The sequence below is a fragment of the Papio anubis genome, chromosome 1 (genome assembly GCF_008728515.1).
Source record: "Papio anubis isolate 15944 chromosome 1, Panubis1.0, whole genome shotgun sequence".
In the NCBI taxonomy this organism is placed as follows: Eukaryota; Metazoa; Chordata; class Mammalia; order Primates; family Cercopithecidae; genus Papio; species Papio anubis.
Window position 1 is genome coordinate 170,268,371 of NC_044976.1, and position 279,424 is coordinate 170,547,794.

Sequence of the window (279,424 nt, forward strand, 5' to 3'; positions counted from 1 at the left end):
TTCATAAACATGGAATATATTTCTATTTTATACTGTCCTCCAATTTCTTTCATCAGTGTTTCATAGTTTTCATTATAGAGATCTTCCACTTCTTCAGTTAATTCCTAAGTACTTAATTTTATTTGTGACTATTCTAAATGGGGTTACTTTTTCATTTATTTTTGAGAGTGCTTATTGTTGGCATATAGAAATAATTACGATTTTTATATGTCGATTTTGTATCCTGAAACTTTACTGAATTCATCAGTTCTAATAGTTTTATGGTGGAGTCATTAGCATTTTCCAAATATAAGATCATGTCATCTGCAAACAAGAATAAATTTGACCTCTTCCATTCCAATTTTATGTCCTTTACTTTTTCCTCTTGTCTGATTGCTCTAGCTAAGACTTTCAGTACTATGTTGAATAGCAGTGGTAAAAGTGGGGATCCTTATTGAGTTTCAGATCTTAGAAGAAAGGCGTTCATTTTTCCCGATTCAGTATGATACTATCTGTGGGTCTTTTGTATATGGCTTTTATTATGTTGAGATATGTTCCTTATATCCCCAGTTTTTTTAATAGGTTTTTATTATTAAGGGATGTTGAACTTTATCAAATGCTTTTTCGACATCTATTGAAATGATCATATAGATTTTGTACATTATTCTATTGACATGATGCATCACATTGTTTGATTTAGATATATTGAATCATTCTTGCATCCCTGAAATAAATCTCACTTGGTCTTGGTGAATATTTTTAATGTGTTGTTGAATTTGGTTTTCTAGTATTTTGTTGAGGATTTCCACGTCAATATTCATCTGAGATATTGGCCTGTAGTTTTTTGTTTATTTATTTATTTATTTCTGTTGTTGTTTTGGTGTTTCTTTCTCTGGTTTTGTTATCAGGATAATACTGGTTTATCCATAATGCAGATTAAGTCCAATGTTTCTTTGTTGGTCTTTTGTTTAGGAGATCTATCTAATGCTGAAAGTAGAGTATTGAAGTCTCCCATTATTGTTGTATTGGTGTCTATCTTTCTCTTAAGTTCTACTACTGTTTGCTTTGTATATCTGGGTCCTCCAGTGTTTGATGTGTGTATCCTCTACCTCCTGTAACTCATTATTTTAAACTGATGACAACTTAACACTGATTGAATAAACAAAGACACAAAAGGAAAACTAAAAAAAACTCTACACTTTAGTGACATCTCCACAACTTTTAATGTTTTGTTGTTTTGCTTTGTCTTATTGTACTATGCCTTCAAAAGTTGTTGTATTATTCTTTTTGATGGGTTCATCATGTAGTCCTTCTACTTGTCAAAAGAAGTTTACACATCACAATTAGTGCTATACTTATCTGTGTTTTTCTGTGTGCTTACTATTACCAGTGAGTTTGTGCCCTTTCACATTTCTTCTTGCTCACTAAAATCCTTTTCTTTCAGGTTGATTAACTCCCTTTAGCATTTCTCATAGGACAAGTCTGATGTTGATGAAATCTCTCAGGTTTTGTTTTTCTGGAAAGGTCTTTATTTCTCCCTCATGCTTAAAAGGTATTTTTACCAGATATACTATTCTGTGGTAGAAGTTTCTTGTTTTTTTCTTGTTGTTGTTGTATGTTTGTTTTTCTTCAGCACTTTAGGTGTGTCATATTTCTCTTCTGGCCTGTAAGGTTTCCACCAAAAAGTCTGCTGCCAGATGTATTGGAGTTCCATTGTATGGTGTTTCTTTTCTCTTGCTTGTTTTTAGGATCCTTTTTGTATCCTTGATCTTTGGCTCTTTGATTTTTAAATGCCCTGAGGTAGTCTTCTTTGGATTACATTTGTTTTGTCTTCTATAAGCTTTTTATCCTTAGATATTGATATATTTCTCTAGGTTTGGCAAGTTCTCTGTTTTTATCCCTTTAAATAAACTTTCTACCCCCATCTCTTTCTCTACCTCCTCTGTAAGATGAATAACTCTTAGATTTGCCCTTTTGAGGCTATTTTCTAGATCCTGTAGATGTGCTTCATTGTTTTATATTATTTTGTCTCCTTGGATTGTGTATTTTCAAACAGCTTGTCTTCAAGCTCACTAATTCTTTCTTTTGTTTGAATCATTCTGCTATTAAAGGACTCTAATGCTTTCTTCATTATACCAAGTGTATTTTCAGCTCCAGAATTTCTGCTTGATTGCTTTTATTTCAATCTCTTTGTTAAATTTATCTGATACAATTCTGAATTTATTTGTGTTCTCTTAAATTTCTTTGAGTTTTTCAAAAAACAGCTATTTTGAATTCTCTATCTGAAAGATTGTACATCTCCATTTCTCTAGAACTGATCCCTGTTGCCTTCTTTAGTTCATTTGGTGAAGTTGTGTTTTTCTAGATGGTGTTGATGCTTGTACATTACATGTTCTTCAGTTTCTGGGCATTAAATAGTTAGATATTTATTGTAGTCTTCACAGTCTGAGCTTGTTTGTGCCCATCAAACAAGCCTTGGGCAGGCTTTGCAGGTATTTGAAGGGATGTGGGCACAAAGCCAAATAATGCTACAGGTTTATAGACTCATACAAGTATTGCCTTGGTGGTCTTGGGTAGGATCTGGAAGAATTCTCTGGATTAACAGGTGGAGACCTTTGTTCTTTTCCCTTATTCTCTCCCAAATACATGGAGTGTCTCTCTCTGTGCTGAGCCACCTGGAAGTGAGGGTGTGTTGATGCAAGCACCCCTGTGACCACCACTAGGAGGACTGCAGTGCATCAGATCTGAAGCCAGTACAGCACTTGCCTTGCCAAAGGTCCTTCCCTTCATGGTGGTGAGTTCCCCCAGGCTCTGGGAATGTTCAGAAATGCTTAAAACCTTAGCCATGTACCTGATGTTCTGTTCTACTGTGGCTAAGCTGGTACTCCCACCATGATATGAAGTTAAAATCAGGTACTGTGATTGCTCACCTTAATTTTTGTTCTTGTAATCCTGCTTTTCTGTATGTAGATAGTTGTTAAAACTTGTTCTAGTGAGAGGGACAAAAGGCATAGGCTTCTATTCTGCCATCTTATTCCTCCCCCTGGTTATTTCTTATAAACAGCACATATCTTAGACTTTTATAAAATCAAATGTAGCAATTTCTGTTTAAAATGGAATTTTTAGTTTGTTTACAACATTTTGTGTTTCAAGGCTATCATCCTACTACTTATCTTTTATTTGTGCAGTCTTCTGTGTCTTCCTTTTTTCCTCCTTTTCTGAATTCCTTGTTGAATCAAATATTTCTTAGTATTTTGTTTGAATTTGTTAATTTGATTTTTAGTGTACCTTAAACTTATTTTTTATTTTCTCAAGAATTTAAAAAATACATACTAAACTTATGATCCTTTAAGGATTATTATTTTAAAATTTCATTTGAAATAAATAAATTTTAAAACAATTGAAGAGTATTTGGTCTCATGTTTTGTGTTTGTGCTGTCATATTTTAAAATCTAGATGCATATAATCCCAGTATCAAAATATTTATATTTTGTATTTCATATAGCCAGTTGTCAAATAAAAGTCTGAAATGCTCAACAAAATTTTTCCAGGATTTCTGGCCATAATGCTAATGTCTTGACACATTGATACATGAGAAGATTACAATTTTAGTTCTAAATTTATCACTAGAATTGTGCACACCAGAGGCCATCTTATAAAATATATTTGAATTTCATAAAAACCACAAAAAGTCCAGTAGAACCAGATACAATAACATTTTGGATGAAAATATTTACTGTGGGCCAGGCCCAGTGGCTCACACCTATAATCTCAGCAATTTGGGAGGCTGAGTGGAGAGAATCCCTTGAGCTCAGGAGTTCTAGTCCAGCCTGAGAAACATAGCAAGGCTTTGTCTCTATTAAAAATCAACAAAATTAGCTGGGCATGGTGACATATGCTTGTAGTCCCAGCCACTCAGGAGACTGAGGTGGGAGAACAACTTGAGCACAGGAGGTAGAGGCTGCAGTGAGCTGTGTTTACACCGTTACACTCCAGCCTGGGCAACAGAGCAAGAACCTGTCTCAAAAAAATAAATAAGTAAATAAAAATATTTACTTTGCTATTGCTTTTTCATATTCAGTAATGGAGATAAAACAAATTAAAATTAATTACAGACCAGGCGCGGTGGCTCACCCCTGTAATCCCAGCACTTTGGGAGGCCGAGGCGGGCAGATCATGAGGTCAGGAGATCGAGACCATCCTGGCTAATATGGTGAAACCCCGTCTCTACTAAAAATACAAAAAAATTAGCCAGGCGTGGTGGTGGGCGCCTGTAGTCCCAGCTGCTCAGGAGTTTGAGGCAGGAGAATGGCGTGAGCCCAGGAGGCGGAGCTTGCAGTGAACCGAGATCGCACCACTGTACTCCAGCCTGGGTGACAGAGCGAGACTCCGTTACAAAAAAAAAAAAAAAAAAAAAATTAATTATAAACTGTTTCCTCAAATCATGACCTAATCCAAAATTTTAAAACACATGGCTTGAGTCAAATATATTAAATATTACATATTACTCTAGAGAGATATATAGTATATATTGCATACATATATTCATTATAATTATATAACATAATATACATATAATATAACATTATCCAATATAATTAATTATATTAAGTATTAGGTATTAAATATTATGTATTATTATAGCTATACTGTCTATATATACATTATGTGTATGTGTGTATATATACACTGTATATGTTTGTATATTAACTATAATACTAAAAATTACATATATTCTATTTGTGTAAATGAAAGAGATTTACATATAATATTAACTAATATTATATGTTTTTTATAGTATGAAGGGAAAACTAACTTCACAGTTGAGAAAACAGAGATCACTGCAACCTCCATCTTCCAGGGTTAAGTGGTGCTCCCACCTAAGGCGCTCAGGTAGCTGGGAATACAAGTATTTTTCACCATGCCCAGGAAATCTTTTGGATTATCAGTGGAGACAAAATCTCACTATGATGCCCAGAGTGGTCTATAACTTCTTAGTTCAAGGGATTTGAAGTTAGCATCTATTTAATGCTAATTGATTTCATGTTTCTCAATGTAATGTTAAATCAATGTCTGAAAAAAATGCTTACACATTTAATATGTACTCTTTTAAAAAATATGTTGTTTTGTCAGCCATTAAAATTCCTCTGAGAAACTTATAATGGACAGAATTAGTGAAATAGTTATATATAGACATATTGAATTCAAAAAAATATTATTTGCTTTCATACTCATTGTTTAATGTAATTTGTTTAGTAATTTTACTTTGTCAACACTCTTTTTTATTTTATGCTGTTTTTCCCTTTTTGCCCTTTCAGTATTACAAACAACAGCTCTTTAATGAATTGCATCTTCCTCTTGAATTATTTTCAGTGAATTATAGTTTTCATTAACATCCTGACATAAATTTAGAACTATATTGTTTTAGAAAATTTAAGAGAGAAAAAAATAGAAGAATATTGTCTCAATAATAATAGTTCATTTAATCAGATTCCTTTTTCCATAATTCACAAATTTAATTATATCTTTATTTTAAAGTAAGATTGCATTATTATTATGTTTGTAACAATTAATGTTTGTTATATTGTTGATAATTAATTAATATTATTGGTAATTAATGTGACAAACATTGAATGTTACATTACTAATAATAACTGTTAATAACAAACATTCCAGTGCAATAATTAATAATTTAAATAATCACATAATTAAATAATTTTAATTAAATTAAATAATTAAATAATTAATTAAATTAATAATTATTTAAATAATTGCACAATTGAATATTTAATTACATAATTAAATAATTATGTAATTGTTTAAATTATTAATTATTGCACTGGAATGTTTTGCCTAACTTGTGAATTTTGGAATACTTAAATACCTTATAAATTATAGCATAAATTTATTCTTTAGTTCCTATTATCAATGTTGTACTACAAGTGATCAAATAAAAAATTGAAGTAACAACAGAAAACATATTACAGAGATTTACACAATTCTTTTGTTCTGGTTTATAATTTTTATACAATATTTAGTGATTAAAAACAATCTCAGAATATATTAAGAAATAGTCATTTTTATCATTGCATCAGGGGATCCATAAAACCATCTTCAGGCTACATAATTAGTTAAAAGGACTCACAAAACTCAGAAAAGTTGTTATACAAATGATTACAGTTTATTACAGTGAAAGGATATAGATTAAAATGAGCAAACAAAACGGTACATAGGGTGAAGTCTTGAAGAACCCACGTGCAAGTTTCTAGTTATTCCTTCTCAGAGGAATCTCACAGGGATAAGTTTAATTCTCCCAGCAATACTTTGTGACATTTGCAAAGTATTGCCAGTTAGGAAAGCTCACCCTAATCCTACTATCAAGGATATTTATTAGGTGCCTGTATTGCAGACATGCAGAAGCTGCAAGACTGAGTTAACTACTTCTTTTCTAGTCTCTCATAGATCCAACTAATACAGCATAGCACAGGACCTCAGGCATACCATTAGTCACACTGTTAGAATAAACTATCTGGTCAAGCTAATAGATGTGACCCAATATCTCAGGCATACAAAAATACACTCATCAGGTGTTGTATTCCAATGGCTCTGAGGTTCTCTTTCAGAAGCTGGTCAAGATCCAGTCCTTTCTTTGAAATGTGCAGAATTCGAGTAACAAATCCTGCTCAGTTAACTCTTTACTGCATATTCACAAAGTTCCCAGTATTAGTCAATGTTCTCCAGGAAAACAGAGCTAATAAGACATACGTATATATGAAAGGGAGTTTATTAGGGAGAATTGACTCACATAATCACAAGGTGAAGTCCCACGATAGGCCATCTGCAAGCTGAGGAGGTAGGTAGGAAGCCAGTAATGGTTTAGTGTGAGTCAAAAAACCTCAAAAGTAGAGAAGCTGGAAGTGCAGCCTTCAGTCTGTGGCCAAAGGCCAAACCATTGGTGTAAGTCCTAGTCTAAAGGCTGAAGAACCTGGAGTCCGATATCCAAGGGGAGGAAGCATCCAGCATGGAAGAAAGATGAAAGCCAGAAGGTTCACCAAGCCATTTTATCCCACCTTCTTCTGCCTGCTTCCTTCTAGCTGTGCTGGCAGCTGATTGGCTGGTGCTCACCCACATTGAGTGTGAGTCTTCCTCTCCCTGTCCACTACCTCAAATGTTAATCTCCTCTGGCAACACACCCAGAAACAATACTTTATCAGCTAGTGAGGCATCCTTCAATCCAATCAAGTTGATACCTAATATTATCCATCATATTACCATATGATATTGTTAATTATTATTGACAATACTTCAAAATTAACTGCTATTCTGAGTTGTTGAAACTTAGGTTCTCTAATGTTCTTCAAATGTTGGCCTATTTTTGATGGTGACAATAATTTTCAACAATTGACTTGATACACTGAAGCACAATGCAAAGACATGGAATCAACTTAAATGTCCATCAACAGTACATGGGATTAAAAAGAAAATGTGGTATATATACAGTATGGAATACTACACATCCATAAAAAAGAGTAAGATTGTGTTCTTTGCAGACTTGTGGATAGAGCTGGAGGCCTTTATCCTAAGTGAAGTAACACAGGAACATAAAACCAAATACTGCAAGTTCTCACTTAGAAGTTGGAGCTAACTATTGAGTATACATGGATGAAAAGAAGGGAATGCCAGCCACAGGGGCCTACTTGAGAGTGGAAGATGGCAGGAGGGCGATGACTGAAAATCAACCTATGAGGTACTATGATTATTATTTTGGTGACAAAATAATCTATTCACCAAACCCCCGTGACACACAATTTACCAATATAACAAACTTGCACATGTACCTATGAATCTAAAATAGAAGTTAAAAAATAAATCTGAGTGGACAATAAACTTGTCAAGAAATATTAATTAAGAACTAAGTAAAATGGAGGATAGCAGAACTCTGAGAAAATGGGTCCAAAGGAAATTCAGGTGAATTCAATAAAAAGATTGGTTCATTCACTGTTTCTTGATTGCTTTACTCTCTGGGTAAATTTGGTTTATTGTAGACAGTGGGCGACTCTCTGAGTGATACAGTATGCATGAGAGCAAATCGATTCTATTCCAACTTATTATAAACCTTTTCAAGTTTTTTTTTTTTTTTTGCATTCAAGGTAAGTATGTTATGCTACAATGACAAAAACCTCTGAAATTCTAGTAGCATAAGATATCAGTGTTTAAAATTTGCTTCTGCTGCATACCTGTTGCAGATTATCAAAGGGCTTGTGTTCATCAGATTTACTCAAGTGCACTGGCTGATGGGGTCTCCACCTAGACATATGCTGTCATGATAACAAAGTTAGATGAGAAAGAAAATATAGTGAACTATACGCTGGTCCTTAAAGTTTCTATCTGGAATCAATGGTCATGTCCCTGTGATGTTATTGTTTTGATCAAATTGTATAACTCTATCCTAAGAATGAGAATGTAAAATTGTCCCACATTTGTGACTAGTAATGTCATCTGCTAAAATCTTCTCTGCTGATTACTAAATACGCAAGTTTATTCCTCTTCAACATGGAAATTACATTCAGTAGAACAGTTCTCAATTTAGCTTATCTTTCTCTACAAAATCATATCATATGCAGCCAGAGCATACAAGAGACACTTTCATCATGCTACCTGGACAGTTTCCTGTCTAAATATATGGTCTTTTAAATATATGTTTTCTAAATTTCAATTTTCCGTAGGCAATATTTATGCTGATATTTCTGTCATTACATAACGTGGATCACCTTTTGTCCCACCTCTGACAATTTTCTTCATCATTGTTCTAGTCTTTGCTCTTGATCAGTCTTAAAGCCAGATACAGATTTTTGTGTTACTTATCTATTTCTGTATAACAAATCCCCTTAATACTTAGTGGTTTAAAATAACAACTGGACATCTTTACACAGTAATCTCAGGATGGCATGGGGGCAAGAGCAAAAGCAACTGTTTTTATTGGAAAGTAAAATAACTCCATGTTCATGAAATTATATTTGTAAAAGCAAGTCAAAAAGCCAGACAATATTCTAGTGAAAGAAAAATGAATTCCACTTCTTGGTAGGGGATACTGCAAAGTATCTGTTGCAAACAAGGAATTAGTCTCGCAATTCACTTCCTGTCCTTAGAAGATTGGATACAAAAGGAATATTTTAAGTATCAAACATTCAAAGCTTTTTGCCTAAGTTGGTGAATCTTTTTGGATAACTCTCAAATCTTAATTGACTTCATATTTGTTTATTTGCAGACATATCCTTTTGTTAATAGACAAGCTAAAATTATTATCAAGAATTTGTTTCAAGACATGTTTTCCTCTCCAGTCTCTCTACAAAGATTCTCAACCACCCTTAGAAAAGACTCACCTTTTAGCTTTTCTTCCTAAGTGATTTTGGTTAACTGATGCAATTTACTGAGTGCAATTTGAATTCATTCAGTGGTTTTAAACAGTGAATATTACAATAATCCTTGACAAGAACTTGAATTTTAATCTTGCCATTTAATTATCTTCTTAGTCTTTTTTTTGTGTTTTATGTTGATGTTGAGAAACAATTGAAGCTTTCAATTCTGAAAGTCCCCAAATTTCTGAAATATCTTTATTCTCTTTAATTCCTGCTTGCAAACCAGTTAATATTTTTCTGGGCTTATAACATTTTTATAGTAGCTTTTGAAATGCTACCAATAATAACCAACTCATGCTACTAACATTCAGTTTCTCCACTTCTTTTCCCAATCAAGAAACTCATTAGGTAACAACAATCTAGTTTATTATTTGTAATAGTTTCATCATGTTTCACCATATATTACATGGATCGACATTGCTCAGCTTCCAAAAACAGCTTTCTTGCTTTCTTTCACTTAAACAAGAAGCCAGTGGCACATATTTGAGCATTTTTGTCATGGTATACCTTATTTCTAATTCAAGTGTCTATACTGTCAGCATAGGCTGGGTTATGCTGCAGCAAGAAGCACCTGGAAAATCTCAATGAGTATATGAGTGAAGTTTTTTTTACTCATGTTACATTTCAGTCAAGAGTCAATAAAGTGCTCTGCTCTTCTGGCATGGTCACCAGTTTGAGCTGCTGTGGTGAATCTATGTCCGTTCCACTCAGAAGAACTGTATCTTTTCTGCTCAGAAGAGAAAGATCCAGCCTCTCCAGAATTTATCAGATCTTGTCTATTCATATGGATGTAACTTATAATTAATCCTCTTTGAAAAGGAGCTTACCCTCTTGCAGCCTACAGAATTTAGGGTAAAAAGACAGATGAAATAAAGTCAGCCTGTGCTATCAGTTTATAATTGATTATCTACTATTCATAAAAAAGTTCTGAAAGCCATTTTTTTCTTAATGAAATCATTTGATAGTAAAACCTAACATAAACTGACATGAGACTACTTATAGTCTTTATTCATCCCACTTAGCATGAATATTCACGGATTCTCCAATACAGACATATTAATGTGTTCTATTATAAGATGATAAAGAGACCCCACTGGAGGAGTTACATAGTGTTTGGTATCTACAGCACTTTGCTTTTTTAAAATTTAAATATTCTGTAGTCTACAAAAGTTATTGTCTCATAGTTTTTGCATATTGTACAAGAGATCTGTATGTCTATACCTTATAAGTATGTGCCAAATAGAAATAATGAACATTCTCAAAATTCACCCTAAATTAAGATATTAGGTTTTAAATAGACAAAGCAAGAAACAACTCAGTGTTCATCAGCTCACATAATAGCAATTCATTACAGAATGATTATTAATATCTATGATAAATTTTTACTGAGGTGTTGCTTGAGTTTTCAGTTTTGTTTTGTTTTATAGAAATGTAGTCTCAGTTTGTTGCCCAAGTTGGAATGCAGTGGTGTGATCATAGCTCACTGTAAGCCTTAAACTCCTGAGCTCAAGCAATTCTCCTGCCTCAGCCTCTTGAGTAGCTGAGACTAGAGGTATTCATCACAATGCCCAGCTTTTTTTTTTCCCCCCTTATTTTCTTGTAGATACAGAGTCTTACTATGTTATGTTGTGCAGGCTGGTCTTGACCTCCTGGCATGAAGGGATCCTCCTTCCTCGACCTCCTTGAATGCTGGGATTATTACTGTGCCCAGACAACTTTTCAGTTTTGTCACATATTTTGGTCAATTTAATTTAGATATTTACTTATTGACTTATAAACATATTATAATTCTGTGATTCTGAGCTATGCTATGTAAACAAAGCTAGTTTCTTAAAGAGTCTCAGTTTAATAAGAAATAAACATAAAATAGATTGTTTTTCTACGGTATATTTCACAAAACCAGCTATGATGAAGCTCCATTTTCTAAAAAGGTTCCTTAACCTTGACTGGTTAACAAAATGGCTACACTGCATTCCTACCACAGGAAGAAGGGGTGGAGAAAGACATACTCCTACCTTAAAGGGAAACTTCTGAAAGTTTCCTCATGGGACTTCTCTTAATATCTTATTTGCATTTACTTAGTCACAGTTATGCCTGGTTACAGGGCAGATTGAAATATACAGTATTCTAGCTGGCAATGTGCTCAGCTAGAAATCGGGCTCAATGATTCAGAAGAATAGAGGAAATTAATGTTGAGAAGCAACTAGGAGTCTCTCATAAACCAACAGTGGGTGAAATTAATGGAGAATCACTACTGTCAAAGCAAAATTAAAATGAACACTAAACATTTAAAAATCCTAAATGAACAAAACTAATGAGGTCTTAATATAGCCTTGTAGCCTTAACCTTGCTTAAACTGCCAAGTGAAACTTAACTTAGGCCATTTCTGGTAAGTGTGTATGCTAAACAAACAGAACTTAAGCTCAACCAGCAGCCAACTATCATATGATTAGGTGACTAGGGACGTTCCAACAAGACACACCAAAAAAGGCAATTTTGTAACTGCAAACAATTAAATAATTTCTTTATTTTGCTTCCAGTGTATTTATAGGCATTCATCCTATAAATAATTGCCTTAGATATTTTGTCTTGGGGACACTAACCTCTTTTGGTTTGGTGTTTCCAAATTGTGTGAATTGTGTCTTTATGCATTTCGTAGACATGTTTTGGGGTTTAACTTCTAAAGCCCTTAGTAAATGAGAAAAATATTCTATTTATAAAAGACTACTGATAAATTGTTTTTATAATTCTAACAGAAATGCAGTATCCAATATAGGAAATTATGGTGCCAATCTTCTCTGCATTTATAAGTCTATGCATGACAAACTGTACTCAATTTTTGACAACGTATTCAAAACGGGAATTTGAAAGATAGACCTTATTTATTGAAGAAATGGGACCCCAAATCACATCTACAAAATGGATAACTGGAATGAGGCTGTTTTAGTGGAGAAATGAAATGTTCATGGGACTGCTACCATCAAACTGAAAAACTATCATCTTAGTACATTCAGGCCTCTATAACAAAATACTACACACCAGGCAGCTTATAAACAACAGAAATGTATTTTTTTATAGTTCTGGAGACTGGGAAGTCCAAGATCAAGGTGACAGCAGACTCAGTGTCTTGTGTGGGCCCACTTTCTGGTTCATAGTTGGGGTCTGCTGGCTGTGGCCTCACGTAGTAGAGGGAACAAATGAGCTCACTTGGGCCTCCTTTCTAAGGACACTGACCTCATTCATAGGGCTCCACCCTCAAGACCTATAACCTCTCAACAGATCCCATTTCCTAATAGTATTACTTTGGAAGTTAGGATTTTTAATGTGTAAATTTTGGGGGAGGATGCAAGCATTCTGACCATAGAAACTATCATATGGATTTATATTTGTGTGACTCTGGAATATCCATAAAAAGAATTTTGATAGAGGCGTATTCTAACCGTGGGTAAAGGTATTTATGGCATACTCTGTTACCAGAAGGCAAAGAAGAAGTGATAGGGGTGATAAATTGTTCCGTCAATTGAGTTTTTAAGCAGAGGATGCATAATAATCATGTATCTTGAATGTGAGCACACAGCAGTTGGTTAGAGAATTACACAATATCCAATGTTAAAATTATGTGATTCATATTTTTAAAAGACACTTAAGCACTGGGTCAGAGTTTCTGAAATTGCAATATCTAGTGATTACTACCTTGGATTGCATTTGAAGGAGGCTAACAGCTGTTACTCTAATAAAGGGTTATACAGTCAAATTACTTTAGAAGACCCTGGGAGTTAACATCTTAGACCTTGAAGATGCTAATGAGCATTGTGATCCCCAAAAGGGGTTAGAGTACGCAGGCTTTTCAAACTATATTTGACTATAGAAAAAAAAAATTACATGCATGTTTTAACATCTCCCATAAATAGCACTTTACAGAAGGCAGTTTTAAAAATAGTCCCCTCATAAATTCATTTTAATCTCCAATTGTCATGAATGTGTAGCTTAATTCCAATTGGCAGCAACTATCTCACTTCCAACTAAACCTTATGAATTCTCAATTGGGTCTTTTTGTAAGAGTGATAAAGATTGGAAACATGAAAATGAACACTTTTAATACTCTCCTTTATATAAATATCCTGAAAGGTGTCTTTTTGGATTTATTTCAAAAATATGACTTTTGGGAGGGACATTATAATATTCATACAAAAGAATTCATTTAAGTTCATTGAGATTATATGTATGTGTGCTATAAATATATATAATATAGTCTAAGTATGTACATATGTAATATACTAGAATAATAATATATACTGTAATAATAAAATATTATATATACTATAATTATATAGTAATATATTATTACATTGTATAATATTAAAGCTAATTTCCTGCCCCTTTCCCACATTCATTGATTCTGAATTTTACATTTGTTAGGTATCAACTGTTGACTTACCAAAGAATTACCAATATGACCTGATGAACAAGAAAAGTCAAAATTTTGCCCAACCACAGTAAGGAAGGCAAGTGTACTTCATGATGCCTAGGAAGGGAGTATTTATATGGTTTTTGTCATCTAATATAAGGTAGAGGAGGTTTTCTCATCTAATTTTAGGAGAGTAGTTGGGGGAATGCTGATTAGACTTGGACAAAGTTGGTGATATAGTAGTTAAGATTGGTGGACATAGGCAAGGTGTGTAAAGCAGGTGATAGAAAAGTACACACATATTTGATGAATCTAATTGAGTGATCTATTGCTCGGAGAAGGAACCCAGATGAAAACATGCTGAATAGTCTATTTTGGGACAAGTAGATTAAAAGTTTCTGAAAGAAACAATGAAGTTATCTAAAACCTCATTTCCTAGGCAAGAATTTCCTGGGCTAATTAAGTCATGTTAATTTAGAGAGTAAAGCTGTGGCTATAGATGATTTCAATTCTCACAGGTAAAACTTAGAATTCTACTAGTTCTTGGCCTTAGAAAATTATATGTTGAGAAGAGGAGATAAGCTAATTTAGCATCCCTCTCTTTTTTAAAAAATTATATAACAAACTTTCATCTAATATTGTAATTTACTTAACATTATAAAAACAACTACATTATTTTTCACACTTTAATGAGTTAAAGATGGATTCTATGAAATACATGATGTTCCATAAATAGTACTTGAGCAATTCAATTTTAACAAGTGCTGAAATTTAGTTTACTTATCTGAATTTTGCAAATAATGAGTTGGGTAAGAAGCTCCAAAAAGCATTTTTAAAAGCTGATTTTTAATAATGGTATTAAATGATAAAAATATTGTGCTTTTTATCCTTGTCATTTATCATGTTCTATAAGGCAGAATAGTTCTGGTTTGTTAAACATTAATTAAAATCACAAATTTGCTTCTTGCTAGTATTGATGATGCTTTAGTTGGTGAATTATTCATAATAACTAATAATAGTTTAGTTGCTTGGTTTCTCTCTATTTATTATGCATTTAGTACATCATTTAGAATTTTGATCTTTTGCACATTAAAATCTACAGTTACCTTTCAGCCCTTTATAATACTGTATAATCCTTCTTGTTTGAGAGACCTACTGGATGACTTTATATATAATCACAGAAGTTCGCTTATCACTTAGTGCCTTACATTTCTGAGTTTAAAATAATCTATGATAACACCAATGGCTAGCCTATTGACTAGTAAATATGTCCCCTTATAAGAGACTTTTTTTTTCTTCAAGGCTATAGTGGTAATTTTGGTACATTGAATTTGTTATGGTTATTCATAACGAAAGGCATCAAGTTTATAAAAAGTGTTGAATTTACCAAACTATTAACAGAGAGACAACCTATTCAACATGCAAAAATAAACTAATTAGAGCTTACTGTAGAACAGAGTGAGCAAGGCTTAGAAGTGATTGAGAAGGAAGCAGGGTTCAGAAGAGGCCTTTAGGGTCTGACCTGAAGTCTCATAAAGTAAATCTTTCAAGGAGGGAAAATGATTGGGTTTGAGCAAAGTTTATGATATAATATAGTTTGGGATTGGTGAATACAGTACAGGGATGGTGTTTAAATAAGTATACTGTTACTTAATAAGTGAAATTTGCTCACATGAGAAGAATTTTTATCTTTGTAAATTGATCTCTAGGAATTTTCTGAAGCAAACAGTGAAGTAATTTGTTGGTTTACAGTCTTATCTTTCCCAGGCAAAACTTTAAGACACATTGACACAGATGGTCTCAGTTCCCAAAGCCAACTAAAGCAAGAAATAGCAAGTATTTACTAACTATTATGGCCTTATGTTTTGCTGAGTCTGTAAAAAATTTACTGCTATCTTCATGCTTGGCTCAAGACCTAATGTAGGATCACCTCCAGCATCTGGCGGAATTTGGATTAATGTCAACTGTCCTGGCCTCAAACGACAAGACCATTATATATTCACTTTTTCATTTCTTCATTTAGACGTCCAAAAAATTGTCATAATGGTTTATGTTTCAGGAATTTCTATTTATTTCTGGAAACACAAACTGTATGAATATAGGTATTGTTCTCCTGTTTTGATGAAACAATATTATTCTGGTGCATCTATGTTGCATAGACACCCCAAGACACTCAGCTGTAACACTCTTTAATTTCAATCAGGCCTTGGATTTGTTCATCAAAGGAAAATTTAGCAAATATTTATTGCTTAACTTATAATAATCTCTAATTCCTTCTTGTATTTCTCTTATCTTGTTTTTTATCTCAGACTCCCAAATTTCAACCTTTTAGGCTGCAGTTCTGATACCTTAATGAACTCTTGCTAGTTCCTTTTCTCAAGGAACTACTCACTGTGTATCCAGTCACTGGGTGGGCTTCTGTCAAAAACTGGGCCTCTATCAGAACTACAATGCAGATGAAACTGTGGCCTTTGATCTTTTTTTTTTTTTTTTTTTCCTCGCTCTGTCCCCCAGGCTGGAGTGCAGTGGCGCGATCTCGGCTCACTGCAAGCTCTGTCTCCCGGGTTCACGCCATTCTCCTGCCTCAGCGTCCGGACTAGCTGGGACTACAGGTGCCCGCCACAGCACCTGGCTAATTTTTTGTATGTTTTAGTAGAGACGGGGTTTTACCGTGGTCTCGATCTCCTGACCTTGTGATCCGCCCGCCTCGGCCTCCCAAAGTGCTGGGATTACAGGCATGAGCCACCGCGCCCGTCTGATCTTATTTTTTATACCATGTCTTAGTTTTCCATTTTCTGTTCAAATTGGACCACTATTTATCAAGCCCAGCCTCTGCAGCTGAATAAATTGCTATAACATTCAGTTAGTGAATCTTGGCCTTTCTGAGTTTCTAATATTTTTTCCTCTTCCAGGCCCTTTGTGGTAACCTAGACCCAACATAGTTTCCACCAAAATGTATATTAGTTAAGGTTTCCAAGAGAAATAGAAGAGCCAGGCGGTAGCGGTGGCTCAAGCCTGTAATCCCAGCACTTTGGGAGGCCGAGGCAGGGATCACAGGTCAGGAGATCAAGACCATCACAGCTAGCTGCGGTGAAACCCGTCTCTGCTAAAAATACAAAAAACTAGCCGAGGCCCGAGGAGTGGCCAGTGATCTATAGTCAACTACTGGGAGGCTGAGGCAGAATAAAGCGAGAACCAGGGCCGGAGCTTACAGTGAGAGCTGAATCCGACCCTTTCCCCTCCGGCCTGAAGCGACAAAGAAATAGAGACAAATCTCAAAAAAAAAAAAAAGAAATAAAACCAATAGGAGAGTGTATATGGTATTATTGTGTGTGTGTGCATGTGTGTTCATGTTTATATACAGAGAGTGAGATAGTACAAAGAGCATAAAAGAGCTAAAGACAGAGATTTATTATAGAGAGTTGGTCCACTTGATTACACAGAAGCTGAGATCCATGACATTTGCAAGCTGGAGAAGCAGAAAAGCCAATGCTATAACTCAATCCAAATCTGAAAGCCTGAGAACCAAAGTTGCCAATGGTGTAACTCTCAGTATGAGACTGAAGGCCTGAGATACTGGGGCCACTGGTGTCCCCCGACCGAAGCCCAGAGAGAACCCTGAGTTCTGATGTTTAAGGCAGGGGAAAATGGGTGTCTCAGGTCCAGAACAGAGACCAAATGTGTTTTTCCTCTGCCTTTTTGTAATATCCGGCCCTCAACCAATTAGATGGTGCCTGATCACACTGGGTGAAGGCAGATCTTTCTTCCTCAGTCTAGTGACTCAAATGCCAATCTCTTCCAGAAACACCCTCACAGACATGCCCAGAAATAAAGCTTTACCATCGACCCAGTCCAGCTGACAACTAGAATTAACCGTGATCAAGCCTACTCTTAATCACATCAAGCCTACTCTTACTATGAGAGACTACATTCAGGAAAACACAGACTATACTCAGGAAAAGAGGCTTGAAAATGGGTAAAGAAGTGGCCACAGGAATTAGGAATTTACAAGAATAATAATAAATAATAGGAACAACTTTCTTCCTAATCAGATCAGTTGAAACAGTTTACATGTCTAATAAATTTTTAATTAGGTAATGCATATGTCTTGATTAGCAGTGCTTATAAAAATTCCATCATATTTTTCCCAAATAATTTATACTAAAACTTGATAACTATTTGTTTATATGGCAATTATAGAAAACTAAATGAACATTTGAGATTTACCGTTTGATAAATCAAATAATTGTTTTATAACATATTACTCATTAATATCAAAAGATATTTGCAGGTGAAATTGTATTTTCTGATTTTTTTTTTTTTTTTTTTTACCACTGAACTTTCATTCTAAGCAAGATTATTACCATATTTGCCCAAAACAGGTTGAACTCATTTACACTTTGTTCATTAGTGGTGCTTTTCTGCCTGCTTAGATCACCAGATCACTAGATCAATTCTCTTCTCCTTGGATAGCCACGTCATTCAAGGTCACGTAACTATTTTCCAGCAAATATCTATGGAACAATGTTAGACGAGGTTAGGAGGAGCAAAGATGAAGTACAGGATTCACCTTCCCTCTTCTAAATTGGATTTCCCATGTCCATGTAGAAGAACATCCAAAGTATACTCTTCCCTTAATATCTTTCTTTAATACCCTACATCACATTGATTTTTCTCTTTGCTTGAATCCTGTAGCTTTTAAAGATATACTAAATAATTGAGAATTAAAATATACTTTGTTTTTTTCTCTCTTTATTTAGCATGCCATAACCATGTCTCCATAATCAGGTTTCTGGAGAACAGGAAAAAAAAATTCTTATATATTCCCTATGGCATTTATCTCAATATAAATAGTATATACTTCATAAATAGTTCTTCAGTGAGTCACTGACTGATCAAGGGCTTGTTGATTAAAGCAACAATTTAAGCTGCTTACTTTATTATGCAGGAGCATCAGACATGGCTATAAGAAAACAAAGGGCCCAGATCACTCCTGTGATTGCCTCTGAGTGAATAAAGCAGTTAGCTCCAGTTCAGCAATCCTCAGTCCACTTTCGTATTCATTTTACATAGCTTATCCACAGGGCATTCAATATTATTTCCTGAGTAGGAAAGTCAATATTTTAGAAATAAAAATTCACCATGTAATTCAAAAATCTGTTCTCATAATCTTCAGGGACTTGTCCTGACGTTTTTACATGCATAAAACACATTAAAATCATTTGGAAGTAACATATAAAAGTGACAAATTACATCATTGGGCCAAGCAACTTCAGGCCTAAAGCCAAATATAATTATAAAACACTAGAAGCATTGGGATATCATAAAGGGTTCAGAAGAATATTCCATATTTTTTTCCTAGCAAGGATTTTCAGTATGTAATTCAGGAAAAGGTCAATTATTAATGTATTTAGTGAAAAATAGTACATTCTTATGAAATTAAAATCTAATTTACACATACTTTGCAATGCACTTCAGCCTACATAGCCTACATTGGATTATATAAAGTGCCGATGCAAAGTCAAAACAATGATTTTTGCTTATTCCCCTTTTCTGAAGGATTATGGGGCTAAGAAAGGAGAAAACTGTGAAGTGCAAAGAAACAAAGCCCTCAAGAATTGCTAAGATTCAATATCACTCTATTGAATAGAAAGGCATTAGTATTTGTTAAATAGTAAATATTAATTAGAGGGTCAATTCTCAGTCCTCATCCTCCTCGAAGGACTTGATCACACCGTCTTCTTGGAAACACTTTCTTTGCTTGGGTTCTATGACACACACTCTGAATTTCCTATTTCACTGGCTATTCCATCATAATCTATGTAGTGTCTCTTATGTGCTAATGTCTTACTGTTAGATTGCTGAAGCTCAGTTTTTTAATCTATAGCGATTCAGTAGTATAATAGTATATACTATTCTTTGTTATCTCATCCAGTTTCATGGTTTTAAATACCGTCTTCTACATTGATGACCCCCAATTTTGATCTGTAGCTCAGTGGTCTCCCTTGTACCCAACTTATATGTTTTGAGTAGTATTTTCAAATTCATATCTCCCAAATGTAGCTCCCAAACAACATCTCATTTAATTGCAAATACAGTCTTCCCGTTGGTCAGACCAAAGGTGTTAATGTAATCGTTGACTTTTCTTTCTCTTACATTTCTCATTCAATTGATTGAATGTAAGTATGTCATAATACCTATGAATATATCATAATATTCCCAATATTAACATTTCTCAACACCACCACTGCACCTTCCTTCATCTAAGCCACCATTCCAACTGGCTGGGTAGATCCTTACAGAGGCCTAAAAAGTGCAGCACAATAGGAATGCATCATCACTCTGACCTCGCTCTTTACTTTTGCACGATTGGTAACCCTGGTCCACATACATGGGACTCTTTGCTCTTCTTTGGAAACATCAGTTGTATTCCCCAATTAGAACTTTCACAGTCTTTTTTTTTTTTTTTTTTTTTTTTTTTTCCTGCTGGAAGCTATTTTACTGCTAAAAACCCATGTCATACAGTTAATTTCTTCTTCTTTTAATTCTGTGCTCAAATGTCATTTTCTTGACTGCAGATGTCTGAAATATCTATATAATACCATAGACCCAAGTCCTGGCACTCCACAACCCACTCCAGGATTATTTAAAATTCCCACCTGCAGGTGCTTGTGATATGTATTTGTGCCTACCTTTCATGAGATATAGTTAGAGAACTATATTAGTCTGTTCTCATGTGGCTAATAAAGACATACCTGAGACTGGGTAACTTATAAAGAAAAGAGGTTTTATTGACTCACAGTACTGAAATTTATTTTATGGTCAAGCATATGGCTTTTCTTGGTGAATGTTTTATAAAGACTTGAAAATTGTGCTTATCCTACAATTGAGCATTTTATAAATATCAATTTGTTTTATATTGTTGTTCAAACTGTGATAAATCTGTCTACATTTCTACTTTCTCTCCCACATGTTGAAAGAGGTGTTTTTAAAAGTCTTAACATGTTTCTATTTCTACCTTTCTACATGTTCAGGAATTTATAATCTGAATTTAGAAAATCTATTATTAGAGGAATACAGCTTTGTAATCTTCTTGTCTTCTGATGAGTAGGCACTTCTGTCATTGTGAAATGTATTTCTTCATCTTTGGTAATACAAGTTATCTTTGAAATCTACTTTAACATTGATAGAGCCACATCTGATTCCATTTGATTAATGTTTTCAGAATATATCATGTTTAATATTTTGAATCATAGACATAATTTATTTTGTCTTTTTTTTTGGTTTTGTTCTCTTTGTTTAATCTAATCTCACAATCTGTCTTCTATTTGTTGTATTTAGTCTATTTCTACTTAACAAATTACTAATATTATGGAATTTAAGTTGATTTTAATATTTATTTACTTTTATTTGTCCAATCCATTTTTGTATTTTATTTCTGTCCTTTCCTTTCTCTTCCTTCTTTTAAGTCAATGCTTATTTTTTAAATTTTTATTTCAACTGATTCAATTTTTTTACTATGTATTTTTGCATTACTTTATTAGATTTTACTCCAGGGGTTATAATATGGCTCCTTAACTAATTTTTCCACTTATAATTTATATTGAATTATTTCAGTTAAAATAATAAAAAATATATATATATTTTTAGAATAGTGCAATTCTATCTACCATGCCTCTGTTCTGAAAAAAATATAATTTTGGTAAATAAGCTGCAAAAGCATCAATATTAGTTATTATTTGAAAAGTTTTCTTTTAAAGAAATTAGAAAAAATATAATATATAATATTCTTTGATATTTATCTATATTTTTTGCCATTTCTGGGGTCCTTCATTTCTTCCTATAGAATCAAGTTCCCACATTGTATCACTTTACTTACACTTGAACTTTTAAAAATATCTTTTTGTATGTAGGTCTTCTGGCATCAAATTCATTATATGTTTGTTTATCTGAAAATGTTTCTATTTCACTCTTACATTTGAAAAATATTTTTGCTGGATATTTAAGTTTGGGTTGGTAATTTTTCTTTCTTTGAGCACTTAAGAGATGTCATTCTATTTTTTTTAAGTCTTAATTGTTTGTGGCAAAAAATTATCTGTCATTCTTATTTTTGTAACCTGTATGATATATCCTTATTATTTGACTTTTTTAAAGATACTTTATTCATTTTTTGTTTGTAGCAGATTTACTATGATATACCTCAATGTAGTTTTCTTTTTTTTCATCATGCTTGAGATTCACTATTTTTTCAGTATTCATAGATAAGTGTTTTTCACTGAATTAGGAGAAGTAAATACTTATACACACAAACACACATAAATACATACACATATTTGCATATATGCATAGAAACATAAATATAATGATACATACAAACACACGTTATAGAAATATGTGTTCCATTCCTGTTTGTTTGCTTTATTTAATTTTTACTTGCTCTTCTTTATCAAAATATTCTGGAAAAGAGCTTCGCACAAAATGGAGTAAATTGAAGTCAAACTGAGCTACTGTACTCTGGAGAAGAGTCTGATCTATGTAGCCTAACCTAACCACTCATCCATCTTTACATTAATCATTAAATAGTTAATTATTTAGCATAACTTTTACTTTTATTTTAAATTTATTCTACAAAATATTAGAATGATTCCAGTAAATTTTACATAAGCAAAGATATATAAAACTTCTACATGATTTTTTATATAATTTTTAATCTTTAAAATGCTATATTTTTCTCTAACAATTTGCAATAGTATTTTTCATTATATCTGACACTATACTATAAATTTGTATATAAATACAAGGAAGAAGTACAAAATGTATGAACTAGTAAATATTCAAAATAGAAGTCACTTGTTTGCAGTTTTAAAATAATAGAAAAAGCTTTATTTCTGTAAGGTGAAAATATTATTACCATATTTAAACATTAATTATAGAAGAGAATTACTATTATTACTGGATATTTATCTTAAAACATCTTTTGTACAGTAAAACATGCCTCTAGCCTATCTGCATACAAAGCATGTGGATAAATGCATACAAAGTATTTTAGAAAAGTTCTAATTGCTTTCGAAGGAGAAAAAGAATACTCAAGTTTAGTATGTTTGTTTCTGAAGACCTAATAATAACAGCTTGCACATTTTAATTCAAAAGTTAATGAGTCATTACAATTATTTGACATTGCTGTATTTTATATAGGTTCTGCCTAGAATAGCTCATATTCACCTAATTAAAGCAGAAAAAAAAAAGAAAGAATATTTTGAATCTAGTCAGAAAGACATTATTCATATCAGTAACAACAAACAGCATATAATCATTTTAGTTTTGATTTACTAAGGTGAAAAATTAGTCTCCATTAATTAAAAAATAAGAAAGAGGGATATCAGAAAATAAAAGCACAATAGCCAAAGCTATCTTTCATTTTTTTTTTTTTGCATATTAGAAAATAAATAAAAATTTTTCCTTCTAAAGTGTTCTTTCAATCCTGAGGACTATTTAAAGTGAGGTTTCTAGTTTTTAGAGAGGTATTTTCTTCTTGGTAATAATGTGTTTATTGAGTATTGAAAAACACAGTAGATTGAAAATCATGACAGTGGATTACAATAGTCAGGCTCAGTCCTGATTCACTATGAGATTTTAGGGAAAATCTTTTAAATCTGTAAAAACTTTCTTTCTTTACTGGAAAATATCAAAGTCGTAGTTTAACTCAGAGACTTTCAAAGAATTTTCATTGTCACCAAAGTAAAAACATTTTGCATGCTACCTTGAAATTTTTATATAAAGTATATATAAAAATTATATATACTATATATAATACATATATATATAAATTCAAGGTAGAAGATATAATTATATATAATATATAAAGTATATATATTTTTATATATAATTGTTACCCAAAATAACATTATAACATGTGATTCTCTCTAACCTACTTATTCTGTTCAATTTTTCTTTTTAGTGCTACTCAGAATCTAAAACGCATTAGCTATTAACTAATCAATACTTATACAGTTATGTACCACATAAGGGTTTTGGTCAACATTGGAGCACAGCATTTCCATAAGATTATAAGGGAGCTAAAAAAATTCCTATTACCTAGTGACGTTGTAGTAGCCCTGGTAACATAGTAGCACAAACAAGACCTTACCTTTTCTATATTTAGATATATTTAGATATACAAGTACTTACCATTGTGTTACAATTGCCTACAGTATTCACTAAATTGTCATGCTGCACAGATTTGTAGCCTAAGTGTGTAGTAGACTATACTATATAGATTTGTGTAAGTACATTCTATGATGTTCACACAATGAACAAAATTGCCTTATGTCACATTTCTCAGAAAGTATTTTCATCTTTAAGTAAAGCATGAGTGTAATTTGAAATATATTAAATCAGGTAATCTCTTTCTCTCTCTCTTTCTCTCTCTCCCCCCCCCCCCCCCCCCCCGCCCTCTTTTTTCTTTTTGAGACAGGGTCTTGCTCTATTGCCCACGCTGGATGGAGTGCATTGGTGAGATCACTGCTCACTGCAGCCTTGACCTCAAGCAATTCTCCCATCTCAGCCACCGTAGTAGCTGAAACTACAGCTATGCACTACCATGCCCAACTAGTTTTTGTATTTTCAGTAGAGACAGAGTTTTGCTATGTCACCCAGGCTGGTCTTGTTACAGGTAGCTAGGCATGAGTGAGGAAGGAGAGGGCTCTTCTCTCCACACAGTAGAAATGTCCGGTGATGGTTAGGCAATCACATTGCCTCTTTAATAGTGCTAAATTGGCTGTTGGGCCGGCGTGGGGGAGGCCATTTCCTGATGCTCCACACCTGTTAATATTAAAATATTAATTGATTTCAGGCTTCAGGAAGAAGCAACTTCCTTGGCATGCACATTAAGAGACAAAAATGGCAAAGTATGATCTTCTAAGTACACTGTCACTCCAAGTGTCAAGTTCTAGCCTAAGCTGAGGAATGAGTGGTGTGGGTGGACATGTGTCAGGCAGCTGAAAGAACACTTGAGGAATTGTAAGGAGTTTCAACATGGCTTTATTGACTCTCTCTGGGCACAAGTGGTGTGCAATCTCTCTCTCCCCTCATCTGCCTGCAAGGTGGCTCTCTCTCTCTCTCTCTGTGTGTGTGTTTCTCTCTCTCTCTCTCTATCAGCCTTCATCTTGACTCCCTGCTCCAGTTCCAGGCCCTCTCCACAGATGGTTCTGTGGCTACTGCCGCCCCCATGCCTGCAGCTCCACTTTCTGACACACTCACCGCTTCTTGGCTCCCCCTGTCTGCCTGCAAGGTGTCTGGCTCCGGCTCAGCTCCATTATGCATATGCTGTCATAGTATCAGTGATACATTTATGCATCTCACAGACAATAGTGGCTCAGAGCCAGGTGATAAGCTTACACAACCAGGTTATATAATGAGTGGAGCTGTGTGCCTGCACTCCAAAGTTGCTGAGTAATGCTGGACCAGATGTCTGCATCTGTGTATTCTTGACCACAGTGCATCCCTTTTCCTTACACCCCACCCCCTAGGCCGAGGGAGACATAGTTCTTAGACACACAGGTCACAGCAGTAATAGAGGGAGCAACAACTTCAGGGTATGGTGGGCAACCACCCCATGGTGATGTTATCCCAATGTTACTTTACACATTAAGACAGGTTTTCATTTCCCTGACTTTAGGAACATTAGGGCAGGCAACAACAGGTTACCGTACATCCCTATACCTGGTTGGAGGAGGTAATCCTTCCTCCTATAGGTCTTGCCACATGGCTTGACCCTACATGGGCCTGTTACCAACTAGCCAATTTGTAACTTACAGGTAGTTAACCACAAGTTTAAGCCTTGATTAACTGCTCAGCTCTTGGTGCAGATTAGCATAAATGTCACCTCCTTGGTGATTACCACTTACATGGCTCTGGGTTCAGCCCATTGGCTACTTTATCTATACCCGGTATCAAACCACATAGTGTCAGTAATAGGTTGGACCACAACAGTGGTCCAGGCAGCAGTAGCACCTTGGCTAGACCCATCTGTGTACCATGCCCCATCGGGAATTGGGGTGACCCCATTCCTTAAACAGTGATGGCTCAGAGAGGCCCCACGGCCTTCTCTTGAATTAGGAATACGGGTCCCAAGACCTCTTGAAGCTCTCCTGCTAAGGGACTCATACTCAGAGTACCCCACTGCTCTAAGTAGGTGTCCCACTTTGCTAAAGTGGATACCTGTGCTGTCCCAGTCCGGGTGGTCATTACCCATGAACACACCCATCCTGCTATAGGGTAAGTCATCCTCACAACTGCTTCAGCCTGTCCTGTCATACTCTCAAAAGCCTGAAGGGCGGCATATACAGCTGTTAGCTGTTTCTCTATCAAGAAATATCAGAGCTCGGCTTCTTTCCATAATTGGGACCAAAAGTCTACTGGCATTCTCAAGTGTTCAGTGTGCTGCCACAGGCCCCAGCCAAAACCATCTGTGTTCATATGCACATCCAGCTCAAACAGGTGCCCCTGGTCAACTACTTGTAGGACTTGTGCCTGCTGAATAGTCTGCTTGGCTGCCAGGAAGCCAGTCTCAGGAACATCAACCCAGTCCTAGGTAACTCTCTTCTTTGTCAACTAATACAATGGTTTTACCATTTGAGCTAAATGAGGCAAAAATCCTCGCCAATATCCCAAAAAGCCCACAAAAGTTTGTAATTGCTTTGCCATGGTGGGCCAGGGATATGCTTGAATTTTATCATTGATAGCCTCTGGAATGGCCTTTGTCTTAACCAACCAGACAACTCTCAATAATTTGGCAGATAATCCAGGTCCTTGGACCTTAGATTCATTGATGGCCCAACTACATGCTGCCAAATGTTGCTGCAAGAGGGGCACTGCCACTTCTAAATCTGCAAGACATTAAAGGTTAACATAATATCATCAATATAATGGAATAGGTGGAACCTTTCTCGACATTACCAGGTGGCTAAATCCATAGCAACAAAACCATGACTTACGGTTGTTACGCACATAGCCCTGTGGCAACACTGTAAAAGTTCATTGCCACCCTTCCCATGTGAAGGTGAACTGTTCCTGGCTCTCTGGAGAATATCTATGGAGAAAAATGCATTGGCCAAGTCCACTACATGGTGGCACTATCCCAGTTCTGTTGTCATAGGGTCCATCAAATCCATGACTGATGGTACAGCTGCATGCAAAGAGGGTGTTACTTTATTCAGTTCCTGATAGTCCATCATCATCCAAGTTCCATCAGGCTTTCTAACTGGCCACACTGGAGAATTGTATGGGATGTGGGTGCCGTACACTATCTGCACCTTCAGCTGTTTAATTGTCTCAGTTATCTTCATATGCCCACCCAGAAAACGGTACTGACAGGTGGAAGTAAACCATCAAGGTTGTGGCAGGACCGGAGGCTGGTGACGCGTATGTCCCTGTAGCACTGGCTTCACCACACACACTCGAAGTCTGAATTCCCTGGCTGTGGTTTGTAACACCAGGTCATGTAAAATGTCCACCCGCAGAATGTATTCCAGTATGGGAGAGACATACACGCATATAAATGGGGATTCGAGTGGCTGATGTCGAAGTACAGAGATACAGGTTTCACTTTCACTGATTGGACTCCGCAACTGTCAATGTATGCAACTTTGCCTGGAAACTTATCCAGGTTCCCATAAACAAGGCTACAGTCTTTGCCAGTATCTACCAGTGCCAGCACTCACTGTACATTGGTGAGGGATCAGTTGATTACTAATTCCAAATGCAGCCTCTGGTTGTCCGGTATTCCCCCAAGCCAGACACCTCGGCCAGTTCCCTAATCAAACAGGAATTTCCACCTGGCTGCAGCAAATAGTCTTTGAGCTGAAGCAGCCGGCTGGGACCAGGTCATGCAGCAATGTCATTCTCCCCATTGAGCATTTTCTAGAATTGCTGCTCTGGAGACACTTGCCTCCACAAAGTTAAGTGGACTTCACTGGGTTCCTTTTCGATTTTCTCTGTCAACTCCAGCCAAAATCAAATCTATCCACATCTATGAGCATGCCACTCATTGGGGCCCTCTTTTCTCCTGTGAGGGAGCCCCCGTGGGTGGGGCACCTTCCCCTTCTTTACGGCATGGATCTCTCGGTCCCACCAACAACCTACTGCTTTATGTATTCAGCAACCTACATACCAGATGAAGACAATAGCAAGGGAGTCAAAGGCACTCGGAGGTGCAGAACCCAACATGAGATTCCTCATGTGGGAGGTGAAAAGTTCATCATCCAGCCCTTGGATATTCAGGTCATATACCCATTTCTCAGATGACTTGCACCAAATTGGCATATAACTGCTGTTTACTCACAGTTTCGGGTACTTCACCAGTGTCATTCCACACAGTCTGTATGGCTGCCCATAGCCACTCAATCAGGGTGTGGTCACCTTCCCTTTGTGCCAGCTGCCTACTCATCTGCAGCCACTGATGGAGGGAGGGGTGAGTTGTGATAAAGGCTGGCTTTTCCATCTCAGAGGCAGAACAGGATATTCTATCTGCCCCCTCATCCCACAGATGAAGCATCCAGGCAGGCAGAGGTTCCCCTAGATGCCAGTTGCACTGCTTGCCTAATTCCTGCAACTCAGCAGGTGTATAGGCAGTATATGAAGTGTGTCTTGTTACGCTGGGGGGTCCCTGAGTCTGCCCTTGGAGCCCCAATGGCTGTTCATGATGTACTTGCTGATGGACCACTTGGCAAGCCTGCAACAGGGGTCCTTCCTCCTCAGCATCAGACTAAGTGGAGTTCTCAGGCTGAGATGGCAGACCGAGGTTTGCATTCACTGCAGCCTTTAATTCCTTTTCCAAGCTCTGTAGCCAGGCCTCCAGGTTCCCTACCTGTGCCTAGAGGTCCCCATGTATGGCAGCCTCTAATTCTTTTGCTGAGCTGCATAGCCAGGCCTCGTGGTGCCACGCCTGAACCTGGAGGTCTCTTACCTGGGCCTCATCCCTCAGGGACTAGGTATGTACTTCTCATAGCTGGGTCAAAATGCCCATCCAACTCTGCCAGAAAAGGCTCACAGCTTCCAGCTGCTTCAGCACCTTCTCCATGCTCACAGGGGATTAATCTACCACAGCCCAGGTTTCCACCAAAGCCCATCTGAGCAGCATAGCTGACAATGGGTACTATATAACCTACGTTGCAGCCACATGGCCAACCCAGAATCAGTGCGGACTGAAGGCTCACTCACCTCCGTATCCTACTGACTACACCAAATGTAATGCCAAGTTTCAGGTTCTGGCCCAAGCTGAGGACCGAGGGGAGTGGGTGGACAAGTGGGGACAGTCAAAAGAACACTCAAAGGATCACCGAGAGTTTTGACATGGCTTTATTCTCTCTCTGGACACAAGCTTTGTGCAGTCTCTCTCTCCCCTTGTACCCCTGCAAGGTGGCCAGCTCTCTCTCTCTCTTTTTCTGTCAGCCTTTATCTCAGCTACTTGCTCTGGCCGCATCCTCTCTCAGCAGCCAGCTTTGTGGCACCTGCCACCCCCATACCTGCAGCTTCACTCCCTGGCACACTCACCACTTCTTGCTCCCTGATGTCTTCCTGCAAGGTGGCTGGCTCCAGCTCAGCTCCATTATGCCTTGCTCTCACAGTATTGGTGATGCCTCTATGCACCTCACAGACGATAGTGGCTCAGAGCCAGGTGATGAGCTTACACAAACAGGTTACATAATGGGTAGCGTTGTGCGCCTGCGCTCCAAACTCTCTGAGTCATGCTGGACCAGATGCCTGACTCAGCCTATTCTTGACTGCAGCACATCCATTTTGCTTACATACACGCTACCAGAAAAGGGAAGAAGGCCTCAGAAGGGCATGCCTATGACCCCTTAAATTCATTGCATGTACTCAATTCCCAAGGGTAAGAAAGACACTGCATGTGGAAGCCCACCCTAAGGGAAGAATGATGGGAAAAAAGTGAGCCTATAAAGTTCCAGGATAAAGTTCCTGTAAAGTTCCAGGATAATGCCTATAAAGTTCCAGCTTATAAAGTCACTCCTGTTTTCTCTCTTTGACCTTCAGGCATCTACTTATATCTCTTCCAAGGATTCTTTTATTTTTTTCTTGTTCTGGAACTTTTTAATTAACTTCTACTCCTGCTCTGGAACTCATCTAGGTCTCTTTTTCTGCTTTCTGCCCCTCAGTCAAATTCTTTCTTCTGAGGAGGCAAGAATTGAAATTGCTGCAGATGTGTATGGGTTGGGGGATGGTGACTTGGATCTCTTCCACCACTAACAGTCTAGAACTTCTGTGCTCAAGCAATTAGCCCACCTCAGTCTCTCAACGTGCTGGGATTGCAAGCGTGAGCCACTACACCTAACAGTGATATCTACTATCTATCTCACAGCACTAATATTTGATAATTCTAAACACACACATTTTTATTATACCTTAGCTCCATGCACTGATTTGGGCTAAGTTCATAAACATAGATTCTGATAGAATTCCCTAGAGATCCTACTTTAATACTTTAACACTTTAACAAAAACAGTGTGCCATTAACAGGATTTCTTTATAAATGAAATATATATTGTCAAGTTATTCTTAGAGAAGTAAAAACTTGTCTCCTACACCCTTTAAACGTTTAATCTGGCAAACTTTTTTGTATATAAATTGTGCAAAGATGTACATTACATCCTGCACAAATTAAGTCACATTTTTAGGGAACAATGTAATTAAGTTTTATTTTTTTTTGTGGAGTTTGGTAGTAATGTTGATTCAGATTGGCTCTTTGACTAAGAATTCTCTAATAAAATTATTGTTTTTGTTTCTTTATCATGTGTTATTAAAGCTGCTCAAATTAATTTTTATTGTTTATCATGTTTATTTCATTTTAGTGGGCTATTACTATACATTTGTTTTAGGTAAAAATAGGGGAAAATGTAAAAAATTAAATTTTTCTATTTTAATATACAATGCCAAATTTTTCCAATTAATTTGTAACTTTTATTAGTAATATGTATAATATTCTCCCCTACCACCGTTTTTCTGTTTAAGAAGTGGCTGCTGTCCACAAACTTCCTGATCCTCCCTATGGGACCTGTGTTTGTGGGAGAATATTTCCTGTCTCACTGATTCTCATTTTTAACTGCTGAGTGATTACACTGAAAAGGCATTTGAGCAACAAAGGTAATTTATTATTCAGGCTTGGAGCAAAAGCTAAGCTCGGCTATGGCCTTCAAGGCCTTTTGTTAAAGGACCTCGGTCAGTTAAGGTGAAACCTTGAAGATTCAGTATTGACTCAGGAAAAGAAGACTGAAGGCAAGGTTCTCCAAGGGAAATCTAATAAACTTTAGGTGACCAAAAATAAGGAGGTAAAGATGCAATTCCCAATAAAAATTGTGAGTATCTAAGGGTAGCTTATTCTAATTCTCTAAGCATTTATTTAAGTATTTTTCGTATGTATAAGTTTTCTAAATTGAATTAATCTAAACAAAACATTTAAAAAAGACTGATGTTATTTCTAGCTCTGTAAAGGTGATCAAAAAATATGGTAATGATTAGGTTTAATCTTTATTTTTTATTGGAAATTGATAAATTCCTGTCCCACATTAGGGTCTAATGCATTAAAAAATATATACAAAAGGAGCTTCTTAACATGTCTTATTTTAAAATATGAAAATAAACCAGTGTTTGTTAAGTACAAAAGCAATAAGTCCTAACTTTTAAAACTCTGTTTTGAAAGTAATAATGTGCTGTTAAGTATAATTCTAAATTTTAAAATATAGCCTTTCTAAAACAAAACAGAATATAACATTTTAAATTTACCATTCAGAAGTCAAACTTCTTATGTAAATAATTATAGTAATTTAAATAACAAACACAATTTACTAATTAGGAAACTTCTGACATATATCCAAATGTTTTAAATATTATGCATAAAGTAATATTTATTAGTTTACTGATTTATAACCAAAATGTTTTGTACAAAACATTTTAAATCAAATGCCTAATCAACATTCGACAAGGTTTAATGTTATTTCCGCTCAGTGGATATTTCTAATGGTGTCACTTATTTTTTTCACTCACTGAACTCCAATCTCAGGCTAAGCCCTCAACTCTTGCTTAATCCATTGATAATATACTCTTATTATGATACGTGGGGGCACAATTAGTTTGTTCATTTATTTGTATTTTGAAAATTATCTTTCCCAGCAGAAGGTAAGTTCCCTGAACTTATGATCAAGTGTATCCCATTCTCTGGTATTATTTCATCACCTCTATAGTATGCTTTATTGAACTCTTTCTATGGTTTAGACACTCTTATAAGCTCTGTATGTTTTTATCTTTTTTTCATTTTTATAGCATCCATAGGAAATGAATAAAAGGATTATCATCATCTTAAAATAGCAGAAAACTGAGGAAGGCTAAGTCATTTATCCAGTATTTCATAACCAGTAAGTAACAAAGCCAGGATTTATTCTCAGTTTAGTGTTAAATACCAGTTGCAATAATGAATACAATATACACTAGATTTGTAGTATAATTACCATATGGAGATGTCAACAAATGTAAGATCATGTGCCAGCAAGGGTTAAATATGTTAATTTTACAAACTCTAGTATTTAACATAGATTGTTTTATTTCATAATTTAAAAATAATTAAATAGCATTTTATCATGTGTTCGATAATGAATTTTAAAAATTAAATCAGTAAATACTGGAAACACTTCTGCTTGAATTATTCTGGAGAAAATTCTCATCACAGGACTATGAAGAATATGTCACAGAGATTAAGCATGTTATTCTAGCTGACACAGTTTGATGTGCTTTCAGAGTAAAACAAATTTAAACCTAGGTTACATTCACTGTGGTTTGGCTCTAGATAGAGTGGGATCTGTTTTACTACCTGAACTTACATTGAATATTGATTGAAGCAAATATATGCTATTACATGTGAAAGCTTATTTGAAAAAAAAATAAGTGAGATATTTTTTCCTTTTCACTCTCCGCAGAAGAGAACAGGTTTTAGACGGAGATCTCTATTGTACATTCCAGAAAAGGTGTCAAGTAAACAACTGGCTTCATAAGATTGAACTTGACTGAAGAGATCCAAGTTGCAAAAAGGACTCACTTAAATATAGATAGGATTTAAATCCGGAAGACTGGTGAACAAATTATATACAAGATAATACAGACCTTTGTACCACACCTAGGAAGTTGCTTAGCAGCTAGGAAGAGGAAATGTAGGTGGAGGAGGATGTGAAATCATGAGAGTGCTTTTAAAAAATTGAATATAGATAGGAAATTCTCAAGTGTTTTGAGTGTCAAAATACAATGTAAAAATTGTGATTATAAAATTATGTAAGATAATATTTATTCTAGAGGAGCTTAGAGTCTACTAACGAAGAGAGGACACACAAAGAATGATAAAAAAAACAATTATCAGGTAGCAATACTAACTTTCAAAAAACAATCTGAAAAGCATAATTTTCTGGTAATTGTATTCAATAATACATTTTACATTTAGTCTTATTTATGTTTTTACATTTAGTCTTGAGGTCATGTTGTATTTGGCTCTGATGACTGGCATTTTTTAAACAACCAACTTCAATACTCAGGTTTTTTTTTAGAAACCATTGTAGCTCACTGTGCTAAAAAAGATTTTTTTACCATTCAAATAAAAATCTTCTAATACTGATAACAGGACAACTTTTTATAAAGCCTTTTACCTTATCGAGAGAGTAACTCACTGCCTTCAAGTAGTTAATAGCACACATAAAAGTATTATTCCTTCAGGCATAAAGTGTTAGGATTCTGTGTTCGTAGATACATGAGTATACCACACAGAAAATACACTTGTGGGTGACTTCGTTTGAGAATAAAAAAGAAGAAAGGAAATACACTGAGGGTTGGTGAAGTGGGTCTTTGAAGAAGCATAAAGCACTTTGGAGGCAGTCAAGAACAGCAAATAGCAACATTTTTTCTCACTCTGGAGAGTTCAAGCCACATTTAACAGTTTGATTTTTTTTTTTTTCTTTCTTTGAGACAAAGTCTTGCTCTGTCGCCCAGGCTGGAGTTCAGTGGTGCGATCATGGCTGGCTGCAGCCTCCGTGTCCTCTCAAGCAATCCCCTCATGTCAGTCTCCCAAGTAGCTGGAACCACAGGTGCACTACCATACCTGGATAATTTTTTGTTGTTCTTGTTAGAAAAGGGCCTAGGCAGGTTCTTGAATACCTGGGCTCAGGTGATTCTTCTGCCTCGTCCACCCAAAATGCTGAGATTACAGGTGTGAGCCAGCTTTGTGATGGTTCACATGAGAAAATGCAACTCTAATGTTTAATAGATGTGTTCTTAAAAATAGAAGATATAAATGCCCACATACATGTATGTATTTGTGTATGTATGTGCAAAAAATCCTCACTTAGCATCATCAATAGGTTCTTGGAAACTGCAACTATAAGCAAAATGACAGAGAAGGCCCTCAAATAACATTGTTTAGTTCAGTGTTGTTTTGCTATAATGCTTATGACAAAAACTGGTTTTAGCATACATTATTTTTCTTAACATTGTAGTTTCCAAGAACCTATCAACAAGGTTAAGTGAGGACTTCTATTATATGTATGTATTTTTGTATGTATATATGTGTGTGCTATCCTAATGTACAAATTACCAATATCCTATATACCAATTTATGGAATCCATATATCATATATTGAAGAAGGATTAATTTGGTTTATTTGCAATAAATTAACAGTATTAATTTTAACTCTGAAAAAAAGTGCCAATATAATTTTAGGGGTTGTGTCTATATTAGTAAGCATGATGGGTGTTAGTAAGTATTGCAGTATAAAAATATCTGAACTTAGTAAAATTATCCAAGCATTAAAAGCATTAAAATATTTTTGAGATGGCCATTTTTTGGTTGATAATAGGTATCAACTGGGAGTACTGAGGTAAAGGGGCCCAGACCACAGTATTTTTTATTCAGTAAGTAAGCTCAAGTTGTACAAAGGTTGTAGGGTTTTGAAGTTTTATTTCCTTTTAATAGAATATGTGCACATTGATTCAAATGACAATTCCTTGAATCTTTTTTCTCCTATCTGCTTACAGGGTGTAATTTTTCTCCACCAAAATGACTGAGGGGATATATACCTGACTCATTCTTGTACAAACTGCATATCCAAAGAGCTTTATAATCTCACTTCATGCTCATATGTTGTGGTATGATGTCATGGATGAGAGAGGAGTCGTAGTAAGTTTGACCTGTTTTCCTTTTGCATTTGTTTTTCATCATCCTATATTAGGCAACAATATCCTTTTTGTTTTTCACAAGACGAAAGCATTTTCTCTACTCCAAGTTGCAAATGTTTTTTCCTGGTCATGAATATTAAGTTTGAATCTTATATCTTGTGGCCTCTTCTCAGTAAGCACATATTGACAAGTATTTGCATTAGTGCAGAGCTAGAAGACAGACTTAGGAGCTGATGGTAGGTCTATCTATGATGTTACCTTTTTTTGTTTGTTTGTTTTGTTTTTTTGAGATGGAGCATCACAGAAGGCCCATTATTGTGAACCAACCAGTCTGTTGCAGTACAATTCTGACACTAACCATCTGCAGTTAGAGTAGACCTCACAAGCTACAGAGCACAGTCCCCAACATAACTGCCCTCACTTCAAATGCTAGGTGCATTGTGAGGTTCCCCAGGCCACCTGCACTTATTACCAATGGGCTATGAATTCTGTGTTTTCCACATTTCCTTTCAATTTCATAATTTGCTAGAAAGACTCACAAAACACAGAAAAGTTATGATTACAGTTTTATTATAAAGGTTACAAATCAGGACCAGCCAAATGAAGAGACACACGAGGTGAAGCCTGGGAGGGCTTTATATGCAGAGCTCCCGTGCCTTGTCTGTGTAGCAGCCTCACTGTCTGGGATATCACCTGAGGTTCTTTTTCTCATGGTCATGGAAATCAAAGATGCGAACACAAAGGGCAAGGTTACAGCAGAAGTTCAATAGGTGAATGTTAAAAGAGCAGCTCTCTGTCACAAAGACAGGTCCCAGATGGGTTGCCATGCTGCAGTAAAATGTAAGGTTTACGTAAATGAGCTAGTGAGGAGGGGGTATCTTATCTACACAGGGTGAAAAAAACCTGGTTAGGACCAGGTGTTGCCATCAGCATAGAGTAGTCTCTGTTTCTGGCACCCCGACCTCACTCTTTTATCGTGCAGGTGGACTCTTAGCTTGGGTGGCTCCACACTGCTTATCCTTCCACTATGCATGTGCCAAAAAGAGGAGTGGGAATTTCTATGCCTGGTCCCAGGTATCTCCTTGCAGCTGCAGGCATTCCCGCCACCACTCTGCAAGCTTCCAGGGTCCTTATCTTAGTGTGCCCAATAAAGGGAAAGGAATGTGCTCATTAAGACCCGGTGTTTTTATTGGAATCCATCACACGTATGTGAAGTTTGGTGATTATCCAGGAAACTCTCCCTCTGTGTTGGAGTTGCCTATCTATGTTTTACAGCCTGATCTTCCAGGCTGCTCTTTATTAGAAGTGATTTCTTTGAACTGCGTGTGGTCAGAAAGAAAGTAATTTCTGAGCTGCTGCTTGTTAGAAGGAAAGTTTTTGCCAGGGACTCTTTCACCCTAACTAGCTGCCTAAATAATTTCTTTCTGCCTCTGGTATCACTTGTGGAATTAGATGACATCACTGTCATGGCACATTGATTTTGTTCACCAGCCAGGAAGTTCCACTGAACTTGCATATCAAGAATGTTTAATGGACTTTTGCTATGTAGGTGTGTTTGATTTAATCATTGGCTACAAGGCTGAACTCAGTGTCCTGTCTCTCTACTTTCCCTGGAGGTGGGGCTGACTCAAAGCCCTAACTCTCTAATCACAGGGTTAGTCTTTCTGATGACCAGTGCCCACTATGAGGTATCTGTTTAGCCTACACTCAGGTGTGAGCCAAGAGACTAGCAAATAACAAAGACAGTCCTATTGTCAGTATGTCCGTACAAGAATTTAGTTTTCCTCTCAGGTATCAGGAACAAACGCCAGTCAAATTCTCTCTCAATCTCTCTCTCTCTCTCTCTCTCTCTCTCTCTCTCTCTCTCTCTCTGTGTGTGTGTGTGTGTGTGTGTGTGTGTGTGTGTGTGTGGTGAGAACACTGAAGGTCTGTTCTGTTAACAAATTTCACTTATACAATCAATTATTACTAATTGTAGTTACCATGCTGTACATTAGCAATCCAGAACTTATTCATCTTACAACTGAAAGTTTGTTCCCTTTGACCATTATTCTTTGAATACATTTATTCATTTATTTGTATCTTTTATTTTATGAATAAAAATATTTTCTATTTTATAATAGGAATTTAACCTAAAATAGTAAGATAAGCAAGATTGAAAAAGGCTTGAGGAAACATGGAATTGAATAGGAAAAACAAATAGTTTCTACATGCTCTAGGAAGATTCACAGTTTAAAATTAGTTGTTATAATTACTGTGTACACATTTCATGCCACCCTGCCTAACAAAGTTGCATCATTTTCAATTGCAACATAGTCTAGGCATTCCTCCTCATTGGTTGGAATAAGAAAGTTGGTAGATGAGGCGAAATGCCTTACCCAATAATGTAACAAGAATTTATAAAATGTTGCTTTTGATAATCAAAAAAATGGACTCATGTTTTAGCTTATGAAATAACTCATATTTTTACTTACATAACTGTAAATTATTTTTCTGTCATTAAAATAGCATTCATATGCTATTATCCACAATAAGAAACAACAATAAAAACTGTAATCTATACATGCTTGCATTTGCAAACATTACAATGCATTGCTCCCTCTAACAATTATACATGTTTGTGTGTATATGTGTGTGTGTGTGTGTGTATGTGTATGCCTTTATCATTCATGTAAGTGTAACATATATTAATTTAAAAAAAATTCTTAGGACACAATCACTATATCAGGTTTATGTTGTAGAACATGCATTTTTGATGTTGCCAATTATTTAACAAAACTGTCTATAATGTGCACTTTTAATGCTGGATGAAAGGTCAAGGGAAGTTTTCAGATATATTACTGAGAAATCAAACCAAAAAAAGTGCTCCTGTTTGTTGTTAACTTTGTGAATTTCTTCTTCACATTAACCTAAACTCATACTAAAATATTTTTGCATAACATATAAATAAATGATAGTTATTTTCTATATTAAAATGGCAAGTTTTCTTGAGGAAATTTTAATCCATTTTCAGCAGAAAGAGGTATTTTAGACCTTATTTTTAAAAGTCAGATGGCACAGTAATTTACAAGGGGGAAGCCAGAGGTTACTGGCATGTAACACATGACAAGTATAGCCACTTAACCTGAACCCAAGGCAAGACATAAACATTTTTTGGAAGGTATACATTTTGCAGAAGTCAAATATAATGAGATAAACATGATGTAGAATTTTAGTTTCATAGGATATGTTATTACATATGCAACACTAGAATGTGTTTTTTAAAACGTTATGGATCCAGAATTTTAAAATGTAAAAAAAAAAATACCTGGTCTGCTTTTGCAAGCCATAGTTTGTGTTGCCTCTACCCCAGAAACATGGATTAAACAGATAACTGGTAAACTCTAAAATCTGCATTTTTTAAACAACATCCAGAATGACTATGATACACTTAGACTAAGACGTGCTTTCATAACCTATAAAAGATTTTTAAACTTTCTATACAAGAAATATGCTACAGGTCTTTACTGATGTGAAAAGTAAAGACTCTCTATCAAAATATATTTGAGAAATGAATGAACATTTAAAAATATATTTAAAAAGTTGTTTATGTTCATAAAACATACTCCCTTTAACTGAACTTACTGTTGCCAAGAAACACATACCTAAGCTCAGTATATTTTTGAGAAAATACACGGTTTTGCTGAATGAAACACAAGTAAAACGTTAGTAAATAACCTGGCATGTATCCTTGCCTATTTAATTCTGTTAAGTATTAAATATACTTTAAAATGGAAATGTGCTTTGATGGGTCTATACAGTGTATGATTTCCAACATTTTCAACAATTTTGCATGACCGAGCTCTATATTTGTTGCTGTTTTCTTGTTTGTTTACAGCATCGACAACAACAGAGAAAGTGTCAGAGCATGTATATGTACTCTTGGTAGATCACACTTGATAGCTAGTCTCTTATAAAAAGAAGAAACAGAAGCTGTCCTCTTGAAAGATAATTAATGACAGCATTTCTTAAGATCACCTTGTAGTAGAAGGAAGTCAGAGTCTGTAAAGTGAATGTATTTAGATTTCAAACCTAAGGGAAACATACATTGTCAACTAGTACCTTTGGGAACTAGTGAGATAAAATAGCATATGAGTATATACCAATAGACAAAAACATATCAACAGTGGAATTATCTAGTGAGATTAAGAAATAGAACAGCTCTAGTTTATGAAGTGATATTATATTTTACAGACATGTCTAAGTGACAACAGATTTACTTACTAGTCTTTGAACCAAAAGTCAGCATAAGTGAAAGCAAAATGATTCAAAATAATTTTGTGATATTTTATAATACTTTGTTTATACCCTTTTTGTGTTCTGGGTTACATAATTCATCTACTATCAGTATTTCATGATGAAACTAGAGATAAATCATGATATCTACACAGATACAATGATAAATAAAATAAATCAATATCCTCAATAGAATAAGTAACTATTGCTATTTTTAAGGCAAAAAAAATTGTAGCTGGGAAGAAATATGTGTTGTTATTTCTCGCTTAGAATTATTTAAATCAACTAATTGGTAGTAAACTTAGCCTTTTCTACTTTGTATGTGTACATATCTTCATATTTAAGTTTGAGGAATATTATTGCCTCTTAGGAAAGATGGAAATGGATTTATTATTACTTTAGTATTAGTAATGTTTTTGTAAATTTAGGTCCTCGATTGATAATTCTTTTTCTCAGAGAAAAATAAATGAACATTCCTTCCAATATAGAGATAATATCCACAATATTTTTAATAGTAAAATAGTAAAAAAGTACTTCTCAGTTTTTTTATTTTTTGTCTGTTTGTTTGTTTTTTGTTTTCTGGTTTTTTTTTTTTTTTGGTTTGTTTTTTGTTTTTTTGTTTTTTTGTTTTTTTTGTGATGGAGTCTCTCTTCTGTCGCCCAGGCTGGAGTGCAGTAGCGCGATCTCAGCTCACTGCAAACTCTGCCTCCCAGGTTCATGCCATTCTCCTGCCTCAGCCTCCTGAGTAGCTGGGACTACAGGCGCCCACCACCACACCCAGCTAATTTTTTGTATTTTTGGTAGAGATGGGGTTTCACAGTGTTATCCAGGATGGTCTCGATCTCCTGACCTCAAGATCTGTCCGCCTCGGCCTCCCAAAGCGCTGGGATTACAGGCATTAGTCACCATGCCTGGCCCCAGTAATTCTTAGAATAAGGAGTTCATTTTTTTGTAAGGGAGCCTATTTTATTGTTGAATAGATCTAGCATGGGAAAACATATTTGATATCTTCAATGAATTTGTTTTTATTATTTTTATGTATTTATTTTTGTTGTGATTTCTGGAGTAAAAAATATGTGATGTTTTCCCCACCATTCATAACTAGCCCTTCAAGGATGTAAAAATGGCTTTTCTAGTAGTTTGCCTCTCATGGAACAATCTTCTAGTTAGAAGTATAGCCCCTGATGATAGACCCCACTATAGCATTTTAAAGTAGGATCCTTAATTTGATAACTAACTGAACTTTAATGGGTTACTTTATAGCTCTAAATGTGTTTTCTGTCTTTAAAATGAGAATAAACTAAAACATTTTACATCCTAGGAAACTTGTACATATAAAACCACACACACACACACACACACACACACACACACACAAACAAAAACTAAAACTAAAACTAGAACTAAAATTAAAACTAAATTAACCCTGGTAGGGAATATAAACTCAACTAATATTAGCTTCTTTGATCACAGTTTAAGTGAGTTCACATTTCTCTCAATAATAATTACAAGAACTATTTTACATATATTGCTAAAATAAAAATACAGTATCTCTAACATCTACTTCCATTTTCTAATTTCCGTCTTAATTCATCTATCAAATTCACTTGATTATTCTGCCACCATATTGATGGCAGTGACTGCCCATCTGAAGTGGCCTCTTTCATGGTGCTGACTGCAATGAGGGAAGTGCAGACAGGGCTGCATGTTCCATGGATCCAGTTGGAGCCAGGATCAGGTGGGAGCCCCAACCCCTTTCAAGTTGTAGGTTTGGGAGCCCTGCCCTCTCGGGTGCAGCTGCAGCCACCAAGTCTCGGCTGCAGACACCAAGTCTTGGCTGCAGACATGGGCATCTCTGCACTCTTGGAGGCCCAGGTAGCCCCCCAGCTCCCACAGACTCAAAATGCCTGCATCCACTGCCTGGCCTCTCCCTGCTTCCAGCACCCACTCTGATTTTTAAGCAAAATGTGACTTAGCCCATTCACTGTCATGACCTGGTTAGATGTGACAGCCACTGGGGCAGTGCCAACATGCCAGCTCCCTGCTGCCGCATCCCACTCTGGATTTTGGGCACCAATAAGCATGGGAGGGAGGCTGAGGGGGAATAAGGGTGGCTCTCCACAGGGCTGCAGGCATCCTTCAGCATGAACAGCCTGGGTGCTGTGGACACCATGGATAGCAAGTTAATGGTGGCAGGAGGCACACAGGGTCCTGAGTGGAAAGGAACAGGTACCTATTAAACTCCACCTTCAGACCAGGGATAGCTTGAGACCTGGGGCCTGGGGGTCCATTTCCATGAACTGGAGTGAGAATATATGGTGCTTTCTTCAGGCCTATCCATTGCCAGTCATGGACCAATCAGCATGCATGTCCTCCTCTCTGAAGCCCACAAAAATCCCGGACTCAGCCAGACTCTGGCAGATGATGGGACAACCTGCCTGCAGAGACCAGCTACCCACTGTGGGTCTCCTCTCTGCTGAAAGCTGAACACTCATCAGGATGCCCTGCCTTCAGTGAGGAGCTACCCACTGTGGGTCTCCTCTGAGCTGTTCTGCCACTCAATAAAGCACGCCTTTACCATTCACACCTCCCTCTTGGCCACATTCCTCATTCAATATGGACACGGGACAAAAATTCAGGACCTGCCAAATGGCAGGACTGAAAGAAGTGTAACAGAAACAAGACTGAAACACACTCCTTGCTTGCCATATTATGGGCACCAAAAAAGAGAGAAGAAAGAGTGAGAGAAGAGCTGTGGGCCTTCAAGGAGCCCAGACCTAGGAGCTCCCTGAACCAGGGCTGTGACACTCTCTTTGGGGCTCTGTGGTTCCTGGTGTCTCTAAGCTTCCAGGCACCACTGCATGTCCCAGTGCCACCCATGAAAGCTGCTTGCAGTACACCTGGTCCGGCTGCAGCCTCACAGGGAGCCATCACCCATGCCGGTGCCTGGAACTGCCCACCCAACTGAAGCCAGCATACGTGGTCATGTGCAGTGACCAGACCTAACGATTGCTCACAAATACACCCCTCACAGCTCTGCTCTTGGTTTGTCCTTGGCGGGCATGGGATCCAGGCCGGTACTGTGAACAGAGTGCAGCCTGCCAGGCCAAGTGGGCAGAATGAGTACAGCAGGCCCCAGCAAAACTCAGGCAAAGGCAGCACTGGCCTCAGATGTTTCCAGCCAGAAAAGCAATACCTCAAGTATCCTGTGACAATATCAAAAAGCAAAATGAATTGTCAATAATAATCTTTAGTTGTCAATGTTTGTCATAAGAATACTTTTTGTTCAGAACTGTGACTTATTTCACAAAGTATTTCCAAATAATGTCTATTAATGTGTTTTCAGACATTGCTGGGACTTAGATCAAACTTAACAGTGTCCAGAACTTGTCTTACTACTTCATAAAATTAAAACAAATGTGCATAACTCCCAGCTTCTGACAGTCTTACATATCTGAAGTATATAACAATTAATGTTCCTCATAAACTCAGATGAATCAGAGAATATTTTGCAGTACCAAAGAACAAATACATATAAATACTATTACATTTACCTATTAATAGTATAATATTATGGGAGATAAATTTTACAACTAATTACAATTTCATGAGACAAGTTCAGTGAAATTCCACTCTTAAAAAGTGAAAACTTCAAAATCAAATGTTACTTGAAACCTATAATTTTTAAATAATCTCAAAACTTATCAACAGTCATTTATACTTGTGACTAATTGCTTTAAAATTTGGTTTCTCTATTCTTTTTTTGATTGTATTATTTTCTCCAGAATTGTCCAGAGATGAAGATTATTCATCTCCCCTCCATTAACATTTTATACTCAAGGGCTGATTGTAATATTATGCAAAATAGAACTCACCAAAATAGCTGAAATAAAGAGAGGGCACTAAATAATGTGTCCCAAATCACTCCAGATGTGGGAAACTTCCTTTGAAATGCCAAATGCATGGTTTTGAATGCCCTATTAATGTATATTGAGTGGGTTGATGAGTTATATTATAATATAAATTGTGAATTGTTGGATGTGCTCTTCAACTTCAGTTCTAATTACAATGTAGTCAACTCTTGATTATCCATTGTAATGAAGACACGAAGTGTAGAGATAAACAAAATCTACAGATTTTTCTCACACTTCTAAAAACCAACAGTTTTACTGTTTTTGCATGCAACCTTTATTTGCCCTCCACATTCTCTTGCCTTCTAAGCATCCTTAATTAAGTAATAAAACAAACTGAAATTGAACAGGCCTACGTTAGTATATGTCTGATATTTGAAAAAGAATAGTTAAATTTACAAGATGTTATCTGAAATTTCTGTCTCTGTAAAGGCATGGAGATTTTAAATAATAAATGAGTATGTTCCAATTATGATTCCATTGTTCCTTCATTGTTATGCATAATGATATGGACTTATGTATTCAGAGAAATAATCATGACTATTCCACATACATGCATTATATAGATAGATTTGTCCCTTTTACACAGTATTAGAAATTTGAGTATATCTGGATCTGTACTCCTCAAATATTTTTCTTTTTGTTGTTTAAATCAATTGACTATCTGGAGTAAAATACCCCAAGTCCAATTATAGGATAAACCCTAAAATAAGCCTAATAGTTTTAAAGAAAAATAACATAACTCTAAAAATGTCTACATCCTTTTTTCCTTTGAAACTAACCAGCTACGGGGGGTGAGGCTAATATTTTAATACAAATATTTTTCAAGGCTTAATTTGAAAGATTTGGCTAGCTCTTTTAATAGTCAAGAGATCAGGCAGGCATTAAGAGGTCAACATTCATTATTGTGCTGGAACCTATTTGCATGGGTTTCTGAGAGCTGATTCCTATTATTTCAGGAATTTTGCTAACAGGTTGTTTAACATTGGTGGCTTAAAATAGACAGTGGGTAGGAGTATCTACAGCACCGAAATTTGCAAAGCATAAAAATCTGAGCTTTTTGACCCCTACTTTTTTTTTTTTTTTTGAGAGTCCATTACCAGCACACACACCTGTCAGCATTAGACTTGTAAATTCCGAATTACACTTAAGGGATTTAGCAAATGTTATGCTTCCTGATCTTGTGTCACAGTTTAAATACCCATTCTTTGTTTCTCAGACCTTGTATTCCTGTCTAAAAAATAAAGTCTTTGTCTTATTCTCTTTTCTCAAGACTCTGTTTCATAAGTTCCATGCAATTAAGATCTGGGTCTATTATGCACATAAAGCTTATTATTATGCCTTCAGCAACAAACCCAATTCCTTGAATGTAGTAACCATCCAAACATATTGATGAATGAATGAATCATTTGCTCAGTACTAGATGCTCTGGGTTCTAGTCAAGATTTTACTAGCCTCCTGGCAACTAACTCCCAAGAAATAGATTCCTAGCTCCAATACTAAGCTAGCTAAGATTTATGTAAAAAAACAAAAAAAACAAAAACTCATCTGTTTGAAATCGTCTGCCTAATAGTTGAAGTTGTTCCTCTGTGGTGATGGTGTGAACAGCGTTCTGACTGTTTCCTGTGTTCAGTATATCATTACTTATTTGCCTACTGGCCTTTTATATCTCCTTGTGTCTTTATATGCTTCTCTTTAGGAGTCTGTTTTGTTGCTATCTTCAGACACACCCTAGGCTGATTGATTGATGACCATCCCTCCCAAAAGAAGAAAAATTAAAAAGAAAGCAAAAACAAAATATGAATAACAACCATAAAGCATTTCTATTTTGTTCAAGTAAATAGTGCAAGAAAATCACAATGTTACTATGCACATCTTAAGAAGAAAAAGCAGACTTTCTTCTGGTGATATTGTAAGTCTATTTTTCACTGAGAAAAATGTTCAGCAGCCACGACATGCCACTTGCCACCCCACTGAGTCTTCATTGACTTTTCTTTGCTCCTCTGCAGGCTTTACAAGAATGAAACCAAACTATCACCATTGTTATCGTGACAGAATTACCTAGGTTTTTTTCTCATCCCCGGTTACATGACACATAATTCCTCATACTGTCCATCTGACTTGATTCTGGAAACTAAGGAGTTTCTCATGAATTGTGTCACATTGCAGTAAGCATGTGAGAAGCAGTGTAAAGGATTTCAGCTTCAGTAAAAGGGAAGTAAGTGGTAAAGAAGTGATTGTAAGTGGGCAAGAAGTCAGAAAGAGGTAAAGAATAACATCATATGTATCTATAAGATAGAGAATATAATGTTACTAAATTTGATTGGCTGGGCACAGTGGCTCACACCTGTAACCTCAGCATTTTGGGAGGTCAAGGTAAGAGGATCACTTGGGCCTATGTGTTTGAGACCAGCCTGAGCAATATAGCAAGACTTTCTGACTACAGGAAAGAAAAGAAATTAGCCAGGTATCTTGGTGCACACCTGTGGTCCCGGCTACTTGGGAGACTGAGGTGGGAAAGACAGCTTGAGGCCAGGAGATTGACTGAGGCTACAGTGAGCCAAGATCAGGGCACTGCATTCCAGCCTGAGCAACAGAGCAAGACCACGTCTCAAACAAACAAACATACAAATATATATATGTACACACACACACACACACATATATGTAGTACATTGTATTCTTGCTCTTCAAGAAATATGTTCTTCTAGAGCGTATAATATACAAAAAATCTAATCTAAATATATATTTACATATTTATATTTTAAAATATACATCTTATATATTTATAAAATTATATTATACATATTTATATAAAAATAAATTTGATTATACAGATGTAAAAGAATTACGAGAATATTTGCCATGCCCATTTAAAAAAGACCATTTAAACCTGCCACAATGTAAGAAAAAAAAAAGGAGAACTATCTGAAGAAACCTCATAAATAAATAAATATGAGCTACCAGTCTTGCCAAGAAGTACTGGAGAGCATATGCTGACTCTATACCGTGTCTTAACAGAGCACGATGGCAGTCTGCTCCCACGTTGAAAAATATCTCGGAGCAGCAAAGGAAACATCTGTAGAGATTTGGACAAACCAATCACAGCTGTGCCAACATATGGCAAGCTGATTAACGTGTGTGTCATTAGTAATAATGAACTATGAGAAAATTTTATGCACATGAACTGTTTATTTTTAAAATGTAAGTCTTTCTTTCCAACTTTATTTTTTTTAATTTTTTGATCAAAAGATAAGTAAAGATATAAGAACCTCAAATTTCAAAAAATTCCAATGAAGTTTATAATTTAATGATTAGGATATTCAGATAAGCATATTCGGAATCATGACATCAGAAGACCCTCTTCCTCTAATGGGCCTTTGTATCCTTCAGGAATGACCTCTCATGGAGGCCTCTAGTATTTGGCATTTGTAAAATTTGCTCCAGAAATGTAAAGTATAGTGTTTCTCTTTTTGGATGCTAATATGGGTAATTCCTGAGATGACTTTATTTTTTGTCTCAGCAGTAGAGATCTGAACTCTTTGTTATTGAGACAGATCCATTCAACGGCAAAGAGGAAGACCTGCCTTGAGGAACGAATGCATGCATTCTCAAGAGAGGAAGTATTGCCCCAGGGGAGCATAACTAGTTCGTGGAATAAAAGCAAATCTTAGTTATTACAATGGCTGTGGTCTTCCAAAGAACCACCGTAAATAAGCGTATATATGGTATATATGTGATAGTAAAACTTCGTGGAAGTTGGGAAAGCGATTAGGAGGAAAAAAAGTTTAATAAGGCACCTTAATGGGTGATAATATGAAAAAATAAGGCTTATTAACTCTGGGTTAAGGTATCCCTAGTTCCAGATGGGAGTTGTCAATCCATGGGACTAGAACCAGCTCTCAGAACCTAAATGAAGAACAAGAATACAGTCGCACAGCTGGGAGAGCAGGTAAATGTGCAGCAGGTATTTATTTGGAGTTAATGGTGTCGTAGACATTTAGAAAGTAAAATGCACAGATCAAGAATCTCATGAAATGAGGGAGTACAGTTGCCATGTAAAATATAGCACACTCAGTAAAATTTGAATTTCAGATAAACAATAAATAATTTGGGACATATTTATACTAAAACATTATTCATTATCTTAAATCCAAATTTAACTCTGCTCTGTATTTTTATTTTAGAATTCTCTTAACTCTTTTCTGCCAAAATGCCGGTTTTCCATAGGATCAAGATGAAAATAAATCAATGATCCTAAAACCTTGTGTTCTGTCTAAATGTTCATGGTTTTTCAAAAGGCTCTATTTATTCCCAAAGTTAATATATAAGTTAAGTTACTTTTCTAAATTCAAAAAGTCTAAGCTACTAATCTACTTCATTTTCCTCCACAATCTTCTCCCTACCTCACTATCCCTGTTACCTTGGATCAATCTATCTCTGCTGATATAGAAACCACTTAGAAATAAAAATACAAAAGTACATACAGCTACAGGCACTTAAATATTTATAGTTACACCACAAGGAACTCTTAATAATCTTCTCTGTTAAGCAAGAGGACAGAGAAACATTCCATGTACTCCTCATCTACTGAAACATTGTTACAAATTTGCATTTGGTAGAAAGGTAGACAGGTAGATAAATAGAAGAAATAAAGTAATAGCGAGGTCTTGTCTCTGATCCATTGATAATACATAATACATTGTCAATCAGCTGACAATTCTCCTTCACTTTAATACCTCCATGACTTATGAATTTCTTATCATTAGAAAATCATGTATTTTCATAGGCCTGGGTTGTTCTCAGACTTTGAGAACTGCTGTTTTGCCATTTTCTTCATTTTCTCCTGATACATTCCTCCATGTCATTAATTATTACTAATATTGAGTTATAATCAACTCTTACTACCTATAGTCTGAGGACTTGCATGACTGTAAGGAATAATAACCTTTTCCTAAAACATGCAATTTAATGAGAAAATAAAATCACTGAGTGGGAATTCAGTCTGAATCAGACTTACAGTTCTAAATAGATGTACTGACGAATCATGAGAAAATTAGCTATGCCGATATCGTGAGCAATGTGCAGCGTGTAGTCAAAAAAACTAACTAAACAACCTTCTTTATTTTAGAAATTCTACACACACATTTAATGAAAGTAGGACCTATTAAATGTCAAAATTCTTTGCTCAACTAAACTGTAGTCAGCCTTTTTTGAACCTACCCCTAGACTCATCTGTGAACTACCTTGTAAACTTCAGTTTGAGCAAACAACACTGACAGGACTGTGTAGTTAATCTTCCCCTCCCTCAATAACAGATCACTCTCAATATCTGATCAGGATTTGTCACTCCCTGCGCTTAATACCTGATCACCCTGGCCTGCTTTCAGCAGGAATCCTGTTAGGTTGATTCAGCCAGAACTCCCCCCAAATACCATGTTTCCTCTTAGAAATTTTCCATCCACAGATTCCTGTTTCTTGGCTATAAGTTGCCATTGTCCCCGGTGTAGTCAGAATGGAACCCATTCTTATTCTGTGGTCTCTCTTCCCTTAATGAAATAGTCCTGAATTAAACATGTTTTCACTACTTTAACTTCTGCCCAGCTCTGGTTTCCTTTGGCACACCATTCACTCATACATTAAATAAACGGGAGGGAACATCCAGTGTTACGACATCTTTGAAAAAAACTTTTATAAAAGATAAGGGGACTAGGATCAGCAAATAAAGACAAGTCATTTATCCATTTACATCTAAAGCTTCTCTCTTAGCTTGGGGTATTTGGGCCATAATAAGAGAATATTTAGTTGCTAGTGAGAAGCTATTTAAGAGCTGCAGTAAACCAGCTTCCAAGGACACAACTATATTTCACATTTCTCAGAGATTTAAAAATAAAACAATTAAAAATTACAAAAAAAGTTATTACTTGGACTATGAAGAGCATGTAAATATGTGTTTATGTTCACAACATACCTTAAATGTTTTAATAAATGGGTAAATATTTTTGTACATTTGCTGAATTTTCACTGAAAATTGAGTCACAAAATTAAATTTGAAAAAGATCTTATAAATCTGAATATAAATCAGTAAAATATAAATTAGTGTTTCTGTGAAAGAGTCTCTAAGCCAACCTACACAGATTCTAGAAAGCACTAACAGAGCATTTTCCAGTCTGATTTGAAGAAGCTACATAACATATTGGAAAAGTTAATATATCTATTTGTCTAATATGAGTGGGGTGAATAAAAGGCATTTAAGGCGGGGCGCGGTGGCTCATGCCTGTAATCCCAGCACTTTGGGAGCCCACGGGGGTGGATCACAAGGTCAGGAGATCGAGACCATCCTGGCTAAGATGTTGAAACCCCGTCTCTACTAAAAATACAAAAAATTAATTGAGCATGGTGGCGGGCGCCTATAGTCCCAGCTACTCGAGAGGCTGAGGCAGGAGAATGGCGTGAACCAGGGAGGCGGAGCTTGCAATGAGACAAGATCAAGCCACTACACTCCAGTCTGGGTGACAGAGCGAGACTCTATCTCAAAAAAAGAAAAAAAAAAGGCATTTAAAAAAATAAGGATAACTAAGCTGAAAAAAATTATTGTATTGTTTTATAGGGCCTATGCAAAAGTCAGACATTTTCATCTAGTGATCAGTTTTACTCCTTGACACTTTCAATTCCCTTCACTCCATCTCCTCTAATTTTTAATTGAGTACACATAATTAATCCTAATACATATTAAATCTCCTTGCAATATATATTGAATACTTTCATCTTTAAAACTCATGAGCTCATTTACTCTAACAATATATTTCCTTTAATAAATACTCCTTTAATAATTAAGATAAACATGTTTATCTTCTGTACTTGAATTTTCTAAATTTCTGGTCCTGTGTATTCAACAACAAAGGGACATTCCTTTTGATGGCTGCTTAATGCGTGAGAATGACATTTACTGTACAAATTCAACCAAACAGAAAGGATTACCAGTTTTTGTAGTCATACACTTTAATAGATTCAAGACTTCCAGCATGAGGCATCACAAAGATAAGTGAGACACTGAAAAATTAAAGATTAGAAGTCCAACAAAGTTTTTTTGTTTTTGTTTTTTGTTTTTTGAGACGGAGTTTTGCTCTTGTCACTCAGGCTGCAGTGCAATGGCACGATCTCGGCTCATTGCAACTTCTTCCTCCCAGGTTCAAGCAATTCTCATGCCTCAGCCTCCTGAGTAGCTGGGATTACAGGTGCCTGCCACCACGCCCGGCTTATTATTGTATTTGTAGTAGAGACTGGGTTTCACCATGTTGGCCAGGCTAGTCTCAGACTCCTGACCTCAGGTGATCTGCCCACCTCGGCCTCCCAAACTGCTGGGATTACAGGTTGTGAGCCACCACACCTGGCCCCAACAAAGGATGTTTATGTTTCAATGTCAGGATCAATGTAAGAAGTTTAAGAAGCAAGAATATTGGAACGCAAAATAATTAGGCTTTATAATGGGGCCAACAACCTTTTTGACAATTGCCTAGAGTAACCTGAAAATGAGAACATCTTTGAGTCTGTAGATGTGATTTTGGGAAATCTATTTGAGAGTGTTATAAAGTAAAAAGAAATCCCCTACCCACATTTTATGAGGCCTAAAACATCTACTAGTTAAACCACCCTCCCAAACCGTGGTATTTCCTACTTCAATATTTTATTTATTCTGTTCTCTCTTCCTGGATTATTTTGACAACATTACTTTTCCTCACTAATTCAGTTCATCCAGGACTAAGCTCAATAATTATTCCCTCGAACAAGCCTCCATAAACTACAATATTTCAGATACTACCACATTCTTCCAAATTATGTTTTCTTCTACCTCAAGTGTATTGTGTTGACTGCCTTTTCTCATTATGATTGGCCTCAATAAGTAAACCCCTAAGGCCAGGAAGGGCCATGTTTATTCTTTTATTGCAACAGCAACAGTAAAACCCCAGGTCAATATGAGGATATTAATAAATGTTGCAATGGGCTAGGTACTGTATGTAAGAAAAGATAAGACTCTTCTGAGTCAAGACTTAGAAAACTCCAACTCATAGTAGTAAGAGTAACTCATTGTTCTAAGGGACAAAAAATACAGGAGTAAAGAAGCCAAATTTCCTGCCCTTGTTGGGTGAGGAGAGCAATAATGTTGAACAGTATATGATACCATATATGGTAATATATATTATGTCATATGTAAAACACCATATATGGTAATGTTGGATGGTGTAAGATACAGGCAAATGTGGTTGCTAATTTGTGTAAAGTTATATGAAAGTCTATAATGACATGGAACAGGACTTGAAATATTTTGGAAAATAGTGCTACAGGCAGAAAAATTGGGAAATACTGAAGTACAAAATTCCTGACTTGAGAGAACTCTTGGAAGCATTTTGAACCAAAAAAATAAAAATATAAAACTACTGCAACTGGAGTAATGTGATCCATGTTTGAAGGGAGATAGGAGGCCAAATGGTGACTATGGTTGGGACTCAAGTATTTGATTAAAGACCTAAGCTCCTGTAGGGACTGTGGTTTTCATGCTAAAGAAATGCTAAATTTTGAGGAATTTTGAATAGTTTATTGCCGCTATTGACTTACATTTTGAAAAATAACTCTAGATGCTATGTAGATGTGAAAGTCAAGCCTTCTCATATAATCGGTTGCAATCCTGTGCTAGTATACGTGCACCCAGAGCCATGGTGATGGCCCTCGGCCAAACCTAAATGAAATGTACTAATTATTGGCTGCCATATTTACTGTTTCACAGCCTTCATTGGTGATACCTCCAAGTACTAGAAAATCCAAGGCATCTAGGATCTAGCGTGGACTCTCCAGCAAACCACAGTAGCCGTATGAAAGAATGACCACACTGTTGAAAGAAAACCAAACAAACTAAAACAATAATAACAATAACAAAAAAACAAAAACCCTATCTAAAGGTCAGCAACTTCAAAGATCAAAGGTAGATAGCCCACAAAAATGAGAATCAATGCAAAAAGGCTGAAACTCAAAAAGCCAAAGAGCCTCCTTTCTTACAAATGACCTCAACACCTCTCCAGCAAACGTTCAGAACTGTGCTGACACTGATATGGCTGAAATGACAGAAACGGCTTGAGAATGTCGATAAAAATGAACTTTGCTGAGCTAAAGGAGCATGTTGTAACCGATGCAAAGACTCTAAGAATCATAGTAAAACAATGCAGGAGCTGACAAGCAAAAATAACTAATATAGAAAGAAACATAACTGACCTGATAGAGCTGAAAAACATAGTACAAAAACTTCACAACGCAATCACAAGTATTAATAGCAGAATAGACCAAGTGAAGAAAAGAATCTCAGAGTTTGAAGACTGTCTTTCTGAAATAAGACAGGCAGACAAGAATAGAGAAAAAAAGAATGAGAAGGAATGAAAAAAACCTTCGAGAAATGTGGGATTATGTAAAGAGACTGTATGTACAACTGATTGGGGTACCCAAAAGAGACAGGGAGAATGGAACCAATTTGGAAAACGTATTTCAAGATATCATCCAAGAGAGCTTCCCCAACCTAGCACGACAAGCCAACATTCAAATTCGAGAAATCCAGAGAACTGAAATAAGATACTCCATGAGAAGATCATCTCCAAAACACATAGTCATCAGATTCTCCAAGGTCAAAATGAAAGAAAAAATGATAAGGGAAGCCAGAGAGAAAGCCCAGGTCACCTACAAAGGAAAGCACATCATACTAACAGTCGACTTTTCAGTAGAAACTCTATACAAGAAGAGATTGAGAGCCAATATTCAATATTCTTAAAGAAAATAATTTCCAACCCAGAATTTTGTATCTGGCCAAATTCAGCTACAAAAGCGAAGGAGAAATAAGATATTTTTCAGACAAGCAAATGCTGAGGTAATTCATTACCACTAGTATGCAGATCAGTCACACTGGGAAGCAACCACATAAACAGGTCTGCCAAATAACCAGCTAACATCATAATGACAGGATCAAATCTACATATAACAATACTAACCTTAAATGTAAATGGGATAAATGTCCCAATTAAAATATACAGAATGACAAGCTGGGTAAAGAATCAAGACCCACTAGTATGTGTGAAGAGACCCATCTCACATGCAATGACACCCATAGGCTCAAAATAAACGGATGGAAGAAAATTGACCAAGCAAATGGAAAACAGGAAAAAGCAGGGGTTGCAATCCTAGTTTCTGACAAAACAAACTTTAAACCAACAAAAATTTAAAAAAGACAAAGAAGAGCATTACATAATAGTAAAGGGTTTATTTCAACAAGAAGAGCTAACTATCCTAAATATATATATATGCACTCAATACAAGAGCACCCAGATTCACAAAGCAAGTTCTTAGAAACCCTCAAAGAGACTTAGACTCTCACACAATAATAGTGGGAGAATTTAACACCCCACTGACCATATTAGACAGATCATCAAGGCAGAAAATTAACGGAGATATTCAGGACCTGAACCCTGGATCAAGTGGACCTGATAGTTATCTACAGAACTCCGCACCTCAAAACAACAAAATAAAGTTGATCATGTAATCAAAAGTAAAACACTCCTCAGCAAATGCAAAATAACGGAAATCGTAACAAACAGTCTCTCAGACCACAGCACAATCAAATTAGAACTCAAGATTAAGACATTTACTCAAAACCATACAACTACATGGAAATTGAACAACCTACTCCTGAATGACTTGTGGGTAAATAATGAAATTAAGACAGAAATCAAGAAGTTCATTGAAATTAGTTAGAACAAAGATACAACATATCAGAATCTCTGGGATGCAGCTAAAGTGGTGTTAAAAGGGACATTTCCACCACTAGATGCCCACATCAAAAAGCTGAAAAGATCTCAAGTTAAAAACACAACATCAAAACTAAAAGAACTAGAGAACCAAGAGCAAACAAACCCCAAAGCTAGCAGAAGACAAGAAATAACCAAGATCAGAGCTGAACTGAAGGAGATAGAGACATGAAAAATACTTCAAAAATTAATTAATTAAGGAGCTGTTTTATTTAAAAATTAATAAAATAGACCAGTAGCTAGACTAATAAAGAATAAAAAAGAGAAGATTCAAAAAAACACAATCAGAAATGATAAGGGGAATATCATCACTGACCCCACAGAAATACAAACAATCATCAGAGAATATTATAAACACTTCTAAGCACATAAACTAGAAAATCTAGAAGAAATGGATAAATTCATGGACACATATATATCCTCCCAAGACTGAACCAGGAAGAAATTGAATCCGTGAACAGAGCAATAACAAGTTTTGAAATTGAGGCAGTAATAAATAGCCTACCAATCATAAAAAGCTTAGGACCAGATGGATTCACAGCTGAATTCTATCAGAGGTACAAAGACGAGCTGGTACCATTCCTCTTGAAATTGTTTCAAAAAATTGAAAAGAATGAATTTCTCCTTATCACATTCTAGGAAGGTCAACATCATCCTTGATACCAAAACCTTGCAGAGATACAACAACAAAAAAGAGAACTTCAAGCCAATGTACTTGATGAACATCACTGTATAAATTCTGAGAAAAATACTGTCAAACCAAATCCAGCAGCTCATCAACAAACTTACCCACCACAATCAAATGGCCTTCAACCCTGGATTGCAAGGCTAGTTCAACATACACAAATCAATAAATGTGATTTATCACATAAACAGAACTAAAGACAAAAACCACATGATTATCTCAACGGGTGCAGAAAAGTCCTTCAATGAAATTCAACATCCTTTCATGTTAAAAACTCTCAGTAAACTAGGTATTGAAGGAACATATATGAAAATAATAAGAGCCACCTATGACAAACTCACAGCCAATATCATGCTGAATGGCCAAATTTGGAAGCATTCTCTTTCAAAACCTGCACAAGACAAGGTTGCACTCCCTCATAACTCCTATTCAACATAGTATTGGAAGTTCTGGCCAGAGCAATCAGGCAAGAGAAAAAAAGTAAAGAGTGTTCAGATAGGAAATAAAACTATCTGTGTTTGCAGATTACATAATCCTATATCTAGAAAACCCCATTGGCTCAGTCAAAAAGCTTCCTAAGCTGATAAACAACATTAGCAAAGTCTCAAGATACAGTATCAATGTGCAAAAATCATTAGCATTCCTATACACCAACAGCAGGCAAGCCAAGAATCTAATCATGAATGACCTCCCATTTACAACTGCCACAAAAAGAATAAAATATCTAAGAGTACAGCTAACAAAAGAAGTGAAGGAACTATTCAAGGAGAACTAGAAACCACTGCTCAAGAAATCATAGATTACACAAAAAAAATGGAAAAGCATTCTATACTCATGGATAGGAAGAATCAATATTATGAAAATGGCCATATTGCCCAAAGCAATTTATAGACTCAATTTATAGTTTATTCCCATCAAACTACCATTGACATTCTTCACGGAATTAGAAAAAACTATTTTAAAATTTGGAACCAAAAAAATGCCCAAATAGCCAAAAAATCCTAAGCAAAAAGAGCAAAGCTGGAAGCATAACGCTACCCAACTTCAAACTATACTACAGGGATACAGTAACCAAAAAAAGCATAGTACTGCTAAAAGATCAGACACATAGATCCATGGAACAGAATAAGGAACCCAAAAATAAGACCGCATGCCGACAATCATCTGATCTTCGACAAAGCTAGCAAAAACTAGCAATGGGGAAATAATTCCCTATTTAATAAATGGTACTGGGAGAATTGGATAACCATATGCAGAAAGTTGAAACTGGACCCCTTCCTTAAACCATATACAAAAATCAACTCAAGATGGATTAAAGAATTAAATGTAAAACTCAAAACTATAAAACCCTAGGGGGGAAAAAAAAAAAAAAAAAAACTTATGCAATACAATTCAGAACATAGGTACAGGCAAAGATTTCATGACTAGATGTCAAAAGCCATTGCAGCAAAAACAAAAATTGACAAATATGGAATAATTAAACTAAAGAGCTTTTGCACAGCAAAAGAAACTATCAACAGAGTAAACAGACCACCTAAAAGAATGGGAGAAAAATTTTTCAATCTCTCTCTCTGACAAAGGTCTAATATCTGCATCTATAAGGAACTTAAACAAAGTTACAAGAAAAAATACGCAATCCCATTAAAAGGTGGCCAAATGACATGAACAGACATTTCTGAAAAGAAAGCATACCTGTAGCCAACAAACCCATGTAAAAAAGCTCAACATCACTGATCATTAGAGAAATGCAAATCAAAACACAGTGAGATACCATTTCACACCAGTCAGAATGGCTATTATTAAAAAGTCAAAAACTAACAGATGCTGGCATGGTGGTGGAGAAAATGGAACACTTTTACACTGTTAGTGAGAGTATACATTGGTTCAACCATTGTGGAAGACAGCTTGGTGATTCCTCAAAGACTTAGAAGCAGAAATGTCTTTCAACCCAACAATCTCATTACTGGGTATATGCACAAAGAAATATAGATTGTTCTTTTATAAAGACATATGCACAATATGTTCATTGCAGCGTTACCCACAATATTAAAAACCTAAATGCCCATCAATCAACCTAAATGCAAATCACTGATAGACTGGATAAAGAAAATGTGGTACATATACATCATGGAATACTATGCAGCCATATAAAGGAATGGAATCATGTCCTTTGCAGAGATGTGGATAGAGCAGAGCTAGAGGCAATTAACAAGTTAATACAGGAACAGAAAGGCAAATTAACACCTCTTCTCACTTATAAGTAGGAGGTAAATGACGAGAACACGTGGAAACATTGGTGAGGAACAATGCGTACTGGTGCCTGTCATCAGATGGAAGGTAGGAGGAGGGAGAGGATCAGGAAGAATAACTAATGGATTCTGAGCCAAATACCAGGGTGATGGGATAATCTGTGCCACAAATGACCATGGCACACGTTTACCTGTGTAACAAACCTGCCCATGCTTCACATGTACCCCTGAACTTTTAAAGTTGGAATTTTTTTTAAAAAATGGAAAACAAAAAAAGAAAGTTAATACCTTGGGGGCATTCTACATGTACTGTTGTTTGCATTATTCTTATAATAACTTAGTTGATAGTCACTTCTTAAAGCACAGAAAAATTTCCACTAGTAGATAGTAATAGATATTGCTATATTTTTTAAAGCCATTATCTATAGACAAGATCTAAACATATAGGTCTGTAGAGAAGAGAGTAAATGACATGCCGCCGTTACGGGATAAGCAATATATTCTTAAAGGTGTCTTATTTAGTAATACTCTAGGGTGATGAGCAAAGAAGAGTTCAGAGGTGTCTCAATGACAATCCCAGAAGTTTCTCTGTATTCCCTTGAAACTTACAGGTTCTTAAAAGCTGTGACTTTGACATGCTCACCTCATGCTCTTGCTAAGACATATATAGGTTATATATTCATATGGAATCTTTACTCGACATAACAACATATTTTAATAAGGATGAATATACACTTCGTCGGAAAATTCCTTTCAAAGATAATCAAAAGGAAGAAAATTGTCAAGTAAGTGGTAGCTATAAATGCATAAAGCATTGTTCAGTTAAGCCATTCTAGCAGATTCAAAACACATTCTAAAAACACTCTCAAAGACATTAACATGATTTCTGAGACATGTGAGTGAACTCTCCTCTACTTTTCTTCTAAATAAGAAAAAATAAAGAGAGAGAGAGAGAGAGAGGAAAATAAAGGAACACAAAAGTGCTTTTTCAAAGGATTATTTGTTAATTGCCGCTGCAGCGTTCCTTTTTTTTTTTTTAATGAGTGAACATGAATATATAAGTCTGTATAACATGTAAAATGCTGAACACCTACACATTACTGGGATATTTGTGGCACAATGTGGTGTTGATTCAAGAAAGAGTATAATTATCATACCACTTGCTGGTATGACTTAGAACCTCAGCTGTCGTGTCCACTTAGGGATGGCTAAATTGCAAGTGAAATGGAAATTTCTGTGAACAACCTTTAGGAAAATACACTAAAGGAATAAATCAGAGTTCTGGAAGGAATATATAGCATGTCCAAATTTGGTCAAGTTGACCATTTGCTGCTAGTAGTATTTAAAAAGTTGTGGGCAACCTCTCCTGAAGCTCAAAGGATTGTGCAATATCCCGAGGCTACTAACAGTAAAATACCGTCAGCACCCTTTGGCTTAAAGGAGCAAGGGGCTAGAACAGTTTCCAAAACACGAAGAGAGAAGGCTACTGAGAATAACAGGATTTTGTTCAAGCGATGCCTAGAGGAAGAAAGTGTGTGTAGATGTGAATCCCCAACCTTTCCCCAATGTCCTGCTGTGCTCTCCTTCCTGTAAGACAGCAGGGTAGCTTATTGATGCAGTCCGTGTTGCTCATCCTCCTGGGGAACAGAGCAGGGTACAGAATATGGAAATTCAGATCGAAACTAAGGGGTGAGCAAAAGGTATCCGGCAGAGTAAGAAATAATGTCAAGAAATGGAGAAGATGTATTTAGGAAACAAAGAGACAAACAAATCAGAAACAATTATATGTTCTGCTAGGGAAAATATAGGAATATATAGTGAATCCCAGAATACCTTGCTTTGTTGGTTATATTATTGCTGCTGATATTTATTTGTTTGATTTTAGCTTTTTCTTAAAAATGAAAGGCATTTTCCAGAACATTTTTGGACCAATATAGCTGGAGTTATTTCAAAATGCTGGTTCTATTCAGTGTGATAAGAATTTCCCCAAGCTGTAGAAATATGTATTATCTCTACTAAATTTTAAAAGAAAGATGAAGCCAAAAAATGCTATAAGAAATTACGCATTCCTTAGGCAGGATTTTGGAGGACTGTTTCAGTGTTTCTTGTTGTTTAGGGTGGCTTAAAGCCACAATAACTTATTATTTGTCATGACTCTGTCAGGTGACAGGGCTCACTTGGGCAGTTCTGCTCCATATGGTGTATTTGAGGTTAAGTTATGGGGTTTTAACAGCTTACAGCTCAACTACAGCTGGAATCTACACAATGGCCTCTTGTCTTCTATGGCCTCTCTTCACATGGTCTCTCATCTCTCATTCTAGACTGAGTTTTATTACATAATATACACCGGTTGTTAAGAAGGAACATTCCAAGGACACAAGCCCCAGTGTGTAAGTGTCTATCAGGTCTTTGTTAACATCATTCTTGATAATGTCTCATAGGTCAAATGAAATCTTATGACCAAACCCAGAGTTGTAAGAAAGACTCTAGGAAGGAAGCATCGTTCAGTGTGGGCTGTCTATGTAAAAGTCGAACAAAGGATGTACTTACATGACATCACATATTTATACCACACGTTTTTATGAATACCAAACACACTGATTTACACTGACTATATTAAAATTATAAAGATTAAATCCATGTGTTCAAGTAATTTGCAAGGCATAGAATGGGACAAACACTTTCCGTAAAATTCTATAATAGGATTGCATATGAACTGTTGAGAGAAACCTGAATATGGGACCATAATCTTGATCTGGGAAGTGGAGTTGGGGAAACAAAATCCATTTTTTTTCTGTGTCTTGAGGAATGTAGATCTTCATGAGTTATAGGAGGGAAAAATTAAGATATTTCCAGGAGAAAGATGAAAAAAGCATGGTGACATGACTATTAATTATGTATTTGAGAAAAGGTGAGATCTGTTAGACAAGAAAAGGAATTATATGAAGTATGATGGGGCTGAAAAGGAAGGTTCAGTCCAGCCATGAAAATGTTGGAAATGCCCAACTTCTGCAATACATAAGAGAATGATACATTAGATGTCTGATAACTGAAGACAGTGTGGGATCCATGGTATTGTCATTATCAGAGAGAGAATATTCAGGTTAATCATATAAGACAGGAGCTACCCAGGTGGGAACGAGGCATGTAGATGTGTTCATGAACAAGAACACATCTTGAAATTACATTGGGGAGGAGCTAATGTCTTGACAGGAAGACAGATATATGTGTAAGATCAAAGTTATGAGGCAAAGGAGTAATACAAATCATAAAAACAGAGATAATGGAGCCCTATTACTACAAAATGTATATAAATCATGGATACAGAATTTAGTAGAGAATTGTCAACTTCTTGTAAGTTTCTCTAAAACTTAAGTTTTTCATTAGTAATTTGGACCAATGATAATATATATTATCGCTTTAATATTTAATGTAAACTATATATAATTATATATAATATATGCTCATACAATATATGTAGTTATGCATGTATCATGTATATATAATTATATGAATATTATAATTATATGTCATAATTATTGCATAATTATGTAATGTATTACACGTATAATATACAATTATAATGTATAGTATTGACATATAATATATAATTATATATTATATATGTATATACATTATATACACCTATACATTATTTATATGTCTATATTATAATATACATTATATATTACATAAAATGTATTATATATAATATTTACATCATACATTATATAATATATGATATAAATATTACATATTATGTAATATATAATATGTTTATATATGTAATATATAATATTCATATTATATTATATATTGTGTAATATATATTTTTTAAAATATATAATATTTGTTATATTATATATTACATAATTAGCAAGATAAAAATATTAACTGTCCTGACATCTAATTTTTTTTAAGCTTCAAGAAATGATAATACAATTATATTATCTCTTTCTTTTGACTCCTTTCAACTTTTGGCACCTTTAAGGTAATAGGTGCTGCCTTGCAGAGAAAGATGAAATGCGAGTATAAATATTATATATAATATGTATACATATTATAATATATATAAGTGTTTAGTGAAGTGCTTGTCAAATTGTAGGTGTTTAGTAAATGGTAGTAACTGTTATTTTCTCCTTCTTAATCCAATAACTAATAGATACCTCATCAAGCTTTCTATAATCATTAATTCTAATTCCAATAGTACAGTACAAATTAACTACTGTTATTTATGTTCTTTGTACAAACAAAATCAGTACCAGAAACTCATTTTTCTAACTTAAGTGCATAAAGAAAGTTAATTTAAAAACCTAACATTCAGCTCTCCCTAATTTAAAAGTCTGGTTAGCTATTAAATTCTGCCACAATGTAGATAGAATGTATAGAGAAAAAAAAGCCAGTTTATTAGGTTTAAATTGTTGGGTAAATATGAACTATTTAATTCTCAGCCCACTAATTTTCTGCAAGTGCTGAGTCTGCTTTTTAACAAAGGAAACATCTTAGTGAAGCTGCTACCCAAAGTAAACAGAGAACCTAAAAGGAATACAATGTCCTTGGGTAGAGAACTATCACTTCTGAATGTATTAAGTTTGGGGGTATCTGATAATTCATTTGGAGAAAATAGCATGCCTTCGTAAATATAAATCTGAGTCACCAGAGAGCACATTAAAGGGAAACATGCAGAGCACAAACTAAAGATCTTCACCACGCTGGTAGAAACACTGTAAAAGATCAAGGCCTACTTATTAAGTACAGGCTTGTGCATTCTGTGGGCTGAATGTCGATGTTGGCCTTTGGACACTCTGGGGGAATTTTAAAGAAGGGAATAGGGATAGAAAGAATGTTAAATATGATCTCCTTTGGAGAGCTCATCCATGCCTTTTCTTACCCTCCCTTCATCTTTCTCTGTAAGACAGCACCTCTTACCTTAAAGGAGCCAAAAGTTGAAAGGAGTCAAAAGAAAGACAGAATATAATTACATTATCATTTCCTGAAGCTTAAAAAAAATTAGATGTCTGTACAGTCAATATTTTTCTCTTGCTAATGCCATGCTACCTAATATTGTATGTTACCATTTATTTCATTTAATACTTCAAACGGTCTAGTAACGAAATGCCCACTATGCCTTGCTTATATCTCCTCAAATACCACCATGAACTTCTCACTCATTATACTTCAGTCAGATTGCATTTCTCACCAGCTTGTCCCTAGATTCAGGTCTGTCATATTGCTGTTCCCGCCACTTAGGAAACTTCCCCAGTGTTTGCATGGATAACACTCTTCATTCGGTTAATGACTCAGCCATCTCTTCTGCAAATATTTTCTTGATGATTTCATCTTAATGACCCCTCCACTCTTACCCACAAAATTTTCATCTTTCATTTCATCCTTTTTCAAAATGTCTTCATTCTACAAATCACTGCCTGAAATTACCTTGTTTCAATCACGTCTACTCATTTATTATTATTTGCTTCCCCAGATTAGAAGGTAGAGTCCATGGGATTAGAACCTTGCTTTCCTTGCTCTTCGCTGTGGTTCTGGTGCTCAGTAGAGGGAGCACGTGGCATAACAGCAACAATAATATATGCTTGTTGCATTAAAGGATGGCTTTCCGCTGTAGCTAATAATAATTTTAAAAAGCCAAGCCATAGTAAAAATAAATGTATTGTGAAATATAAAAGAGGTGATACTATGTAAGAGCAGAGACGTTAGCAAATTTTTTTCTGTAAAGAACTAGATTATAAATATTTGGGTTCTGAGGGCCTTGTAGTTTCTCATAGCTACTAAACTCTACCATTGTGGCTTGATTGTATTTCAATAAAACATTGCTTACAAATACAGACAATGGACCACAGTTTGCTAAATTCAGTTGTAGGGTATGGAAATAATGCCCTGACATTTGTGCATAAGTAAAAAGTGCTGAATTAACTTAAAATGTGCCAGTAGCTGTGATAAATCTGTACCTGAGGAATCAATTTTTTCCTGACTCTCTTTTACCCTATTCCAAATAACCAAAAATATATGCAGTTTATGTTTAGACAGGTGGTTCTATTAATGTGTGTTTTGTAATAGAATATAATACTTTTCCCATAAATATAACACTCTTTAAGTCAGCTAATCAGTTACAAGCAGACATTAAAACCTACCTACGTTTGTTATTCGCCCTTCCATTGCTCTCCTATCCTAGTTACTAAGTTAGTTTTTCCATGTATTTAGTTATGAACATTCAGAAGAATTATTTAGATGAAGTACTATGCAGATTTTGGCTTTAAATTCACAGCTTCAGTAGGAAGCATTCACAGAACAGAAATAGTATGTTGTACTCTCAGCCAATGCAATTTTTCTTGCATGTAAATAATTACTGTTTATTAATTTCTTTGGCTCCATCTACCTAGCTTCATGTTAAAAAAAAAATCAAGGTTCATAGTGCCACAAAACACTATGAAATAATTGAGACAAGCATTTCACCTCATTAAAGAATATTGCATCAATGACTCAAAAATCACAAAGCTTCAATAACATAATTGACATCTTCTGCTTGATTATTTGAAAATAATACAGAAAATGTAATAACTGAAAATCCCTGAAAACAAAAGAGTTTTGGATTTTTTTAATCAACTGTGAATTCTGCTAACAGCTGATTAAAATGTTCATCAAATATTATCATATCTTTGAATGAAATTATTGATTTAATATTATTTAACAAGTTAATCTTGTGTACATTTAAAATCCATGCTTCAGATGATCTTACTGCTATTTCCAAAATCTGATGCAGGTAAAATTTTCCTCTTTTCCAGGGGACTTTATTTATCTTGATGATTGATGATTATAGACTTGGATTACACTCTGTTACACTGCTAAATGTTATCTTTGACACTGACATGTATATCTTTTATTTACACATTATAAATATGGCTTATTTTCTGAAATTCAAAGAATATTTCATTTGATCATGCATATTATTCATATTTGAGTGAGGAAATATTCTCTAAGTTTGTTCTTCAGGCAGATTGATTCTTTTTACTGAAAATTTGTTGTTTTGCCAGTGTTTTCCAAAGGTCCATTTAATAGTTCATTAAATGGCAATAATTCATATGAATTTCAGCAAAGACTTTAATCTGCCAGATGGTTTATAACATAGTTGACTTCAGCCATTTAGAATATTATTTATAAACATTTGTCATCTTAAATCTTATCATGAATCTTTTTCATGCAACAATTTTTCTTCGCAAGAAATCAGTTTCTTACATGTTCCTAATTCTTTCTGAGCTAGTTCTTGCTTCTGCAAGCTCATTAGTTTTTCCTAAGTACATTTGCAGAGTAAAGACAAAGTTTCATGTAAAAAACATCATCATATAACCCTTAAGCTAGTTTTATCCCATTTGTACTATAATAATTAACCACGACCTCAAGAGTTCAGAGATGTAAGCGATAGGAATCACATTTTTAAAAATGTAAAATCCCATTTTTAATAAAAAAGGTGTATGTAACTAATGTTAAATACTTTATAAAAATGTGTTGCTTAGTGAAAGATATATCTTCATATATGGAACAGCCAATAATAATATACCTACTATTGGTAATTAAACTATTAGAATCTGAGGTTACTCTTAGGCAAGGTAAATTGTTCCGAGTTTTATTAACTGAGAATTCAGGTTCTGTGTGGATACTTATTTAGTTGTATTACTTATTTAGATACTTATTTGTTATATTTATTACTTATTTAGATATTTATTTATTGTAAGTCAGCATTGTCAGTGAAATGGAATACATTTTAATAAAAAATGCAGATTTGCTGACTATAAGCAAATAGCAAGTAAATTACTATGTTGAAGTATGGTTTTATCAGAGTCCTGGAAAACCGAGTTCCAAAAATTAATGTACATAATGCTATATTATTTTAAATATGACAGAATGTGTAACTGATCAGTTCATAGTCCAAAGAGTATTTTTAAAATTGATGCATTTTAGGACTAATATTCTACATGTTTATTTAGCGAATTTTCGGTGATTGCATAGAACCTGTACCCACAAAAGACTTAGAGACATATGCTTGAAGTGATAAGGAACAGAAAACTTTGCCTGCCCTCTGTTTACCTGATGACTTTTGCTGAAGAAAATTGCAGCACAAATATTTTAGTTTCCTTAGACATGTTACAGACTATGCCATCAACTGGGAAAACAATCATACATTTTAATATTTTATAGGTATATACAAATAAATATATAATGGGCTATTTCAATAAACTCCTGCAAACATGTTTATCTCCAATATTTAGCAGAAATTTTTAAATTCAAAGTTTAAAAATTCTAAGCATATTATTAGAGGAGGTTTTTTTTAACTTTCAAAATTATTAGAGTTTTTCTGCAAAGTCTGGACTCTCAAACTTGCCTATTTGTTTACTATTATTTGTTCCTCAAGTTTGATACCACCTGGTTGGAGCCAATTATTTTTAGCATAACCTTACAGATTAGAGCTATCCTAGCAAACATTCCAGTCTTTTCTTTCTAGGTTACCAACCTGGACATGTCTATCTCTATTATATGAGAATGGCAAAAAAGTTTTTAAGCATATCTCTTTCATTAAATATTGTACTCAGGGTCTATATGTGAAAACGTTTGTGAGGAAGAAAGAATACTATGTTGATTTTATTACATTTTATTTAGATATTGCCTTCAGGGAAATTAGTAAATTATGGACAAGGGTGATATTACAAATATGTAACAACCAATCAAAGTTGACACTATTATGTACCTAGATGGCTGCATATTAGCTGAATAACAGCCATAACTACCTGGAATAAATTCATGAGCTCATGCAACTCCTCTAAATATTGATAGTCATAAAAACCTGTACCCTTAAAACATCACATATTCTGTGGTGGTTTTCTTCCTCCCAATTTGTTTTTTTGTTTTTTGTTTTTTGTTTGGATAAGATAGATAGATAGATAGATAGATAGACACCATATTCCTGAGGTAGAAATAACTCATAGATTCCAAATGTCAAATGTCTGGGGTCTCATTTCCAGTCTTCATCTTGTAGCCATGTACTCCTCTGTCTCAATAAATTAAAGGAAATACTCAACTTTTGGAATTAGATCTGTGATACAGCAGAACTGCAACATCTTCTCTCACATTTCATGCCTTCTTCTGAGCCCTCCTAACTGTTCCAACCTCTGTCTGTTACCCAGTTCCAAAGCTACTTCCACATTTTCAGGTTTTTTTTGAGACGGAATCTCGCTCTGTCGCCCAGTCTGGAGTGCAGTGGCGCGATGGGCTCACTGTACACTCCACCTTCCGGGTTCAGGTCATTCTCCTGCCTCAGCCTCCCGAGTAACTGGGACTACAGGCGCCTACCACCAAGCCCGGCTAATTTTTGTTTGTTTGTTTTGTATTTCTAGTAAAGACGGGGTTTTGCCATGTTAGCCAGGATGGTCTTGATCTCCATTTTCAGGTATCTTTATAGTAATGCCTACTTCTCTGGTACCAATATTCTGCATCAGTCAATTTTCACACTGCTTTAAAGAACTACCTGAGACTGGGTAATTTATGAATAAAAGAGGTTTAATAGACTCACAGTTCTGCAGGCCATACAGGAAGCATGGCTGGGAGATCTCAGGAAACTTACAGTCTTGGTGGAAGGAGAAGCAGGCACAAGCTTTACATAGTAGAGCAGGAGAGAGAGAGAGCAAAGGGGGAAGTGTCACACACGTTTAAACCATCAGGTGTTATGAGAACTCACTATCACAGTAACAGCAAGAGGGAAATTCATCCAATCACCTCCTACCTAGTTCCTCCCCCAACATTAGGAATTACAATTCAACATGAGATTTGGATGGGGACATATAGCCAACTATATCAGGGACTAACATCCAAACTATATTAGACAGTTAGTTAACCTCTTTAATTTTAACCACTTATTGGAATCACAGTTAACTTTTCTTGCAAAAAGTTTGACTATTTGAAAAAATACACTAAAAAAAAGCTAAAACAGTTCTCACTTTATTTCCTGCATTTTATATTTTCCTTTCTGACACATATGATAAGGATTATGGTAGGAAATAATCAGACAAAAAACATAATTCACATGTCTGAGTGTGTTGCTAGACATATTTTTTTTTTTCTTTTTTTTTTTTTGAGATGGAGTCTCGCTCTGTCGCCCAGGCTAGAGTGCAGTGGCCGGATCTCAGCTCACTGCAAGTCCCGCCTCCTGGGTTCACGCCATTCTCCTGCCTCAGCCTCCCGAGTAGCTGGGACTACAGGCGCCCGCCACCTCGCCCGGCTAATTTTTTGTATTTTTTAGTAGAGACGGGGTTTCACCGTGTTAGCCAGGATGGTCTCGATCTCCTGACCTCGTGATCCACCCGTCTCAGCCTCCCAAAGTGCTGGGATTACAGGCTTGAGCCACCGCGCCCGGCTGCTAGACATATTTTTTCAACTTCTTTTTGTAAGTTCAGTGAGTACATGTGCAGATTTGTTACATGGGCAAAATGCATGTCCCTTGGGTTTGGTGTACAAATGACTTCATTACCCAGGTAGTGAACATGGTACTCGATAGGTAGTTTTTTGATCTTCGCCCTCCTCCCACCCTCCACCCTCAAGTAGGCCCTGTTGTCTATCATTCCCCTCTTTGCACCCATGCATACTTAATATATAGCTCCCTCTTATAATTAAGAACATGTAGGATTTGGTTTTCTGTTTCTATGTTAATTTATTTAGGATAATGGCTTTCATTTACATCCATGTTGTTGCAAAAACATGATTTTTGTTCTTATGTATGGCTGCATAGTATTTCTTGGTATGTATTTACCACATATTCTTTATCCAGTCTACTCTCAATGGGCATCTATGTTGATTCCACGTCATTGTCATTGTGAATAGTGTTGTGATGAACATTTGAGCATGCATCTTCTTGGTAAAATGATTTATGTTCCTTTGGTTATATGAGATTGCTGGGTTATGTAGTAGTTCTGTTTTAGACTATTTGGGAAATGGCTTCCCACAATGAATGAACTAATTTATAGTCCCAGCATCAGCATAAAAGCATTCCCTTTTCTCTGCAACCTTGCTAGCCTCTGATATTTTCTGACTTTTTAATAATAGCCATTCTGACTGGTGTGAGATGATATCTCATTGTGGTTCTGATTCGTATTTCTCTGATGATTGGTGATGTTGAACATGTTTTCATATACTTGTTGGCCATGTATAAATATTCTTATTTAAATTGTTCCCATCTTAATTTTGACCAATATAAAAATTTGAATCTTCTACTGAGTACTTCCTTACATGACAATGAATAATTAGAAGCAAATGTATTATTACATAACACTTTTAGGTATTTTAAAACAAAACTTTAACTTTTTCTATAAATTATTCTTGCTGAAGATTACTGTGATTCTTGCGTTTTTTCTTTTCAGAAACATTCTAAAACATAATAGGCAAGAAAAAGTTGCTACAGACACAAGAAATTCTTATCAGATAATGGGCATAGTTTGGGTCGGATACTAACAAAACATTTACATTGATGTTAAAGAAGGAATAGATGAGCTATATTTAAAATGTGTGAGTATTACATATTTATTGGTAACATAAGACACACTGTAGTCATTTTCTTAAAAGGGTATTTGAAGTTCAGTAGCAATCCTACAAATTGATAAAATTTTATTGTAAATAAACATGTCTGAGCACTAAAATTCAATTTAATAACTCTCCAGATGGGATCACTTTTAAAGTAAGTTAATTGGAAGTGTAGCTCAATACATTCCATTTAGTTCAGTGTTGAACTCTTGTGACCAAATGAATAATTGAGCCACAGATAGTGATGGCTCATTAAATGATAAAGCAAATCAAAATAATTAATAATTTTTCTACATGATTTATATCAAAATGTGTTATGTCTAAAGTGTGTATGTGTGTATGTGTACAAAACAGTTTCAAAACCCAAAAACTAAACAGAACAATTACATGACATTCACTCTTATATCTAGATCCAACATCATGTCTCATGTTCAAAATACATTCAACTAGATACATTCTAGAACTGTATTAATAATTTCAATAATTTTACAATGTTTTCTGCAATATTGGGTGTAGGAAGTTGTGGAAGCTTTAAAAATTGCACTATATCGCATTAAGTTCAGAGATTCTTTTGTGTGGTAAGCAAATTTTCAGAACTCACAAAACAGATAATAAAGTAAAATGCTATCATATACTGCAACTTACTCTGTAATCTTAAATCAGATACAAGAAACTATTGCAAAAATGCCTTTACAGAGATTAAATATTTATATGAACATCTATATCTTACTGAAAGTAACATCATTAAATTCTTTGAATAATTCACATGTTCAGATACAAGAATGTGAATATAATATTGGGATGTAAACCAGTAAACGTATTTTACACAATTTGCAAATAACAGATGTCTTCTTATTTACTCTTTATTCCATGTCCTTGGAAGAACACGATACTTCCAGCTTTTCCCATTTTATTTAATGAGTTTAATTTTGCTGCTTTTTTCCTTTTATTATTGTGGCATATCACTTGGGAGTGACTTTATTTTGTACTAAAACAGGGTTCATTTAAATTTATCATCTTCTATCCGTAAGAATTAGTGTTTTCATAGAAAGAGTTTACAACGCATAGACACCAATCCTCCCATTGTTCTTTATTTTACTGAGAAAGACACAGAAACTGGGCATCTGCAGCCTCTCCCTAGCTAGAACATAGCTCCATCATTCTCCTACAAATTGTATAATGTAAAATTAATTGAAAGGAAAAATGTGATTAGGGAAGTCACTCTGATTCCCTTAATTTCCAGTTTCCTTCATGGGCAAATTTTATTTTTCTATATCCCTTTAGAATCTGGTTTTTGTGTTCAGTTGAAAAAAAAGTGTGGATTAAAACATTTTTCAAAGACTTTCCCCAAAAAAGAGGAAAAAGATAAATGTATTATTCACTGAAAGAAGATATAGAAAAGATTCTTCTTATGAGTCTTATCTTTTAACTGGAGGGAAAAAGTTTTCTAAAAATAACACCACCCTTGACGCCCTCTGTCCCAACCCACTAAAGCCTGCTTCATCTAGTACCTCTGAATCTCATAGTGACCCCTAACTGTAAGTGGGTCTGGAAAACAGCTTACCTTTCTATGCAACTGTATAGTAGGTGTCAAACAGAAAGCTTGTTTAGTTGGCCTAGCAACAGGATTCTTCACAACTTTATTGAGTCCAGTACATCCAGCAAGTTAGTGTCTAAACATCCTTGCCTGCAGAACATCTCTCCTGCTCCGTTGCCTGGGTTAGGTTCTCTATTCTTCTATTCTGTGATTCTATATTATGTTGAAATTATATTGTCATAACATTTTAACAGTAAATCATAATGACTTATTTGTCAATCTTTCATTAATTACTAAGCATCATAAAAAAACATTGTTTACTACTAAATAATTGGAGCTAAGAATAGACTGAACACAAAATAGTCATTGAATACATGTTTTCCAGAAAGAATGAAAAAATTAAAACTGAATAGCTATTTTAAATATCTGGAATATATTAAGTACTTAGTAATTATACCTTCTTTCCTTTTTCTGTAACTCTTTTTTTCTTTTCTACATTATCGTTGAAACATTAAGAGAAATGTTGAAAAGCTTAAACTTTTTAGTGGTATCTGAAGAAGCATATTTTGAGTTGTGTTTGTTTATAATGTAATTTTGATTCAGAATTCAAACTGTGTTTCTAGTTTCAAATCTTACTTATTGGGAAAATAGAGACACTCAACACATAAAGTTATAGAGTATAAACAAGATAATCTGGAAAAAAATTACTGACCTCTATCTCTAACATTACATAAGTAACAAATACACATGAGACCTTTTTTATATTAGCTTTACGTGCAACTCTCCATTAATGTAGACCCAACAACTTAAATGGACAACTTACCATTTAGTCGATATAACATTGACATTATTTATCTAGAAAATGTTACTTTTTGGGGAACAGCTGAACTGGGGGTGAACTCAGAAGAGTAATCAATGATTTGTCCTTAGAGAGACAATTCCAGAAGAATAAATTCTGAGGATTAATCTATTCTTAGAGTTGTATAATTATTAGTAACCTGAACAAAGCAATTGGAAATTTGCTCATCAGTTTTTGCAGATGATATTAAATGAGACAAGTTTGTTAATGACCCTGAAAGTGAGAAGTTAAATTTTAAACAAATTTAACAAATTGTAAATGAGTTCCTTTCCTAACACTTAAATGAATAATACATTCATGATGCCATCTTTTTTACAACAAGAAAGACACAAAAAGGTAGAGGGTATGGAAATACTAGCCAGGAAGAAGCACAGAATAGAATTAAAGTCATAATTGGGTATAAGCAGAAAAACTGAGTTAGTGATTTACCCTTTTATTTAAAAAAATTAATGAATTCCTCTAAGTAAATATTGCATTAAAGATGATATTGGTAAGATTACCCAAACTAACCAAAAGGACTAAGCTAACATGTTACTTTGTATTAGTATTCCATCAGTAACATAATATATCAAAACCATTCATAATTCAATCATTTTTGGCAGAAAGTTGACCAGAAAGTTTATAAATATTGAATTACCAAGAGCATTATTTAAAATAAAATTTATATCGGATTTTTCATGATGATTCTTATTCTTTGTACGCATTATAACTTCAGATATTATTAAAGACATGACACATTTTTTTTTTTTTTTGAGACGGAGCTTCTCTGTGTCACCCAGGCTGGAGTTCAGTGGTACAAAAATAAATTTTAAAGAAAAATTTAAAAGCCAAGAATGCAAAGTTCATTCTCAATGATTGTTTTAGGTAATATTTCTAGTTACGTGATATTGAATACATTAATTTATAAACTCACTGGACTTAGTAGTAAACAGTTATAAGCCTCACTTGATTTATCTTATTTAACAATAAAAGGATATAATTCACATGCTTTTTGGTAAGTAGTTATTTTTCCTGCTATAGTAACAGTGGCTAAACTAATGTACAAAGGAAATAAGGCAAGAAATAAAAATATATACCTCTTCTGACAAAGACTATTGAGAGACATAAGGTAAGATTCTGATGGACAGAATCTTCCTTATGTTGTGTTTTTGAACCTGGTATACAGTCTACTCTTCCTTTTCTTCCCTTCCTTTCTTTTCCTTTTTCCTTCTTTCCTCTTTCCTCCCTTTTTCTTTCTTATTGTGATTTTAAATGTTGATTTCAATTAGGGGCCACAATAGCACTATTTCATGAAGTCAGATGTGTATCTGCTATCACATTTCTTCAGAAACCTTCCTTTTCTACCCTGGGTACATATTATACATTTATTTAATAAAAATATAGAATATGATTTTATGTATATATTCATGGATAGCTTTACTAAAAATACAAATAATAGGAGCAAAAGGTCCATTTCACATTGGAGATAAAATGTTTACTCAGGCAAAAAAAGTATGCATAAAAGCAGCGAAAATCCAAATGCCAAAACATTATTAAAGTATTGGAGCATTGACAACTTAGTTTCTTAGGAATTGGGCTGCAATTGAAATTGTGCATATGCCTGGCGGAGAAGAAAAAATTGCATGACACTTAAATCAGTTTCAGATGAGATATGCCAGATGCCAAATGCCAGGTGAAATATAACTATCAGTTGCAAATCAACTTAGTGGGATGCTTTCTAGAATTATTTTTAAGAAATAGAAGGCAATAGAAAATATCAGAGTTCATAAAAGTTAATAATGGTGAAAATCACTTAGTGAAATTTTTATTTAAGTGTGTGTGTGCGCGCTCAATTATGTGTGTTTACATGGGTGTCTGTGTGTGTACACTAGGATATTACATAAAATGTATAAAGTGTGAATTATAGTTAAATAATAAAAGCTAGCACTTTATATAATGAGTAAGCTATGGGGTTGGGGAAGGTACCACAAACTTAAATGACCAGATCTGTGAACTCAGAGCAAGAGCTCACTTATCACCAAGGGGGTGGCCCAAGCCATTCATGAGGGATTCGCCACCATGATCCAAACACCTCCCAGCAGGGTAGACTTCCACATTGGGGATTACATTTCAACATGATATTTGGGTGGGGACAAATATTCAAACTGCATTAACTAGATACTATTTGCATTCCCATTATTCCTATAAATAGAATCTCTGACATTAGAATCATAGGCCTTTAAGAATTGCTTAAGCAGATCCTGAATTCCACCAGAACAGTTAATGCCGACTAGGTTAAAGACCTCTACAGAGAAACAAAATCCGTAGGAGAATTCAATTTCTTCACCTCCTTGTCCCATGACTTTACCCAGCATTCTGATTAATCAGAAATCTCAATACTTTGGGTCATTCTAAAACTCTGATAAACCCGAGCTCCAAACTCCTTGGAGAGACAGAGTTGAGATTTCCTTCCAGCTCCTCATTTGGCCATCCTACAATTAAACTTCTTTATCTGCTACAACCCAGTGTCTCCATGTATTTATTTGACATGTGCATTATGAAATGGACATATTACAGTTATAATTGCTCCCATATTTTACATTGGGTTACTAGTATTTCTGAAGTTGTCCTTTCTTCAGAATCTTGAGGTGTGTAGCTAGTCTCATTTTTTCTCTACTTATGGGTTCTAACATTCATTTCTGTTTCTAACATATATATTACTCTAAATTTATCCAGTGGGGTAATCTACAATGAGATATCATAAATGCCATATATCATTTAAACAGACCCTACCTGACTAGTCTAATTCCACACAAGGTAAGTAATTTAAACAGACCCTATCCTGAGTAACCTAATTCCACACAAGAATTCACACAACATCTAAACCAGGCCTTGAATCTACCTATTAGGGGCTACCTGTATTCTGTCTAGTTTACATCATCATATCTGAATCATATTTAGTGCTGTGATTTTATGGACATTCTTCTGAAGCACCCAGCCTGTCCTCCAAGGAAAGATAAACAATTAAGGCCTATAGAACTCCCATGTTAAACTGTAGCATCAGTTAGCATAATTTAATATATTCTCTCATGAGAAAAAAATCGTCAGAATTTCTTTCTTTTAGGAGAAATAAATCTTCGAAAGATGTTTTTTTCAGAAAGTTCCAGAAGATGCACCAAAATATGTAATTTATAGAAGCCTATGCAAATATACAGAGAAAGATACTAGTTGGATTTATGGAGACACATTTTTTTAAGTCTAATTTCTTCTTTGCTCTGTTCAATGTCTTATGGTCTGTGTATTCATTTGTTTATTTCTTCATTCCTTTTATACAAGTGGTCTATACACTTACAATTCAAGCTTAGGACCCACACTGAAAGACTCCACATCTTAGGATCACTTGAATAAGCTACTGTTACTGATCAGCTATACTCCTGGCCTCTCCATCACCTATTATTCATAAATAGAGTGGCATTGGTATGTCAATAAAACTCTGATAAAAATATTGAACAATTTATTGAATTATTGAAGTATTAATTTAACGGGGATTTTTTAGACTAATAATGCCACATAGGTTGATGGGAATTATACTGTGGGGTTTTTACATATTTTATATTTTGTAGAATGGCAGTGAGAGACTGCATTGCAAAACTGAGAAACTGCCCATTTTAAACATAATAGGTAACCTAGTAGGAAGCTGGATAGATAATATGAACAATGATGGTTGTGAAAGATACAGTATGAGGACACGTCTAACGGTGTATACATATCCTCGCTCATGATCTTATGCTAGGTGCCACATCCCTCCACTTTAGAAAAGTTGAAGGAACCCTACTGAGGGACATTTTCAAAATCTGTTATATCATTCAATCATTTTGTAGATAGTGCAGTCTATTTTCAGACATCTACTGGTAATCTGAGAAAGGCTGACGCAACAACTGACATTCTGCTGGGAGGTATTTGGTGAATGTTAAAATCTTTGTTTTGAATAGGTTAGCAATTGCAAAGTTGAAGGACATGAAGTTAAACAATACAGTCTTATCAGAAGAGATTCTGACTGAACTTATTGTAAACCTGGATACTCAGATAAGTAGTTTATCTGAATTTCAGCACATTTCCTTTGCCATATAGTATGCTATTGGGAGATAGCTCTTCACTTGTTTCTTAAATTTCTGCTTGTCTTCTAAGCAGAAGCCCTAATAACCTTTGTCACAGAGTATTAACATGTTTTCAATGATTTCTATAAAGTAAAGGACAGGTTTGTTTACTGTCTAGTACAATAAAGATGATGTGTTCACCTGGAGCAAAATTAAGAGGTTAGCTTGCAGCCTGTTATAAAATATGGGGGTTTCCTAAGCTTGGGTTATGTTGATCTGTGACATAGACACACTGTGTGTATAACATTCACCCTGACCTCTCTATGTTGCTCCCATGAGGCTTGGAGCATCGGGGGAGTCAGTCAGTAAGTTAAATTTATGCTGCTTGTCATTCTGTGACTAATAATCCCCTTTGTCTCTGACCCAAGTGTCTCATGCCTTCTGCTAGTATCCAGGAAGCTTTTGTTTCAATATCTCAGATTCATGTAAGATATGATTTGGAATGAACTGAAGTATAGGAACTCAAGGCAGTGATTCTGATGGTTATGACATAAATTGCAAAATATATTAGTGTCACACTCACTTTATTTCCTGATACTGGCTCATTTAGGGACTAAGCAGTGTCAATATAGAGGCTCTAGAAAAGTATAACACAGATCTCACTGCTGACCACTTTATGGTTACTATTCAAATGATACAAATGGGAGAACAAATCAAATCAATTCTTCATAAGCATGCAGGAGTCAGTACTGCCCTGAGGTTTTGGGAACTATGGCAAAGGCACTAAATGATAACTCAAAATGATGTATTGTGGGAATCTGACCCAAACTTATAAGGACTTTGAACTGGAAATATAAACGATTCTTTCTATTTTGAAGTTACATTCTGAAAAACTTGTCCACCAGATATCTGGGTTAGGTGAGTTTGATAATTATATGAAAGTACATATGACATAATTATTTTTCAAGGAAGCTATAGCAAAATCTTCGAAGTATTATTTGACATTTGTCATACAAGTGATATAGTGACAGTGTGAAACGTATGTGAACACACTTGGCAGGTTCGAAAGAAAACTGCCACTTCAAAAAAAAAATCTGCTCTGGGAAAGACGTTATTATCGACTTGCTATAATCGCACCATATTGAATTAATAAAGTTTTACTTTAGTACACTTTCTAGACAGCGATCATTATAAAATAATACTGTACTGGTGTTTAATCAACAGTGATAATTTATCATTAAAATAATAAAATAAAACAAAATATTTTAACTTTATTTGTTCTCTGATGCTTATTCATTCTTTCTATGGATTCAAGTTTCTAATTAATTTTCCTTCAGTGGAAGAATTTCTGTTAACATATCTTGCAGAAAAGGTTTGCTGACAGTGAATCCCATTAATTTTTGTTGGAATTATCACAATAGTTTGAAGAAGACTTTATCTCTCTTTCACTTTTGAAAGATAGTTTTCTTACATATAGAGTTCTATGTTGGCATTTTTACTTTTCCAACACTTCAAATTTTCACTCAATTTTTGTATTGTTTGTATCATTTTTGATGAGAAGTCTACTGTAAATTTTATTCTAGTACCTCTATAGATAAAGCATTTTTGTTCTGCAGCATATTATCTTAAGTTTTCTGGAATCTTAATATAAAATGTTTATGTTTTTATTTGTTTGTTTTAACTTTTGCTTGTATTCATTATGCTTATTGTTGCCTGAGCTTCCTGGATCTGCAGCATGGTGACAATAATTTTGGAAAGTTTCCTGCCCTTACTATAATACATCAAACATTTCTTCTGTTTTATTCTCACTTATCTCACAATTCCTTGAAGTTTTAGTCTATGTTTTGCTTTTGTTTTTTCTTTAATGTTTTTCTTAGAATAATAATTGTGGAAAATCCTATTGATCTGTATTCAGGTTCACTGGTTTCCTGGGCATACCAAGTCTACTGCTGAGCCAACTGAAGCTATTCTTCATTTTTGTTACAATATTCAGATTCTTATTTGTAATTACTCTGTAATTATTTCTCAGAATTTGTATCCCTTTGCTTACATTTTCCATCTGCTCTTGCATGTTCTACTTTCTCCATTAGAGTTCTTAATATATTACTTATGATTATTTTAATTATCATTGTGATAATTCCAACATCTTTCTCAGACATGGGTCTGGTTCTGATGATTGCTTAGTTTCTTCTGAATATTTTCCTTTCTTGTTTGTTTGTTTGTTTGCTTTGCTTGTTTGTTTCAGCATGCCTTATTTTTGTAGGAAGCTGGACATGTTGTATTGAGTAATGGAAACTGAGGAAACTAGGTCTTTAATATGAGTACATATGTTAAACTGGCTAGGAGTTAGGTTGCATTTAATGTTTGCTCAGTTATAGGTGCCAGAGGCTTCAAATTCCTCTTGTAGTCTTGCGTTTTGTGTCCTATGTTCACTTTGTGCTTTCCTAAGACTTTAGAGAAAGTCTGTATCTTATAGCTCCTTCAGTTACAATTCACTGTTACAATACTGGAGACATGTTGGTATGGTGACAAGGTTTGGAGGATTAAAGGGGAGCAATCTGTAGTCTTACAATTAAATCTAATCTTTTGCTCAACAAATGTCTCTGGGCTGCGACCTTCACAAGTGTTTCTTCAGTAATATAACCCATTCTCCGCCCCTCTCCACTTTCTACTCCTTTTCCTCCTTTCCCTGGCTGAAGCATTCCTAGTCTATTGCCTTGAAGGCTATAGGGAGCTAAAATAGGTTACATATTAGTGTATCTGTAATATCTGAGCTGAGTTAAAGATCTAAAGATAAAGATCTGATCCAGAAGGTGAAAAAAATCCTTTTTCTTGGAGAGTAGCCTTGGGTGATAATGAAAAGGTCTTGGGATATTTCAGAAAAGACTCTTATCCTCCCCCTACCAGCAAAGGTGAGAGGACTTTTTTCTGGACTCTCACTGTATGAGCTTGATTGGGTTCTCAGAGGTGAAATGCACAATAGTGTGTCCCACTCCCGACCCCAGCCCAAGATTATATTGTCCTTAGGAATTTCTCACTCACACTAATTCACACTTGGCTTCCAACAGTTTATCAAAATCAGCATTTATGTGTTTTTACCATGTCTACTAGTTTATGACTCCAGCAGCTTCTGCTCCAGGTCAGCAGATCTTAGCTGTGACTCTCTGAATATACTTTTCTCCTCAGTTGGGGAAAAAGTTTTGGGATGACAGTTCATTGTGTGACCTCAGTTTTTTGATGGCTTAAGAAATTGTTGGTATTCAGTATGTTCAGCTTTTTCTTGTTTTAAGGTAGGGAGTGATAATTTCCAAGCTTTTTTTCATGTTAAAATGAAGCTAAAACCAAAATCCAAAGTCATGTTTTAATTTAAATGCTTTATATTTTTCTTTACTATTAACATATACATTAATTAATACATATTCTTTGGTAATCAGCAATTAAGAGAAAAACTAAGTTTCCCTCCATTCATGAAAAGTTAAATTTGCCATTTTCTTTGAATATAGCCTAACTTTCCTGCCAACCCTCTTCAACATTTTAGAATAACTTGTGTTTCCTTTAACTCCTCTGAGTCAACCACCCTATTTTCATCTTTTTCTACTCCTAGAAACCATAATAAAGAACAAAATTTGGCAAATTTTACCATTAAAAGCAATGTGAATAATCCTCTGCAAATTTAGATGTGGGAATGGATAGGTTTGCGAACTTCTCTATAGGCACTTGAGGCTGAAATGCATTAAAATACCTGGCCCTTCTTTGCTACCATATTCAAAAAATGAGGTTAAAAAGATATAATGGATTTTGAAGAGAACTGGTAGAGATGATTAAATAGATGGGAGGTATAGCCTGTGGAGAAAGATATAAAGACTTCAATTCTTTCATTTGAAAGTGATCATTTATAACCTGGACCTGAAGTTACAAAGCCATGATAAGAGTATACTAAATGAAAGGGTGGTTCTTTGATTCCTATTTCTAGGAAAATAGAGACTGTGACTTTTTAAATAATATATGCATTAATTGCATAGTTGGTCTAGAGTGAGAAATGAGGCCTACTCTATTTATGCCCTTGAAGAATTATGGTTTTATGAAATTATCTTAAGTTTCTTTTATCACATTATTTCTGAATTTATTTTTCCAGGCAATTTCATGATCCTAATTTGGCTTTCTAAATAAGTTTCTTCCAATGAAAAAGAAATACATTGATGGGAAACAAAAGGAAGGTTAGCTAGGTAGTTATAATTCCCATGGGAAATTAATTTACTGACCTTCTCTTTAACTAGTTAGTGTTTTATGAATTCGGTTAGCTTGTAACAGTCTGTTAGGGCCAAATAAATAATTCAATCATAAAAAGGAACCTGAAATTGAGATCCTTAAGGACAAAATTATAGGTTAAAAAAAGGAAATCTGACTAGGTAGATAATCTAGGATTTGCACATATAAGCTACGTTACTAATTATTACTTCACATCTGTTACTGCATACTGATGAGGAGACATACTGACTTTGGTATATCAGCAATGCCCAAAATGCAACACAACTAACTTAGCAAAATAAAATTAGCTAAATGCATTATTAATATAATCATTGCTGTGGGCACTAATTAAGATGAAAATTAATTTCAAGACCTGGTATAAGAAAACATCTAATCACATAAATTATCATTGTTATAGAAAACTGTTTGCCTTAGGAAGCCACATTTTTAAAAGAATGGGAATAAACTGCCTCATAAAAATGGTTTTCATAACCATCTAGTTATTGCCTGTGAATACCAATTAAATGCTTTATATAATTTTATATGACAAATATTGTGGTCAATAATTATATAAGGATACTATTCAGAATTTTTTTCAAACTATTTTAAAAATTGGAAAGTTAGCTAAATTGTATGATACATTTAGACACTAAACTTTTTGTTTGTAGTTAAGTTTCTAAAAAAAAACTAAATAAGAATTTCCCACTAATTTTTCAAAATTGTCAGTTTCTAAGTGGGTATAAAGCAACCCAAGGTAGAAGTAAATCTTTAAAAGATCTGACTTAAAAAGCCTAATTTATAAAGCATTCATTCATTTATTAAATATTAGTTGAATTTCCTCTGACCCATACACCAGAAAATCAAAATGGAATACATCAAAATCATATGCCTCGTCTCTACCAAAATAAAAACAACCAGATACCTGCCATTCAAGAGATTATAATCCAGTAGGATGGACCAATTAATTCAGTATAAAGTGGTAAGTGATAAAACAGAGTCAGAAACATGTACTAAGTAATAGAAATTCTAAAGTTGTTTTAACTTCCATTACAGCTCTGTAAAGGAAACTTCCCAGGACATGAATGCATAGATGGAATGAAAATAAGAGTGGTCTTCAAATGTTACTGGCATGTGAGGAGTAAAATTAAGATAATAGGTTTTATTAGCAATAAGCAGAGTAGTAGAAAAGAAAATATTCTCAGTGAAAACTGAAAACTCAAAGTAAAAGGAATGGGGAAAAGACAAACAGATCAGTTTAACAGAAATAGGCATTAAGATGTGAACAAGATAATATATAGCTCTTTTGATCACATAAAGCAGAAATGCTATTTTTTTTTTTTTTTTTTTTTAGAAGAAAGACTCCACAGTATTCATAAGAAGCTGTCTTGGGTCTGCCCATATTATAGCAGCAGATACAGCAATAGAAAGAACAGTAAATGAGAATAGTTCTTGTGTGATCCAGAACAGCAAGAAATTGCTGGGAGGAGATCTTGAGTGGATTAAAGAGAAACAACAGAGGTAGGATTTTGATTTTGTATACATATGTCATGCCTAGCCTGAAAGCACAAAGAATTTTTGATCTTGCATATACTTGTCTTTCTGCTACTCCCATAACCACAAGTCAGTGTGAATAATTCACGCAATGTGACACCTTGTCTCATTTCAACATCTCTTGTGAGCAACTTCTGGGATAAAGACAGTGGAGCTCATCCTTTTGGTGGTAGTTTAGGAGGGAAACCGGGATGGCAGCAGTTGTGTCACCATGATGGCTTGACTGTTCTTTTTTTCATTTAATTACTACCAAGAAGAATGGCTTCCTTTCCCAAATAGGGAGAAAAGAGGAATTTTGTGTCATCTACATCTATTTTTTTCTTGAGGAAAATATAGATGTCATTCCTAAGAGAAGTCATTTCTTGAGGGAAAAAAAAAGGAAACAGTAGGAAGACAATTTCTTTCCTCAAGGTTATTAAGGTAAATTTGATCTAAAACTCAAAATATTCATAAAAGTCTTCACAAGCTTTGTTAAGACAAGTTGAAGACATGTTGTGTACTTAGTATTTTTTATTATGCATTTCCTATTATCCTCTCAAGCCAGTTTTCCATAAGGCTAAAACCAATTATACTTCTTTGTTTTGTTTCATTTTGTTTTTAAGTGTCTACAAAAACCTAAATTCTGTCAGCACTGATGGTCAGATTTCAGCTTCCCATGTACTAAATTCACAGCAGTCCTGAAAATCGTTTCTCCCACTCCCTCTTCCTTGGACACTTCCCTCCCAAGGTTTTGTGAAAGCATATTCACAGATAAGGACATTTATAACTGCTTGTTTTGTTTTGAGGCATGCACTTGAGATACTTCCCAGAAATGGAAAATTATATTTTTAGCATCTCCATACTCAACAATTGCTGATAGTGTATTGGGAGAAAAGAAAGGTTGGTATGAAAGCATAAAGCACCTAGAGGTGAGCTGACAGTGCTTTAGGAAGTAAGAGAGAGAGAGATGTAGGTAACCTTGATGTGTTTGGTTAATTGTACTTCCTTTCCCCTCCACCTTTATTATGTCCCCTGAAAGATCCTGGTGCTAAGGAGATTCTAAGACTATCTTCACAAATTCTGTAGGGTATCCAGTGGTTTGTAAAAATCACAGGAGAATTACAAGGTGAATAACTATTTTTAGTGAGTTATGTCATGGAATATGATTTGATCCCTTGTTCCAGCATCAAACAATATGATATCATGGGAAATAAATGAAATTATTTATTGAAATTTGTTCTGTTATCTCATACTTTGATATATATGTTTATTTTTAACAAGGAGATTATGGAAAAAAATTGCACTTTTTCCTTTCTATGGCTCAAATAATTTTAACACATTGGCTTTTCTTCAATATACTGACTGGTTGGAATGAAGAAAGATGAAGATTTCAGGAGCTAATAAAATATTCCTTTTTTCTATTGTTGAAAGGATTTTTAGACTGTATTCCCAAAGACAGATAAATAAAACTGGAAATATAAAATGCATCTTGTTAGTCTAATTATTTTCTCACAGATGTTTCTGACTCTTGTGAAAAATTGGTATAAAATTGACCTACAAGTATTTTTCCTACAGCCTCATGAAAGTGTTGGAAAAGAAACATTATTTGAAACTGGTTTGGTTAAAAAGGTTTACAGTTAAAGCCCTCATTCAATAAAGTGCATCACATGGCAAGTAGGAGGGGTCTAGTGTTCCAAGAATCAGGATTTTAAATTTGAGCTATTTATATTAAAAACGGTATTTTTATATCTGTCGAAAATGATGTTCGTTGGTATCAAATCCTGATTGCTAATTCTCTGCAAAATAAATGAAAATAGAAATTTTTTTTGGCTGAAAAAGTCTAGGTCTGATTGTGGGAAAGCATCAGGAATTGGACATACCCAACAGGCAACCAGCAGCAGGACTCTAATCAAGAAAAATTATAATCAGTTTTCCGGAAGAAAAAAAAGTTCTACATGCAGCAGAATACGAAATCTATGTCTCTGTTTTTTTTTTTTTTTTCCTTCATTGAAGTTAGTAGACTGACTCCACAAATTCAATTTTTATTCACTCTTAAACAAACTGAATTTTCTTCCTTAGTATAAAAGAAAAGAAAAGAAAAGAAATTCTCCTGAGTTCATTTCCATTTTAATTACCCCCTTTGAAGAAGCTGATATTATTTGACTACTACCAATTACCCCTTAGTTTCTTATTGTCATTCTCCTCTTTTTACATCTTTTCTTCCACCGACTCTTTATTTGTACGTATTTCTCATGGTTATAAATTTAGTTGTCTCTCTTTACATACTCCTACTAGAGGAAATTGTCCACGATGACTTTATCTATTGCCAAAATTTTAGTAGCTTTCAAACCTATGCTTTCAGACCTAATTCTCCTCTGAGTTCGATACTCAAATTATACTCTACATTGAATTGAGCAGAGATGGCTCAAACAAAGCAGACCAAGGATGAGCTCATCATCTGCATCCATGCCACCAAACTGCTGCTCAGCCCAAATATTGCATAGACATAATTTTTCCTGGAATAAATTGTTGTTATTTTCAACTACTTCTCCATGAACAGCGACCTGTTATCTGGCACTAATTTGTCATTTGTGAATCAAAAATTTATTCTACATCCCACTTCTGGCCTTGTTTTCTGGCCTTTGTTTTCTCCCACCCAAAAGATTAAAATGTTCTCTTAACTAGTCTTTGTTTTTCTCCTTTCTCTCCACCTCAAAGTGTCTAAAACAGTCTTTCATTTTTTCATTCTTCATTATAAGAAAAAAAATTATTCCATTAAATCTACATTGCTTTCAGTCTAACTCTATACATAGAGTTCTCCATGGATAAGCCTACACATGTAGAATTCATTTTTTGTTGTCCCCACCCACCCCGCCTCACAAAGCTCTGTTATGTTTAATACATAAGGCATATTAGGTTCCTTGCATTCAAACAGTAATTTAGGCACCTTCTGCATTTTATGACTTTGGACATGAAGCTATTTATTTCAAGAAAATACCCATCTCACGTCTTTTTAATTCACATCCATAATCACTAATAGGACATGACAAGATAATAAGAGACAAAATTGAGACAATGTAGATTAGCTTGCTACTACTCTAACATTTAGTATTATTTTATTCCAATTTCAATTTCTACTTGAAATTTCTTGCTATTTAGTTATCTCTATTATTTTTCGTAGGCCCTAAAGTTAAAGGAGTTTAATAGAAATCTTAGGAATTGATCTCTCCAAATGAACATCAGAGTAAAATGGATCTAAATTATTATACAGATGATTGCTTCTGAAGTTTAAGGAGCATAGAAACTTGTTAAATCATTATTTTTGATAGAGTAGGTTTGGGATGGGGCCTAAGATTTTTATTTTTAATGAGTTCCCAGGTGACTACAACGTTGCTGATCTAAGGACTGTACTTTAAATAGTAAGACTCTAAAATGGCCTTTCTTAAACTTTAGTATTTACAAAATTAATCATATAGACTTGTTAGATATGAAGACTTTAGAGCCCCAAGACACAGAGATTCCAATCCCTGACGTCTGGAATATCCATATTTTAATAAACTCCTATTTGTGAATTGAAATTAGAGAAAAAGTTGCCTCAAGAAAAAATAGATGATATGCATTCTTGTTGAATTGAAGGTTAGCTTTATCATCACATGGTTCTCTTTGCAGAATTAATAACATGAGGATCGATACTTTTCACTATCACGGCATTAGAAAGTTAAATAGTAAGATAATGCCCTTTCCTTAAACTTGTTTATACAGAGTAAATTTAAAATGTTCACATGCATTCCAAAGAAAGAACATAACTCAAGTTACAAGGACCATTTTTAAAATGTAATACTTTTAGAACATTTTCAATATCACACTACTTTTAAACAGTTGCAATAAACATTTTCTAAAAGTACATTGAGTTAGAATTGCTCTATTATTTCAAAAGAACAAAAGTTCAGGCTGGTTCAAGTAAAGATGTTCACTTTTAAAGATATATGTTAAATCAACAGAAAAACTTTCTTACAGAACTATATGAAAAATCCTCTACATAACTATGTTACCAAAAAAGTGTGTGTATTATATATACACATATTTGTGTGTATGTATATTACATATATGCATATAAATCATATTTGCATTTGGCTACACATAAGGAATAAGCAGGAAGTCCAAAGAAGGATGGATTCAGAAAGACCATGTAGAAACTCCTTACATTAGTTCAGATAAAAGATGATAATGTCTAGGGCAGGGTAGTGACAATAGTGGATGGAGAGGAAAAAACAGAATTATGAAATTCTATAGGTAGAATCAACAAAACCTAATTTTTTTTTTTTTTTTTTTTTGGTTGCACCATGTAAAGGAGTTAATTTCTGAACTTAGTAAATTTGACATGCTAATAAAATATGCAAACAGGGATAGAAGGGCTTGGAAATTTTGAGAGAAGATTGAGAGATGGTTTTCAAAGTCAGCGATATCCAAATGGAAATTGGGAACCATTATACAATGGATTCAATCATCTGGAAAAATAAAGACAACAAAACGCAAAGAGCATCTGACATACAGCTATCACTATTGTCAACATTTGTTTTATTTATTTATTTATTTATTTATTTTTTGAGACAGGGTCTTGCTCTGTCACCAAGGTTAGAGTGCAGTAATGCAATCATATCTTGCTTCAGTCTCCCAAGTAGCTAAGACTACAGGCACATGTCACTTAGATAATATGAAGTTTTTTTTGTAAAGAGGGTGTCTTGTTCTGTTTCTAGGCTAGTCTCAAACTCCTGGCCTCAAGTGATCCTCTCACTTTGGCCTCCTAAAGTGATAGGATTACAGATATGAGCCACCATACCTGGCCCACTTGCCAGCATTTGAAAGGAGAATTGAGATGGGCAAAGAAGACTGGGAATGTATTTTTCTCATAAAGGTTTTTTTTTTTTTTTTTTTTTTTTTTTGATACAGAGTCTCACTCTGTCACCCAGGCTGGAGTGCAGTGGCAGGATCTCGGCTCACTACAACCTCCACCTCTTGGGTTCAATCGATTCTCCTGCCTCATCCTCCCAAGTACCTCGGACAACATGCATGTGTCACCACGCCCAGCTAATTTTTGTATTTTTAGTAGAGACAGAGTTTCATCATGTTGGCCAGGATGGTCTCGATCTCTTGACCTTGTGATCTGCCCGCCTTGGAATGTTTTTAAAAATTCAATTGAAGGTTATGTTTTGGTTGGCAAGAGAGGGGAGTATGTAAATGAGAACCCCTCACCATTCCTTCTCCTTCAAGTGTTTTTTTTTTTTTTTTTTTTTTCTTTTTTAAATGTTTTCCCCTGTAAAGACTTTCGTTATTTGGCCAAAAGATTACTTCTTACCTGACTTAGGCATATTATACTTCCAGCTAATTTTTGAAAGGACTTTTAGTCCTGTCTCCCGAGTTTCTGTCCTCACTAGTGTATATCTCTGCTGCCTTCCAGTCTTGTTACAAGTGAAAGTAATTATACATATTAGAAGTCATAATATTTTTGCAAGTAACCAAGAAATTAGAAGTGTCTGCAGCAAAGCAACCATTAGCAGAAAAGCAAACAATTCAATCATGCCTATCTTTGGTTTAATGGAAATCACAACTGAGAAGAAAATGAGAGATTATTACACAGCCTGATGGAAGAACTCTTCTGCTTTCCATAAAATATTTCTCCTTGATGAAAGAACCAGGATACTGAAGGATACCAACAACACAAAGAAACCATAAACCTTTTGTAATTCTTGAAGTCAAATTCTCCCAGCAGAGGAATTGTATTTTATTATGGGTTAGTAATAGCCATGCAGAGAAATCACTCACAAAAAAATAGCAATGCACTTCGGGAGGATGATCAGTTTTTGCACACATGAAGTGGATCAGAAGTGCTTCTATCTGTTTCTGCCCACATCTGCTGCAAATGTCTGCATAAAATTTGCATTCAGACTCCTTATATAATAAGTAATTAAATTTCAAATGATTGTTCGTATTTTTAAGCTGCAAGTGGAGTTGAACATGTAATTATTACTTATACTATATTATATTTATTTTCCATATAATTAATATATACACACAGTTAAAAAGCTAATAGTGCAGACTTAGAATAAAAAGTAACAGCCTGCTTCGCAACTTAAGTCTCTTTTTTAAAAGGGCAGTCATGTTTAAACCCTAGATAATTTTTTATTGTAGTTTTAAACCAAATATTTGTTTTATTTTATAATTTTAACTTTTATTTTAGACTCAGGGGTACGTGTTTTACTTGGGTATGTTGTGTGATGCTGAGGTTTATGGTACCATTGATCCCTTTACCCAGGTACTGAACATAGTACCCAATAATTAGTTTTTCAACCCTTCCCCCTCTTCCTATCTCCCCACTCTAGTATTCCTCTGTCTATTGTTGTCAATTTTATGTGCATGAGTGCCCATTTTTTAGCTCCCACTTTTAGTGATAAAATGCAGCATTTGGTTTCGTGTTACTGTGTTAATTTGCTTAGGACAAAGGCCTCCAGCTGCATCCATGTTGTTGTTCATTCTTTTTATTGTCCCATAGTATTACATGGCATATATGTATCATATTTTCTTTACCCAGTTCACTGTTGATGGCCACCTAGGTTAATTTCATGGTCTTTGCCATTGTGAACAGTGCTGTGATGAACATACCAGTGCATGTGTATTTTTGGTAGAATGATTTATATTCCTCAGGGTGTATATCCAGTAATGAGATTTCTGGAATGAATAGTAGTTCTAAGTTCCTTAAGAAATCTCCAAACTGCTTTCCACAGTGGCTGAACTAATTTATATTCCCACAAACAATGTATAGGCGTTCCCTTCTCTGTGCAGCTTTACCAGCATCTGTCTTTTGACTTTTTAATGACAGCCCTTCTGTCTGTTTTTGATTTGCATTTATCTGGTGATTAATAATGTGGGGTATATTTTTATGTTTTCTGGCCACTTGTATGTCTTCTTTTGAGAAGTGTCTGTTCATATCTTCCACCCACCTCTTAGTAGGATTGTTTATTTTTTGCTTGTTGAATTGTTTAAGTTCTTTATGGATTCTGAATATTAGATCTTTTTCAGATGCATAGTTTGCAAATATTTTCTCCCATTCTGTAGACTTTTTATGCTGTTATAGTTTCTTTTGCTGTGCAGAAACTCTTTAGTTTAAATTAGGTCCTACTTTTCAATTTTTGTTTTTGTCGCAATTGCTTTCGAGGACTTAGTCATAAATTCTTTGCCAAGGATGATGTACAGAATGATGTTTCCTAGGTTTTCTTCTAGGATTCTTGTAGTTTGAGGTCTTACATTTAAATGTTTTATCTATCCTCAAGTTTAACCTCTAGATGATTTTAAATTTATAATATGTATATTACTAGAATTATTTAACTATTTTAGACATCTATTAATTTACTTAAACAACTCCTTTCTTATTCTTTTTACACCTTTAAAATAGAGTTATCACCAATTTTGTGTTTTTATCTGTTAATTTTTGCAAATTTATGTAGTTAATTTTTTTTTTTTTAAATATCAATCCTATGATGGGTGCAGCAAACCACCATGATACATGTATACCTATGTAACAAACATGCACATTCTGCACATGTATCCTGGAACTTAAAATATAATAAATTAAAAAAAAAAAAACATATCAACCCCAAAGAGAATGTATTATCAGTTTTTTGTTAGAGAAGGATATTAACATATAAAAAGTTAAAATTCAGACTATTTAACAATACATAGAGAATGATACTCTTTCAAATGAACTCATCAGGACAGACACAGCAGTGAGCAGCCTTCTAGTGAGTGCACCCAGCCTTCTACAGTTCCTTTGGCACACCTTGTCATTTTTGAATTCCTAACTTCTGTCATCTCTATTTTCCTCTTTAGTATTTTAAATTTTAATTAATTTTACCTTCTCTTCTGAAATCCTAGGTTTGATATTTGCATTTTGTTTATATTACTGTGTATTGTATTTTGTTTCTCAAACTTAGCTACATGATAGTCAGTTCTGGAGCACTTTCACAAACAAGCGCGCCTGGGCCTTGTTACCAGACATTTTAATATAATTGCTTTAAAATTAGGGTTAAGAACTATACATCTATAACTTGAATATGAATTGTGAAACCAAATAAACCATGTTTTCAACACCTTTATATAAGTGATACCCACAACTAAAAGTTAGATTTCTTCATGTGGAGAATGATGTGTCTATGTGTGTATGTTTTACTATATTTTCTACATAGTTAGCGTGTCCGCTAATTTGTCATTATAATCAGCTGCTGTGTTGAAATGTGTTTTGCCTTGTTTTTTCTGAAGGTCTCTATTAACTATTGTGCCAGTCCTCCAAGACTTCCCATGTAAATACACTTTTTGATATTTTGATTGATTCATCATATAATTCTTAGATAAAAGTCATTCTTATTTAGAAATATGAAGGCACTGTTCATTTGTATGGTTTTGCTGATGTGAACTCCAACACATTCATGGTCTTGGGTAGGTAACACATTTTATCCTCTGAAATTTTTATGGGTGTCTATACATCATTGATGTTATAAATTTCACAATATTTGCCAGTGTGTATATTTGTTAAAAAGTTATTGGCCTGTGTACTTGGTGGTTACTTGAAGAACTGTTGCAGCTTTAAAAGTTCCTTGGATGATCCTGTTCCTATTCCTCCCTTCAATTTTCTTTCTTCCCTGTCATTTTTATGATATTATGTGGATGTTGTAGATGGTATGAAAGAGGTTGATTCATACATCCATCTCTGTACTTTCAACTAAAACTCCTTTAAAAGACTCGTGTCTTCTACAACCCACTGCCTGGTGTTTTTGAGCCCTGAGCCTCAGGAGCTTGGCAGAGACAGCTCATGTCATCCACTGTAGTCTTATCATATGTCCTGCAGAGCTTCATCCTCTCTTCTCCATGAATCACCCATCTTGCAAAAGTTTTCTGTGATAATCATCCTTGATAAAATTTTAGTCACGGATCTCTCTCCTATTTTAATTGTTCTTTTTCTTTCCTCTCCTTCCTTCCTTCCTTCCTTCCTTCCTTCGTCTCTCTCTCTTTCTTTCTTTTTTTCTTTCTTTCTTTTTTCTCTTCCTGTCTTTCTTTTTTTTTTTTTTTTTTTTTTTTTTTTTTTTTTTTTTTTTTTTTGAGACTGAGTCTGGCTCTGTCCCCCAGGCTGGAGTGCGGTGGCCGGATCTCAGCTCACTGCAAGCTCCGCCTCCCGGGTTCACGCCATTCTCCTGCCTCAGCCTCCCGAGTAGCTGGGACCACAGGCGCCCGCCACTTCGCCCGGCTAGTTTTTTGTATTTTTTAGTAGAGACGGGGTTTCACCTTGTTAGCCAGGATGGTCTCGATCTCCTGACCTCGTGATCCGCCCGTCTCGGCCTCCCAAAGTGCTGGGATTACAGGCTTGAGCCACCGCGCCCGGCCTTCTCTTCCTGTCTTTCTGTCTTTATTTCTCTTTCTGTCTTTCTTCTCATCATCCTCTTCACTCTCATCCTTCTCCTCTTCTTTTTTCTTTTTCTTTATTCTCCATTAATGACACCTTGGAAAATTTTGGGGAGTGAAAATGAATAAATCCAAATGACCAAGTTTTAATGCTTGAACAAAAGCCAATTTATTCTAAAAAGCTTTACCCTAGAATTTATTATATCTTTACTTTTAATAAAGTTATACAAAGATAGTAATTATGGACTTGTTTAGAAAAACTATACTGAGCCAAAAATGCTGGACTTCTTACATATTGGACAATGTAGTAAACTACTTTTATAAATGACTATAAAAATATGGGATTCTCTCAGACTTCTTTCTTGTATTATCTTCTTTTACTTCACTTGCTGAAGTTTCCACCATACCATTTCTTTCTACTGTTTTTACTCAACTATACAAATTAGGCATTACTCTCCTACTTATTTTGCAAACTCTACACATGAGATTTTAAATTTCTTTTTTTTTTGGGGTGGTGTACATGTATAATTTTTAGATTCAAGTGCATTTTCTCTCTTCAAGATGAACAACATACAGTCTATTTAATGTGTTAGAGGTACAATGTGACAGATGTACTTAATGTGTTACATCAAAAAGATTACTGAATATGGAAGGAGAGACATGGGATATCAGTTTAATCTAATTTGGGCAAGTTATTAAAACCCTGATACTCACGTCAATGACTTGTAAAGTGGGACTTAGTATGTATTCTTATTGGCTATTATATAAAGTAGCTTTAGAAATTTTGAAACTGCATCAAATCTACAATGTTAACACCTGTAACAATTGTAGGGGAATATTATTTTTACTCAAAGAATGAATTTTTCACCTTGTGCTATAATGTCTAAAAAGATTCATTTGATCATCTTTCCTTTTGCTAGGAATCTATTATTTAAATTTGAAGGCACTTCCTATAAGAGTGCTTGAGTAATTTAAATGAGTTACTTTCATATACTGTGACAGGTCTGTAAATTGTTGTATTGATCTGCAAGAGTTCTATGTATTCTACAAGCCATTAGATCAGACAATGCATAAATATAAATCTTGAGAGTATTTTAAAGAGAAACACAAAAAGCGCTTTTTATATGTTTACTTCTATAGCCAGGATTGCTTAGTTGATTAATTAGGTCTTCAATATATGGACTTATTTTATTTATATACTCCAACTTTGAAATAGTATGTTCGATGGATTTTCTTCTGTTATGCAGATCAAATCATGTGGATAAAACAGTGTTACAGGGGGAAGAACAACAATATTTCAGCTGAATGATTTTCAATTAATCAGCCCAGGAGGAGATGATATGAATTGGAAATTCACAGGTTCAAAGAATATCTGATGAATTTTGACAGGAAGCCCATTATCTACTAAATATTTTTAGCATCTAACTCAGATATTTTGAAAGCAAATACTTATCACCTAAACCAAATAACATGGATCTTTTAATAACAAGTAGAGTCGATTTTTATAATACTTTAACATTTCATGTTTTTTCTATGTAATTTGTTATATAGGTGACAGTGCAACTTTGAGATTGTTAGGCATTATTGATATTAACTTCAAGTTCAATAGCATTATTGGTCTAGCAGTACTTTTACTTGACCCATGTCTTATTAAATGTAATGGCATCTGCTACTACCCATCACTTACATTTTTAATTGCACTCTTGGCAGCAGGCCAAGTGAGATCAAACATCCCCTAGAACCCAATGCATCAACCAAACTACAAAATAACTTTGTATGTCACACATGGTAAGACATCTTTCAATCATCCTATAATTTTTAAAAAGATACATGCCCTGAAGTCAGCATTATAAGATCTGAATATATTTTACTCCTCAAATGAATCGAAGGCCTTGATGAATAGCTAAAAGTGGCAAGAAATTGTTGGAAATGCAGTTTTGATCCCTGAGTACTCTCTCTCCAACAATGGACCTGAAAAGGATCTGTTGAAGATTAGTTTGCTTTTCATTGTGCTTTTTAAGAAACACATATATGCATACACTTTCAGATAATTTTATTGTTCCTAAAAGGATTGGCATACAAAGTCAATCAAAGATGAGTGGGGTAAAGTGTTCTCAGTTGACGTAAGCCTCAGCTTCCCTGCCTCATAGACAGGAGAACAGAAGCTTGACTTAACTTAGCAGAAGTGTGTTCCATAAAAAAAAAACTGTATCACCTTTTACCTTCTGAGGACGTCAGCTACACAGAAAAACACAGTGAATATTTTGACTTTTTTATGAAATAACTTTATATAGCTGTGATTCTTATTCCTCATCAACAGTGTGCCTGATTGTTTCACTCTTAATTCTACCAATTGATAAAACTTGTTTCAAGTCTGAGGCAACACTTATGTAATAATCAAGTACCATGAATTTACATTTTACTTACTTTTATTCACAGTCTAGTAACTATCTTATAGTCATTCATTCGATTGCATATCAAACCAAAGAATATAATAGTCTTAGATTATCTGGGTAGTTCAATCTATTCAAGTAAGAAGTTCACTATATAATGAGATTAAAATGTTATAAAATGATAACTGGAAAGGTTCATAATCACTGAGTCTAGCCTAATTTCTTAAGAAAAAATGAAAAAAAGAGCCTTTGGATTCAAAATTCCAAGTTTGGTTCCAGCTCCACCATCCTTAATAATGTGTCCTTGGATAAATCACAATCATTTTAAGCTTCATCTTCTTTATCTAAGAAAAGTTAGTGGTGTGGTGCAGTTGGACAAATAGATAATAACAGTTATCTAGTATTATAGTAAAATGAGTATTTTCACCACCCTAGAAATCTTCTGTGTTCCTCCTATTTGTCCAATCTCATGGAACACACAACAATATGAATGAACCCTAATATAGACTATCAGCTTCAATGATAATGATGTGTCTATATGTGGGTTCATCAATAGTAACAAAGGTAACAATCTGGTGGGGGATGTTGATAATGGGAGAGACTGTGCATATAACAGGGCAGGGTGTATATTGGAAATCTCCATGCCTTCTTCTGAATTTTGCTGTGAACTTAAAACTTCTCTAAAAAATAAAGTCGTTTTCTTAAAAGCATGCCATATAATACTATTAAAAATGATTTTTATGATAATCTATTTAGTGCATTTTCATACTGTCCAGCACATAGGAAATGTCCCATAAACATTTGCTTTCATTTCACAAAGTCCGCTCTTAAAATCTTAAGCAGGGGCCAGGCGCAGTGGCTCAGGCCTCTAATCCCAGCACTTTGGGAGGCTGAGGCAGGCAGATCCTGAGGTCAAGAGATCGAGACTATCCTGGCCAACAGGGTGAAACCCCGTCCCTACTAAAACTACAAAAAAATTACCTGGGCATGCTGGTGCGTGCCTGTAGTCCCAGCTACTAAGGAGGCTGAGGCAGGAGAATCAATTGAACTCAGAAAGTGGAGGTTGCAGTGAGCCGAGATCATGCCACTGCACTCTGTCTCAAAACAAACAAACAAACAAACAAACAAACAAACAAAAATTTTAAGCAAAATCTCTATTCCGGCTGATAGGACATGTATATGAAAGCAATCACACAGTGCAGTTGTATAGTCCTAAAACCTAAATAATCAGAGAATACTTTACTGGAAATAATTGCATCCTACATGCAAGGTTTTTGTATATAAGATAAAGTATTCATCAGCATTTTGACACAAGAAATACATTATTCTGAAAGAATGGATGCTGACTATGTACTTAGTGATGAATACTTTTAGAATAGTAGGTAAAAATGCCTCACTCATCATAACTGCCTTTTGATATTTGAACCTTTGGGATATTGTAAACTAAATGGAAAAGAATAGAACATACATTTTTGGATATTAAAAAAGGACATACATATGTAGTTATTATTGACTTGCCAATTGAAAAACTGGGTATTGGAGACATCAGCTTAAACAAAACAAAGGAAAAATTTCTGTAAATCAAAGAAAAGTAGTTTTTACTATTTATGCATAACTTCCATGATCACATAGCTACATTCATTTGTAATGTCATGGAATCATTATTATAATCCTGAAAATTGGCACTAGTTCCAGTGTGCTCTTTAGAATCTACATAATTAGGACTTACCAGTGCTTATTATATATGAAATATGCAATGCTATTTGTAACTTCTTAACCATAATACACTGGAAACACTTATTCCAAGGCAATTGTGGCCTACCTTAGGTTATTGTGAAATAAACTTACGAAAAAACAGTCCATGACACAGGACCCAGAAGTTGTTAATAGGAGACAATTCCAATTTTCCAAGGATCGCACAAGATTATGGTTTTTCTCTCTTTGCTACCCAAATGGTTTATTTATTTGTCGTACACTGAGAACCGAAGTTAACCTGACTATTCTTGATAATTTTTTCATGAGATCCTTGAAGAGATAAATTTAAAATACAAGCTCAATGAATTAAGCTGGCAGAAGGTATGTTCCACTTTATAGTCATCAGATGTGTTCAAAGAAGTTTCTCTGGCACTCAAAGGAGATATAAGACACTCAACTTATTCCTTGGATTCATTTCGACTTCACTTTAAAGACAACCGAAATATTTTCTCCTTATTTCCAAGTGGATAAACTAGGGTCTAGTTTGGAAAACACGATGATTTATTTAAGTTCCCTGGATATATAAATTATAAATATATATAACAATATATAATTATATAAACTAGGGTCTAGTTTGGACAACAAGATGATTTATTTAAGTTCCCTGGATATATAAATTATAAATATATATAACAATATATAATTATATATATTTATATTATATAATATAAATAAATAAATATAAATATTATATAAATATATATAAATATATAATAAATATAATAAATATAAATAATATATAATAAATAATTATATTTATATATAAATATATAATTATATTTATATATAAATATATAATTATATTTATATATAAATATACTATATTTATATAATAAAATATATAATAAATATAAATATATATAATAAAAATATATAATATATATAAAAATATAAAAATATATAATAAATATAAATATATAATATATAATATAATAATTATAATAAAATATATAATAAATATAAATATATATAATATATAATAATTATAATACAACAATAGATAATTATATATTATATATTAATATTATAATATATAATAATTATATAATAATATATAATTATATTCATATAATATTATATAATAACTATATAATAATATATAATTATATATATTATATATTATATATATGCAGGCATTATGCATTTGTACAGGTAGTAGAGGTACAAATTCAACCATAGTAAAAGTCAGTTTCTGTTTATACTCTAAGTAAATGTTTTCAAGGAAGAGAAGAATATCACAGACGGCTTTGTTATATTTTGTATGTAAAAGTAATATTAAACTTTTACAAGTGCACTAAAAGAAATTTTGAAAGAAGTTCAACACAGAAAAATTAAGTGGAAGCTTTATTAACATCCAAAATCATGAAAATCTCTAAGCTCTTATATCTATGCTTATTTTTCAGATTTATATCACCTTCTCTGAATCGAAAACTGCTATTTTAAAATTAGCTTTTTATCCCATTTTTTATTGTAGAGTACTAATTAAATATACAAATACATATATGCATATATATATATAATGATACTAAGGTGATGTGCTTTTTACCATTTTATTTTCTAAAAAGGAAGAAAGAGAAAAGATAATAAAGTTGTTAAGTCTGAAACTGTACAGATTATAAGATATTAGCCTACTTTATACCTAATATTTGCCTGCCCCAGATACACACACACACTCACACATACACATGCACACACACACACACATGCATCACCACAACATCAAGGAGAAAACTTCTTATGGACAGAGAAGCTTGGGTCTGTTTTCCAAGCCCCAAATTCAAATGCCTACAGCATCACATGCTGAGAGCCAGGTGGCACTGGCATGGTGAAAGGGGCTTGTGCCAGAGAAGAAGACCTCTGGAATTATGAAACTCAGGGTTCATAGAGAATGTGCAGGCACATATATCCATCCGTGCCTCTGAAAATAAATAGCCCTTGTCTTTTACTCTGAAATGTGAACAAATTTTCTCTTGAGGTGGGGGAAAAGGGCTCTAAAGTGGAATGTAGGCACTGGGCACTGCGTAAGATAGAAGATTTATCTAAACTATTGTCATTAGAATAGAAGCAATTGGCTCTGCGGAAATTCACCATCTCTAACTCCCAAGCCTAATTAGTACTTAGTTATCCTTGAGGTCCCAGAGGTCTTTGTTCATCAAGCCCTAAACATGGAGAAACGTAAAATTACTCCTGGAGCATCATCGTCTTAAAAAAGTTTCTATGAAGAGGTCATATTAGTGCAATGAATTATAAACATATTGACATTGCATTTGCATTAATAAATAATAAAGTGTAATATAAACATAGAAAATAATAAATATTTCAGAAACAGAATATATAATTAAAACAAAATGAAATACATGTCAACAATACACTTCAATCATTTGCAGTCCATATGATTGGTAGTAGATACATATTCCCAGTTACGTCTTATTAATATTTGAAGAAAAGTACAAATATAAAAATTGGGAAAACAGGCAAAAGTTATGAAGGTGAATCTCAGATTAAGAAATATAAATGTCCTTTAAAAAATAAAACATAAACAAAAGTACTAGTAGCCTGAAAATGAAAATTAAAACAAAATTCAAACACTTCACTATTATAACACATACCAAAAATGTAAACTATTGATAACACTCAGTGCTAATAAAAATGAAAGGGAAGATGCACTCTCATACATTGTTACAGGGGATGGAATTTGTTACAACTTTTAGGAATACATCAATTATTATTTATTACTTTTTGAATAGCTCAGTCCACCAAAATTTTTATCATTGTTACAGAACCAATATGTTCCTATGTCTGTTGTGCAGTAACATATCAATATACTTAGACAGAAGGATTTGCAACAGAGAAAGAGTTTAATGATTTCAGGGCAACGGAGCAAGGAGATATGAGGAGACTCTCAAAGCCATCTCCTTGAGGAATTATGGGCTGGGGCTTTTAAGGGGATCATGGAGGGCAAGGGGCTGTAAAATTGGGGTTGTTGATTGGTTAGAGGAAAGGGCAAGAAGTCATCAGGATAAGGAAACTATGTTCTTTGGTGAATCTGCTTCCCTGGGGTGTCATTCAGATCAGCTGACATCAGTAGTTTCATTGGTATGCAGGAGCTGAAAGAATATCGCAAAGGGAAAACGGAATATTTTACAATGCTTAAGTCGTTGTCTACAGAGCAGTTAAGAGGAACGATAATCTTGTGATAAGGTCTATGTGAGTCTGAGACAACAGGCAGTGGACCACTCTGAGGAAGTAGGTCAGAGAGCAAGCTGCCTAATGATTAATGTTGAACATGCTGCAAGTATAGTTTCTTTTTGTTTCTCCTCTTTTTTCTTCCCTGATTAGTTTTATAAAATTTATAGGAATAGTTTCATTCCCTGTAGAAAATACTACACATTTGTATACCTTGTTACAGAAGTTGTTTAGAGTGGCTATCAAAGGCTGCATTTCTCTGTCTCCTAGTTAGTAGAGGTGTTTCTATGACTGAGGCCTAGCCATGAAAGGAAGTGCTACTTCAAGCCTAATATGTGAATATCTCCTACAAGTGATTCTCCATGCTCTGTCACCCCTGGCTAACCTACAAGAGAGAATATTTTCAGAAAGATTTTGGAAAACATATGTAGAAGATAGCAGAGCTTTTGTAACCTTGGGGCCTGAATGAGTACATAGAGGAGGCTGCCCTCTGTTTTGTTCACCCACCTGGTATCATTAGATGAGTGAGATATTAACTATGCTTGAGTTTAGCTACTAACATGGAATTTGTTTCTTATAACAATTAACTTTGCCTAATTCAATCCCAAAGGTGAAGAAAAAAAGAAAACAAAGTATAGAGCACACATCAAAAAAGATATAATTGGCCAGATGCGGTGGCTCACCCCTGTAATCCCAGCACTTTGGGAGGCTGAGGCGGGCGGATCACGAGGCCAGGAGATCAAGACAATCCTGACTAACATGGTAAAACCCTGTCTCTACTAAAAATACAAAAAATTAGCCAGGCGTGGTGGCAGGCACCTGTAGTCCCAGCTACTCAGGAGGCTGAGGCAGGAGAATGGCGTGAACCCGATTGCACCACTGCACTTCAGCCTGGGCAACAGAGCAAGACTCTGTCTCAAAAAAAAAAAAAAAAAAAAAGATATAATTAACAATTTAGGCAATGTCAAAACTCTAGACACAAAATTATATTCTCCAGTAAATTATATAATATCAATGACTTACAAAAGGTCATTAAACCTTTTGATTTGGAAAATACTGTATTTCTAATTTAAAAAGACAACATGTGTGTATAAAGGTTGATTTATGAACCACCACACTCTTGAAACCATCATCCCATCAAGAAAATAAACATCTTCATCACCTCTAAAAGTTTCCTCTTGACCTTTGAAATTCCCTACCCCCAACCCTTTCTGTCCCAAGCAAAAATGATCTAATTTCTGTCACTATAGACTAGTTTTCATTTAAAAAAAAAATGTACATAATGGAAATACACAGTATGTAATTGGGTTCTTGAGAGAAAGGAGAGGTGGAAACCTGGTTTCTTTCACTCAGCATTTTCTTTTCAGATCCATCCAAGTTGTAATATATATCACTTGTTCATTACTTTATTATTACATTTTATGATGAAATTATACCACACTTTCTTTGTGCTTTCACCTGTTGATGGATATTGTTGTTGTGTCTAGGTCTTGACGATTACAAGTATAGCTAGTAGTAAGTCTATGTACAGGTCTTTGAATAGGCATTTGCTTTTGTATCTTTTTTACAAACATCTAGTGGGAGAATGTCTGGATTCCGTGATATATGTATATTTACCTTTTTAAGAAACAGCCAAACTCCTTTATTCCAAAGTGGTTTTACCACTTTACATTCATGTCTTGTATGTGCCTCCTCTTGCTATTTCCCTTAGTGTTTTGATAATTTTTTATAATAGTATACTTTGATTACTTCCTCTTTATCTCTTCTGTATCTACTACAGGTTTTTTCTTTCTGGTTTCTATGGGGTTTACACGAAACATTTTATAATTATAACAGTCTATTTTAAGCTGATAAGAACTTAAATTCACCTACAAAAACTTTCATTTCAACTTCTCCTTCCCCCACATTTTATGCTATTTTACATCTTTTAAGTATTGTGTGTGCATTAATAAATCATTATAGCTACAGTCATTTTTATTTTATTTGCCTTTTATATTTTTATTTTATTTTAATAATTGTATTAGTACTGTTTTTAATTAAGTGATTATATATACTTATGGGTTCAATGTGATGGTTTAACATATGTACGAAATGTACAATGATTAAATCAAACCAATTAACATATCCATTACCTCACTTACCTACCATTGTTTTTTTCTGGTAAGACATTTGAAATTTAGTCTTAGTTATTTTGAAAGATATACTACATCATCATTGCCTATAATCAGCCTATTGTGCAATAAATCTCAGAACATTCCTGTTATCCAACTGAAACTTTTTACACGTTGACAACAAGCTATAACTACTGCTAGTACTTTTGTTTTTTAACTTTTATACTCAAGGTTAAAGTGATTTATACTCCACCACTATAATATTAGAGTATTATAAATATGACTATATTCTTACCTTTACAGTGAGTTTTATACTTTCATATGTTTTCAGATTGTCACTTAGCTTTTCATCATTTCACATTCAAGAACTCCCTTTAGCGTTTCATATAAAGTAGATCTAGTTGGGCTGAACTTCCTCACCATTTTTTTTTGTGGGGGGTGGGCATCTGGGAAAATCTGTCTCTCTTTCATTTCTGATGGACAGCTTTTCTAGCTACAGTATTCTTAATTGGCAGACTTCCCCCTCCCCTCGCCAGAATTTGAAATATATTATCCTGTCCTTTCCTTGCCTGGAAGGGTTCGTCTGAAAAAAATCCACTGATAATCTTTTGGAAAATCCACTGTTTGTGATGGGTTGCTTTTCTCTTGCTGCCTTCAAAATTATTTTTATCTTTGAGATTTTAGAATTTGGTTAGGAAGTGTCTCAGTGAAGGTATCTTTATATTTAAATTAGTTAGTTTTCTGTGGGTTTTATTGACCTGAATGTTCATTGTCCCTGTAGATTTTTTTTTTTTTGTCATTATTTCTTTAAATAAGCTTTCTGCCCTTTTTTTCTTTCTGTGTTCTTTCTCGCACTCCCATATATTGATGCACTTGATGATGTCCCATAAACTATGTAGTCTTTCCTTCACACATTTTCATTCTTTTTTCTTTCTGATCCTCTGAATGGGTAACTTCAAAAAGGAAGTATTCAAGCTCAATGATTCTTTCTTCTGCTTAACTGAGTCTGCTGTTGAAGCTCTCTATGGATTTTTTCAGCTTTGTCATTGTGCTCTCAGCTCTAGAATTTCCTCTTAATGGTTTCTATTACTCAACTTCTGAAATTTTTCATGTATTGTTTTACTGATATTGTTTAGTTTTCTCTGTGTTCCCTTGTAGTCCAATGAGCTTATTTAAGAAAATGTGGCACATATACAGCATGAAATACTATGCAGCCATAAGAAAGGATGAGTTCATGTCCTTTGTAGGGATATGGATGCAGCTGGAAACCCTCATTCTCAGCAAACTATCGCAAGAACAGAAAACCAAACACCGCATGTTCTCACTCATAGGTGGGAATTGAACAATGAGATCACTTGGATACAGGAAGGGGAACATCACACACCGGGGCCTGTTGTGGGGTGGAGGGGAGGGGACAGGGATAGCATTAGGAGATATACCTAATGTAAATGATGAGTTAATGGGTGCAGCACACCAATATGGCACATGTATACATATGTAACAAACCTGCACGTTGTGCACTTGTACCCTAGAACATAAAGTATAATAAACAAAACAAAACAAACAAAATTACTTGAATTATTAGTCAGATAGTTTATAGATATTTATTTCTTTAGGGATGGTTAATGGTGCTTAATTTTGTTCTTTTGACATTGACATTTTCCTGATTAGTAATCCTTGTGAACTTGTGATGTTATCTGAACACTAGAAGAATCAGTGACCTTCTCCAGTATTTACAGATTGGCTTCAGTGGAAGCAGATTTGGGCCTGACTATGCTGGGGCAGGCCTTTGTTCTGGGTTAGCAGGGGCATGGCTGAATCCTGGTTCTGTGTGGGTTGGGTTGGCACTGAGGTGGCTCTGTAACATGCGTCTACTGGGTCCAGCCAGAAACCTGAGTCTTCAGGGCTCATCCTGGAGTCTTGGTATGCGGAGGCTAGGCTGAAGTCTGAGACTGATGGTGCCAGCCTGGCCCTGGAGTTCATAGGTGTAGTCCCGGGATCTGTGTTCACAGAGGCAGTTCTGGAGACAGGGTGTCGGGGCTGGCCTGATGCTGAGGTGGTCCTGGAACCGGGATCACTGGGTGCTGACCTGGCAATAGGGGCTGCTGCGGGGAGGCTGGTAATGGGGTTGATTATAAGGTTGAGCATTCATTTTACTCTCTTTTTCCATCTGAATGGTCTCTTTCTCCACATTATCCTGTGTAAGACTGGGGAAAGCATAATATGAATAATGTGAAACTACCCTCTTGGATGCACCTTTTCTTATCTCTGTGCCAGACCCAGGTGCTGTAAGCTCTCATCTGAATTATTTAAATCATGTGAAAGTATTTTCACATATGGATAGTTGTTCAAATTTATGCTTCAGTGAGGTGATGAGCAGCTCCTATTCTGCCAGTCTTACTAACATCATTCCACCTGATAGTGATAAGAATCCACTGATCATATATGTGGAGATCCATTTAGACAGTCTCTATTCTCTTCTGTTGATTTATTTATATACTTTAGCACCAATACCAAACTGTCTTGGTTACCATGTACTATAAGTCCTCCAACATAATTCTTCTTTTCAAAGTTTTTTTTTTTTGCTCTTGTAAGTCCCTTCAATTTCCATATACATTTTAAAATAAGCTTGTCAACTTCTATGAAGAAGCCCGCTTATATGTTGATTGGAATCATGATACGTTTATAGAATGATTTCTGAAAAACTGATAGAAATATTTAGTCTCCTAGTATATACCTCCCTATTTATTTAGGTAATTATAAACTTGTATCAGCCATGTTTTACAGTTTATGCAAATCTTGTACCTCTTTTTTCATATATTTCCCTAAGTATTTCATACTTTCAATATAGTGATATACAGTATTTTAAAACTAGTCACAAACTAGTCACAAATTGTCTTCATGAGAACGTAACTAATGCCAGAAAATCTGAGGTGGAACCGTTTCATCCTAAAACCATGCCCCCACTCGCCTTGAAACAAGTGCCTTGTGCCAGAAAGGTTGGGGACCATTGCTATAGTTGATTCCTCAATGAGGGCTGATGCATTATATCTATATATTATTGGATCATATCATGGAAAGAACACAACTGTTCAGTTGTCACTGCATTTAAAGAGTAAAATATCCAAGCTAATTTAAGATTAGGTTTGTCTGGATGTTGAATCATAATGTGTTAGGTGAAAGCTACTTCAATATTTCATATCTCATATTTGGATTACTTCTGGTGAAGTGTTATTGGCTCTCAAAAACAGGCAGAGGAGAATGCATGAACTGGTAACCAAGAGTCTTAATGATGGTCACAATGTTGCAGTAAGAGAACATAATAAAACAGTGCTTTTTAATTCTTAAAACGCAAAGAAATCACCTGGAGATCTTGTTAAAATTCAGATGCCAATTAAGTAAGATTCTACTTGATTATGATGGTTCTGGTCTATAAATCCAGGTTTGAAAGGCAAGGGCTTAGGTGTCATTCTAAACATAATCACTCTTATAAGGTTAAGAGTTATATAATTCTCCAAAAGATGTTTTACTAGTTAATGACTATACTTAAAAACATACTTGCAAAACAAAAAATATAAATACCAGAATTTCTGGTGTCTGAGTAACCTGAGCTTCCAGAGACCATGATAGAAGGTATGCAGCATATTTTAACATGTTTTTCAATGTCTGATGATGTGTTCTGTCACTTCTAGATAGGTGTAAAATGTTATAGCCAAATAATAATCTCTCATAAGCCCTGTAGAATACTTTCCAAGTTAATTTTCTAAGTGATATCCCATTTCCTAATGGATAATGTTTGCTGTAAAGTTCTATTAAGTTGGAGTTATATTATTTTCTCCCAAATTTTCTGTAAGAGTTGTAGGTGAAGCTGATGTTCTCTTTGATAATCACCAGCTCTTCAACAATATTGTTATTCCCTTTGCCTTGTGAAAATAACTCTTTTAAAAGAAGATAATCTCATAGTACCTTGGCTATTTTTACTGGTCACAGTTGTCTATAGTCAGTTTCTGTTTCTTATTATTAGATCTCATCATTTGGCTCAAAGTGTATGTATGTGTGAGTGTGTGTGCATGTGCATGAATGTGTGTATACATGTGGCATGTTTCCTTCCTTATCTGCATTGAACTGCTCAGACTTCCAGTTTCTTGAACTCCTCTTCCCTAATGATTCATTTATTCATCCCAGAAACCACTTTAGTGTCATACCCTAAGCCTTATGCCTGCTGATAACTACAATTTATCCCAGATCTTTTTTTTTTTTTTTTGAGATGGAGTCTCACTCTGTTGCCCAGGCTGGAGTGCAGTGACACGATCTCAGCTCACTGCAAGCTCTGCCTCCCTGGTTCACGCCATTCTCCTGCCTCAGCCTCCCTAGTAGCTGGGACTACAGGCGCCCACCACCACGTCCGGCTAATATTTGTATTTTTAGTAGAGATGGGGTTTCACCATGTTCACCAGGATGGTCTCGATCTCCTGACCTCGTGATCCACCCACCTCAGCCCCACAAAGTGCTGGGATTACAGGCGTGAGCCACCGCGTCTGGTCTATCCTAGATCTTATTTTCAATTCTTGCTCTCTCTGACTACTATCTTCCATCTTCCTACCCCACTTCTTTTAATACTGTCACCTCGGCACATTTTCCCCATCAGGATATTCAGACACTTGATCTTATAATTATGTCACTTTCCATTATCCAGTATGAAATCGAGTTCTTGCCTGATTACCCTGGCCAGAACTTCCAAGACTATGTTGAATAGGAATGGTGAGAGAGGGCATCCCTGTCTTGTTCCAGTTTTCAAAGGGAATTCTTCCAGTTATTACCCATTCAGTATGATATTGGCTGTGGGTTTGTCATAAATAGCTCTTATTATTTTGAGATACGTCCCATCAATACCTGATTTACTGAGAGTTTTAGCATGAAGGGCTATTGAATTTTGTCAAAGGCCTTTTCTGCATCTATTGAGATAATCATGTGGTTTTTGTCTTTGATTCTGTTTATAAACTGGATTACCTTTACTGTTTTGCATATGTTGAACCAGCCTTGCATCCCAGGGGTGAAGCCAGCTTGATCATGGTGGATAAGCTTTTTGATGTGCTGCTGGATTCGGTTGGCCAGTATTTTATTGAGAGTTTTAGCACTGATGTTCATCAGGGATATTGGTCTAAAATTCTCATTTTTGTTGTGTTTCTGCCAGACTTTGGTATCAGGATGATGTTGGCCTCATAAAATGAGTTAGGGAGGATTCCCTCTTTTTCTATTGATTGGAATAGTTTCAGAAAAAATAGTAGCAGCGCCTTCTTCTACCTCTGGTAGAATCTGGCTGTGAATCTGTCTGGTCCTGGACATTTTTTTTTTGGTTGGTAGGTTATTAATTATTGCCTCAATTTCAGAGCCTCTTATTGGTCTATTCAGGGATTCAACTTCTTCCTGGTTTAGTTTTGGGAGGGTGTATGTGTCCAGTAATTTATCCATTTGTCCTAGATTTTCTAGTTTATTTGCATAGAGGTGTTTATAGTCTTCTCTGATGGTAGTTTGTATTTCTGTGGGATCAGTAGTGATATCCTCTCTATCATTTTTTATTGTGTCTATTTGATTGTTTTCTCTTTTTTTCTTTATTAGCCTCACTAGAGGTCTATCAATTTGGTTGATCTTTAAAAAAAAACCAGCTCCTGGATTCATTGATTTTTTGAAGGATTTTTTTGTGTCTCTATCTCCTTCAGTTCTGCTCCGATCTTATGATTTCTTGCCTTCTGCTAGCTTTTGAATGTGTCTGTTCTTGCTTCTTTCATTCTTTTATTTATGATGTTAGGGTGTCAATTTTAGATCTTTCCTGATTTCTCCTGTGGGCAAGTGCTATAACTTTCCCTCTACACACTGCTTTATACGTGTCCCAGAGATTCTGGTATGTTGTATCTTTGTTCTCATTGGTTTCAAAGAACATATTTATTTCTGCCTTCATTTTGTTATGTACCCAGTAGTCATTCAGGAGCAAGTTGTTCAGTTTCCATGTAGTTGAGCGGTTTTGAGTGAGTTTCTTAATCCTGAGTTCTAGTTTGATTGAATTGTGGTCTGAGAGACAGTTTCTTATAATTTCTGTTCTTTTCCATTTGTTGTGGAGTGCTTTACTTCCAACTATGTGGTCAATTTTGGAATAAGTGTGATGTGGTGCTGAGAAGAATGTATATTCTGTTGATTTGGGGTGGAGAATTCTGTAGATGTCTATTAGGTCTATTTGGTGCACAGCTGAGTTCAATTCTGAAATTCTGGCCAGGGCAATCAGGCAGGTTAAAGAAATAAAGGGTATTGAATTAGGAAAAGAGGAAGTCAAATTGTCCCTGTATGCAGATGACATGGTTGTATATTTAGAAAACCCCATCCTCTCAGCCCAAAATCTCTTTAAGCTGATAAGCAACTTCAGCAAAGTCTCAGGATACAAAATCAATGTGCAAAAATCACAAGCATTCTTATACACCAGTAACAGACAAACAGAGAGCCAAATCATGAGTGAACTCCCATTCACAATTGCTTCAAAGAGAATAAAATACCTAGGAATTCAACTTACAAGAGATGTGAAGGATCTCTTCAAGGAGAACTACAAACCACTGCTCAGTGAAATAAAAGAGAACACAAACAAGTGGAAGAACATTCCATGTTCATAGATACGAAGAATCAATATCATGAAAATGGCCATACTGCCTAAGATTATTTATAGATTCAATGCCACCCCCATCAAGCTACCAACGACTTTCTTCACAGAATAGGAAAAAAAATATTTTAAAGTTCATATGGAACCATAAAAAGAGCCTGCATTACCAAGACAATCCTAAGTCAAAAGAACAAACTTGGAGGCATCATGCTACCTGACTTCAAACTGTACTACAAGGCTACAGTAACCAAAACAGCATAGGACTGGTACCAAAATAGAGATACAGACCAATGGAACAGAACAGAGCCCTCAGATATAATGTCACAGATCTACAACCATCTGATCTTTGACAAACCTGACAAAAACAAGAAATGGGGAAAGGATTCCCTATTTAATCAATGGTGCTGGGAAAACTGGCTAGCCATTTGTAGAAAGCTGAAACTGGATCCCTTCCTTACACCTTATACTAAAATTAATTCAAGATTGGTTAAAGATTTAAATGTTAGACCAAAAACCATAAAAACCCTAGAAGAAAACCTAGGCAATACGATTCAGGACATAGGCACGGGCAAGGACTTCATGTCTAAAACATCAAAAGCAATGACAACAAAAGCCAAAATTGACAAATGGGATCTAATTAAACTAAAGAGCTTCTGCAAAGCAAAAGAAACTACCATCAGAGTGAAAAGGCAACCTACAGAATGTGATAAAATTCTTGCAATCTACTCATCTAACAAACGGCTAATATCCAGAATCTACAGAGAACTCAAACAAATTTACAAGAAAAAAACAATTCCATCAAAAAGTGAGCAAAGGATATGAACAGACACTTCTCAAAAGAAGACATTTATGCAGCCAACGGACACATGAAAAAATGCTCATCATCACTGACTATCAGAGAAATGCAAATCAAAACCACAATGAGACCATCTCACATCAGTTAGAATGGTGATCATTAAAAAGTCAGGAAACAACAGGTGCTGGAGAGGATGTGGAGAAATAGGAACACTTTTACACTGTTGGTGGGACTGTAAACTAGTTCAAACATTGTGGAAGACAGTGTGGCGATTCCTCAAAGATCTAGATCTAGAAATACCATTTGACCCAGCCATCCCATTACTGGGTTACTGGGTATATACCCAAAGGATTATAAATCATGCTACTATAAAGACACATGCACACATATGTTTATTGTGGCATTATTCACAATAGCAAAGTCTTGGAACCAACCCAAGTGTCCATCAGTGACAGATTGGATTAAGAGAATGTGGCACATATACATCATGGAATACCATGCAGCCATAAAAAAGCATGAGTTGATGTCCTTTGTAGGGACATGGATGCAGCTGGAAACCATCATTTTCAGCAAACTATCGCAAGAACAATAAACCAAACACCGTATGTTCTCACTCATAGGTGGGAATTGAACAATGAGATCACTTGGACACAGGAAGGGGAACATCACACACTGAGGCCTGTCGTGGGGTGGGGGGAGAGGGTAGGGATAGCATTAGGAGATACCTAATGTAAATGACGAGTTATTGGGTGCAGCACACCAACATGGTACATTTATACATATGTAACAAACCTGCACGTTGTGCACATGTACCTTAGAACTTAGAGTATAATAATAAAAAAAAAGAAATCAAGTTCTCATTTATTATACAGCTTAGGTTTTCTGATCAACCATTTTTAATCAGTACCCTGCATTAAATCCTCAGCTCTCTTGCCACTCTCCATTTTTTATGTCACACTTGCCTGGAAAAACTCTATCTCTAGTTTAAATCCAACTGTCCATCAGCTATGCACCTGCAAACATGGCTGAAGGAACCCCTCTTGAAATATATGACTCCAAATTCAAATAATTGTTCAGAACTCCCTGGTATCTGTGTTTTTTATAGTTGAGTAACGTTCTCTCTCTCCTTGATGACTATTTCAAAATTTCTCATTTCTCAAATCTCTGAAGTTCTTCTCCTTTTCTTTTTTCAGGCTGAATGGTTTGGCTACTCATTTGATGAGATATTTAAAGCAGTCTCAAATACAATTATTTTCTTTTTTACTGATAGATAATAATGACCCTTCTAAAACTGTAGCCATACATTGTCTTTACTTCTACTACAATGAGGAATTTTTACTTGCTCTTATCTGAAGACCCCTTTTGCCTTTGTGCACTTCCTTGCATTACCTCATGCATCCCTGAGTTTGCCATTACACTTTCCTGGATTCAAATATGCCATTTGAAAAATAGTATTGTGCCATTTGAAACATCCAGGATAATTTCTACCTTCTTGACCTCTCCTTGGAATTCCAGGTTCTTCTATTCAGAACAAATTGATGTTCATAGTAGATGCTTAATAGACATCTCAACAAAACACTAATTCTTTATTTTTCTCCACCAAATCACTTCTTTCCCATTATGCCAGTATCAGTAAGTGACACCACTACTCACTTGATTGCTCAGATAGAACACTGAGGTGTTATACACGAGTTAAATCTGCATTTCATGTTGTGTATCCTGATAATTAGTAAATCCATTTGCTCTTCCTTCAGTGCATTTTCTTCTTGCCACCACCAATGCTACCATCTAAGTTTACTTGTCTCTTTCCTGTACCATGGTAGTGACTTCTTAACTTATCTTTTCAGTGTTTTTTGTTCAGAGCCTAGCCCTATAAAAAGCCTGGCTCAATTTTTCAAAATATAAAAATACAATTTTTCTTAAACTTAGAAAATGAAGTATAAAGGACAAAATATAAATATAAACATAAATGGTTACATTAGTGCTGCAGAACCCACCACTGACTTTCTATATTATATAGCTCCAAATCCAATGGTGACTTAAAGATGATTTGGTGGCTGCCAAGAAGGAATAATCCTAACACTTGATAATATGTTTGGAGACATGTAGGGACATTGGTTTGCAGTGTGAGGTCCTCCGCTAACATTTAGTGAGCAGAATATGAGATAATGAAAATGCCATAATGGATAGGATGAGGTGTCCCAAAATGGAAACATCCTATCTCCAATGCCAACTGCATCCCCAAAATGTGGCCTTGGCTTCCTAATGACCCTTGATTTTCCTGATTTACTGTACTCTAATTACAGTGACATTGTTTTCATCTACCATGACAAACTAATTTCTACCGAAGATCATTTATACTTGTTACTCACTTGATCTGGTACAACATTACAAATGTACCCAGTTTACACTTTTTGTTTTCTCATATTCTGTACAAATTACATCTCCTTAGATAGGAATTGGCTTGCCACACATGTTTAAAATAGTCATTAGCATTACTCTCAATTCCTTACTTTATTTTTACTTTATTTTTAATAAAGTAAATTTATTTTACTTTATTAAAATAAAGTACTTACCTTACCTTACTTTATTTTTAATCATACAATTATTCCCATGTAACATTTTATATATTTGCTTTTAAATTTATTTGTTGCCTGACTTTCCTATTAGGATGGAAACTACATCATAGAAACAAATTTGTATGTTTTATTTGTCTTTTTTAATCAAAAGATAACAGCAATGAATCAAGTTTATATTATAAACTTGATACTCATTTATTGAATAAATTAAATAATTTACAGAGTAAATTTGTTAAATACAAATATTCATATGAATATTGGGAATGTAAGTAGTGATTATCTGGACATTTAAAATTTTAACTCTAGATCTAATAAAATAAGTAGATTCCCATGAATAAGTTCTACTGGGTACAAGAGATGGGGGAATGGTTGGTTGATGGAGCAGTGAGAACACATATATTTATTAAATTTGCTGTCCTACATGGAATGTGGCTTTTGGTACCCAGAAACAATTACATTAGTAATATCAAAGATCACTGAGCACACATCACTATAACAAATATAATGAGAAAAATATTTGAAATATTACAATAATTACCAACATGTGACACAGAGATATGGAGTGAATATATGCTGTTGGAAAATGGCACCAATAGACTTACTTGGCACAGGGCTGCCACAAACCTTCAATTTGTGAAAAATACAAATCTTCAAAGCACAATAAAGCAAGATATGTCTGTTTGGGGGTAACTTACAGAGTGCTGCAGATATCCTCATATGGGCTGCAGACAAAGGGACGTTCTACCTACATATGTCCCAAAAAGGAGGTTGGAGTGTGGAGTTTATATGAGAGTTTAAATAATTTGGCTCAAGGTCGGTTTCTTTTGGTATTTTGGACAATAACCTGGATACCTTTCTCAGGGCCTGGGAATGTTTAAGGCTTTGGCTTGGATTCAAGCCTGTGAGAAAAATCATGCAGCTTAGAGGGTTTACAAGGCCATTAGGACACTCCTTGTTTCGTGGTCAGGACATAGGAATAAAGCAGGGGAAAGTGGTGGACCATACAATATGTGTGTCTGCACATGTGTCTAGATGTTTGTGTGTTTTTTCAATTATAAGTCATTCAGTAGATCCAAGGTAGGTACTTCCACCCCTGAACATTGGTTTCCCCATCACCTCATGACTAATTTAGTAAACCCAAATATCAATATAAAGCAAAGACTAATAAAAATGCAAAGTAATGTTTCAAGGTTATTTAAAACATATGCACATCTAATCCCTTAAATATAATTGAGGCCAATAAACTCCTGAGAGACAGAGAGTGAGAGAGAGAGGGAAAGAAGTACAAACCTTGCACATCTGTTTTTTTCTGGCAAATATAAAATGATTCCAAAGAAATCTATAATTCAGGAGACTCAGAAGCAAGAGAATCAAGCATTAATCTTTTATTAATGATCTTTTATTAAAATGTCAATTTTCACTACTATCTAATCTGTTGTTTTATATAAAATAACAACAGATTAGATAGTAGTGAAAATTTTTAAGAATATAATTATTTGTGAGTGCTGTAATCATAGTATGCAAAACAAATATGGCTTTATGACAAAGCACTAGGTTTTCCTAACACATTGCCCAATGAAACCACATGATTTTCTGTAATGAAAAATAAAATACACCAAAACCTTTAATTGTGTTATCAGGAGAATGCATCAGCTAGTTGCTGACTATTTTGACTGAAGATAAATTATGGTTGCTAGTGCATCGTATTTGTACGATAAAATAAGCAATGTATTTCATACATTTAAGAGACACATTTCTGGATGTCAGCTAAAGTACTGTGAATGCATTTTCTTTTCTAGACTTCTGAATGTCTTTGTCTTAAAACAGGATTTTCTATTAAGTTTAACAATAATTTATGGCTTACCCCTACCTAATTAGCTTAGAATTTGATTTTCTCCACTGAAATGACAGGAACCAACTATTAATTATGGGCTTAGACCCAAACTGATAGGAACATCAATAATTTTACTGCAATTTTCTCAGTAAATTTCAAATAATAAAACCTTATGCACGAATTATGGAGGTGGAACAAGTTTTATGTCCATTAACATAGAGACAATACATTGATTGCTTGCTGTGACATTATGAAAATGAACTGATGAGACAGCTCCAGGGGAAAAGTGATCAACAAAAGAGGGCATTCCACTGCATTAATCCATCCTTTCCAAAATTAGAATATATAATATTGAGCCGAGTTATACATATTTAAATAATATATTTTGACTTGAAAACCCCAATATACACAAATATTGAAAACTCAGCAATAAATGTTAACACTATTCTATCCATTTTATTAACTGTAGATTACAGCCAGTAAGAATTACATTCATTTTTTTTTTCAAAAATACTCATTATGAGACTACGCGCCACTCTTCTTTGATTGAGGAAAGGGAAATCTGCTAAAAGCCTACCATTGATTAAGTGAGAGAAAGAATCTAGTTCACAAGTGTCAGGTTTTGCTTATGAGATTAAAAAAATGTGCTAGTTATAGGCAATATTTGGAGAGAAGGCAGTGTCCATAGGTGTGTATGAAAGTAAGCACACAGATTTGCTGGTGATAGTTTTGGAGTGCTGTTAAATGAGGGTTTCTGCTTTCTTTATTAATTGAGAAAAATGTTATCATTTGATAGTATACTAATCAAGTCATGCATGAAGTTAGTGGTTTTACATTTGACCCCAATCAAAAGTTATGTGTTTTTGCCCAGCAAATACACCTGCATTGATGCAGAAATAGAATAGGTGGAAAGTTTTTTTTCTAGTAAGATTTGGGATCTTTCCAGACAGATATCAAGAAGAGAGAGTAGCAAGAGTGTTCATTATACCTGCAAGAGTATGATTAGGAAGATAGACCCTGGGATCAAATTTGAGCATGGTGGGATATGAAGATATGAGTGTGGTGGGTAATGATGGATGGGTGGTAAAATCCATGAGATATTTTTGGAGGATTGCACAAAGGATTATTCACGTGGTAGCTATAATGGGGGAGGGGGCTGGAGAAGCAAGAGTGGAACACTTGCCACCGAGATTGTAGAAGAGATGCAAATAAGAGCTATAACATATTTTTTAGTATGTTTTAAGATCAATTCAATGGGTCATTGCTAGCATTTTAAAATATAATAGAACAGAATATTGGTGCATAGAATAGAAAATTTAGTACATTGTAAATTTAAGAATACGTATTTTTGTTTGTTTATATAAAGTTTTTTTTTACAGCAATTTTATTCTATTTTTTATTTTTATTTTTTTGAGATGGAGACTTGCTCTGTCGCCCAGGCTGGGGTGCAGTGACACGATTTCGGCTCATTGCAACCTCGGCCTCCCAGGTTCAAGCAGTTCTCCTGCCTCAGGCTCCTGAGTAGCTGGGATTACAGGCACATGCCACCACGCCTGGCTAATATTGTGATATTTTATAGAGATGGGGTTTCACCATGTTGGCCAGGATGCTCTCAAACTCCTGATCTCAAGTGATCCGCCAGCCTCGGCATCCCGAAGTTCTGGGATTACAGGCATGAGCCACCACGCTGGGACATTTTTTTTTTCTAACAGCAACTTTGGATACACAGTAAACTTAAGAGGAAGGTACAGAGGTTTCCTATATACCCTCTACCCCTACACATATAAAGCTTCCCCCATTAGCAACAATTCCTACCAGGATACTACATTTGTTACAACTGATGAACCTACATTGATGCATCATGATCACTCCAAGCCAATAGTTTACATTAGGGTTCACTCTTGGTGTTGTGCATTCTTTAGTTTTGGACAAATGTGTAACGAAATGTATCCTACATTAAAGTACCATAGAGAATACCTTACAGCCTTACAAATCCACCATGTTCTGCCTATTTATTCTTCCCTTCCTCCCAACCCCCAGCAACTACTTATCTTTTTACTGTCTTCATAGTTTTGTCTTTTTCAGTATGTGACACAGTTGAATTCATAAAACACATAGCCTTTTCAGACCGCCTTCTTTCCCTTAGTAATATGAAATTATTATTTCTCCATTTTTTTTTACATGCCTTGATAGACTCGTTTCTTTCAGTACTGAATAATATTTTATTCTCTGGATGTACCAGCTTATTTATCCATTCACCTATTATGGAAATCTTGGTTGCTTCCAAGTTGTGTCAATTATAAATAAAGCTACCTCAAACATCCTTCTGCAGGCTTCTGTGTAGACCTAAATTTTCTCTTCCTTCCTTTCCTTTCCTTTCTTTCCTTTCTTTCCCTTCCTTCTTTCCCTTTCTTCCCTTTCTTTCCTTTCCTCCCTTTCTCTCCTTTCTTTTCCTTGGTTTGAGACAGAGTTTCACTCTGTTGTTCAGCCTAGAGTGCATGATCTAGGCTCACTGCAACTTCCACCTCCTGGCCTCAAATGATCCTTCCTACCTTAGCCTCCCAAGTAGCTAGGACTACAGGTGCATGCCATCATGCCTAGCTAATTTTGTTTCATTTTTGTAGAGAGAAGGTTTCACTGTGGTGCCCAAGATGGTCTTGAGCTCTTGGGCTTAAGTGATCCTCCCAACTTGGCCACCTGAAGTGTTGGGATTACAGGTGTGAGCCACCATACCTCGCCTACAAGTTTTTAACTTCTTGGAGTAAATAACAAGAACAACTGTGGACTGTATGGTGAGACAAACTTAGTTTTGTACGAAACTGGCAAGGCTGACGGCTATGGGTCACGCCTATAATTCCAGTACTTTGGGATGCTGAGGTTGGCAGATTGCCTGGGCCCGGGAGTTCAAGATCATCTTGGGCAACATGGTGAAAACCGATCTCTACAAAAAAAAAAAAAAAAAAAAAGTAGTGAGGTGTGATGGTCCATTCCGGTAGTCCCAGCTACCCGGGAGGCTGAGGTGGGAGGATCTCTTGAGCCTGGGAAGTGAAGCTGCCATGAACTGTGATCATGCCAGTGCAGTTCAGCAAAGGTTATAGAGTGAGACCCTTATTCAAAAAACGAACAGAAAAGAAACTGCCAAAGTGGCTCTACTATCTTGTATTCCTATCAGCAATGAATGAGAACTTCTGTTGATTCATATCCTTGTCAGCATTTGCTGTTCTCAGTCTTCCACATTTTGACCATTCTAATAGGTGTGTAGTGGTATAACATTGTTGTTTTAATTTTCATTTCTCTGAAGACATATGATGTAGAACATCTTTTTATATGTTAATGAAGCATCTGTGTATCTTTTTGGTGAGTTGCTTGTTAAAATCTTTGACCCATTTTTTGATTGTGTTTTCTTGCTGTTGAGAGTGATTTTAATGAGCCTTCTTTCATATATATGTGCCTATGTAATTGTGTGTGCATGTATATCCTGATTATGATGTTGTCTTATCAAGAATTCTAGTAACAAAATTGAAACCCACTTCTGGGTATAACAATGAAGTGGCTAAGGCAGGTTGGAGGGAACTAAGGAAAACTAGAGAACTAGAAAAATGTTCAACCTATTATTTTAAGTCTTCTCTCTTTTATTTATGGTCAATAAGACTAAGCAAATTATTTTTTAATATCCACAATAATTCCTTCTTTGATACATGACTTATTTAGAACTCTATGGTAAATTTAATTAATTTATTTGTAGTATTTGCCATTGCAAAGTGGTCTAAGAATATATTATTTGGCATAAAAATCTGGTATTTGTAAAGAAGATTTTTGCATTGTGTACTCCTACACAGATAAGTATATAGACTATCTGATTTTTGAATTCAGAATTCTATGTGTATCTTTCAGTATTTTTTCCAAATAATCCGTGAATGATTGATAAATTATGTTGAAATTTCTTGCTATCTTGATAGGTTACAATTTTCTCTTGAATTCTATCAATTTTTGCTTTATATATTTTGAAACTACTCTATTAGATCCATGAAACTACTTTATTAGATTCATACCAGTTAAGAATTATAATTTTTTCCTGATGAATATTATAATTTAGTAATCCTATTTATAAGACTGTTTTTCTATTTTATAGTTTATACATTTAATAAATGTAGTTTACCTCGTGAGCTATACAATTTGGATTGTATTTGCTTAATGCATCATTTTACACTTTAGAAATTTTCTTTCTTCCAATGATTTATGTGCTCTCTTATAAGTATTACATTATTGGAAGTATAATTTCTTTAAAAAAGTCTGAACATTTTTGATATTGGCCTTTGTCTTCTTGGAAACCTCACTTTTAGTGTTTCCTTATTTCACATAGCTTCTGACTCAAGTTTCTCCTCAATTTGTTCTTTGCTGTTTATTAGATTGCTGGGGGTGAAGGTGATTCTTACTGGGTTTTCAAAGGGAGACTCGTAATTATTTTTACTTAATTCTATATTGTTGCATTGTGATCTAAGGTTTTACTATGATTTCAATACAAGTGCATCATGCTTTACTGTATACTTTATCTAGAGTCTACATGTTGTTCGATGTGAAGGCACTCTGAGTATTTACATTGTACTGTGAAATGTAGACATCGTATATTCCCCTTTTTATTGTGTGACCCAGGAAAGTGTACTATATCTTAGCTTTTCGTCTCAAAAACAAACAAAATAATCAAAGTACTACCTACCTTATAAGGTATTGTAACTAATAAACAAATTGTCACATGGAAATTGCTTGCTTAAGAGCAATAACTATGTGTGCATTCTTACTGAATCAAAACTCTAAGAAAAAGAGAATGTGGTCTGCTTTGTGGAATTTCAAAAAGCTTTCTATTGCTATGGCTGTCTTTGTGCCAACTACCACTGCACAAATTTGCATAAATGTTGAAATTTAGAAAGGTATAGCTCTTCTTCAAGCCATGACCTATAAAATATCTGCTTATTATTATTATCATTATTTTGAGGATCTGCATTTCTTTCCTCTATCTTCTCTTCTACTCTTTAGAGTACTATGCTGTTTGTAGAAACAGTTTTTATAGACTGCTTTAATTTTGGCTGATAGAGAACAATTTTCAATTGGGTAACTCAAATAGGCTACCCTGCTGTTCTAAGGGACTTTTCTATGTTATTAACAGGTTTTTATTGTTAAACACTTCCTAACATCCTGAGTACCCGAGGGTTTTCCATTTAAGTTCTTCATGTCTATTTATGCACCGACTCTAGTATGCATACACTCTTTGTCTTTATCTTTTTAATGATTTACTTGATATTTAACCTAAGGGAGAAGTTCTGTGATTTTATGGGAATGATGGAATTAAACTGCCTCCCACAAAGTCCCTACAGGTATAAGAGAGAAAAAGATACACTTGGAGAATATATCTCAGGAGGATCCATTGTTATATCCTGTGGAAAATAACAGAGAAGCAGACTAATTGGAATTAAAATGCCCACTGTCATTGTGATAGATAAGTATCAAAATGCATTGCTCGAATAAAACATGGAGAAAATGATACAAGAATGTTCACATAATAAAAAGAAAGTTGATGAAATTCTAAGCACCTGGGCAAATTAAACATAGTATCACATTTTTATCATGAGCTTCTCTCTATAATTAAAGTTTTAAAACTCTGATAAGCTTGAATACTAAAATGTTTTTCAAAATTTCTCTTTTATTTTCATTGTTTTTTAAATCAGGTATTCAGATATTCTGCTTAATTAAATATTTGTTTGTGTCATATATTAAATATAAATACTCAATGAGAATGCTACTTTAATACTAACATTATATGGCATATTGATTAACTATTTCTGATAATTCAGAAGAAATTTTTGGACTTTTAAGGTTATTAAATAAACATTGAATATTATTTTACTATAGTTAAAAACTACATTTTTTAGAGGGTTTAAAACATGGGAAAACAATATTCAAAAAATACTAAATGAAAATACACGAAGTTCTAATGTTCTATTAAATAGAAAACAATTTAACAAATTTTTAAGCTTAACAAGATTCACTTGGTTGAAATCTTCTCTAGTCTTAAAAACAAAGAAGCTCTAATCCATCTTGAATTAATTTTTGTATAAGGTGTAAAGAAGGGATCCAGTTTCAGCTTTCTACTTATGGCTAGCCAGTTACCCCAGCACCATTTATTAAATAGGGAATCCTTTCCCCATTTCTTGTTTTTGTCAGGTTTGTCAAAGATCAGATGATTGTAGATGTGTGGCATTATTTCGGAAGGCTCTGTTCGCATGTTCTCACTCATAGGTAGGAATTGGACAATGAGAACACTTGGACACAGGAAGGGGATCATCACACACTGGGGCCTGTTGTGGGGTCGGGAGAGGGGGCCAGGATAGCATTAGGAGATATACCTAATGTAAATGACAAGTTAATGGGTGCAGCACACCAACATGGCACATGTATACATATGGAACAAACCTGCATGTTGTGCACATGTACCCAGAACTTAAAGTATAAAAAAGAAACAAAAAGCAAAGAAGCCTATATGACATTCGTGTTTCAATTAATTTACGTTGGTGTAAAATGCTAATTTAGGTAATCAATCAAAAATATCATCCAGTACATGGAAATTCTCTTTAATGTTTATTTTTAAATATGAAAAATGTTCATATACTTACTGCATATACTAGCACATTTAAGCAAAAATTACAATGAATTTTGCTGCATTCATACTATCTGTTAAGCTCACTGGCAGAGTAAAAGAGCTTTCTAGAATAAAGTAATCTGAATTAACATAATTTTAATTGTCCATACAATGCATAATTTTGGTTTTGGTAATAATAAGCATGCAGAATTTTATGTTTATTTTACCTATGTGGATTTGCCTTGTAAATATTTAACTTGGGCTATTCTAATTTTTTGTTCTCATACAACTCTGGATATCAGTTTATTTTATGAACAACGGGTCTAAATTGGGTGGTTTTACTGTTTTTTTTTTCTGGATCATAAAATGCTTGAACTTATTAAGAATTAATTAACAATGATCAAAATATCCAGCTTTTGTAAATATAATTAAGCATTTTTAATGTTTTATAAGATAATTTTTAAGAGAAAATTATTCCTGGTATTTCATATTTCTGCATAGTTAGAGCTTATTTAGCAAAATAAATGGTCAGATATTTAAAGAGGAAACATTTTGTAAGAAATAGATAGCAAATTCCTCTAGAATATAAAGGATTATCTCTCCTATCCTTATTTACCAAAAGGGTAATAAGAACCTGGAGACCTTCCCATCTTTTCTCCAGATGGTTTGTTTATATTTCATGGCTAAGGTCTGTTTCTCTCTAGAAGGAAGAAGGAGCAGATGTGACAGTTTCTCCAAATGAGCGTTGGATCTCATGATCTGCGGTTCCTGTTCTGTGGATCGACTTCAGGGCTCATGCAGGGTAATACCAAGCTTTTGTCACATCACATCACTCAGAGAACTGGCACTACATTGCTCTGTAAGTAATCATCTTTTCCCTGGTCCAGAGACCTTCTGCACCCTTTCAAGATAAATAAGTAAATATAGACATAAAAGCCTAATGCTGAATAACAATTACTTAATAATTTCTTTGGTGTCTTTCTTTGCTTAAAATCATAAATTTAACATTCAATTTTTACAGGAAATTCCTAAGTACTTTTATGTGTCAGGTACTGTGTTGAGTTCTTTCACACACATTATCTTAAGTAATTTGAATCATTAGTTTAATGAACTTGCTCTAAGATTCAAGGTCATAATTTAAATAATGCAGTAAAATTTCTATTAATTTACACTGCTTACAAATAAAGTTCAGAACTCATAAGCATGTTTATCGCAAAAATCTTATGTTTAAAATGTATGATTCATATAATAATGTATATATCTGTACCCACTTTTAAATACTCAGTCTTTAAATAAGTAACATGACAGATATTTCTTCCTTTCATCTATATATAAAAAAAATACTCCATAAGAATGCCAGAAACATTTTAAATAAGCAATATCGTGAACTCAGATTGAACAACCAACATAAGAGTGAGGAAGTATGTAGAAAGCAAACATGTTATTTTTAAACTAGTGAGCTTCCCTGAAAATTTAATGTGAATGCATTACTAGGTTGGAGCTCTAACAATATTCACATAGTGAATCATACCTTTTGATGAGTTCAACCTTAATTTATGTTATTTGAAAATTTAATGGTGCTTGTTTTCCATAATTTAAGAATGCCTTCGTTGCTAGAAATAAAGCATATGCTTGGAGGGGAAAATAATTGAAGGCATTCTGTATACAGTTCTCTATATTTGAGCACTTTGGCTGAGCTAAGCTAATGATTGACTTGATGTTTAGAATGCATGTATTTTGATGATCTCACCCACCCTATTTTAAAGTAAAACATGGTAAGTTACAGGCAGTGAAAACATTGATCAGTGGTCCCTTAGCAGTCAGTAGAGTGAACACAATTTAGATATAAAGTTCTTAGATGTTCCTTTTTTAATCGACAATTGGTAATACTGTAAATAAAAACAGAAATTTAGAAACACGCATGACCTAATACGTGAGCACATTCCATTAGCTTTCAAAGCAATGATGTAATCACATGTTGTGTACTTTTTAAAAAATCCACATTATACTCATTAGAAGATGAGAGTGGAAAAAAAAAAACTAATAATATTCTCAGTATTATTAAGAAAACATTTCTCTTGATTCTGTGGTCACCTGATAGGATCTCAGAAATCTCCAGAGGTTCCCAGACCACAAGTTGAGAAGTGCTATTTTGGAATATAGCTGTAATTTTTATTTCTCTGTAGCATTTTATTATATTTAAAAGCACAAAATATTTATTTATTCTACTCTGGATATATATTTGGTTGTTTCTATTTTTTGTTAATATAAACAGTCTGCCATTTTTAATGGCATTTAATTCCAGGTGAATGTTTCAAGAGGTTTATTCCAGTAAATATTGCTAGTTATGGAATTTTTAAGTCATAAAATAATGGTAATATAATTAACCTTAACTTTTCAGGATATAAAAAAAAAACAAAACTGTTTTCTGGTTGTGTGCCATGGTTCATACCTGTAATTCCAGTGCTTTGGGAGGCTGAGACAGGCAGATCATTTGAGGTCAGGAGTTTGAGAGCAGCCTGGCCAATATGGTGAAACCCTGTTTCTACTGAGAATACAAAAATTAGCCAGGCGTGGTGGTGCACACCTGTAGTGCCAGGTACTGGGGAGGCTGAGTGGAAGGATTGCTTGAACCTGGGAGGTCAAGGTTGCAGTGAGTTGAGATTTTGCCACTACACTTCAGCTTGGGTGACAGAATGAGACCTTGTCCCAAGGGGAAAAAACAAACAAACAAACAAACCAGAAAGAAAAAGAAAGAAAGAAAGAAAGAAAGAAAGAAAGAAAGAAAGAAAGAAAGAAAGAAAGAAAGAAAGAAAGAAAGAAAGCAAGCAAAGACTTTTTTTTCTAAAATGGTCATTTGATTTACAACCCCCCTCACTGTAGACTAAGGAACATCCCATTTGCTAACATTCTCAACAACATATTCAGAATCTACCATTTTGCTATTAGATAAATGTAAAATGGTCTCTAATTGGGGTTAAAATTTACCTTTCCCTTATTCTTAAGAAAAAGATTTTAAAAAGACATTCGATGTCTTTTTAAAATTTGAATGTCTTTCTAAAATTTGTTAAGTTTGTTATCTATTTGTAATCCTTGTTCTGTGAACTTTAGCTTCTTCTAGCTAGTACTTTTTTAATACAAACATCTAATTTGTTTGCTACTAATAAAGCTATGCTATTTTCTTTTGGTTAGTGTTTTCATATTTCACCCTCTTTTACTTTTACACTCAACTTTTTTCTCTGTCCTTGTGAATTAGAGTGTGGTTTTATAGAGAATTTGGATTAATTTTTTATTTACTTGAGTATCTGTTTTTTAAGTGGAATTTTAGTCCATTAAATGTAAGTAGATATTTGAGGGTCATATTTACCAACTTATTTTTGGCCTTTCAGTTGCCTCACACATTCTACTTTTTATTGTCCTGTTTTCTTGCCCCTTTAGGGATCAAATGAGCTTTTCTTTTTCTTTCTTTTTTTTTTTCCTACTTTTTCTCTTTCACTAGTTTGGAATCTTTATACTCTGTTTCTGCTCTAGTGGTAACAACAGAAACTACATTATGCCTATTTAACATATAATCTAAGTTACTCAATACATTTTCATGTTCTTCCCAACAACATCAGTCTCTTAGATCACTTTATTTTTAAATCTCTCATCTTACGAAATGTTACTGGGTAATATAATTTTATTTTTTAAAATCTAAACATATATTATTACTTTTTATACAGTCAGCAGTGAGTAGCCATAGGATGTACTCACATATTTACCATATACTTTGTCCTTGATTACATCTTTTACTTCTGACTTTCTAACAAAAATCTTGTTTGCCTCAATATATATATGGTCTTATTTCAAATATCTGACTTTCAACAAGTAATTATAAGATATGCTAAATAATAAAACAAACAAAAGCAAACACAGTCTAAAAAGATGAAAAAATATACTATAGCCAGACTTGGGTATGATACATATATTGAAATTAGAAGACTGAGAATTTGAAATGTCTATTTTAAAATGTCTATTTTAAGACTGATAGTAAAGGTCTGTAATATGCCAAATCAAATAGATAATTTAAGCACAGAGATGGAAAGTATAACAAAGAATAAATAGAAACACTAGATATGAAAATACAGTACAAGAAATAAAGTCTTTTAACAGGCTTGTATTAGTTCATTTGCACACTGCTATAAAAAAACACCTGAAACTGGGTAATTTAGAAAGAACAGGGGTTTAATTGACTCACAGTTGCACATGGTCGGGGAGGCCTCCAGAAACTTACAATCATGGTGGAAGGCAAAGGAGAAGCAAATCATGTCTTACAAGACAGCAGGCGAGAGTAAGTGTGTGTCAACTCAGAAAAACCTACCATTTATAAAACCATCAGATTTCCTGAGGACTTACTATCATGAGAACAGCATGGAGAAAATAGCCCCCATAATCCAATCACTTCCCACCAGGTCCCTCTCTAAACAGCTCAGAATTACAATTCCCAATAATATTTAGATGGGGATGTAAAACCTAACCACATGAAGGCTCATCAGTAAATTTGACAACGCTCAAGAAATTCAGTAAACATGAAGACAGATCAACAGATTTACTGAAACTGAAATTCAAGAAAAAAATGAGTATAACTGGCCAGGCGCAGTGGCTCATGCCAGTAATCCCAGCACTTTGGGAGGCCAAGGTGGGTGAATCACTTGAGATCAGGAGTTCAAGACCAGCTTGGCCAACATGGCAAAACACTCTACTAAAAATACAAAAATTAGTTGGGTGTGGTGGCACACGCCTGTAATCCTAGCTTCTCTGGAGACTGAGGGACAAGAATCACTTAAACCTGGGAAACGGAGGTTGCAGTGAGCTGAGATTGTACCACTGCACTCCAGCCTGCCTAACAGAGTGAAATTCTGTCTCACAAAAAAAAAAAAAAAAAAAAAAAAAAAAAGAGTATAACTAAAGAACAGAACATTCAAGGGCTATGAAACAATAGTAAATGACATAACGTGTAATTAGAATCTCAGAAAAAATCACACCCACACACACAATAAAATGGGAGACAAATTGACTCACATTTTATTTGCCTGAAAACATCTTTATTTCTCTACTATTGAAGAATTTTTTTTATACGTAAATTTTTCTATATGTAAGTTTCATAGCAGTATGTCTGCTATGGTTTGAATATTTGTCTCCTCCAAAACTCAGGTTGAAAACGAATTCCCAATTAATAGTATTGAGAGGTGGAACCTTTAAGTGGAGATTGGGTCATAAGGGCTCTGTTTTCATGAATGAATTAATGAATTAATGGATTTATTGGTTAATGAATTAATGGGTTATCATTCAATGTGGGTTAGTTATCAAGAGGCTAGGTATGTTATAGAAGTCAGGTTGGCTTTCTTGTGAGCCCCTTTGCCTTGTGATGCCCTGTCCTGCCCAGGGACTCTGCAGAGAGTCCTAGTTACCAAGAAGACTCTCACAAGATGCAGGTTCTAGACCTTGAACTTCCCAGCCTCCAGAAGGGTAAGATATAAATTTATTTTCTTTATAAATTACCTAGTCTGTGGTATTATTTTATAGCAACAGAAAATGGACTAAGACACCTACCCTACAAAATGGGTTAAAGTTCTCATGGCAAAATAATTTTTGTAACATCAGAATCCTGGATAAACACAGAGAAATAAAGATCATTTGGAATGGAATAAGTGAATGTCTGAAGGTTATACTTAATTTGTGTATGTTTACATATGTGTGTATACACATACATATGTCCATGTATATATACTCTCATACATGTCTCTCTACATACATTTATATATAATATATATAAAATAGTGCTCTTAAAATAACTAACTTTAAAGATAATTTTAAAAATTATTTAAAGATAACTAACTTCAAGGCAATAACAGTCATGGTGCATTGGCTGTTTCTTTCTCCATACAGACACAGACACACACACTTATACATATATATGATATAATGTAAAAACTTGTTTACTCAGTATGCATTCATGTTTACTAAAGAAGATGTAATCCCCTTTTCTTGTACCATTTATTCATAGTCTCCAGAAGATTGGAGGATGAGTGAAAGCAGAGGAATCAAATAACATTCAAGTACTTGCATGGGTAGTGTTTCATTTTATTTAATGTGGATTATAATATCTGTCCTATACTATAAACCTGGAGACTATTCCAGCATCAAGACCTCTTAATCACCCTCTGGGACACTCAATGATTTGTTTGATTATACATAATTATGCACCATTGTAGATTCTCAGATATAATATTGAGGAAAATTTGGTTTTCTATGTTTTCTCATGTGATCAATTTTACAAAGAAGAGAATTATTTTATAATGTTATAAAAGATAATGTTAATAAAGGAAAATGGCAAATTATTTGGGTAATGCTATGCCAAACATCTATTTTAAATCAAAGTTACCTATAAAGGCTTTTCTAATGAGATCATAAAAATATCGTAAATGCAATGTGTACTGTGTACACGGAAGTGTAACCTAGGTGCAGCATACTATCAATTTGCAGAAGCAACCTAAATAATAAACTATAGTTTCATATAAAATCATAGAAAAAATAAGTCAATAATGGATAAAGTTCCATTTCTCTGGGTAATTATATTCACTATCTTTATAAAATAAAACTCCAGAAAAATTATCCTTGTCAAAGTTTCTATTTTTTCTCCACTCCAGTGACTTGCTAACAACTAACATTGTTATATTCTTTCATCTAATTTAATAAGGGACATTAATCATCTATTAGTTGGTTCTTTAGCTTAACTTTATTTGCTCTAGTCCACAAATAAGACAGCTAGAGCTTGAAGTTGTTAGCATTGGGATTCTATTAGGACATAGCATTTATCTTGTCCCTTCATATTAGTTCAGTTAATTGCATTTGATTTTTTATTATTCTACTTAATGAAATATATACACTATTATATGTAGTGCCAGCCCTAAGCAAAATAGTTAAGGAAATTAATGTGCCTTCACTTTTTCTGTGTACATTGCTCTTCTCTTATATTTAGGAAGAAACCTATAGAAAAGTTATTAAACAAAATGGTTGATTACAATGTTGGCTTTTCAAGCATCACTACAAGTGAATGGCATGAGAGTTTGGAACATATCAACCTTTTACAAGGTTGTTGTCTAATGAGTTTGTACATGGAGTTATCACAAATATATAATAAGTGAAATATGCTAACCTAAATAATATGATTGTAGAGAAAACTGGATGTACACAGTGAACACATGAGAATGCAAAGGTAATGGAACAAATCAATGGTTTCTATTATACATTAGCTAGCAGAGCATATTATATGAGAATGACTTACCCATTAGTGACAGTATTATTGAAAATAAATCATAAACTATCCTTTTATGAATACATTTAAGTGCATTTTTGTGTTGTCACAAAAGAATAAACTTGCAGAGGCTAAAAATATTGCAAAAGTAGGAACTCTAAGAGGTAATCAATCATCAAGACAGTTTCCATCAGAGATTCTCTATGGACCTTGTGTCTTAGTCAGTTTGGGCTGCTGAAACAAAATTACCATAGACTGGGTGGCATAAATGACAAGCATTAATTTCTTAGAATTCTGGAGGCTGAGACCTCCAAGAACAAGGAGCCAGCGTATCCCCTCTCTGATGAGGGCCCACTTCCTGGCTTGTAGACAGCAACCTACCTCCTCACTGTATCTTCACATGGCTGAGAGAGAGAGATCATTTTCTTCATAGCTCTTCTTAAATGGACACTAATCCCATTTGTGAGGGCTCTAACTTCATAACCTAATCACTTCCTAAAATCCCCACCTTTAAAATGTCAACACTATGGAGATGAGGTTCCAACATGTGAATTTTGGAGGGACACAAAACTCAGTCCATAGCACCCAAGATACAATGAAATTCTGTTTTGAGGACTGCATGAGTTACAGATGATAAAAAAATATAGCCCAGCACCTGTACAATGCAGGAAGTCTAATAGCAGATGCCCACGTAGATACGATTTTTCCTAATATAACATTCTCAGTATAATTGTGAATGAGAAATAAACATACTTGAAATACAAAACTTGCATCTTAACTTTAATGTTGGGAGACCACACAGAAACGAAGCAAACAAATAGAATATCTCCCCAGCAAATCATAAGGATACAATGGCCGTTGTGTGATTCTTAAAAATTTCAAGTTTAAATTTTTATCTAAAGTATTCTTTTATTGTAAGTCTCTCAGGTAATTGGAAGAAGCAAGCACACATTCTCTTTGGAGGAATGAATTTTTAAATCCAGACTTCAGAGCATTTCACTTGTAAAGTTCAAGGAACATGGACTCACAATTAAAAATAAAACAGACAAACAAACAAAGAAACAAAAATAGATCACAGTGGCTAGATGCAATGACTCACACCTGTAATCCCAGTACTTTGGGAGGCTGAGGTGGGTAGATCACTTGAGGCCAGGAGTTCAAAACTAATCTGGCCAACATAGTGAAACCCTGTCTCTACTAAAATGACAAAAATTAGCCAGGCGTGGTGGCAGATGGCATGTAATCCTAGCTACTCAGGAGGCTGAGGCAGGAGAATCGCTTGAACCCAGGAGGAAGAGGTTGCAGTAAGCCAAAACCGTGCCATTGCACTCCAACCTGGGAGATAGAATGACACTGTGTCTCAAAAAAAAAAAAAAAAAAAAAAAAAAAAAATCACAGCCCCATAGGTAGGAACCAGTGTGGGGAATACAAAGCAGTGGAGTATAATAGATAAGAATGTAGTGAACTTTGAAATTCTCATATATAGACTGCAATATATCTAGTGTTCCCTGTTAAAGAAATGGAAGGAAAGCAAGTTATGTAAACAAGAAACAAAGACTTACATCAGTTGGATTTTACTGCCAAACAAACTACTTGAAAATTTAGTAGCTTCAATGAACTACATTTAACTTGTAGGTCAGCAACTGTGACTGGGCTCAGTTGAGCAGTTCTTTTGCTGGTTTTGGATGGGTTTAGTCACGCATCTGCAGTCAGATTTCAGTTCTTCTGAAAATTGGTTCCATCTTCAGGGCCCCAACCTGGGGGCTTTTTTTCAACAGTGTGTTGTCTAACTTCCAGCAGAATACCTTCAATTTATTCACACGGCAGAATTTTAACAAGACTTGAAAGAGGGACTTCTCAAGTCTCTGCTTATATGATGTTTGTCACTGTCTCACTGGCCAAAACAATTCAGAAGACCAGCCTGGTTTCAAATTTTGGAAAAATAGATTACAATCTTTGATGAGAGGTTCTTGAAAGTCTTGTTACTTTATATAAAGGGCATATATATATATATATATGTATATATGTGTGTGTGTGTGTGTGTGTATATGTATCTGGATGGTGCAAACTTGCAAACTCATGGTCATTTTTGCCTTTTGCCTCTTGTCACATACTATAAAACATGGCCATGTAAATTTAGGGATAAATGACAGAAAAAAAGAAAAGATACAACAATTAAAACTAAATGTATCAGTGGTCTGTTAGCTACATTATAGACACAGCTGAAAAAAAGTATCTGTAGACTGTAATATATCCCATAAAAATTACCTGAAATGCAACCCCAAAAGGCGATGGAATGCACACCATGAAAAAATGTTAAGATACATTAAGGACAAGAAAAGAGATTTTATAATATGATTAGCTGGCATTTATGAGATAGATATTAGAAATAAAGAGTTAAAAGCAATATCTCAAAGGATAATGGCTGATAATTTGTTTCAGAATGGCTTAAAGACACCAATATTTAAGTTAGAAGACCTCATGAATCTGTTACCAGAAAAGAGGTCTTGAGCTAGACCCCTGGAGAAGGTTCTTGGATATCACACAGGCAGGAAATCAAGGTGGGTCACAGAGCATAACTAAAGAAGCAATTTTATTAGAAACTACTACATTACAGAGTAGGGCTCCCTCAGAAAGAAAGAGAAAGAATGCCTGGGCCTTGTTTTAAGTTTTTCTTAGACAGGGGTTTTGTCTATGTAAAGACTAAGCTAATTTGTGTCTACATGCCAGTCAGCCGACATTATGACAAATTTATTACTCTATTGATTTAAAGAGAACTAGCGTTGACAGTCTAGTTTTTGAGTACATCAAAGCATAACTATTATTATCTCAAAAACACATATGGTCATGGGTATTGGGACATCTGGACTCTCAATTGTTGTAGGAATGTGTCTTTTCAAGTATCTTTAGGCTGTTTTCTGTACTGTAAATGTCCCATGAATATGGGTCATGACCATCAACCAATGTACTTTGCTAATTTCAAAATGAAGTTGAACTTAAAATGGCATTACTCTGGCTTTCCCAGGCTCCTGTTTCCCTAACAAATCTTTACTAAGAAAAATAAAGGACTATAAATAAAATAAAACTCATTATAGACAAAATTCTAGGTCATGAAATACTATGAATAGATCCTGAAAAAAGCTAAAGAGTGAAATATAGATTACCTTAAAAAAAAAAAGGATGTATAAATGAGGTTTGCTACTAATTTGTTAACAGCAGGCACAAAATCTAGAAAACACTGGAATAATGTTTCCCTGTGATAATCTAAAATAACTGGATTCTAGAGTAACAGTAAAATAAAGACATATTCAGAAAAAAAAGAAACTACAGCATGAAAAGCTTATCACCAATGGACTATCATAAAAGAAAATGCTAATGGATATATTTGAGAGGAAATGAAAATTACCTCAGATGGAACTTCTAAGGCAAGAAGGCAATAAGAAAAAAATTTTGCAAATTTGTGAGTATATCAGAATAAACATCAATAAGAAAATATATATAAAATATTTGATTTGAATTTTTCCAAACTATTTAAATAATTTGAGAGGAATCATCAAAATTAGAGTATTTTGTATTTCTTATACTTTACTGTAAGCTAACGATGATTAACCTTAGAGCTTGCTATCTAGAGTGAAAACAAAAAGAGTAGCTATTGTAACTTCAAAGCTGCAAGAAGGAAAAAATACAATGAAAACAACAAATTTTTAAAATTAGACAAAAAGAAAAAGACAGTAATGACAAAAATAAGAAATTAAGAAAAAAGAAAACAGGAAAACAGAAAAATAATACAAATAAAGAGGGAAAAGTTCATAATAATCTGATTAAAATACATTTTTATATATTGTTAATCATTCTGAATAAATTTTGTCTTTTATTTGTTAGCTTATATAGAAAATGAAAGCACAATTTAATAAATTCTATATTAAAAGACACATCTAAAGCATAATAAAATAAAATTAAAATTAAAACATGGAAAAAGATATGACAGGATAATATACCTAAATCGAAGTAAGGATATGCCTGTTACCATCTGATAAATATACTGAAGTTTCTAAGTATGACTAGTGATAAAAAGAGTTACAATAATAATAAAAACTTGATTTTATCAGGAAAGAGTAATGGATTTAGTTTTGTATTCAGTAAGTCTTATGGCTATAAATAAAGGATATTTGATACCATTAGTGTATTAGCCTGAGTTTTCCAGAGAAACAGAAGTAGCAGGATGTATTTATTGGCTCAGAAAATAATGGAGTCTGAGAAGTCCTAAAATCTGCAGTCGGAAAGCCAGAGATTTAGGAGAGCTGATGGTGTGGTTCCAGTCCATGTCCAAAGGATGGAAAACCAGGGGAGCGCATAGTGTAAATTTTAGTCTGAAATCTGGCAGGCTGGAAACCCAGGAAGAGACAGTGTTTTCGGTTTGAATCTGAAGTCAAGAAAAGACTAACATCCCTGCTCAAGACAATCAGGCAAAAGTTGTTTGCTTTTACTCAGGAAAGGGTCAGGCTTTTTGTTTTATTCATGCCTTTAACTGATTAGATGAGGACCACCACATTAGAAGGAAAATCTGCTTTACTCAGTCAACCGATTCAAAGGTTAATCTCATTTAAAAACCCCCACAGACACAACCAGTATAATGTTTAACCAAATATGGGTACTGTGTGGCCCAGTTAAGTTGAGACATAAAAGTAACCATCAAAATTGCAAAGGTGTAAGCTTACAAAAAACTGGCAAATCAATCAAGAAAATAGACTATTTTAGCTTATCTCTGTCAGTAATTGATAGACCATTTAAAGATGAACACTAATTAAGAAGACTTGAAATGCAATCCTATTAACAAGCTTGATTGTTTTAGCTATTTTACTCCTCACAAGAACATATTCTTTTCAAGTATGTAATGAAAATTGTGCTGGAAAACGTACATACAAATTTGCCATGTGCCAGCATGTTCCAGTCCATAAAGTAAGGCTCAATAAATTTGTAATTAGAGTACAGTAAGCACAATATATTCTGATCCTTATATTTAACATTTTACATTTGCCATATTATTTTATTTTTTTTAATATTTCAATATGTATTTAGATAATTGACCCTCAAAATGAATGATTTTGGCAATGCCTGCAGTCAGTATTGGTTGTCACAATTGAGGGAAAAGTTGCTACAGTTTTCTAGTGGGTAGAAGATAGGAATACTGCTCAAACATCCTTCTAATGAATAAGACAGCTTGCCACCATCAACAAACAAAGCTTTGGTCCAAAATGTCCATAGTGCAAATTTCGAGAAACTCTGATATATAGATTGATAGATAAATAGATGGATGAGAAATATAGAAATATAGATACAGAGAAAAATATATAGATACAGTTATATAGCTAGATACATATCTATATATAAAATACTTTGCTTGCTAATTAAATAAAATTAAATTGCAGACAATCAGATGCTTGATTTTAAAATACTGTATATCCTCCTTTTTAGGAAATCATCTTTCATCAATGCAATGCAATGGTAGTAGCACTCTAAGAAAATACAAAAAAAAAAATTCTAGTATAATCAAATATTCTATTTATATTCAAATTTATCCAATTTTCTCCAAAATGTATTTCCTATCAGTGTTTTTTAACCAGAATTTATTTAGATTTAACACATATGTTTTGTTGTTATGGATCTAGTATGTTCTAGTCTGAAAAAATGTCTCAACATTTGAATTTTTATATGGTACTCTCCTACCAGTGAGCATGACCAAAATAAATAAATAAATTAATTAATTAACTCATTCTATAGGAAAGTTTTTTGTGATGATCTCTTAATTAGGAGTATTTATGATCACAGAAAGATGCCATTCCATGCCATTAGTGTGCAGGGAAACTCTTTTGCTTAGAGGGGGGGTATGCTAAAGAGAACCACTTAGGCATTTCAGGCAGCAATGGAGTAACAGTTTTTGTGTGTGTGCTTTTTATTTATTTATTTATTTTTTTTGAGAGGAAGTCTTGCTCTATCACCCTCGCCCAGGCTGGGGTGCGGTGGCGCAATCTCGGCTCACTTGCAAGCTCCGCCTCCCGGGTTCACGCCTTGCTCCTGGCTCAGCCTCCTGAGTAGCTGGGATTACAGGCGCCTGCCACCACGCCCAGCTAATTTTTTGTATGTTTAGTAGAGACGGGGTTTCACGGTGTTAGCCAGGATGGTCTCGATCTCCTGACCTCTTGATTCGCCCGCCTCCCAAAGTGCTGGGATTACAGGCCTGAGCCACCGCGCCTGCCCAGAAAGTGTTCTTAAGTATTCTTATCCTTAACTTTCTCCAGTAAGGAAACACTTTTCTCTCCAACAAGGTATTTCCTTGCATCATTAAAACAAATGCATATCTGTATGTAATCTCTCCTCTGTGAAAGACATGGTTTCAAATGGCCTTAGATATTTTCACATTTCCACTAATTGCCCATTTTATTTCAATTCCATTTTCAACGATGCAATGTTGGATAGAAAAAAAAAAAAAAAAAAAAAAACAACTTCAGAAATTATACTCAGGCCACCAACATAGTATTCCATTTTAAAGTAAATAAATCCACTTGAATATAAATCCGATTTTTGAAATCATGTTGTATGAATGCTGGCGATTCTAGTATTTAACATTTACTGACAAAATAAGTTAATTTAATGAATGCTAATACTTCATAAATCAAGTATTAACACTCAATTACTGAAAAAATACAACACTGAACTGTACATTTAATCTGGTTCCTAAAAATTATTTCAAAGGATACTAAATAACAAAATAATTATGTTTATAATAGTACAAAAATTATAGAACAGTGTTCACACTATTTACTTTCCTTCGAATTTACCACTGAGATATCTCTGACTCCTTTTTTCTAATTCATATTACATTTTATGTATTGAGTTTATACCCTGTCTCAAACTTTTTTTTTTTTTGAGACGGAGTCTCGCGCTGTGGCCCAGGCTGGAGTGCAGTGGCGCGATCTCGGCTCACTGCAAGCTCCGCCTCCCGGGTTCACGCCATTCTCCTGCCTCAGCCTCCTGAGTAGCTGGGACTACAGGCGCCCACCACCGCGCCCGGCTAATTTTTTGTATTTTTAGTAGAGACGGGGTTTCACTGTGGTCTCGATCTCCTGACCTTGTGATCCGCCCGCCTCGGCCTCCCAAAGTGCTGGGATTACAGGCGTGAGCCACCGCGCCCGGCCCCTGTCTCAAACTTAAAGTGTTCAAGTAAGGGTGCTGCGATTTTTTCTACAATTCTGTTTGCCTTGTTTTGCTTTTTAAATTTTTTCTTTAAACCTTGTTTCTTCCAAGTGATACCAGAGATTGGATTTTCCAATTTTACAGTAAGGATGCCTAACTGGTATGTCTGCAGTTCCCACAGTAATCACTGGCCTTCAGTTACTAGATGTGTGTAATCATATTTGTGTCTATAATCCTCTTCTAGAGAGTGTTTTCAATAAACCAGATGCTGTCTAATAATCCATCCAAGTGGATTTCCTAATCTCATAGGAAAATCACAACTTTGTCAAGCCTACATTTTGTTTCCTTTTTGACAATGTTACCCTCCAAAGTACAAGTAACCAGACCTCTTTTCCTTTCCCTCAGGAAATGTAGTTCTGTGTGACGAGCTAAGGCAATAGGCCCCTCTTCTCAGCTTAAGAAGCTGTTGGGAATACTTTCCTCTTACTGTTTTTGCTTCTTTATACTGATCATTGTTTCATTTGTTGTCTCACACTGAACAAAGTTTATAATTTCTAGTACTAACAGATCATATCTATTTGTCATAAGAACAATTGTTGTTCTTTATACTGCAATAAAATTTAGCATTTAATGTTATGTCATTTTATTTCGTAGACTGCAGATTCTCCTCTCTGACATTTGCTTTTCTGATTTAAAATGCATACATGTACTTTTGTGTATGTATAAAGGATCAATGATTACTCTTATTAGCATATATTATACCATTCATCTTAAACTTTTAATTATTTCTTTGATTTTTAATTTACGGTAGGATTTTTCAATTATTACTTTGTAATTTACTGAATTTCAGTGCTGTAAGATTGTGGACTCAAAGTAAAGTAAATAAAAAGGATTAAGGTTGTAAGAAGGTAAATTTTAATTTGATTTTTAACTTTGTTTAGGGTTATCATAACTAGACGAAGTATTGCTCGATTCTTTTTTTATCATTGCTCCAAAAAGCTACCTTTTAAAGATATTCCTGCGTAATCACATCCCTTCACCCTCATCAATAAATACGATTTATGCTGCTTATGCTGTTTATGTCCTGTGGTCCTTTGGGGGAAGACAAACAGCTGTAATAACAAATACTTTCCACCATCCCAAACCAATTTTCACCTGCTTGTTGCTGATATTTACCCCCATTGCAATAGTAAGCCTGAGACAAAGAGTTCTAACATTTATCTTAAAATTGTCCCTACACAGATTTTTCAGGATTTTCATGAAAGATAAATTCTTCCCTTCTTATCTTTCTAACAATCGTCTTCCTCACAGATGTCTTGTTATAACAGTTATCACAAATGTTTTCACTACAGTCAGCCAAATGCTTAAAATACCAATATTACTCTATTTCACCATATCCTAAGAGCACCAGATTTTAATAATAGTCTACTGAAGGTAAAATGTGGTAATTAACAGTTGCAGTGAACACATATCCTTAATGTATGCACCTGGGGAAAAGATGCACACACAGATATGTTCCTTTTTGGCTTTTGGAAATTTTGATTATATTGTTCATACAAAGTTACATCCTATTCATGCAAGTACCCTACTAATACTTCTGTTAATGTCAAGTTTTTCTTGTTTATTAATTTATAATAATAATTCATAAGGATGGCAGTCCTTACTCTGTAATATATGTTCCTAGTCATATTTCCTAAATTCATTTATAAAACTTGACAGTGTAGGGAAGTGTGGGTTTCCTATCACTTAAATATAATTAAGGTAATCAATCTATTTCTGTGGAACTCTTTTGTTAATCATTATAATTTTATATCTCATTTCCAAATCAGATAAGTATTTATGTTCTATTTTGCATAGCCTTAACATTTTGCAACTTTGAAGATTTTATCTAGCTGAAAATTATTTTGGTTTATGATGTAACTGTGAGAGTATCTAATTCCGTGCTCTGTGGTATTTAGGACAATGGTGGGAGGATAAAGCAGGACAACACTTCTTGTGATATCATGTAAGATTCCACTTTTTAAAGAATTATACAGGACCAGTTAACAAACATCTTTTTATCAAAAATCAAGCTATGATGCGTGTATTTATGTTCATTCATTTGTACATCTATCTATGTATTCAACAAACTTTTATCAGTTACTCATTGTGGACAGAAAGAAAGACTTGAATTAAATATAGCAGTGACTGTCAAGGTATACATCGCTTAGTTGGAGGAATGGATATGTGTATATTTAATAGCAATACAACCTGATATTAATCTCCTAGTTATTCTGCACAATACCTAGGCAAAGACATATTAAAATACAAAACTGAAGCATAGATTTCATAAAATTCTGAGTGCACCTTTTTGTGACAATGCAAATTCCTTTTTTATGTGAATAATATTTTCCATATATTCAGAAATATTAAATTATCTATTAGTTGCAATTGTCAAAATACCAAATAATCATTTTCAAAATACTTCTAGATTTCGCCGGATGTGGTAGCTCATGCCTGTAATCCTAACACTTTGGGAAGCCAAGGCAGGTGGATTGCTTGAGGTCAGTAGTTTGAGACCAGCCTGGCTAACATGGTGAAAATTCGTCTCTACTGAAAATGCAAAAATTAGCTGGGCGTGGTGTCACATGCCTGTAGTCCCAGCTACTTGGAAGGCTGAGGCAGGAGAATTGCTTGAACCCAGGAGGCAGAGGTTGCAGTGAGTGGAGATTTTGCCATTGCATCGCCCAGGATGGGCGACAGAGGAAGAGCAAGACTCCGTCATATATATATGTATTAATTTATATATGTTATATATATTATGTATATATTTACTACATGTAGAAATGCTCTTTAAGTATATTGTGACATCGATATTATAGGCGCATGTTCTTAAATCTGTCTTTATAAGAACTGGAATGAACTCTATTTTTCATAAACATAATCTCATGTAATTTTAGTCATACTTCTTTCCAATCATTATCACAAATCTTAATTTTACTTTATGTTGCTAAGCATTTAGAACATTAAATATTTTTAGTAGTAAGAAACATTTAATCTTGAAAAACAATTTTTTTTTTTTTTTTAATGAAAACTGACTTTGGCATATACATTTTTTGAAACAAAAGAAAAATGTCAACCTGGGCAACATAGGGAAACCCTGTCTCTGCAAAAAACAAACAAAGCAAAATTAGCTGGGTGTGTTGGCACATGGTGATGGACCCAGCTACTTGGGAGGCTGAGGTGGGAGACTCACTGGAGACTGGGAGGTCGAGGCTGCTGCAGTGAGCTGTGATCGTGCCACTGCACTCCTGCCTGAGCAACAGAATGAGATTCTGTCTCAAAAATAAATAATCAGATAAAATAAAAATATGAGGAAAACCCCATTGCAATAGGAATGTACTGTGAATATATCCAATCAAGAGAAATGTCAGGAATAATTTTTGTTGGTTAGATTTAACAAAACCTCCAATAATACCTTTTATATTACAGGCAGTGGATAGAATGCTTTACTTTTGAGTGTATATTTAGGAAGGGTTTGCTTTTCAAATATAAGTTGATGTTACATTAAAACTAAAAGTGGTAATGAAGGTCACTAATGCCTGTAATGGTTGGATACCCTCCATATTTTGGCAGATTTTACAAATTCATAGACTGGAATCTAGGAAAAGAAACTATTTTTGTTGTTAATGCTACCCACTCATATTTTGGGGATGCCATCTCACCGAATTTCAATTAGTTTCTTATTCGAAACCACTTTCTATTTATCTCCTGTTGTGAACATTAATGAAAGTAAATCACCTCCCAAAACTTTATAAAGAGACATTTTATAACCCATTGCTATACTACTTAAAAAACGGAAAGTATTGACAGATATATTGTGAAAGAAAGCAAAATATTAGCTTGACATAAAGTCAGAGTGAAGTAAAGAATCCACATCAGGGCCGGGCGCAGTGGCTCACGCCTGTAATCCCAGCACTCTGGGAGGCCGAGGCGGGCGGATCACGAGGTCAGAAGATCAAGACCATCCTGGTGAACACGGTGAAACCCCGTCTCTACTAAAAATACAAAAAAAAAAATTAGCCGGGCTTGGTGGCGGGCACCTATAGTCCGAGCTTCTAGGGAGGCTGAGGCAGGAGAATGGCGTAAACTCGGGAGGCGGAGCTTGCAGTGAACTGATACCGCGCCACTGCACCCCAGCCTGGGCGACAGAGCGAGACTCCGTCTCAAAAAAAAAAAAAAAAAAAAAAAAGAATCCACATCAGGAAACCAGTTCCAAATCAAGAAACTAAACATTATCAGTAGCACAACATTCTCACCATTCTTGTACTCTCGGTATTTACCACTCCAAAATGATACTGGCCTTGACATTTGACAACATAGAGGAGGATGACCTACTTTAGGATTTTATATAAATGACATTTTCCGTTATGTTCTCCTCTAGGTCATGCAGTTGTTGATTATTCTCATGGCTGTGTAATGTTCTCTGGTATGAATAACCACAATTTGTTTATCTGTTATACTGTTGATGAACAGAGGTTTATTTTCCTCTGAATGCTTATTTCATGTAGTGCTGCTAGGATCATTTTACTATATATGTCTGGTAAACATAAAATTACATTGCTTTTGGAATTATATCTAGGAATGGAATTACTGGATCATGGAATTTGCACATGTTCAGTTTTAGTAGAGAATGCCTAATAGTTTTTCAAATGGCTTTACCACCTCCCGCTCACTAGCGGTGAATGAGGATTCCAGCTGCTCCCCATCCTCAACAACACTTGACATTTTCCCACCATCAATGTTTGTCGTCTTATTGCTTTATTCTCCTTCTAACTGATGTTTACCTGAAATGTTTTATATTTTCTTCTGTAGTTCCTTCATCTTAAATATAAACAGGTACGTTTTCCATTGAGTTAAATCCTATACATGGTTCCTTGAAAAATGGCTCACGTATGATATATGCTCAAAGAACAGCTGTTGACTGAATAAATAAATGTACAATAATTTACTTGTTTTTACAGATGCAAAAATATTAGAGAGTTAAACAGGACATCTGTCTTAAATTATATTGTCAATTGTCCTTCCTTTGTATAGTTTCTAATATATGAAAAAACAATGAACATATATGGCATCATGTTAACCATTAGAACCTTAGTATTTCACACATATTAGCCTTCCTCCTAGCAAGTTCTTAAGGAAACTGGAAAGAAGATGAATCACTTGATATAAAACTAATTTGTTCAGGTTAAAAAGATTAACTTTAAATCTAGGGAAAAACAAAAATGTAATAAAAATTTGACTTATATTGAAAGTATATCCATATTTAACAAAAATTCCCTCATAAAGTTTATTAATGAGCTCATTTTCTTTTAAAGTACTGATCTTTTCCTGCTCTGTTTCATCTCTGCTGGAGTTACAGCATAGAGTTATGAAGTTGTAGGTATAAAACTATATCTGTCAGGTCCTTGAGTTTGACAGTGATTACCCTGTTTTTACCCCTAGAAGATGTTATTCTAAAGTTTGGCAGCTAGAGTTACCCAGAATCTTGCTCAATTCAATCTAGCTCTGTTGTCAAATCTTAGAATTGTGCATGCTAATAGACGATGCTGCCAGTTCTATGTAAGACTCAAATGCTGGTGTCAAGAAGGACTCAGCCATGGTAACTATCATAATAAAATATACTATTGGCCTAATTTACCCCCTGAAGTTCAGGATTCTAAGATTTAAGCACTTTCATCAGAATATATTTCCCTTGGCACATGCAAAATTAACTTATTGGATCTCAGGTTAAAGAAAAAATTGCTAATGTATAATAGGCTACAGCTAGATTTGCTGCTTATGAAAACTTTCATTTTGACAATAATTTTAAATAACTAGGAAATAAAATAAAACCCTAGATTAACTCAAGCATAAATACAACTCAGTCACTTTCTATTTTCAGTGCTACTTTTCTCTGCCTTATTTGAGTAGTGCTGAAATATAATCACTTCAATGTAATATTTAGACAAAACTTGAACCATGTACAACATATGAAAATAAGGAAGTTTTACTAAATATAGTAGAGGAAAGTCTTTCAGGTTTACTAAAGGATTGTATATTACAAAATAGGAACTGCCTGCATTTTCTGATTACTTTAACCCTCATTTTCAGGATGAAAATTATATTCGTAGATGCTCAGATACAAGGATAACGGGGAAGGTCCTCATGGTACCTAAGAGAATCATATTTGTTCTTACTTTTTGCTGGTAGTAATCAGCCTAATCTCTGATTGGCTCCCTATGTCTTTACAACTCTGATAACAAAATTCCCTATGTATTTATTTAGAGTGTTGTATGGTAGAAGAAAAAAATGAATATTTTCCTTTATTACATAGAAATAAAATATATCTGACAATCTGACTGAGGGACTTTAAGTCACATTCATTGCCATATATATTTAGACTATCTGTAGAAAAATACAGAAGTCGACAGAAGAAGAGAAGAGAAGGAGTCTTAGAAGACGAAGTCGTCTAAGGAGTCTTAGAAGACGAAGTCGTCTAAGGAGTCTTAGAAGACTAAGTCCAAGAAGATTTAGTCTAAGTCTTCCTTAGAAGGAGTCTCCTAAGGAAGAGAGGAAGTTTTACATTGTATTCTAGCTAACAAATGGGAGTGAGAGGAGTGTATGGGGATAATGGGATAAATGGAAGGTAGGAGAGAGCAAATAAGTTAAGAGAACAAAAGGAAAAGAGAAGAGAGAAAGAGAAGGACAGGGTAAGGAAAGGAAGAGGAGGGAGATAGAGGAGAGAGAATTTAATGGGGATTCAGAATGCTTCTGGAAATCTGTATGAAAGACCAGGCCTTGATTTTATTTCTTCAGCTATTTTAATGATATTAATAACTTTTATGAGACACAGTAAAAGACAATACAACTAGAACTGCATCATTAATTGCTTAGTAGGTTTGAAGTCCTGTCCCATTATTGCTATCTATTAACCTCAAGAGCAAGAAATAAAAACTATATTCACTAAGCTGATTTATCTTAATATCATTAAATAAGAGTTTAATACTATCCAAGAATATCAAAGATTTTGATGTTGTCAAATGAAATAGTTTCATTTTTTATATAATTTGGCCTGTGAGTAACATTTGGTAAAATTGGCCACTATCTTCGTTTTGAAAGACTTTCTTCTGGTTTCTATTGCAGCTCACTTGCCCATGTTTCCTGTCACTTCATTGAATGCTCCTTCATGGTTTCCTTTCCTGTAACTGCTCTCTCTTCAGATCAGAGTGTGTTATGGTCTCTAAACATGTTTTCAGCCCTAGTCTCTTCATTATCTAAAAAGAAGAATTGCATGATTTTGACTAATTCTGGTACTTAAATACAGCATATGCTTACAACTCTCAGATCTTTTCTGGTAATAAAGAATGACAAAACTTTACCCAAACTGGAGACTTGTTTATCTAATTACTCAGTCTCTAGTATTTTTTATATTTTTTATATTTTTATATTTTTCTACCTGATAGAATACATGGGGGAGTGAATGAGACAACATAGTTCAAAGATATGCAGTCTTAGAATAACTAGACTCTGTTTCCTCTGAGACTCTGAGGAATCGTTTCACAATGGGATTTGCTGCATCACCTCCTTCTTGGCATTAAGCCACTTCCCATGTTCTTTAAACATAAAAGGAAAATTAGCAGATTGCAGAATGAGTTTCCTTAGGTAATAAGAAATATCCACAACAACATTAATAAAAGAAGAAAAAATAAAAGAACCATTAAGCATAAAGAAGGGTAAGGGCAATAGAATTCCAAACCGTCACTAATAAATAATCATGTCTTTGAAGAATATTCAATATATTAAGCATTTTTGTTGAAATATTACATCATAAAACATACAAAAACTGCAGTAATTATTTTCAGCAGTAGCACATATCCTAATATTGGAACAATAGTGAAGAAATTATCATGGCCCCTATGTAAATATAACAAAATGCTTGTGAAGTATTTCACATAGTTTATTGAATGTCTGTGAAATATGTATTTGAAATTTTACCCATACAAAGGTGAAATATGTATAGTATATGGAGAATACCAAGTACAAAGTTTGATGCATAATAAATACATTATATGTATATTTTCATCCAGTACTTATATGAAAATTCATCCTATATTTAACCTTTTCTCTTTCTATGACTATGCATTAGCTATCATAAATACAGTATCTGATAGGGAAGAACATTCTTAATTATGTTGCACTAAAGAATAGAATATTATTTTGTAGAGGATGGATTAGGCAGATTTTTCAAAAGAAAGCATATGTTATCAAAATAAAGTGGTCAAGTGTGATTTTACTGTGTGTTCTCAATTATGTTACTTTAAATACAATTTTAATTCTCTATTAAACTTTATTACATATTGTACACATAAATAAGACAATTTATCTATTCTTTTTCACATTATATCTTATACTGTTTTTATTTGAATACTATTACTATGTATATATGTGTATATATATATACACTACATATCACGGAGATAGACATATGTTAAGGTATATATTTAAAACAATAAAAATAAACCCTTTTGGAAACTTTCAGGTAGTTCACAAAACAAAGGTGATATATACATATGTATACATGTTTATTTATCTGTAATGTATTTTCTTTTTAAAGCATTCTTATTGGCATTAGATACTCAAATATACCTTTTATACTTCCTTAAATGAATGGGATTAGGGACTACATATTTTAAATAAACTTTCTCTTATCCCATCCCCGCAAAAGGGATATAAATACAAAACAAGTAGTTAATTGATGTCCCCGAACTCAACCTATTCCGTAGGTAATGTCTTTTTTTTCTACACTTTTCACCATTATTACAAATTTTCTTCTCATTTTGTTAAATTACTTCTGACCTGCTATTTTGATAAACAAAAAATAATAATTTGATGGTCATACTGTAAGAACTCTGAAATTATGTTCCTTGTTATTAATACTTTTTTTTATAGCATACACTTTTTCTTTAGACTTTTACAAACATTTTAGCAGAATATTATAATAGAGGGAATTATTGCTACAAATTTCACTAATCAATTCAAATTTTTGAAAAAATATGTGCATGTAAAGTATCAACTTTAATATAAAAGTTTGTTATTTTACAGTGTACTTTTTATAATAATAAATATAATTAGAAATTAAATGAGTCATTAATTATTTGAAAGTGTGTTCCTTAAAAATGTTTATCCCAGACTTCTTAGAATTGGGTTTTTAATAAAATTGCAAAATAAAATAAAATATTACCTAAGTTTTAATGTTATATCTGTTTTTATGTTAAACATTTTATTTAGGAAGTTTGTGGTGTTCATTGACATAATGTCTTTTCCTCCAGCATTGTAGTTGGGGTTTTTATTTTTGTTTTTGTTTTTCATATAGCAGCTTCAGGAATCCAAAGAGCAGCAAAGGTGTTCTAGTGTGATGGTACACACACATTATGAATCTCTTCTTGCATCACATTCTTTAATGTCCTTTTGAACAAAACAAATCAAATGGCCAACTCAGAATCAAGGAGTAGAGATATAGATTCATTTTCTTAATGGAACAATCTGTAATGCCACACTATAAGGGCATGAATGCAGGAGGGAAAGAACACTTGGCCATTTTAATAATCTATCACAAATGTGTCTGGTAGTGATGAAGGATTAGCTGCAAATAGGAGAGTCCATAGCGGGATGTAGATGAAATTCTACATGATGGTAGATGATCTAAAGACTTAAATTTTTGGTGTCATCTAGGTATGCAGGGATGTAGGGTCTAGGAACATTAGTTTTGATATCCTCTTAGAGAAGGTTAGTGGGCAGTTTTAATTATAGCCTCCCTTGGCACTTGCTCTTAGACATATTTTCATGATAATGCAGGTAGCATCATTTTGGAGAGATTAGGAACAATGATATTACCAAGAGCACAGGAATTGTGAACTTCCGCAGCCTAAGGTTTTTATCCTGGAGAACGATTATTTTTCTTAGCTGCCTTTAAAACTTGCAGTATTGAGACTCTAAGAACACTGGGAGCTAAATTCTGCCAAGTTTAACTGCAGAATATAAAAACAGGTCCATATGTATTGTAAGGCACAGTTATAGGCAGTTTTGTGTACCTATCTGGCCAAAGATTTAGTAGATAATCAATATCATACACGTGAATTATGATGAACTAAGGCTATCAGTTTAGATAGTGTACGTATCTCTTTGGCATTGAAAAGGTAGAAGTAATAATATCCACCACAATATTCATAGTGATTATTATAGATTGGCAATAAAAAGTTAGTTTTTTTTAGTTTATATTTTTTAATTGTTTTATAATTAAAACATGTTGCTTATGATAAAAGAAAATTTGGGGTTTTAAAATGTATGATTCATAGTAATAATGAGCATGTATCAGAACTTTAATCACATAATTTTATATTATAAAAAAATTATGAGTCATATGATAGAGCTCTATTAAAATAAATGAGAAAAGCATTTCATTGATAAAAAAAGTTCAAATATATAATTTAGATTAAATATTTAAATAATTTTATGACTATCAAATGCATGTGTCGCATATGTATATATATCCATAAGTCTAATAAGAACAGTTAAAATTTAATACCAACTACTGTTCTGATATCATGTCAGAAATATTGTAACTTTTTGTACATTTGCACTGTAAAATTTGCTTGGTTATAGAAACATTTCTAGTGGAACATTCCAAAAATGATTAATATTTAATATGTAAATATATTCATGTAGCAAAATATAAAACAACTACCTAGATTCTGCAGCTGAGGCCTTGTAAACTGAACTGACAAAAGATTAATAAGAGAAAAACAAATAGAATTTTGTTATCATGTGCATTGTGCTTACAAACTGGAGTACCCAGAGATGAGTAAGTCAAAAGCTTAGTTAGAACTTGGGTTTACAACATCTTACATTTTTAGAGCAGTAACAAGAAAAAGGAAAATGACTAGGTTTCTAGGGCAACAAATTATGAGAAGGTAAATATATGGGAAATGAGTAGTAGACGGCTAGTTAGCAAAGTTTGTTGTATAGATTCCTTCGGTGTCATCTTCAGACTGATAGGGTGTAAAGTTGTCCCAGCAACTGAATTTTGTCCTTCTTGGTCTTTGCAAATTTGTATCCTGCTTTTAGGCAAATATAACAGCTGAGAGCTTTTCTTGTATTTGCCTATCCTCAAGTGCCTTCAGTTAAAAATAATCCTTATACCCAAAGTGGCATATAGCAGGATGTCATATTTTACTACCTCTAAAAATATAACACAGAAAAATTATTTACTAGTTTGAATAATTTTATTAACATAATATTAATATAAATATTTTAAAATTTTACATTAATTATTTTAGTTATATAACAATATATTTGAATTATATACCACACTTTCAATAGTTACATTAACAATGTTTTTACTTGCTAAATTCTTTATGAAAATCAAGTAAATATTTACAAAATGTGTACAGTTGAGAAATATCTTTTAACATTATCACTCAAACATTGCTATTTTTATATCACATTATTCCTTGAGTTCTCAGTTTAAAAACATACAGTTTATAATGCCAAAATATATACTTCCTGGTAATCAACAAATATGTAATTGATTCAATATCTTCCAAATTGAATAAATATAAAATTATTTTAAAATCTCATGTGCTTTAGCAGCAGAATCTCAGAAATATACACTTTTGTTTTAGTGATAGTAATGACAAAGTAAAGTTGGAAAAACAAGAGAATCTTATAGGAATAATTGAAAATTATATTATTTTTAAAGTCATGTTAGAATTTTTTGATAATTAAGCACTTTTCCAAACATTTGATATCAGTGAAATAAATAAAGAAACCTTTGTCTCTTTGAATTCACATGGGATGTCATTCATGAAAGAATCAAAAGAAACATGTCATAAAACATTATCTTTATATGCTATAAATCAATAATATGCAAATAAAAATTTAAAAATATGTATGCACATAGTGGTATTTTACCTTTGCAGTATTGGCTGTGTCTTTCTCTTTTGGATTACTTTTAAAATAAGTTGTCTTTAACAATCAACAAACATGTTGTTACTTTATTACATACTCAGATGTAGTGTTTCATATACTAGGTGGAATATGTTTTGTTTCTTGCCCTCATTGATATATCTTAAGGGAAAACAATGACATTTATGTACTATATAACACAGAGAATAACATAGGCTTTTATTAGAATTATGCAGGTCAAAATATATCAAGGATGCGGCAGGGCGCAGTGGCTCACGCCTGTAATCCCAGCACTTTGGGAGGCCGAGGTGGGCGGATCATGAGATCAGGAGATCGAGACCATCCTGGCTAACACGGTGAAATCTCGTCTCGACTAAAAATACAAAACACTTAGCCAGGCGTGGGACTGTAGGTGGGCGCCTGTAGTCCCAGCTAGTCAGGAGGCTCAGGAGGGAGAACGGCATGAACCTGGGAAGCGGAGCTTGCAGTGAGCGGAGATTGCGCCACTGCACTCCAGCCTGGGCGACAGAGCCAGACTCCATTTCAAAAAATAAAAAAAATAAAATATATATATATATATATATATATTGCTAGTTACTAATCTGAGGAAATAATCAGAGAAAAAAATGACTTTTTTAGTGTAGATCTAGAAGGAAGGGTAGACTTTCCAGGTGGAAGGGCCACGTAGATTATTCCAGGAAGTTTTGCAAGGAGGTTGTCAAAATATAACCCCAAAAATAGATACAAAGTGTAAGTTAAAAGAAAGCCAAAGTTTTCTTCTGATTTGATCTTAATAACTGCAGAGAATATGATTATAGTACTATTTAAGTGAACTGGAAACAATATTATTTTTAATTTAGAAAGTCATACATTACATTGAATAATAGGCTTTGTTTGTAACTTGGGTTCTATGTTCCATTTGTTTTCTGGGGAGCTTGTCTTTCTCCTCTAAGGCATGGAGGTAGTCCAAGCATTAGGAGACGGATTCCAGCACCAAACCACGTATTAGGATACATCTTTCAGTGAAGATCCTAAAAATAGCCTGAAGCGAACCAGTGCATCTCTGGAAAGTGAGGGCACAACGGGAGTTCAACGAAGAAGCAGAAGTAGTGCTTGGGGGTTAGAGAGCATTGCAGGAAGAAAGCATGGGTATAAAGGGAATTCAATGAGAGCCCTCAGAGGAAATAACGAGACAGCAGAAAAAAGTAAACTGCGGAGCAGACAAGAAAATGTACCTCAACACATAAGAGACAATGCACATATAAGAAAGAATGGAGAAAAACGATCGAAAGAATATGAGACTTTTCAGAGGGGTTATTAAAGGTCAAAGACATCATGATTGCTGAACGCTGGGAAACTACAATATGGTAACATTAGGAGATAGAACAACACAGAACAAAGTGGGCATGAGATCAAGAAAACTTGCCTGTGTTGAATTTCATGCTATCCCTGGCTACAGAATATATTCTAGGAAAACAATGACCAAATTTTCATGGAAATCATAAATATATACAAAGTCTGTCTATATTAAATTCTATCCATCTACTGTATATATTTAGAAAATGATGCACTTATACTAAAGTAAATATGCTCTTGAAAATAAATTTTAGTTAAGAACTCAAATACTGGCAAAAATGTAGATTCAGAGTTATTCAGTTATTTAGGGTTCTTACATGCTTTACAAAAATATACATAAACCCTATCTCCAGAAGAAATTATATTTTAACATTTACAGATATTTAGGTTTAGTTCATTGTCTTGGAATTAACGTATTTCACAGAGAAAGACTATAAAATAACAAATAGAAGTCTCTTTTATTATACTTTTACACAAAAGTCAATGACCACATTTCTTAAGAAAATGTTGAAAGTAGAATCTTTTAAAAAGATACTTTAATTTTATTCAAAAATAAATTTCAACATCAAAACAGTGAGTAGTTTTAATAAAACTTGAAATTTGAACTGATATTTGGTTTAGCAACCTGAATGGAAGCTGAGCCTTTAATCAATTTCTACAATTTATTTTGATGACAGAAACTGCTTGTGTTTTAGAGTGGATATGTACTAGTGCCCAGAATTAGACATTGCCTGTCTCACTTTAACAAACAAAGGGAGATTTGTGTCAACCACGATTGAAATTCTCCAAGATCCTTTACAGTTTACTCAGTCCAATGAAGCCACCTGTGTCAAGTTCATCATCACGGAGTCTGTATTTGTCAGCATTTAAAAGACTGTGAATGAACATTGAAATTATAAGCATATCGTTTGCCTGCATTTCACCTTTATGTCATTTTTTTTTAACCTTTCATTGTTTTCAAAATTATCTAAAAGTGTACTGCATTACTTCTGGGTTTCTGCAGATGTTAGATTTGTATGAAAATGGCCTAGCTTTCTAACACTTTCTTGGAATCTGTGCAAGCTCTGCCTCTGACAACAAAATGTTCACTTAACATTCTTAATGTTAGAAATTGCTCAACACAAAGTAATTTTTCTTCTTCTTCCTGGGTATACCTAGCATTTCCCAGCATTTGGAGTACTTAACTATAGCCATGGGACTGTTTCAGTCAGTGGGGTTTGAACACTGAAATAATCTGAACTATTTCTGGTCCTGGCGGGCTCATAAAAACTCCCACACATGCTCCATTCTATTATTTCTCCTTCTGGCTGACTGGAGTGCAGATGATTCTAATGACAACTTGGAAGCCATGTTTTGAAGAGGATGGAAGAGCCATGGTAAGCCTTTATCCAATAACAACTGAACATAAGCAGGCCACCCCAGCAACTTCTTTACCAGATCAGTATTGTTGCAAAAGAAAGAAACATAGTCTTACCATGCCTTAGCCTGTAGACATCCTGGAGCTTTTCTGTTGGTAGAAATTCAACCATCTAAATGATGTAGAAATGTGTACCCTGATATGGGTGGTTGAAGTAAAATAATTTAAATTATGGGCCAGTGGACCTATAGACTGGTGGTGAGAAAATAGACAAGGTATGTTAGAAAGATGTATATCCTTGTTATTCGCCAGTAAACATTTGGCAATATTATCACACATGGTGGGAGTGGGCCAGGTTCCTACTGATCCTGTAGTTTCAGGGAATTGTTTGACAAGATTCAGTAAATATATATTAAAAGAAAGAGATGAGCTCTGGGGGGGGGGGGAGTCCAATTTTAGGTATACATTTAAGGGAATACAAGAATTATAGAAATTGTGTTTCACTGAGTTGGAATCGGTTTTAGACACCAAAGGGTAAGAAATTAGACTGTAAACAGCTTTCCATAACAAAGCCTTCAATACTTCTCAGATAAATTGAAACAGCCCCATGTCACTCCTAGGTGGGCCATAGACCTGTCTTGCTTTTTGTTGTTCTCCGTGGATTGAGTTGTTTCCTTGATTAGTCCCAATGCAGGTACCAGGATGTTTCAATTGAAGGTGCTGTATTTACTCGTCCCTTTCATTCCTCTCTGTAAGAGCCACACATTGTAGCTGCTTCTAGTTGGCCATGCAAATTAAAACCACAATGAGATGCCATCTCACACCAGTCAGAATGGCTATTATTAAAAAATCAAAAAAATAACAGATGCTGGTGAGGTTGTGGAGAAAAAGAAACACACAGTGTTGGTGGGAGTATAAATTAGTTCAACCATTGTAGAAGGTAGTGTGGCAATTCCTCAAAGACCTAAAGACAAAAACATCCTTTGACTCAGCCATTCCATTACTGGGTATATACCCAAAGGAATATAAATCATTCTATTATTAAGACATGTGCATGTGTTTTTTTTCATTCCAGCCCCATTCACAGTAGCAAAGACACAGAATCAACCTAAATGCCCACCAATGATAGATTAAAGAAAATGTGGTACATATACACCATGGAATACTATGCAGTCATAATAAAGAACAAGATTATGTCCTTTGGAGGTATATGGATGGAGCTGGAGGGCACTATTCTTAGCAAGCTAACACAGGAACAGAAAATCAAACACCACATGCTCCCACTTATAAGCGGGAGTAAATAATGGGAACACACGAACATGTACAGGGGAACAACATGCACTGGGACCTATCAGACAGTAGAGGGTGGAAGGAAGGAGAGGATCAGGAAAAATAAATAATGGGTGCTAGGTTTAATACCTGAGTGATGAAATAACTTGCCCAGCAAACTCCTATGACACACATTTACCTGTGTGACAAACCTGTACATGTACCACAGAACTTAAAATAAGTTAAAAAATTACAAAAAGAAAATGAAAAAAAAAAAAAAAACAATTCTTACAAATGATCCAAAGTCATGTTTTAAGAAACTACATTGTGAAATATACCACACATGCAAATAAATGTATCAAAGGTATTTACAAAAACAAACAAAACAACAAAAAACTTAGCCCCATCACAAGGCTTAGAGTTCAGATGTTATTTACATCCAGGCCTATTGTTTCACTTTGCTTCTGATATGGTTTGGCTGTGTCCCCACTCAAATCTCACCTTGAATTGTAGCTCCTATAATCCCCTGGTGGGAAGTAATTGAATCATGAGGGCGGGTCTTTCCCATGCTGATCTCGTGATAGTGAATGAGTCTCATGAGATCTGATGGTTTTATAAAGGGTAGTTCCCCTGTACACACTCTGTCTTGCCTGCTGCCATGTAAGACATACCTTTGCTCCCCTTCACCTTCCACTATGATTGTGGGTCCTCCCTAGCCATGTGGAACTGTGAGTCCATTAAACCTCTTTTTCTTTATAAATTACTCAGCCTTGGCTATTTCTTTACAGCAGTATGAAAGTGGACTAATACAGCTTCTATGTCCTGCCATCTATTTGAGAGACAAAGATAGTATATGGATGCAGGAAACAAAAAAATGAAGGATTTATGAGACATATCGAGTAAGGAACTTTCAGTATTAGTAGTTAGTGGCGCATGAAACTATATGTGAGAAATTAGACCAAATGCTTTCTAATATATTAAGGATTTGATTTGTTTTTGTGAAGAAAATGAGAATCCTGAATTAATAAAGATTAGATTGCAAAAAAAAAAAAAAAAGATCTAGGTTTATAGCAGTGGAAAGAGTACTATAAAATGTATGAGGCACTCTGAGTCATAAAGGTGACTTACGCCATACCACAACAACACTTCATAAGTGGCTACAATGAAAACGGAAATAACATCATCCCAGAAGCATACTGTGTTGCCACCAAAAAGCAGTAGACAAGTCATTGCCTTGTAGTAAACAGAATCAATTCAAATAAAAAAAGGTCCCCCTCTGTGAAGTTTGAGACGGACATCTCAATGTTTACTGGGAAGTAGCAAAACATCACCATGCACCATTCACTTCTATGTATTTCTTTTATCTTATTGAGCTCTTAATCAGATCATCCACCCCCAGCTCCACAATGGTACATTGTGTTTGGTATGCGTGCGTGTGAATGAGGTAGGAGGGCAGATGCTTTGTCTACCTAGTTTTTTAGTTTTTGGACGAGAAGGAATCATATCCACAGGCTGGAAAGGACTGAATATTCTTTAGCTTTCATAGCTTCACAGTCCTGCACATTTCAGTACAAGGAATAGGAACTATTACTAAAAAAAAGAAAAAAAACAAAAAAAACAAAAAAAAACAACAACAAAAAAAACATAAAATGTAGGTAAATTCTTACAATGGAAAAGGTAAATGTATTAGTCTGTTCACATGATGCTAATAAAGACATATCCAAGACTGGATAATTTATAAAGGAAAGAGTTTTGACTCAAGTTCCACATGGCTAGGGGGTCTCACAATCATGGCAGAAGGCAAAGGAAAAGAAAAGTCATATTTTACATGGTGTCAGGCAAGAGAACATGGGCAGGGGAACTTCCCTTTATAAAACCATCAAGCCTCATGAGTCTTATTCACTATCATGAGAACAGCATGGAAAAGACCCACTCCTTTGATTCAATTACCTCCCACCAGGTCCCTCCCATGACACCTGGGAGTTATGGGAGCTGCAATTCAAGATGAGATTTGGGTGGAGACACAGTCAAACCATATCATTCTGTTCCTAGCCCTTACCAAATCTTATATTCTCACATTTCAAAACCAATCACGCCTTCCCAACAGTCCCTCAAAGTCTTAAATCATTTCTGCATCAAGTCAAAAGTCCACAGTCCAAAGTCTCATCTGAGACAAGGCAAGTTTCTTGAGTCTATAAGCCTGTAAAATAAAATGCAATTTCATTACTTACTAGATACAATGGGGTTTCAAAGTCACTCCACATTTTCGGGTATCCTTGTTGTGCCACCCTACTCTACCAGTACTAATTTACTGTATTAGGCTGTTCTCAGGCTAATAATAAAGACATACCTGAGACTATAAAGGAAAGAGATTTATTTGACTCACAGTTCCACATGGCTGGGGAGTCCTCACAATGATGGCAGAAGGCAAAGGAAGAGCAAAGTCACATCTTATATGGCGTCAGGCAAGAGAACTTGTGCAGGAGAGGTTTATAAAACCATTAGGTCTTGTGAGACTTATTCACCATCGTAAGAACAGAACAGGAAAGACCTGCTCCCCATGGGAGCTAAAATTCAAGATGAGATTTGGGTGGGGACAAAGCCAAACCATATTAGTAACTAGCAATAATTTTATTTCCTCTAGAATATTTAAATTTAACTATGTGTAATAATTAATTGCTCTTTAATTGCTATCAATACTACTGATTCTGAATGTCACAACATAAAATTTTTGACAATTGTACCTTTACCATTGTATATTAAAATGTGACACAATAATTTTCAGACAAACTGATCTATGAAAAAAATTCAAAGACAACTATTAAAATATAACTAAGGAAATAAATTTGCATGTTATATTAATATATATTGATGTATAATTTATAAAGACAAGCCTCAAAATAACTGGAAGAAAATAAAAATGTATTTATATAGTGATACATATAAATAACATAATACATATAGGCACACTTCATTTTATTATGATTGATTTTATTGTACTTCCAAGATACTGCATTCTTTTACAAACTGAATGTGTAAACTCTGTATTAGCAAGTCAATTGGCACCATTTTTCTCACTTCACACGTTTGTGTCACATTTTGATAATTCTAGCAGTATTTCAAGCTTTTCCATTACTGTCATCTCTGATATGGTGATTGGTGATCAGTGATCTTTGATGTTACTAATTGATTTTTGGAAGCACCGTGAACTGCACTCATATAAAATGACAAATTTAATCAATAAATATTATGTGTGCTGTGATTGCTCTACCACCCATCTGTTTCTCCATCTTTCTCTCTTTCCTTGAGCTTCCCCTTTCCTGGATATACAACAATATTGAAATGAGGTTGGTTACCCTACAATGACCTCTAAGTATTCAAGTGAAAGAAACAGTTCCATGTCTCTAACTTTAAATCAAAAGCTAGAAATAATTAAGTTTAGTGGTTAGAAAGCCAATATAGGCTGAAACGTAGGCACCTGTGCCAAATAGCCAAGTTATAAACGCAAAGGAAAAGCTCTGGGAAAAAACTAAAAGTGCTACTCTGATTAATACATGAATATTAAGGAAGCTCAATAGCCTTTTTTGCTGATATGCAAAGTTTTAGTGGTCTGAATAGATCAAACCAGCCACAACATTTCCTTAAGACAAAGCCTAATCCAGAGAAAGGCCCTAACTCTCTTTAATTTTATGAGGACTGACAGAGGTGAGGAAGCTTCAGAAAAAACTTGGAAGTTAGGAGAGGTGGTCCACAATGCTTAAGGACATAAGCCATCTCTATATCATCAAAGTTCAAGATGTGGCAGTAGGTGCTAATGTAGAAGCTGCAGCAACTTGTCCAGAAGATGTTACTAAAGATAATTCATAAAAGTGGATTTGCAAAACAAGAAATTTTCAATGCAAAAATGATGCTATTTAGGATTTTCATAGCTAGAGAGGAAAAGTCAGTGCTTCAAAGCTTTGAAGGACAGGCTTATTCTCTTGTTAAGGGTTATGCAGCTGGTGACTTTAAGTTGAAGCCATGTAGCATAGTTTGAAGTCAGGTAGTATGATGCCTCCAGCTTTGTTCTTTTAGCTTAGGATTGTCTTGGCAATGCCGGCCCTTTTTTGGTTCCATATGAACTTTAAAGTAGTTTTTTTCCAATTCTGTGAAGAAAGTCATTGATAGCTTGATGGGGATGGCATTAAATTTATAAATTACCTTGGGCAATATGACCATTTTCACAATATTGATTTTTCCTATCCGTGAGCATGGAATGTTCTTCCATTTGTTTGTGTCCTCTTTTATTTTGTTGAGCAGTGGTTTGTAATTCTCCTTGAAGAGGTCCTTCATATCTCTTTTAAGTTGAATTCCTAGGTATTTTATTCTCTTTGAAGCAATTGTGAATGGAGTTCACTCATGATTTGACTCTCTGTATGTTATTGGTGTGTAATAATGCTTGTGATTTTTGCACATTGATTTTGTATCCTGAGACTTTGCTGAAGTTGCTTATCAAATTAAGGAGATTTTGGGCTGAGACAATGGGGTTTTCTCAATATACAATCATGTCATCTGCAAACAGGGACAATTTGACTTCCTCTTTTCCTAACTGAATACCATTAATTTCTTTCTCCTGCCTAATTGCTCTGGCCAGAACTTCCAACACTGTGTTGAATAGGAGTGGTGGGAGAGGGCATCCCTGTCTTGTGACAGTTTTCAAAGGGAATTCTTCCAGTTTTTAACCCATTCAGTATGATATTGGCTGTGGGTTTGTCATAAATAGCTCTTATTATTTTGAGATACGTCCCATCAATACCTAGTTGATTGAGAGTTTTTAGCATGAAGGGCTGTTGAATTTTGTCAAAGGCCTTTTCTGCATCTATTGAGATCATAATGTGATTTTTGTCTTTGGTTCTGTTTATATGATGGATTACATTTATTGATTTGTGTATGTTGAAGCAGCCTTGCATCCCAGGGATGAAGCCCACTTGCTCATGGAGGATAAGCTTTTTGATGTGTTGCTGGATTCAGTTTGCCACTATTTTACTGAGAATTTTTTCATCAATGTTCATCAGGGATATTGGTTTAAATTTCTCTTTTTTTGTTGTGTCTCTGCCAGGCTTTGGTATCAGGATGATGCTGGCCTCATAAAATGATTTAGGGAGGATTCTCTCTTTTTCTATTGGTTGGAAGAGTTTCAGAAGGAATAGTACCAGTTCCTCTTTGTACCTCTGGTAGAATTTGACTGTGAATCCGTCTGGTCCTGGACTTTTTTTTGGTTAGTAGGCTATTAATTATTGCCTCAATTTCACAGCCTGTTATTGGTCTATTCAGAGATTCAAGTTCTTCCTGGTTTAGTCTTGGAAGGGTGTATGTGTCCAAGAATTTATCAATTTCCTCTAGATTTTCTAGTTTATTTGTGTAGAGGTGTTTATAGTATTCTATGATGGTAGTTTGTATTTCTGCGGGATCAGTGGTGATATCCCCTTTATCATTTTTTATTGCCTCTGTTTGATTCTTTTCTCTTTTCTTCTTTATTAATCTTGCTAGTGGCCTATCAATTTTGTTGATCTTTTCAAAAAAACAGTTCCTGGATTCATTGATGTTTTGAAGGGTTTTTTTGTGTCTCTATCTCCTTCAGTTCTGTTCTGATCTTAGTTATTTCTTGCCTTCTGTTAGCTTGAGAATGTGTTTGCTCTTGTTTCTCTAGTTCTTTTAATTGTGATGTTAGGGTGTCAATTTTAGATCTTTCCTGCTTTCTCTTGTGGGCATTTAGTGCTATAAATTTCCCTCTACACACTGCATTAAATGTGTCCCAGAGATTCTGGTATGTTGTGTCTTTTTTCTCATTGGTATCAAAGAGCATGTTTATTTCTGCCTTCATTTTGTTATGTAGTTAGTAGTCATTGAGGAGCAGGTTGTTCAGTTTCCATGTAGTTGAGTGGTTTTGATTGTGTTTCTTAATCCTGAGTTCTAGTTTGATTGCACTGTGATCTGAGACACAGTTTGTTATAATTTCTGTTGTTTAACATTTGCTGAGGAGTGCTTTACTTCCAACTATGTGGTCAATTTTGGAATAAGTATGATGTAGTGCTGAAAATGATGTATGTTCTGTTGATTTGGGGTGGAGAGTTCTATAGATGTCTATTAGGTCTGCTTGGAGCAGAGCTGAGTTCAATTCTTGGATATCCTTTTTAACTTTCTTTCTTGTTGATCTGTCTAATGTTGACAGTGTGGTGTTGAAGTCTCTCATTGTTATTGTGTGCGAATCTAAGTCTCTTTGTAGGTTTCTAAGGACTTGCTTTATGAATCTGGGTGCTCCTGTGTTGGGTGTATATATATTTAGGATAGTTAACTCTTCCTGTTGAATTGATTCTTTTACCATTATATAATGACCTTCTTTGTCTCTTTTGATCTTTGTTGGTTTAAAGTCTGTTTTGTCAGTAACTAGGATTGCAACCCCTGCTTTTATTTATTTATTTTTTTCCGTTTGCTTGGTAGATCTTCCTCCATCCCTTTATTTTGAGCTATGTGTGTCTCTGCATGTGAGATGGGTCTCCTGAATACAGCACACTGATGGGTCTTGACTCTTTATCCAATTTGCCAGTCTGTATCTTTTAATTGGAGCATTTAGCCCATTTGCATTTAAGGTTAATATTGTTATGTGTGAATTTGATCCTGTCATTATGATGTTAGCTGGTTATTTTGCTTGTTAGTTGATGCAGTTTCTTCCTAGCATTGATGGTCCTTACAATTTGTCATGTTTTTCAGTGGCTGGTACCAGTTGTTCCTTTCCATGTTTAGTGCCTCCTTCGGGAGCTCTTGTAAGGCAGGCCTGGTGGTGACAAAATCTCCCAGCATTTTTTTGTCTGTAAAGGGTTTTATTTCTCCTTCACTTATGAAACTTAGTTTGGCTGGATATGAATTTTGGGTTGAAAATTCTTTTCATACTACAAGGCTACAGTAACCAAAATAGCATGGTTCTGGTGCCAAAAGAGAGATATAGACCAGTGGAACAGAACAGAGTTCTCATAAATAATACCACACATCTACAACCATCTGATCTTTGACAAACCTGACAAAAACAAGAAATGGGGAGAGGATTCCCTATTTAATAAATGGTTCTGGGAAAACTGGTTAGTCATATGTAGAAAGCTGGAACTGGATCCTTCCTTACACCTTATACAACAATTAATTCAAGATGGATTAAAGACTTAAAAGTTAGACCTAAAACCATGAAAACCCTAGAAGAAAACCTCGGCCATACCATTCAGGACATAGGCATGGGCAAAGACTTCATGACTAAAACACCAAAAGCAATGGCAACAAAAGCCAAAATGGCCAAATGGGATCTAATTAAACTAAAGTGCTTCTGCACAGCCAAAAAAACTACCATCACAGTGAACAGGCAACCTATACAATGGGAGAAAATTTTACAATCTACCTATCTGACAAAGGGCTAATATCCAGAATCTACAAAGAACTTAAAAAAATTTACAAGAGAAAACAACCCCATCAAAAAGTCGGTGAAGGTTATGAGCAGACACTTCTCAAAAGAAGACATTTATACAATCAACAGACACATGAAAAAAATGCTCATCACTGACCATTAGAGAAATGCAAATCAAAACCACAATGAGACACCATCTCACATCAGTTAGAATGGTGATCATTAAAAAGTCAGGAAACAACAGGTGCTAGAGAGGATGTGGAGAAATAGGAACTCTTTTCCACTGTTGGTGGGAGTGTAAAATAGTTCAACCATTGTGGAAGACAGTGTGGTGATTCTTCAAGGATCTAGAACTAGAAATACCATTTGACCCAGCCATCCCATTACTGGGTATGTACCCAAAGGATTATAAATCATGCTGCTATAAAGACACATGCACATGTATGTTTAATGAGGCACTATTCACAATAGCAAAGACTTGGAACCAACCCAAGTGTCCATCAATGATAGACTGGATTAAGAAAATGGGACAGTCATACACCATGGAATACTATGCAGCCATAAAAAAGGATGGGTTCATGTCCTGTGTAGGGACATGGATGAAGCCAGAAACCATCGTTCTCAGCAAACTATTGCAAGGACAGAAAACCAAACACCACATGTTCTTACTCATAGGTGGGAATTGAACAATGAGAACACTTCGACAGAGGGTGGGAAAAATCACACACTAGGGCCTGTCATGTGGTGGGGGGATGGGGGAGGGATAGCATTAGGAGATATACCTAATATAAATGTCGAGTTAATGGGTGCAGCACACCAATATGCCACATGTATACATATATAACAAACCTGCATGTTGTGCACATGCACCCTGGAAGTTAAAGTATAATTTAAAAAAAGTTGAAGCCAATGCTCATTTAGAAAACTCCTACATGCCTAAAGAATCATGCTAAATCTACTCTGCCTGTGCTCTATGAATGAAAGAACAAGCATGGATGGCAGCACATCTGCTTACTGCATTATGTACTGAATATTTTAAGCTCACTATTGAGACCTACCATTCAGAACAAAGATTCCCTTCAAAATATTACTGCTCATTAATAATATACCAGGTCAACCAAGCATCTGATGGAGATGTAAAAGGAGATTAATGTTGTCTTCATGCCTACTAACACAACATCTGTTCTGGACTCATAAGTCAAAGAGTAATTTCAACTTTCAAGTATTATTATTTAAGAAATACATTTTAGAAAATGTATATTTTATGGCCATAGCTGCCATAGAGAGTGCTTCCTCTGATGGATCTGAGCAAAGTAAAAAGGAAGTATCAATCAATGTGGCAAACTCTACTGTTATTGTATTTTAGGAAATTGTCACAACCGCCAAACTTTCAGCAATCACCACCCTGATCAGTCAGCACCCATTAACATAAAGACAAGACCCACCACCAGCAAAAGGATTAGGACTTGCTGAAGACTCAAACAATCGTTAGCATTTTTTAGTATAAAATGTTTTTAATTTAAGAAACGTACTTCGGTTTTTCTAGACACAATTATATGTCCAAGACGTAATTACCTACAATATAGAATAAACAAAACTTTAATATGAACTGGGAAACCAAAAACTTCACTTTCTATAGTGATCTGAAAGCAAACCAGCAATATCTCCAAGGTATGACTATATATATTTAGCATATTTAGAATATATTGTAGAGTATTTAAAATATAATAATGCATTATCTAAATATATATTATCATTCGTTGTGCATAATGTATTTTAAAATTGTTATAAATCATATTGATGAATTACATAAATTTTGGTTTGGTTATTTTTATTTATTTATTTATTGTTTTTAGAAACAGGGTCTTAACATTACCCAGGTGAGAGCGCAGTGGCGCAATCATAACTCACTGTAGCCTCAAATTCCTGGGCTCAAGCAATCCTCGCACTTCAGCCTCCTGAGTAGGTAGGGCTATAGACTGGTGCCACGTCCAGCTAATCATTTACATTTTAATATTATATATTGACATCTTAATGAAGTTATATGCATAGAATTATCAAACTGAATTATTAACTGAAAATTGTATGTATTTTTGCTAGTTACTATAAATAGGGAAAACCATTGTATACTTTATCATTTATTCAATATATCTTTTGTGCAAGTGATAAATATGTCAAAACATTTTAAAGCAAATATTCTGAAAATAATGTCTACAGTGATCATATTAAATGTCTATACATTTTTTCAAAATCTATATTTAGAGAAAATTGACTAATTATAGTGATTTTATGAATTATAAACTAAACTTGCACCAGTTCTTCATGAATTAATTTAATTCTTCTTGAAGTACATATTTGCATTTAATAAGGGATATTAAGAAAGATATTCACAAATGGATTTATTTTGTTCAGTACATATATACTGCTTTTGTATTCTATTGCTCTGCAACAACTTACTGAAAATTTAATGGCTTAACACAACACAAATTTATATCTTACATTTTCCCGGTATTTATATCTTATATCTTGTACCCCAAATTTATATCTTACATACTCCCAGGAGTACTGGGATGAATTCACAGGCCTGGGAGTCCTTTGCTCGGGGTCTCACCAGGCTGAAATGAAGATGTTTGCTAGAATAGTGATCTCATCTGAAGTTTGGGATCCTTGTTCAAGTTCAATGATTATTGGAAGCACTCAATGTTTGCAGGTGCAAAACTGAGGTCCCTACATTCTTGCTTGCTGTCAGCCTGGGACAATTCATAGCTCCTAGACACTGTTCACCATAACCGGCCCTGTAGCCTATGACACAGCAGTTTCTTTCTTCATAGATAGTACCAGAACACCTGCTGCAGCACCAAATGCCATAAATTTATGCAAAGAAGAAGAAGAAAAAACTAAGTTTTTTCATCTGTAGCCTCCAGACATATTTTCAAATCACCTCACCTTGTTCTGCTAAACTTACTCAGGATGATCTATTTAACTTAACAGAGTAAGGATTTACACATCTTCAAAATCCATTAGCAGCAGCACGTTGATCAGTGTTTGAGTAGCTGAGAGAATATGTACCTCAGGAGAAGGAACCTTAGGGACCATCTTTGAACTCTACCTGCCACACACACAGGCAAACAGGATATGATAGTTTTATAGAGAAGTCCACTTAATTAATAGGATTCAGATGCAGTCATATTTTGCAACTTCATAAGTACTACAACATCTTGTTTGTTTGTTTGTTTGTTTGTTTGTTTGTTTGTTTTGAGACGGGATCTCGTTTTGTCGCCCAAGCTGGAGTGCAGTGGCACTATCTTGGCTCACTGCAAGCTCCGCCTCCTGAGTTCACGCCATTCTCCTGCCTCAGCCTCCGAGTAGCTGGGACTACAGGCACGCACCACCACATCCGGCTAATTTTTTGTATTTTTAGCAGGGACGGGGTTTCACCGTGTTAGCCAGGATGGTCTCCATCTCCTGACCTCGTGATCCACCCGCCTCGGCCTCCCAAAGTGCTGGGATTACAGGCGTGAGCCACTGCGCCCGGCTACAACATCTTATAAGCAGCCACTATTCTCTTTATAAAATGTGTGTGTATATGTATAATTATTTGGGATATTCAGGAAGATACAAAAATATATCTTACACTCTAAAATTGTGTTCACATAATTGTATTCTATGTTTTGAGAAGAAATTAAGTTTAATTTTTCACCCTTTTACTATTTCCAATATTAAAATATACTTAAGGCCAGGTGCAGTGGCTCACACCTGTAATCCCAGCACTTTGGGAGACCAAGGCAGGTGGATGACTTGAGCTCAGGAGTTTGAGACCAGCCTGGGCAACATGGCATAACCCCGTCTCTACGAAAAAATACAAAAATTAGCCAGGCATGGTAGGGTGCGCCTGTAGTCCTGTAGTCCCAGGTACTTGCGGGGCTGAGGTGGGAGGATCACTTGAGCCCAGGAGGTTAAGGCTGCAGTGAGTAGTGATTGCATCACTGCACTCTAGCCTGGATAAGAGAATGAGACCTTGTCTCCTCTCAAAAACAAAACAAAACAAAACAAAACAAAAACCCTTAATGTAGTAATTTTTACCAATTAGGTATCACATCTCAGGAATTCAGTAATATATTTTGATAAAACAAATGTTCAAGATATAGATTTTGATATCAATAATTAATGATTTTTATTGAGTTTTTTGGCTTAATATATATTTCTGATAGAATTATCTTTTCAAGTTTAATGTATGGCTTATGCTACTGATCTAGCTATACATAGTGATGATTCCACTGGATAACAGAGTCTTATTTTAGATATCTACAAATTTTGATATGTACTTTACAGATCAAGCCCTAGTATGCATTAATCAAGCTGTAGACATTAGAAGCTCTAAGAGTTTTATTCTTTATTAATCAATATACACTTTTTACATTTTCAGAAATATATGTTAAAGCTTTCTACTTACCTCTCTAATTTCAAATCTTAAATTCCATGAATTATTTCAGAATTTTTAAGATTACAGCATTGAAAAATTTGATTGATACTTAATTATATTGTATCACAAACCATATAAAATTATTCATTTAATTTTATTCTCAGTAATAGGGAGAAAATAAGTGTCATATTTTGGACACTTGATTCTTAATGAGATAAAATATAGATTCCAGATGGTCACATTACATAATTAGATGTTTATGAGTTTCCTAATGCTTAGGACACTTTCCTAGGAAATCTTCAAAAAATGTCCCTTCCTTAGCTGTGTGAGTTGGGTTAAAAACATATCTTCTGCTCTCAGCTTCATTATTTGCAAAACTGGAAATCTCTTTGCACTCAGTAAATGCTGTGAAGTCTATAAAATAGATTAATAAGTAGAAATTTTCCCCAGAACCACTGGTCTGAACTGTAGCTTTTTATAAATGTTCACTATAGAGAATAGCATAAGACATCTCTATCTATCTATCTATCTATCTATCTATCTATCTATCTATCTATCTATGATCTACCACTCTATCAATAATTTATCTATCTATTCAATCAACTACTTACCTATTTATTGATCCTTATTATACTTTTACAATACAGCATCATGCTCAGGAAAATGCTGATAGTATATTATTAATCTTTCCTTTCTTTCAAATGACAACTTAATATACATCTCTGCATCTATTCTTGGACCTGTTGTGGTCAACAGGGGTTATATAGTTTATATAGACTCTCAACAGATGATATGTACCCTATTCTGCATTAAAATCAATGAGCTTAGGAGTTTAGATGGTACTTAAGAGTTAAGCTTATGTACCAAAACTCTCAAAGTAGCTGAACAGTACGCCTCCAAATTCTTAAGGTCATCAAAAACAAGTAGACTTAATATTTTTATCCCTATCATAATGCTGTTTCTACTTAAAAAAAAAAAAAATACTTGTTCCTTTTTAAATTTTATTTAAAATTAATTTTTAATTTTTTTAATTGACAAAAACTCTATGTAACTGAGTGCAAGATTGGCTGCTTACAGCTTGTAAAGCCAACAACAACAACAAAAAAGATGCAGGGAAAGGAAAATGACTTTATTCCAAAAGCTAGCAGTTGGGGAAATGACCAAGCTCATGCCTTAAAGAAACCATTTCAGATTTTGGACTGAGTGCGTGGTCTAAGCAAGGAAATTTGACATGAGGGGAATGCAGGAGTGGCGAGGAGGTGCCGGTCTACATATCCTGTTCTGACAACTATCTTGAGTTATTTTCCCATCTGGTGTCGGGGTTGACACAATCAGGTACAGCCTGTGTGTAAAAATTAATTGTAATCTTCAGTTAATCTCCAGGTGTGACGAGAATTCCAAAGTTGCCTAGATTGTCTCAAGAGTCAGTCCTTGGAACTTCTCAGCGATCATTAATTAGATAAGGAAAACATTGTACAAGGGCATGTCTGGTGGAAAAAGGAGAGCAGAGGCTAATACAGAGCAAAACAAAAACAATGAACAAAGAAGAGAGTTTTAAAAATAGGATATTCTGATATGTATATATTTATTGGGTACAACATGATGTTTTGAAGTATGTGTACATTGTGGAATGGCTTGATAGAGCTAACTAACATATGCATTCATTACCTCACACTCATCATTTTTGATAGTGAGAATACTTAAAATGTACTCTCTTAGCTATTTTCCAACTACAGTACATTGTCATTTACTATAGTCACCATTTTGTACAATAATCTCTTGGATTTATTCCTCCTGTCTAATTGAAATTCTGTAACCTTTGACCAACATATTCCCAACTCCCCGCCCTCCCAGCCCCTGTTAACCATCACTCTACTCTCTATTTCTATGAAATCAGATTTTTCATAGATTCCACATTGACAACATGGATGAATCTGGAGGACATTATGTTAAGGGAAATCAGCCAGGTACAAAAACAAAAAATTTACTTGCTTCTTCACAAAATTACATGGCAAATAATTCTGCTTAAAAATGATCTAGAAATATGACAATGGGCAGTGTAACTGTTTTATTTATTTTTATTTATTTATTTTTTATGACATGGAGTCTCACTCTGTAACCCAAGCTGGAGTGCAGTGGCGCGATCTCGGATCACTGTAAACTCAGCCTCCCAGGTTCACGCCATTCTCCTGCCTCAGCCTCCAGAGTTGCTGGGACTACAGGCGCCTGCCACCACACCAGGGTTTCACTGTGTTAGCCAGGATGGCCTCGATTTCAAGCCAAGGAAATATTTTCTGAATTTCCATTTGCATCATATCTTTCACTGATATGTATCTATTCTAATATCTTCCCTGGACAAGAATGATTGTAATTTTTTCCCCCCTGCTATCGTGTAAAACATCCTTGTACTGTCAAAGGACAGTTTAGTTATCTAACAGGTTCCAGCAAAGGAACTACTTTATCTGCAAGCAACCATAATTTAGTTCTGCTTTATTAGTGTCTTTATCTGAAACATACAGTAAAATGGTCTTCTTTTGAAGCCATTAAAACGTGACTATTCCATTATGTAACTACAAGTTATATCTTGAATGCTTACTAGTACTTACAATTAAATAAATATTTATTTATTTATTTAAAATAAATCCTAATATAATTTGTTTACATTACTGTCTTATGGTGGTTATTTATTAAAATAAATGACTTGATTACACAAATATTTGAGATTGCTAAAAGTGATATTGAGGAAGACATTTAACTATTTGTTTTTCCAACATCCAAGGCTGAAATTGAAGAGGCTAAAGACTACATTCTGATAAAATACTGAGGCTAAAGCTGTTTGTCATCCCTGCTTCCTTACTTAGTACCTCAATTTCTTTTTACTTCATGCTATCTCACAATAATTATGCCTTTTTTTACTATGTTTCTTATGAGTTTTTCCTTATTGTTTCCCATGCTGCTTTTGATAAATTTCTTTTGGTTTCTGTATAGTTTAGCATGTAATTGATCACATATACATCATATTTTGTGGATAAGCCACTCCGTATACTAAGGGTTAGCATGATCTAACAAAGTGTATATATGTGGAAGGATTTTCATTGTATGACTGGTGGGCCTGGCAGGTATTTTTGCACTTTTATAATACCATTATAAACAAACTTATAAAAACAAGTGAATTCACAATAAACACATTGATTACAATGTTTAAAATTTCTTGCAAGCTTTGTGGGGCTTTTTTTTCCTCCAATTTGTTTGTGCTTTTAATTATCTTATTTAGAACTTCATGGTACAGATAAAAGCGGTGAGTGTGGTGAGTGAAACATTTAGTCTCTGTGATGAGAGATGTGTCAAGTATTTCTACCTGTTGTTGGAATAATAATAACTAGAAAAATTCTAAGAATAATAATAGTCATAAGTAGCATGCTTTAAAAAAAATCTACCTCAGTGAAAACAAGTATAAATAAACTCTGTTAAAGAAATTATAACTATAAATGAGGGAAATAATACTGTTACATAGAAAATTAGGAACTGCAACAGAATGTTTATTATGTGGGATCTAAACACTAAAAGCAGTGGTGTGGAAAGTAAAAGTTGTAGTGGGGGAAAAGGGAGGAAGACGCTTACCTTTTATGTCCACATTAGATCTGTCACATATTTTACCAGCGACTGATTATTTTTATCTAATCCATAGAGTTATTTGCATAGATTTGTCCATTGTTAAGTATTAAAGATGGTATTAAAGATAGATATTAGAGATAGTAATTTTTTCTTAGTAAATTAGAGATAGAAAATTTTTCTTCACTGGGCTTTTCCACAATTGACAACAAATAAAATTAGTAAAATACCATATTGTCAAAAAAATTGAACATTCATTTGCCTATGTGAAAAGGCAAAAGTACTTGTGTATTAATCATCTGAATTTACTTCTCTTCCTTGTGTGCCCTTCCTAAACTTCCTAGTTATCTGTTCTATTTTATTTTATGAAGTTCTTACACACACACACACATACACACACGCGCACACACACACACATAATTCCCTAATAACTCAAACTAGAACATTTTCCAGCAAGTAAAGAAGGATGGTCAAGCAATAAGGTATTTAAATCTGAGCAGCTGGGAAGACCCAGGAGAAAGTACTAATCTTTATAGCCAGCCTTTGGTTAAATTGCAGCATGAAACAGATTTATTTGGAATGTCTTAAACTCTAAAGTTGGACAACCTTTGTTAAACTCTGGAGAGGACAATATTTTATTTTGAGCCTAACAAATTAAAGATCAACCTGGGCCATCTGGGTCTATAATAAGAACAAATAGCACAAGCATGGTTAGCAAATATCATAGCGTCGTTAAAGGGATGTTGCAAACATAGCTGTCTATAGATGCTGTAATTTACAGACATTTTCCATTTCCTCTGATAATAAATTTAATTTATACTTTTGGCCCTTTATTTTGAATAATTTTTCTTCCACTTCATCAATACATTTCCAAGGAGTACAGAATCATTAAAGTAAGGTAGATGAAGTTCAGGGGTATGACACACTGTAGGTAAAACAATTTCAATATCTCGTAAATTTGCTACATATAGTTTTCTCTCCTAGATTTATTAGTTAACAAATAAAAGTTATTCAAGTGAATTGTAAATTTTCTATTTTTAGTTTATTCATTGTCTAGAAGATTAGCTAGGAAGGATTTTAAAATAATGATTACAGGAATTTTTAGTGACATAACACTAACCGTATGTAAAACTTCCAGAAAGAATATCTATTTTAAATTGCACCAAAAAGTCACATTTGGTTTACTCTCTCTCTTTGCACTAGCAGTATTTTATTTTTCTCTTTTAGGTCAAATATTTCATTCTCATTGGCAATTCAAACTAAGGTGTGAGTGTAAAGACGAAAATGAGATACAAAGAAATTGCATTTTGACAACAGCAAATTGATAATGAGTAGCTCATGCTTCATGGGAAACTATCATCTTCTGTCTCAATGATTTTCAAGTATAGCTAATACCTCTATATTTCAAGTATAGCTCATACTGCTATTTAATGATATTTGGAAATTGGTGAGGACATTTCTGATTGCTATAGACATAGCAGTGCTACTGGTGGGTACAGTATAGATGGCAGGGATATTTAAATCCTGCCTTGTGTAGGGGTAGTGTCAAATGTCAAATGTCAAATCATGAAGGTGGTTCCTGGTGATATTCACTTTGTTAAAAAAAAAAAAAAAATCCTTTGTTTATTTCTTTTGTTTTTCTTTTTTTAATACTTTAATTTCTAAGATACACATGCATAACATGCAGGTTTGTTACATAGATATACATGTGCCTTGGTGGTTTGCTGCATCCATCAACCCATCATCTACATTAGGTATTTTTCCTAATGCTAGCCCTCACCTTGCCCCCACCCTCTGACAAGCCCCTGTGTGTGATGTTCCCTCACTGTGCCCATAGGTTCTCATTGTTCAACTCCCACTTATGAATGAAAACATGTGGTGTTTGATTTCCTGTCCCTGTGTTAGTTTGCTGAGAATGATGGTTTCCAGCTACATCCATGTCCCTGCAATAGACATGAACTCACTTTTTTATGGCTGCATCTTATTTCATGGTGCATATATGCCACATTTTCTATATCCAGTTTAACATTGATGGACATTTGAGTTGGTTCCAAGTATTTGCTGTTGTGAATAATAAACATACATGTGCATGTGTCTTTATAGTAGAATGATTTATAATCCTTTGGGTATGTACCCAGTAATGGAATTGCTGGGTCAGATGGTATTTCTGGTTCTAGATCCTTGAGGAATCGCCATACTGTCTTCCACAATGGTTGGACTAATTTACACACTCACCAACAGTGTTAAACCGTTCCTATTTCTCCTCATTCTTACCAGCATCTGTTGTCTCCTGACTTTTTATTGATCAGCATTCTAACTGACGTATGATGGTTCTTATTGTGGTTTTGATTTGCATTTCTCTAATGACCTGTGATGATGAGCTTTTTTTCCCATAAGTTTGTTGGCCACATAAATGTCTTCTTTTGAGAAGTGTCTGTTCATATTCTTTGCCCACTTTTAATGGGGTTGTTTCTTTTCTTGTAAATTTGTGTAAGTTCTTTGTAGATTCTGGATATTAGCCCTTTGTCAGATGGATAGATTGGAAACATTTTCTCCCATTTTGAAGGCTGCCTGTTCACTCTGATGATAGTTTATTTTGCTGTATGGAAACTCTTTAGTCTAATTAGATCGCATTTGTTAATTTTGGCTTTTGTTGCAGTTGCTTTTGGTGTTTTAGTCATGAAGTGTTTGCCCATGCCTATGGTTTTCTTCTCGGGTTTTTATAGTTTTAGGTCTTACATTTAAACCTTTAATTCATCTGGAGTTAATTTTTGTATAAGGTATAAGGGAGGGATCCAGTGTCCATTTTCTTGATATGACTAGCCAGTTTTTCCAACACCATTTATTAAATAGAGAATCCTTTGACCATTGCTTGTTTTTGCCAGGTTTGTCAAAGATCAAATGGTTGTAGATGTGTGGTGTTATTTCTGAGGCCTCTGTTCTGTTTCATTGGTCTATATATTTATTTTGGTACCAGTACCATGCTGTTTTGCTTACTGTAACCTTGTAATATAGTTTGAAGTCAAGTAGCATGATGCCTCCAACTTTGTTCTCTTTGCTTAGGATTGTCTTGGCTGTAAGGGCTCTTTTTGGTTCCATATGAAATTTAAAGTCTTTTTTTCTAATTCTATGAAGAAACTCAATGGTAGCTTGATGGGAATAGCATTGAATCTATAAATTACTTTAGGCAGTATGTCCATTTTCATAGTATTGATTCTTCCTATCCATAAGCAAGAAATATTTTTCCCATTTGTTTTTGTCCTCTCTCATTTTCTTGAGCAGTGGTTTGTAGTTCTCTTTGAAGAGGTCCTTCACATGTCTTTTAAGTTGTATTCCTAGGTGCTTTATTCTCTTCACAGCAATTGTGAATGGGAGTTTGCTCATAATTTGGCTCTCAGTTTGTCTATTATTGGTGAATAGGAATCTTGTGATTTTTGCACACTGATTTTGTATCCTGAGACTTTGCTGAAGTTGCTTATCAGCTTAAGGAATTTTTGGGCTGAGACCATGGGGTTTTCTAAATATACAATCATGTCATCTGCAAACAGAGATAATTTGACTTCCTCTCTTCCTATTTGAATACACTTTATTTCTTTCTCTTCCATGATTGCCCTGGGTGGAACTTCCAATACTATGTTGAATAGGAGTGGTGAGAGAGGATATCCTTGTCTTGTGCCAGTTTTCAAAGGGAATGCTTCCAGCTTTTGCTTATTCAGTATAATATTGGCTGTGGGTTTGTCAAAATTAGCTCTTATTATTTTGAGATATGGCCCATCGATACCTACTTTATTGAGTGTTTTAGCATGAAGGGGTGTTGAATTTCATCAAAGGCCTTTTCTGCATCTATTGGGATAATCATGTGGTTTTTGTCAATGGTTCTGTTTATGTGATGGATTACATTTACTGATTTGTGTCACGTTGAACCAGCCTTGCATGCCAAGAATGAAGCCAACTTCATTATGATGGATAAGCTTTTTAATGTGTTGCTGGATTCAGTTGGCCAGTAGTTTATTGAGGATTTTCACATCAATATTCATCAGGGATATTGGCCTGAAATTTTCTTTGTGTGTGTGTGTGTGTGTTCTGCCAGGTTTTGTTATCAGGATGATACTGGCCTCATAAAATGAGTTAGGGAGGAGTCCCTCTTTTTCTATTGTTTGGAATAGTTTTAGGAGTAATGGTACTAGCTCCTCTTTTTACCTCTGGTAGAATTCAGCTGTGAATCCATCTGGTCCTGGGCTTTTTTTGGTTGGCAGGCTATTAATTATTGCCTCAATTTCTGAACTTGTCATTGGTCTGTTCAGGGATTCAGCTTCTTCCTGGTTTAGTCTTGGGAGGGTGTATGTGTCCAGGAATTTATCCATTTTTTCTAGATTTTCTAGTTTGTTTGTATAGAGGTGTTATAGTATTCTCTGATGGTAGTACGCATTTCTGTGGGATCAGTGGTGATATCCCCTTTATCATTTTTTATTGTGCCTATTTTATTCTTCTCTCTTTTCTTCTTCATCAGTCTGGGTAGCTGTCTATCTATTTTGTTAATCTCTTCAAAAACCAGCTCCTGGATTCTTTGATTTTTTGAAGAGTTTTTCCTGTCTCTATCTGCTTCAGTTCTGCTGTGATCTTAGGTATTTCTTGCCTTCTGCTAGCTTTTGAATTTGTTTGCACTTGCTTCTCTAGTTCTTTTAATTGTGATGTTAGGGTGTTGATTTGAGATCTTTCTAGTTTCTGATGTGTGCATTTAGTGCTATAAATTTCCCTCCAAACACTGCTTTAGGTATGTCCCAGAGATTCCAGTACGTTGTGTCTTTGTTCTTATTGGTTTCCAATAACTTCTTTATTTCTGCCTTAATTTTGTTATTTACAGAGTAGTCATTCAAGAGCAGGTTGTTCAGTTTCCCTGTAGTTGTGCAGTTTTGAGTAAGTTTCTTAATCCTGAGTTCTAATTTGATTGCACTGCAGTCTAAGAAACTGTTTGCTATGATTTCCATTTTTTTGGATTTGCTGAGGAGTGTTTTACTTCCAATTATGTGATCAATTTAGAATAAGTGCTGTGTGCTGTTGTTAAGAATGTATATTCTGTTGATTTCGAATGGAGAGTTCTGAAGGTGTCTATGAGGTCTGCAAGGTCCAGAGCTGAGTTCAAGTCCTGAATATCCTTGTTAATTTTCTATCTTGTTGATATAATATGGACAGTGAGTTGTTAACATCTCCCACTATGTGTAGGAGTCTAATTCTCTTTGTAGGTCTCTAAGTACTTGCTTCATGAATCTGGTGCTCCTGTACTGGGTGCATATATATTTAGGATAGTTAGCTCTTCTTATTTGGTTGATTCCTTTACCATTATATAATGAACTTCTTTGTCTGTTTTGATCTTTGTTGGTTTAAAGTCTGTTTTATCAGTGACTAGGTTTGCAACCCCTACTTTTTTTTGCCTTCCATTTGCTTGATAAATATTCCTCCATCCCTTTATTTTGAGCCTATGTGTGTCCCTGCACATGAGATAGGTCTCCTAATACAGCACAACGATGGGTCTTGACTCTTTATCCAATTTGCCAGTCTGCGTTTTTTAGTTCAGTCATTTAGCCCATTTACATTTAAGGTTAATATTGTTATGTGTGAATTCGATCCTGTCATTATAATGCTAGATGGTTATTTTGCCCATTAGTAGATGCACAAGATGATCAACACATTTTTCTAACATAGTTGTTGATGACTCTAATACTGTTCAGTTTTTATCTTAATGTTTTTTCTTTGCTTTGCTAGCAAAATGATACTATGCACTTTTTTCAAATCTCATATCATTGAGATGTAAATTAATGTTGCTTGTTAATTAATATATTTTATAGTAATAATACTCTCAATTGATTTGATTAAACAATATTTTAATTTTGCACAAAATATATATCTTTTTCTGTAATGACTGAGATGAAATTTGCTTTTATCATTCGACTTACAATTTATGAAATATTTGTAGTCATATGAGTTTCAAACTCACATAATTTAATTAATATTTGACATGCTTCTCCTGTTTCAACATATTTAATTGCATTGTTGGATCACAATATGTTTGTGACATTGGGTAAGTGGAAATAAATGTTACCTAACATTTTGCATAAAGTGCCTATCATGCAATTTCATTAAACATTTGTTTTATAATGTAAACATTTCTAGTTATGTAAATAAAAGATGCAACAAATATAAAGACATTGTAAACAACGTTTTTAGATAGTATATTATTATCAATTAGAATTCATCTAGTGATTTTGCACAAATGTTTTTAGAAATATGATTAATTGTTGCTCTTGACTTATGGGAAAAGGCTCAAAATATAGATGCGGTTGACATACGCAAATCTTACTTCTTCGTAATTAAAAATAATATTGTATCTCCTAATTTATGCATGTACAGCTTCTGTTATGTCTTCTTTTTAACTTTTGTAAACCAAAAAGTATCTGAGACAAGTTTCAATCAATTTAGAAGTTTATATTACCAAGGTTAAGGACATGCCTGTGGCACAGCCTCAGGAGGGCCTGAGAATATGTGCTAAAGTGGGTGGGTTAGAGCATGATCTTGTACATTTATTGGAACAGATGCTGCAACCAGACATCAATTGATATATGTAAGGTATACATTGGCTTGGTCCAGAAACGTGAAATAACTTGAAGCAGGAGCTTCTAGGTCATAGGTAGATTCAAATGTTTTCTGTTTGGCAAATGGTTGAAAGAGTTAAATTATTATATCAAGGCTTGGAATCAGTATAAAGGGATGTCTGGGTTAAGGTAAGAGGTTATGGATATCAAGGTTCTTATTACACAGACAAAGACTTCAGGTAGCAGGATTCAAAGAGAATAGATTGTAAATGTTTATTAGACATAAAAAGGTGCCAGACTCTTAATTATTCTTAATTATTACTCTTAATTATTCTCTCCTAGTTCAGGAGAAAGGCCTGAAAAGGGAAGTAGAATTTTCAGTGAATGTAGACTTTTTCCCACAAAAGACAACTTTGCAGTGACATTTAAAAATATCTCAAGGAAATGTATTTTGGTGTAAAATACTTTGATTTCTTTCAGGGCCTACTATCTGTCACATGATGTATCTCACTGCACAAAGAGTGGGCTTGGTCAGTCATAGATCTTTATTTTAATGTTAATGTTGGTCAGTTGTGCCCGTATTAAAAAAAAAAAAAAAAAAAAAAGCATTTAATGAGGCATGTCCACACTCCTTTCCCATCATCACCTCAGGTAGTTTTTCAGGTTTACTTTGACTGCCTTTGGCTGAGAGCGGGGGATCCATTCAACTGGTCGATGGCTTAAAATTTTATTTTTGTTCTACACTTTAACATTACCATCAAGAAAATGGAAGATAATGAAAAATAATGTTTATTGAACTGTTTACCAGGTCTTCTGCAAATCACAGACGTAAGATAATTTGCCCAAGTTCACAGAGCTAGTAATTACATAATGTACCCTATTCAGAGGGATATGAACTAAACTGTTATTTGATGTAATATTTATCATTCTCTTTATGACATCTGGTTAGTATGCTTTTGATTGCATTTGATTCCTGGATCTAACTGAACCTGAACTCAGTTTCATTCCATGATCTTCATGTATTTTTTATGTGTCTCTATTGTTACACAGTAGTCTGAGTTTTAAAAATAATTTCATACTTGCATGAAAAATTTTATATTTTTACTTTATTGTCTTTTATCTTAGCAATTGCATTAAATCCAAATTTGTGTATTTGAAGACATGTTTAAAAATAATTGTAGATTAATCCAAAGTCATTTCTTATAACTCAAGTATGTTCTAGTAATTTTTGTAAGATTTTCTAGTAATTGTCTCAACAAATATTTAAAAAATACTAATTTGTCACTCATTCTTTCACCTGATTTGTTTTTTAGTGTTTTAGTCTATTTCTTACCAATACCCATCCAAATATTATCCTTTTTAAAGTTTTATTTTAGCACTTTTTCTATTAATTTTTCCTGGGGTGTCTTATCCATTGTTGATTTCTGTATTTATAAATGTTGATTTTTTTTTACATTGAATTTTACCTTAATATTTACTTTACTATTTAATATTGGCATTTTAAAAGTTTTAGTTCATATGAATTTTTTTCTGACAATTCATTTTCTAATATCTATTAGGTATAAAAATATTACATAAAAAACAAATGATGATGTGAATATTTAATATTATTTAAGGTAACATGTTCACATGAAACACTCATAGTTTAATTTCTATATTAGTATACTTGAAATAATTTTTTAAATTACATATCACAGATATTTGAATCTCAATAAACTCTTATCCTCAATTTCCTAGTATGTAACTGAGGTGCTATCAAGAGAAGTAAAAATTGAAAGTCCTCTCTTCTGATTATGAGTATTATATATAGAATACTGTATCATGAATTATGGTGTTATATCAATCTGCTAAATATTATACTATTGGTATATAAGCATTAAATATGAATTAGCCAAATTGCCTACTTTAATAAAGAGAAATTATAATTTTATATAAATGGAGGGAACAGTGCAATAATAATTACAAAAGTCATGACTGCTAAGCTCTGTGGAGAAATTAGCATAAGAAAAATGCATGACAGATAAATGAATATGCATTAGCATATCCCATATTGAATATCCCTTGTCAACGTTTCGAACAGAATATAAAGCCTCATTTTAGAGGGCCCAGAGTGTGTGAAGGCTTTTGCCAATAATGCTATATATGTCAATCCAGCCGTCTCCATAATTTCAGGTTTTAACCAACCGCTCATGAATATGTTGTTTTGCATGTACAGACATAATTTTAGTAAGGCCATAATTTCAGGTAGCCATGAAGGGTAATTTTGTTATCTTTTATTTTTCCTGAGGACATAACAAAATTTGTTCTTAGGCTTCACTGAAATAAAGCAATTTGATAATTATAAAAATACTTCAGGTATCACTCTCAGTGCAATCCCACGAGTTGATGGGTGCTGACGAGTTGATGGGCGCAGCACACCAACATGGCACAAGTATACATATGTAACAAACCTGAACATTATGCACATGTACCCTAGAACTTAAAGTATAATAATAATAATAAATATATAAATAAATAAAATAAATGCATCATTTGGTAGTACTCAAAAAAATACTTAAGTGTCTCATTTTAATATCAATATATGTATACATATATGCACATGTATGCATAAATACTAACTAATGATATGAAAAGTTTGGCATGCCTATTCAGATACTCCGATTTAAAGACCAGCCTCGTTTTACATTTTAGGTGTCCCTGTATTTTGCTTTGTTTTTTAATAAGTGTAGAATCATTTAGATTCTAGTCCTCCCTTACATGTTCTTTCCAAACAGAACAGTCAATGCTTAACTACTCTGTGTAATGCTTTTTGTGCAACATATTACCTATAGCACAATATGAAGCCCAGAGCCAAAATAGTATGCAGTAAATTGGAAAATTTGGGCATTGTTAGTACAGTAATTTCTCTGGGGTTAAAATTAGTCAAATTGCTATCAGTGGCAGGTATCCGAGTTATTGGCAGTAAATCTGTACATGTCTGCAGTAACCTCAATTATATCCTCCTCAGAAGAAATATTTGACTGAAAGGCATAAAGCAGAAGAAAAAACTGGGCAAGTTTTAGAACAGAAGTGAAAATGTGTTGAAAAGCTTTAGAGCAGGAATAAAAGGAAGGAAAGTCCACTTGGAAGAGGCTCAAGCAGCGACTTGAAGCACGAGTTGGGGTTTGACCTTTCTGAGTTGGGGTTTTATACGTTGATATACTTCTGGGGTCTTGCATCCCTTCTTCCTTGATTGTTCCCTTGGGAGTGGTTTGTCCATATGCGCAATGTCCTGTGAGCGCTTTGGAGGGGAGCATGCGCAGTGTGTTTACTGGAGTTGTATGCATGCTCACCTGAGGCGTCCTTCCCTTTGCATGTGGAATATCACTGTACGGTCATACATCGGTTAAACTCCACCATTTTGCCTCTTAGTAGACATGTGTGAGCCCACTCGCCCAACTCCTTGTATCTTATCAGGAAGCCGATGATCATCGGTTTCAGGTTTTTTTCTATGTAGAAGGAGACTGCCTTTCTACAGAGCTGGCTGCAACCAATTATTATTTTAGAGAGACAGTTAACAACTTCCAGACCATCACCCGATCATCGCCTGAAATTCCTGGTTGTTAGTTGGGGTGGGGAGCTTTTCCTGCCCTGCTCATATCTGCCTATCTACTGCAATAAAGTTAAGCCACTTACATTTATAATTATTAAGAAAATCGTTGCCTCCACTGCAACAAAGTTAGGCCACTTACATTTATAATTATTAAGAAAATCGCTGCCTTGTATTAAAGCGAGTTATTCAATTATAATTTTGTACAAGTTCCTCTAGACAGCCTAAAATGAACTTAAATAGAACCTGCCACAATAAATTTTGGTTGAATGAATTAATAATATATTATTTTTCATCAAATTATGACAAAGGACTCCTCTAAAACAGGCATATGGCTGGCTGCATTAGAGTTAAAACCCTGTCACCAAGAAGAACATTTAATCAAGACTTGGTCTATTGGATTACTTTAAACTCAGATTAGAATGATTGGCTCAGAGGTAGGCAGCACAGAGACCTAAGTATAATCTTTCAAAAAATATATATTCTCTGAAATCATGACAATAATTTCACTAATTTGTATTACCAAATTATATTTTAAAATAAATTCGATGGTTCTTTGGTGGATGATAGGTAGGTAGGTAGGTAGATAGATAGATAGATAGATAGAATGATTAGATAGATAGGTAGGTAGATAGGTAGATAGATGACAGATAGATATAAATGAATACCATTCTGTAAATATTTGTTCTATATCTTCTTTGTGTTATATACTATTCTATTACACTCACATGTCATGCACCAAGTTGACAATGCCACTTTCTAAATGGGGAAGAAATAGTATAAAAACAAACACAAATATTTAGACTATTTTAGAGCATAATATCATCCTGATTTCTGATTGTTTCTTATATAGGAAAAAAAATCAATATTCATGAATAAACAACAGATAAATACGACCATATTACAATGAAGAACTTAGTGTTGACCAGTAAATAATTTTAGGCAAAATAAATAGGACAGCCAAAAAAAAAAAAAAAAATGGAAAGAATGTATTAGCAAAACATATACCTAAAAAATATATACCTAAAACATATACCTAAGAATATAAAACAAACTATCATGTGTTGATAAGCTAAAAACATGAGTAGAGGAATGACCAAGAAACTCGAACAGTTAGTTAATTTACTAAAATAGAAATTTAGGTGGCAAGTAAGCAAGGGAAAAGGTGTTTGACTTTATTAGTAATCAGATAAACTTAAAAAGGTGAAACAGAAGCATGCCCTTACAGGAGTGACTAAAACTTTAAGATCGACAATATCACATTCAATTGAACTTTTGTAAGTCACTAGTGAGGATAAATATTGATACAATCATTGCAGAACTATTTAGTTAATATTACTAATGCTAAACTACACATGATCGATCATCCAGCAATTTCATTCTTAAGCATACATCTAACTGAAATCTATGCACATATATATCATAAGACATATATAAGAATATGCATAACTGCATTCTTAAAAAGAAGTGCAAACAGGAAAATAAAACAATAGCAACAACAGGAAAATACATGAATTGTGTTATATTAACTTATACAGTGACATAAAATATATGCTAGAAAATAGATGAACTATATAGATAAATACAACCTGGATGAATTTTACAAACATAACACACATTAAAGACACACAATACAAAATGACGTATATTGCGTAATACCATTTATACTAAGCTCAAACACAGGCAAAACTGAATCCACTCTTTAGGGATACATATTTAAGAAGGTAACCCTAAAATACGCAAAAACACAGTCAACATAAATTACAATATTGATCAAATTTAGTAAGGAGAGAATTGGAGGTGGGGGCAAAGTAAATGGAGAATTCTTGATTGTTGACAATAATTTATACCATTAGCAGGGAGAAGTTTTTATAAGTATTCACATTACAAAAATTAAAGGTATATAATTACTTTTATACTCTTTCTGTATGTGACTTATAGTTAGGGTAAAACTTTCATATGTATTTTAAAAGTTATCTGCATTAATTATATTATTCAACTTATTTAATTAATTTACTCTCCAAGTAATTATTTGCTGAGCAGTGTTGCCCTGTGATAGATAACTTGTTCAATACCTATTTATAGAACAAATATTTTGGGGGATTTAGTATGACTGTCAAGTACTGTTGTATGTAATCAAGGTTCAAAGGTTGAGTGAGAGTCTTTGTCTTCAGAGATTTCATAAATACACTTTTTGTATATTTTAGTGCTTAAAATATATATAGTTTGATGATGTATTTTTTTTCATGTAGTCCATTGCTAATGTAACTTTATTAAAATTATACTGATAAAATAAGATGAATCTTCTTGACCAATTCATTATTATTTACCCAGATTCAACTTTATGTAATCCAAATAAATGTTACTATTGTTTATGTGTTCATTTTCAATCTCATATCTGGTGTTTTGAAGAAATTTTCTCCAGTACAAAAAGATTGGAATGATCTCATATCTATTTTTCTCATGAAATGCTTATTTTGTCTGTAATCAAAAACATGTATATAGCAAAATTATCTTTTCTATATGTTACAGTTTTGGTGTAATAGTTACAAACAGTTTCTGAATATTATGTAAATTAGGACAGCATGAAGGACACTAGGAAATAAACTTTCTGATAAGATATATTTCAAATTACTTAATACCATTTCCACCTTCTTTTTTTATCCTCGCAAGGAAATGAGGATCTGTGAGAATGAACAGTTTCTCTTAGTTGTATATGGAGCACATTTCATAATGGGGCACATTTCATAAATATTCTTTAAAATAATATTTAGAAAGTTTGAGTTCTCATTGCACTCCAATACAGAGAATAAAATCTTGATCAAGTTGCCATAATATTATGATTTTGAAATACAAATTTTTTTTTATATATCCATTAAAAATATTTGTTTGAACAGCGGTTTAAGAAATTACTGAAAATCTTCCACTGTTCTCTTTAAGAGTAGACGTAAGAAGAATACCAGCTTGATTTCTAGCTGAATTCACAATACATTATTAAAAACATCAGGTTGCTTATATTTGATTAACAACAAAAGTCATAGCATTAAAAAAATCTAAGGATTTCTAAGTCAGATGGCTTGTGTGCTCATTTTAAATTTATTTATTTTTTCCAATATTTCTGGTGAAATACACCCTAGAATAATGGAAGGATTCTATTGTTTTCAAAAGTTATAGAAGATGTTTGCACTGCTGAAACCTCAAGATATTTCCACTTGACATAGTATGTTTTTGAAGTTAAAATGTACAGTCAATCTCATTCTCATCATGTATTATTAACTCACTCTGAATAAATGTGGCACCGTGGAGTTCGACACATATTTCGCTACTGGGAGGAGTGAGTTTTTCAGGAGACCCTGAGTATAGGGCTGTACTTTGAGATCCTTCCGGCTGTGTGAACATGTGGCCTAATCATGCCCAGAGAAACTTGAAAGAGATCTCCTGAGGACATCTAAAGAGGGATTGCTTATCCCCAAGAAAGAAACACAAGACGTCCTGGGGTCCTTTCTCTGTCTGTGTCTAGAAATGGCACATACAACTACTTGAAACTGTAAGAGAAAATAGCATTTGAATAAAAGCTTGTTGATGGCAGATGGATATTTTTCTACCAGTTTAATCTTCACCAAGTTTGTCTAATAATATTAATCTTTAAATCTACACCTTCTCTACTGTAAGTACTCCTTATATTCTCTTTATTGTGCCTAATTTGCCAGTTTTGTTACTCTGACATACTAATTTAATTTTAGTTCCATTGCAAGAGAAATGGAAGCACATTTATTTACATTTTATTCACTTGTTTTTAAATATGTATGTATTGAATGCCTAGTATGTGCCAAGAACTCTTTTAGAAATAAAGAAAACAGAAGAGAAGAAAATATACATGAATATTAGTTCAGATCTCAATCTAGAAGTCACAAAAGTATTATGTGACTTAATCCCTTTTTAACTTTTATTTGAGGTTTGTGGGCCCATGTGAAGGTTTGTTACATAGGTAAACATGTGTCACAGGGGTTTGTTGTACGTATTATTTCATCACCCAGGTATTAAGCCCATTACTCAATAGTTTTCCTGCTCCTATTCCTGCTCCCACCCTCCACCCCTCTCATAGACCTCAGTGTCTGTTGTTTCCTTATTTGTATTAATAAGTTCTTATCATTTAACTCCCATGTATCAATGACAACAGGCAATATTTGATTTTATGTTACTGTGTTATTTTGCTAAGGAAAATAGCTTCCAGCTCCATCCATGTTTCCACAAAAGACATGATCTCATTTGTTTTTATGCCTGCATAGTATTCCACAGTATAAATGTACCACAATTTCTTTACCCAATCTGTCATTGATGGACATTTAGATTGATTCCATGTCTATGTTATTATGAATAGTGCTGCAATGAACATTGACGTGCATGTGTCTTTATGGCAGAATGACTTACAATCCTTTGGGTAGATACCCAGTGATGGGATTTCTGGGTTGGATAGTGGTTCTGCTTTTAAACTCTTTGAGGAATCACCATGCTGCTTTCCACAATGATTAAACTAACACTTCCACCAAAAATGTGTAAGAATTTCCTTTTCTCTGTAACCTCATCAGCATCTGTTATTTTTTTCACTTTTTAATAATAGTCATTCTGACTGATATGAGATAGTATTGCATTGTGGTTTTGATTTGCATTTCTCTAATGATCAGTGATATTGTGCTTTTTTTCATATGATTTTTGGCCGCATGTATGTCTTCTTTTGACAAGTGTCTGTTTATATCTTTTGAACACTTTCTACTGGGGTTGTTTTATCTCGTGTAAATTAGTTTAAGTTCTCTATAGATGCTGGATATTGGAACTTTGTCAGACGCATAGTTTGCAAATATTTTCTCCCATTCTGTAGGTTATCTATTTATTCTGTTGGTAACATCTTTTTCTGTGTAGAAGCTCCTAAGTTTAATTAGATCCAACTTGTCAATTTTTGCTTTTGTTGTGATTGCTTTTGCTATCTTTGTCATGACATTTTTGCCCATTACTATGTCCAGGATGGCATTGCCTAGGTTGTCTTCCATATTTTTATGGTTTTTGGTTTTACCTTTAATTTATCTTGAGTTGATTTTTGTCTATGGTATAAGGAAGGGGACCAGCTTCAATCCTCTGAACATGGCTAGCCAGCCAATCCCAGCACCATTTTTTGTATAGGGAGTCTTTCCCCATTGCTTGTTTCTGTCAGCTTTGTCAAGGATCAGATGGTCATAGATGTGTATCCTTATCTCTGGGCTCTCTATTTTGTTCCATTCGTCTATGTGCCTATTTTGTACCAGTACCATGCTGTAATTTAAAAGGTTACATTCTGTATTAGGACACTCTGGCATTGGGGAAACATTTATACCTCTAATATATTAATTTTTTTTTCTCTTTTGATCAAGTCAATGTTGGGTAAAATGCTTTATAAGAATCCAACTAGAATTCAATCAAGAAGTAGAATAAGGAACAAGCAAGTCTTCAAACTTAGGTTAAAATAATCAATAGAAGAGCAAACTGAAACATTTTAATGAGAAACGAAGTATAATATTTTAAAGCGGTCGGGCAAGGTGGCTCACATCTGTAATCCCAGCACTTTGAGAAGCCGAGGTGGGAGGATCACCTGAGGTCAGGAGTTTGAGACCAGCCTGGCTAACATGGTGAGACCCCATTTCTACTAAAAATACAAAAAATTAGCTGGGCATTCTCAGCTACACAGGAGGCTGAAGCAAGAGAATCGCTTGAACCCGCGAGGCGAAGGTTGCAGTGAGCCAAGATCGTGCCACTACACTCCAGCTTGGGCAACAAGAGCAAAACTCCATCTGAAAAAAATATATATATATATGTGTGTATATATGTATACACACACACATATAATACATATATACATACAACATATAAATATAAATATCTTATATATACACATATAATATATAAATATAAATATGATATATATACACTAGAGTTCACCAAACCAAAAATGGGGACATTTGAGTTTTTTTCCTGATTTACTAGAAATAAAATTTCCAGAAAGTTGCCCTAGTATCAGATGATTTAATTTTGTATAAAATATTTGTTATTTATTTCAGGGTGTTAAGAAAATAAATAGGAATGCAGAATAAGGATTTTTTTTTTCCAAACTATAGAGAATTGTGTAAGTATAAAGCATCATCAAGAAAACTACCAGGAGGACAAGAGGAACTGTCTGATTTAGAGATAGCTATAAGTGAATAAATAAGAAAAATGTTAAATACATTCATCTATGAAAGTGACAAATTTTAGGCCTCATTAAAATTACTTCTAACCTATGAGGGAAAAAAAACCCATCTGTGCTACCATTTTCAATCATCTAAAGTTTGTGTACTCCAGTAATGAAGTCAGAGAAGAAGCTTCTGCTGTTGCTGCAGAGAGCTGGCTGTGTTCCTGATATAAACACTTGTAACCTTGCTCCATCTATTGAGGTGTGAGAAAATATATTCACAATTATATAACTTATTTCAGTGGAAGAAAGTTCATTTACACACCTCAAAGCTACTCCTCATTTCATTTGTTTCAGATATTGTTTTTTTCACACGGTGATGCAGAGTGTAATAAAATAATCAAATGAAAAACTTCCAAATGAGATCAGTTAATAGAATTAGAGGCAGAAATGTGATACATAAGAATAGTAACAAGGAGTAGAATAGGGGAAAGATGCCAAGGGCAGTTATAAGGAATCCAAATAAAATCACCAAGAAATAAGTAAGATCAAGGATCAAAAACACAGGCACAAGAAGCAACAGGAGAGGGCATTGGGCAGGGCTGATGAGAAAATGTTGGCCTAGTCTAATTAATTTTCATCAAGTGAACTTGTTCAGGCTTGAGGCTAATTTTAAAGGTTCTACAGTGCACTGGCATCCCTGGTGGTTCATATTTTTTACATTTTTCTAAATGTATGCATCCCATAAAGGCATACATCCTTAAACACACAAACTCTAACACTGGAGTTATGCCAGGGAATTTATATAGTCAGCACAATTGCCATTTTCATATTGATTTCTTAAGTTTTAGTTGTTTATGGAGCACAAACAATGCTAAGAATTTTAGAGCTATAATAATAGTTTAAATCATATAAAATAAATTATTAGTATTTCTTAATTCAGTTGGCATATCATCAACGACTCAAACATAATTTAAGCACCTTTAATGTACCTTTAAAATATTGTAATTGTAGCTTATTCAAAATAAAACTTAAACATATAGTGTTTTGAGTTCAGGTAGAAGAAAAAAATAGAAGACATGATAGCTAAATTCTATATTCTGGAGAAATTAATCAAAAGAATGTATAAATATAGAGTGTCAGAATGACAAAAAAATGAAATACCAACCACTTATGTAAAATTAAGTCTATTTCACTGAACATTATTTGTCTTTGGCACAACCAGAAAAGATACAGTGATACATAGTGACATGGAATAATGAGTATGACTTTAGGGATAGTAGTTATTGAAGGAATACATAAATGTCCAAAAGTACTGGTAAAAATAGGAGGCTCCCAGTATAATGTATATTTGGAGATTATTTGGCCTATAAATGTTGATTTCATGTCTTTTTATTTCTTACTTTTTTAACATATTAGTGTTAGATGGTAGAAGACAGATAACATGGCAAATAAAGTCTAAGAAAATTGAAGACACTGTAATCCAAAATGTTTTGTCAGGGATTTCTGTAAATTTATTTTACAATATTCTCTGTAGCTTTAATTTCCATGGATTAAAACTGTTGACTGGACTATCTATATACATGTTTTCATTTCCTCGTGTTTACTCTAATGAGTCACAAGGGCATCCTGGTTTAATAGTTTTACCAGCTATTAAAGACTTGATTGCTTCCTTTTCCATTTATTTTATTTTCCCCCTTAGTCCTTCTGGGATATGGCTCTCTAAACAATCTTCTATCACACGGTACCTTTTCCCTCTGGATGTGATTATTTTTAAACTGGTCAAAATTACATTTGCAAACTCTTTGTTACCTGAAGTTTCAATTTTTAAATTTTTTTTTGTTTGTTTTGCTATAAAGACATGTCACGCAGAATTTCAGAGGCTTAGCTTCATAGTTATTTATGGAATTACTTTATGATTGTATAACTAATGCCATTATTTGGAGAGTTTTAAAATAAGTTCAACATTACCCTTAATGTCATCATCAATTTTACTATTTAAATCTCCCTAATCCTATCTTCCATATCTACAATTGCTACATATCTTCAGCAGTTTTGCCGGCTTTCAACAATTCTTTAGTTGAAATAGAGACTATCTAAATCCTATTTTAAGCTGGCGTCTGCATGCTTAATTATTTTATTTTATCTGAATATAAAATCTATTTTTATTATTGAAAGGGCTTTCAATGATAATATATGAAATTCTATTTTCTATTAAGTTTAATATTTTTAATCAAGTAATGGGCTCATTTCATACACACATTCAGTCATTCCAATTCACGATAAGAAGGGTAGTACACTTAAAGAAAACGTGATGTTATACTTTTTTATAATTGAGAAGTATATCTACACATACACATATATCTGTATACAGTGACTGAGAAATACATATATACATATATATCTACATATTAATGCATTTGTAATACCCATACCAGCTTCAATCATTAACAATATACAAATGAGTTTTAATTTTCCTTATAGTGTCCATGAGTACAGAACAAAAGAACTGGAAACAAAAGATCTAGGTTTTATTTTTATTACTCTAAGCTTATTTTCTTGAGTTGTTCTGAAGATAATTGAGTCACAGTTTTTAAAAATGCTTGGTAAACAGTCATATGCTGTATATATGTGATATTCTAATTAATAGAAACATGAATTTTAGAAAATATGTGTTTCATTGCAACAAAAATTAGCCTAGTCTGTATTCTAGGCCCTAACTTAATCTTACATGCATATGAGATCGTTAGACAAGCAATATGAAATATATGTATAAGTATTCTGCTAGGATCAAGCAAATGAGAAATAAAACAAAATAATTTAGGGGAAAATTGTTTTCTCTTAAATGCAGTGTGCCCAGAAAACTTAAACAGATTGAAGAAAAAGTGTAATAGCCTAATAGTTTTCTCTGGGTACTTAGAGATTTTCATTTTAATTATTTTTCTCTTAAAAGACAGAACATTTCTTTTGGACTAAAATGATATATGATCACAAAATCTTTTACTTTCTAGAATTATTTTTATCAAAGTCAAATGGCATACCAATAATAACCAGACTTCAAAGCTTCTGGAAGCACTCTGCAAAATAACAATGCAAACAAAAATATATACATGAAACCATGTATGAAATACTAAGGCATTGTTTACTATTTATTTTATACTTATAGATTACTTTGAGAAATAGTTTGCTCTTTGGCATTATTTCAGATATTTTATAAAACCATGCATAGATACTATCAGATAAGTAAAAGTAATATAACAACTCTATATAGTGTTGCTTAACAAAAGAGTATAAATCAGCCGGTAAGGATAGGTATGGTATAGTATTTGCCAAGAGATGGTAGTCATAATAATTCCCCTGAACTCTATGTCACTCCTCATATTTCCTGAAATGTAACAAAGATTTTATTGAAAATAGGAAGTTAGGTTGTAATTGTTATTTGTTGGTTGTATAGCTAAGCAATAGAAATGATTTTACTATACACCAAAGAATTTAGTTTAGAGAAAAAAATATATTTTAAATTTCTAGGTCCTCAAATCAGGTTCAAATAATAGCAGGGTTTACTGCAAAACATATGTGCAAAGTTATTACAAGAAAATCATATTATGTCCCGAAACTTCACCTTAGATCTGCCACATACTGGTAAAGATTCTCTCTGCTGTATATTTGAATTCATATAATAATAGTTCACATGAAAATAGGATTAGTATTGTGTATAGATAACCTCCAATCTCCAGTCAATCTCTCATGTAGGCAGACTTGATATAAGTCACTTTGAATGTTGATAAACAAAATAGAGGATACAGATATTTTATTATGGTTGGTGCAGCAGACTTATTAACCATAAAAGGCTGCTATATTGTGGGATACTGTCACAAAGTGAATACTGAGAGTGCAGAATACACTCCCCAAGGTGAGAGATAGATTATCTTCCATTCCTTTGATTCTCAATGCTTATTGCTGTGTCAGGAAATTTTCCCTAATTTTTATTTTTATTTTTCATGACCTAGAGTATTTTCCCCCTGCACCTTTTCATAACTTATTTCACAGATTTAAAATAAACACTTCCTTAAGTCTCTATATCTTGTACTTTATATAATTCACATTTCTTCTCACTACCTGACATGTTATATGTGTATGTATATACATACAGTACACACATATACATGTAGACATATGTACACACATGTTGTTATGGTTTAGATGTTTGTCACTTTCAAACTTCATCTTAAAATTTTTTAGTGATACAATTATCTGTGCATGTTTTTGGGGTACAAGTAATAATTTGCTACCTACATAGACTAAGAAATTATCAAGTCAGTAACTTATTCTGTCTACATAACTGTATATTTGTATCATTTATCAACCTGTCTTTATCCCTTCCCCAAACCACACATACTTCCCAGTCACTAGTATCTATCATTCCACCTTCTATCTCCACGAGATCAACTTTTACCTCCCATATATGAATGAGAACGTATGATATTTGTCTTTCTATTCCTGGCTTATTTCACTTAACATAATGACTTCCAATCCCACTCATTTTGCTCCAAATGACATAATTTCATTTTTAAGGCTACTTAGCATTCCATGGTGTGTGTGTCTGTGTGTATGTGTGTGTGTGTGTGGAGAGAGAAAGAGAGAGAGAACACGCACTTTTTCTAATCTATTTATCTATCGATGGACACTTAGGTTGATTCCACATTATGCTATTGTGAATAGTGCTGCATGAGAGTGCAGGTATCCCTTTGATATACTGATTGACTTTCCTTTGGATAAATACCTGCAGTGGGATTGCGGGATAATATGATAATCCTATTTTCACTTTTATGCAAAATCTCCTTGCTATACTAGTTGACATTTGATACCCAATGTTGGAGGTTAGCTCTAATAGGAACTGTTTGGTTCATGAAGGTAAATATCTCATGACTAGAGTAATGACCTTTCTTGAGGGTTAGTGAGGTCTCACTCTACTACTTTTCTGCAGAGCTGGTTGTTAAAGAGAGCCTGCAACCTCCCCTCTCTCTTTTTTGCTTCCTCTCCTGCGTATAATCTCTTCACAAAGTGGCTCCCTTTTACTTTCCTCCATGAGTAGAATCACCCTGAGGCCCTTACCAGATGCTGATGTACAATCTTGGAGTTTTAGCCATCAGAATCATGAGTCAAATAAATCTTTTTCTTTATTAATTACTCAGCCTCAGATATTCTTTAATAACAACATAAATGACACACATATATACTTACATATACATACATGCATTCTTTTGAGTGTCTACCAGCAGAAATAAGGATTCTGAACCACTAGTCCTCATAAGGACCCATTCTTTTACTCATTCAGCTCCTTATTTCCAGTCCCTCTAAGGATTCCTGTTGAATAGAAACTCTAGGAATATATGTTAAAACGTGAATGAATAAATGAATGAGTAGAACTGAGTGGAGTACAACACTTTATTCAATGGGACAAGAGGGAAACCTGTATAGTTATCCTGAGAAAGCATTCCACATTTCAGAATGGCTGATAAGAGGTGGGAGAAGGGCTGGTATGTCAGTAGTGGGGCATGCAGGATGTGAGCATGGGTAGAACTTAATTCTAGTCATTGCAGTTTAGGCTTTACATAATGCGATCTTAACAAATGGCAGTCAGTGAAAAATTAAGTAGAGCTATAGCACTGCAGATTTGCAATTCAGGAAGATTCATTGCTAGAAGGTTAGATAGGATATTATAGGCCATGAAATTAAAGGCAGGGAATTAGTTAACAGAACATTGAACAATTGAGGCAAGAATTCATAAGAGCCTAAATTATGAGTCAAAAGGTGTAGTAAAAAACAGATATCAATATTTCTAAATAATAGTAGCCTAAGCATGTGAACCTATCCCCTTCTATGTCTCCACTCCCTATTGAGGTAACACAAAATTTGAAAGGATCTTTGGAGTATTGGAAAATAATCCATTTATTTAGAGTATTCCAATCTCATACTGCAAAATGAGAGTAAGAACTAAAGTGTTGCCCACACCTAGAAAATGACTAATCCTCTCTAGGAGAATCTCAGGCAAAGAGTGCTAATTTGATTGATGAGATCAATGTTGAACTTCATATTTAAAATTATGGAAGCTAGAAAAGAGTATAAGAAGATATTTAAAGTGCTGAAGAAAAAAAAATCAGTCAAGAATTTTGCATCAAGCAATACAATCCTCCAAAAATGTAGAGATGACAAGGATATTTTCAGATGTGTAAAACCAAGTCCTTGAGAAGAGCAGATATGCACTAGAAAAAAAAATAGTAAAGAAATTTCAAGCTGAAGGTAAATGATACCAGATGGCAGCTCATATCTACAAAAGGTATAAAGAATATAAAATATAAAATATTATTTATAAATAGATACTATTTTCTCACCTTCTTTAAAGACTATAACAAAATATAACACTGTACCAATGGGCTTAAGAAAAGTTGATAGATATGCAATGCATATTGATAACAATAGTAATAAGGACAGTGTGGGGAAAGATTAAAATATATTGTGGTAAGTTTCATCCTTTTTACCTAAAGTAATTTAATTAAGAACAAATAGCAAAATGCAGACCTTAATCCAACCACATGAATAATTATGTTCCAGTATTATACGTGAATAACAAAATACTCCAATTTTTAAAAGAATTGTTAGAATTGATTCAAATGCAACAATTAGTATATGTAAATTAAAATACAAAGACTTGCAGAGAGATGTTCTTAAAATACAAAAACGTTCAAATTGAAAAAAGAAGGGAAAACAATATATCATGCAAACAAACCCATAAGAAACTGGCTGTGGCCATAGCAATATCAAATAAAATACAGTTCAATTCACAGTGATATTACAGTGAAAGGCAGCAATTTCCTACTGAAAGAAGGGTCAATACATGAAGAAGATATAATGAATATGAATTTGCAGTCATGTATCACTTAATGGCAGGGATATGTTTTGAGAAATTTGTTCTCTGGTGATTTTATCTTGTGCAAACATCAATCACAGAGTATACCTACACAAATCTAGATGGTATAGCTTATACAAACCTAGGCTATATGGTATAGCCTGTTTCTCCTAAGCTACAAACCATATAGCATGTGACTGGCCTGAATACTGTAGGTAATTGTAACACAATGATAAGATTTTGCATATTTAAACGTAACTAAGCAAAAATGTTGCAGTAAAAATATAGCATAAAAAGTAAAAAATTTAAAAAAAAAACACATTTAGAGCACTTTAACAAAATATTAGCAAATTAGAGAAATATATAACTATGATTAGTGGAAGTTTATCAGAGGAATGCAAAATCAATTTAACACCTGAAAATCCATTAATGAAATATACCACTATAATAGAATAAAGGAAAATAAAACACATAATCTCTCTTTTTTTTTTTTTTTTTTGAGACGGAGTCTCGCCCTGTGGCCCAGGCTGGAGTGCAGTGGCCGGATCTCAGCTCACTGCAAGCTCCGCCTCCCGGGTTCACGCCATTCTCCTGCCTCAGCCTCCCGAGTAGCTGGGACTACAGGCGCCCGCCACCTCGCCTGGCTAGTTTTTTGTATTTCTTAATAGAGACGGGGTTTCACTGTGTTAGCCAGGATGGTCTCGATCTCCTGACCTCGTGATCCGCCCGTCTCGGCCTCCCAAAGTGCTGGGATTACAGGCTTGAGCCACCGCGCCTGGCCTAAAACACATAATCTCAATAGATTTAGAAAAAAATTCAGTACTTAATCACTACAAAAACAAACAGTAATCTAGTAATGAAAGGAAACTTTCTGAACCTGATAAAGGATACCAAAACAAACAAACAAACAACAACAACAAAAAAAACAGTGCTAACATCACACACAATGGTAAAAGAATAAAGATTTAAATGCTTCCCTACTAAGATCAAAACCAAGAAACACAGTGGCTCATGCCTGTAATCCCAGCACTTTGGGTAGCTGAGGCAGGCAGATCACTTGAGGTCGTGAGTTCAAGACCAGCCTGACTGACATAGTGAAACCCCATCTGTACTAAAAATACAAAAATCAGCCAGGCACGATTGTGGATGCCTATAGTTCCAGCTACTTGGGAGGCTGAGACAGGCATCAGAATCACTTAAACCTGGGAGGCAGAGGTTGCAGTGAGTCGAGATCATGCCACTGCACTCCAGCCTGGTTGACAGAGCGAGACTCTGTCTCTCTCTCTCTCTCTCTCTCTCTCTCTAATATATATATATGATTCTAGTTTTTATTTTTTTAAGCCAGTTTGACCAGTCATATTGTCAATAAAGTTTCACTCTTGATTAAAGACATTTTTCACAAGAAAACTATATAGCAGAAAGAAACACATAAGAAAAGAAATGCTATAATTTTACAAATATGTAAATTATGTGCAATATAGATAGAAATAGGAAGATAGATAAAATGTATGCCTCAACAAGTCAGTGGTCTTTGCTCTTTTGTCACTAGTATATACCTATAAATGTTTGTTAAATAATATTGTGTAGGATTTTTACAATTATCTGAATAGTGGACACAGGTTGAGATTTGGGTGGATTAAAGGCAAAATTATTTGTTACTTATACCTCCAGAGGAGAGAAGTCTATCAGGCAGGATCACACAAGATGTTGAACTCTGTGGATAGGGTGACAGCAAGCTGAAGCTGCAGAGGGCAGCTTATGTACAACACTTGCAGGATGGAGTTAGGAAAGTTTCTTGGGCTCCCTGTGCACTAGCTCATTTGAATAATTTCATAGGCACCAGGGACATAGGATCTCTCTCTAGTTGTCTGGTACTTGACTTTAGGGCTATGAGGGTGAGCGTACGGTGACAAAAACTGAGAAAGCCCAATGAGGGAAGTGGTTGGAATGTAGATTTAATCAACTCCTCAAAAATGGAAATAGACCAGTCTCTACCCAGAGCCTCAAAACTAGGCCAAGACAGCATTAAAAAACAACAACTATATTACAAATAACTATACATCAACAAGGGTCAGGTATAGTGAGCAGAAATTTTAAAATAATAGTCTGAACCAATATAAACAAAAGAAGTTAAAGTCGTGTTTTCTAAAGAAAAACTTTCTTACAATCATGCTACTATCCAATGTGAGATTCATAGATTTGGAACATAATTTAATATTCATGATTTTATATACACCGCTAAAGTATTATTTATAGCATTGTTTTCAGCCAGTACAGAAAATAGTACATAAAACATTTTGCAGATCATTTCCTTGATTACTTAGTAGCATTTGGAAATATAAACCCAGCAGTTTGCCTGTATCTCCTCGAGCTAAGCTGTTCAGTCCAAATTGGCCCATCACAGATCACATCAGAGTCCACCGCATTTATCTCTGCTCTGAAGAGATGCTTGTTGTTTAGAGGGGCCCGACTACTGTATCAAATTTTTATCTGAGATTCATATTCTGAACAAAAAAATCAATCACCATTTCAATCAAGTTTTAAAAAGAGCAAATCATTATTTTCCACTTCAGAAACACACAAAACAAAAACAAATAACTCAAAAATGTGTATTTCTAACTTTTCAATGCCGTCTGAGCTACCTAAGTCTAGTTATCTGACATTATTCCTCAGTAGATAAAATGTATGCTCTGGTCCTAGCTAAGACAAAACCTCTAAAGCATATTTCTCTTTTCTCTGTTTAAACAGTTTCTAACATATAATGATCATCCTTTCCTTTATTTAATTTCTGAAATCATAAAATGCCTTATACTACGTGAGGTAGAAAAAAATATTACCCTCATTCATTATACAATAAAATTTTGGGGTAAAAACTTTAAGTGACAAATTCCGTATTTTATAGTAAGTTTAAATGATACAAACTATGGAACTTTACATACATTTTATATGATGATATTTTAAATTGAATCTGGAATTATCAACTGTTAAAATTAATCCAATGGAATGTAATTTTCATATGGATTTTAAACCTGACAATATTTAAAAGACACATGTTCAACGTTTTTTAATGTTTAAAAATTTATATGACGATTGCCGGGCACGGTGGCTCAAGTCTGTAATCCCAGAACTTTGGGAGGCCAAGATGGGCGGATCACGAGGTCAGGAGATCGAGACCATCCTGGCTAACACGGTGAAACCCCGTCTCTACTAAAAAATACAAAAAACTAGCCGGGCGAGGTGGCGGGCGCCTGTAGTCCCAGCTACACGGGAGGCTGAGGCCGGAGAATGGCGTGAACCCGGGAGGCGGAGCTTGCAGTGAGCTGAGATCCGGCCACTGCACTCCAGCCTGGGCGACAGAGTGAGACACCGTCTCAAAAAAAAAAAAAAAAAAAAAAAAAAAAATTATATGATGAAGAAGCTCAAATTTCCATTCCACTTCTTGCAAATAATTTTATGCAGAAGAATAGATATGTAAAATATAAAGCAGTACATATTTAACATTAACTTTTGATCCGTACAACACATTTTTGCTATGTGGTATAAACTATCACATAATCATTTTAATTTCTTTAAATAAGTAGGTTCTGAGAATTAAACTATTTATAGACTGTTTATAAACAATTGACAAATATTCTTATTAGTTGTAACAATATACAATTCTCAAAAATATGTATCTAATAATTTTGATTAGCTATTAAAGATGAACATAATATTCTATTAAAAAGACATCAGTGAAATGTGTGAGATTTACTATTCTGAATTATTTTATATATCTGTGGATGACTATCAGTTGGTAAAATCAGAAATTATTATCAATTCTATTCCTTTTATTAATTTGATTGCTGTGAAATATTTTATATAAATAAATAGAAATAAAATGAGTTTTGTTATAGAAATATGAATTATTTGCAGTCTTTCTAATTTATATGCCAAAGTTCACATAATTATTGATCATCAAATGTGCTATGTGCTGACAGCTTGAGTCGATTTCCCTTCAGTTTTGTTGAAACCATGAAACATAAAATGATCTAACTTGCACAGTTTAAAAAATCACACTCTTAGAGAAATTCACATTCTAACTTATCATGAAGTAAACAAAAAAGGCTTTATGAGGAGTTAACAATAACGGAGCTTAACTGATACTCTTTAACTTAGAGATATTTTGAGTTAAATTTAGCTAAAACAAGTGTAAAATGTTCTAAAAATTGGAATATGCACATTTCATATTTTTTCACAACTATGAGAAAAGACCTATACATCCATGCCAAATTTCAATTTCAATTTTATTTTATGATGCTTCCCTTTACCAGCCTGTCATCTAAAATCTTATTTGAGTCCTCTATTTTTCTCACTCTCTGTATCTGCTGCTTCAGCAAGTACTGAGAGCTCTGCTGTCAAATTATAGCCAGAAACAAACTGCTTCTCTTCCACTCTACTGTTAAAACTTGAACCTATTTGCCATCATTTCTAGCCTAGAGTATAACAAAGGTTACCCAACATGTCATTCTTTTTTCTGTCTTTATATCTTTTTGTGTTAGGAAACTCACAAAAGTCAGAATAATGCTGTTTAATTCAGAACTACTTACTCTGCAAAAAATCCTGTAATGTATACCTATTCCACTCAGAGTAAAATGTCAATTATGCTGCCACTTTGAATTCCTGTCTGACTTTTTCTCTCTAAACTCACCCCTTTTCTGTCATATTGACCCATGTAATGTAACTGAAACGCTTCAGAGACACTCCAATACCATTAAGTGAGATACAGTGGAATTTTTATTTGACAATATTTATTTTGGATATTGGTCAGAAGTCCATAATTATTACCTCTTTTCTTCATTGATAATATTATTCTGTCTTTTTCAGGTTGTTTTTTAAATATTTATTCTGTCTCATCATTTTCAGCAGTTTACTTGTGATATACTTAGGTCAGGCTGCTTTTTTATGTATTCTCATTGAAATTTGTGGAAATTCTTATAGAAATTCTTAATTGTGTATTTTGATGGCGTTCATCAGTTTAGGGAAATTCTTAGGAATTATTTTTTTCAAATAGTTCTTCTTATTTCTCATTCTCTTTGTGTTATACATTTTGTACAGCAATTACATGCATGTTAGAACTTTTTACCGTGTCCCATTTATCTCCATCTTTTCTATATTCCCCATGATTTTTTCTTTGTGTTTCAACATGAATATTTTTATCACTCCTAGTTCATTCTTCTCTGTTCTACTATACCTAATATTTTATTAAACTTATACGTTAAATTTTTTGTTATAGCTGAAGAGTTTTAACTCTAAAATTTTTATTTAATTCCTTTGGGTTTATTCCAGTTTCTTAGGAATTCTACATATATTTAAACAAATTAATACTAGTTATTTCATAGTCCAATCCTGATGACTCCAAGATCTGAATTGACTGTAAATCTCTCCCTGTTGTTTGTTTTATTCTGCTATTTTTGTTCTAATTTTTACAGTTTCAAAATTTTGTTTGGATACCAGGTATTTTTCATTAAAACTTGGAGAAATTTACAGCCTCGCCGAGAGCGGTGGGTCACACCTGTAATCCCAGCACTTTGGGAGGCCAAGGCGGGCGGATCACCAGGTCAGGCTAACACGGTGAAACACCGTCTCTACTAAAAATACAAAAAACTAGCCGGGCGTGGTGTTGGGCGCCTGTAGTCAGTTCCAGCTACTCGGGAGGCTGAGGCAGGAGCATATTGGGTAAACCCCGGAGAAGGAGCTTGCAGTGAGCTGAGATCCGGCCACTGCACTCCAGCCTGGGTGACAGAGTGAGACTCCGTCTCAAAAAAAAAAAAAAAAAATTTACAGCCTCAAGGGAATATTCTTCACAGAATATGAAGCCAGTCACTGAGCTTCCCTCTTTCCTGGGGTTCTGATCCTCAAGTTCTAACTGCTTGGCATTCCTAAGATATAAATTCTACAACTTCAGCCCATGTAAATGTGATTTCTGTTTGGACTCTATTCAAAGAGTTAGTAAATATCCTCTTCGAAAAGTCCATGGTGAATGGAAGGCTACAGTATCTTAGTTTCTCATATATAGTAGCCCCTCAAGTCCTGCCTGTTTTAGTTTCCCTTCAGTGACATCAGATATTTCTGTTAGTTTTTATGTGTGTTTTTAACCAGATTTGGCATTTATAGATATTTTTTGTTTTTAGGTGGGAGAGTAAGTTCATTAGGATATTTTGGTTACAGCTGGAAGTCTCTCCATTTTTCTCTGTAAGAAAATGAAGAAATAATTTTAAAAAATGTACCAGAGAAAAAAGTATTTAACATGGAGTTTCCTTGGGATAGGTCTTCTTGAAAAGAGACAGTCAGAAACCAATGATCCCTCTAACATTAGTTAAAAAAAATGTGGATGCACATTTAAAAATATTTACTGTTAGAGAAGCCATACTTTTTACAGTCTAGTATGGTACATGCTTATCTTGAATTTTTTATTTCAACAAAATTAGATTTTAGATATATAATATTTGCTACCTTGCTTATATAGTATGCAGTAATATTTTTAACAATTGGAGATAAAAGGATGAGAAAAAATACTTCGATACAAATTGAACAAATATATTGCAGGTGGAGTGAAAATGCTGACACATTAGACAGAAAAAGCAGAACTTCTAAAAGTATTTAACACTCTGTATTTCAAACTTGAAGAGTGGTAAATACATATTTATATCAGAATTATTCTTTAGAAGTATATGTTATTATGTGAATTATTCAAAAATAGATGAAATAAATTTATTATGGGGAGTATTATTTTAGTTAAGCATAGAACATATGCTTATTTTCTTATCTAGAGCATACATGCTATAATTTAACATTATTTAATAACAGAAATTTGCAAGATAATCTTCATAACAAAGATTATACTGCATGGAAAATTAAATGATGGTGTTCTTGTATTTCTAAGCTGATTCAATTATAGGTACAATTATTTTAAGTTTTGTTAAACTATAAAGAGAAGAAAAAGATTGACTTAAAACTAAACTTTCAAAAGACAAAAAACTTATATTCAGTATTTTTTCCTCAAGAAGTCTGGCAAGTTATGTAAGTGTAATTTTATTTTACAGAAGGTATATACATCATGTTACCTAGCCTATTTGCCCAGAAGCAATAATACCAGTGCCTCAATGAAATATCATTCCTCATTGCCTCTGATTAAATATCTTGGTCCTCTAATGTTTTATTGATATATTTTATGTTTTTCTGGATGCTCCATATATAAATTTGTCTAGTTTAGAATACATTGTGGTAAACTACATTTTGACATTTTACACAGCCAGTTAAGCCAAAAGTTAGAGTGAAGTGAAGTTTTACTGTGTTGATTGGTTGTAATTATAATTGTATATGTATTATGTATATGTATGTAATGTATTATATCAATATGTATACATATGTATTTCTATATGTATTACAATATAAATTTTTAAATTATAATTTAAAACAAGTGTCCACTAAAGAAATGATTCAGTACTTGTTGATAAAATTAAAATTGAAGCAGGAGAGTTGAAAACATACAGAGCGTATTAATTCTACCACATGGAAGTCAAATAAGCATTTTCATGATTGTAAGTATAGAATGTACATCATAAAAATGATGCTAAATTATTCATATGAAAATAATATTTTCTCTGGAAATAACAATGACAAAAATATATATCTGTAAGAAACAAAAGTAGCTGAGGTCTGTATCTGCAAATATTACAAGAAAGTAAAAAAAAAAAAACTACATTGCTTTGTCCAAACAGCTCATAATCCAGCTTCACTGGATCAAGATACAGATGCTGCCCATGGCCTTGTGTTTCTGTTCTGCTCCAACTCTCAGAGAGCAGTTGTGTTAACTAACAATTTTGAAATATCATAGACATGTCTAGAAATCACAGAAAGATTAAAGACAGATTTAATTGTATTTGATAATGAAGTCATAGTCCTTGGTTAAGATAAACTAGGTTTGCTACAAATGTTTGTGGAATATGGAAGACTTCCAGGGTCACTATCAGGACAAATATTTGGGATTCTGCCAATAAGAACAAAACTGGCAAATCTGTTATTTTCTGTCTCACTTATGAGAAAATCTGATCAGCAGAGATGTTTGCTTTCAGTTGAGAACTTAGAATAGGTATGTTTGCATTAGTGAGACAGGAAAAGTGAGATAGAAAATGAGTTATACCCAAAAGGAATAGAGATGATCCATAAGTCTAGCTACTGGCAAAATATGTTCAGCCACACACACCCAAACTAGCCCCACAATCTCAAGAAGCAAATGTAAGTAAATAGTATAATATAGGATTTTTTTCACAGAAATGCTAACAGAGAATCACAAATTATTATATAGACTCTGTTCTTTGCAGTTAAACTTATCTTTGGAATTGGGTATGTTGTAGTTGGAAGAATAGGGAAGGCACACCAGTTCTGCAAAACTCAAGCACTTTGCTGATAGTGTGAAAACACTTGGCTTTAATGACTCCTACAGTTATCACAATGGATCCAGGCAATTGTTTAATTATGTAGACACTGCATGTCATGAGCTATAGGCCCTTAATTGTACTCACTGCTATTAGTCTTTTCAGGACAGAGAAGCAATCCAAAATTCTACCCATTACCCTGAGAGTCAGTTGCCTACAATCATTTCTGGTAAAATATCTCTATGATCCATAGTTCCTAATTTCAAGAAACAAAAACCATATCTGCATAGTACAATTCAGTAAAAATATACTAAGTGCCTCTGGGAATCCCAGCCAGCATCTGAAAACCAGTCTTGGAGGCCAAACAGGCAGGAAAAAAATGTTCACATTTTCCCTCACAACTATTTGAAGTTCTCACTGGCTGCTACCATAAGAGAGTAACAGTGGGCCTTGCTCCAACAAAACCATCAATGCCAAGTCTGTGCACTTCCACAAATAGGACTAGGGAATTTGTATGTGTTTGCCTCAGTTGCCCTCCTTCTTCTATCATAAAATGTACTACGTGGTTCCTCTTTTCTCTATATGTGGAGGTATTTTGTTTTTACCTTTTTTCCTTCTCTTTCTCCTCCTTCTCTGTTTTCACTTACTTCTTTTCATTTTTTCTTCATTTTCTCCTCCTGTTTCTTCTCCCTTTCTTCTTCCTCCTCTTCCTCTTTCTCTTTCTTTCTCTTCATTGTCTTCTTCCTTATTTAATTCAAAGTCTAAGCAACCACTTGATTTCCCAAGTCCCACATTCAGGGATGGCAGAAAAAGCTTCTATCTAAACTTTACAGATTGTTTAATGGAAGGTAAGATCTATCTTAAGAGGTGGACGATTTCCAAACACAGGTTCAGGATAGACATATTGAGTAGTTAAGTGTAATGATGGATATCTACTCTATCTGTAGTTCCATTCCTTAATAATTACCCTCCCACAAAAACCCTCCTCTAATGTGAACCAAACTGTTACATATTTATTGCACCATTAGTTGCAACTTAGAAAATAAGAGAGAAAAGAAAGAAAAAAAAGAACTGAAGAAAGAAAATAAAAGAAGGAAAAGAAAGGAAAAAGAAAGAGAAAGAAAGAAGAAAGAAGAAAAGAAAAAGAAAGAAAGAAAAAAGAAAGAAAGAAAAAAAGAAAGAAAGAAAAAAAAGAAAGAAAGAAAGAAAGGAAAGAAAGAAAGAGAGAGATCACTAACAGACAACTAAATAACTCATGAAATGGCCGTCTTATGGATTACTATGTTGCAACTCAGAACAGTCTTATTACGGAAAAATGTACCAGACATTTATTGAATAACAAATGGGTTTCTGAATGTAATATATATTTTTGATCTAGTTGTCAAGTAAAGGTTTTTTAAAAAGGATTAATTTCAAAAGTATCTTTATAGTTATACTATGTATTTTACTTCACTATGGATATATTTCCATTTGTGCTATGCATTTTACTTTTATGAAATATGTTTAAAAAGAAAAAACAATTAGAAAGATAAAAATGATAGTGTAATTTTTAGGTCTTTTTAGGCAAGGTAAGCAATATTTTCATTTTTTTAAATTCCTAAAATTTTTAAGTTGTTATTATTATTTCAATAGCTTTGGGAAAACAGGTGGTGTTTGGTTACATACATAAGTTCTTTAGTGGTGATTTCTGAGATTTTGATGCACCCATCACCTGAGCAGTGTACACTGTACCCAATGTGTAGTCTTTTATCTCTCACCCCCTTCCCACCCTTTCCTTCAAGTCCCCAGAGTTTATTCTATTATTTTTAGGCCTTTGCGTCCTCATAGATTAGCTCCCACTTATAACTGAGAACATATTATGTTTGGTTTTCTATTCTTGAATTACTTCACTTAGAATAACGGTCTCCAACTCCATCCAGGGTGCTGCGAATGCTATTATTTCATTCTGTTTTTTGACTGAGTAGTATTTCATATATTTTTTTTTTAACTATGGCCATTTTTGCAGGAGTAAGGTGGTATTGCATTGTGGTTTTGATTTCCATTTCCTTGATCACTATGGGTGTTGAGCATTTTTTTTTTTCACATGTTTGTTGGCCATTTGTGTATCTTCTTTTGAGAATTGTCTATTCGTGTCCTTAGCTCACTTTTTGAAGGGATTATTTTTTTCTTGCTGATTTGATTTCCTTGTAGATTCTAAATATTAGCCATTTGTAAGAAGCATAGTTTGTGAAGATTTTTTTTTCCCACTCTTTGGGTTGCCTGCTAACTCTGCTGATTATTTCTTTTGCTGTGCAAAAGCTTTTCAGTTTAATTAAGTCCCATCTATTTTTCTTTGTGTTTGTTACATTTGCTTTTGGGTTCTTGGTCATAAGCTCTTTGCCTAAGCCAATGTCTAGAACAGTTTTTTCTAATGTTATCTTCTAGAATTTTTATAGCTTCTGGTCTTTAAGTCTTTCATCCATCTTGAGTTGATTTTTGTATGAGATGAGAGAGGGGATCCAGTTTCATTCTTCTACATGTGGCTTGTCAATTATCCCAGCACTATTTGTTGTTCTTTCCCCACTTGATGTTTTTGTTTGCTTTGTCAAAGATCAGTTGGTTTTAAGTATCTGGCTTTATTTCTAAGTTCTCTATTGTGTTCCATTGGTCTATGTGCCTGTTTTTATATCAGTACCATGATGTTTTGGTAACTATAGCCTTGTAATATAGTTTGAAGTTAGATAATGTGATGCTTCCAGATTTGTTCTTTTTTCTTAGTGTTTCTTTGACTATGCAGACTCTTTTTTGGTTCTGTATGTATTTTATGATTGTATTTTCTAGTTCTATGTAGAATGATGATGGTATTTTGATGGGGATTCCGTTAAATTTGTAGATTCCTCTTGGCAGTGTGGTCGTTTTCACAATGCTGATTCTAGTCATCCAAGAGCATGAGCTGTTTCCATTTGTTTGTGTCATTGATGATTTATTTCAGCAGTGTTTTGTAGTTTTCCTTATAGAGATCTTTCACCTCTTTTGTTAAGTATATATATTCCTAAGTATTTTATTTTTCTTGCAGCTATTGTAAAAGTAGTTGAGTTATTGATTTGATTCTCAGCTTTGTCACTGTTGCTATATGACATTGCTACTGATTTATGTACAGTGATTTTGTATTCTGATACTTTACTGAATTCATTTATCAGATCTAGAAGCTTTTCGGATGAGTCTTTAGGGTTTTCTATGTGTACCATCATATGATTGGCAAACAGCAACAGTTTGAATTTCCCTTTACTGATTCAGATGCCCTGTTTGTTCTTTCTCTTGTCTGATTGCTCTAGCTAATACTTCCAGTACTATGTTGAATAGAAGTAGTGAAAGTGGGCATCCTTGGCTTCTTTCAGTTTTTGGGGGGAGTGCTATCATCCATTTAGTATAATGTTGAGTGTGGGTTTGTCATAGATGGCTTTTATTGCCTTAAAGTATGTCCCTTGTATGCCGATTTTGCTAAGAGTTTTAATCATAAAGGGATGCTGGATTTTGTCAAATGCTTTTTGTACGCTATTGAGATGATCATATAATTTTTGTTATTAATTCTGCTCATGTGGTGTATCACATGTATTGACTTGCATATGTTAAATAATCCCTGCATCCCTGTTATGAAACCCACTTGATCATGGTGGATAATCTTTTTGGTATGCTGCTGAATTTACTTAGCTATTTTTTTTGTTGAGGATTCTTGCTTCTCTGTTCATCAGTACTATTAGTCTGTAGTTTTCTTTTTTTAATGTCCTTTCCTGGTTTTTGTATTAGGGTGATACTGGATTCATAGAATGATTTATGAGAGATTCCCCCTTACTCTATCTTTTGGAAGAGTTTCAGTAGCATTGGTACCAGTTCATCTTTGGATGTCTGATATAATTCAGCTATGAATTCCTTTGGTCCTGGACTTTGTTGTTGACATTTTTTTTTCCTTTTCCTTTTCTTTTTTTTTTTTTTTTTCTTTTTTTTACTGTTTTTATCTTGTTACTTGTTATTGGTCTGTTCAGAGTTTTTATTTCTTCTGATTTAATCTTGGAGGGTTGTATAGTTTCAGGAATTTATCCATCTCTTCTAGGTTTTCTAGTTCGTATAAATAAGGTGCTTATAATAGCTTTAAATTATCCTTTGTATTTATGTGGTATTGATGATAATAACTTCCATTTTGTTTTTAATTGATTTTATTTGGATCTTCTCTCTTCTTTACTCGGTTAATCTCTCTATTTGTCTATCTATTTTGTTTATCTCTTCAAATAACCAGCTTTTGGCACCACTTACCTTTTGTATTTTTTTGTTTCAATTTCATTAATTCTGCTCTGAGATATGTTAATTTTCTTCTGCTGGGTATCTGTTTGGTTTCCTCTTGCTTCTCTGTTTCCTTGAGGTTTGAGCTTAGATTTTCTATTTGTTTGCTTTCAGATTTTTTGATGTAGACATTTAATGCTATGAACTTTCCTCTTAGCACTGCTTTTGCTGTATCCCAGAGGTTTTTTTTAGGTTGTGTCACTATTATCTTTTAGTTCAAATAATCTTTAAATTTTCCATCTGCTCCTGATTGTTGACCCAAAGATCAATCAGGAGCAGATACTTAATTTCCATGTATTTGTATAATTTTGTGGGTTCCTTTTGGAATTAATTGCTAATTTTATTCCACTGTGGTCTGAGAGAGTACTTGGTATAATTTCAGTGTTTTAAAATGTATTGAGACTTGTTTTGTGGTCTATCATATGGTCTATCTTGGAGAATGTTCCAAGTGCTGATAAAAACAATGTATATTCTGCAGTTTGGGGGTAGAATGTTCTGTAAATGTCTGTTAAGGCCATTGGTTCCAGTGTATAGTGTAGATCCATTGCTTCTTTTTTTTTCTTTTCTTTTTTTTTTTTTTGAGATGGAGTCTCACTCTGTTGCCCAGTCTAGAGTGCAGTGGTGCAATCTTGGCTCACTACAAGCTCTGTCTCCCAAGTTCACACCATTCTCCTGCCTCAACCTCCTGAGTAGCTGGGACTACAGGTGCCCACCACCATGCCCAGCTAATTTTGTTTTTGTATTTTTAGTAGAGACAGGGTTTCACCATGTTAGCCAGGATGGTCTCGATCTCCTGACTTCATGATCCACCTGCCTGAGCCTCCCAAAGTGCTGGGATTACAGGAGTGAGCCATCGTACCTGGCTGTGTAGATCTATTGTTTCTTTGTTGACTTTCTGTCTTGATGACCTGTGTAGTGCTGTCAGTGGAGTATTGAAGTCCCCCACTATTACTGTGTTGACTTCTATCTCATTTCTCAGTTCCAGTAGCAATTGTTTTAGAAATTTGGGATCCCCAGTGTTAGGTGCATATATATTTAGGATTGTGATATTTTCCTTTTGGGAAAATCTTGTTATCATTATATAATGTCTCTCTTTGTCTCCTCTAACTGTTGTTTCTTTAAAGTCTGTTTTGTCTGATATAAGAATAGTTACTTTTGCTTACTTTTTTCAATTTTCATAGAAAATATTTTTCTATCCCTTTACATTAAGTTTATATGAGTCCTTATGTGTTAGGTGAGTCTCTTGAAGACAACAAATATTTGGTTGGTAGATTTTTATCCATTCTGCTATTCTGTATTTTTTAAGTGGAGCATTTACACCATTTACATTCAATGCTAGTATTAAGATGTCAGATACTATTCCATTCATCATGTTAGCTGTTGCCTGAATACTTTGGTTTTTTTGGTTGTTTTTTTGTTTTTGTTTTTGTTTTCTTAATTGTGTTATAGTTTTATAGGCCCTATAAGACTTATGGTTTAAAGAGGTTCTATTTTGGTGTATTCCAAGTTTTGTTTCAAGATTTAGGATTCCTTTTAGTAGTTCTTGTGGTGCTGACTTGGTAGTGGCAAATTCAACATTTGTTTGTCTGAAAAAGATTTCATCTATCCTTCATTTATGAAGCTTAGCATTGCTGTATACAAAATTATTGGCTGATAATTACTTTGTTTAAGGAGGCTAAATATAGAACTGCAATTCCCTCTGGCTTATAAGGTGTCGGCTGAAAAATCTGCTATTAATCTTATAGATTTTTCTTTATAAGTTACCTGATGCTTTCACCTCCCAGCTCTTAAGATTATTTTCTTTGTCTTGACTTTAGATAAACTGATGACTATGTACCTAGGTGATTTTTTTTTTTTTGTAATTAACTTCCCAGGTATTCTTTGAGCTTGTTTTATTTGGATGTTAGATCTCTATCAATCCAGAGACAATTTCCTTGATTATTTCCTCAAATACATTTTCCAAACTTTCAGATTTCTCTTTTTTCTAGGAACACCAATTATTCTTATATTTGTTCATTTTACATAATCCCAAATTTCTTGGTAGTTTTGTTCATTTCTTTTTATTCTTTGTTTCTTTGTATTTGTCAGATTGGGTTAATTAGAAAGCCTGTTTCTAGCTCTTATGTTTTCTCTTCTACTTGTTTGAGTCTATTGTTTAAACATTATAGTGTATTTTTTATTTCTTTAAGTATGTCTTTCATTTCCAGAAGTTGTGATTGTCTTTTCTTTATGATAACTATTTCTATGGAGACTTTTGCATCCATATCCTGTATTGTTTTTCCTTTTTAATTTCCTTAAGTTCGTTTTTACCTTTCTCTGATATCATCTTGAGTAGCTTAATAATTAACCCTCTGAACTCTTCATTTGGAAATTCAGAGATTTCTTCCTGGTTTGGATCCATTGCTGGAGAGCTAGTGTGATCTTTTGGTGGTTTTATAGAACCTTCTTTTGGCATACAACCAGAATTATTCATCTGGTTTCTTCTCAATTGGGTGGACTGTTTCAGTGGAAATATCTGGAACTCAAGAGCTGCTGTTATTTTGTCCCATGGAGTGATCCCTTGATGTGGTTCTCTTCTTCTTCCCCTACGGATGGGGATTCCTGAAAGCTAGACTACAGTGATTGTTATTACCCTTCTGGGTCTTATCACCCAGCATGGCTACCAGGCTCTGGGCTGTTGCTGGGGAATGTCTGCAACTAGTCCTGTTATGTGATCTGTCTTCAAGTCTCCCAGATGTGGATACCAGTACCTGCTCCAGTGGAGATGTCCAGGGAGTTAAGTGGACTTTGTTAGAGTCCTTGATTGTAGTAGTTTTGTTGAGTGTAATAGTTTTCTTGAATGCTTCTTATGCTAGCAGTGAAATTGTCACATGGACAGACTCAGGACCTCTGGTTAGTCAAAATGTTGCAGGCAGTGGAATTAGCTATTGTTTTCTCATTCTTTGGATACGGTATGTTTTGTTATGAGTTTCTGTAATGGCTTGAGTTGGTTGGCCTCCAGTCCAGAGGTAGTACTTTCAAGAGATCACCAGCTGCAATAGTAGAAGATGGATGTAAGCTTGCCTTATGTTACCCGGGATAAGTATTCAGGTTTCTCAGGCGAAAGGAATGGCCATAGAGCTCCCAAGAGTTTATGTCTTTTGGCTAGGGCTACCAGGGCCGGTAAAGAAAAACCATCAGGTCGGGGCAGGGTTAGGCAGGTCTGAGCTCAGACACTCCTTAGGCAGGGCTTGCTGTGCCCACTGTGGAGGATGGGTTTGGTCCTCAGGTCAATGGGGTTATGTTCCAAGGGGGATTATGGCTGCCTCTGATGTGTCATACAGGTCACCATGGAAGTGGGAGAAAGCAAGGAGTGACAAACCTCACCCAGCTCCCACGCAGCCAACAATCCAGTCTCACTCCTGCTGTATTCTGCCAACTACCTTGAGTTTATATCCAGGCAATCTGCACAAAAGGCTGAGATCTTGCTCCAGGCTACAAGCTACTCCACTAAGAAAGCAAGCAGGCGCTCAGACCTCACTCCTGACTGCAGCTTCTGTGCTCATATCTGCACTTGCCATTCATCCCCCTGGATTCTGCTCAGGAAAATTCATGCTCAATCAAAATATTACAATTTCAGCTAGAAGCTTCCTTTACCCTGTGTGTTCTCCCCAGTTCTGCTAGGTACCTTCCCCTAGAACCCCTTTGAGATAAACTCAGGGATGGTTTCCCTTGGTTCAAGCTGGGTACTGGGAGTGCCTACAGTAAATCCACTTCAGCTCCAGGTAAGATTAAATTCCTCTGCTATGATCTGAATTTTCAGGTTCCCCAGTAGGGATATGCGTTCAGAGGCAGACTTTTCCCCCTCTCGCACTTTGGGAACTCAGTTTTTCAACTGTCTCACAAACAGAGTTTGCAGTAGCAAGCCATTTCTTTTGAAGAGTCTGGGAATTATTTTGGTATTCTTGGTATGTTCCTGTGGTGGTTCTTGGAGCAAAAGCTCATGATGTGAGTCTCCACACGCTGTTCTGCCCATCCAAGTGGGAGCTGCATTTTAGTCCTGTCTCCTGTCCATTATTTACCCCTCGAGTGGTAAGAAATATTTTTCTGTTAAGGGCTAAATAGCAAATAATTTTAGTTCTATTGAAAAAATATGCATTGGTCACAACTACTGGAGTTTTCTCCTTGCAGCAAGAAAGCAACCACAGACAATACATAAATGAGTAACAAAGACTCTGTTCCAATAAAACTATTTCCAAAATAGGCAGAGGCTGGGGTTGGCCCATGGACCTTAGTGTGCTGACCTCTGAAGTACAGAATCAAACTAAAGAGGAAAAGTCCTGAGGATGTAATACTGGGCAATTTTACCAAAATAAAAAACCTATATGTGCATATCAATAGAAAATTCTTTTATAAGTGAAGTTGATACATAGAGGAAAATAGTATATATGATGATTATATTCTTATGAATTCCACTAAATGTTTATAGAAATTATTGTAGAATATAGGATTACAGGTTTTATCTTTTCTTTGTCTTTTTCCGGCAATTCAAAGGTTTATGGATTTGTTTTTCTGTGAGATTTTATCAGTTTTTAAATCAATATGCTTTTCTCTTTAAAAATATATAACATTTATTAATTTTGCCTAAATTGAATGCCAAATACTAGAATTCATAACTTATGTAGGTTCTAGTTGCTATATATCAAATATTTTTCTTCTTTCATATCTGTTAGAATTATAAAATAATATATACATTTACATCCATAAGCATTTACTAAATACATCAGTGAGTCAATTATGCAGTCAATGGATTAGTCTAGCCAGAATGATATTTCTGCTATGTGCAGAGGCTCACACATGTAATCCTAGCACTTTGGGAGATCAAGACAGGAGGACAGCTTTAGCCCAGGGGTTTGAGACCAGCCTGGGCAATATGGCAAGACCCCTTCTCTACAAAATAGTTTAAAAATTAGCCAACAGTGGTAGCGCACACCTGTGGTTCCATCTACTGAGGAGACTGAGGTGGGAGAATCTTGAGCTCAAGAAGTCAAGTCTGCAGTGAGCCGTGTTCATGCCATTGCACTCCAGCCTGAGCAATAGAGTGAGATATAAATAGTAACATGCAAAATATATACCAACTGAAATGCTTTATAATTAATTCTTGCTATAAGATGATCTTTTCTCTTTCTCAGTAAGACTGTTTTTATTTTTTAAATTATCATCCCAATTTTCACCAATCTTTGCCCCCTTTGATGAGTCATTGCATGGAGACTTGTCTAAGGTTTTGAAATAGAATCTTACTAGTAGTCTTTGGAGGAAATGTAAAGCTTATACACTATGTTCTATGTTACACAGCTCTCTTCTCTGAGCCACAACTCTTATTTTTTATATCTTTCTTTAGGAAGCAGAAAAGGACATTTACTATAATCTTTATTTTCACTTACAGAATAAGAGTTGCATAAGCAAGAAAGGATATTTACTATAATCTTTGTTTTCACTTACAGAATAAGAATTGTGTATGTGCATAACATATGCAAAGTTAATCCTGAAATACTTTAAATGGAGTCCTTTATATAATGGCCTTTCATATAATTGTAGTTATTTTGATATGTTTATCTATGACTTCCCAGGTACTTCCCTTATTTTCTCTCTATCACAATGGTGATATTGTGAAGATAGAAATCAAAGTGATTTGCAGCTCTCACATGTGGAAAGTGAATGAATATTCATGTCAATTATTAAAATCAGCAATTTAAACAAATTTATTTCCATTCATTCAGTTTATTTAGCCATCTACTTTTTCATATTTGTCTAATAAATTATTATAGAAATAGTATCACATATAGTTTAATCTAATTATCAAATAATGTTAAACTTAACATTCATGGAAAATAAAATATATATCATATAATGACTCAGGACAATAGAAGTCCAATTCTGACTTACCTAAAGTAAAAGTATAGGCATTTCTAGTTGTCAGGCAATGTAACAATTCAGAGACACTGGGTTTTTCATCTGTGGGGCTTTTATCTTTTTGTTATTGTTATTGTTAGAGGTAGGGTCTTGCTCTGTCACCTAGGCTGGAGTGCTGTGGCACAATCATAGCTTACCGTAACCTTGAACTCCTGGGCTCAAGCAAACATCCCACCTCAGACTCCAAAAGTGTTGGGATTACAGGTATTAGCCACCAAGACCAATCTTTATGTGGATCTCAGAACACATCCAATGTGTTTTGAGAGCAATCCTTATCTTTTATCTTTAACATATGTTTTTAAATTTAAATGGTTGTTAGTGAGTCAGAGGTAGGAAGAGCATAACTAGTTTTAGTACACATTACTTCTGCTCACTTCCCATTGGGGAGGATTCAGTCATTTGGCCACAACTAACCACAAAGGAGGCTGGAAAATGAAGTCCAACTCTCCATGACGAAGGCAAAATGGGCTTGGTAAATAGCTAGATATTCTGAGAACACAGAATTTATCATACAATAGTGACTGTAATGTGAACACCTTTTAAGTAAAGACTTTATACAATTAATAATATTAGGATGCTAACTTTATAATCCATAATATTATGTTTATATATTCTAATTCACAAAATAGGTGCGAGTTACTAGTCAGAACATAGACTTTGACATCATGTGCCCTTCCTGTTGGTGCAAGAGATATGTTAAATACAATTTCAGAGCAAATTGAACTCAACGAACACTTTATTAAAATTATTTTATTTTTTTTTTGTTACTCTTTCTTAATCTAGATTTCTAACATTCTGTGTTCTGTTTGGTTTCATGGATGTTGCAATAATGGCCTGAGTTTTAACAAAATAATTTGTTTTGTTAGATAAAAGTGAACATTTAACGACACCAATCCATTAATATATTTCTATTTTTTAATTAACCAATATTGCTCCTTTTGTTCAAAGAATTGCTACCAATTAAGCTGATTATGGAGAAGTGTCATGGGCCTTTAGTCAGAAAGGCAGCTGAAATCTGGAGTGTTTATTATAATACACAGTTTCAACCTCAGGCTATTCAAGCCAACATAAAAATACAAATAAGTAAAAAGGAACTGATACTATTATCTAAAGCAACATTAACTTTGGTATTGATGAGATGTCAGGGAGAAGAGACACAGTCCAAGAAACTTGGATAATACTATTTTATTGTTTGATTCTCTATTGGATGTGTTCTGAGATCCACATAGGGATTGTTCTGTCAATTTTCAAGCAATTTCCATTATTGCAATGATTGAAGAACCTCACTTTGGTAAAAGATACACAGTGATCTTGTGTGTCTCAGTGCAATCTAATAATTACACAAAATACTGTTTACATCTCTGTCAAAATTAGTTTTACTGATACCTTTCCCACATATCCTGAACAAAATGTTTCCTCAAACTCCAAAGGGAAAATAAGATTTCCACCCAATTGCACTTTGTGTTTTTTTCTCAATTATACATGGATAAATTGGACTAGGAAGAGAACAGAGAGAAGAAAAACGTGTGTCTTTGTGTAAGTAGTTACTCCTCGTGGTGTCTTGTAAGTCAGTTGATTTGTCAATAGTTACTGAATGTCTTCTCTGAATCAGAACAGCATTAACCTTAGCAAAGCTCTTGGTCTCAAAGAACTTATACAGTATTCTAATGAAGAAAATTATCAATAAATACATAAAGTTCAGACATCATTAAGTATCTAAAAGAAAATAAAGTAGCACAAAGTAGGACTGTGTGAGGAGGTAGGATCTAAGCAGATATCTGGAGACTGAGGCTCTACTTCTGAGACAACACTCTCCACAATCAACAAGAAACTGATTTTACTTTTGGTTATTCTCTAGAAAAGAAAGAATGACTTAGAAATAAACATCAACTAAATTAAAGTAGCTAACACGTGTCTGAGAGACATGTAGAAAATAAGAATGTGTATGTTAACCATCTAAATAGGAAAATACATTTTTTTTAATAGTCATTAGGACGCCTTTCTGCTTTTGAGAAATAAATGATGGCATAACCACCTCCCTGTCCTGTCACCTCCACCCACAGTACACACTCTAGCAGTTTCCTTCCACCACACCATTTTCCTCCACATCTTATTTCCTCATGGCCTTGCCATTGCTACCTCCTCACCATTATTTCTTTATCTCTTTCTAAGCTCTCCTAGTTCTTTCCACATAGATTTCCCTTTTCAGCACCTCTTGTCTCCCCTACTTAATGGTAAACTTTCACTAAAAGATCAGTTCTCGGAGGAAAGTAGCAGGAGTGCCATTAGAGGTTTGTGTGTGTGTGTGTGTCTGTGTGTGTATGTATCTGTTTGTTGTTATTGTCTTCCTTTTTCTTTATGAAGACATAGAAATTCTCCTAAGCCCTTGACTCTCAGTCTCTCTGGCCCTCAAACAGGGCTTGGTGTTTTCTTTTGGTTTTTTTTGAGACGGAGTCTCGCTACTCGCCCAGGCTGGAGTGCAGTGGCCGGATCTCAGCTCACTGCAAGCTCCGCCTCCCGTGTTTACGCCAATTTCCTGCCTCAGCCTCCCGAGTAGTTGGGACTACAGACGCCGGCCACCTCGCCCGGCTAGTTTTTTTGTATTTTTTTAGTAGAGACGGGGTTTCACTGTGTTAGCCAGGATGGTCTCGATCTCCTGACCTCGTGATCCACCCGTCTCGGCCTCCCAAAGTGCTGGGACTACAGGCATGAGCCACCGCGCCCGGCCCAGGGCTTGGTTTTTAAAACACACACACACACACACACACACACACACGCACACATACAGAGAGAGAGACACCAAACAACAATAACAAAACACACACAAAAAAGAGAGAGAGAGGAGATTTTGGTGCATAAAATGATAGTGATGCAGGGCAGTTGCAAAATGGGGATAGAAGAGGGGGGTTGGGAGCCCTATCTGTGATCTGTGATCTCAGTATAAATATCCCCGGTCCAAGGGGTCAAGTGTACGTGATTTTTCAGGACAAATTATCTGATAATGTGTCAGAGATAGGAATTCCAGGTGAGGGTGATGATAAACATCTTTCTCCCTCTTTACAAAGCTTGAAATCCAACTGAAAGTTATATATCATACTCCTAATCAGGACATCATGACATACTGCCTCCCTGGAGAGGATGTGCTGGGCAAACACAAGGATGCTATTTGTAAAGCAAATTTTCAAAGCCAGCTCAAGAAATGGAAAATACTCACTCTAACTCGTCAGGTGCCTGTGATAATGTCCATGTTACAGACAGTGAAAATGAAGCTCTCTGGGATAAAATATGTTTTTCAGTTATTTGAGTCCATGAACTAGAATTCCAAATCCACACCCTGTGAATAAAAATCTCACCTTTCTGTACAGCAATGTAATTGTTGAGTCTAACTGTCCTAGTTTTAAATCTTAACTTCATTACTTATTGGTTATTTACTGTATGCAAGAAACTCAATCCTTCAACACCTGAATTTTCTTGCTTTTGTAAATTGAGGATGATAGAGCTTACCTTAAACTTTAAAACCTAGTTGTGAGCATTGTGAGAGGTTGATGATAGAAAACACATGTGAACTCCTTGACACATATAAAAAGAGTACAAAATATTTATTATTCTTACTTTTTTAATGTAAATTATATGTCTACGTTAGATAGCATCTTAATGAAAATAAATACCAATTGAAAGTTGCTAAGTTTATTATCAGAATGTAGGTAAACTCAGGAATATGAACTTATTTTATAAATATATGAAATGGCCCTTATGATTTACACACAAATCAAGTTTTTCAGTTACTTTTTGCCATGTGACTGAGTAAACTGAAAAAACCATCACGTATGATAGCTCATGGATCCGTGGTTAGTTGGATGGGCTGGAGTTCAGGTTGTTTTCTGCTGGGCTCACTCAGGCAAGGTTTGGGGCTCTGCTGTAGGTTGGGTTTGACCAGGAAAACTTCATAGGGTATCTTGGCTCTATTTGGGTTTCATCCTCTTCTGAAACCACCTGGCCAGTGTGAACACATCCTTTTCACGGCAGTGACAGGAGTGCAAGAGAGCATATCAAAGAGTATAGCTACGTTGTCAAATCTCTGCTTGCATCACATCTGCTAATGTCATATTAGCCAGAGCATGTCACAAAGACAAATGGACTTAAGGCTGACGGAGATATTTTCTGTTTCTTAAAAGGGGAAGCTTAAAAAAGCAGTTAAAAGGGTATGAACACAAGGGAAATTGAATAATCTATAGCAAGTAAACACTCTCTTGAGAAGAAAATTGTAAAAATTTCTATTTGTGTTTAAGGATGGATTGATTCCCTTCTTCTTGGTAGAAGATAAATTTAGTGTATTGTTGAATATGTGCTGTGTGATCTTGGGCAAATTATCCCTCGTGATCCACCCACCTCGGCCTCCCAAAGTGCTGGGATTACAGGCGTGAGCCATCGCGCCCGGCCTAAACTTTTATGTGATTTGGTAAAATGAAATAATAAGAACCATGGCATGGAGTTTCTTTAAAAGTTAAAGAAGATAATCTATAAAACATGCTTAAAACAGTTCTGGCATATAGTAAGAAATCAATAAATGCTTATTATTAGTTGGACTTGGTCAACGAAAATTAATAATTTTGCATGAAATTTTCCAGAAAACATGGATAATCTGACTCCAGCCTCTCAATTTTTGGAGTCCTGGACTATTAGAACTTCTAATTTGTTAAGATGTTTCCTACACCAAGATCCACAGGTTCATTCGTTTACATATGTAGTAATGTTCTGGGGGAAAATGTCAGAGGATATTATTGTAATGCAATTGCAATAATTTGGAACTGTAAACACAGAGTATACCCGTCCTTGAATAAGACTGAGAAATTTGGGAAAATTTCTCTCAAAGTAGTACTCTGGTCTAGGTAGAATGCTTCATTAATACCTGTTGTTAAAAATATTTAATAAAGCCTAAGATCATGGGGATTTTTAACTACCACAGATGAGTGTTACACTGTGAATAAGACTTGTTTCCTCATCCTTTAAGACTGTAAAACATGACTACAAGACCAACAGGAGACTCAGGATAACAGTAGGGATAGTATTAGAGTTGATATCAGCAGGTACGTGGGAGCCTGTGTTTTGCCTTTGGGCATTTAGAAGCAGGACTCACCTTTCTTAATTGAGTAAGCCTCCACATTTCTGGAGCAATTAATGGGGAGAGATGCCATTTTTATCCCATATAAGTGTCTATGTGTTTCAGAAAATTTGTTGAAAAGGTTATCATTTCTCATTGAACTTTCTGGCATCTTTAAAAACACACACGCATGCCCTGGTATCACACTGTGTTAATTTGTTTTATTGTAAGTCTTAAAATTGGGTAGTGTAAATCCTATAACTTTTTAATTATTGTTTTGATTATTTTGATAATGTGCATTCCAGTATACATTTTAGAATGAGCTTATTGAACTCTGCAGACAACCTGATGGAAATTTGAGTGACACTTGGCTAAATTTGCCAATTAATTCAAGGAAAATCAATAACTTATAAAATTAAGTCCTTTCAGTGCATGAACATGATATATCTAGGCAAATATTAAGGTGTTCAACCTTCTTTCTATGACGCTCTGATGTTTTCAGTGTAGAGATCTGGCACAGATGTTGTTAAATCTGTGAATATTTTATATATTTTCATGCCATTGTAAATTGAATCATTTTTATTTCCAAGTATATTTTAACAACTTTGAAATGCAACTGACTGTGTGTTTTACAACCTGCTAAATACTTATTTCAAATAGCTTTTTTGTAGATTCCTTATAATTGTGTATGAACGGAATCCAAAGGGCTCAAATAATAATAGCTTTAACTTTTTTTTCAAATTGGTATATTTCATTTATTTAGGTATTTTTAATTTTTTGAAATGGGTAAGACCTCTATTATAATGCAATACAGAAGCAGTGAAAATACCCATTCCTGTCTTGGGCCAAATATTGGGAGTGTGATGGGAGCATGATGTTATCTTTAGTTTTTTTTTATAGGTGTCTTTATCCATTGAGAAAGTTCCCTTCTTATTGCAATTTGCTGAAAGTTTCCATTTAATTTATCATAAATAGGTGTAAAAGTTTCAAAATGAATCACCTGAAATTATCGCTTGATATTTCTCCTTTTCCTATTAGTATGGTAAATTAACATTGATTAATCGATTGATTTTAAATAAAAAGAAAACTGCATTCCATAGATAAACTCCTTATCTTATAACACATCATTCACTTTATAATTGATGGGCTCTAACAACTATCCTATTGCTATTAATACTTTTGGACATCAATGTTTATGAGGGATATTGACTGATAGATTTACTTTTTTTATAAGATAGTCCTTGAAGGTGGGAGGGGAAAAAAGACACTGATATTGGTATTAGGGACTTATTGTCCTCATAAAATGAGTTGAGAATGGCCCCACCTTCTGTATTTCCTGAGCAATTCTGTGGAGAGTTAGTGTTATTTTTTCCATAAATATAACAGAATAAATCAGTGGATTTGTGAGGCTGGTGTTGTGTTTGTGGAAAGATTTTAAATTTTTATAATTTTTTTCAATACAGATACAACTAATCAAACTTTTATTTTATTTTTGTAATATTTTTGGTAATATTTGTGTTTTACAGGGTCTGACAATTTTATCTATGTTGTTGAATTGACTGACATAGAGTTTTGCATAATATTTCCTTATTATTGTATTGATATCTTTACAATTTCTGTTTATTTCTGTTATTGAAAATTCCATTCCATTTTCTTATTACTTTCATTTTCTCTCTTAGGAGTCAGTTATCTATTGAATGTTTCTACTTTGAACATCATCTGCCTTAATCACTATGTAATTTCAAGATTTTACCTTTTAAAAATTGTTTTATTTTTAAATATTATGAATATTTAATAGTAAATTTATGAGGTACATGTGATATTTTGATACAGGCATACAATTTTTTAATAGTTGTTACTATGACAATACCTGGTACGTTTGTCTCTTTATTTGTCCTGTTTAAGATTCATAGTGACTGTTGAAAAATATAGTTAAAGAATTTTCGTAAATTCTGAATCTGCCTTACCTATTAGGTATTAAAATGTGACTTGTGTCCTATTGCCTGAGTCCTATTTCTCTGACTCCAATTGAATGTCCTCCATTAATCTTATCTCTTTCTCCTTTGTCTGAATTCTTGTTCCTCTTTGACCACTCTTGATTTTTTTTCCTAACCTATGTACCAGTTCCTCATTTGTATCTCAACCTGTGTCTTACATGTTATTAAACCATTATTAAGTTCTTGATTTTATGTTTTTATTATAGAATTATCTTATTATGTTGGAAATTTTTTCTAATTCCTTATCAGAAATTTTGGCCCAAATTGTCTAGATCACCATTGCCAAATTTAGAAGGCCAAAATAATTTTATACTAGTAATAATTCATATTTTATAACTATACTTTCTAGCTACATAAATTATTCAGCTGACTTCTCACTCTTACTTAAGGCTCATTTATATCTCAGTGACTATAATTTAAACTCATAAATAGACAGTAGAAGAGAAAATGTTGAGGAAAAGACCTGTTAATCCAGTTTATTTTTTATAAGTTTAATAAACAGTGCAATCTAGTTTATATATCAATTTCTTATGTAGTGGATAATTGTGGGAGAGTCTTCTTGGTTTCAACCAGCTGGAGACCTAAACAACAACAAAAAATAACTGTTTTCCTCCTTACAGTTCTAATAAGACATTATTCTATAGCGAATATTTTAAGAAAATGTCTATCCTCTGACCAGCCGGGTAGTCTTCCTAAGAAATACTTCATCCTGTATAGCTTGGCAAACATCATTAGGTAAATCTTCATCAATAGAGGTAAATTTTACATTTTTGAGAGAGGTTACTTAATAACTTTATTATTTAATTAATATGCAGCGATCTGTTCAATTTTTCTTTTACATATTACATGACCAAAATTATTGTTGATAAAGTCCCATATAAATTATGTGGATGAGCCACTCTCTGTACATCCAGAAATAATGCTGTATACTAATTATTTGAATGAGGAATTGACTTTCCCGGATAAATGGAATTATAATCACAAGGGAAAAAAGGTATTAGGCCTAAAAACAAAAATCAGAAGAGACCCATTAAGATAAGTCAAATTCATTTATTAACTTAGCAATTTATTTTGAAACTTCTAAGCATTAGGGACTAATAAGCCAAAAGGGGAAAACAAAAAGATGAAATCCAGACTCTGGGAACAAAGTAATATTTGGAGGTTGTGCAGGAGCACTAGCTTTCAATCATTTTATTTTCAGGACTGCTTTGCACTAAAAGATGGTTTGAATTGTCACCCTCATTAATATATTTACATTAATTCAGCTTCCAGCTTAATTAAAATTTCAGTAAAAGTTAATAACATTATAAATATAATCATATGTTAAAATAAAAGATGCACTTCTACCTTTTCATGAATTAAATTGGGAGAGAGAGCAACAGACATGTTGCATTACAAAATTGGTAAGCTGAAAAGTTAGAATACAGATGGAGAGCCCTTATAATTTAACAAGATAAAAAATAAGAAAAATGTAAAATTTTGTCTTCAAGTACAGAAAATAATACTTAGTGAAAACATAACTTAGAAGCAGAAATATAAAGCAATAAGCACTAATGGTGGTTTTTGCACTAAAGGAGTAAGTTGACTGTCAACAATGCTAATGCAATCTAAAGTGAAATAATATAAAGATACACATAGTGAAGACAATATGATTCTATTATCTTGATTAGAATCACCAGAAGAATAGTTTTTAATTTTGAAATTCTTATTTTAAGAAATCCATAAATGAGTCATACTGTTTCCATAGGATTTTGATTTGGATGACAAGAAGACTAGAAAATGAATCATATCATATAAGGAATTTTATGAAGAAGTGTGCATTTTTGCCTGAATAAGACGTAAGTATTTGAAGGTCTCCTATGCAGAACAGGGGTTTGGGCTTATTATAATGAAGAAGATACTGACAAGGTTGTCTTAAAATGGAATGATTTTTTTCTGCCCCTAAAGTTCAAGAAGAAGCTGAAGGAACTTTAGAAATAATTTTAAAGAGGAGATTCAACTATCTGATGAGATACTGAAATAGAAAACTAGGTAAAAACTAGGTAACCTTAAAGCTTCCTTCTAATCAAGACACTCTCTAACTTTATGAAAACTATCTAGTAAATTCACTGTTGTCTTCATAAACTCTATTCTTATTTCTCATATGCTAAGGGATGTCTGCATTTATCATACGGTTTATATTTTGCATAGTATTTATATAACTTTTTATATCTTTATAAATGGATAATTTATGGCTCAGATTTTTGGTTATAGTCTAAATGAATCTCATCTTAATGACTTTATATTAGAATCAACATTTTTTTTTTTCAAAACTGGTCTTCTGAAACTTCTCCAAACTAACAACCACCCTTAGTTTAGAGGGAGTGGAGACCCCACTGTAAATTTCAACTTGTGTTTGTTTCACAGACCCCACAAACAAATTTTCACTAATCTGGTGGTTTAAAACAACAGAAATATTTGGGAGGCAGAAGTGGGAGGATCACTTGAGGCCAAGAGTTTGAGTCCAGCCTGGCCAATATGGTGAAACCCTGTGTCTATCAAAAATAAAAAATAATAATAAAAAAATAGCTAGGTGTGGAGATTGAGAATCAGGAGGTTGAGGCAAGAATCACTTGAACCCAGAAAGTGGAGGTTGAAGTGAGCTGAGATGGCACCACTGCACTCCAGCAAATCTATCCAAACAAACAAACAAAAACAGAAGTTTATTCCCTCACATTACTAGAGACTAGAAGCTAGCAGTCTGAATTCAAGGTGTCAGCAGGGTCATACTCCCTCAGAAAACTCTAGGGCAATATCACTACTTGCCTCTTCTGTCTTCTGGTGGTCCCAGGTGTGTCTCTGCTTGTGGCAGCATAATCCCAATCTCTATTTCTGTCTTCACATTGCCTTCCTCTCCCTATACAGTTTCTTTGTGTACTCTTCTGTCTCTTATAAGGGATACTCATTAGATTTATGGCCCACCCTAAACCACGACAACTTTATCTCAATCCTTACCTTAAGTGCACCTATAAAGGCCCTATTTCCAAATACAGTCATATTCTGAGGTTCTAGGTGAAGATGAATTTTGAGAAGCACTATTCAATCCACTGCTCTACTAAGACAGGAAATGAAACACTTATGCTTTGCATTTCAACAGGGGCTTGCATTTTACATCCGTCCTCTTATGTGATTAGTATTAAGTATCTTTACTAAAGAAACAATATAAGACTTGTAATTCACTTTCGTGAAGCAGCAGCGGAGAGTTTGCACTATTTAAACATGGTCATGTTTCTTCCATTGATTTTTTTGCAATAACATGATGAGATTAATTTCAGAAAATATTTTTTAAAATTTATCAAAACAATTCTCATGTATGTGATTGAAAGGTAAACCATATAATGCATTAAAAGTGAAGAATCTTTGTAACTCACTAAATTGTTCTTATGTAAGAAATGTTTCTACAGTCTGTTAATAGAACGCTGATTTTCCATCCTGGATGATCCAATTTTGGCTTATCGATCCCAGAAGCTAAAAAATATATTGAATTTCAGACAAAGTGCATAGATAGAAGACATCAGATTAGTTATAGAAAGAAGGTGCTTTCAGCAAATTATAAATCAAATTAAGATTTGTCTTTAACACTGCTATGGGTATATATTACAAGCACCTTAATTTATTTTTACCTTAGGAAGAAAATGTTGATCTAATCATCAGTTAATTTGCTGAAGCCACATGTGACATGTACAGATAATCATTGGTGACTATTATTCTATTTTTATCCTTAATTATTTATCACTAATTTATAGAACACTAAGTAATTGCATTTTACAGCTGTATTCTTTCAGAAATTCTTCAACTAGTGAAAACTTTACTCTCTGATTATGTATGCATCCAAAATGTCTGGGGATTTTTAAACTGTAGTCTTCCGTTATGCTCCTTGAATAGAGAATGTTCTAATAGTCTCAATAATAATAAATATCTCAAAAAGTTAATTTAGGAAATATACAAATAACAGAAGCTGTATCTAAGCTGGGGATCAAATAGTAAACCAGAAACTGAAATAAAGTCACGTTAAATATGCATTCAGAATAAATGGACACCAGAGGTCCAGTTTTGTGCTAATTGTCATCCTTTTGAAGAATAAATGGACTCTGAGGTGGTGGGTTTGGTCTATGTTGAGGGAGGGTGCTCATGAGGGTGTCCACTCTGATCATTACCTGGAGAACAACCAATGAAGTCTTCTAAATATGGTGTGATTTATATATTTCGCCCTCATCCTACCCCCTGCAAAGGATCATTCTTTTTAAGCTTGAATCTTTTAGCCCATGTTGGGATATATATTGGTCTATATGCTACCTTCTTTTTCTTAAGTTTCAAAGGTAGAAGGCAAAGGATGAGGGTGTTGTTTTATTTTCTATGGTTTTACACATGATAATTTAAGAGAATGCTAGTTGATATTGTGATTCTTTTGCTGCACTCTTACAACCAAGTCTTGCAGTAAAATCAGGACCAAATAAATTTTGACCTTTTAGGAAATCAGTGATATGTGGGATATTTTAGAAACAGAATATTAACTGCTAGTGAGAAAGCCTAGGGATTGCAAATTTAGTTCTTGATTTATGTAGTCGAAGCTTAAATAAGACTAAAAATTATTTTATTTCTGCTTTTTAATTTCTCTCTCTATCTATTGAGAAATGAAAAATGGCAGCACATTAACAGCCTTTTAATTACTGTCTGATGCCCTGATGAAGCATGATAATTTAAAAACTCTTGCTTAACATCAGCTTGTAGACTAAGATCATTAAATATTGTGTCACAACATCGGAGTACTATTATTTTATGCTCCTGGCTTATCACATTAAAGCTTTTTCTTAATGAGCACCTAATAACCTCCAGGCTGCCCTGCCCTTCTTCTGAAACTAATGAGAGGAGAGCCAGTTAGAATATTAATAGGACTAGCCCCAACATACAACACAATTTTGAAATGTTTATTTCTGCTGAATATCTGAGCTGGAAGTACTGGGTGACAGTTGCTCCTCAGAATAGATCTACAGACACCTGCAAGGATCACCTCTATCCAGGGCATTTGTGCCTATATTTTTCTTGACAAATCATAGTTGTGTACATTGATGGAGTATTTTAATATATGTATACAACGTGACATGATTAAATCAAGCCAATTAACATATCCAGTACCTCACTTACCTATCATTTTTTATGGTGAAATACTTGAGAAGTGTACTTAATATGTCACTCCCCCTTCCACTGAGTGTGAGGCACAGGAGATTGCCCTGTAGCCCAACCTTTTGACCATGTCTTGTGCATCTGTATTGTTTACATAACTGAAATAAAATAAACATTTTTCTTCAGTAAAGCAGAGTTTATAGACATAAATTGTTGATGAATAAAATAGCTTGAGGTTGTTAATGTTTTGGAAAGAATGACAATTTCATGCAGATGCATTGAGAAAAAAGTTAAACATTATTGATTCTTAACTAATCTTCAGGTTTGTGATATGCATGAAATTATTAAGTAGTTTGAAGTATAACAAAAATACATTATTTTGTTAATGACAGGTCTTTAGAAAAACAGCTAGAGCATTAACTGATGTCAAATACAAAATAAAAGAATCCACAAAAAAAATCAGGTTGAACTTTGCAAATTGTCTAACACAGCACACAAGTGCAGCAGAACTTTTAGCTTTTAATGGGTGAAAAATTAACAGATTACCTGGAAAGAAGATGGTTTGCTAAGATAATTCTCACACTATCACTATAGTGAAGAACTCAGCATTTTGTTTAAATTTTTGAAGGGATTTCAAATTGATTACGTTAAATAAAAATCTCAAAAACATATTAGCTTTTACTGTATTTTTTTTCTCTTAGATAAAAATCTATATGGAATTTTCTATGTCACTTAGGCATACAAAGAAGATTATACAAATGATGAGGGGTTTCCAAACTAATCCTTTATAAAAAGCAAATGATTACTCCCTCTTTTCCTGTAATGCTGTTTTTATCCTTGCCCAGTCTTCATACATCAGTGTATATGCTGATTTCTTATTGTGCACCAATTTTTAAGAGTAAATATCCTCTCACAGCTCAATTCCAATGCAAAGGTTTACAACATGGAGTTCTACTGAGTATAGATTTTTAAAATCCTACAGAAACATGTAGATACTCAATCAAATGGCTATAAAAGCATTGTTTTTTCCAATATTCTGCTCTTCCGTTGTTGAATCAGTTTACTAATTCAAAGCTTTACATGACCCTTTTAAATGCGGATTATAATCAAAGTTCTTAGATGTATAATTCTAAGTACATGTAGGATAAATTAGAACATTATATAAAATAAAGCATAAGAGAGGTAAAAACAACTAACGCAGAAAAACAGAAAAAGACAGTGGGGTCCATGGATAATTATCTAACAACTATCAATACAATGCTATTGTTACATAAATGAAATAAGATATGTCCTAGGTTTTACTACATATATTTAAAGCTCAAAGGTGCTGAAAGCACAGCATTGAATAGATTATGAATAGGACATTTTTTTTTTTTTTTTTTTTCCCAATGTAAGAGGTGAAAAAAAGTAGAATGTGATCTTATTTTATCTCAGCTGGGAATGGGTGCATCATGTGACACAAATATTTTGCCACCCTGTCCTCAAATGATCACAAAAATGTGTGAGCATTTATTTTGAAATAACTTGAGTATACTTAATAAAACCTGAGATCTATCTTATTTCACATAGAAAAGAATATTGGGAAGATTATAATGAAGAGGAAATGCTTGAAAATCTTCGCAATAACCTAAAATCACAATTGTGTACAAGTATAGTTTCATAAGAATATTTGCACTGTTTAAATACTATGGAGTTATTAGCCTTGCCTTTTATATTACGTGAAGTATGAATAGATCAAGTACTCTAGAAGTACTTATGGTATCATTATGTATTGATTACAATAAAATGATAAAGATTTAGTATTCTTTTTCTATAGATGTTTTATTGTTGTTATTGTTGTTTAACTTTAAGACGTATGATAAAAAATTTTAGAGATGGGTTCCTCCACTGGTTAAAGTAATATTTGAGTCTATTTTTAAAAATTAAGAAACATGATGTATTCCTGACAACTGACACATTCAAATATTTAGAGTTGATAAATTTATCAAGGTAGGGCACTTGTTTTTCCCTTCAGGCTATAGCACATAATGCAATATTTTCTCATTTAGATATTATTTTTCAGTTTACTCTCAATTTACAAAATCTACTCAAACTCATGATTTATTCTGAGTTTGGCTCTGTTGGCTTTTGTACTAAAGGGTGTTATACAGCATAAGTAATAGTGACACTAAAAAGAAAGGCCATATCACATTTTGAAACATGTGAACCAGCCAGCACTAGCCAAGAAGGACTTAATATTCTCCTGCCCCTGAGTAAAATAACCATAAATTTATTTGGCTTTTGGCCTCAGAAGAATGCCGTCTGGTATGTTTTTTAAAAATTTGCACTATTTGTTAATTCATAAATGCAGTCACTTTTCTATCTTTTCCATAGCTTCAGCATATACTAGGGATGTTATGTTAGCAGTTTCTTCAGTAGCCTCATAAATAGATCAACAAATTTTTTCCACCTTTTTCTTGATGTATGGCATTGTTGATTCATTAACATTAAACTTATGGCCAACAGCACTATAAGTCATATCCAAAGGAAGCTTCTGTAGCATATGTTATTTTCTCTTTAAAGCACATTGCAGTCTTCTTGTGCTTAGGAACACTAGGCAGTGTGTCAGCACTGTATTAGACTGGGTAGTTTATAAAGAAAAGAGGTATAATTGACTCACAGTTTTGGATGGCTGGGGAGGCCTAAAGAAACTTACAATCGTGGTGGAAGGAGAAGCAAACACGTCCTTCTTCACATGATGGCGGGAAGGAGAAGTGCCTAGCAAAAAGGGGAAAGCCCTTTATAAAGCATCAGATCTCATGAGACTCACTCACTGTCATGAGAACAGCATGGGAAAAACCACCTCCATGATTCAATTACCTCCACCTGGTTCTGCCCTTGATATGTGAGGATTATTACAGTTAAAGGTGAGACTTGTGTGGGGACACACAGCCAAACCATATCAAGCACTATGTTTGGGGGCCATTTTTTTCACAAAATCAAACAAAACAAACAAAACAAACACACACACACACACACACACAAAAACCTAAAAGGCTGAATAGATTTCAAATAAGACTTTTTTTCCCCCCCCCCCAATATAATAGCTAAAAACAAAACAAAACAAAACAAAACAAACAAAAAAAACAACAGTAAGGTAGCGTGTGGTCTTAATCTATCTTGGCTGGGAAAGTGTGCATCATGTGACTCAAATACTTTACCACCCTGCCTGCAAATGATCACAAAAGCCCATGAGCATTTATTTTGAAGTAACAAATTATAGCAAGCAGGTGAATTCTCGAATACTTAATCTGCAAACATGAGGATCTACTGTATTTTGACTAGAATAGAAACCAAGGGCAAAGAATAATGCTTAAATGTAACAAGTTTATTTGATCTCTATAATCAATGATATAAATTAACATCTTTTAAAAATATTGCTTTGTATATTACAGGACTGGTTTTCTTGTAATTTTTAAATTAATGCAAATATTGTTTAAATCAAACAATCTAGCATTTAAGATATTTTTATATACAATTATAGTCCCATATTAACATTAAGGTTAATAACAGCAAGAAAAAAATACTATTATATTCTTTTCAATTTTTTACAAACAATAAATTACATTTCAGTTTACATTTCTGAGGGTGTTGACAAAGCTATACAATTGAGTGAACAGAATCACAATCAAAATATGGAAGACTTCCAGAGAAAATTTCTTCATGCCACTTTTTAGTCAGCTACCTCCTCCACAGCCCCATCACCATCGATCTGTTTTCTTCCTATGTATTTGCCTTTTCTAGAATGACAAAAAAATGAATTCACATGGCTCACTGCCTTTTCAGTCGGACTCCCTTCATTTAGCAATTTTCATTTGGGATCCATATATGATCCAACACTTATCAATGTGTCATACTTTTAAATTGATAGGCAGAATTCCATTGTGTGGATGCACCTCAGTTTGTAATCCATCACCCAAGAGAAAGGCATTTTGAATTATTTATAGTTTTGGGCAATCACAAGTAAAGCTTCTATAAATATTCACATACATGTTTTAGCATAAACATAAGCTTTCATTTCACTTAGTTCGATACCTAGAAGTGAGACTGCTGGATATTTTAGTAAATGTATATTTAACATTGTAAGAAACTGCCAAATCTTTTTTTTTTAACATAGCTGTACCATTTTGCATTCCCACAATCAATGTATGAGAGTTTCATTTGCCTTTCCTAATTGCAAACATATGGTCTTTTTAGTTCATTGTTACTGTTGTGGTGATGATTTGTTTGTTTGTTTTGAACGTTAACCATTTTATTAAGTATATAATGATATCTTATTGCCAGATTATGTTGTTTCTTCCATAACGACTAATGATGTTGGGGATATTTTCATATGTTCAACTCTATTACCTTTCTTTATTGAATTGTTTGTTTTTTATTGAGTTTTGGGAGTTCTTTATATATACAAGCCCTTTATTAGAGAAGTGATTGCACAGTATTTCTCAGTTTATATGGTCTTTCTAATCATTTAACAGTACATTTCAAGTGCAGAGATTCTTACCTTGGCTGTTGCTTTTATGGTACGTGTTTCTGGTGACATATCTAAGGAATATTTGTCATATTAAAGATCACAAATATATTTTCTTCTGTGTTCTTCTAGTAGTTTATAATTTTAGTATTCAAATTTAAGTTCATGTCCTTTTGTGAGTTAATTTTTATATGATGCAAGGTATGGATCAAGATTCTTTATTTTACTGTTTGTCAATGTCAAAAACTTTCAACACCATTGTTAAAAATGTTATCTATTATTATTTAAATGTACTTAAAATGAATAAATCATAAAGAATGAGCCTATTTCTGAACACACTACTCTGTTCTAGTCATCTGTGTATATATCTGTAATCTTACACTGTCTTGATGATTGTAACTTTACAGAAAATCTTGAAAGTAGGTAGTGTGATACCTCTAATCTTGTACTTTATCAAACTTGTTTTGGATATTCTTATTTGTTTTCATTTCCATGTAAATTTAAGACTCAATTTGTTAATTTCAGTAAAGTTCTAGTAGAATTTTAACTATAAATTTGAATCAATACATTTATTGAATCAATACAATTATTTACCATTGACATCTTAAAATATTATGCATTCTGAGACATAAACAATTTTCCATTTTATTTACATAATTTCCCATTTATTTAGTTCTTCTTTGATTAGTTTCAGCAGTGTTTTGTAGTTTTCAACATACAGGTACTAAAAATATTGCATTAGTTTTATACCTACATTTTTCATGCTTTCTGTTACCTTTGAAAATTTGTACTTTAAATTTTAATTTCAATTACTCATTGCTATAATACATTATACATGCATATATGCATGTGTTTGTGTGTGTATATGTATATATGTATACATATACACACACACATATATGTATGTACATATATACATATATATGTTTATACATATATACACACACAAACACAGATATATAGTATGTATGTGTAATAAATATATTTTCATGTTTATATGTTCATGTTTAATATTGTATTATGTATTTTTGGGGTTTTTGGTTTTATGTCACAGCATAGCTTTATAGATACATACACATACATATATAATATGTGTGTATAATGTATTGTACATATGTCTATAATATATGTATTATGTATTTCATATATATACACATATACAGAATGTATATATATACACACACATATACAGGATGTGTGTGTGTGTGTGTGTATATATGTGTGTGTGTTGACCTCATATTCTGCAATGTTGGTAAACTTATTTGATCTAGAAGGTATTTACAAATAGATTGGTTAATTCTTTGTAAATATTTATGTCACTTTTGCATATAAACAAATTATATATGTTCACATTTTATGCATTTCCTATCTTTTTCTTGACTAATTTCACTGGCTAAGATCTTCAGGACAATAATGACATATGATAAATTTACTTTCTTTGTGCTCTTAGAAGAAAATCTTTCTTTATTAAGTGTATTTTTATCTGCAGGCATTTTTAGTCTACCTTAAAAGGCTTAAGAAATTGTATTTTCTTTTCAGTTTGCTTAGATTTTTTTATCATAAATGTTGAATTTTATCAAATCATTTTATGCACCTATTGTGGTGATCATATGGTTTTTATTTTTTTGTTTGTAGATACAGTGAGTTTTATTAATTAATTCTTGATCACTGAAGCAGTTTTTTATTGCCAGGGTAAACTTATTTTCTATGATCTACTTTTAAATCTTGTTGCACTAAATTTGAATTTTTCATGTCTATGTTCTTGAGAAATATTAACATGCAGATTATAATTTTTATAATAATTTGTTTATGGAGTCATAATAATGCTAGCCTCTTAAAATGAATCTGAAAGCATTCCCTTCGCTTCTATATTCTGGAAGAAATTCTGCACATTTGTAACTACTTCTTTCTTAAATGTTGGGTAGAATTCACCAGTAAAATTGTTGGGACTTGACATTTTCCTCTTTTCCTCGTTTGGAAGTTTTTAATTATAAAAATAATTATTTAATAGATATAATACATCTTAAATTATGTATTTCTTTTAGATTGGCCCTGATATTTATGTTTTTTAAAGGACTCATTTATTTCATCGAAGTTGTTAAATTTATGGGCAAAGAACTTCTCATGGCATTTCCTATTTTCCAATAAATTCTGTGGGCTCTATTGTAATATCCATTTTTTTTTTTTTTTTTTTGGAATTCGTATTTGAAATTTCTTTCTGTTCTCTTTCTTTGTCATCCTGCAGGAAGTTTAATGATTATATTCATCATATTAGCTTCCTATTGACGCCTTAAAAATTACACAATTGAGCAGTTGAAAACATCACATTTATTTTCTCATGACTCTGATGATCAGAAGTCTAAATTGGCTTAGCTTGGATTGCTTTCTCTGTTCTGGGTTTCACAGGGCTAAACTCAAGGTGTCAACCAGCTGAGCTCTTATCAGGAGGCTCTGAGAAAAATCCCCATTCAAGCATGTTCAGATTGTTGGCAGAATCCAGTTCTTTGTGGTTTTCGGACTAAGATCTCCATTCCCTTGTTGGCTAGCTCTCAACTGGGAGGTGACATTAGCTCCTTAAATGACTCTCTCTGATCATTGCATGTTGGCCCTTATTTCAGAGCCCCAATGGTGTGCTACATGTTTGAGTTCGCCTGATTTCTCCTGTTGCTGCATGTCTTTGACTGACTCTTTCAGCCTCATGTTTTATTTTAATTGGCTCAGGAATTAGACTGAGACCACCTGGATAATTCAAGATAGTCTCCTTATTTTATAGTTCCCTGATTATTAACCTTAATTATATCTGCAAAGTTCCTTCATAGCATTATATAGATTAGTGCCTGGTTGAATAACCAAAATAGAAACTTGAAGGAAGGAAGACATCTTAAGATTCTGTCTACTACACTGATCTTTAGGAAGATCAGATTTGGGTGTAATCCGCCTCTTCTTCATGATTTTTCTGTTCTCAACTTCATAATTATTTTCCCATATGCACATCATTTTATCCCTACTATTGACCATGTGTTTTTACTACCTCTTTGTTTTAATTTGCTTTTTTTGCTCCTCTCTTTTTTTAGTTGCTTATTTCTTAAAGTGGCAACATAAATCATTAGTTTAATATATTTCTTCCTGCCTAATATCAGTATTTAATGTGATAAATCACTCTCTAAACACTGTTTGTTTGCATATAACAAGTATCAGTATATTTTCATTTTTGTTCAATTCAAAATATTTCTAATTTAACATACTTTCTTCTTTGCCCTTGGGGTTATTCAGATGTGTGTTCTTTAATTTTCGAAATATAGGCAAATTGCAGGTATATTTCTAATAATTCCTTCATGTTTAATACTGTTATGATACAATATTATATTATGTATCATTGGGGCTATTTTTGTTTTCTGTCACAGTATATGATCTATTGTTATGACTGTTATTTGTGTATTCTTTTGTTGGTTAAAGGTTTTATAAACAAACACCTAAGGTAGACTGTTAATGGTATTTAGGTCTTTTCTATTTTTCTGATTTCTTTCATTTATTCTATTAATAACTGAGATATGAATGTTGATATCTCAAACTGTAAATGTGGATTTGCATTGTCGGGATTTTAATTGCTATCTTTCTTTAGTTTGTTCCTTGAAAAGTATATCTGCTTTATCACTAATGTTTCCCAGATTCTTACATTCTTATACACTTAGAATTTATGTGTTTATATATTAAATGATTTCCTGAAAATATTTTTTAATTTATGTATTGTGAGTGTGTGTGTGTGTGTGTCTATCTGTCTGTCTAAGGACAGTCAGCATAGTTTTTATTTTCTTTCTGTATCTGATTATCACAGTATATGTATATTCCAGGTCTGTTGCTATACCCTGTGGATGATAGCATGTAGTGCTTTATTTCTTTTTTAAAAATATGAGCCATGTGCTCTCTTGGGAAATTATTTTGGAAAATCTTTATATTTAGATTCTAATTTTAAGATCATTTCCAATATAGAGGAGGACCCAATGCTATGCCAGGCACTGGGGAACATTACCTACCTGGTATTTTATATTTAATTAAAAATTTGTATTTTTGAACATAGATCACATAAATTTGATCTGTAAATGCAGGCAAAGGTGAGTTTTGTGCTATAACTTATAATCTCCTTTGTGCTATAACTTTGTGCTACACAAAATACAAAAATACAAAAATTTGTATTTTTGAACACAGATCACATAAATTTGATCTGTAAATGCAGGCAAAGGTGAGCTTTGTGCTATAACTTTGTGCTATAACTTATAATCCTCCACCTTTGCTCACTGCCATGGTAAGCCTCACATCAGTTTTCTTGGTATAAGGGCTAGAAAAAATATATTTCTGTTTCCACCACACACCAAGGGTGTTTGCTTTTGGTGTTTCTGTTTTATTTGGAAGAGTCACCCACCTTGTAGCAGCACGGAACTTTATGTACGCTCCGATTTTCAACAAAGCCATGAAAACTAAAGTTCAAATTATAAGACTTAGAAAATACTGTCAAAATAAAAATATGTTTCTGTGAGTTCCTGTTTCACTGAGACTATAACTTGCTGCTTCCCTATTCTCTTTCAAGAACTTTTATATTTCTGAAGGCTCATTTTTTATGTTTTGACTTTTAGTTAGAGTTGATACATAAACAACCATGCTACTAGAAATGGGACTTCATTCCAAGGATTTTAATTGCTCATTATTCTTTAGTTTGTATACTGGCAACTTGCATCCAATAATATTTTCCAGATTCTTACTGTTTATTAAGGTGGTTTGCTTGAAGATACTTTCCCTAATTTCTTTGAATTCCTATGGTGTAACAGCCTACTATTTCTTATTATGATACTTTGTAGATTCTCAGCTTATTAGATACCATTTTACTATATTTTTATGTGGTGTTAAAATATTCTCTCATTCAAAGCTTTTAGATTTGTTTTCTTTAGAAAGGGTATAAGCAACGTACAACTTTTGAGTTCTTGCCTTTTTTATATTTAGCCTACTGCCAAACTTGAATTGAGAATATTACTGCATATAAATTCAGATTCAAAGTATTTCCCTCATTTTGATGAAAATCTTGCATCACAATTTTAATATGGTATTAAATATCATATGTTATTATACATTATAATATTTGTGAAATTATGTTTCAATGTTGTATAAGAGTCTGGTGCCAGTTACATATACATGTCAGTAGCCTTTGCTTACTTGAAGTAGGAGATTTCAGTTCCTTTTAGGTTTAGGAATCTTGTTATCCAGAGTGCAGCTATGGGTGAAAATTTTTCACTGTATATGAATCTGTAAGATCAATTTTCCAGCATCTACATAAATCAAATGAGGTAAATGTTGTATTAAGAATTCATGTTTCATGCTTTTCTCCCACCCCATATTTTTCATTCCTATCTTTTTGTTCTACTCCATAGAATTTTACCTCATAATTGTAAGGAGCTTGATTTGTCATTACTTTTCTAGCTCTTGAGTTAGAAGGTTTAGAATATTTTCAACCTATCTTTTGTCACCTTATGTGTATTCAAAGCTATAATTTTATTTTAACTTGTGGTTTAGCTATACTACAAAATTTGATATGTTGCAATTTTATTTTTATTTCACTCAGAGTATTTTCTAATTTACTTTTTTCCTACCCATGAGTTATCTAAAACTATTTTGCTTAATTTCTTTTTTATTTTTCTGATAACTTTTCTTTCCTATTTACTATAGTCTGTCTTATTCCAATTACTTATATTATGCTGTGGCTTGTTTTTGGACTCAGCTTATGACCTATTTTGGAAAAAATTTCCATGTGAACTTAAGAACAATGGGTATTTAGTAGCTGAGAAAATGTCATTAAAGTAAGTCGTGTTGTTCAGGTTAAGTTTTCTTTCTGTAAGATGGATAGAATATTAGATCACCTCAATTTTCTCAGAGGTTGTATTTCAGTTTTCAGGTCTTTTTTGTTTTAGTCTTGTTTCTATTCCTAGGGCATAGCTGTTACTCATATTGTGTGCCATGATGCCTTGTGTAGGTCACTTACTCTCATCTTTCTAGATTCTGAAATGAATGAAATGAAATTGATCATACTTTTCTGCCTTGCCTGGTTTTGAATTCAAAGCTTAAGAGATTCTGTTCAATTGAAACTGTACATGTATGAGTAAACCATGCAATTATGCAGAAATGCACCTGTCTCAAAATATCTGTTTTAATAGATACTTTTATATTTGAAATATATATATACACACACACACACACACAATATATACAATGTTTTCTGTAGGAAACAAATTTTCACTGTGATAATGCAAATGAACTTGCTTTTCCCAAGAATTTCATGATATAGATAAATAATAATTAGCAATTGTTTCTAATAAAATAATATATTAATCATAGAGTTTAACAACTTCTAAGAATTTGTAAAACAAGGGATTTCTTTTTTTTCGACTTTTCTTTTTATTAATATACTTTAAGTTCTAGGGTACATGTGCACAATGTGCAGGTATGTTACATATGTATACTTGTGCCATGTTGGTGTGCTGCACCCGTCAACTCGTCAGCACCCATCAACTCATCATTTACATCAGGTATAACTCCCAATGCCATCCCTCCCCCATTCCCCCTCCCCATAATAGGCCCCAGTGTGTGATGTTCCCCTTCTCGAGTCCAAGTGATCTCATTGTTCAATTTCCACTTACGAGTGAGAACATGTGGTGTTTGGTTTTCTGTTCTTGCGATAGTTTGCTGAGAATGATGGTTTCCAGCTGCATCCATGTCCCTACAAAGGACACAAACTCATCCCTTTTTATGGCTACATAGTATTCCATGGTGTATATGTGCCACATTTTCTTAATCCAGTCTGTCACTGATGGACATTTGGGTTGATTCCAAGTCTTTGCTATTGTGAATAGTGCCACAATAAACATACGTGTGCATGTGTCTTTATAGCAGCATGATTTATAGTCCTTTGGGTATATACCCAGTAATGGGATGGCTGGGTCATATGGTATTTCTAGTTCTAGATCCTTGAGGAATCGCCACACTGTTTTCCACAATATTTGAACTAGTTTACAATCCCACCAACAGTGTAAAAGTGTTCCTATTTCTCCACATCCTCTTCAGCACCTGTTGTTTCCTGACTTTTTAATGATTGCCATTCTAACTGGTGTGAGATGGTATCTCATTGTGGTTTTGATTTGCATTTCTCTGATGGCCAGTGATGATGAGCATTTTTTCATGTGTCTGTTGGCTGTATGAATATCTTCTTTTGAGAAATGTCTGTTCATATCCTTTGCCCACTTTTTGATGGGGTTGTTCGTTTTTTTTCTTGTAAATTTGTTTGAGTTCTTTGTAGTTATGGAGATTAGCCCTTTGTCAGATGAGTAGATTGCAAATATTTTCTCCCATTCTGTAGGTTGTCTGTTCACTCTGATGGTAGTTTCTTTTGCTGTGAGGAAGCTCTTTAGTTTAATTACATCCCATTTCCACACATCTACAGCCATATGATCTTTGACAAACCTGAGAAAAACAAGAAATGGGGAAAGGATTCCCTATTTAATAAACGGTGCTGGGAAAATTGACTAGCCATAAGTAGAAAGCTGAAACTGGATCATTTCCTTACTCCTTATACGAAAATTAATTCAAGATGAATTAGAAACTTAAATTTAGACCTAATAACATAAAAACCCTAGAAGAAAACCTAGGTAATACCATTCAGGACATAGGCATGGGCAAGGATTTCGTGTCTAAACCACCAAAAGCAACGGCAACAAAAACAAGGGATTTCAATAGGTGAGACTCACAGCTAACATACAGTGATCAGATGTAGACCTTGAGTAATTTTAATTGGCTTGTGTAATTTTAATCTGTAGCAACTTCAAGCCTGTGGAGGATATTTTCTTGTTGGAAAACTTTTTGTCTTGATACCAATGATACTCTTAAGTGGTCATCTTGCCTACTTTGTCATTTTTCCTTCTCTGTTTTTGCTTATTTATCTTCCCCTACCAAGCCATTTCTAGTTGGAATTACTCAAGATTGGATGTTAAGCGATCTGATCTGATCTGATCTCTTCTTATACTATAGTCTACCCATAAGCATTGTATCTCTTCACAAAAATGCAATCATCACCTATACTCAACAGTGTCATTACTTTTATCCCTAACTCCTGTTTTTCCACTGAGTACTACCCATTCATCTAACAGTCTAATTGAAATTTTACACATGTTCAAGGAAACTCAAATCTAACATATAAAAATTCCAAACTAATCACTTCCCTTCCTCTTCTCCTTAACTGTTACATTTCTTATTTGATTTCTTAGTAAGTGGCCCAATTCAATTCATTATTGCAAGCCAGAGAACTAGCAATAAACCATGGCATGTCCATCCCCTTCACCCACAATAGTTAATTTATCACTGAGTCCTCTCTGCTTTTCTTCCTCTACATTTATCAAATCTAACCTACTTCTTTCTCTCTCTGTCACCTAGTTCAAATTAACAGTTCCCATTGGTACATTTACAACATCCTTCTCAACGTTTTCATCTGCATTCACTCTGCCATTTGCTCTTGACACTGCAGGTCCAGTTATCTTTCTCCCTCCCCCCACCTCTAAAATCTGATTATATAAGCTTCTCCAAGGACTTCAAATACATTAAAAAAATTTAATCATTGTTAGGATAAAAACAAATCTTTATAACATGGTTTACAAATTCTCCATCTAATGTTAACTTTTTAATTGTATTGTACTTTTTATTTTTCCCTATTCCAGCCATTCTGAACTTTTTTCAGTCCTCTGCCATGGAAAACTGCTTATAGTTTTCACTCATACTGAAATACAATTACGTCCTTTTTTAATGTGGATTCCTTAGACACATTTAAGTTCAAAACTTTTATTATTATTATTATTATTATTATTAGACGGTGTCTGGCTCTGTCACTCAGGCTGGAGTGCAGTGGTGCAATCTTGGCTCACTGCAAGCTCCACCTCCTGGGTTCATGCCATTCTCCAGCCTCAGCCTGCTAAGTAGCTGGGACTACAGGCGTCCGCCACCACGCCCGGCTAATTTTTTTTTTATTTTTTATTTTTATTTTTTGTATTTTTTAGTGGAGACGGGGTTTCACCATGTTAGCCAGGACGGTCATGATTTCCTGACCGCATGATCCACCTGCCTCGGCCTTCCAAAGTGCTGGGATCACAGGCGTGAGGTACCGCGCTAGGCCTAAATTCAAAACCTTTTACATTAGAAAAGACTTTTTACTCACCCTGAAAAGATGAAATTACTGGTTTTATCTTCTCTTATAAAACATGATAAGTCTTCTATTTAGCATTTATGTCAGTTATAATTTTATGCATTTATTTTGAAATTACTTGAATCAACGTGTATCTTCCCCACCAGAGTATGGTGCTATAAATCATACCCATGTTTATTTCTTTGTCATATGCATTATATCTGCATAATGTCTGTTATTCAATGAGTACTGACAATCATTCATGCATTTATTATAAAATAACTTACTGAAGGTTTTTTAGAGTTCATATATGTTTGGGCTAAGGATATAATATTGAAGGGGAGCACCCATGATTATAGCTGCTGGTGATAAAACTAAACAAACAAAAATCCTTATCTTTTGAAAGCTTCAATAGTGGGATGACACAAAAAGTGAACACATGAATATTAAATATCTGTCCTATAAAGAAAAAATAAAGCATGATAGGGTATTGCTTCACTGCAATTCTATTTTAAGCAGGGTGATCAAAACAACACCTCTTGGAAAAGACGATGATTGAGAAGAGACCTAAGCAAAATAAGAAAGCAAGTCACGTGGGGATCTGAGAAAGGCAGCTTATGGTTGAAAAAAACAGGTGCGAAAATCCTGATGCTAGAGTTGCCAAATCAAATACAGGACACCCAGTTATATTTGAAATTCAGAAAAACAACATTTGTTTTAAGAGAAGAATGTCCCAAATATTTCATGGGGCATAATTAGACTAAAGAAGTTTTCATTGTTTTTCTGAAATTCAAATGTAACAGGGCATCCTGTTTTTTCTTTGCTCAATCTGGCAACTCCACACTGAGGCAAAGTGAGCTTTGTGCATTTAAAATATAGCACAGTGAGTCGGAGCCTTAGACGGATGTAAAAAAATGCAAGAGAGAAAACTGGAGAGAGTTACAGTGATCAGAACAGGCAGGGTCTTGAGGACAACTTTAAGGCCTAATTTTAGTCTAAGTGTGAAAGAAATTATTGAAACTTTTTTGATTTGGAGAGTAGCGTAATCCCATTATTGTTTTTAAAAGAATTATAATGACTGCTGAATGAATAAATAATGATGATGATTACATGGAGTGGTAATTAGAGAAGCTTTTTAGGAAAATAAAACATCCTGAGGGAATATATAATTAGAGAGGATTTTGAGAAAAGAGTTATAAGTTAGCAAAGCTTGTACTAAAGATTAACTTTGTTCTAATAATTAAGTTATAAGAAAAATAAATTTGTAGTAGAGGTCAGAGAGGATTATATCATAGAAACCAACTATTTACAAAGATAAAGTCAAAAATGTTAAGAAAACAATCACAGTATAGCAGTAATTTAAATTGTTGAAGGATGGATTAGGTAAATTTTAGCAAAGTATGGAAATTTCAAGTAAGGCTTGTCCAGCTCTACAGAAGACAATGCATTGGTAATAGGCACCATATTAGTTTCCTATGGCTGCCCTAACAAAGTAGCACAACATATGTTGGCATAAATAACAGAAATGTTTTGCCTCACCCTTCTGGGGGCTATAAGTCAAAGATTAAAATGTTGGCAAGGTTGGTTGCCTCTGAGGGATTCCGGTGGTTTGCTGGTAACCTTTGGCATTCTTTAGCTTGTAGAAGTTTCACCCAAATCTTTATCTTCACCTTTACATGCTGGTCACCTCGTGTCTTTATCTGTGTTCAAATTTCCCTCTTTTATGAGGTCATAAGTCATATTTGAGTAGGGCTCACCCTACTGCAGTTTGATCTTACATTAACTAAATGTATCTGGAACAAATGTGTTCCCAAATAAGGTCCCATTCTTGTGTATAGGGAATAGGATATCAATACGTGACTTGGGAAAGGGAGTAGAATTAACCCAGGACAGGTACTCACACAAAATAACTGGTAAGACATTTTATAGTTGACTACATTTTTAAATTTTATAACTGAAGTGTATACTACTATTTCTATCACATAACCTTTTTTTAACAACATACATACACAATTTTAATATTTTAAGCATTTTCACATAAAATTCCATGTGATCCACACATCACTACTATGTGGTGAATATTGTTTTCCAATTTTATACATAAGCTGAGACTTCGAATGAGAATTTCACCTAGTGAGTGACAGTCGTTATTTCACCCTTAAATTTCCAATGTCCAAAATCCATTTGAATCACTAAGCAAGCAGTTTATGGACAAAGAAGTAAAATCCAGGAAGCATAAAGTGCATGATGTCTTTCATTGGGATGGTATAAAAAATATAAGAGTTTGTTGTATCATCATATTTTAAAAAGTATATTTTCATAATCTTAATACTTTGATTTTAATAATAATATATTTGAAATTTTGAATGCCTGATTTTTTTCCTTGTCTAGTCATTTTATTTGCAGCAAGTAATGCTTATCGATGAACTCATTTCTACTTTTCCCATTTTAAGGCCAATCACCAGTTTCTTTCACTGCAGTCTTAAAATTTTATACTTCATTTCTATCCTAGCAGCTCTAGCATATAAGACTACTGAAGAAATCTGTCAAATATTCACACCTAGTGACAGGCAATGAACTAGTTGTCACCAAATCTTCCTGGTTTCAGGAGAAGCCCCAAAAAAGGAGAGAGAAAAGATTGATTTTCACTTTTGAAAACCCTTCTAAGTGAATCCTCTTACTGTTAATTCTATGGTTGAAACATAAGTTCAATCGGAAATCACCGAAAAACACCATCAGCTTAATTGACTATAGAACATTTCCATAAATCTGGCAAGTAATAAAGACTCAAATATGCCCGTTAGGCAGACCTTCCTTTTCAGATGTGTTCCCAGTGCACACAATCAACCTGAATATGACAGTTGCTTACATTTACTTGTCACCATGACACAGCTAAGAGAAAGAAGATGAATTATATTACTTATTGGGAGAAGAGTAGTGAATATTTTGGATAGTTAACTAAGCAGATTAGACAAATAAATAAATAAATAATGTATCTACTGGTTCTTGTGTCTTTTGAAGTAAAGGCTTAATGTAAATTTTCAGAATGATATTAAAAATGATCTTAACATTATTTATTGAATCTATTTTTATATGGATATGAATATTCTTCAAAATAATTTGTTTATTGTTTTTAAAACTTTAAAAATTTTAGTTCTAGAATATTTTTAAATGAAGGGAATTTATATCTATTAAGAAAACTTCAACTCACAATTATCTGGAAACAAATCTTAGACAAGTTTTGTAAGTTTAATATTTAAAACTGTAAACTTATAAAGAATAATATTTAAAAGTAAAATATATTATCCTAGTATGATACAGATGAGAAAAGATCAGCGTATAATAAAATTTTGCAAGGAAAACATCAAGAAATAAAGGGAAAAATGATAAAAGAAGACTTCTAGGTAGCATGACAATATATTTTGTTTTCTCAGTATTGTAATAATTTAAACCTGTTCTGGCAGTCCTTACTTGGATATTTGTATTTATATTACTGCTAGTGGAGTATTATTTATATTTCTAATAATTTTTGTAATAAAATAACCTAGGATAATTTGGGGAGACTGACATTTTGTACCTTTTATTTCCTCAATTGTCTCCCATAATCGTATTTAAAATGTATATATAGTTAATAGTATATATTCACAATAATATTTGACTAAATCTGACAGCGAATCATGTTTATCTTCTCTTGATCTTTTCCAGGCTTAATGTAATTAACATGTCCTTTTCAAGACAACATGCAGGAAAATAACATTTGCTAAAATAACATTTGTGAAAATATTGAAGTGTTCTTGGAATACAAGCAGCCAATTAGAGAGGATGCCTTCTGTTCTCAGAGGGTGGTGGGAGGTGTGTGTATGCTACTGTACCTATTAGCCTTTTGGTGGAACAATCAGTTGTGCCATAACCTGTGTTGTGTTCTGCAAAATCAATTAAGCATTAGGCCACCACGGCGGCTATATTTTTGGGAAATGACATTGTTTGACATTGAAATAAGGCATAAGCTTGAAATAGAGGATGAACAGCCTTGCCCTTGAGCACATTGAGCATAATGTGAACCCTATCGTGGCAGTAGTAGTACCATTTATTTTATGGTATATATTTAAAACTACTTATGTTGTTATTTGGTAACTCACTTTTCATTTTGCAATAAGTCACTGAGGCCATACAATTGTAAAACAACAACAAAAGCAGAAGAAATTACCTATTTAATAAAAAAAATAAGCACTGAACTTTCAAGTTTTAAGAAAGTTGATGAAGAATGGGAAATAGGAAAAATTGTAGGTTCTTTTGAATTATTAGGATTTGGAGAGGATTTTTGTGATAGTGCTTATTATGTTAAACTCAAATGACTCAAATCTATTAACAAAGCACCTGGATGGAATGTTAGTAATTTTAACACACTTTTTCAAAAGAGGATAATTTAACATGTGGGACTTACAGGGATGAAAACCTGCAATAATTATTTGAAATTTTCACAAGAGAGTTGTCTTTTCTTTCTTATTTTTTTTTTTTGAAAATTTGTATTAGCGTAGACATATGATTTTATACTTCGACTTATAATACAATACTAGCTTATTTACTTCATTACTCAAAGTGTTTCACTTTGGGCATTGAGAGCACTTTCAGTTATCCCCTGTGTCCTTTCAAGATTCCTCCATCATTGTGAGTTGTTTTGTTGTCTGTTTTTATTTTAAGACTTCCTTAATTTCTGGCACTACAAGATGTTCCAACCTCACCCTGCATATTTCTTGTAATCAAGTATTTCTTTAAGGTTTCCTGCTTTCTCTTCCTAGAGAATAGTATAAAAAACTAAGATCCAGGTACAAAGTGAGTACTGTTGCTACTAAAGTGTTGTATCTTCTAAACCTCTAAGTTGACAAGGCAAGGAAATATCTGAATATATATTAACCAGTGTATACATGTATGTATACATATTTTTATGTCTAACTGTCTGTATCTATAATGAGGTAGAAATAAGTTGACACTGAAATCCCCAACTCTAATCCATTACCCCATGGATTACTCTAGCCTTATCCCTTTGTTTTCGTGTAAATTCCCAAAAGTAGAAAACTTGGTTCACAATAGTAAACAAAATCTGGTGTGAATTTATTTAATACTTCATCTTTTATACAAGTATAGCAGTATTAGAAGTGGTAACCTATACCCCTGTGGGATACAACTTTGTCTACTAGAATGCAGTGCTTACATGCATTTGCTTTTGCTTCCAGTCTTAGACTCATCTTATGTCTAGTTACTCATGTCAGCACTCGATTCAGTAAGTTTGTTTCATTTATAACACAGTTGATTCTCTTCTCACAGCCTGCATTCCTTCCTGGGATCCCTTGACCTAAGTTTTTTTAAAAATTGTTGCATACATTAAAGTTTGCTCTTTTTGCTGTAAAGTTCTATGAGCTTTAACATACATATAATACTAATGTAACCACCATTACAATATCATACATTATATTTTTAGCACTATATAAATCCCCTGTGACTCATATAGTCAATCCTATCTCTACCTTCTGAACCCACAGCAAACACAGATCTTTTGTAGTGTCTGTATAGTTTTGCTTTTCCAGGCTTTCATTTGTGGGAATCATACAGTATCTTGCCCCTGCAGACAGTCTTCTTTCATGTAGTAAAGGGCAGGTAATATTCATTCATATCTTCCATGGCTCACTAACTCATTATTTATTATAACTGAATAATATTCCATTATATAGATGTACTAGTTTTTTTTTTTTAATCCATTCACCTATCAAATAACATCTTGATTGGTTTCAGTTTGGGGTATTTCTAAATAAAGTCACTGTAAACATTGTATAAAGGTTTTTGTGTGACCATAAGTTTCAAATCTATTGGGTAAATACTTAGAAGCATAATGGCTGGATTATATTTTAAGAATATTTTTTAGCTTTGTAGGAGACCATTAAACTTCTTCCTAAGTGCCTATACTCTTTTAAATTCCCACCAGCGATTAATGACAATTTCTGTTGCTCCATTTCCTTAGTAGCATTAGGTATTTCGAGTTGTATGAATTTTAGTCATTCTAATAGATATGTAATGGTATCATATTATTGTATTAATTTGGAATTATCTGGTGACAAATAATTGTGAGAATATATTTACATGTTTATTTGCTTTATGTGTAACTTTAATGAGGTGTCTGTTCTGATCTTTTGCCATTTTAACTTTGTGTTTTCTTATTGTATAATTTTAAAGGTTCTTGTATATTTTACAGACAAGATCTTTATTAATGTTTGGCCAATATGTTCCCACATATGTAGCTTATCTTTTATTCTTTCATTTCTGTTTTTCACAGAGAAGAATTTTTAATTAAAAAAAAATACAACTTGTCAATTTTTTTCTTTCATGTGTTGTGCTATTGGTGTTATATCAAGGACTTCATCACATACATTCTTTCCTATGTTTTCTCCCAGAAGTTTTAGGCTTTTCTGCATTACATTTAGATTTATGATCAATTTTGAGTTATTTTCTGCTGAAGGTATATGCTGTGTGTCTTGCCTCATTTTTTGGATATGGACATCTATTTGTTTCAGCATGACTTGTTGAATACACTATCCTTTCTCCATTGAATTGGCTGTGGATCTTTGTCACAGTTCATTTGATTATATTTGCATGAGTCTATGTCTGGTCTCCTTTATCTTAGTCCATTGATCTGTGTCCTCATTCTTTCCTCAATATTGTGCTGTCTTGATTATTATAACTTTGTGGTAAGTCTTGAAATGAGTTAGACTTCCAACTCTGCTCTTTTGCTTTAGTACTGTGTTAGGTGACCTTTCTATATAAATTTAGAATGAATTTGTTAATATCTACACCATAACTTTCTGGCGTTTTTTGGGATTGCCATGAATCTATAGAGTAAACTAAGAAGAATTAACAGATTAATAATATATATTCTAATTCACAAATGTTATTTATTCCCTTATTTCTTTGGTAAGAGTTTTGTAGTTTTTCTCATGTAGATCATATACACATTTTGTTAGACTTATATGTGAGTATTTCCCTTTTTTGTGATACCATAAATGACACCATGTTTTTAATTTTAAATTAAAATTAATTGGTTTTCTTTTTATTTTCTAATTGTTCATTGCTGGAATGTAGGAAACCAATTATTTTTTTTGTATTATCCTTCAATCCTGACACCTTGCTATAATTACTTATTAATCCCAGGAATTTTGTTGTTGTTGTTTCAAATCTTTGGGACTTTCTAATAATAATATTAGTTTCATAGAAATTGGACTTCAAGGAAAAGACAATTATCAGGGAGAGAGAAGGGCATCATATAATGTTGTAAATCACTATGGAGTTTGCATTAGTCTGTTTTCATACTGCTGACAAACACATACCCGAGACTGGGCAATTTACAACAGAAGAGGTTTATTGGACTTACAGTTCCACGTGTCTGGGAAGGCCTCATAATCATAGCAGAAGGCAAGGAGGAGCAAGTCACATTTTACATGGATGGCAGCAGGCAAAGAGAAAAAGAGAGCTTATACAGGGAAACTCCCATTTTTAAAACTATCAGATCTTGTGAGACTAATTCACTATCATGAGAACATTGCAGGAAAGACCTGCCCCAATAATTCAATTGCCTCCCATCAGGTTCCTCCCATGACATATGAAAATTGTAGGAGTTACAATTCAAGATGAGATTTGGGTGGGGACACAGCCAAACCATATCATTCTACCCCAGACCCTCCCAAATTTCATGTCCTCACATTTCAAAATCAACCATGCCTTCCCAGCAATCCCCAAAGTCTTAACTCATTTCAGCATTAAGTTAAAAGTCCACAGTCAAAAGTCACATCTGAGACAAGTCTCTTCTGCCTATAAGCCTGTAAAATCAAAAGCAAGTTAGTCACTTCCTAGATACAGGCATTGGGTAAATACAGCCATTCCAAATGGGAAAAGTTGGCCAAAACAAAGAGACTACAAGTGTCATGCAAATTCAAAATCCAGTGGGGCAGTCAAATCTTAAAGCTCCAAAATGATCTCTTTTGACTCCATACCTCACATCCAGGTCATGCTGATGCAAGAGGTGGCTTCCCATGGTCTTGGGCATCTCTGACCCTGTGGTTTTGTAGGGTACAGCCTCCCTCCTGGTTGCTTTCAGAGGCTGGCATTGAGTGTCTGTGGCATTTCCAGTTGCATGGTGCAAGCTGTAAGTGGATCTACCATTCTGGGATCTGGAGGATGGTGGCTCTCTTCTCACAGCTCCACTACGTGGTGCTCCAGTAGGGACTCTGAGTGGGAGCTCCAATCCCACATTTCTTTTCTGTATTGCCCTAGCAGAGGCTCTCCATAAGGGTCTTTCCTTGCAGCAAACTTCTGCCTGGGCATCCAAGCATTTCCATACATCTTCTGAAATCTAGCCGGAGGTTCCCAAATCCCAGTTCTTGACTTCTGTGCATTCACAGGCCCAACACCACATGGAAGCTGTCAAGGCTTGGGGCTTGCAGCCTCTGAAGCCATGGCCCAAGCTCTACATTCGCCCCTTTCAGTCATAGCTGGAGTGACTGGAATACCGGGCACTAGGTACCTGCTGCACACAGCACAGGGACCCTGGGCCTGGCCTAGGAAACCACTTTTTCCTCCTAGGCCTTGAGGCCTGTGATAAAAGGGGTTCCCTGAAGACCTCTGACATGCCCTGAAGACATTTTTACCATATTCTTGGGGATTAACATTTGGTTTCTCATGATTTAATCAAATTTCTTCAGCCTGCTGAATTACTCCTCAGAAAATTGGATTTCCTTTTCTATAGCACTGGCAGACTGCAAAGTTTCTGAACTTTTATGCTCTGCTTCCCTTGTAAAACTGAATGCCTTTAACAGCACCCAAGTCATCTCTTGAATGCTTTGCTGCTGCTGAGCAAGTTCTTCGGCCAGGCTCTGAAATTAAGGCAATAATCAATACCGTACCAACCAAAAAAGTCCAGGACCAGATGGATTCACAGCTGAACTCTACCAGAGATACAAGGAGGAGCTGGTACCATTCGTTCTGAAACTATTCCAATCAATAGAAAAAGAGGGAATCCTCCCTAACTCATTTTATGAGGCCAGCATCATCCTGGTACCAAAGTCTGGCAGAGACACAACAAAAAAAGAGAATTTTAGACCAATATCCCTGATGAACATCGATGCAAAAATCCTCAGTAAAATACTGGCAAACCAAATTCAGCAGCACATCAAAAAGCTTATCCACCATGGTGAAGTGGGCTTCATCCCTGGAACGTAAGGCTGGGTCAACATACGCAAATCCATAAATGTAATCTATCATATAAGCAGAACCAAAGACAAAAACTGCATGATTATCTCAATAGATGCAGAGAAGACCTCTGACAAAATTCAACAGCCCTTCATGCTAGAAACTCCCAATAAATTAGGTATTGATGGGATGTATCTCAAAATAATAAGAGCTATTTATGACAAACCCACAGCCAATATCATACTCAATGGGCAAAAATCAGAAGCATTCCCTTTGAAAACTGGCACAAGACATGGATGCCCTCTCTCACCACTCCTATTCAATGTAGTCTTGGAAATTCTGGCCAAGGCAATCAGGCAGGAAAAAGAAATAAAGGGTATTGAATTAGGAAAAGAGGAAGTCAAATTGTCCCTGTTTGCAGATGACACGGTTGTATATTTAGAAAATCCCATCATCTCAGCCCAAAATCTCCTTAAGCTGATAAGTAACTTCAGCAAAGTCTCAGCATACAAAATCAATGTGCAAAAATCACAAGCATTCTTATACACCAATAACAGACAAAGAGCCAAATCATGAGTGAACTCCCATTCACAATTTCTTTAAAGAGAATACAATTCCTAGAAATCCAACTTACAAGGGATGTGAAAGACCCCTTCAAGGAGAACTACAAACCACTGCTCAATGAAATAAGAGGATATAAACAAATGGAAGAACATTCCATGTTCATAGATAGGAAGAATCAATATCATGAAAATACTGCCCAAAGTAATTTCTAGATTCAATGTCATCCCCATTAAGCTACCAATGATTTTCTTCACAGAACTGGAAAAAACTGCTTTAAAGTTCATATGGAACCAAAAAATAGCCCACATTGCCAAGACAATCCTAAGTCAAAAGAAAGCTGGAGGCATCATGCTACCTGACTTCAAACTATACTACAAGGCTGCAGTAATGAAAATAGCATGGTACTGGTACCAAAACAGAGATATAGACCAATGGAACAGAACAGAGTCCTCATAAATAATACCACACATCTACAACCATCTGATCTTTCTCAAACGAGACAAAAACAATAAATAGGGAAAGGATTCCCTATTTAATAAATGCTGCTGGAAAACTGGCTAGTCATATGTAGAAACCTGAAACTGGATCCCTTCCTTACACCTTATACAAAAATTAATTCAAGATGGACTAAAGATTTAAATGTTAGACCAAAAACCATAAAAACCCTAGAAGAAAACCGAGGCAATACAATTCAGGACATAGGCATGGGCAAGGACTTCATGTCTAAAACTCTAGGTATTGTTACAGGTAGTTAGGCATGAGTGGGGCAGGAGAGTGCTCTCCCCCACCCACCAGGAATATCAGGTGATCATTTGACAATGACATTGCCTCTCTAAAAATGATAATTTGGCAGGCTGCACCAGAGAAAGACAATCTTCTAGTGATCCACAGTTAACATTAAAGTGTTAACCGAATGCAGGCACCAGGGAAAAGCAAAAAAGAGCTTCCAATAAAATCTCAAGTATGGGCAAATGAGCCCGGACACGCACATTATGAGTCTAAATGGTCAGGTATGACATTCTGGGAGTATTCCACCAGAAAAGAGAAGCAAGCCTCAGATGGGCATGCATACAACTTCCTAAAAACACTGCACATGCTCAGTTTTCAACGGTAAGAATGGCACTGCGTATGTGGGCAGCCCACCCTAAGGGAAGAATCATGGGAAAGGAGTGCAAGATACAGGAAGAAGGTCAGACTATAAAGTTCTAGGATCAAGGTTAAACATGGCACTTGACCTCGGTGCACATGTGGGTCTCTTCCAAGTGTACTTTCCTTTATTTCCTACTCTAAAGCTTTTAACAAATTTCCACTCCTGCTCTGAAACTTGCTTCAGTCTCTTGTTCTGCCTTACGCCCTCAGGAAAATTCTTTCTTCTGAGGAGGCAAGAATCGAGGTTGCTGCAGCCCTGTATGGATTCACCACTGGTAACTGGGTATCTTCCACCGGTAACAGTATTATCCTCTACTGTAGAACCCTAGAACTTGATCATCTTGCATAACTGAAAGTTTGAACCCTTTGATCAACAACTCTCCATTTTCCCCTCCTTCCAATCCCTGATAATCACCAGTCTATTATCTGGTTCTATATGTTTGACTATTTTTGAATCTATATATAAATGAGATCATGCCATAATTGTCCTTTTGTGTCTGGCTTAATTACTTACCATAAAATTCTCGAGGTACGTGCCTTTTGCTGCAAATGACAGTATTTCTGTCATTATTAAGGCTCAATAATATTTCATGGTATGTATATAGCTGAATTTCTTTATCCTATAGACATTTAGGATTTTACCACATCTTGATTACTGAGAATAATGCTTCAATGAACATGGAGTTAGAAATAGATCTTTGAGATCCCGATATTCAATTTCTTTGGACATATGCCCAGAATTGGAATTGTTGTATCAAATGATACTTTGTCTATTAATTTTTGGAGTGACTTCCTTTCTGTTTTCCATAGTATTTACATCCATTTATATCTTTACCAGCAATGCACAAGGATTCCCTTTCTTTCACATCCTTCCAACACTTATCTTTTGGTTTTAGTTGTAGTTTTTTAAATTTCAGGGGTTTTTTTTTGTTTTTTGTTTTAAAATATTAGCCATTTTAACAGGTATACAGGTATGAAGTGAGATCTAATTTGACTTTTGATTTGCATTTCCCTGATGATTAGTGATGTTAAGCACCTATTTATACACCTGCTGGCCATTTGTATATCCTCTTGGGAGAAATGTTTATTCAGGTTCTTTGCCCATATAAATAGTTGGATTATCTGGGGTTTTGTTTTGTTTTCTATTGAGTTGTATGAGTTCCTTAATATTTTTAATATTAACCCCTTATCAGATACACAATTTGCAAATTTGTCCTCCCATGGTGTAGGCTTACTTCGTATTTTGTTGATTGTTTCCTTTGATATGTGGAAAATTTTTAGTTTAATGTAAGTCAATTTGTCTGTATTTGTTGTTGTTGCCTGAGCTTTGGTGTTAGATGAAAGAAATTATTGCAAAATCCAAGAACTTTTTTTTATGTTCTCTTCTAATAGTTTTATGGCTTCAGATTTTATCTTTGTCTTCAAAGCATTTTTGAATTGATTTTTTTGTATGGTATGAGATAAAGGTTCGAATTTATTCTTTTGCTTGTGGATATCCAGTTTTGCCCAAGTCATTTATTAAAGAGACTATACTTTGCCAATTGTGCAATCTTGACCCATGGAAGACTAATTGCTCATATAAGCATGGGTTTACTTCTGAGACTTTGTTCTGTTACATTGGTGTCAATTTTTTTATTAGTTTCGTACTGTTTTGATTACTCTAGATTTGCAATGTATTTTGAAATCAGAGAGCATCATACCTCTAACTTTATTCCTTTTGCTCAAAATTGCTTTAGCTATTCAGAGTGTTTTGTAATTTCAAATGAATTTTAAGATAGTTCTATTACAGTAAAAAATGCCACTGCAATTTTGAAAGAGATGGCACTAATTCTGTAAATTCCTTCTGGTAATTTGGGCATTTAACAATATTAATTCTTTTAATCATTCATGAGCATGGAATATTTTTCCATTTATTTATGTCTGTGTTAATTATTTTCATTAATGTTGTATGGTTTTCAGTGTACCAATTCCTCACTTCCTTGGATACAGTTATTTGTAAGTTTTCTATTCTTTTTTTATACTATTGTAAATAAAATTCTTAATTTCCTGTTCAGAAGTATACAAAATTAGATGTGTACAAAATTAGATGTATATGAAACACAACTAAGTTTTAATGTTGATTTCTATCATGCAACTTTACTGAATATGTTTATTCATTTTAACAGGTTTTTTGTGGGCTCTGAAGTTTTCTACATTTAAGATGTCATCTGAAAACAGATTTAAATTCACTTACTCATTTCAAATTTGAATGCATTTGGATGTTTTTCCTGGCCTAATTACTCTGGTTAGGACTTCTAATAATATGTTAAATGGGAGTGCTGAGAGTGAGCGTCTTTGCCTTGTTCCATATCTCAGAGACAAAGTTTTTAGCTTTTCAATATTGAGTGTAATTGTTTTGTTTGTTTGTTTTTTGAGAGGGAGTCCCGTTCTGTCATCTCAGCTGGAGTGAAGTGGTTTGATCTTGGCTCACTGCAACCTCCATCTCCAGGGTTCAAGGGATTCTCCTGCCTCAGCCTCCTGAGTAGCTGAGACTACAGGTGTGTGCCACCATGCCTGGCTAATTTTTTGTATTTTTAGTGGAGGCGAGGTTTCACCATGTTAGCTAGGATTATCTCAATCTCTTGACCTTGTGATCCACCTGCCTCGGCCTCCCAAAGTTCTGGGATTACATGCATGAGCCACCGCACCCGCCAATTTTTAAAAAATGGTCTTTATTGTTTTGAGGTTAGTTCCTTCTATTTTATTGAGCATTCTTATTATGAAAGGGAATTAAATTTTATCAAATACTTTTTTTGTAGCTACTAAGAGGATCATGTAAGTTTTACTGTTCATTCTGTTAATGTAGTGTAACATATCAATTGATTTGGGTGATTGATTCAACCATCCTTTCATCCTAGGTATACACTCTACTTGTTTATTGTGTATGAAACTTGTAACATGATTTAAATTTGGTTTGCTAGTATTTTCTTGAGCATTTTTGTACCTATGTTTATCAGGGATACTAGCTTGAAGTTGTATTTCCTTTATCTTGCCTTAGTATTAAGGTGATGATGGCTTTATACAATGAGTTAGAAAGTGTTCAATTTTTTTTCCATTTTTTGAAAACATTTAAGTACCATTAGTATTGATTATTCTTTAAAGTTTTTTTTTTTTTTTTTTCCTTGAATTTACATGTGAAACTATCTAGTTCTAAGTTTTTCTCCTTGAGAAGTTTTAAATAACTGAGTAAACCTCTTTATTTGCTATTGGTCTTTTCAGGTTATTTCTTTTTACTTTTCACTTGGTAGATTTTATATTTTTTATGAATTTATCTAATTCTTCTAGTTTGTCCAATAATTGGGGGAATATCACTCATAATAGTCTATTATAATTTTTTAATTGTTGTGTCATCAGTTGAAATATTGCCTCTTTCATTTTTAAATTCATTTTATTTTTCTTTTTTTCTAATTTGTTTATTTATTAAAATACCAAATCTAAGTTTCAGACATTTTAAATTGTCTTTCTATTCTCTATTTCATGGATATCTGCTCTGATATTTATTATTTACTTCCTTCTGCTCAATTTGTGCTTAATTTGTTCTTCTTTTCCTAGTTTCTTGAGGCATAAAGTTAGGTTGTTTATTTGAGTTCTTTTTTTTAAATGCAGACGTTCATTGCTATAAACTCCTCTCTCAGTACTTCTTTGACTGTACTTGATAAATTTTGGTATGTTTTGTTTTTGTTTATCTTGAGATGGTTGCTGATTACCTTTGTGATTTCTTCTTTTGTCTAATCGTTGCTTGGTGGTGTATCATTTAACCCTTCTCACATTTATAAAGAAGTGCAGCGCACTGCCAGAAATAATTTAATTTTATATAAACACATTCCTTGAGGATGAAGCAAATATGATTAACTTTCATTGTAGAAATAAAATATAAATATTGTTCTAGGAGTTATTTCTAAACAGAACTAACATCAAAGTCATTTGAATCATCCAAATCATCTATTTCAGAAAAACTGGATTCATCGAATAATTCTTTGGCCAACAATGGTTCAAGAACGATGTTAACATCACACTTAAGAACGCTGTTTTCTAGGATTTGGCATTTTCACTAATTAAGAATTACTGTATTTTATAAATGAAAGTACCACTATTAAAAACAGAATGCCATAGACTGAGGTCTTCTTTTCCCATATGCTAGAGCAATGTGAAAATAATAATAAAAGTGAGATATTTTGTGGTAAAGTTATCTCTGGGTAAACTGCAGCCACAAGCGCTGCTGGTGAGTACTTTCAAGGAAAATGGGAAAGGGCTAATTTTCATGCTTTTGTGAATTTTCACATTTTCCTCTGGTTATTGATTTCTATTTTCATTCCATTGTGATTGGAAAAGATACTTGAAATGATTTCAATCTTCTTGAAACTTTTAAGACTTGTTTTGGGAACTACCTTATTTTTCATCCAGGATAATGTTCTGTGTGCACTTGAGAAAAATGCATATTTTATTACTGTTGGGTAAAATGTTTTGAATATGTCTGTAGGACCATTTGGTCTACAGTGTTTTCAAGTCTGTTGTTTTCTTATTGATTTTCTACTTCAATATCTTACTCTATAATTGAGAGTAGGGTATTGAAATCTCCTACTATTATGGTATTACAGTCTACCTCTCATTTCTGATTTGTCAATGTTTGCTTTAGATAATTAAGTGTTCTGATGTTGGGTGCATACATAATTGTAATTATTATACCTATTTTCTGAATTGACCCTTTTATGATTACATAATGACCTTATTTGTCTTTTGTGACAGTTTTTGACTTAAAGGCAATTTTTAAAGAATTTTTATTTTTATTTTTTGTAGGTATATAGTAGGTGTATTTGTTTGTCTGATATAAGTATAGCCACTTCTTCTCTCTTGTTTACCATTTATATGAAATGTCTTCTTCCAACCCTTCACTTTCAACCTATGTGCCTCCTTACATCTAAGGTGAGTTTTCTGTAGTCAGCATATAGTTGGTTATTACTTTTTTATCCATTCATCTATTCTATATCTTTGATTGCAGTATTTAATCAGTTTCTAATTAAAGTAATTATTGGTAGGTAAAGCCTTACTATTGCACTTTTGTTTATTATCTTCTATTCTGTAGTTCTGTTTTTTCCTCCTCTCTTGTTTTTCCTTATGTTTACTTTTTCAGTGATATGCTCTGTGCTTTTTTTTCTCTTCATCTTTTATTTGTCTATTATAGGTTTTGCTTCTTGTGGACAATATGAGATTGTATCAAAAATCTTAGATCAATAACAGTCTATATTAAGCTGAGAACAATTTAACTTAAATCACAAACAAAACTACATTTTTAGTTATTTGACACATATATTATGTTATTGATATCAGATTTTGCTCTTTATACACCACCATTAATGTATTACAATATTTATATTTGTCTATGTATTTGCCTTTGCCAGTGAGAGTTATACTTTTATATGCTTTTATGTAGCATATAGCATCTTTTTATTATAATTTGCAGAACTTGTTTTAGTATTTCCTAGAAAATAGGTTTAGTGGTGATGAACTCTCTCAGTTTTTACTTACCTGGGAAAGTGTTTTTCCTTTCATTTTAAAAAGACATATTTGGTGGTTATAGTATTCTTGGTGGCAGTTTTTTCTTTCCATGTTTTAAATATATCAACCCATTCTTTCTCTGTCCACATAGTTTCTGTGAGAGATCCTCTGACAGTTCTGTGAGAGTTCCCATGAATGTGATCACTACTATCTCTGCTTTCAAAATTCTCTCCATCTTTGTTTTGGTCAATGTAATTATAATGTGCCTTGATGTAGATATCTTTACATTTTACTGATTTGGGGTCTTTCAGATTCATAAATCTGAATGTTCATTTCTCTCTCAAGATGTGGGAAGTTTTCTGCATTATGTGTTTAAATAATATTTCTTCTGCTTTCTCTCTCTTCTCTTTTTAGACTCCCATAATGTATGCCTTGTTGCAATTGGTTGTGTCCCATAAGTGCCATAGGCTTTCTTCACTATTTTTCAGCCTTTTTTTTTCATTTTCCTCTCTAACAGTCTAAATTCAATTGATCTATCTTTGAATTCACTGATTCTTTCTTCTTTTGATCAAGTTTGCTGTTGAATCTATTGAATTTTTTGATTCAGTCCTTATATTCTTCATCTCCAGGATTCTGTTTGTTTCTTTTGTTTCTTTGTTTGTTTATTGAACTAATTTTGTCCTTATATTTTTTCTGAGGTTTGTTTATTTGCAAATCTGTGTTGTTTTATATTTCAATAAGCTTCTTTAAGATGAATTCTTTTTCAGAAAATACAAAGATATCCATTTCTTTAGGGCTGGTTACAGGAGTTTCATTAAGCTCTGTTTGTGGTGTCATATTTCCCTGGTTCTTCCTGACCTTTGTATCCTTCTGCCAGTGTCTACATATTTAAAGATGCAGTCATTTTTCCCTAGACTTTACCAAATTACTTTGGCGGGGAAATACCTCCATGGCAGTCAACCTGGTCATGGATTCTGGGAGGGTCTGCTGTTGCAACCTGTGTGTAGGTGGGACCTGCTGTTAGGACCTGTGTGCAGGTGAAGCCTACTACTGTTAGGGTTTATGGGAAGGTAGATTCTACCACCACATTCTTTACACTTGTTGTTGAGAGACCACACCACTTTTCTTTGTATTTAAGTTCCTCAAGGAATTGAGTCATGCCAATTTCACCAGTGCTCTGGGTGAGGCAATACAGAATGTGTCTCTTGGGAAGTGCCCTGGAATGCTGGGAAGCTCCAAGTCCATTTGTACTATACATTCCCCACAGGAGAAATTATGATCAAACAAATTCTTCTCAGTGATGAGCCATACTGACGTAAAAAGCAACGATACAAGAAAACTTCTCTTACTCTTTTTAATGTGGTTTTCTTTTAGTGTCTGTGCTCTGCTCCACTCTGTGTGGAAATGCCTCCCTTGGATTTCAGAGCTCTTATGATGGCATTTTTTAAAAATCTGTTGATGGTTATCAAGTTGGTATTTATGTAGGGGAATGAACTTGGGCCCTCTGTCCTACCATTTTTTTTAACACACTCTTAATAAATTAATCATAAAGCAACATAGTCCCAAGTTAATTTTTAAATAAATATGCATATCATACACATATGTATGTAATTAACAATTTATCAAGTGTCAAAATTAATGTTTCATTTTTTGTGTCATTCTATATTTATCTCAATTTAATCAGGTCATTTATTTTTTCTGTTGTGATTCAGCTTAGATATAAACTTTTCAGCAAACTCTGTAATCCCTCAGGATTTATTAGCTCATTCTAAGTGCTCTCTTAATTTTCTAAATATATTCATAATTATTCTAAATGAATAACACTATATCATAATTTCCTCTGTATTCTAATTTGTCTCCCTTTGACAGCAAGCTTTTTAAGAACAATGACCTTTTATTGCTCATAATTACATTCTTGTATTCTGTCACATTCAAAAACAAGTAAAAGCCTGTTTTTGTGATTGGTCAAATGATGGAATGGAAATAAAAGAGAATATTTTCCATGTTTTTAGCATTTTTCCTTATGTAGAGGAATTTTCTATATATAACTTTAATATTTAAAACTGCTGTGTAAATAATCATATAGATTTAAATAATTCAAAGGATTCATTTAATGAAATTTGTAATTTGGCTTTCAAATGCTATTTTTTATTCATTTATCTATATACATACATGTAAATATATGAGCACACAAACCTATATAAGTTTTCATATAATTAAGGTATCAGTAGAGATTACCTAATGGTAAGAGTGATTCCAAATTTGAAAACATTATTCAATTTGGGAAATTTTTCTATCCACAATATTGGAAAAATTTAAAAATTGTCCATTCCTAAATTTTAGCTTGTATTTATTCGTTAGACCTGAGGTCATATATGATTTCATACATTGTTAAAATATTCTTATGGCAATATCACCAGTACTCTATGGGTTAAAAGTATAGGAATACAGCTATCAATATTTGCTTGGACTAAAGAAGTAGACTGTGGAACCCCAGAATGAGGAATATGAGTATCTTAGCTTCAGTTGAGCTCTTACTTGAAGGTAAGAGTTTGAAAAATATTTTCTATTCAGCTTCTCTCTATGTCCCATGAAACATCAGAAACATTGATTACCCGTACAAATTTTGGAACATTTTTCTCTATACGTGGGCATATTATTGAGTAGCCTACAGCCTTTTTTGAATGGAAACAAACATAAATTATAAAGTCAGACAAATATGTGTCTAGCTACCATCATGTATTAATAGGTGTTAGTTACAATGCTTAACTCATAAGTTTATTGTAAGAATGAAACAAAATGACATATGAGAAGATGCAATGCACTACACTATCTAGCATGCATCAGTTTCTCAGCTACTTATCGCTTGACAGTTAAAATTAAATAATTATGGTTAAAGTGACTTAATATTAATTTTGCTGTGGAAAATATACAAGTAATTTTTTTTTTTCTCAAAAATCACTAGAATTAGAACACCCTAAAAAGTCCTTATAAAAATTCCTGAGAGCACCACTGAAAAATCACTGGGGACCTAGGAGTGTACATTAGGAAAATCCCTTTGGTAATTCCTATGAATTATAGGCAATGATACTTAATGTTTACCTTTAAATTTAATTGTGTATATTCTATGAGGAAAATATATTCATGGCTTACAATAAACATTCAAATAATAGCAATTATTATGTGAAACTGCTTTAACATTACTAAAACACTCTATGATTATAGATATTTTGATGTTATTAACAAAAATAATAAAAACACATAGCTATATGCCCTTTCAGAAACTATTCCTACAGATGATGCAGATGCTAATTTTAATTAGTTTACAGGTTTATTTCTTAATTTAGATAATGTTATCTGATACAGTCTCTTTTTTTGGGAAACAATTACGTTATCCTCTAAAACAAAATTCATACTTGTTACAACATATTGTACTATGTAGCATCTCAAAGAGAAAGTTTGTCTACTATTGCAAAGAATAAGCTAGAAACAAGTATGAACATTCACTGTTCAATCACTTTCCAACATCTTGTAGCATCACGTAATGTTTGTTAATCTGTAGAATGAAAAACACCTAGATTAAAACAGTTTATTCAAGCAAAATATATTTATATGGACTTCTTTACACCCAGGGCTAGTAACCTGTCTAAGCAATTCTCCAGTTCAGTTGTCTATCCTTTTATCTGGTCTCTGCACTTCACATTACAACTTCAGAGTGCTCTTCACAAAGGCCAAATGATATCTAAGTGTGTGTATGTGTTTGTGTGTGTGCACGCATATGCAGGTGTGTGTGTGTGTGTGTGTGTGTGTGTGTGTCAAATTCAGAGTATTGCACTCCTCTGGTTACCAGAATTCAAATTTCACAAGAATGAAATCCAATTTTTTAGAATAAACAGAAGGCTCTGTGTAGTTTGATCTTTGGCTACTATTTTAATCTTTCATGCATAAATCACACTGTTTTTTAATTCTTCGTATAACTCTCTGCTTTGAATATCTTTCTCCAAATGGCTAGATCTTCTGTATCCTTTAAATTTTAATGGTAAAATCATCTCCTTAGGATTTTTTCTCATCATCCAAACTAAAGAGATGTTTCTTGGTTGTTCTATATCAATTATTTGTCATGGCAAATGTCATTATTAATACATATTTGTAATTGTTTGTACTATTTTCCCTGAAAGCATAAATAGTATATGGTTTAGTTTTTGTTAAATACATAGACTGCAATATTTCATATGTAATAGTTTTTTAATAAATATTTATCTTACAAATTAATGAATGAATGAGTAAAAAACAGTATGTTAAGTAGCAAAATGCAAGGCAATTTTGTGAAGATATTTAATGTATATTTAATTCATGAGGAATTATATATTTTACTTTTCTCTAATTTTTCTAAACAATGTGAAGAATAATATATCTATTCTTCTGTTTCAAAAATAAAAGGACAAATTAGATCATTTGGAGTGTCAAACTGACTGAAGAGTTATATTTATGACAAAAGTTACCTGAAGTGTTTGATTGCGGGAATACTACAAATACTATATAGCTAATGATCATCCTCTTCCATAAGTCCCCTCAAATATTATATTTAAATCAAAATACTTTAAAGTGAATTCAGTTAAATTGCAATTTTTTTTAATGGAAAGCTACAGGGTGTCTATTAGTTGGAATTCCAACAATGTGTAAACTTTCTTACTGACTACTTGGAGCATTAGCTATGAACAATATTACTTTCCTTTTGGTCTCTGAAACATATCAGATTGCAAACAAAATATGCATTATCTGAGTAACCCAAAAAATGTAACTTTCGCTTAGCCTTTGTGGTGTCACAGTGTGATGGAATAAAAAAGCAAAATGATTCCTTTAGGCTTATCATGTATTTCATTGGCATATTTTAAAAATCATTTTCAGCATAATTTACTGTAAGACACCATTTATGGTTTTTTTTCTTTGTACTATTCTTCCTATTTATAGTCAAATTTTAGGGAAACTAGGGCAGTGCAAGGAAATGCAAAGCATTTAATCAAGGTAATTATTTAAAGAAACTGCTTCAGTATTATAACTGTTACCGGAAATGGGTCCCAATACAGACTCCAAGAGAGGGCTCTTAGATCTTGCACAAGAAATAACTCTGGGCAAGTCCATGGAGTAAAGCAAAAGCAATTTTATTAAGAAAGTAGAAGAATAAAAGAATGGCTACTCCATAGGCATAGCAGCCCTGAGGATGGCTGGTTGTCCACTTTTATGATCATTTATTGATGATATGCTGAACAAGGGGTGGATTATTCATGTCTTCCGTTTTTAGACCATATAGGGTAACTTCCTAATGTTGCCATGGCATTTGTAAACTTTTGTGGCGCTGGTGGAAGTATAGCAGTGAGGATGACCAGCGGTCACTCTTGTTGCCATCTTGGTTTTGGTGGAGTCTGGCCAGCTTCTTTATTGCAAACTCTTTTATTAGCAAGATCTTTATGAATTGTATCTTGTGCCGACCTCCTATCTCATCCTGTGACTTAGAATACCTAACTATCTGGGAATGCAGCCAAGTAGGTCTCAGCCTCATTTTACCAAACTCCTATTCAAGATTGAGTTGCTCCGGTTCAAATGACTCTGACATAATTGAATTAAGTTAAACAGCTCTGCTGGTAGCTCCTTTTTGAATCATTTCCAAAGTTAGCTGGAAATTCTTGTTACATCCATGCTGTTTGCTAGATAGCTCTATTTTCCTTTGTTTTCCAGAAATGTTCCATGCGTTTAAATAGCACTCTAGATACCAGTCATGACTAGTTTGGCTCTATGGAATTGTGAACCCTGATTATCTGAGGCAGGTCTCAGTTAATTTAGAAAGTTTATTTTGCCAAGGTTGAGGACATGTGCCCGTGACACAACTCAGGAGGTACTGATGATGTGTGTCCAAGAAGGTCAGGGCACACCTTGGTTTTATATATTTTAGGGGACATGAGACATCAATCAATATATGTAGGATGTACATTGGTTCTGTCCAGAAAGGCAGGACAACGCAAAGCAGGGAGGGGCTTCGAGGTCACAAGCAGGTGAGAAACAAATTGTTGCCTTCTTTTGAGTTTCTGATTAGCCTTTCCAAAGGAGGCAATAATATATGCATTTATCTGAGTGAGCAGAAGGATGACTTTGAATAGAATGGGAGGCAAGTTTGCAGCAAGCCAGTTCTCACTAACACAGGCTTCCATAACAACTGTTTCAGTACTGACCAAGTAGTTAAATTAAATATTAAAAATTAAAAAAAAAAAAAAAAAGCCAGTGCCCTTATACAAAGGCAGGAATGTAACAAAAACCCACCAAAAGTTTTGTCTATGCCTTTCCTGGGCCTTAAAGCATGAGGAAATAATGAAGAAATTATTGACAGGACCCATTTAGGATTAAACAAGTTGTATTGGGGGTCTGAAGAAACTCCCCAGGCCTCCACAAATGAGTTTATTGGGGGTTTGAAAGAAATCCTCAAACCTCCATGATTTAGCAGCAGACAGGATAAGGGTAATCACCCTAGCACCTGGACCCATTTAGATTAAGTAAATTTACTGAGGCTCCAGAGGAAGGCCTTCAAGACTCAGACCTTAGTTATAGATTAAAATAAGTTAATCACTTATGTCTTTAGATGAATGCACAATTACATATAGACATAAAGCTTAGAAGGTATATAATCTCTGGAAAACTTTGTAATTTTGAGTTGGTATGGTGATAATATCCAGGCCTTCTCCCTGTAACTGGTTGCGAAATAAAAACTCTCTTCTTCCCCAGTTCATCTGCATCTCATTATTGGGCCACGAGAAATAGCAGCTCAGCCCGCAGCTTGGTCTGGGAACTGGTTTGCCCTAAGAAGTTCCCAACCTGACTTTTCAGTTTAGCTTGGTGATTTGGGGACTCCAAGAATTATTTTCCTTTCACAGAATCTACTATAGCTCCTGGATGCTTTTAATTAAAAAAAAATTAAACATTTTTATTTAACAGAATTAAAATAGTGTTCTAAGAAAGAAATAAAAAATTAGAAGATATTTTAACTAGTAATTTTATAATGAAGAAAGACAAATTTGAGGTATTTTGGCCACCAGGGTTCTGAAAAATTTCTTCTAATTCTCCCTTTATTTTATATATATCTAAAAATTGGCACCCACAAAACATGGAAGCAACACTCTAGAATTTAATCATAGAAACATTTTATTTCAAGAAAGTAAGAACTCCAAAGTGAACATAACACTTCACTCCAACTATCTGTCAACAAAAAGAGTCAAACTCTGCAAAGTATTTTAAGAGTTTTATTCTGAGCCAAATATGAGTGACCATGGCCATGACACAACCCTCAGGAGGTCCTGAAAACGTGTGCCCAAGTTGGTCAGGGTACAACTTCGTTTTATATATTTTAGAGCATCATGCGACATCAATCAAATACATTTAATAATACATGGATTTGATTCAGACAGGTGGAACAACTCAAAGTTCAGAGTGTGGGGGCACTTTCCAGGCTATACGTAAATTTAAACATTTTCTGGTTGAAATTGTTTGAATTTATCTAAAGACCTGGGGCAGATAGAAAGGAAATGTTCAGGTTAAGATAAAAGATTGTAGAGACCAATGTTCTTTTGAAGTCTTATAGTGGCTGCCCTTAGAGACAATAGAGGACAAATGTTTCCTATTCAGATCTTTAAAAGGTAGTAGACACTTAGTTAACATCTTCAGGACTGGGAGGACCTGGAAGTAAAGGATCTAGCTATGTTAATAGAGATTCTTTAGAGATGCAAATTTTCCCCTACAAAGAACAGCTTTGCCGGGCCATTTCAAGATATAGCAAAAAACCATGTTGTGGGGTAAAATATTTTTATTTTCTTCCTCGTCTTGTAATGTTATGCCAGAGTCAGATTGGAAAGTAAGTCATAATATATATGGTTAAATGAATCCCATCCAATGAGAATTTATGGTTTGTAGGGCATGACTCCACACACTCCTTAGATAGGAATTTGGGCACGATACAAAATTCAGAGCTTAGTCCTCATATCTGTTCATCTGACCATGGAACTTAATGAAATTTATCTTCCTCTATTTCTTCTTGATGAATATATAGATTGAATTAGTGTATCTCCTATGCATCTAAGATGGTGGAATGCCCCAATCTTAGGAGAACTGAGAGGAGAGCTACATATTTTCTTTTTTTAAAGGCTTAATTCTCTTGTATAAATCTCGGTGAAGAATTTGTTATCCAGCTCCAAAAATGTGGTTCTTCAACCAGCAGAATTTTTGTCACCAAAGGATAAGAAATCAGAATCTCAGGCCCTAACCCAGATCTGCTTAATCAGAATCTGCAGTTTAACAAGATTCCCAAGGGATTAACATGACCATAAAATTTTGAATAGCACTGACATTTTCATTAAAACCTTAAATTGTTTTCCTTAAAAATTTTAATTAAATTTTAAAATTAAAACATACCTCATAAAACTAGATTCTTTGTGACAGAAATTACAAAACCGGTACAGTAAGATTATCTTTTTGTTTCACGATACCTGGAACAAATTCTTCTAATAGTGACTTTAATTGAATGTCTGGAAGTAAATGCTGGCCATCAGCTGAGAAAGAGTTTTATTTTAAACCCACCGTAACCTGGTTTCCTTATATTTAAAATTCATTCTTTTGCTGATATCTCCTCCTTTCAGATTATCAACTGATTTTCCTCTCTTCTTGGATACTTCTCATTGAGAAGAGTCTAGGCAGTCCTTTACACATTTTCTCTATCAAAATATGTTTAGCTAGTTCATTACATTTCTTAGAAACATTTCCTATTTTTATATTACCACAGGTGACAGCATTACCAAACTCTCTGCTGTTACATGAAAAAGGTGCTCTTCTTTTTACTGAGGTGTTTTTGGTTTTCATTAAGTCTCCTAAAAGCCTTTCCAGATGATTTATTGCTCAGTACCTACTTATTGAACATTTAAAACAAATAATTCTGGTAGCAATCAGCTGCTGGGTACCAAATTTCTATTTCACATGTTATGGTAATTTACCATTAATTATTTGTCTTAAAACCACTTTATTACTCTCATATAGTCTCTGTACCAATAATTTAGAAAGGGGCAGATAGGACAGATTTGGTGTTGCTTCGGATATTTTAAGGTCCAGGACTTGGGTCTTCCCAACTGGGGCTTCAGTTGGGAAGACCCAAGTCCTGGACCTTAAAATATTCTGAAGTCATAATCATTTACAAGTCTTACACCTGACTGCAAGCTGGAACTTTACCTGGGACTGTGGGCAAGAATCCCTTACCTGACCTTTTCATGTGATCTGGGCTTTCGCACAACATGGGATCCTGGGACTTCCTAGATGGTCATTCAGTGCTCTAAAGGTAAGTATCCCAGCTCATAAATCAGATGTTTCATCATCTTTTAAGACTTGGCCTTGGATTTAGTGCAGTTTAATTTCTGTCATATTCTTTTCATTATAATTTCATCACATGTTCTGTCTTAATTTAAGGAGTATGGAATTTGACTTCATGTCCTGATGGGGGAGTGACAAGGTCCTAAAATAGCAAAATAAAATGCAATCTACCAAAACTGGCTGATTTCATGTGTTTAAATAACTACTTATGTGATGACTTCTACCAATATGTAGACTTATCCATGCATTTATTTTTGTGCCAGAATTTAGATTTCTTAAGAAGAAGGAACAAAAATTGTAATTTGGTTATACTTAGAATCCTTAGCATACGATTAAATGTATAACACATGCTTCATAAATACTCATCAACCTATAATGGTTCAGTGGCTATTTCCAAGTATCACCATTTGAATGACATCAATACCCCATAAAATATATAGAAAAAATAAACTTCTAATCAAAGACCATTTAACCTATAGGCTAAGTGAACTATTTACTTATTTATGTATTTATTTACTTAATGCTTGAATAAGAAAAATATGCTAACACACATATTGGTCCTAGAGTGTGTGAAGATTTATAACTCACAAAATGGTAATCTGCTGCTCCTCACCTACACTGAGAATTTAACAAGAGAAGAAAAATAAGTTTAAGTTGTAGTATGAACAGCCTAGATTGGGAAAAGTTAAACGTTGGTTTGAAAAGACTGTATCATGAACATCCCTAAAGATTTTAAGATAGCATCCAAGATGGCTGAATAGGAACAGCTCCAGTCTGCACCTCCCAGCATGATTGGTGCAGAAGATGGTGATTTCTTCATTTCCAACTGAGGTAGAAGGTTCATCTCATTGGGACTAGTTGCACAGTGGGTGCAGCCCATAGAAGGCCAGCTGAAGCAGAATGGGGCATCCCCTCACCTGGGAAGTGCAAGGGGTCAGGGGATTTCCCTTTCCTAGCCAAGGGAAGAGTGACAGACTGCACCTGGAAAATTGGGACACTCCCGCCCAATTACTGAGCTTTTCCAATGGTCTTAGCAAATGGCACAGTAGGAGATTACATCCATGCCTGGATCAGCAGATCCCACACCCATGGAGCCTTGCTCACTGTAGCGCAGCAGTCTGAGATCGACCTGTGAGGCAGCAGCCTGGCAGGGGGAAGGGTGTCCACCATTGCTGAGGTTTGAATAAGTAAGCAAAGTGGACGGGGAAGCTCGAACTGGGCAGAGCCACTGCAGCTGTGCAAGGTCTGCTGCCTCTGTAGACCCCACCTCTGGGGGCAAGGCATAGATGAATAAAAGGCAACAGAAACTTCTGCAAACTTAAACATCCATGTCTGACAGTTCTGAAGACAGCAGTGTTCTCCCAGCGTGGTGTTTGAGCTCTGAGAACAGACAGACCCCCATGTAGCCTAACTGGGAGACACCTCCCAGTAGCGACCGACTGACACCTCATAAAGCAGGAGCCCCTCTGGGACGAAGCTTCCAGAGGAAGAATCAGACAGTAATATTTGCTGTTCTGCAATATTTGCTGTTCTGCAGCCTCTGCTGGTCATACCTAGGCAAACAGGGTCTGGAGTGGACCTCCAGCCAGCTCCAACAGACCTGCAGCTGAGGGACCTGACTGTTAGAAGGAAAACTAACAAGCAGAAAGGAATAGCATCAACATTAACAAAAAGGACCAAAACCCCACCTGTAGGTCACCAGCATCAAAGACCAAAGGTAGATAAAAACCACAAAAATGAGGAGAAACCAGAGCAGAAAAGCTGAAAATTCTAAAACCCAAAGCACATCTTCTCCTCCAAAGAACTACAGCTCCTCACCAGCAACAGAACAAAGCTGGATGGAGAATGACTTTGACGAGCTGACAGAAGTAGGTTTCAGAAGATCAGTAATAACAAACTTTTCTGAGCTAAAAGAGGATATTTGAACCCATCACAAGGAGGCTAAAAACCTTGAAAAAGGATTAGACAAATGGCTAACTGGAATAAACACTGTAGAGAAGACCTTAAATGACCTGATGGAACTGAAAGGCATTGCACGAGGACTATGTGACACATGCCCAAGCTTCAGTAGCCAATTCAATCAAGTGGAAGAAAGGGTATCAGTGATTGAAGATCAAATGAATGAAATGAAGCAAGAAGAGAAGTTTAGAGAAAAAAGAGTAAAAAGAGATGAACAAAGCCTCCAAGAAATATGGGACTATGTGAAAAAACCAAACAAATGTTTGATTGGTGTACCTGAAAGTGATGGGGAGAATGGAACCACGTTGGAAAACATTCTTCAGGATATTATCAAGGAGAACTTCCCCAACCTAGCAAGGAAGGCCAACATTCAAACTCAGGAAATACAGAGAACACCACAAAGATCCTCCTTGAGAAGAGCAACCTCAAGAAACATAATTGTTAGATTCACCAAAGCTGAAATGAAGGAAAAAATGTTAAAGGCAGCCAGAGAGAAAGGTCGGGTCACCCACAAAGGGAAGCTCATGAGACTAACAACTGATGTCTCAGCAGAAATCCTGTAAACCAGAAGAGAGTGGGGGCCAATATTCAACATTCTTAAAGAAAAGCATTTCAACCCAGAATTTCATATCCAGCCAAACTAAGCTTCATAAGTGAAGGAGAAATAAAATCCTTTACAGACAAGCAAATGCTGAGAGATTTTGTCACCACCAGACCTGCCTTACAAGACTTCCTGAAGGAAGCACCAAACCTGGAAAGGAACATTCGGTACCAGCCACTGCAAAAACATGCCAAATTGTAAAGATCATCGATGCTAGGAAGAAACTGCATCAACTAACGGGCAAAATAACCAGCTAACGTCATAATGAGAGGATCAAATTTACACCAACAATATTAACTTTAAATGTAAATGGAATAAATGCTCCAATTAAAAGGCACAGACTGGCAAATTGGAAAAAGTCAGGAGCCATCAGTGTGCTATATTCAGGAGACCCATCTTATGTGCAGAGACACACATAGGCTCAAAATAAAGGGATGGAGGAAGATCTACCAAGCAAATGGAAAGAAAAAAGAAAAAAAAGCAGGGGTTGCAATCCTAGTTTCTGATACAACAGATAAAACAGACTTTAAACCAAAAAAGATTAAAAGAGATAAAGAAGGCCATTACATAATGGTAAAGGGATTAATTCAACAAGAAGAGCTAACTATCCTAAATATATATGCACCCAATACTGGAGCACCCAGATTCATAAAGCAAGTCCTTAGAGACCTACGAAGAGACTTAGACTCCCATACAATAATAATGGGAGACTTTAATACCCCACTGTCAATATTACACAGATCAACGAGACAGAAAGTTAACAAGGATATCCAGGACTTGAACTCAGCTCTGCACCAAGCAGACCTAATAGATATCTACAGAACTCTCCACCCCAAATCAACAGAATATACATTATTCTCAGCACCACAGCACTCTTATTCCAAAATTGACCACATAGTTTGAAGTAAAGCACTCCTCAACAAATGTAAAAGAACAGAAATCACAACAAATTGTTTATCGGACCACAGTGCAATCAAATTAGAACTCAGAATTAAGAAACTCACTCAAAATCTCACAACTATGTGGAAATTGAACAACCTGCTCCTCAATGATAACTGGGTAAATAACGAAATGAAGGTAGAAATAAAGATGTTATTTGAAACCAGTGAGAACAAAGACACAACATACCAGAATCTCTGGCACACATTTAAAGCAATGTGTAGAGGAAAATTTATAGCACTAAATGCCCACAAGAGAAAGCAGAAAAATCTGAAATCGACACCCTAACATCACAATTAAAAGAACTAGAGAAGCAAGAGCAAACAAATTCAAAAGCTAGCAGAAGGCAAGAAATAACTAAGATCAGAGCAGAACTGAAGGGAGATAGAGACACAAAAAACCCTTCAAAAAATCAATGAATCCAGGTGCTGGTTTTTTGAAAAGATCAACAAAATTGATAGACTGCTAGCAAGACTAACAAAGAAGAAAAGAGAGAAGAATCAAATAGATACAATAAAAAATGATAAAGGGGGTATCACCACTGATCCCACAGAAATACAAACTGCCATCAGAGAATACTATAAACACCTCTACACAAATAAACTAGGAAATCTAGAAGAAATGGATAAATTACATTTTAAATTTATTTTTCCCATCTGACAAAGGGCTAATATCCAGAATCTACAAAGAACTTAAACAAATTTACAACAAAAAAAAAAAAAAAAAAAAAAAAAAAGTGGGCAAAGGATATGAAGAGACTTCTCTAAAGAAGACATTTATGCAGCTAGCAGGCACATGAAAAAATGCTTATCATCACTGATCATCAGAGAAATGCAAATTAAAACCACGATGAGATACCATCTCACAGCAGTTAGAATGCCAATCATTAAAATGTCAGGAAACAACAGATTCGGGAGAGAATGTGGAGAAATAGGAACACTTTTACACTGTTGGTGGGACTGTAAACTAGTTCAACCAGTGTAGAAGACAGTGTGGCGATTCCTCAAGGATCTAGAACTAGAAATACCATTTGACTCAGCCATTCCATTACTAGATGTATGCCCAAAGGATTATAAATCATGCTACTATAAAGACACATGTACACATATGTTTAGTGTCGCACTATTCACAGTAGCAAAAACTTGGAATCAACCCAAATGTCCATCAATGATGGACTGGATTATGAAAATGTTGCACATATACACCATGGAATACTATGCAGCCATAAATAAGGATGAGTTCATGTCCTTTGCAGGGACATGGATGAAGTTGGAAACCATAATTCTCAGCAAACTATCACAATGACAGAAAAACAAACACTGCATGTTCTCACTCACAGGTGGGAATTGAACAATGAGAACACTTGCACACAGGGTGGGGAACATCCCACACAGGGGCCTATTGTGGGATGGGGGAGGGGGGAGGGATAGCATAGGAGAAACACCTAATGTAAATGATAAGTTAATGGGTGCAGCACACCAACATGGCAAACATGCCTATGTAACAAACCTACACATTGTGCACATGTACCCTAGAACTTAAAGTATTATAATAATAATAATAACAATAATAATAATAAAAAGATTTTAAGATAGCAAAATCTTAGATCCTATATGATGGGAATAGTTTAAATGACTCTTCTTGGAGGAAAACAAAACAAAAAGTGTTTGCCTTCTTGTGTCTAACAATAGATATTTATAAAATGTGCCTTTAAATAAATTTTTATCATGAGAACAAAGCATTTTTTTCAGTGTTTATGTCAAATGTCCTCATCATGCTGCAATACTTAAGTAGCATTAGTTCCAAAAAATTTAAATACTTTATTTTGACAAACAATTGAGGTAATATTGTTACAGTGGGTAGCTAGTCAGGCATGAGCATGACAGGAGAGGTTCCTCCAAGCCCTTACCAGTAGGAATGTCGGGCAACCATCAGGTGAGGTTTGGATGGTTACTAAACTGTCTTTTTAAAATAATAGTTGGTTACAGCTGACACCAGGGAATGGCAGTCTCCTGATAGATAGAAACACCTAAAACTGGTGATCAGCAGCTTCTCCATAAGATCTCGGGAGTTAGACAAGTGGGCTCCAGCATGTGCACTAAGAGGCAAAATGCCAGAGTTTAATTAGTTACCCTCAACTGATAAGGGAAATACACCTCACTTAAGCATGTGTACAATGTCAGTATACACAGTGCACATGTGGCCACTCCCAAGTGCTGGCAGGCCACTGTGCCTACAGACAGCCTATTCCAAGGGAAGAATCAGAGAAGAAGTAACGCAAGACTCGGAAGCATGCCAACATTTAAAACCCCAAGTCCAAGGTGAAACCATGCACTTGAATCTCTCAAGTTGCCTGCGTGACCCTTTTCCAAGTGTACTTTACTTTCTTTGGTTCCTGCTCTAAAATCTTTTAATACACTTTCACTCTTGAGCTAAAACTTGTCTTAATCTCTCACTCTGTTTTATTCCCCTTGGCGACTTGTTTTTTCTGAGCAGGTAAGAATTCAGGTTGCTGCAGAACCCTATGGATTTGCCACTAACAGCATGACATTTATGAAATCTGAAGATTAGAAGGATATCAGGCATTCATTTAATTATTCTTTGTACTTTGAACTAAAGCTGAACCTTACTTAAATTGTAAAAAATATTTCTAAAATGTTTTATAACTTTTCTTACATTCAAAATCTACTATCTAACTTTATATCTGACTGTAATTGAAATTATAATTCAATTCAAGTTTGAATAAATTGAAAGTAAACCAAACACTTTTTAGTGTTTGGTTTACTTTCAGTGGAAACTTTGTAGCTGCTCTATTTGTACTGTGATTTTGTGACCAACAGTTAGATTAAAAGTTTCCATTTTTAAGACAGGATTCATTCAGAGTGGTAATTTCATGTTTTTTTTTTTTTTTCTAATTCTGTATAAAGAATTTAGGCTGCAATAACTATATAGAGAACTAATATCTATTTATGACTAATTTCTGACAGATTAGCTAGGTAAGTTTGTAATATAAAAGAATAATTGGAATATTTCTTAATCTTCCCTTAATAATAATAGAATTCTACATGTTGGACAACCTTTTCGACAAAAATAAGTACAAACACCTCAACATTTAGGGTGAGGGGATACTTCTGATATATAATTTTATTTAAATTAAGGCAGAAGTAAATGCCAAGAAAATGTGGACTACTTAATCCTTCAAATATGAAAATTATATGCATTTATGAAAATATTGATTTAAGCAAGGAGCAAGATGGGCCTAATAGGAACAGCTCCAGTCTCCAACTCCAGCCAGCTGCAAGACCGGTGATTTCTGCATTTTCAACTGAGGCATCAGTCTATCTCACTGGGGAGTGCCGACGATCTGTGCTGGTCAGCTGCTGCAGCCCCACCAGCGAGAGCTGTAGGAGCAGGCATCACCACCTGGGAAGCGCAAGGGGAAGGGAACCCTTCTGAGCCAGGGGAACTGAGACACACAACACCTGGAAAATCGGTAACTCCCACCCCAATATTGGCGCTTTAAGCAAACAGGCACACCAGGAGATCATATCCCACACCTGGCCGGAGGGTCCCACGCCCACGAGCCTCCCTCATTGCCAGCACAGCAGTCTGTGATCTACCGGCAGCAGCCAGTGCCGGGGAGGCCCACGCTTGAGCTTTCATGGCAAACAAAGCGCTGGAAGCCCAAACCTGCGACCACAGCAGCTCAAGGAACCTGTCTCTGTAGACTCCACCTCTGGGGACAGGGCACAGCCACACAACAACAACAACAACAACAACAACAAAAAGCAGAAAAGCAGAAACCTCTGCAGACGCAAACCACTCTGTCTGACAGCTTTGAAGAGTAAAGCAGTGGACCCCAACACGGAGGCTGTGATCAGAGAAGGGACAGACTGCCTGCTCAAGTGGGTCCCTGACCCCTGAGTAGCCTAACTGGGAGACATCCCACTAGGGGCAGTCTGACTCCCACACACCTCACAGGGTGGAGTACACCCCAGAGGAAGCTTCAAAGCAAGAATCAGACAGGTACACTCGGGCTGTTCAGAACATTCTATCTTCTGGCAGCCTCTGCTGCTGATACCCAGGCAAACAGGGTCTGGAGTGGACCTGCCAATCTCCAACAGACTCCATAGCCGAGGGTCCTGACTGTTAGAAGGAAAAAACTATCAAACAGGGAAGGATACCTACACCAAAACCCCATCAGTACATCACCATCATCAAAGACCAGAGGCAGATAAAACCACAAAAGATGGGGAAAAAGCAGGGCAGAAAAGCTGGAAATCTCAAAATGGCACATCTCCCCTGGCAAAAGGAGCGAGCTCATCGCCAGCAACGGATCAGCTGGACGGAGAATGACTTGACGAGATGAGATAAGAAGGCTTCAGTCCATCAAATTTCAGAGCTAAAGGAGGAATTACGCACTCCAGCCAGTGAAACTAAAATCTTGAAAAAAGTGGAAGAATCTGGATTTGCCAGGACTAATTAATGCAGAGAAGATCATAAACTAAATGAAAGAGATGAAACCATGACACACGAAATAATGCGGACAAATGCACAAGCTTCAGTAACCCACTCGGGATCAACTGGAAGAAAGAGCATCAATGAATGAAATGAAGCGAAGAGAAACCTAAAGAAAAAGAAGAAAAGAATGAACAAAGCCTGCAAGAGGCGGGATTATGTAAAGACCAACCTTACGCCTGATTGGGGTGCCTGAAAGTGAGGGGGAAAGGGAACCAAGTTGGAAAACACTCTTCAGGATATCATCCAGGAGAACTTCCCAACCTAGTAGGGCAGGCCAACATTCCAAACTAGGAAATACAGAGAACACCACAAAGATACCTGAGAGAAGAGCAACCTAAGACACATAATTGCCAGATTCACCAAAGGAAACAAAGGAAAAATCTTAAGGGCAGCCAGAGAGAAAGGTCGGGTTACCCACAAAGGGAAGCCCATCAGACTCAATAGCAGATCTCTCGGCAGAAACTCTACAAGCCAGAAGAGAGAGGGGGGCCATTATTCAACATTCTTAAAGAAAAGAAATTTTAAACCCAGAATTTCATATGCAGCCAAACTAAGTTTCATAAGTGAAGGAGAAATAAAATCCTTTACAGATAAGCAAAATGCTTAGAGATTTTGTCACCACCAGGCCTGCCTTTACAAGAGACCCTGAAGGAAGCACTCAACATGGAAAGCAACAACCTGCACCATTGCAAAAACATGCCAAAATGTAAAGACCATCGAGGCTAGGAAGAAACTGCATCAACTAACGAAAGAAATAACCAGTTAATATCATAATGGCAGGATCAAGTTCACACACAACAATCTTAACCTTAAAATGTAAATGGACTAAATGCTCCAAATGAAAAGACACAGACTGGCAAACTGATAAAGAGTCAAGACCCATCAGTCTGCTGTATTCAGGAGACCCATCTCACACGCAGAGACATACAAGCATAGGCTCAAATAAAGGGATGGAGGAAGATTTACTACAAATGGAGAACAAAAAGCAGGGGCTGTAATCCTAGTCTCTGATAAAACAGACTTTTAAACCAACAAAGATCAACAAAAGAGACAAAAAGAAGGCCATTACATAATGGTAAAGGGATCAATTCAACAGGAAGAGCTAACTATCCTAAATATATATGCACCCAATACAGGAGCACCCAGATTCATAAAGCAAGTCCTAGAGACTACAAAGAGACTTAGACTCCCATACAATAATAATGGAGACTTCAACACTCCACTGTCAACATTAGACAGATCAACGACAGAAAAGTTAACAAGGATATCCAGGAATTGAACTCATCTCTGCAGCAAGCAGACCTAATAGACACATCTATAGAACTCTCAACCCAAATCAACAGAATATACATTCTTCAGCACTACATCGCATTCTTAATTCAAAATTTACCATATAATTGGAAGTAAAGCACTCCCTCAGCAAAATGTACAAGAACAGAAATTATAACAAACTGTCTCTCTCAGGACCACAGTGCAATCAAACTAGAACTCAGGACTCAAGAAACTCAATCAAACCGCTTCAACTACATGGAACTGAACAACCTGCTCCTGAATGACTACTGGGTACATAAATCTAAATGAAGGCAGAAATAAAGATGTTCTTTGAAACCAATGAGAACAAAGATACAACATACCAGAATCTCTAAATAATATTTAAAGCTATGGTGAGGGAAATTTATAGCACTAAATGCCCACAAGAGAAAGCAGGAAAGATCTAAAATTGACACTCTAACATCAAAGAATTAAAAGAACTAGGAGAAGCAAGAGCAAACACATTCCAAAGCTAGCAGAAGGCAAGCAAACAAACAAGATCAGAGCAGGAACTGAAGGAGATAGAGACAAAACCCTCCAAAAATCATCAATGAATCCAGGAGTTGGTTTTTGAAAAGATCAACAAAATTGACAGACCACTAGCAAGACTAATAAAGAAGAAAAGAGAGAAGAATCAAATCAACTAATTAAAAATGATAAAGGATATCACCAACGGACTCCCACAGAAATACAAACTACCATCAGAGAATACTATAAACACCTCTACTAGAAATAAACTGGAAAACCCAGGAAGAAATGGATAATTTCCTGACACTTTACACTTCCAAGACTAAACCAGGAAGAAGTTGAACTCCCTGAATAGACCAATAGTAGGCTCTGAAATTGAGGCACACTACTAGCCTACCAACCAAAAAAAAAGTCCAGGACCAGATGGATTCACAGCTGAATTCTACCAGAGGTATAAGGAGGAGTTGGTAACCATTCCTTCTGAAACTATTATTCCAATCAATAGAAAAAGAGGGAATCCTCCCTAACTCATTCTACAGGCCAACATCATCCTGATACGAAAAATTGGCAGAGACACAACAAAAAAAAAAAAGAGAATTTTAGACCAATATCCCTGATGAACATCGATGCAAAAAATCCTCACAGTACTGGCAAACCGGATTCAACAAATACATCAAAAGCTTATCCACTATGATCAAGGGCTTCATCCCTGGATGCAAGGTTGGTTCAACATTCGCGAAATCAATAAACATAATCCAGCATATAAACAGAACCAAAGACAAGAACCACATGATTATCTCAATAGATGCAGAAAAAAGGCTTTGACAAATTCAACAGCCCTTCATGCTAAAAACGGCCAATAAATCTCGGTATTGATGGAACGTACTCTCAAAAATAATAAGAGCTATTTATGACAAACCCACAGCCAATATCATACTGAATGGGCAAAACTGGAAAAAATTTCTTTAACTGGCATTAAGACACAGGGATGCCCTCTCTCACCACTCCTATTCAACATAGTGTTGGAAGTTCTGGCTAGGCAATTAGCAAGAGAAAGAAATCAGGGTATTCAGTTAGAAAAGAAGAAGTCAAATTGTCCTGTTTGCAGATGACATGATTGTATATTTAGAAAACCCCATTGTCTCAGCCCAAAATCTCCTTAAGCTGATAAGCAAATCCCAGCAAAGTCCAGGATACAAAATTAATGTGCAAAAATCACAAGCATTCTTATACACCAATAATGACAAACACAGAGCCACAAATCATGAATGAACTCCATTCACAATTGCTTCAAAGAGAATAAAATACCTAGGAACTTACAAGGATGTAAAGACCTCTTCAAGGAGAACTACAAACCACTGCTCAGTGAAATAAAAAGATGACAAACAAATGGAAGAACATACCATGCCTGGGCGGATAGAAGAATCAATATCGGGGTGGAAAATGCAATATATACCGCCCAAGGTAATTTATAGATTCAATGCCATCCCCATCAAGCTACCAATGAGTTTCTTCACAGAATTGGAAAAACTGCTTTAAAGTTCATATGGAACAAAAAGAGCCCTTGATCTCCAAGACAATCCTAAGTCAAAAGAACAAACTTGGAGGCATCACGTTAATTCGACTTCAAACTATACTACAAGGCTACAGTAACCAAACAGCATGGTACTGGTACTAAAACAGAGATATAGACCAATGGAACAGAACAGAGTCCTCAGAAATAACACACACATCTACAGCCATCTGATCTTTGACAAACCTGAGAAAAACAAGAAATGGGGAAAGGATTCCCTATTTAATAAAATGAAAGGAAAATTAAGAAGCCATGGGTAGAAAGCTGAAACTGATCCTTTCCTTACTCCTCTTTATAATTTTAAAATTAATTCAAGATGGATTGAGACTTAAATGTTAGACCTAATACCATAAAAATCCTAGAGGAAAACCTAGGTAGTACCATTCAGGACATAGGCATGGCAAAGACTTACGTCTAAAAACACCAAAAGCAACGGCAGCAAAGCTAAAATTGACAAATGGGATCTAATTAAACTAAAGAGCTTCTGCACAGCAAAAGAAACCACCATCAGAGGAATAACAGGCAACCTACAGAATGGGAGAAAATTTTTGCACCTACTCATCTGACAAAGGGCTAATATCCAGAACCTGCCAATGAACTCCAACAAATTTACAAGAAAAACAAACAACCCCATCAAAAGTGGGCAAAGGATATGAACAGACATTTCTCAAAAGAACATATCTATACAGCCAACAGACATATGAAAAAATGCTCATCATCACTGGCCATCAGGAGAAATGCAAATCAAAACCACAATGAGATGTACCATCTCACACCAGTTAGAATGCATGATCATTAAAAAGTCAGGAAACAAATATATGCTGAGGGGATGGAGAACAGGAACACTTTACACCGTTGGTGGATTGTAAACTAGTTCAACCATTATGGAAAAATAACAGTATGGCTTATTCCTCAAGGATCTAGAACTAGATGTACCATATCACTCCAGCCATCCCATTACCGGGGATATACCCAAAGATTATAAATTATGCTGCTATAAAGACACACACATGCACACGATGTTTATTGCAGCACCATTCACAATAGCAAAGACTTGAATCAACCCAAATGTCCATCAGTGACAGATTGATTAAGAAAATGTGGCACATATAATAATTCATGGAATACTATGCAGCCATAAAAGGATGAGTTTGCATCCTTGTAGGGACATGGATGCAGCTGAAACCATCATTCTTAGCAAACTATCACAAGAACAGAAAACCAAACACCGCGATGTTCTCACTCATAGGTGGGAACTGAACAATGAGATCACTTGACTCAGGAAGGGAACATCACACACCGGGCCTATCATGGGGAGGGGGAGTGTGGGGAGGGATTGCATTGGGAGTTATACCTGATGTAAAATGACGAGTTGATGGGTGCAGCACACCAACATGGCAGAAGTATACATATGTAACAAACCTGCACGTTATGCACATGTACCCTACAATTTAAAGTATAATAACAATAAATAAATTAAAAAAAAAAAAAGAAAATATTGATTTAAAAGATAAATATAAAAAATAGATAAAGAAGTTTTTTTCAGAGAGAGGGTGGAAAAATCTACTTTCCAGGTGAAACTAAATGTAAGTCTTGTTAAAAATATAAGAAATTGACTAGTACTGATAGAACCTTCAAATTCAACAAATTTGCATAAATCGCTCAGTGTATTCTTTGTATTTCTCTTCCAGCTTTCTATGTTTTCACTTGCTAAACTCATGGGCATCTACTGAATTCCACGATTTTATGTAAGTCAAATTTCTAGACTTCCTCAGAATAAGGCATGTGCCATAATAATCTTATCCTTCTGTCATAACTTTATCATAAACCATAATTGCATCAGTGCCTCTGATTTCATGTAGGCATTATGGAGACAAAAAGGACAACTCTTTTAATTCACCTGTAAGTGAACTGCCTCAAATAGATTAAGGTTTTTGTTTGTTTGTTTGTTTTTTGTTTTTTTTTTGTGTGTGTGGTAAAGTGAGAAACATCTGGCTCTATTCTTATGCAAATAATTTAAAATAATTCATCTCCCCTCTAAATGCCCCTTATTAGCACATGAATTTTCTAGAAAGTGTTTCATATGTGCTTCTAATCTCTTGTCTACCAGCGAAATTGTTTTCCTCTGCTCTTTTCAGAGCTTTTTAGTAGTATCTCCACTACTCTTCATGCTCAATCTTGTAATGCTTTGAGACAGTACTTTCCCTCATCTCTCCATTATGTCCTCCAGTGTGCTGATAAACTCTCTAACATTTCACATCTATTTGTGCTATTTTTTGTTGTGTAAGTTAACAAAAGAGTGCTGTTTCGTGCTCCTAATATCTTGCAGCAAGTTTAGCTGTTAAGTTTCAATATTTCTCTCCTAGGAAAAATGGTGAGAGGGACAGAAATTTAGTTCCCTTTACTGTACTTAAACTAATCCTTTTACTCTGAGGCTGACCAATTACTTCTGGCTCTCAATTGTGCATTTCTACTCTCTCTTCCCTTACTGAACGTTTTTTGTTTTTTTTTTTTTTTTTTTCCCATTAGAGATCTGCAAACATAGTGACAATTGAGCCTGGTTGATTCATGTCCAAAATGCTCCAAACATGAGTGGGATTATATAAAGCTTATGTCAGTCCTCTGGAGACTAACTTTAACTCTATTATGGGCAAATAAAAAATTTCTTCTTGACTTTTTAACAAGAAATTTTGTTATAATATAAAATATGCTTTCCTATAAGAAATTTCACCTCTTGAGAAAATTTATTAAAGCATCTCACTGTGGATTGTTTCCAAACTTGGCTTAACATTGGAATATTCTGGGAATATTTTGTTGTCCACTTACTAATTTTTACCTTCAAGTAATTTTATTATTTTTGTTGGGAATAATGAGAAATCACATGGAGTAAAGGAGCAGAAAATACAGCCTGGTCTCAGTAGTGACTGGAAATGGTAAGTGGGTGGGGTGTGGGGTGGCTCATTCCTGTAATCCCAGCGTTAGGTATAAAAATGCTCTAGAAATATGTTATGCATATTTTGGTGCTGCAAAGTGAAACCAGCACTCAGGCAAAAGTTTTCTCAGCAAGGCAATTTACTTCTGCAGAAGGGTGCTGCCTACATTAACCACAAGCACAAGAGCACAGGGAACAAAGGAAAGCGGGGGGGGGGGTATTCTTAATGCAATCCCTACCTCCATGTCACTCCCCCATGGGCTAAGGTTGGATGGCACAACGTAAGCTGACTCGATTGGCTACTTGTGAATATTTCTCTTAAATAAGGAATGGGGAAAGGGACGTGAGTTACAATGGCAGGACGTGCAGTTTTGAAGGGTGGATGTGTGGTTTCAAAGGGTGGAATGGGTGCAGAGTGAGTAACCAAGTGAACAGATGTGAGTTATTGATTAGCATTTATGAGAAGGTTGTTTACAATAACTGGGAGCAAGAAGGCATGGAGAACAGAACAAGAAAGTTAGGTTTGAGAGAAAAGAACAAGGAAGTTAGCAGGCTAAACCTTTGAAGAGAAACTCAGAGAAATTTATTGTATCTTATACCAGCATTTTGGGAGGCTGAGGCAGGCAGATTGCTTGAATTTCGGATTTTGAGACCAGCCTGGGCAGCATGGCAAAACCGTGTCTTTACTAAAAATACATGTCTGTAATCCCAGCTACTTGGGAGGTTGACCTGAGATAATAGCTTGAACTCAGGAGATCCAGGCTGTAAGTGAGCTATGATTGTTTCAGTGCATTCCAGCCTGGGCAACACAGTGAAATCTTGTCTCAAAAAAAATGAAAAATAATAAGTGGAAGCCTATCAGAACACAGGGAGAAGACATTATCATTTCTCTGATGCTACAAGAGATGCCTTTCCTTTCTTCTTAATACTACATCATGTTTTTTTCTGGTTGGTGTTCCTACTCTGCTATTTATTTCCACATCCGACATCATAAATCCTTCAAAGGAGAGGTCTTATCCCCCAAGTTTACATGTCCTTCTAGTTCTCTCACCACCACTGCAAGCAGTTACAAGTAACTGCTTGTAACCCTATATCCTGATTCTAAATACTTGAAAATTAAAATCTTATTGATCCAGCCCATGTCAGATGGTCATGAATATGAACATCAGGAGTGGGGAGAAACAGTTTCATAGGTAATGTGTTGTTTTCAGGGCTATTAAAAATATGTGTTACTATGAGAGCTATAAAAACTGTTTCAGTGGATTTTTCAGCAAACCTTGCAATCCAGGAGAGAATGGGATGACATAGTCAAAGTACCAAAAGAAAAAAAAAAGGCCATCAACTAAGAATGATTTATCCACAAAGCTGTCATTCAGAAAAGGAGAAATAAACACTTTTCCAGAAAAACAAAAGCTGAGGGATTTCATCACAACTAGACCTGCCTCAGAAGAAAGACTAAAATGGAAACTAAAGTTGAAGTACTTCAAGTGGAAATTAAAGGATGCTAATTAGCAACATGAAAATATGACACTATAAAACTCCCTGGTAAAGGGAAGTATAGAGTTAAATTCAGAATGCTGTGACACTGTAATGTAATGGTGGTACATAAAATCATTTTTAACTCTAAGAGTTAAGAATATTAAAAAAAAAAAAAAACTACAGCTACAGCAATTTGTTAATTGATGCACAATATAAAAAGATACAAATTTTGACATCAGTAACAAAATGTGGGAGAGGATAGAGGAGTTAAAGTGGAGAACTTCTGTATAAGATCAAAGTTAGGTTGTTATCAGCATAAAAACTTAGAATGTATCTCCAAACTAGTTGCATTGTATACAGTTTGTACAGCTTGACATGACAATCATACTTCAATAACATAGTTATTTTTAAAATAAGTTATGCTCTTTAAGGTCATATAATAAATAAACATTTTTAAAAATAAGCCGTATTGTGTATATTTAACATATATACCATGATGTTATGAGATACATACAGATTGTTAAAAAGTTACTAAAGTGAAGTAAATTAACATATTCATCATCTCACATATTTGCCCCTTTTTTTTGTTTTTATGACAATGGTGTCTAAAATATACTAATTTAGCTTGAATACCAAATACAGTACAATTTTATTACCTATAATCCTTATATTGTACGTTAGAGTTCTAAACTTGTCTCTCCTACGTATCTGCTACTTTGTATTCTCTTACCTGCATCTCCCCATTTGTTCTCCAGCCCTACCCCATCGCCTTGATAACCACGGTTTTATTTTCTATCTCTGTATATGTGATTTTTTTTTTTTTTTTTTTTTTTTTTTTAGTTTCCACATATAAGTGGAATCATGCAATATTTTTCTTTCTGTGTGTGCCTTACTTCACTTAGCATAATGTCCTTCAGGTTTATTCATGTGGTGGCATATGGCAATATTTCATTTTTTTTTACAACCAAATAATATGCCATTATATATGTGTGTGTTATGTGTGTGTTATATATGTGTATATGTATGTATGCGACACTTTATCCATTTGTCTATTGATGTACACTTAGGTTGTTTTCGTATTTTGGCTACTGCAAGTAATGCTGTAATGAATATGAGAATGCAGTTATCTTTATGAGGTGGTGATTTATTTTCCCTTGAATATATGCCCAGAAGAAGGATTGCTGGGCCATATGGTAGTTCTATTTTTAATTTCTTTAGAAATTTCCATAGTGTTTTTCATAATGGCTATACTAATCTACATTCCCACCAACGGAATGCAAGAGTTTTATTTTCTCCACACTCTCAGCAATATTTGTTATCTTTCGACTTTCTGGTAATAGCTATCCTAACAGGTGTGAGGTGGTACCTCATCATGATTTTGAAATTGGTAGCATTTTATGTAATAATAACAACTGAACTAAAAAAGAAGGCAAGAAAACTATCTCATTTAGGATAGCATAAAAATAGTTAGGAATATATTGAACCAGGGAAGTGAAAGTTGTGTACACTAATAATTATAAAACATTTGTAGAAATAAGTTGAAGAAGACACAAATAAATAGGAAGATATCCTATCCTCATGGATTGGAAGAATTAATATTGTTAAAATGTCTATTTTACCAAATAAATATACAGATTCAATACAACTGCTTCCTACTGCTATGAGGAATCCCAATGGCATTCGTCATATAAGTAGCAAAATGGTCTGAAAATTCATATGGAAACATAAAAGATTCCCTAGAGACAATTCTTAGAAAAAAAATATTGGAATCACTATATCTCCTGATTTAAAATTATATTTAAAACCTATAGCAATTAAAATCTATAGTAATTAAAACAGTATCATTCTGGCAAAAAAAACAGACAAATAATCCAGTAGAGCAGAATAGAGAGCCCAGTGATAAATCCGAACACACAGTCAACTAATTTTTGACGAGGGTGCCAAGAGGGCACAATGAGGAAAGAGTAGCTTCTTCAATCACTGATATTGAGAAAATTGTATTTTCACATGGAAAAAAATAAAATCGGACCCATATCTTATTCCATACACAAAAGAACAACTCCAAATGGATAAAAGACCGAAATGTAAGACTAGAAACTATAAAACTTCTAGAAAAAAAAACATAGAAGAAACGCTCTTGGGAAGTGATTTTTTAAAATATATATCACAACAAATGCTCAGTCTACAAAAACAAAAGTTTAAAAAGGGACTACATCAAACTAAAAAACTTCTGCACAGCAATCAACAAAATGAAATGGCTGACTACGAACTGAGAAAAATATTTGCATATACCTGAAACAAACCGTACAACTCCATAGTAGAAAAACACATAGCTCAATTTTTAAAAATGAGCAAAAAACCTAAATAGACATTTCTCTAGTGAAGATATAAAAATCACCAACAGGTATAGGACAAGGCGTTCGACTCAATTTAGTCTATTTTAATGCAATGTTTTACTTATTTGGAACATTTAAAAATAATTTCTGTTAATGATTTATATGAGATGAGAATATGCATTGTTGACCAAATTCAGTGGAGGAGTCCCAGCGCATGGAGGACAATAAAGAGTGAAGCAGTGCCCACAGCTAGGAGCAGCTGTTTCAGGATGACAACCCACTGTGTGGTTTGCAGGTATCCGTGTCACCAAGAAAGACACAATTTACACAGGCACCAAATAAAACAATGCTTTACTCACATAGAGAAATACAGAGCAAGATCACCAACACTAAACATAGGTCTCCCATGGCCAGTTGGTCTTGCCCAATAGTCTATACAGGGAGATGGTCTGCACACATCTGCCCTGTGCTATAGCTGAAGAACCCTGTTTTCTCCCCACCAGAAGTAGATATAGGAGCTGGGTTGGCCAGGTTGTGTATGATGCACATGCTTTAAGCAAAACAAAGAAGTACTTATCAAGTCCACAGCAAGGAAAGATATTCCCAAACAACACAACATGCCCAGCACCGGCTGTGAGAGCTCTTTATTTCCGTGTAAAAAAATGTTCCAGGCCAAAGGAGCTCTTATTTGACCACGCAGGGGTAAGCAAGCTCACATGACTGTCTTTCCTAGCATGCATCCAATATAGAAGTTATTAATGGGTATTCTACTGAATTTTCTTATGTGTTTAAACATTGTGTGTTTCAAATATAAGTATTTTCCCTAATTTGCTGGTGAATTCTGAATGCCTGTATTGACAGTTTGTGCTACCATCTCTGTATACAAAGAAGTCTAGTTTACGCAGTCTTGGGACAAACAGGTTTAAATTAAATTAATAATCTCAGCTTCACCATGTCTAAACATATAATCATACAATATTTGCTGTGCTAATTGCTTTTTATAATCTTCTTAATCTACTCTGCTTATGTGACTCCATCCCTTTCTGATATGAGTTCACAGGGAAATGCTCTCTGGGGCTCAGGGCAAATCAGTTCCCTCATATGAAAACAAATATAATCAGATTATTATTTATCATGCCAAAATAGGACAGAAGCAGGGAAGAAAAGTATGACTAGCCAAAATCTAATTAAAATAAAATTATTCAACATGTAATATAAAAACTATTATATTAATCTTAATATAAAATTTTGTATACAAAAACAAATTTATCACTTTGCAGACTTCCCACAAGAATGTAAAGGTAGTAAAAGTGTAACAGAGTAAATTTGTTTAAAATATAATATACAACATCTACTGAAAAGTTAGTTTGTACTTAGTACTTTACAACTATTGAAAGGAAGAAGTGAGTTGTTTTTTCCCCTTCCAAGAAAATATCCAGGCTATTATATCTAAGGTCCAGATTTCCTTCGTATCCATTAAAGGTAAATAGCCTCTATTTAATCAGAGGACTGGCTTTCTGAGTTACTATATGCTTCTCAAAAGTCCTATTTTAAGTGAGCAGGTTTGAAAGTGAATAAGAACACTAAGCTTGAATGGGTATGTAGAACTCACACATACTGTTGTGTGAACCTGACACTGAAGAGATCTTGCAGTAACTGAAAATATATAGTTTTTTCATGTGATATCACCGACTAGTTACATTTGAAGAGATAGTTTAAAGCATTTAAAGTGCAATTAAAATCGTGTGACAGGTGATTATGCCTCAGTGCTCTAGTTGTTAATATAAATATGTTAGTATGGTTCTTCACAAATAGAAACAAAACAAAACTTCTGCTTGTGCCTAATTATACTACTAAACCTGTATATAGAAAGTAAATATTATTTCATTTAATTTACCTGAACAACTATTTGTAACTGTGTTTAGAAGCTGAAAAATAATTTTTTATTATATAAATCTATCTTGAAGTCCTAACCATGAGTTTTATTTTTTAATATGCAGAACTTCTGGGCTACAGATCCTTTGTAAAAGAAAGGAAATTACGTTAACCTACAAAATATATTTCTGCAAATTCTGAGAAAGAATAATAGACCAAGGAAACAACACACATGCATTAGGTATAATTTAATTATCTTAAGGTTTGTATATAGTGTTTTTCTTTCAGTATACACATAAAATAAACCCAGAAATTGACCAAAGGATTTCCTCCACAAACTTCAATTTAGCAGCCTGAAAAACTTGTATTTTTGTTGTTGTTGCTGTTTTCTGATGAAGGAGCTGTTTGGTTCCTTAGTTGTTTGTCAGAAATTGTCCAACTGGACTTTTTTAGTTAGCTCATTCAAGAAGGGACATTTCTTTACAACTAACTGCATTTTAAATAACTTCATTTAATGATTTAGGTATTTGAAAAACATAGATTAAAATGTTTAGTGTAATCAATATTAAGAAAAAAATACACCTTCAGAATTGTTAACTAATTTAAAAAAAAAAATGAATAGACATTTTACTTTCATTTCTTTGGTCATTCTGAGTTTTTGTTCTTTTTCTTGTACTTTTGCAAAAGAATTTTGAATTACCTTCTACAATAGAAAACGCCAAAAAACAAGGTATCGGCATGTCTTCTGCCGCCAGCCATAATTGTGTCTTTATGCTGTTTTCTTCCTTGAAAGACAACCTCTTCATCGTATGTGGTAATGTAATTCCCATTGAGAGGAGGGGCCAGCTGGGCTTCCTGGGTCTAGGAGGGACTCAAAATGCTGTGAAACTCACTCATTTCCTGTATTAGAACTTCGGTCCTGGATGAATAATATTGAAAACATATACTTAAAATATTCCTAACACCAGGATTTGTCCATGTGTTTTCTTCCCCAAGAAAGCTATCAACAGCGAACATTTTGCTCTAAGTTTCCCTATATCCTTCTCTCCCTCACTCACTTCCCCCTCCCTCAAAACTAGGTTAAAAAGAATGTTAACAGCCTGTTTTTCTGTGACCAGTGGACCTTACCTATATAACTCCCAATTTCAATTCCTTGTAAACATACTTTTGTAAAGTCCTGTAAATTCCTGTCTCTTTTGCCATGCCACTGTAAGGTCATAAAATAGATAAAAACCTAAGCTGCAACTCCGGTTTTCCTCAAAATCTAAGACATGTCACAAATGGTTAATTGCCTTCGTTTCTGGCTCTGGTAACATATTCCGCACGTTATTTCCCGCCTTAAAGAGTTTAAAGGGCAATCGCATAATCTAACTCTGACTACCCTTTCAGGACCCCTTCCACGCTGTGGACGCTGTGTACTTTCACTCTGCTCAATAAAGCCTACAGCTTTTTCTCTCTCTCCATC

At 34.5% G+C, this 279,424-nt stretch overlaps 1 long non-coding RNA gene across 1 annotated transcript; it reads left to right on the forward strand.

Moving 5' to 3' along the window:
- Positions 1 to 118,307: 118,307 nt before the first annotated feature.
- On the forward strand, positions 118,308 to 243,527 carry LOC108582867. The gene is made up of 3 exons (XR_001896797.3): positions 118,308 to 119,068; positions 235,790 to 235,936; positions 243,242 to 243,527. It is a non-coding gene; the product is annotated as an uncharacterized LOC108582867 (long non-coding RNA).
- The last annotated feature ends 35,897 nt before the right edge of the window (positions 243,528 to 279,424 follow it).